The sequence below is a fragment of the Rattus norvegicus genome, chromosome 2, assembly GCF_021556685.1.
Source record: "Rattus norvegicus strain SHRSP/BbbUtx chromosome 2, alternate assembly SHRSP_T2T, whole genome shotgun sequence".
In the NCBI taxonomy this organism is placed as follows: domain Eukaryota; kingdom Metazoa; phylum Chordata; class Mammalia; order Rodentia; family Muridae; genus Rattus; species Rattus norvegicus.
Window position 1 is genome coordinate 20074205 of NC_141535.1, and position 288358 is coordinate 20362562.

The window sequence follows — 288358 nt, forward strand, 5'->3', positions numbered from 1 at the left end:
ATAAGGCCTATGTAATCACTTGGTAATATGGTGGGAGATAAAAGGGAGGCACCACAGGTTTCCAGCTACAAAGCTGGAGATGGGGGAATTGGATCTCAGTAGAAGTAGGAGAGGTGTGTTTCTCACATCAAACTATTTGTTACACTGGGAACAGTAGCTTTGATTTTAGCAGGGGTTGCCTGCCCTAGTTTAGGGGTCTGTGGCAAGCAATAAGTAGGGAGAAGGAAGCCAGGAAGAGATAGTTTGTGGGATCTTGAGATGTGGGGGTGAGTAGAGGCAGAATCTAGTTTGCTTTGATAGCAGTAGTGACTTCACTATTGTATTATGTTTAAGGGGACAGAGATAGAAAGAGGAAGCCTATAAACAGCCTATTTGGTTTTCTGGCATGTGTGGCCTGTGACTTGGCAAGAGGTTTCCTGTTCCAGTTCAGGAATGGATACAGCCATGATTAGGGGAAGAAAAGACTGCAAAAGGGGTTGTATTGCAGCATTAAAGAAGAGACTTAGAAATTGAGCGTGGGGGAACCAAAAAGACCGAGAAGTTCTGTGTGCAATCTATGTGGTTTTCTCAGGCATCCTTGCAGCTTTCTTTTCTTGTAATATAATATTTGAGGTTTTCTTCAAGGGAGTCCAGAGTTACTTTGTTCATACTTTCAGAAATTGCATTGCATTGTGTTAGGAAGACTGGTGTTCCAGTTGGGCTTTCGTTGTTGGGAATAAACACCATATCACAAACAATTTTCGGGATATCCCACACTTTATCTTACTTTATCCCACTTTAGCTTACAGCTGAAAATCTGTCATCAAGGGACATTAAGCACTTAAGGCAGATACTACAGAGAAATATAACTAATTGGCTGGTTTCCTGTTTTGTTTAGATATCTTTCATGTACAACCCTGGTCTACCTACATGAGAAAAACATTACTTATAGTGGGTTAAGCTTTTGTAAATCAATTACCAATCAATACATTTCCTCAGAAAAAATGTAAACAGAAAATACAATGCTGGATTTCATCAAGAGATATACCATCTCCCTAAACATTCTATGTGTATGTCAAGTTTATAAAAACTAAATATGGCAGCATGAATAAGTAAAATAGATATCATAGCAACAAGGAAGCATAGAGAAAGGAAAAAATGCCTCTCAATCCCTTTCTTTTTCACATCTTTAATATATCCAGGCCCCATTTTATGCTATCTAAAAATACATATTAAATACATTAACACATATTAAGTGTAATCTCTTCTTTTGAGTTAATGTAGTCAGAAAATACCTTCAAACACATAGTTATATGGATAATTTACTATTATAGCAGGTATTCTTAATCTAATCAAGAATACAGGATTTACTATTAGAAGACACAAACAATACAGCAATCACTGTGCATTCAATTTTTAAAAGAGTACTAGGGGGTCAAATAAATTGCTTCCCTCATGTCAGACAATTGAAGGCTTTACTTTCTCCTACATACAAAAAGATACCCAGTTTGAACAAGTATCTGACTCAAGTGTTACAAGTATGTACAAATATTCACATGAAGAAACTTCTGTTGAAAAAAATATATATGCATGCACATAATTTCTATGGTGACTTTGAAAATTACTGCCAAATTAAATTTCGAGAAAGATAGAGTAAAATAAATAGCTTTTATAATGTATATGACTTAGCAGCTGTCAGCTTTTGCAAGAAATGGCAATGTACCAATTCCCTTGGCATCAATGAAGCTGTTACTACTGCTGTTGTTGCCTCTGTCTTTGCTGAAGTTAACTGCAATCATAAAACACTTTTTTGGTTCATTTACTCAGACAGTTGATTATCACAGATGCAAAGACAAAACTCAATTAAAATCAACCATACTCTCACCTAGACATTAACATTATTGAAGACACTGAGATACTCTTCTTGTGGTATTTGTTTAAGAGTATGTTTTGTCACATTACAAACAGCTTCAATATAATTATATGTTTATTCTCGAATGTGTGAATGTGTATGTGTGTATATGTATGGTGTTATACTTTGGTTGTAGGTTAACATAGATTCAATAGCTAAACAGTTTCTCCAAAGTGAACTGCCACACAGCATTTCAAGGACACGGTTTTCATTCTATTGGTTTTAGTTTGGTTAATTTTATGGTACATATGTATATGTTACTTTATGAGTATACATATTTTGTGTGAGTTGTAATACAATTAAGTAATTAAGTAGTAATTAATGTTTTATTTAATATATAGAGCATCTAAAATTGAAATTCCTTTTAAGGAAGACACATATAAATGAATTAAATGAATATGTTTCTTTATTACTGTTAACTTATTTATTTATTTCATGTATGTGAGTACACTGCAGCTGTCTTCAGAAGAGGGCATGAGATCTCATTACAGAAGGATGTGAGCCACCATGTGGTTGCTGCGAATTGAACTCAGAACCTCTGGAAGAGAAGTCAGTGCTCTTAACCACTGACCCATCTGTCCAGCATGAATATGTTTCATTGTATTGAGTAAGTAACTGCGCATGTTTATATATTTACCTGAGTTTCAAAACTCTCTTATGGCACTTATTTTATTTGAAAATTTCACTAATACCACAAACAGACAGAAGCAAATCAGGCACTCTTATGACAATTTTAGAGGCATAACAATTGAAGCTACACAGATGTAGTGGCTATTTAATTCAATGTGCAAAGCAAGTGTATGGTAACATACCTGCATATTTTAGCAGTTGTTTTGTTTATTGAAGAATCCACAATACAGTCAGTTTTATAATAGAGAAGTTTTACTCTTTATTGTGTTCAACAAAAACTGTTTCTTATTCCAAACAAATTATTATTTTTTTGTAAAGAGTCTTTTTGTAAAAACATAGGAAATATTCCATTTGGATATTCATCATTGTTTTCTTACTTTTAAGTTGTTGCTTTTAAAGATACTCTGATATCTTTTCTCAAATGTCTGACTATATTGTTTCATCAAAACATGGTAACTACAAAATCATGAAAATATTTATATTGTATGTTTTCTGGATGAGTGCCATTCTAAGTGGATGAAATACCATTTCAGTGTTGTTTACATTTTTATTTGTCTAAATGTTAAGAATGTTGGCTTTATTTCTACGTATTTAATGGCCATTTGTACTTCTTTATTGGAAAGTGAATTCTCAGATCCACTGGCCATTTGTTACCTCAATTCTTTGTTCTTAATACTTATGTAAGAGCTCCTTATGTATTCCACAGAGCTATGAATTGGTGCCTGATGCTCTGCTGGGAAGTACTTTCTCTTTTTTGTAGATTGTTATCTTAATCAATTAGAGTTTTCTTGAGATGAACATCTAAATTTTAACAATGATGGCATGTGTTGAGTACAAGTTTTTATGTAGAGAAGCAGGGACTGAGATAGCAAAATAAAGATCAGCAGAAGAAATGAAGACATTATTTGTGAAATTGGTGTAAATCACTGTAAAATTTATTTATTTTAGTTATTTATTTATTTTTTGTTATAAATATTTTATTGTTATTCCCTTTCCCCTTCCCCCTCCCTTTGCTTCTATGGACATGCTTCGACTCCCACCGATCCACTCCCACCCACTCACTCCCATCTCAATACCCAGGCACTCCCCTACTCTGGGGAAATGAACCGTCACAGGACCAATGGCTTCTCCTCCTATTAATACCAGACAATGACATCCTCTGTTACATATGCCTCTGGAGCCATGGGTTCCTCCATGTATACTCTTTGATTGATGTTTCAGTGTCTGGGAGCTCTTGGGAGTTCTGGATGGTTGATATTGTTGTTCTTCCTATGGGATTGTAAAACCCTTCACCTCCTTTTGTCCTTTAATTACTCCTTTGGGGTCCCTGTGCTCATTCTGATGATTAGTCGCAAGAGTCCTCATCAGTATCAGTAACGCAGAGCCTCTCGGGAGACATCTATATCAGGATACTGTCAGCGAACTTCTTGGCATCAGCAATACTGACTGGGTTTGGTGGCTGCATATGGGATGGATCCACAGGTGAGACAGTCCCTGCATGACCTTTTCTTCAGTCACTGCTCCACTCTATGTCCTTATATTTCTTCCCATGAATATTTTGTTCTCCCTACTAAGGACTGAACCATCCACATTTTGGTCTTCCTTGTTCTTGAGCTTCATATGGTCTGTGAATTGTTTATTGGGTATTTTGAGATTTTGGGCTAATATCCATTTATCAGTGAGTACATACCATGTGTCTTCTTTTGTTGCTGGGTTACCTCACTCAGTTTCTAAGTATCTTAAAACCATAAATCTGTTTCATAAGTCTGCAACTAATTGAAACCATGGTGTTTATTAGTGCCTAATTTTCTGCACCTTTCCAAGTGCTGTTTCACTCCATTACATTTAATAGAACTAATTTCTTCTTTTCTCTATTAGCACACGAATATAGCTTTAATTAATAGGGTTTACTTCAGTGCATCAATGTGTATTAGAGTAAGAATGAAGGTTAAACATGAAAACCTTTACAGTATTTTAATAAAGTGCTCAGTTTTTTTAAATACTGTTTAATTACTGCCATATAAACATTCTCCCCTAAAAAATAATATTTAGTATCTCTATCCCAGCACCCCAATCTTTATGCAGGGCACATATTTCAATCACTTGCATCACACATGGAATCAATTACAAAAAGTTTAAATAAATGATTACATTGATTCTTCTGAAACCTGTTCTCCAATGCAAGAGTGAGAAATTTTTCAGAAATCTTGACATCTGTTTCCCTTCTTTCTATACACTAATATCACCAGATATTAACAAAACCTTCCTTAGAACCTTGAATTTAAAGTTATTAGTTTTGGATATTTAAGAAGTATGAAAACTATTCAAACTGGTATAGTTTTATCCAAACTTATATAAAGATAACATTTTATTAGATTTTATTTACATTTCAAATTTTATCCCCTTTCCCTCTTTCCTGTCCATAAACTCCCTAACACATCCCCCCTACTCATTCTTCTATGAGGGTGTTTCCCCACCCAATGTTCCAACCCTTCCTGCCTCTCCACCCTGATATTCCTCTACACTGGGACACCGAGCCTTGATAGGTCCAAGGGCCTCTCTTCCTACTGATGCCAGACAAGGACATACTCTGCTACATATGTGGCTGGAGTCATAGGTTCATTCCTGTGTACTCTTGGGATGATGGTTTAGTCACTTCTGCGTTTCTCATGCTTTGGGAGAGCCTTTCAGGAGACAGCTATATCAGCATGCACTTCTTGGCATCAACAGTATTGTCTGGGTTTGGTGGCTGTATGTATATGGGCTGGATCCCCAGGTGGGGCAGGTTCTGCATGGTCATTGAGTTGGAATTGTGATGGAAATCTGTAGATTGCTTTTTGCAAGATGACAATTTTACTATATTGTTCCTGCTAATCCATGAGCATGGAAGATCTTACCATCTTCTGAGATCTTCTTTGACTTCTTTCTCAAAGTCGTGAAGTTCTTGGCATAAAGATCTTTCACTTGCTTGGTTAGAAGCAAGTCAAGGTATTTTATATTATTTGTGACTACTGTGAAGGGTATCACTTACCTATTTCCTATCTCAGCCTGTTTATTTTTGAAATAGAGGAATGTTACAATTTTATTACAGTTAATTTTATAGTCAGTCAATTCGCTGAAGTTGTTTATCAGGTTTAGGAGTTTCCTGGTGGAATTCTTGGGGTCAACAAAGTATACTATCATACTATCTGCAAATAGTGATATTTTGACTTCTTTCTTTCCTATTTGTATCCCTTTCACTTCTTTTCATTGTGTAATTTCTCTGATTAGGACTTCAAATACTATATTACATAGGTAGAAAGAAAGTGGACAGCCTTGTGTAGTCCTTGATTTTAGTGGGATTGCTTCAACTTCCTCTCCATCTAGTTTGATGTTGGCTACTGATTTGCTATATATTTCTCTTACCGTGATCAAACATGAGCCTTGAATTCATGTTATTACAAAATTTTTATCATAAAGCATAACTGTGATTCAAATAATAAATTTATTGTGTTCATTCTGTTTTTATATTGTGGAATAATTTGAAGAGTATTTGGATTAGGTTTTCTTTGAAGATCTGATATAATTCTGCACTAAACAATCTAGTTCTGGGCTTTTTGCTTGGGGATTTTAATGACTGCTTCTCTTTCTTTTGTGGTTATGGGACTATTTAGATTGTTTATCTTAACTGGATTTAACTTTGGTACCTGGTATCTGTCTAGATATTTTATCCATTTTATCCAGATTTTCCAGTTATTTTGAGTATAGTCTTTGCAGTAGGATATAATTTTTTTTGAATTTCCTCAGTTTCTGTTGTTAAGTCTCCCTTTTCATTTCTGATTTTGTTAATTTTATTACCGTGTCTCTGCACTCTATTTAGTCTCGCTAAGGGTTTATATATCTCGTTGATTTTCACAAAGAACCAGCTCTTGATTTTGTTTTTTTTTTTCATCTTTATTAAATTGGGTATTTCTTATTTACATTTCGATTGTTATTCCCTTTCTCAATTTTGTTGATTCTTTGTATAGTTCTTTTTGTTTCTACCTGGTTGATTTCAGCCCTGAGTTTGATCATTTCCTGCCTTGTGCTCCTCTTGGGTGTATTTGCTTCTTTTTGTTCTAGAGCTTTTAAGTGTGCTGTCAAGCTGTTAGTGTATGCTCTCTCCAATTTCATTTTGGAGGCACAGAGCTATGAGTTTTCCTCTTAGAACTGCTTTACCTATGTCCCATGAGTTTGGGTATGTTGTGCCTTCATTTTCATTAAATTCTAAAAAGTCTTTAACCTCTTCATTTATTCCTTGAACAAGTTGCCATTGAGTAGAGCATTGTTCAGCTTCCATTTGTGGTGGGCTTCCTGTTGTTTTTGTTGTTACTGATGACCAGCCTTAGTCCATGGTGATCTGATAGAATGCATGGGATTATTTCAATCTCCTTTTATCCCTTGTGGTCTGTTTTGGGGCCAATTATATGGTCCATTTTTGAGAAGGTACTGAGAGGTGGTGAGAAGAAGTTATATTCTTTTGTTTTAGGATGAAATGTTCTATAAGAGTTTGTTAAATGAATTTGGTTGATAACTTCTGTTAGTTTCACTGTGTCTCTGTTTAGTTTCTGCTTCCATGATCTATCCATTGATAAGAGTTGGGTTTTGACGTCTCCTCTCCTACTATTATTGTGTGTGGTGCAATGTATACTTTCAGTTTTAGTAAAATTTCTTTCATGAATGTGGGTATGCTTGCATTTGGAGCATTTAGGTTCAGAATTAAGAGATCATCTTGGTAGATTTTTCCTTTAATGTGTATCAAGTGTCCTTCCTTTATCCTTTTTTTTAAAAACCTTTGGTTGAAAGCCAATTTTATTTGATATAGAATGGCTACTCCAGCTTGTTTTTTGGGACCATTTGCTTGGCACATTTATTCACAGACTTTTACTCTGGGGTAGTGTCTGTCTTTGTCATTGAGGTGTGTTTCTTGTATGCAGGAAAATGCTGGGTCCTCTTTCCGTATCCAGTCTGTTAGTCTGTGTCTTTTTATTGGGGAATTGACTCCATTGATGATAAGTGATATTCAGGAATAGTGATTGCTTCCTGTTCTTTCTGTTGTTAGAGGTAGAATTTTGTTGTGTGGCTTTTTTTTCCCTTTCTTCCTCCTCCTCCTCCTCCTCCTCCTCCTCCTCCTCCTCCTCCTCCTCCTCCTCCTCCTCCTCCTCCTCCTCCTCCTCCTCCTCCTCTTCTTCTTCTTCTTCTTCTTCTTCTTCTTCTTCTTCTTCTTCTTCTTCTTCTTCTTCTTCTTCTTCTTCTTTTTGAGTTTGTTGCAGGAAGATTACTTTCTTGTTTCTTCTAGGGTGTAGTTTCCCTTCATGTGTGGTAGTTTTCCATCTATTATCCTTTGTAGGGATGGATTCATGGAAATATCTTATGCAAATTTGGATTTGTCATTGAATGTCTTAGTTTTTCCATCTACAGTAATTCAGAGTTTGCTGAATATAGTAGCCTGGGTGTTGTCTTAGGGTTTTTATGACATCTGTCCTGGATATTGTAGCTTCCATATTCTCTTTTGAGAAGTCTGGTGTAATTCTTATAGGTCTGCCTTCACATGTTACTTGAATGATTTCTGCTTTTAATATTCTTTCTTTTAGGGGGTATTAGTATTTTGACTATTATGTGACACAAGGAATTTCTTTTCTCATCCAATTCCTTTGGAGTTCTATAGGCTTATTGTATGTCCATGGGCAACTCTTTAGGTTAGGGATGTTTTCTTCTATAATTTTTTGAAGATATTAAATGGCCTTTTAAGTTGTGAATCTTCAGTCTTTTCTATATGTAGTATTTTTAGGTTTGGTCTTCTCATTTTTTCCTGGATTTCCTGGATTTAGGGGGTCATGAGCTTTTTGTTTTTTCCATTTTCTTTGACTATTGTGTCAATGTTTTCCTTGGTATCTTTTACCCCTGAGATTCTTTCTTCAATCTCTTATATTCTGTTGGTGAAGCTTGGGTCTATGACTCCTGATCTCTTTCCTAGACTTTCTATCTCCAGAATTGTCTTCCTTTGTGATTTCTTTATTGGTTCTATTTGCACTTTTAGATCCTGGATGCTTTTGTTCAATTCCTTCACCCATTTGGTGGTATTTTCCTACAATTCTTTAAGGGATATTTTTCTTTAAGGGCTTCTACTTGTTCACCTGTGCTTTCCTGTATTTCTTTAATAGAATTATTTGTGTTTTTTTTATTAACTTGAGTATTTCTTATAGACATTTCGAGTGTTATTCCCTTTCCCGGTTTCCGGGCAAACATCCCCCTCCCCTTCCTTATGGGTGTTCCCCTCCCCATCCTCCCCCTTTGCCGCCCTCCCCCCAACAATCTAGTTCACTGGGGGTTCAGTCTTAGCAGGACCAAGGGCTTCCCCTTCCACTGGTGCTCTTACTAGGATATTCATTGCTACCTATGAGGTCAGAGTCCAGGGTCAGTCCATGTATAGTCTTTAGGTAGTGGCTTAGTCCCTGGAAGCTCTGGTTGCTTGGCATTGTTGTACATATGGGGTCTCGAGCCCCTTCAAGCTCTTCCAGTTCTTTCTCTGATTCCTTCAATGGGGGTCCTATTCTCAATTCAGTGGTTTGCTGCTGGCATATGCCTCTGTGTTTGCTGTATTCTGGCTGTGTCTCTCAGGAGCGATCTACATCCGGCTCCTGTCAGCCTGCACTTCTTTGCTTCATCAATCTTGTCTAATTGGATGGCTGTATATGCATGGGCCACATGTGGGGCAGGCTCTGAATGGGTGTTCCTTCTGTGTCTGTTTTAATCTTTGCCTCTCTATTCCCTGCCAAGGGTATTCTTGTTCCCCTTTTAAAGAAGGAGTGAAGCATTCACATTTTGATCATCCGTCTTGAGTTTCATTTGTTCTAGGCATCTAGGGTAATTCAAGCATTTGGGCTAATAGCCACTTATCAATGAGTGCATACCATGTGTGTTTATCTGTGATTGGGTTACCTCACTCAGGATGATATTTTCCAGTTCCAACCATTTGCCTACGAATTTCATAAAGTCATTGTTTTTGATAGCTGAGTAATATTCCATTGTGTAGATGTACCACATTTTCTGTATCCATTCCTCTGTTGAAGGGCATCTGGGTTCTTTCCAGCTTCTGGCTATTATAAATAAGGTTGCGATGAACATAGTGGAGCATGTGCCTTTTTTCTATGTTGGGGCATCTTTTGGGTATATGCCCAAGAGAGGTATAGCTGGATCCTCAGGCAGTTCAATGTCCAATTTTCTGAGGAACCTCCAGACTGATGTGTCTTTCTTAAAGTCCTCTATCATCAACATGAGATGTGATTTGAAATCCAATTATCTTGCTTTGTAGTTGTGTTGGAACATCCAGTATTTGCTGTGGTGGGAATACCTGGTTCTGATGATGCCAATTAGTCTTAGTTTCTGTTGCTTAAGTTCTTGTGCTTGCCTCTCACCATTTGGTTATCTCTGTTATTTGGTCTTGCTGTCTCTGATTGGCGCTTGTCTCTCTTGTGGATCTCTGAGCCTGTGAGCCTATGATTTTCGGACTGAGAATGCTCCTGGCAGACCATCTCTCTGCTCTCAGGTTTGTGTTTGAGGGCTGTGGTATGACCCCTTCTCTTGGTGCAGATTGATATCAGATAGGTCTTGCCCCATGAACCCTGTGGCTCCTGAACCTTTTGCACTCCCAGTGAGTCTCTCTTTGGACAGTCAATGCAGAGAAAGTGGAGTCTCACCTGTGGCCTGGGGGCTTTGGAGGGAGAGTGTTTTTGTCAGACCAGCCCTCTGCAGGCAGGTTTTTTTTTTCTTCATTTTTTTTTTATTTTCCCGGTTTAAGGGCCAAAATCCCCCTAATCCCTCCCCCTTCACTTCTTTATGGGTGTTCCCCTCCCCATCCTCCCCCCATTGCCGCCCTCCCCACAACAATCACGTTCAGTCTTAGCAGGACCCAGGGCTTCCCCATACATTGATGATCTTACTAGGATATTCAATGCTACCTATGAGGTCAGAGTCCAGGGTCAGTCCATGTATAGTCTTTAGGTAGTGGCTTAGTCCCTGGAAGCTCTGGTTGCTTGGCATTGTTGTTCATATGGGGTCTCGAGCCCCTTCAAGCTCTTCCAGTTCTTTCTCTGATTCCTTCAACGGGGGTCCTGTTCTCAGATTAGTGGTTTGCTGCTGGCATTTGCCTATGAATTTGCTGTATTCTGGCAGTTTTTTGTTTGGGGGCTATATTATATCCCCAGATCTGGGTACACTTGTTTTCTTGAAAGAGATATATGTTTATGTGTGTTATCAAGTTATTATATAACTACGCATGCATGTTTATCTCTGTGAGTGTGTCATTTGTTTGTTACTTTGTGTGTATTGAGCTCCACATTATTTGAAACCTACCAGTATGCATATGTAGGTGTAAATGTGTGACTATCCAAAGTATTATATACAAACGTGTCAGTGTGTCTGTGTGTATGTGTGTGAGCACGCGCGCGTGCGGGTGTGTGTGTGTGTGTGTGTGTCTGTGTGTGTATCATGTCCATTGCTTAATTTTGCCTTTCTATATCTTTTTAAGACTGCAATAGAGTTTTTTTTTTAATTTTTGGAAAGACATTAGCATGCTTCTCTTCTGAATCCAGACATCTACAACTGTGGTATCCACCAGTCTCATGAACATTAATAATAGCTATCAGATCACTCAAGGTGGACAGAGACTTTTGATATGAGATTTTATATTAATCACTTTTTAATATTTGCAATCTCTGTGTGATGCATATGTTTATGGTATTATGTTATATTTCTAAACAGCCAAATAGATGGTGTGATCATATTGAACCTCCATACTTCTACCACTATGTCCTACCACTAACATCCTTTTTACTCTAGGATCGTCATTATTTTTCTCGTTCATTTTTTGTGCGTATTTATGACTGTTTGAGAGAGAGAGAGAGAGAGAGAGAGAGAGAGAGAGAGAGAGAGAGTTTTTATATGCATGCATGCACACACTTGCACATATGAGCAGGAGTGTGTAGTATTAGGCTTTCTCGTCTGTATTATTGTACTTATCAGAGAGACTTCTGGTTTCATCCATTTTGAAACAACTGTCAAGAGCTTATTTTAACTATAAGTGAAGTATAACCATATTTACATGTATATATGTTATTTGATGCCTGTGATGATAATTGATTCTAGTCTGATACCTTGCCTAAGCTCTCCAGATTGATATTTATATATTTTCAGAAAGCATAGAAAAATGACATCAATAATCTTACTGAGCCCTGGAGCTTCCATGCTGTAATGCTGACCTGTATTGCAATTTGTCTTCAGTGGTACAATAGTGTGATGACATTTATGGGGATGGTAAGTCACTTTCTGATAGAACATGAGTCCTTCTCCAGCAGTACTTAACTGGAATTTCAAATCTGGCAAAAAGTTGATGTCTGGGTAGATGATAGGTCCTTTTGGGTGACTGTGGATTGCTGTTTATATGCAGGTGAGGACAGACACAAAATAATGCTAGAGGCTCTCATTTGACAGTGGATAAAGAAAGTGAGCTGACAGTTTTAGAGACAGGAGAGATGGGGAGAGAAAAGGTGAAGGAAGGAAGATGGAGTAAGGGAAGTATGACCCAGATCTGTGTGTTTTAAATAGACACAGTTAGCTATCAATATCACATAAGGGATGGATTATTATGGGACAATTTGACCAATCTAGGTGGGCAGCTTATATCAATATCAATTGGCTCTGAGTTCTTTTTTGGGCATTTTATGGTTTGAAAACTTACTAATATAAATCTGACTGAAAAATTACAAGCCTCTAGAGTTTTGATTTTACCAGGTTATGGGGATTTGTAACAGTTAACTACAGGTAGCAGATGGCTGGGAATGCAACTAGAATCCACACCAGGAGAACCAAAAGTTGGGAGGTTGCTGCATGGGGACCATGCAGACCCAGGGTGCTGGAGGATGTTGCTAGCCAGCATAAGTGTGGATGCTTTTTTGTGTTATTAATAAAAATTATTTCATTGTCATTGGTGTTGAGTAATGCCTCAACCTTATATCCAAAGCAAATGAATGCTGAAGCGAAGGTTTATGGGATAGGTTTTGTCATGGTAAATTCAAGGAACGATAGTGAGAAAAAGGATAAGGGAAAGTCAAGGAAGAGTGAAAGTGTACATTTCCTATTTTCCCTCACATAAAGAGAAGTTATATGGAATTGCCTTTGTTACTTTGTGGGTTCTTCCTGCATCCACCTGGCTCCACCCACTTCTTCCATCCTTTCAACCCCTAACACTAGATAAGGGAGAAAAATGGATAGTGGAAGAGTAATGAGATCCCTGAATAAAGCCATGGATCAGAAAGGGACAAGGCTATTGTTCTGTTTTCGCTATTTATATTTTTAATTTTTAGATATATCTCATTTTTTGTGTTGTGGGCAAAAATTTTCTGTAGTTCTTTATAATGTTTTCAGTTTGTTTTTTGCTTCCCTTTTCTCTACAAGTTTTTATGGTTTTTTTGTTTATTTGCTTGTGTTTTTTGGTTGTTGTTTTCTGGGGTTTTGTTGGTAATTTCATTAGATTTTGTCACTATTTTCCAAGTTACTTCTTTCAACAGCCCTCTTGAGAGAAATCATTCTTGCATACACATGACAACAGACAACTAGGTGTAGAATGATTAGAAATTCATATTTTATGATGTTTCTACTAATATTTGGTCAAGTCTTATCACTAAACAGTAGAACAATCAGAACAGAAAAGGTCTAGAGAAAATTTTTAAAATGTTGACTTCAGCTGGGCCACCATTATCATTGTATAGATTAAAAATTTAGTCAGTTTTGAACAACAAGTGTATTTGTGGTTCTCCAAAGTTTGGTAAAGGAAGGCACTCCCCTGACTTCAGAAAAAGCCTAGCATGCTACTATTATATTTCTGCTTTTGATTACTAACTCTGATTATTGAAGAAAGTGTACTACATAAACGGGGTTCATAACTCAGTGCAAACCCTGATAGTTCTCAGTGTCAATCTTTTTGTCTCAAATCAAAGTAGATTAAAATAATGGTTATAAAGGACTCTTAAGTGCAAATTTCAAGATCATAAAATCTCACAGTGAACATTTCCTATGATACATAAGCCAGGTATAACCTGAATACATCAAATTCATATTTTCTACACAAAGGACATGTGAAGTACCTAGAAGGCACATGGTGCACACTGTATTTTAGAAAGAAACATGGATAATGAGAAAAACTTCAGAAAAGTAACAACACAGCAATATCCGTTCTATTAACATGAAATGAAATATGCCAAGAATTCATCTTTACCATTTTAATTAAAATCCCCAAAGAGCAATGTAGATAAAATAAAAAAAAATGCCTTGCTCAATCACTGCCATCTGCCTTGGCAGATAACACACTCTGTGTGTATCCTTAAAGTGCTCTAGGTGGGTTTTATGACATGCATCTACAAATAGGTCTTTGTTTTCAAAGGAAAATATGTTTATACTTAAATAAGTGCAATTAGAATATCAGGTGCAGTGTTACATGTTTACATGTCTGGAATTTCAGCACTTTAGCAGATGAAGCAGGAGGATTGCCATACATATGGGCCTATAATGAAAAAAACAAACTGACCCCAATCAAAATAAAGGTAAAAAAATAGATTATTTAGGATGGAGGTGGAACTAAGGAACAATGATAGAAGGGAAAATAGTCTTCCCCAGAGAAGAGCACACTGATTGGCTATCCATGGTGAAATTGTCAGCTCTGAAAATATGCAGATAAAGTTAACAATATAATTTTCCAACAGACTGTTGTTCAGGGGGTAAAAGAAAAAAGATGGCCATGATTTCAAAGAAAGTAAGGAGTTGTATATATATGGGAAAGTTGGAGTAAGGAAAAGGAAGAAGAAAACGGTGTAACTATATCATTATCTCAAAATAAAGTACAAGATAAAACAATAAAATATTAGTTATAACAGGCATTAAATATAACTATTTTTCTTTGCCAAAAGTTTAGAAAAAAAGGCACGTGTACATTATTTAACATCTTTTTATGAAAAGACAAAATTATAAATTTTAGTCTCAAAGTATATTGAAGGTAAAAGCCAATTATTCAACAAGAAGTTTAAATTGGATATATAATTACTGACATTATTTACAAAAAATAGTAAGTTAAGTTATTTTAGAAATATTGCTTAATAAAAAGGCATGATAGTTGTGTTATCACTGGGAACATAAATAAGATATGCTATTCAATGACCAAGAATTCTAAATATATGCTTGTGTTGGTTATATATATATATATATATATGACATATATATATATATGACAAGATTCATTACCTATATTCATATGTACTATTTTTTGAGACTTTAAAAATAAATTCTTGGGGTTGGGGATTTAGCTAGCGGTAGAGCGCTTGCCTAGCAATAGCAAGGCCCTGGGTTCGGTCCCCAGCTCCGAAATAAAGAAAAAATAAATTAATTCTTAGTATGCATTTTGCAAATGTTCTTAATGTATTTTGCTTAATTAACATTATCTTTGTTGCTTTTTACATTATGGATACTGCTTTAGGTGTTACAGTTGAAAAATTACTGCTTATACTTGCCTACCTTAAGGATTACTTGAAGTGGTTTTTGCATAGATGCCCTATATCAGATTAAGGATGTCCCATGTCAGTTTTGGTGTTTTAAGTGGATTTTTTTTATCAAAGCTGACTTGATATTTTGTCAAATATTCTATTAAAATAAAAATATTTTCTCTGTTTTTCTATTAGTAGTAAATGTTACTTTTCTAATTTCTCAATTACAAAATAATAAACAATTTCATTTATTCTAGAGACTGGAAAAGAGTCTTTGTGTTATTGATCTGACTTCCTAATATATCTTGATATATATGTATATACATATTTATATATATATATATATTTATATATAAATATATATAAAAATATATATATTTATATATATATATATTTCTGGTCATTGTGTGTATCTAGCTGGTTTTATAATAATAGTTACACTTTCCTTTATAGAATGAATGTGAATATATCTCTATATCTCTATTAATTGAAAGCATTTTCAACAATTAGTAAATTTTTTTCTTTAAACTCCTGTAAAATTCCCAAGCAATCATATCTGAATCTTATTTTTTAATGATAAAGATTTTTTTAGAATTATAGCTTGGCTTTCAATTCATGTTCATATTTAATTGGTGGTATTTCAATGATTTTTCTAATTTACTCAACTTTAACAGTCTGCTGGCATAAAGCTACTCATGGTATTTCTTCATTATCATTTTTATTAATATCAATGACATTGCAATAATTTAGATCATGTTTTTAATGATTATATAATTTATTTTATTTGTTGATCCTGATAATGTTTGTTCTAATAAACTACATTTATATTTTATCCATTTTCTTAGAGCTTTCCTTTTTTCTACTATACTGATCTCAGCCTAGTATTTGCTGTTACTCCATTCTTGATTCATCACATTTTGCTTTCTCAATATTCCAGGTGGGATCTGATCACACAGCATGGTAGGCAAAAGCTGGCCCCAACAAGCATCCTTCCTCTACTGAAAAAATGACTGCTTTCCTTTCTAAGACATAAGTTACTTTTTTCTGCCATCAGTTTTGGGTACTGAGGAGGGAGGATGAATTACAAGAGTGGATGAGTTAAATCCTGCATATTAGCTACCCTTGGCATTTAATTGCTGTGGCTGCTTTCTTCACAAGACACAACTTCTTTTTTTTTTTAAGATTTATTTATTTATTATATATAAGTACACTGTAGCTGTCTTCAGATACACCAGAAGAGGGCATCGGATCTCTTTACAGATGGTTGTGAGCCACCATGTGGTAGCTGGGAATTGAACTCATGACCTCTGGAAGAGCAGTCGGGTGCTCTTAACCGCTGAGCCATCTCTCCAGCCCAAGACACAACTTCTAATAGGCAAACAAGTGACTAAAAGTCACAAGGACAAGATCTGGGGTCCAGTTTCAGCAGCATAATAAAAATGACATTGTTTCTCTTTATCTTTTATGTAATACATTCAAAATGTATTACACAAAAAAGTCTAGTTTATCTCCATAAAGTATGAGCCATCAGAAGTGGAAACATTTCATTCTATCCTATAATGATTCTAGTCAGGGCTTCAATCCAAGACCACCAGTCTTAGAACTTTTTTTTTATCTGCCCAATGATATCTGATACAATGCCTGCCTTCTTAATGTTTCCAAATTCCACATGCTGTTCACCCTCCTCAAGAACATAAGTGATTGTTCTTCTAAGTTGTCTATCTTAGAGACATTTCTGTCAATTTTTAAGACGTATTAGCTAATTATTTATTTTTTGCCATTTATATGGTTTGATCATTCTTTTCCATTTAACTTTTAGTTTGCTTTGACTTCTTTCCATTCTAAATAATTCTTAGAGACAATTTTAATCTTTATTTCTGCTCCCAAATTTTGTTGGCTGTAAAACCTTGTATCCGAAACATGTGTCCTTGATACTGAACAATGTATACTTTCAATTGAACTAAAAATTCAAGTTATTTAACAAATCAAATATAAGGTCTGAAAATATATTTGGATTAGGGAACATTTTAATACAGGTCAATCAATTTTTTTCTCATAACATAGGTATAAATGGTTGTGGATCCTGGTTAGAGTTTCTGGTAAATTAATGATGATTGGAAAATTTATAGAAAAATGAAGCCATGCTGTAATTAGTAAATTTATATATCTAATATTTTTATAATTGGTATACATTTGGTCAACGAATACATTCAAGTTGACTTTATCCTGATGTAGTGAAAATCTATTACCATAAGAATCTAGCTCAGGAAGTCAGAGGAAGAAGAGTTCTTTTTCACTTATTTGCTTATTTATCAATTCTTTTCAAAAAAGGATTTTTTTGTGAGTACACTGTAGCTGTCTTCAGACACACCAGAATAGGGCATTGAATCCCCATTACAGATAGTTGTGTTGCTGGGAATTGAACTCAGGACTTCTGAAAGAGCAGTCAGTACCCTTAACTGATGAGCCATCGCTACAACCTTATTTATTTATTCTTTAATCAAGTTTTAAATCTAGACTTTATCTCCCTCCTAGTCCACCCTCTGACGGTTGCACATCCCATACCTCCTTCCCTGTCCATCTCCAAGAGGATGTCACCACCTCTCACCCCACCCCACTAGACCTCCACACTCCCTGGGGCCAAGTCTCTTAAAGGTTAGGTGCATCTTCTGACTGAATCCAGAACTCAGCAGTCCTCAGCTATATATGTTTTGGAGGCCTCATCTCAACTGGTATATGCTGCCTGGTTGGTAGCTCAGTGTCTGGGAGATCTCAGGGCCCCAGGTTCATTGAACCACTACTCTTCTTATGGGGCTGCCCTCCTCCTCATTTTCTTCCAGCTTTTCCCTAATTCAACCACAACGTTCACCAGCCTTTGTCCATTGGTTGGGTGTAAATATCTGCATCTGACTCTTTCACCTGCATTATGGGTCTTTCGAGGTGCAGCCATCATAGTCCCCTTTTTTGTGAGCACATCATATTACCATTAATAGTGTCAGGCCTTGGCGTCTCTCCTTGGGTTAAATCCCAATTCAAGCCTGTCATTGGGCACTCTTTTCCTCAGGTTCTTCTCCATTTCTTGTCCCTGCACTTCTTTCACACAGGGATAATCATGGGTCAGAGTTTTTCATTGTGGGAGAGCAACCTAATCCTTCCACTTGATGCCTTGTCTTTCTGCTAAAGGTGGGCTCTACAAGTTATCTCTCCCCACCATAGGGCATTTCATCTAAGGTCCCTCCCTTTGATCCCTGAGAGTCTCTCACATCCCAGCTCTCTGGGACATTCTAGAGGGAACCCCTAACTCCTACCTCCCAAGATTGCCTGTTTGCAATCTTTCTGCTGGCCCTTGGGACTTTAGTTCTTATTCTCCCCACCCTATACCTGATTATGTTCCCCTCTTCCCCTCCCTGTCCCCTTTTCCACCTATATCCCTCTCTCCTATCCTCCCTGCTCCTGCAATTTCTTTCTACTCCCTCTCAAGGGGGATTGACAAATTCTCACTTAGGCCCTTAGGCATGTTAGGGAGAGAAGCAACCATCAAAGAAAGGAAAAGAGTTTCAAGGATCATTTGATGGTATTGTATGATATTTTAGAATAGTTACTTAGTTTATGAGGGTGACTTACTAGTATGAAAGATACATTTTATAATCCATCAGACAGTACACATCAGAATAGATAAAGTATAAGGAAAAGAAAACAAGGGCAGGAAATTAGGGAGTTTATGGAGATCAGTGCTCATCTCTAAGAATTAAAGGCAGAAATGGGAATGATCCTATTCAGAATACATTGTAAGATATTCTCAAAGAATTAGTAAAGGCCAAGAAGTTTTCATCCCTGTTCATATAGGTGAATAAACCAGAATATTTTCAACAAAACTGGACGATTTTCAATAGTTTGTATTTGCATGTTTAGTTATGCCAGTAAAGAACCCTGAAATAAATATATCTTTTTTAACTTTTACTGAAAATAGTTTTTTTCAATATAGTATAGTTAGGTTATGTTTTTTTTTTCTTTCCAAACTCCTCTGAGATCTTCACTACTTTGCCTCCTGTTTGCATTCATACTCTTTCTGTTTTTCAAGAGAAAATAGTCATCTAAAGAATAATACAATGAGGTGAGATAAAGCCAAAGCAAACAAACACAAGAGGACAAAATAAACAGCAGAAGAAAAAGAACACGTAATAATCGCATAGAGAAATGTGTACAAATATATCTTTTTTTGATGTAATAATACAATTACATTTCCCCTTTCCGTTTCTTCCTTCCAAATCCTCCCATATACGCCTCCTCACTCTCCTGAAAAGTCATAATCATCTCTCACTAATTGTTATTACAAGCATATATGCATTTATAGATATATATTTCTAAATTTAATGTACTAAATCTGTATAGTGTTACTTGTATGTATGCTTTATCTCCTAACCCCTTGACATTTCTCTTGGAGGCCATCATCTCTCCTGTTCAGAACTTTCCTCAGTTGCGCATTGTTGCTTTTGTTTAGGGTCGAGACCCTGAGAAATTTATTTTGATACAATCACTACAAGCAAATAATTTCAATTCACATTTAGTTCCTCACAATTTGCTGCTTATTTTCAACATTTCTGTTATCTGATGGTTGGTGCCTTCTATGAGAAGCAACATGACTGCCCGCCAAAAAACCCAACAAGCAGTTGAGTCACATGCAGATATTTACACCTTACCAACAGACAGAAGCTGCCGACCCTTCTGGTTGAATTAGGGAAAAGCTGGAAGAAGCTGAGGAGGAGGGCAACCCGGTAAAATGACCCTCAGTCTCAACTAACTTGGACCCCTGAAGTCTCTCAGATATTAGACCATCAACCAGGCAGCATACACCAGCTGATATGTGGCCCCTCCAGCACATATACACCAGAAGACTGATGGATTTGGACTCAGTCAGAGAAGATGCACTCAACTCTAAAGAGACTTGAAGCACATGGGAGTGGGGAAGTCTGGTGGGGTGGGGAGTGGGGTGATGGGGATATCCTGATGGAGTTGGGGGAAAGATGTTTGGGATATGGAACAGTCAGAGGGGGGTAGACCAGGAAGGGGTATAAAATTTGGACTGTAAAAAGGATTAAATAAAAATGTTAATAAATTAAAAATAAAAAAGTATATCATGTGTTTTCATGTTAGATGAAGGTTATAGATTATGAATTAAATGTGAACTTAGATACATATAGTTTGTTTGTAACTTCACTTAGTCAAATGAAACTGATATTATGTCCAAACTGGTATAGCCCACATAATTTTCTGAGCTTGTCTTCTTGATACCATAAAACCCTTGTGCCATCATGGATGCCACAGTAACTAGTCAAATCCCTGTTGGCAAGATGTGAAGCAAGTCTGCTAGACTGCCAGGCCTCGGATGGGCTTGAAGTGGGACAGAGCTTTGGAGAGTGCTTTAAAGACTGATGTTCTCTGGCCTTCTAAATTTCTAACTATACTGAATGCTTGCTGATAACTTTTAAAGATTCTAAAACATTCTTATTTGTTCTATGGTTAAAAAACAGTCTCCTGTTCTCTTTAACTTTATGCTTTATTAAGCATCATAACTCTCTGTGTTTTATTTAACTATGTTTAAATAAGTGCTAGGGGAACTTAACTCTTTGTTACTATTCTGTGCTTCATTAAGTGTTAAAATTTTAAATCTTTCTTGACTTGTAATTACTTGTGCTTTAATAAGTGCTAATATCTGGCACTTAACACATGCTGTTTAGGAGCAGGGAATTAAGTGAAAGGATTTATTGCTGTTGCTTCTTTTTTCTGGCGAATTAGCCAGATGCCTCTCTGGTTAACTGGTTAACTCTTTGTGAAGCAGAGAGGAAGGACAGCAGAAGAATTAGGATGCTTTGTGGAGTCAAATGTGTACAGGCACATATACATTCAAGCATTCATACACCCAGACTGTCACCAGGACTGAGCATCGGTCATAATCAACTCCACAAGTACCGATGCATAATTACATGCATATACATATACCTACACAGAAACATGTAGACAAATAGACATATACATTTGGATGGATGGCAGGATAGGAAGATGAGGCAAAGGTACCCAAGCCAAATTAGCCAACCAGCAACTGTATTTCTTTTCTCTGGTCTTTTATACCTTCTTAGACAATAAGTTCTTTAGAAAACTAACTCAAAGGTAAAATGCTACATTGAATAGGAGTTACAGAGGGATGTTAATATTAAGTTCAAAGCAGTGTCTTATTACAATATACTCATAAGCTCCAAGCAGCAGTTTTTTAATGGCTTTTCCTTATCATACTGCACTCCGGTGACTTTATCCTTGTACCTATGTTTTTTTTTTGTCTCTTTTGAAAAAAATTACCATGTTTATTTCTCTTTTTATTGTAATTATGAAAATACATTATGTTTCTTATTATGCAGCATTTACTTACTATTATGAATAGAGCATACATTAATAAATTCAATTATTGACTCTAATATTATTACATCTTTTGCAAAACTAAGACCATCTCTAAAAATGCTCTTTCAAAAACTATTTGAATCCAAACAGGAATTCTGTACAGTCATTTTCTATTTGTCTATATAGCATCACTATAAGACCTATTGCAACATCTTTGTAGGTCTACTAAAATCTGCTCAAAAGAGTGGGTCAATACCTAGTTATTACTATATATTTAAAAATAACCAGAAAATCATATTAATACCAATAATCCCTCAGATATTATTTCCTTAGCTTTGCCTAGAGAAGCAAATCTGTAATAGATTTACAGCCTATAGTGGAATCATCTGAGAAAGTTTATATGCTAGGTTTTGTCTTTTCCTAGATGGGTCTTGAAAGGCATTTTTTTACTAACTTTTCAAGAAATTAAACAGAAACTAATAATTTATTAATTCTTTTAGACAGTCTATCAAGGCCCACCAAAGCATTCTTCCTCCTATTTTATACAGTACTTATTTTCTTAGGATTCACCTCATTCTTTTACTCCCTAGTCCATAAAAATACAAAATATGCTATATTATAAAGTAACATATTGTCCAATAACATATTTTAATGTTGCATATCATTATAAAGGATATGATTACTATGGTTTCTTTGACTAAAATTAGAACAAAATATATATTTGAAAGTGATAGTAAGTGACCAAATTATAATACCATTTTATACAAAAAAAATTCGGCGATGTGCTCTGTGAATGACTTAGAATATAAGTATTTACTTGGAAAATTTACTTGGAAATTTCTATAAAATTTAAACAAACAATTTGAGGAATTTTGCCTTTAGGCAAAATACAAGCATACAATAGCATCCAGTTTTATTTTCTATATTGGTTGTCTGATTATTCAATCCCAGAAACCTGCTGACTGCTTCAAAACTGTGTTTGTCTTAAAGGGTGACTTCAATCATTTCTCATATGACTACCTCATATGTCAAGAAACCCCTTCCTTTTTTTCTCAGTTTTCATTAAGTTACCATGTAAAATATACAGAGTTAACTTTACATTGCTCAATTATAACTCTAATAAAATAGTGGTAACTGAAGAGCAAATTAAACAATTTTTTGAAGTATCATTTTTGGTACACATCTTAGACTCATTTCATGTGTCATATCCACATAATCTCCTTTAACCACTGAGAAGCAGGGCAGTAGAATTTCTGTACTCCCATTGAATACCCACACAATAGCAGTACTGCTAAATGGCTCTATGAATTGCTCTTTCATTCTGGCTTATATATCTAATCAGGATAAATTCCCAGGGGTTTCTGAGTACATTTCAATTTGTAATCCGTAGGAAAACAAAAAGGTTTTCTGGGTGACTTGGTTACCTTCTGGGCATTTTTCCCAGTGCTTCAATTAACTTTCAGCCACCAACATACTCTGTCTATAAATGAGACATATTCCTTCCCTTTATCTGGGAACAACTAGCCTGCCCTGTTTATTATATAAATGAGAACTTCTGGTTTCTATCTGTGCTCCAAACCTAACACTGTGCCATGGTTCTCAGCACACCAATCCCACCCAGAGAGCTGGTCTCCCAAGAGTGCTAACAAACCTAAGATTACAGGTGAGACCTCTACTACTGCCCCAATACCTGGCTGAACCTGGACTCACTTGGAGCCCACAGGACTCAGGGTCCTCAGAACAACCTGGGCCAGGATCCTTCTGGTTTCCATTTGTGCTCCAGAGATGATCCTGTAATATAGCTCTCTTTACCTCAATCCTCCTTGTAGAAAGCTTATGTACTAGAAGTGTTGACACACCTAAGATCACAGGCTCACAGGCTCAGAGGAAAACAAGCTACAGTCAGAGACAGCAAGACCAGCTAACACCAGAAACAAACAGCTGGTAAGAGGCAAGCATAAGAACATAAGCAACAGAAACCAAGGCTGCTTGGCATCATCAGAACCCAATTCTCCTACCACAACAAGTCCTGGATACTTTAACACACCAGAAAAGTAAGATTCAGATTAAAAATCACATCTTATTATAATGATAGTAGATTTTAAGAAGGACATAATTAACTCTCTTAAAGAAATACAGAAGAACACAGGTAAGCAGGTAGAGGCACTTAAAGAGGATACACATAAATCTCTTAAAGATTGACAGGAAAATACAATCAAGCAGGTGAAGGAACTGAACAAAATCATCCAGGATCTAAAAATAGGAATAGAAATAATAAAGAAATTACAAAGAGAGACAACCCTGGAAATAGAAGACCTAGGAAAGATCTCAGGAGTCATAAATAGAACCATCATCAAGAGAATACATTAGATAGAAGGTAGAATGTCAGGTAGAGAGATACCATACAAAACATTGATGAAGAAAATGCAAAATGCTCCTAAACCAAAATATCCAGGAAATCCAGGACACAATGAAAAGACTAAACATAAGAATAATAGGTATAGAAGAGAGCAAAGATTCCCAAATTAAAGGGTCAGTAAAAATCTTCAACAAAATTATAGAAAAAACCCCTAACATAAAGAAAGAGAAGCCCATAAACATACAAGAAGCCTACAGAACCCTAAATAGATTAGCCCAGGAATGAAACTCCACCTGTCACATAATAATCACAACATGAAATGGACAGAATAAAGAAAGAATATTAAAAGAAGGGGAAAAAGTTAAGTAACATATAATGGGAGACCTATCAGAATTACACCAGACTTATCAAAAGAGACTCTAAAAGCCAGTAGATCCTGAGCAGATGTCACACAGACCCTAAAAGAACACAAATACCAGCCCAGGTTACCGTACCCAGTAAAACTCTCAGTTACCATAGAGGAAGAAACCAAGCTATCCCATGACAATACACTATCTTTCCATAAATCCAGCCCTACAAAGGATAATGGAAAACTCCAACATGAGGAGTGAAACTACAACTGAGTTAAAGCAGAAATGTAATCTTGTAATCTGCATTCACCAAATTCAAAAGAAGATAACCATAAAACATAATTCCACCTTTAACAACAAAAATAACAGGAAGCAACAATCACCGGTCCTTAATAACTCTTAACAACAGTGGACTCAAGTTCCTAATAAAAGACATAGACTAACAAATGACAACTTCAGTATAGCAAAGGTCATTTATCAGTAAATAATTTTCTGAAATTATAGTATCATTACTTCAAGTCTCCCACCATCACTCCTGGGAAACTTCTTTCATTTTCTTTCTTTCTTTTTTCGTTTTGTTTTTTTTTCTCCATTTCTACTAAATTGGGTATTTCTTATTTACATTTCAATTGTTATTACATTTCCTGGTTTCCAGGCAAACATCCCCGTAACCCCTCCCCTTCTACATGGGTGTTCCTATCCCATTCCTCCTCCCATTACCTCCCTCCCCCAACAATCACTGGAGGTTCAGTCTTGTCAGGACCAAGGGGTTCCCCTTCCACTGGTGCTCTTACTAGGCTATTCATGGCTGCTTATGCAGTTGGAGCCCAGGGTCAGTCCATGTATAGTCTTTGGGTGGTGGCTTAGTCCCTGGAAGCTTTGGTTGGTTAGCATTGTTGTTCATATAAGGTCTCAAGCCCCTTCAAGTTCTTTCAGTCCTTTCTAAGATTCCTTCAACGGGGGTTCTGTTCTCTTTGCTGTATTCTGGCTGTGTCTCTCAGGAGAGATCTACATCCAGTTCCTTCTTTCTTAAGTGTTATGTTAATAGCAAAGAGATCACAATGTTTTACTATGACTCTTCAAGTCTTTTCTGTCTTCTATGTCTTTTCAAGGACAATTTGTTTTTCTTGCTTCTCTTCTCTCCAATTTATTTTTCTTCAGGCAGAATCCATTTTTGCTAGTACCATTGCAGAAAAGGTATTTTACACTGAATGTTTTTAATAACTTTGTCAAAAGTTATCTAACCATACATTTGAGGATTTAATTTTTGGATATCCAACCCTAGACTATTTGTCTACATTTCTGTTTTACATCATTCCCTTTCTGTTTTGTCATGAGGGCTTAATAAAATAAATAATTTGAATCTGGGTAGTATCATACTATCATACTTCTGTGTTCTTTCTCCTTTGTCTACTTGTGTGTGTGTGTGTGTGTGTGTGTGTGTGTGAGAGAGAGAGAGAGAGAGAGAGAGAGAGAGAGAGAGGAGAGAGAGGAAGAGAGAAAAAGAGAGACGGATTATGCATAAATTTATCTCACTTTTTAATGATGTGAATAATATCATCAGAATTTTAGTAGACCATAACTAAATCTGAGGATGACTTTGGACATAATTATGTTTTTAACAATATGAATTTTTCTAATCTATTAGCAGGAAATGTCTATTTTATACTCAATATCTTCATTAATTGTTTCTTTTCCTGCATCTTCGTTTTTGTAGTTGGTGAGATATTTTTTCCTGACATATTTATTATGTGTCTTACAATATTTTAGTTGGTGGGTTTTTTTTAGATTTATTATGTGTTCTTTCCAGAACTTTCCAGTTCAGATCTTTTCCAGTTAGCTTCTTTCAAGTATCTGCTTCATTGTGGGTCAACTTGTAACCTTTTGGGTATGAGAAAGAGTGGTAGTTGCTGGGTTGCTAGTTTGAGCTACAAACAAATGTTCACATATTTTCTGTCTGGAAGTGTATGTGTGAATACACATATGTAGGTAGGTATGTATATTTATTGTGAGATACATAATTTCAGGCATAAATCCTGTACACATTTCATATTCAAGGATTCCCTTTGCTCTCTTTTGTGTTGACAATGTAATATATTCTATATCCACTGACAATTCAAGAAACTGCAGAATATATGCATTTGAATATTTTATTATTTCTATTTTATCAGAAATTACAGAATGACTTTCTAAAGAGATGATATCAGAATCTTCTACTTTGCTTTTTTTTTCTTTTCTTTTTTTTTTTTATTAACTTGAGTATTTCTTATTTACATTTCGAATGTTATTCCCTTTCCCAGTTTCCGGGCAAACATGCCCCTAATCCTTCCCCTCCCCTTCTTTATGGGTGTTTCCCTCCCCACCCTCCCCCCATTGCCGCCCTCCACCCAACAATCACATTCACTGGGGGTTCAGTCTTAGCAGGACCAAGGGCTTCCCCTTCAACTGGTGATCTTATTAGGATATTCATTGCTACCTATGAGGTAAGAGTCCAGGGTCAGTCCATGTATAGCCTTTAGGTAGCGGCTTAGTCCCTGGAAGCTCTGGTTGCTTGGCATTGTTGTTCATAAGGGGTCTCGAGCCCCTTCAAGCTCTTCCAGTTCTTCCTCTGATTCCTACAACGGGGGTCCTATTCTCAGTTTAGTGGTTTGCCGCTGGCATTAGCCTCTCTATTTGTTGTATTCTGGCTGTGTCTCTCAGGAGAGATCTACATTCAGCTCCTGTCTGCCTGCACTTCTTTGCTTCATCCATCTTGTCTAACTGCGTGGCTGTATATGTATGGGCCACATGTGGGGCAGGCTCTGAATGGGTGTTCCTTCTGTGTCTGTTTTAATCATTGCCTCTCTATTCCATGACAAGGGTATTCTTGTCCCCCTTTTAAAAAAGGAGTGAAGCATTCACATTTTGATATCCGTCTTTAGTTTCATGTGTTCTATGCATCTAAGGTAATTCAAGCATTTGGGCTAATAGCCAATTATCAGTTATTGTTTATGTCTATTATGAAGGGTTTCGTTTCCCTAATTTTTTTCTCAGCTTGTTTCTGTTTTGTGTAGAGGAAGGCTATTGATTTATTTGAGTTAATTTTATACCCAGCCACTTTGCTGAAGTTGTTTATCAGCGTTAGTAGTTCTCTGGTGGAACTTGTGGGATCACTTAAATATACTATCATATCATCTGCAAATAGTGATATTTTGACCTCTTCTTTTCCGATCTGTATCCCCTTGATCTCCTTTTGTTTTCTGATTGCTCTGTCTAGAACTTCAAGAACTATATTGACTAAGTAGGGAGAGAGTGGGCAGCCTTGTCTAGTCCCTGATTTTAGTGGGATTGCTTCAATTTTCTCTCCATTTAGTTTAATGTTAGCAACTGGTTTGCTCTATATGGCTTTTACTATGTTTAGGTATGGGCCTTGAATTCCTAATCTTTCCAGGACTTTTATTATGAAGAGGTGTTGAATTTTGTCAAATGCTTTCTCAGCATCTAATGAAATAATCATGTGGTTCTGTTCTTTCAGTTTGTTTATATAATGGATCACGTTGATGGTTTTCCGTATATTAAACCATCCCTGCATGCCTGGGATGAAGCCTACTTGATCATGGTGGATGATTGTTTTGATGTGCTCTTGAATTCGGTTTGCCAGAATTTTATTGAGTATTTTTGCGTCGATATTCATAAGGGAAATTGGTCTTAAGTTCTCTTTCTTTGTTGTGTCTTTGTGTGGTTTAGGTATAAGAGTAATTGTGGCTTCGTAGAAGGAATTCGGTAGTCCTCCATCTGTTTCAATTTTGTGTAATAGTTTGGATAATATTGGTATGAGGTCTTCTATGAAGGTTTGATAGAATTCTGCACTAAACCCGTCTGGACCTGGGCTCTTTTTGGTTGGGAGACCTTTAATGACTGCTTCTATTTCCTTAGGAGTTATGGGGTTGTTTAACCGGTTTATCTGTTCCTGATTTAACTTCGGTACCTGGTATCTGTCTAGGAAATTGTCCATTTCCTGCAGATTTTCGAGTTTTGTTGAATATAGGCTTTTATAGTAAGATCTGATGATTTTTTAAATTTCCTCTGAATCTGTAGTTGTGGCTTGCTTTTCATTTTTGATTTTTTTTAGTTTGGAAACACTCTGTGTCCTCTTGTTAGTCTGGCTAAGTGTTTATCTTGTTGATTTTCTCAAAGAACCAACTTTTGGTTCTGTTGATTGTTTTTATGGTCCTTTTTTTTTTCTACTTGGCTGATTTCAGCTCTGAGTTTGATTATTTCCTGTCTTCTACTCCTCCTGGGTATATTTGATATTTTTTGTTCTAGAGCTTTTAGGTGTGCTGTCAAGCTGCTGACATAAGCTCTCTCCTGTTTCTTTCTGCAGGTATTCAGAGCTGTGAGTTTTCCTCTTAGCACAGCTTTCATTGTGTCCCATAAGTTTGGGTACGTTGTACCTTCATTTTCATTAAATCCTAAGAAGTCTTTAATTTCTTTCTTTATTTCTTCCTTGACCAGGTTATCATTGAGTAGAGCATTGTTCAACTTCCACGTATATGTGGGCGTTCTTCCCTTATTTTTATTGAAGACCAGTTTTAGGCCGTGGTGGTCTGATAGCACGCATGGGATTATTTCTATCTTTCTGTACCTGTTGAGGCCCGTTTTTCGACCAATTATATGGTCAATTTTGTAGAAAGTACCATGAGGAGCTGAGAAGAAGGTATACCCTTTTGCTTTAGGATAGAATGTTCTATAAATATCCGTTAAGTCCATTTAGTTCATGACTTCTCTCAGTTTGTCTACGTCTCTGTTTAATTTCTGTTTCCATGATCTGTCCGTTGATGAAAGTGGGGTGTTGAAATCTCCTACTATTATTGTGTGAGGTGCAATGTGTGTTTTGAGCTTTAGTAAGGTTTCTTTTAAGTATGTAGGTGCCCTTGTATTTGGGGCATAGATATTTAGGATTGAGATTTCATCTTGGTGGATTTTTACTTTGATGAATATGAAGTGTCCTTCCTTATCTTTTTTGAGGACCTTTAGTTGAAAATTGATTTTATTTGATATTAGAATGGCTACTCCAGCTTGCTTCCCCCCGACCATTTGCTTGGAAAGTTGATTTCCAGCCTTTCCCTCTGAGGTAGTGTCTGTTTTTGTCTCTGAAGTGTGTTTCCTGTAGGCAGCAGAATGCAGGGTCCTCATTGCGTATCCAGTTTGTTAATCTATGTCTTTTTATTGGGGAGTTGAGACCACTGATGTTGAGAGATATTAAAGAATAGTGATTATTGCTTCCTGTTATATTCATATTTGGATGTGAGTTTATGTTTTGTGCTTTTTTTCTCTTTGTTTTGTTGCCAAGGCGATTAGTTTCTTGCTTTTTCTAGGGTGTAGCTTGCCTCCTTATGTTGGGTTTTACCATTTAATATCCTTTGTAGTGCTGGATTTGTGGAAAGATATTGTGTAAATTTGGTTTTTTCATGGAATATCTTGGTTTCTCAATCTATGTTAATTGAGAGTTTTGCAAGATACAGTAACCTGGCTGTCATTTGTGTTTTCTTAGGGTCTGTATGACATCTCTCCAGGATCTTCTGGCTTTCATAGTCTCTGGCAAAAAGTCTGGTGTGATTCTGATAGGTCTCCCTTTATACGTTACTTGACCTTTTTCCCTTACTGCTTTTAATATTCTTTCTTTATTTTGTGCATTTGTTGTTTTGACTATTATGTGTTGGGAGGTGTTTCTTTTCTGGTCCAATCTATTTGGAGTTATGTAAGCTTCTTGTATGCCTATGGGTTTCTCTTTTTTTAGGTTAGGGAAGTTTTCTTCTATGATTTTGTTGAAGATATTTACTGGTCCTTTGAGCTGGGAGTCTTCACTCTCTTCTACACCTATTATCCTTAGGTTTGATCTTCTCATTGAGTCCTGGATTTCCTGTATGTTTTGGACCAGTAGCTTTTTCTACTTTACATTATCTTTGACTGTTGAGTCGATGATTTCTATGGAATCTTCTGCTCCTGAGATTCTGTCTTCTATCTCTTGTATTCTGTTGGTGATGCTTGTATCTACGGCTCCTGTCTCTTCCTTTGGTTTTCTATATCCAGGGTTGTTTCCATGTGTTCTTTCTTGATTGCTTCTATTTCCATTTTTAATTCTTTTACCTGTTTGATTGTGTTTTCCTGGAATCCTTTCAGGGATTTTTGTGATTCCTCTCTATAGGCTTCTACTTGTTTATTTATGTTTTCCTGGAATCCTTTCAGGGATTTATGTGATTCTTCTCTGTAGGCTTCTACTTGTTTATTTATGTTTTCCTGTGTTTCTCTAAGGAAGTTCTTCATGTCTTTCTTGAAGTCCTCTAGCATCATCATCAAATATGATTTTGAAACTAGATCTTGCTTTTCTTGTGTGTTTGGATATTCTGTGTTTTCTTTGGTGGGAGAATTGGGCTCCGATGATGCCATGTAGTCTTGGTTTCTGTTGCTTTGGTTCCTGTGCTTGCTTCTCGCCATCAGATTATCTCTAGTGTTACTTTGTTCTGTTACTTCTGACAGTGGCTAAACTGTCCTATGAGCCTGTGTATCAGGAGTGCTGTAGACCTCTTTTCCTGTTTTCTTTCAGCCAGTTATAGCAACAGAGTGTTCTGCTTTCGGGCGTGTAGTTTTTCCTATCTACAGGTCTTCAGCTGTTCCTGTGTACCTGTGTCTTGAGTTCACCAGGCAGGGCACTTGGAGCTGTAAGGTTTGTCTTACCTGTGGTCCCGAGGCTCAAGTTTGCTCGTGGGGTGTTGCTTATGAGCTCTCAGTGGAGGCGGCAGAAACCAGGAAGATCTGTGCCGCCCTTTCCGGGAGCTTCCGTTCACCATGGTTCCAGATGGCCTTTGGTGTTTTCCTCTGGAATCAGAGATGTGGGCGGAGTTAGTCTCTTCTGGTTTCCCAGGTGTGTCTGCCTCTCTGAAGGTTTAGCTCTCCCTCCCACGGGATTTGGGTGCAGAGAACTGTTTATCTGCTCGGTTCTCTTCAGGTTCTGTCAGTGTCTCAGAAGAAGCGGATTTCCTGCTCCTGTGCCCTTATCCAAGGGAACCCAGAGGCTGTATACAGTTTCCTCTTGGGCCAGGGATGTGGGCAGGGGTGGGCAGTGTTGGAGGTCTCTTCTGCTCTGCAGTCTCAGGAGTGCCCACCTGTCTCAGCAATGAGCTCTCTCTCTCTACTTTGCTTTTAAGTTGAAGAAATTATTTCCATTGTGTTTCATTTTGTTATTTTTCTCTTGTTACCACATCTGCATTAATAAATTTTAATGATTTTTTTTCAGGGAAATAATTACAGCTGGAAAACTTCTTTCTCTTTCTCACACCATTCTAATTTAGACATAAGAAAATCAAATCCTTAAATAGTCTTACATTTATATAGGAGCTTATTTTTTTCCTGAAATACATTTATATTTTTTTTCTTGACTTAAAAGATACCTTGTTATTTTTGTAAACAAAATTAATTTCTCCAATTTTATCATACATTGCATTTATGCACCTACACTATTTTAATTAGTATTTTTAATTTATAGGTATAATTAAGATATATGTACCTTACTTATCATACCAAATTGTTATGGCCCTATTTATATCCCACATAGACCATCATCCTAATATTAAAACTTCAGGAATAATCATTTTCAGATTTCCAAAATTAAGCACATGCAGTGATTCAATACTTGTTTCATGGTCAGACATTGTCTTGTAATTATTCTGTTATGATGGTGAATTGGAATTTCTATTATAATGTTTCCTCAAGCCATTGTCTTAAATATTGTGCTGTGGTCACCCCTCTCACATATATATTTGTATCTGTAGTCAACATTACATTACAAAATACAAATCTAAATATCACTCTGAAAATTAATGTAAACACCATATTATTTATAAATTGAAGAAGTGAGAAAAGTGAGTTAGGTATGCACTTTCTTCCCTCTAGTTGTTTAAAGTCACCACTTACATCATCATCATCATTTTAAGGAAAGGTATTAGATGATAATAATGAGGGAGTAAATGCTAATTACCTAATACTACTTTTATAAGCATTTAACATATCTAATTTAAACTAAACCATATAAATTATGTAGTTTTATCCAGCTGTTTGGGGATGGATTATTTATGCTAGCTGGCATCAATAATTATAACATTAAAAAATCTTATAGATTGTGAAGAGCTTCAATACATGGGGAATTTATAGAGCAGAATTCTTTTCTGATAAACACAGTTGGACTTCAATTTCCTAAAGTTTTTCTCAGAAATCTATTAGGGTCTTCACATTCAATGCTTGTGTTCTCAAGTCAGAGTAAGAAGATGAGTCTATTAATATTTTAAGGCTGTCATAAAATTTACCACAAATGAAACATTTTCAACAATGTAAATATATTTTTAATAATTCTCTGAATATAAATTCAATGTCACTATACTAGGAATAATGCTTTCTCATAAGAACTCTTTAAATTGTTGACCATTCAAAACCTACCTGATGATATCTTTCACATGTCCCATTCTATGAGAATGTATCTTTAGTATCCTTCTAATACTTAATTTATAAAATTATATATTATGTTTTTATTTTCATATGTGTGTGTTTGTGTGTTTGTGTGTGTTTGTGTGTGTGTGTATGTGTGTGTACACATGTATTCTTCTTAATCCCTAGACCAATATGTGAATGTCAGAAAACAAATATGGCTGTTTTTTCCTTCTACCATGTGGGTCTCTGGGATCTGACTCAAGTTCTCTGGCTCAACAACTGATGCCATGACCTGCTGATCTACCATATATGTTTGTCTTCATTCTTATCAGGAGACCAATCATATTTGGTAGACTTTGGTACATGACCTAAGTAACCCTATTAAGTATGTAATGACCTGTTTTTTAAGTATTGTCATGACAACTTAAGGCTTCAAAAATGTAGTTGAACCCATCATTATATTTGTATGAACTGGCAAAACAAGCATAGGAGAGTGAGTATCAGGGAATGCATTGTGAAATTGAAGTTTTGATGTTATATTTTTACATAAAAATAAAAAAGGAATTGCCATGGAAATAGCACTACTGAAAAAACAAACAAACAAACAAACAAAAAAAAACCACTTTCCTTGCAAGCCTGGCAATCAGCTTTCTATTCATGGAAATTGTATAAAAATCTGTATGTTAGGAAAGGAAGTGGACACAGGAAAATAAACTGGAAGCTGGAGGACAAGCTGGCCTAGGATATTGAGCTCAACATCAGAAACTTAGTACCAACAAAGCAGAAGGTAGAAATCAACTTTTGTGAGTGGTTTGATAAGTTGATTTCTGTGCTTCATACTCATGTGGACACTTGAAAGCTAAATACTGATGATGTTAAAATAATTTATAGAGAGTCTCATAGTTCTTATTGCTAGGAGGCTCTTCTGACCTCATAGAAAACACATTTTTGAGAAGTATAAATCTGAGAGGTTCAATATTTTTCTTTTCATAAAACTGTTTGTTTCTATGATGTGTGTGCATTTATTTGTCTGTATATAATATGTTTATGTTTATTGGAGTGAGTGTTTGCACGTGGAGGTCAAAGAGCAACTTTCGAGGTGTGGTTAGCTTTCCAACTTCTTTTAGACTGAGCATCATATAGTTTTCCCCTGTGTGTCAGGCAAGCTGGCAACTAACTTCCAGAAATTCTGCTTCTCTAATTTTCATTTTCACTCAAGAGTACTGGGCCTGGGAGTCTGCTGCCATTAGATTTAGCTTTTACAGGGCTCTGAATGCTGTATGTAAACACATACTCACAGAGTCATCTCCTCAGCCTTAGGACACAGGTTCTCAGAAGCAACGGTACATTAATAGCTTTAGTTATTTTTAAGTGAAATTAAAATTATAAATGTGTAGCTTCCAAATTATGATAGTATGTTTCTACCTCCCTTTCATAAGTAATTACTTAGAGCAATTGAAGGAAATGTACACAAATAAGGTAGTCATCCATTGTCTTCTGTGCTCAGAGACAGCACAAGTTTAGCTTCCTAAAACCAATGCAAAAGTGAATATATTATCAGTAGAACTCATTTCACTATGGAACAAGTATGGATCTTTGATACATGTAGAATATATAGATATAGATTTAGATATAGATATGGACAAAATATAGACATGTACACACACATATATATCCTGTATGCATAGTACAATTATCCATCTTCTTCCCATTGAATAAGGTGAATTAAATCTATGAACATAATTTTCCTCAAGCCAAAAATATTTTGACATTTTTCTTATTTTTTTTCAAATTCACCCCTTTCAAGATGAAAACTTCATCAGTAATACATGTTTTTCTATATATGTTTGCATGAATCCAAGGTAAAAACAAAAACTTATGTATTAATTATTATATACAGAATCTAGATAATTATGTATGTAAGATGATGGAAGACTGAACATAGTTAATAGACATAAATTCTAAATAAAATTATAAAGTTGGTTGTGTTTCTAGTTCTCACTGTGTCATAGGTTTATCTTTTTTTGATGAAGGAGAAGTGGATAAGATTAAATCCATTTTTATGAAAGCAAAAGTATAAAACCCAATGTGAATTTTCACAGCTTTTTTTATGGTACTCTTTTTTAATTAATTAATTTATTTATTTTACACTCCAGACTTTATTCCCCTCCTGGTCTACTCCCTGACAGCTCCACATCCCATACCTCCTCCCCACACCCCCCCAACCCCAGTCTCCACATGCATGCCCCACTAGACTGCTAAATTTTCTGGGGCCTCTAGTGCCTTGAGGGTTAGGTGCATCTTCTGTGACTGAACCCAGACCCTGGAGTTCTCAGCTGTGCATCTGTCGGGGGACTTAATTTCAGCTGGTGTATGCTGCCTGATTGGTGATCCAGTGTCTGAGAAATCTCAGGGGTTCGGTTAATTGAGACTGCTCGTCCTCCTATTGGGTTACCCTTTTCCTCAGTTTCCTCCAGCTTTTCCCTAATTCAACCAGAGGGCTCAGTAGCTTCTGTTCATTGGTTGGGTGTACATCTGCGTCTGACTCTTTCAGCTGCTTGTTGGGTCTTTTGGAGGGCAGTCATAATAGGTCCCTTTTTTGAATACCCCCATAGCCTCAGTAACGGTGCCAGGTCTTGGAGCCTACTCTTGAGTTGGATCCCATTTTGTGCCTATCATTTGACCTTCTTTTCCTTAGGCTCTTCTCCATTGGCATTCCTGCATTTCTCTCAGACAGGAAAAATAATGGGTCAGAGCTTTGATTGTGGAATAGCCACCCATCCCTCACTTGATACCCTATCCTTCGGCTTGTGGTGGGTTCAATAAATTCCCTCTCTCTACTGTAGGGCATTTCATCTAAGGTGTCCTGTCTGCTTTAAGTCCTGAGGTTCTCTCACTTCCAGTTTTCTGGTACATCAGGTTTCTAGAGAGCATCATCCTCCCAATTTCCTTCCGGAGGTCACCTGTTTCCATTCTTTGTGGGGCCCTCAGGGCTTCAGTCCCCCCCATACCAGGTCTGGTTACACATTCACCCCACCCCCATCCTCTTTCCCTCCATCTCCCCCCCCCCCTTTGTGGTTGTTTTCTTCTCTCTCCCAAGTGGGATTGAGGCATCCTCACTGGGGCCCTTCAACTTGTTGACCTTTGTGAGTTCTGTAGACTGTATCTTGGGTATTGTGTACTTTGTTTTTTTGTTTTATTGTGTGTTTTGTTTTGTTTTTGGCTAATGTCCACTCATTAGTGAGATTAATACAATAATACTTTTGAAAAAAATCTCCTATTATCACTTGTGTCATGAATCTGTCTAAGAAACATCGGGAGCAGTTTAGCTGATAGTACTTGTCATCCTATGGAGTCAGTAAAATAAGCCTTCTTTTTTATTGGATATTTTTTAATTTACATTTCAAGTGTTATCCCCTTTCCTGGTTTTCCATCCATAAATGCCCCTGCCATCCCCCTCTCTCCTTCTATGAGGGTGTTTCCCCACCAACCCCTTCTGCTCTCCCTGCCTTGACATTCCCTTACACTGGAGCATTAAGCTTTACTAGGACCAAGTGTGTCTCTTCCCATTCATGCTCAACAAGTCCATTCTTTGCTACATATGCATGATTCTTAAATTTTAAAAAAATGCAAATTCATGAAATTTCCCTATTTGTCTGTAGGATATAATATGCATGTACACCAAAATCTGTGAAAAATATAATTCTAACATGTACTCCTCTTTTCTCAACAAGCATGTCTGCATCCTAAGCCTAAGCAAGAAGGGGGAAAATAAAGAAATAGAACAGGCATGTTTAGTTCTCAGGAGAAGGCCTTGTTCAAATAGAGTGTCTCAACATCAACTCAATTTATTTGTGGCTTCTAAAGAAGCTCAAATAATATGTTGGTGTGTTGTTATAATGGCCCAAATCTTGGTCTTTTATCATGGTCAAAATTAACAATGAAAATGACCTCTCTAACTAATGTTCCATGAAATAATCAAGATAAAGTTATGATAACATTTTTAAAATACTGTTTTTTAGAAGATCTTCTATTTTTTCTTTCCTCTCTCTCTCCCCCTGTATATATATATATATATATATATATATATATATATGTATATGTATATATATGTGTGTGTGTGTGTGTGTATGTGTGTGTGTATTTGCATGTGCATGAATGTTAAACTAACTCTATGTATTTTATGCAAAAATGGTCTTCACTTCTACTCATAGGTTTAGACTGTAAGACAATGATAATGATGAGAGTTACTTTTTTGTGTTTGTAAATGTAGTCCTGATGAAATACGTCATGAGATATGCTCTCAACTTGGAATCAGGTAATGTATTGTATATCTTTTGAAGTTAGGTTAAAGGAAATTAGGTTTAGTTATTTCATGTAGGAAATAACTAAAATGAAATTCTGAGTTTTGATGTTAATATTCTGGTCAACATTTTCCATTTATTTTTTTCAGTATATGTGTGTGTGTGTGTGTGTGTGTGTGTGTGTGTGTGTTTGTGTGTGTGTGTGTGTTTGTGTGTGTGTGTGTGTAAGTGAGTTTGTTAAGATGACCTGTGCATATCTAACTTCACCAAATGCCTTCTGTTATTGATGATTATGGTTTTGATGAAAAGACAGGAAAAGCAAAAACAATAAATATTTCAATAAATATTTATGTGCATTGAACTCTTTTCTACCTTTTCTATGTCTCAAAACATTTACTCTGTAAGATTTTTGAGGAAGAAAATTTATAGCAAGCACCCAGGTGGCCCATAAATAGAAAGGACCTGATGACTGTCTTTCTCAGTCAAGTTGCAGTGATAGAAAATAAATTGATTTCCAGCAACAGTTTTTGATACTGCTGAGATGTGGGTAGTGTTTCTTCCAGACAAGAAAATGAAGAACTTTGTTTCCATGGAGACAAAGGCATCTGAAAACTCTATTCTTCTGTGTGCTGTCAATGTATTATAAACACTAACAGAAGCCAGTGAAATTTTTAATACTTTCCCCACTTCCTTATTTCTTATTTTTTCTTCACAAGTCTTCTTATAACAGGATCAAAAATGAAATTTTTTTTTACAGAATATACCTGAGTACATTTTCTGTGTAATGTCCTATATACTCAGAGGGAAAAAACTCCATTAGGACTGAGTAAGGTGTCCCAGTGTCCAAGAGGAAGGAGATGGGCTGCCCATGTACCATGATGGTTCCCCAGGGCTCCCTGCTGGTGATGGCAGTGGTAGGGTCCACGGAACTCAGACCCTTTCAGTCATCCATAGTCAAATTTAGAAGATCAGTTGGAGGATTATCTGGACGTGATGTCCCTCTGTCCTGTGCAGTCTATGGACAATCGGTAGCCTAATATCCCTCATGATGGCACCTAGGATAAGGCCCTCTTGGCTTGCAGAAGTTACGTCAAGCCCTCCTCCAATGACTTTGTTAACCACATTTGTAGGAGGATCCTAGTGGTCCCTTAGACTTAGAAGACTAGGAGTCCAAGGCAATGGCTGAGGCTGGTCAGACAGCCTTTGCCAGCATATGGTATTTTTGTCTGCAAGCCTTCTCATTCCTTCCATGGTACCCTTTAAAGACCAACACCAAAACTTCTGTTTGTGGAGTTAGGGTCCCCCTCTCTAGCTTTTTAAGTTTGTCTTTTATGTTGAGGTAAATCTGGGAAAAGAAACAGGTCATCGGAAGTTGCTTACCTCTAAGTTTTCAGGGTCTAGATTAGTGTATTACAATAAAGCCTTTGTGAAGCAGTGTAAAAATTGGGATGGGTTTTCCTGTTTTTCCTGGATGACATCTTGTAGTTTTTCAAAATTTACTTGTTTTAAGGCTGCTCTATGAAGACGAGCCAGGAGGCAGGTTATGAGTCTATCTCTGGCTAAAACACTACCTGTGGAATTATAATTCCGTCTTGGATTTTGGTCAGGTACTGCCTCTGATCCAATTAGATATGTTCCCTCTGTTTCATGGATCTGGTCTGCATGTATTCTCTCTCTTCTGCTCCCACACTTGCCGGGATTCCTCAGGAAGTAGATTGTTATTAAGTATCATATGTCAAGACAGGATAGGAATGAAAAATCTTAAATAACTTTGACAGGTTTTATAAATAGAGAAAAGGAACAGGAAAACTGTGCCAGGTGTGACACCAACCTTAATGGGGTGGATTCAAGTCTGTGACACTGAGCACCACAAGCCCTGGGAAGGGCTAACTTGTAGAGCAAGGGACAGGTGTGGATACATGCAAGCAGGCATGCACAGCTGAGGTACAGTTGAGTGGGTGTTTCTGTGACATACATCTCAAGGACATAGCCAGGTGGAGCAGTGCTTCTTCCTGGCAGCTGGAAGCTCAGGCCCAGTGATTCCTGCTTCCAGCTGGTTCTGCCTGGCCCCAAGGTTGTGGGGATTGGAGTAAAGGAGAGCCCTAAGTTGCATTCCATAGCCTTATAAAGAGTGTGTGGGTGGTGTGAGCATGTAGGAATAGACAGGGTGAAAACTGTTGCGACCCACTCCCACCCCAGGTCTGTGGTGGGCCAAGCACAGAAGCAGGAGCAAAATCCTAGACAGAGATCTCACACACATGGGAGGTAGGAGGGGAGGGTGGTCAGTCAGGGAAAGTGAGAGTCTCTGCAGGAACAGTCCCTGGGTAAGCCACTTTGCCCACTGCTGCAAGCCAGCATTATAGAGGCCAAAGCAGCCAAGGCAGCTCAGAAACCCTGGCAACAGCACTGCAGCAATGAGGGAAGGAGTGGGGGTAGTATATACTTCAGAACGCTAGCAAGAGAGTGCCAGTTTAGTGGGCAAATAGAGATATTTTACTTTCTGTTTATTGTAAATTCAACCAAAACATTCCAGGAAGTAGAAATAGGCAGCAGAGACTGATAGACCCACAGGTGAGAATAGGGATTATTAATTGTCCCTAATGACTGAACTGAACAAATTCCATGGCTCTCTGCCCCCAGATCCCATTGGGGAAAGGGCTGAATACTCAGAAGTGCCTATAATCCAGAGACCTCAGGGGATACCGCCACTTCTGCCCACTTCTGCTCATATTCCTGGCCCAAGAGGAAACTGCACAGTGCCTCTGGATCAGGAATATAGTATCAGTCAGCTGCAGGAGCCTGCTGGATTCTGCCTGCGCCCAGAACTGAACTGAACCAGTCCCACAGCTCGCTGAACCCAAATCCCCTGTGGGAGAGTGCTGGACTCATGTCTGACCCTCCTGTGCTCCCTCAATGTTTGAGTGCTGAGCCTTGGTGATGCATGTGGAAACTTTTGTTTTTAAGAAAAGAACATCTTGGTCTTTGGGGTTTGACCAATGAGAAATAACACCATTGAGTCAATTCCTGTTTTTATCTTGAGAGTTTAAACTTGTTTTTCCAGTGTGCTTCCAAGGTTTGTCCACCTTGGGAACTTGGTGTATATATTCTGTGAACTCATAAAGATTTGGCATTTTTGTAACACAAATAACCCAAGTCTGTGTCTTCTGTTAAATCCCCCAGGTCATCACCTGTTTCTTGGTACCATGGCAGCACAGGTACCTTCAAGAGGAAGTCTGGACAGAACCCAGATGTCCTTCAACAGAAGGTTGGATATAGAGAATGTGTTGCATTTACACAATGGAGAACTTCTCAGCTATTGAAAACAATGGCTTCATGAGGATGAAACTAGGAATTACTATCCTGAGTGGTGCAATGTAATCACAAAAGAACAAGCATTGCATGCACTCATTGATAAGTGAATAGAAGTCCTAAGCTCAGAATACCCAAGATACAATTTAAAGACCACATGAAGTTCAAGACAAAGAAACATTAAAGTGTTGTTGCTTCAGTCCTTCTTAGAAGGGGGAACAAAATACTCACAGGAGGAAACACAGAAACAAAGTTTGGAGCAGATACTGAGGAAAGGGCACCCAGAGACTGCCTCACATGGAATCCATCCCACATACAGTCACCAAACCCAAATAATATTGTGGATGGTCAGAATTTCATAATGAGAGGAGCCTGATATAACTGTCACCTGAGAGTCTCTGCCAGAGCCTAACAAATACAGAGGCAGAGGCTCACAGCCAACCAATGTACTGCAAAGAGAGTCCCCAGTAGTTAGCCTTCTGTCTAAACTCCACCCTCACAGTTACCTGGCAATAGCCAGGTATGCTCCACCTCACAGTTCCCTGGCAACAACCAGGATTGCCTGACACTATAAAGAGGGCTGCTTGTCCCTCCTCTCTTGCTCTTGTTCCTGCTTCCTCCTGCTCTCTCTTGTCCCTTTGTCCCTTCACTTCCCATTCCCCTCCACACTTTTCTCCAGGTGTTTATGACTGGCCTCTACTCCTCTCCTTCTTTCCTCTTCTCTATTTCCTCTCTCTGTTTCTTTGCCCTACTACCCTCTTAACTCCCCTCCCCATGCCCTAAATAAACTCTATTATACACTATGTAGTCATATGGCTGTTTCCTAGTGGGGTGGGATGCCTTACCATGGGCATCCTTAAGGGTCTGAGACACTCCCTTTCCCCAGACCTCTAAGGAATATATCCACCCCCTTCTATCTTTTTCAAATTTATCTTTTTATAAACATATCATATGGTGCTGTGTTTCAGATTTAGAAACTCTGCAGGTTTTGATCCCACTGATATTATATGAAGAGGCAACGCTTGCTAGCCTAAACTTTGGAGAACTGGTAATCCCCCCTTACCCTAGTGGTCAGAGTAAACGTCCACATGGTCCCAGGGGAGCATTTTCCAGCTGCGTTGTTCTTGAAGATGGAACTTTTCACTAACATTCATTCTAGAAGCTTTCCCCTTGCCTGAGGGTTCTCTCTCTCTCTCCTTTTGAGACAGTTTCTTTCTCACTGTTGAAAATGCCAGACCAGTGGCCTGGGTAAACAGCTCTCTGATCTGAGCATAAGCTCTGAGTGTAACCACAGTACTGGTAGGGCAATTATTTTTTTCTTTTATTAGATATTTTTTATTTACATTTCAAATGTTGTTTCGTTTTCCTGTTTCCTGTTCATTTGCCCTCTATCCCATCCCCCTTCCCTTCTTCTATAAGGGTATTCCCACTCCCATTCTACCCCCTCTGACATTCCACTACAATGGGTGGTTCACCCTTTGCTGGACCAAGGACTTCTCCTTCTACTGGTGCCCAACAAGGCCATCCTCTGCTACATATGTGGCTGGAGCCATGGGTCAGTTCATGTATAGTCTTTGGATAGTGGTTTAGTACCTGGGACTACTGGTTGGTTGGTATTGTTGTTGTTATGGGGTAGCAAACTCCTTCAGCTCTGATAATCCTTTCTCTAATTCCTCCAACAGGGATTCTATTCTCAGTTCAATGGTTTACAGTTAGCATTTGCATCTGTATTTGACATGCTCTGGCTGTGCTTCTCATGAGACAGCTATATCAGGCTCCTATCAGCATGCACTTCTTAGCTTCATCAATCATATCTAGTTTTGTTGGTTGTATATGTGTGGGCTGTATACGCAGGTGGGGCAGGCAATGAATAACTGTTCCTTTGATTTCTGCTCCAAACAGCCTCCATATCCCTTCCCATGAATATTTTTGTCCCCCCCTATTTAAGAAGGAGTGAAGCATATGCACTTGGGTCATCCTTCTTGAGCCTCATGTGATCATTGGATTGTATCTTAGTCAATTCAAACTTTTGGGCTAATATCCACTTATCAATGAGTGCATGCCATGTGTGTTTTCTGTAATTGAATTACATCACTCAGGAGGATATTTTCTAGTTCAATCCATTTGCCTATGAACTTCATGAAGTCACTGTTTTTGATAACTGAATAGTACTCCATTGTGTAAATATACCACGTTTTCTGTATCCATTCATCTATTGAAAGGCATTTGGGTTCTTTCCAGCTTCTGGCTATTATAAATAAGGCTGCTATGAACATAGTGGGGTATGTGTCTTTTTTGAATGTTGGAACATCTTTTGGATATATGCCCAGGAGTGGCATAGATGGGTCCTCAGGGAGTACAATGTCCAAGTTTCTGAGGAGCTTCCAGACTGATTACCAGCGAGGTTGTACCAGTTTGCAATCCCACCAACAATGGAGGATTGTTCTTTCCCCACATACTCATCAGCATTTATTGTCACCAGAGTTTTTGATCTTAGCCATTCTGACTGGTTTGAGTTAGAATCTCAGGATTGTTTTGATGTCCATTTCCCTGATGACTTCTCAGCCAACCAATATCCTCAGGTGAGAATTTTTTGTTTACCCCTGTATCCCATTGTTTTAGTTTGGTCATTTGGCTTTCTGGAGTCTACGTTCTTGAGTTTTCTATACTTTGGATATTAGCCCTCTATCAGATATGGGAATGGTAAAGATTTTTCCCAATCCATTGGTTGCTGTTTTGTCCTAATGACAGTGTTCTTTGACTTACAGAAGCTTTGCAGTTTTATGAGGTTCTATTTGTTGATTCTTGGTCTTGGTGTGTAAGTTATTAGTGTTTTGTTCAGGAAAATTTCCCCTGTTCCCAAGTGTTTGAGACTCTTCCCCCCCTTTTTTTTCTATTAGTTTGAGTGTATCTGCTTTGATGTGGAGGTTCTTGATCCACCTGGACTTAAGCTTTGTACAGGGTGTTAAGAATGGTTTGATTTGCATTCTTCTACATGGGGACCTCCATTTGAGCCAACACCATTTATTGAAAATGCTGTCTTTTTTCTATTCGTTTTTGCTCCTTAGTCAAAGATCAAGTGACCATAGGTATGTGGGTTCATTTTTGGATCTTCAATTCTTTTCCACAGATCTACCTGCCTGTCTCTGTACCAATAAAATACAGTTTTTATCACTGTGTAATACTGCTTGAGTTCAGGGATGGTGATTCTCCCCCAAAATTTTTTTTTTATTGTTGAGGATAGTTTTCACTATCATGGATTTTTTGTTATTCCAAATGAATTTGCAAATTGTTCTTTCTAACTATGAAGAATTGAGTTGGAATTTTGATGGGGATTGCATTGAATCTGAAGATTGCTTTTGGCAAAAGGGCCATTTTTACTATATCAATCCTGCTAACCCATGAACATGGGAGGTCTTTCTATCTTCTGAGATCTTCTTCAATTTGTCTCTTCAAAGACTTGAAGTTCTTGTCTTACATATCTTTCATTTGCTTGGGTAGGGTCACAATGAGGTAGTTTATGTTATTTGGGACTATTGTGAAGGTTTTCATTTCCCTAATTTCTTTCTCAGCCTGTTTATCCTTTGAGTAGAGGAAGGCTACTGATTTGTTTGAGTTAATTTTATAGCCAGCCACTTTGCTGAAGTTGTTTATCAGGATTAATAGATATGTGAAGAACTTATGGGGTCACTTAAGAATACTATCATATCATCTGCAAATAATGATATTTTGTCTTCTTTCTTTCCAATTTGTATCCATTTGACCTCCTTTTGTTGTCTGATTGTTCTGGCTAGGACTTTGAGTATTATATGAATAAGTAGGGAGAGAGTGGGCAACCTTGTCTAGTACCTGATTTTAGTGGGTTTGCTTCAATTTACTCTCCGGTTAGTTTAATGTTGGCTACTCGTTTGATATATATATATATATATATATATATATGTTTAGTTATGGGCCTTGAATTCCTGATCTTTCCAGGACTTTTCTCCTGAAGGGGTGTCGAATTTTGTCAAATGCTTTTTCAGCATCTATTGAAATGATCATGTGGTGTTTTTCTTTGAGTTTGGATTATTTTTGATGGATTTCCATATATTGAACCATTGCTGCATGCCTGAGATGAAGCCTACTTGATCATGTTGGATGATTGTTTTGATGTCTTCTGGGATTTGGTTGTGGATAATTTTTTCATTGATATCCGTAAGAGAAATTGGCCTGAAGTTCTCTTTCTTTGTTGGGTCTTTGTGTGGTTTAGGTATAAGGTTAATTGTGGCTTCATAGAAGAAATTTGGTAGTGCTCCATCTGTTTCTATTTTGTGGAATAGTTTGGACACTATTATTATGAGGTTATCTGTGAAGGTCTGAGAATTCTGCACTAAACCCATCTGGTCCTGGGCTCTTTTTGGTTGGGAGATTTTTAATAACTGCTTCTATTTCATTAGGAGTTATGTTGATACTTGATACTAGAGCATAAGCCATTGGTGTTTTGTTCAGAATAATTTCCCATCTGCCCATGTGTTTGAGGCTCTTCCCTTCTTTCTTTTCTATTAGTTTCAGTTTATGTAGTTTTATGTGGATGTCCTTGATCCATTTGGGCTTGAACTTTGCACAAGGTGATAAGAATGGATCATTTTGTATTCTTCTACATGCTGACCTCCAGTTGAACCAGCACTATTTGTTGGAAATGCTATCTTTTTCCAGTGGTTTTAGCTCTTATGTCACATGTCATGTTACCATAGATGTTAGATTTATTTCTGGGTTTTCAATTCCATTCTATTGTTCTACCTCCTGTCTCTGTAACAACACCATACAATTTTTATCACTACTACTCTCTAGTACAGTTTGAGGTCAGGGATGGTGATTCCCCTAGAAGTTCTTTTATGGTTGAGAATAGTTTTTGCCATTCTGGATTTTTCTCTTATTCCAAATGAATTTGTAAATGGCTTTTTCTAATGCTATGCAGAATTGAATTGGAATCCTCTGGGGGATTGCATTGAATCTGTAGATTGCTTTCAGCATGATGACCATTTTTACTACATTAATTCTGTCAATCTATGAGCATGGGAGATATTTCCATCTTCTAAGATCTTTAATTTCCTTCTTTACAGACTTGAAGTTGTTTTCATACAGATCTTTCACTTGTTTGTTTAGAGTCAAACCAAGGAATTTTATATTCTTTGCCACAATTGTGAAGGGTGTTGTTTCCCTATATTCTTTCTCATCCTGTTTATTAACTTACTAAGCTCTAGGAACAGAGTGCTATGATACCTGTAGCCCTTTTTCACTCCCCTGACACCTTGCAATGATAAAAAATTAATATTTTATAAGCAATTTTGACTGAAAGAAACTATAATGCTTCCCTTGTTCAATGATATTAAATATTCATTTTAAAGTAACTGTTTCTTAAAAGATATTGCCAGTGTGTTTTTCTAATTGATTAAAGTCCTTATATTTTTCTTTTAAAAACCATCTTCTGGTTCGGGTAGCATATTAAATAAATTTATTTATCTTCTAGGATCTCAAAAATCTATCATTTTTAATCTTTCATCTTGGTATGTGATCACAATTTCATCAGACCAATGATTTTGTCTCTTATATCTTCACTAAATCATATTGATTAATGATTAATTATGCAGATTTCTAATAGGGCTACCAATATATTTCTACTTTGGTTTTCAGTTATTATGAATATAATCTAGTATCCATGAAAGAAATATCCATAAAATACTGATAACTTACCTGCTTTTCTTCCTTCTTGGGACTAAGTTAAAATAAGACAAACCCATTTTCCATAATCTTTACAAGTATATAAGTGTAAAATAAATCCCTTAATGCTTTTGTTCAGGATTGGTACTCATTTTGAATTGAGTGCCAATTGCAATTTCTGAGACCAGTAAAGAAAATTGTTTCCGCCTTACTCATTCACCCTTTACTCTATCAGAACTCATAACATTTTGTGTTCTGCTGTCAGTATGACACTTCTAACTTAACAGAATTATGTATTAGAGAAGAAACTGCATACAACCCAGAATAGGGTTATATTACTATCGATGAAATAGATATCACTGAACTCTATTTCAAGAAGTGTCTTCTCTGTCCACTGAAGATATTACTGCTGAGACAAAGGCTTCACTATGAAAATCAGAGGAGAAAAATCATTTTCTTTCAGCTTTCAGAACAGCTGGGTAAATGAGAATTCTTACTTATTCTTAGTGTGTAATTCTCCTGTGTAATAAAATGACAGTTCGGTAGTATCTCAGAAATAACAAGAAAAGTCTCAGGAAATATAACTAACAAAATATTCTCAATTTACAACAACTGTTTGAAGAGAGTTTTTAGAGTAAAAGCTTAAAAATTATGAAAAATGTTATTAAGTACTGGACTGTCCATAAGAAATATTTTTATTGAATGATTTATGGTAAATAAATGCTCTGAAATCTACAGAAGCATTAAACCAAGTAGATCTGCATTCTCACATGAATAAGTTTATTATGTCCTCATTTGTTATTAAATGTGAACTATGTTTAAATTTAAGAGCAGTTTAAAGCTTTTCCAAATTTCAATTTATTAATAATGTTACATACCCAAGTACAAAGTAGAACTCAAATGGTGTATAAATATATTTTTCTTTTTCAATACAGTTTTTATTTTATGTGAAGGAAATCTAAATTATGGTGAATTTAAATGATTTGTTCAATAGCACCTCATTAAATTAAGAAAAAAACACGAAATTTGTACTGAAGCTATTTTTCTGAAAGCTCTGTCACCAAGAGTTCAGCATGTCAGTGAAAAATGAAGAGAGACTCTTCATTTATGAATAAAATGTCACCTATTTGTGTATACACACACACACACACATACACACACACACACACACACACACACACACACACACACACACACACACATATATATATGCAAGCCTGGGGAAGCAAGCCAGTAAGTAACATCCCTCTGTGACCTCTGCCTCAGCTCCTGATTCCTGGCCTACTTGAATTCCAGTCCTGATTTCTTTTGGTAATGAACAACTATGTGAAAGTAAGTTGAATAAACCATTTCCTCCCCATCTTGCTTCTTGGTCATGATGTTTGTGCAAGATTAGGAACCCTAATTAAGACACAGGGCCAAACCAAGTTTCCCAGTGCAGCCTGCTATCCAAGGGAGATCTTCATTCTCCTGCCATCTCTCTCTACCAATCTTCTTTTCACCTATGGCTCTTGAAATAAACAGAACTGCAGGTCCAGAAGTTACTAGCCCATGATGGATACCCATCAAAGGCTGGACACACCAGGAATGTCAAACTTCACTCACCTCCACATGCCTACTGTAAGAACATCCATGGACCAAAACCATTCAGAAGGCTAAAGTCCCTTGAAAAAAAATAAAAAAGAGCCAGGGTAATATAGCAACTTCAAAGCACAGCTGCCTCACTAAAGCAAGCCATGGATGTGCAAATGCAACAGAAACAGAAGGAAATGGCCTTAAATCAATTTTATAAAGATAATAGAGGCCTTTAAACAGGAAATTAATAAATCAGTTAAAGAAATACAGGGAAATATAATCAGACAGAGGTCTTAAAAGAGGAAAATATAAATTTCTTAAAGATGTATAGGAAAATACAATGAAACAGGTAAAGAATATAGATAAAATTGTGTAAGACTGGAACATGCAAATAGAAGAAATAAAGAGAACCCAAACTGAGGAAAACCTGGAGATGGAAAACATAGAACAAAAAACAAGAACAACAAATTGAAGCATCAGCAGCAGAATACAGGAGATGGAAGAGAGGATTCCAAGCATAGAAGATACAAAGAAATTGAACCATCAGTCAAAAAAAGAAAAAAAAAGGTTAAAGCAGAAGAGAATTCCTAACATAAAGCATCCAGGAAAATCTAGGAAATATATGATATTATGAAAAGACCTAGCCTAAGAATAATATTAATAAAAGTAGGAACAGCTCCAAGCCCAGAAACTGTTCCCAATAAATTCATAGAAGAAAATGTAACCAATTTACAGGAAAGATTCCTATAAACATACATTCAGCTTAGACTGGACCACAAAAGAAATTCCCCAGGCACGTAAAAATCAAACATAAAATGTATAGAACAAAGAAGGGATATTAAAAGCAGCAAGGGAAAAAGGCCAGGCAACATACAAAGTCAGAAGACCTACCAGAATTACACCTAACTTCTCAACAGCGACTCTGGAGGTTAAAAGGATCTGGGTGAAGATCTTGCAACTTCTAAAAATTCTCAGGTGCTACCCTTGACTACTATACCCAGCAAAACTCTCAATCACAATAGGTAGAGAATGAAAGATATGTCAAAACAAACCCAAATTCAAACAATATCTAAACACAATCCCAACACTACAGAAAATACTAGAAGAAAAACTCTAACAGAAGGATAACTAAGTCAAAGAAAATGCAGGAAATAAGAAATTCCATATCACTGAAAACAAAGAACACACACACACACACACACACAAACACACAAGCACACCAACATCAAAGAAAAAAAAAGACAGTAACAATCACTAGCCATGAATATCTCTCAACAGCAATAAACTCAGTTCCCCAATGAAAAGACACAGACTAACAAAATGAATGTTAAAACAGGACGATCATTCTGCTGCATCCATCAAAAAAATCTTACTCATAAAGATAGACATTAACTAAGAGTAAAGGGCTAGAAAAATGTTTTCCAAGCAAATCGGCACAAGAAGCAAGCTGGAGTAACCATTCTAATATCTAATAAAATAGAACTTCAACCAAAATTAATCAAAATAAACAGGTAAGGACCTTCATCAGAGGAAAAATTCTACCAAGATGATACTCTATTTCGAACTTTTATGCACCAAATACAAGAACACCAACATTTGTAAAAGAAGCTTGCTAAAGCTTAAATTGCAATGTAACCACTCATATTAATAGTGAGAGACCTAAACTCCCAACTCTCACCAATTAATAGGTCATCCAGACACAAATTGAACAGAGAAATAAACTTACAGACATTATAAATAGAATGGACCTAACATATATCTATAGAATATTTCTCACAAATAGGAAAGAATAAACTTTCTTCCAAGTACCCCATAGACACTTCTCCTAAAATGACCATTAATTTGATCACAAAGCAAGCCTCAACAGATACAAGAAAATTGAGTTAACACCTTGTATCTTATAAGACCACCATGAATTAAAGCTCAACTTCAACAAAAACAGAAGCATTGGGAAGCCTACACACTCATGGAAATCAAACAACTCTCTTCTCAATTATATCTAGGTCTGAAAAGAAAGAAATTACATATTTTCTACAATTCAGTAAAAATGAAGGCACAACATACCTAAATTTATGGGACACCTTAAGAGCAGTGCTAATGGAAAGTCTCTCCCTAAAAAAGTTAGGAAGTTCTTATTCCAGCACTTTAACATTACACCAGAACAAAAACGATACAAGGATTCAAATAAACCATGAGCCAAGTCTTTGAGAAAAAACAACAAGATAGATAAACAGTTTAGCAAACTTACCAAGACACAGAGAGACAGTATTCAAATTAATATAATCATTAACGAATAGAGAGATATAACAACTGACACTGAAGAAATTCAAATAGTTCATTGGATCTTACTTCATAAGCCTGTACTCCCCAAAACTGGAAAATCTTCACAAAATGGACAATTTTCAAGACAGATGCCACTTGCCAAAGTTAAATCAAGATTAGGTAATCTACTTAAATACTCCCATAGAAAAGGACAAGTTCATTAAAACCCCCTAAACAAGAAAAATACAGGCCAGGTGGTTTTAGTATACAATTCTATCAGGCTTTCAATGAAGAGCCAATACCAATAATCCTCAAACAAGCCCACAAAATAGAAACAGAAGGAACACTGCAGCTGGATTGCTTTCTTACAGTCTGTTCTCCATTTTTATCCCCGCATTTCTGTTAGACAGGGATAATTATATGTTGAAACTTTTAAAGTTGGGGGGGTAGACCAATCACTCCACTGGGGGCCCTGTCTGTTTATGGGAGTCACTTCAGGTTCAGAGATGGTGATTGATTCCAAAGTTCTTTTATTGTTCAGCATTTTGTTGGTTATCCTGTGGTTTTTTTTTTCCATATGAAGCTGAGAAAAACTTTTCAAGTTCTATGAATAATTGTATTGAAAATCTCAGGGGATTCCATTGATTTCACCTCTCCACTGTTGGGTATTTGTGATAATGTCACCCACACTGATTCCTGGGAACATCTTACATTCAGGACTCTGGGACATTCAAGAGGTTATGCCCATCCTGAGGCCTAGAGCTGCTGGCTTTCATTCATTATCCTGGCCCTCTGGACATATCTCCTGTCTCTCCTGATACCTGATCCTGCCCTCTTTTTCCCCCTCCCTCTCCCTGAAGATTCCTCCCTTGCTTTGCTTCCCATGATTATTTTGTTCTTCCTTCTAAGTGGGGTTGAAATATCCTTATTTGAGCCCTCTTTCTTATTAAATTGATATGGTCTATGAGATGTATCAAGGGTATTGTATATTTTGGATCTAATATCCACATATGAGTGAATACATACCATACATCTCCACTTACGTCTGAATTACCTCACTCAGTATAACAATTTCTAGTTCCATCTATTTGCCTTCAAAACTACTGATGTATTGGTTCTTAATAGTATTCCACTGTGTAAAATAAATCATATTTTCTGTATCGATTCTTTATTTGAAGGTTACCTGTTTTTTTTTTCAAGATTCTGGCTATTACAAGTTAGGCTGCTATTCATATTTTGTCTAGGTTCCGCCCCACAGTTACCTGGAAACAGGTTTGCCTGACTCTGTCCTCTTATCCATCTTCCTCTGTCTCCACATTCCCCTCTCCGCCTTTCCAAGTGCTCATGGCCAGCATCTAGGCCTCTACTCCTCTTCTCTCTCTCTCTCTCTCTCTCTCTCTCTCTCTCTCTCTCTCTCTCTCTCTCTCTTCTCTGTCTCTACTATCCTCTCAACTCCCATTCCCATGCCCCGAATAAACTCTATTCTATGCTATATCTTTGAGTGGCTGAGGCCTCAGTAGGGGCCTGTGGAGACAAACCCTTCCCCCATCGCTGACTACACATCAACCAAACATATTCCTTCTCTCTTTATTTTTATAAAACACAAAAAACTGTTATGAACATAGAGGAGCACATATCCTTGTGGTATGGTGGAACATCTTTTGGGTTGCCACCCTCATGCAGAGCTCAAAAGCAACACACCAGAAGCAACTTCAGCCCCGGGACCAGAAGAAAGAACAACTTTTCTGCTCCAAGTGACCCGCCTGGTGGACTCAGGACACAAGCCCACAGGAACAGATGAAGACCATTAGAAAAGAAAGACTACATGCCTAAAAGCAGAACACTCTGTTCCATAACTGGCTGAAAGAAAACAAGAACACAGGTCTACAGCATGACTGACACAAGGTCTATAGGACGGACTAGTCACTGCAAGAAATAGCAGAACAAGGTAACACCAGAGAAAACATGATGGCTAGAGGCAAGTGCAGAAACCCAAGCAACAGAAACCAAGGCTACATGGCAGCATTGGAGCCCAATTCTCCCAGAAAAGCAAACATTGAATATCCAAACAGACCAGAGAAGCAAGATCTTGATTTTAAATCACATTTGACCATGATGATGGAGATCTTCAAGAAAAACATAAAAAACTCTCTTAGAGAAACACAGGAAAACATAAATAAACAAGTAGAAGCCTATAGAGAGGAATCAAAACAATCCCTGAAAGAATTCCAGAAAAACACAATCAAATAGGTGAAGGAATTAAAAATGGACACAAAGGAATAAAGAAAGAACAAAGGGAGACGATCCTGGACATAGAAAACCAAAGGAAGAGACAATGAGCCGTAGATACAAGGATCACCAATAGAATACAAGATACAGAAGAGAGAATCTCAGAAGCAGAAGATTCCATAGAAATCATCGACACAACTGTCAAAGATAATTAAAAAGGAAAAAGCTACTGGTCCAAAACATACAGGACATCCAGGACTCAATGAGAAGATCAAACATAAGGATGATAGGTATAGAAGAGAGTAAAGACTCCCAGCTCAAAGGACAAGTAAAAGTCTTCAACAAAATCACAGAAGAACTTCCCTAGCCTAAAGAAACAGATGCCCATAAACATAAAAGAAGCCTGCAGAACCCCAAATAGATTGGACCAGAAATGAAACTCCTCCCGTCACATAATAGTTAAAACACCAAATGGACAAAATAAAGAAAGAATATTAAAAGCAGTAAGGGAAAAAGGTCAAGTAACATATAAAGGCAGACCTATCAGAATCACACCAGTCTTTTTGCCAGAGACTATGAAAGCTAGAAGATCCTGGACAGATGTCATACAGACCCTAAGAGAACACAAATTCCAGCCCAGGTTACTCTATGCAGTAAAACTCTCAATTAACATAGATGGAGAAACCAAGATATTCCAAGACTAAACCAAATTTACACAATATCTTTCTGAAATACAGCCCTACAAAGGATAATAAACGGTAAAGCTGAATATAAGGAGGCAAGATACACCCTAGAAAAAGCAAGAAACTAATCGTCTTGGTAAAAAACAAAGAGAAGTAAAGCACACAAACATAACCTCACATCCAAATATGAATATAAGAGGAAGCAATAATCAGTATTCCTTAAAATCTCTCAACATCAATGGTCTCAACTCCCCAATAAAAAGACATAGATTAACAAACTGAATACACAATGAGGACCCTGCATTCTGCTGCCTACAAGAAACACACCTCAGAGACAACAACAGACACTACCTCAGAGTGAAAGGCTGGAAAACAATTTTCCAAGCAAATGGTCCGAAGAAGCAAGCTGGAGTACCCATTCTAATATCGAATAAAATCAATTTTCAAGCAAAAGTCATCAAAACCATAATCAGGAAACAAATGGACCTAACAGGTATTTATAGGACATTCTATCCTAAAACAAAAGGAAGTACTGTCTTCTCACCACCTTATGGAACTTTCTCCAAAAGTGACCATATAATTGGTCATAAAACAGGCCTCAATAAATACAGAAAGATAGAAATAATCCCATGCCTCCTATCAGAACACCACGGGCTAAAGCTGGACTTCAACAACAATAAGGGAAGAACGCCCACATATACATGGAAGTTGTACAATGCTCTACTCAGGTCACAGGTCAAGGAAGAAATAAAGAAAAAAATTGAAAACTTCTTAGAATTTAATGAAAATGAACGTTCAACATAACCAAACTTGTGGCACACAATGAACCTGTGCTAAGAGGAAAACTCATAGTTCTTAATGGCTACAGAAAGAAACAGGAAAGAGCATATATCAGCAGCTTAACAGCACACCTAAAAGCTCTAGAACAAAAAGAAGCAAATACACAAAGAAGGAGTAAAAGGCAGTAAATAATCAAACTCAGAGCAGAAAACAACCAAGTAGAAACAAAAAGGACTATAGAAAGAATCAAAATAACCAAAGTTAGTTCTTTGAGAAAATCAACAAGATAGATAAACCCTTAGCCAGACTAAGGAGAGGAAACAGAGAGTGTGTCCAAATTAACAAAATCAGAAATGAAAAGGGAGACATAACTACAGAATCAGAGGAAATTCAAAAAATCATCAGATCCTACCACAAAAGCCTATATTCAATGAAACTTGAAAAGCTACAGGAAATGAACAATTTCCTAGACAGATACCAGGTACTGAAGTTAAATCAGGAACAGATAAACCATTTAAACAACCCCATAACTCCTAAAGAAATAGAAGCAATCATTAAAGGTCTCCCAACCAAAAAGAGCCCAGGTTCAGATGGGTTCAGTGCAGAATTCTATCAGATCTTCATAGAAGGCCTCATACCAATACTATCCAACCTATTCCACAAAATTGAAAACAGATGGAGCACTACCGAATTCCTTCTATGAAGCCACAATTACTCTTATATGAAAACCACACAAAGACACAAGAAAGAAAGTGAACTTCAGGCTAATTTTCTTTATGAATATCGATGAAAAATTAATTAATAAAATTCTTGCAAACAGAATCCAAGAGCACATCAAAACAATCATCCATCATGATCAAGTAGGCTTCATACCAGGTATGCAGGGCTGGTTTATAATATGGAAAACCATCAACTTAATCCACTATATAGACAAACTGAAAAATAAAAACTACATTATTATTTCATTAGATGCTGAGAAAGCATTTGACAAAATTCAACACCCCGTCATGATAAAAGTTCTGGAAAGAGCAGGAATTCAACACCCATACCTAAACATAGTAAGAACCATATACAGCAAAGCAGTAGCTAATATTAAACTAAATGGAGAGAAACTTGAAACAATCCCACTAAAATCAGGGACTAGATAAGGATTCCTACTCTCTCCCTACTTATTCAACATAGTTCTTGAAATTCTAGCCTGAGCAATCAGACAACAAAAGGAGATCAAATGGATGCAGTTTGGAAAAGTAGAAGACAAAATATCACTATTTGCAGATGATATGATTGTATATTTAAGTGATCCCAAATGTCCCACCAGAACTACTAAACCTGATAAACACCTTCAGCAAAGTGACTGGGTATAAAATTAACTCAAATTAATCAGTAGCCTTCCTCTACACAAAAGAGAAAACAGCTGAGAAAAAATTAGGGAAACGACAACCTTCATAATAGTCCCAAATAATATAAAATACCTCAGTGTGACTTTAACCAAGCAAGTGAAAGATCTGTGTGATAAGAACTTCAGCTCCTAATTGCTGCCCTCGCAGAGAGCTCATAAGCAACACTCCCCGAGCAAACTTGAGCCTCGGGACCGCAGGTAAGACCAACTTTTCTGCTCCAAGCCACCTGACTGGTGTTTCAGGACACACAAAGGCAAAATTACTCTGGGACCGGACACTTCCAGTTTCTAGCTGGATCCCAACCTCGCTGATCCCCGCCTGCAGCTCACTGCTCCCAAACCCTGTGGGAGAGAGAGCTCACCGCCCTGACAGGTGGGGACTCCTGAAACTGCAGAGCAGAAGAGACCACCAATACTGTCCACACATGCCCACATCCCTGGCCCAAGAGGAAACTGTATGGGGCCTCTGGGAAACAGTAGATAGGGGCACTGGAGCTGCAGGTCCCCTGTGCTCAAGACAATGCCAGAACCTAAAGGGACTAGATTAACAGTTCTCGGCACCCAAATCCCATGGGAGGGAGAGCTAAACCTTCAGAGAGGCAGACAAGCCTGGAAGCCAGAAGAGACTACACTCTGCTCACATTTCTGACTCCAGAGGAAAACACCAAACACCATCTGGGACCCTTGTGCACAGGGGGCTCCCGGACATGAAGGCGCAGGTCATCCTGGTTTCTGCCCTCGTGGAGAGCTCATAAGCAACAACCCACAAGCAAACTTGAGCCTCGGGACCACAGGTAAGACCAACTATTCTGCTCCAAGTGACCTGCCTGGTGAACTCAGGACACAGGACCACAGAAACAGCTGAAGACCTATAGACAGGAAAAACTACATGCCCGAAAGCAGAACAATCTATTCCCATAACTGGCTGAAAGAAAACAGGAAAACAGGTCTACAGCACTCCTGATACACAGGCATATAGTACAGTCTAGTCACTGTCAGAAATAGCAGAACAAAGTAACACTAGAGATAATCTGATGGCAGGAAGCAAGCAAGGAAACCCAAGCAACAGAAACCAAGACTACATGGCATCATCTGAGCCCAATTCTCCCACAAAAGCAAACACTGAATATCCAAACACACCAGAAAAGGAAGATCTAGATTTAAAATCATACTTATCATGATGCTGGATGACTTCAAGAAAGACATGAAGAACTCCCTTAGAGAAACTCAGGAAAATATAAAAAAACAAGTAGAAGCCTATAGAGAGGAATCACAAAAATCCCTGAAAGATTCCAGGAAAACACAATCAACAATTGAAGGAATTAAAAATGGAAATAGAAGCAATAAAGAAAGAACACAGGGAAACAAACCTGGATATAGAAAACCAAAGGAAGAGACAATGAGCCGTGGATACAAGCATCACCAACAGAATACAAGAGATAGAAGGGAGAAACTCAGGAGCAGAAGATTCCATAGAAATCATCGACACAACTGTCAAAGATAATGTAAAAAGGAAAAAGCTACTGGTCCAAAACATACAGGACATCCAGGACTCAATGATAAGATCAAATCTAAGGATAATATGTATAAAAGAGAGTGAAGACTCCCAGTTCAAAGGACCCGTAAATATCTTCAACAAAATCATAGTAGAAAACTTCCCTAACCTAAAGAAAGAGATGCCCATAAGCATACAAGAAGCCTAAAGAACTCCAAATAGATTGGACCAGAAAAGAAACACCGCCTGTCACATAGTAGTCACAACACCAAATGCACAAAATAAAGAAAGAATATTAAAAGCAGTAAGGGAAAAAGTTCAAGTAACATATAAAGGCAGACCTATCAGAATCACACCAGACTTTTCGCCAGACACTATGAAAGTCAGAAGATCCTGGACAAATGTCATACAGACCCTAAGAGAACACAAATGCCAGCCCAGGTTACTGTAACCTGCAAAACTCTCAGTTAACATAGATGGAGAAAACAAAATATTCCAAGACTAAACCAAATTTACATAATATCTTTCTGCAAATTCAGGGCTACAAATGATAATAAATGGTAAAGCCCAACATAAGGGGGCAAGCTACACCCTAGAAAAAGCAAGAAACTAAATGTCTTGGCAACAAAACAAAGAGAAGAAAGCACACAAACATAATCTCACATTCAAATATGAATATAACAGGAAGCAATAATCACTATTCCTTAATATCTCTCAACATCAATGGTCTCAACTCCTCAATAAAAAGACATAGATTAACAAACTGGATACTCAATGAGGACCCTGCATTCTGCTTCCTATATGAAACACACCTCAGAGACAAAGACAGACACTACTTCAGAGTAAAGGGCTGGAAAACAACTTACAAAGCAAATGGTCGGAAGAAGCAAGCTGGAGTAGCCATTCTAATGTCGAATAACATCAATTTTCAACTAAAGTCATCAAAAAAGATAAGGAAGTACACTTCATATTTATCAAAGGAAAAATCTACCAAGATGAACTCTCAAACCTAAATATCTATGCTCCAAATCTTAGGGCAAGTACATGAGTAAAAGAAACCTTACTAAAGCTCAAAACACACATTGCACCTCACACAATAATAGTAGGAGATTTCAACATCCCACTCTCATCAATGGCCAGGTCATGGAAACAGAAATTAAACAGAGACGTAGACAGACTAAGAGAAGTCATGAACCAAATGGACTTAACAGATATTTATAAAACATTCTATCCTAAAGCAAAAGGAAATACCGTCTTCTCACCACCTCATGGAACTTTCTCCAAAAGTGACTATATAATTGGTCATAAAGCAGGCCTCAATAAATACAGAAAGATAGAAATAATCCCATGCCTCCTATCAGACCACCATAGCCTAATGCTGGTCTTCAATAACAATAAGGGAAGAATGCCCACATATACATGGAAGTTGAACAATGCTCTACTCAATGATACACATGTCAAGGAAGAAAGAAAGAAAGAAATTAAAGACTTCTTAGAATTTAATGAAAATCATCATTCAACATACCCACACTTATGGAACACAATGAAAGCTGTGCTAGGAGGAAAACTCATAGCTCTGAGTGCCTGCAGAAAGATACAGGAGAGAGCATATATCTACAGCTTGATAGCACACCTAAAAGCTCTAGAACAAAAAGAAGCAAATACACCCAGAAGGAGTAGAAGACAGGAAATAATCAAACTCAGTGCTGAAATCAACTAAGTAGAAACAAAAAGGACCATATTAAAAATCAACAGAACTGGGGTTGGGGATTTAGCTCAGTGGTAGAGCGTTTGCCTAGGAAGCGCAAGGCCCTGGGTTCAGTCCCCAGCTCCGAAAAAAAAAAAAAAAAAAAAAAAGAACCAAAAAAAAAAATCAACAGAACTAAAAATTGGTTCTTTGAGAAAATAAGCAAGATAGATAAACCCTTAGCCAGATTAAGGAGAGGAAACAGAGTGTGTGTCCAAATTAACAAAATCAGAAATGAAAAGGGACACATATCTACAGAATCAGAGGAAATTCAAAAGATCATCAGATCCTACTACAAAAGCCTATATTCAACAAAACTAGAAAATCTGCAGGAAGTGGACAATTTCCTAGACAGATACCAGGTACCAAAGTTAAATCAGGAACAGATAAACCATTTAAACAACCCCATAACTCCTAAAGAAATAGAAGCATTCATTAAAGGTCTCCCAACCAAAAAGAGCACAGGTCTAGATGGGTTTAATCCAGAATTATATCAGACCTTCATAGAAGTCCTCATACCAATACTATCCAAACATTTCAACAAAATTGAAACATATGGAGCACTACCGAATTCCTTCTATGAAGCCACAATTATTCTTATACCTAAACCAGACAAAGACCCAACAAAGAAAGAGAACTTCAGACCAATTTCCCTTATGAATATCAAAGCAAAAATACTCAAAAAAATCTGGCAAACCGAATCCAAGAGCACATCAAAACAATCATCCACCATGATCAAGTAGGCTTCATCCCAGGCATGCAGGAATGATTTAATATATGGAAAACCATTAATGTGATCCATTATATAAACAAACAGAAAGAAAAAAAAACACATGATCATTTCATTAGATGCTGAGAAAACATTTGAGAAAAATCAACACCCATTCATGATAAAAGTCCTAGAAAGAATAGGAATTCAAGGCACATACCTAAACATAGTAAAAAGCATATATTGCAAACCAGTCGCTAACAATAAACTAAATAGAGAGAAACTTGAATCAATCCCACTAAAGTCAGGGACTAGACAATTCTGCCCACTCTCTCCCTACTTATTCAATATAGTTCTTGAAGTTTTAGCTAGAGGAATCACACAACAAAAGGAGATCAAGGGGATACAAATTGGAAAAGAAGAAATCAAAATATCATTATTTGCCAAAGATATGATAGTATAATTAAGTGGTCACAAAAGTTACACCAGAGAACTACTAAAACTGATAAACAACTTCAGCAAAGTTGCTCATATAAAATTAACTTAAATATATCAGTCCCCTTCCACTACACAAAAGAGAAACAAGCTGAGAAAGAAATTAGGGAAACGACACCCTTCATCATAGTCCCAAATAATATAAAGTACCTCAGTGTGACTTTAACCAAGCAAGTAAAAGATCTGTACAATAAGAACTTCAAGTCTCTGAAGAAAGAAATTGAAGAAGACCTCAGAAGATGGAAAGATGTCCCATGCTCATGGATTGGCAGGGTTAATATAATAAAAATGGCCATTTTACCAAAAGCAATCTACAGATTCATTGCAATCCCCATCAAAATACCAATCCAATTCTTCAGAGCATTAGACAGAACAATTTGCAAATTCATCTGGAATAAAAAACCCAGGATAGCTAAAACTATCCTAAACAATAAAGAACTTCTTGGGGAATCACTATCCTTGAACTCAAGCAATATTACAGAGCAATATTGATAAAAACTGTATGGTATTGATAAAGAGACAGACAGATAGTCCAGTGGAATAGAACTGAGACCTAGAAATGAAGCCACACACCTATGGTCACTTGATTTTTGAAAAAGGAGCCAAAACCATCCAATGGAAAAAAGAGCATTTTCAGCAATTGGTGCTGGTTCAACTGTAGGTCAGCATGTGGTAGAATGCAGATCGATCCATGCTAATCACCCTGTACAAAGCTTAAGTCCAAGTGGATCAAGGACCTTCACATCAAACCAGATACACTCAAATTAATACAAGAAAAAATGGGTAAGAAGTCAAAATCATGGGCACTGGAGAAAAGTTCCTGAACAAAACACCAGTGGCTTATGCTGTAACATCAAGAATCGACAAATGGGGTATTTACCAGAAGTCCCACACCCGTGGATCCCGGACCACAGCAGCTCTCTGCTCCCAGACCTGGTGAGAGAGAGACCCAACCGCCTGGTCAGGTGGGCACTCCTGAGGCTGCAGAGCGGAAGAGACCACCAACACTGCTCACCCCTGCCCACATCCCTGGCCCAAGAGGAAACTGTATAAGGCCTCTGGGCTCCCGTGGGGGAGGGCCCAGGAGCGGCAGGACCCCTGCCAGAGACACCGCCAGAACCTGAAGGAAACAGACCGGATAAACAGTTCTCTGCACCCAAATCCCGTGGGAGGGAGAACTAAACCTTCAGAGAGGCAGACAAGCCTGGGAAACCAGAAGAGACTGCTCCCTGCACACACATCTCGGACGCCAGAGGAAAAAGCCAAAGACCATCTGGAACCCTGGTGCACTGAAGCTCCCAGAAGGGGCGGCACAGGTCTTCCTGGTTGCTGCCGCTGCAGAGAGCCCCTGGGCAGCACCCCACGAGCGAACCTGAGCCTCGGGACCACAGGTAAGACCAAATTTTCTGCTGCAAGAAAGCTGCCTGGTGAACTCAAGACACAGGCCCACAGGAACAGCTGAAGACCTGTAGAGAGGAAAAACTACACGCCCGAAAGCAGAACACTCTGTCCCCATAACTGACTGAAAGAGAGGAAAACAGGTCTACAGCACTCCTGACACACAGGCTTATAGGACAGTCTAGCCACTGTCAGAAATAGCAGAACAAAGTAACACTAGAGATAATCTGATGGTGAGAGGCAAGCACAGGAACCCAAGCAACAGAAACCAAGACTACATGCCATCATCGGAGCCCAATTCTCCCACCAAACAAACATGGAATATCCAAACACACCAGAAAAGCAAGATCTAGTTTCAAAATCATATTTGATCATGATGCTGGAGGACTTCAAGAAAGACATGAACACACTTAGGGAAACACAGGAAAACATTAATACACAAGTAGAAGCCTACAGAGAGGAATCGCAAAAATCCCTGAAAGAATTCCAGGAAAACACAATCAAACAGTTGAAAGAATTAAAAATGGAAATAGAAGCAATCAAGAAAGAACACATGGAAACAACCCTGGATATAGAAAACCAAAAGAAGAGACAAGGAGCTGTAGGTACAAGCTTCACCAACAGAATACAAGAGATGGAAGAGAGAATCTCAGGAGCAGAAGATTCCATAGAAATCATTGACTCAACTGTCAAAGATAATGTAAAGCGGAAAAAGCTACTGGTCCAAAACATACAGGAAATCCAGGACTCAATGAGAAGATCAAACATAAGGATAATAGGTATAGAAGAGAGTGAAGACTTCCAGCTCAAAGGACCAGTAAATATCTTCACCAAAATCATAGAAGAAAACTTCCCTAACCTAAAAAAAGAGATACCCATAGACATACAAGAAGCCTACAGAACTCCAAATAGATTGGACCAGAAAAGAAACACCTCCCGTCACATAATTGTCAAAACACCAAACGCACAAAATAAAGAAAGATTATTAAAAGCAGTAAGGGAAAAAGGTCAAGTAACATATAAAGGGAGACCTATCAGAATCACACCAGACTTCTCGCCAGAAACTATGAAGGCCAGAAGATCCTGGACTGATGTTATACGGACCCTAAGAGAACACAAATGCCAGCCCAGGTTACTGTATCCAGCAAAACTCTCAATTAACGTTGATGGAGAAACCAAGATATTCCATGACAAAACCAAATTTACAAAATATCTTTCTACAAATCCAGCACTACAAAGGATAATAAATGGTAAAGCCCAACATAAGGAGGCAAGCTATACCCTAGAAGAAGCAAGAAACTAATCGTCTTGTCAACAAAACAAAGAGAATGAAAGCACACAAACATAACCTCACATCCAAATATGAATATAACGGGAAGCAATAATCACTATTCCTTAATATCTCTCAATATCAATGGCCTCAACTCCCCAATAAAAAGACATAGATTAACAAACTGGATACGCAACGAGGACCCTGCATGCTGCTGCCTACAGGAAACACACATCAGAGACAAAGACAGACACTACCTCAGAGTGAAAGGCTGGAAAACAACTTTCCAAGCAAATGGTCAGAAGAAGCAAGCTGGAGTAGCCATTCTAATATCAAATAAAATCAATTTTCAATTAAAAGTCATCAAAAAAGATAAGGAAGGACACTTCATATTCATCAAAGGAAAAATCAACCAGGATGAACTATCAATCCTAAATATCTATGCCCCAAATACAAGGGCAGCTACATACGTAAAAGAAACCTTACTAAAACTCAAAACACACATTGCACCTCACACAATAATAGTGGGAGATTTCAACACCCCACTCTCATCAATGGACAGATCATGGAAACAGAAATTAAACAGTGATGTCGACAGACTAAGAGAAGTCATGAGTCAAATGGACTTAACGGATATTTATAGAACATTCTATCCTAAAGCAAAAGGATATACCTTCTTCTCAGCTCCTCATGGTACTTTCTCCAAAATTGACCATATAATTGGTCAAAAAACGGGCCTCAACAGGTACAGAAAGATAGAAATAATCCCATGCGTGCTATCGGACCACCACGGCCTAAAACTGGTCTTCAATAACAATAAGGGAAGAATGCCCACATATATGTGGAAATTGAACAATGCTCTACTCAATGATAACCTGGTCAAGGAAGAAATAAAGAAAGAAATTAAAAACATTTTAGAATTTAATGAAAATGAAGATACAACATACTCAAACTTATGGGACACAATGAAAGCTGTGCTAAGAGGAAAACTCATAGCTCTGAGTGCCTGCAGAAAGAAACAGGAAAGAGCATATGTCAGCAGCTTGACAGCACACCTGAAAGCTCTAGAACAAAAAGAAGCAAATACACCCAGGAGGAGTAGAAGGCAGGAAATAATCAAACTCAGAGCTGAAATCAACCAAGTAGAAACAAAAAGGACCATAGAAAGAATCAACAGAACCAAAAGTTGGTTCTTTGAGAAAATCAACAAGATAGATAAACCCTTAGCCAGACTAATGAGAGGACACAGAGAGTGTGTCCAAATTAACAAAATCAGAAATGAAAAGGGAGACATAACTACAGATTCGGAGGAAATACAAAAAATCATCAGATCTTACTATAAAAACCTATATTCAACAAAATTTGAAAATCTTCAGGAAATGGACAATTTCCTAGACAGATACCAGGTATCGAAGTTAAATCAGGAACAGATAAACCAGTTAAACAACCCCATAACTCCTAAGGAAATAGAAGCAGTCATTAAAGGTCTCCCAACCAAAAAGAGCCCAGGTCCAGACGGGTTTAGTGCAGAATTCTATCAAACCTTCATAGAAGACCTCATACCAATATTATCCAAACTATTCCACAAAATTGAAACAGATGGAGCCCTACAGAATTCCTTCTACGAAGCCACAATTACTCTTATACCTAAACCACACAAAGACACAACAAAGAAAGAGAACTTCAGACCAATTTCCCTTAAGAATATCGACGCAAAAATACTCAATAAAATTCTGGCAAACAGAATTCAAGAGCACATCAAAACAATCATCCACCATGATCAAGTAGGCTTCATCCCAGGCATGCAGGGATGGTTTAATATACGGAAAACCATCAACGTGATCCATTATATAAACAAACTGAAAGAACAGAACCACATGATCATTTCATTAGATGCTGAGAAAGCATTTGACAAAATTCAACACCCCTTCATGATAAAAGTCCTGGAAAGAATAGGAATTCAAGGCCCATACCTAAACATAGTAAAAGCCATATACAGCAAACCAGTTGCTAACATTAAACTAAATGGAGAGAAACTTGAAGCAATCCCACTAAAATCAGGGACTAGACAAGGCTGCCCACTCTCTCCCTACTTATTCAATATAGTTCTTGAAGTTCTAGCCAGAGCAATCAGACAACAAAAGGAGATCAAAGGGATACAGATCGGAAAAGAAGAGGTCAAAATATCACTATTTGCAGATGACATGATAGTATATTTAAGTGATCCCAAAAGTTCCACCAGAGAAATACTAAACCTGATAAACAACTTCAGCAAAGTGGCTGGGTATAAAATTAACTCAAATAAATCAGTTGCCTTCCTCTATACAAAAGAGAAACAAGCCGAGAAAGAAATTAGGGAAACGACACCCTTCATAATAGACCCAAATAATATAAAGTACCTCGGTGTGACTTTAACCAAGCAATTAAAAGATCTGTACAATAAGAACTTCAAGACACTGAGGAAAGAAATTGAAGAAGACCTCAGAAGATGGAAAGATCTCCCATGCTCATGGATTGGCAGGATTAATATAGTAAAAATGGCCATTTTACCAAAAGCAATCTACAGATTCAATGCAATCCCCATCAAAATACCAATCCAATTCTTCAAAGAGTTAGACAGAACAATTTGCAAATTCATCTGGAATAACAAAAAACCCAGGATAGCTAAAGCTATCCTCAACAATAAAAGGACTTCAGGGGGAATCACTATCCCTGAACTCAAGCAGTATTACAGAGCAATAGTGATAAAAACTGCATGGTATTGGTACAGAGACAGACAGATAGACCAATGGAATAGAATTGAAGACCCAGAAATGAACCCACACACCTATGGTCACTTGATTTTTGACAAAGGAGCTAAAACCATCCAATGGAAAAAAGATAGCATTTTCAGCAAATGGTGCTGGTTCAACTGGAGGTCAACAATTAGAAAAATGCAGATCGATCCATCCTTATCACCCTGTACAAAGCTTAAGTCCAAGTGGATCAAGGACCTCCACATCAAACCAGACACACTCAAACTAATAGAAGAAAAACTAGGGAAGCATCTGGAACACATGGGCACTGGAAAAAATTTCCTGAACAAAACACCAATGGCTTATGCTCTAAGATCAAGAATCGGCAAATGGGATCTCATAAAACTGCAAAGCTTCTGTAAGGCAAAGGACACTGTGGTTAGGACAAAACGGCAACCAACAGTTTGGGAAAAGATCTTTACCAATCCTACAACAGATAGAGGCCTTATATCCAAAATATACAAAGAACTCAAGAAGTTAGACGCAGGGAAACAAATAACCCTATTAAAAAATGGGGTTCAGAGCTAAACAAAGAATTCACAGCTGAGGAATGCCAAATGGCTGAGAAACACCTAAAGAAATGTTCAACATCTTTAGTCATAAGGGAAATGCAAATCAAAACAACCCTGAGATTTCACCTCACACCAGTGCGATTGGCTAAGATCAAAAACTCAGGTGACAGCAGATGCTGGCGAGGATGTGGAGAAAGAGGAACACTCCTCCCTTGTTGGTGGGATTGCAGACTGGTAAAACCATTATGGAAATCAGTCTGGAGGTTCCTCAGAAAATTGGACATTGAACTGCCTGAGGATCCAGCTATACCTCTCTTGGGCATATACCCAAAAGATGCCTCAACATATAAAAGAGACACGTGCTCCACTATGTTCATCGCAGCCTTATTTGTAATAGCCAGAAAATGGAAAGAACCCAGATGCCCTTCAACAGAGGAATGGATACAGAAAATGTGGTACATCTACACAATGGAATATTACTCAGCTATCAAAAACAACGAGTTTATGAAATTCGTAGGCAAATGGTTGGAACTGGAAAATATCATCCTGAGTGAGCTAACCCAATCACAGAAAGACATACATGGTATGCACTCATTGATAAGTGGCTATTAGCCCAAATGCTTGAATTACCCTAGATCCCTAGAACAAACGAAACTCAAGACGGATGATCAAAATGTGAATGCTTCACTCCTTCTTTAAATGAGGAAAAAGTATACCCTTGGCAGGGAAGGGAGAGGCAAAGATTAAAACAGAGACTGAAGGAACACCCATTCAGAGCCTGCCCCACATGTGGCCCATACATATACAGCCACCCAATTAGACAAGATGGATGAAGCAAAGAAGTGCAGACCGACAGGAGCCGGATGTAGATCACTCCTGAGAGACACAGCCAGAATACAGCAAATACAGAGGCGAATGCCAGCAGCAAACCACTGAACTGAGAATAGGTCCCCTATTGAAGGAATCAGAGAAAGAACTGGAAGAGCTTGAAGGGGCTCGAGACCCCAAAAGTACAACAATGCCAAGCAACCAGAGCTTCCAGGGACTAAGCCACTACCTAAAGACTATACATGGACTGACCCTGGAATCTGACCCCATAGGTAGCAATGAATATCCTAGTAAGAGCACCAGTGGAAGGGGAAGCCCTGGGTCCTGCTAAGAGTGAACCCCCAGTGAACTAGTCTATGGGGGGAGGGTGGCAATGGGGGGAGGGTTGGGAGGGGAACACCCATAAGGATGGGGAGGGGGGAGGGGGATGTTTGCCCGGAAACCGGGAAAGGGAATAACACTCGAAATGTATATAAGAAATACTCAAGTTAATAAAAAAAAAAAAAAAGAATCGACAAATGGGCTCTCATAAAACTTCAGACGAGATCGGGCGCGTTCAGGGTGGTATGGCGGTGGAGAAAACTTCAAAACTTCTGTAAGACAAATTAACCTTTTGTTTGGACAAAACGGCAACCAACAGAATGGGAAAAGATCTTTACCAATATTACAACAGATAGAGGCCTTACATCCAAAATATACAAAGACATCAAGAAGTTAGTTCACAGGGAGACAAATAACCCTATTAAAAATGGGGTTCAGAGTTAAACAAAGAATTCACAGCTGAGGAATGCCAAATGGCTGAGAAACACCTAAAGAAATGTTCAACATCTTTAGTCATAAGGGAAATGCAAATCAAAACACCTTCAGATATCATCTCACACCAGTGAGAATGGCTAAGATCAAAAACTCAGAAAAAAAAAAAGAAAGAAAAAAAATGGGTTGGGGATTTAGCTCAGTGGTAGAGCGCTTGCCTAGGAAGCGCAAGGCCCTGGGTTCGGTCCCCAGCTCCGGGGGAAAAAAAAAAAAACTCAGGTGACAGGAGATGCTGGTGAGGGTGTGGAGAAAGAGGAACACTCCTCCATTGTTGTTGGTATTGCAGACTGGTTCAACCATTCTGGAAATCAGTCTGGAGGTTCCTCAGAAAATTGGACATTGAACTACCTGAGGACCCAGGTATACATCTCTTGGGCATATCCCGAAAAGATGCTCCAACATATAACAAGGACACATGCTCCACTATGTTCATTGTAGTCTTATTTATAATTGCCAGAAGCTGGAAAGAACCCAGATGCCCTTCAACAGAGGTATGGATACAGAAAATATGGTACATCTACAAAATGGAATATTACACCTATCAAGAACAATGACTTTATGAAGTTCATAGGCAAATGGTTGGAACTGGAAAATATCATTCTGAGTTAGGTAACCCGATCACAGAAAAACACACATGGTATGCACTAATTGATAATTGGCTATTAGCCCAAATGCTCGAATTACCCTAAATGCACAGAACACATGAAACTCAAGAAGGATGACCAAAAGGTGAATGCTTCACCCCTTCTTTAAAAGGGGAACAAGAATACCCTTGGGAGTATATAAGAAGGCAAATTTCAGAACAGAGGCAGAAGGAACACCCATTCAGAGCCTGCCCCCTATTTGGTCCATACACACACAGTCACCAAACTAGATAAGTTGGATGAAACAAAGAAGTGCAGGCTGACAGGAACCGGATGTAGATCTTTCCTGAAAGACACAACCAGAATACAGCAAGTTCATAGGCGAATGCCATCATTAAACCACTGAACTGAGAACAGGACCCCCGTTGAAGGAATCATAGAAAGGGCTGAAAGAGCATGAAGGGGCTTGAGACCCCATATGAACAACAATGCCAACCAACCAGAGTTTCCAGGGACTAACCCACTACCCAATGACTATACATGGACTGACCCTGTGCTCCAACCTCATAGGTAGCAATGAATATCCTAGTAAGAGCACCAATGGAAGGGGAATCCTTTGATCCCGCCAAGACTGAACCCCCAATGATCGTGATTTTTTTGGGGAAGGGTGGTAATGGGGGGAGGGGAACACCTATAGAGAAATGGAGGGGAAGGGGTTAGGGGGATGTTGGTCCTGAAATGGGAAAAGGGAATAACAATTGAAATGTAAATAAGAAATACCCAATTTTATATTGATGGAAAAAAACTGATTTTAATATTCAAGGCTGTAAAAGAAAATCACAGTAAGGAGAATGTTAAAATGAAGACAGTGTGTAAGATAATAAAGTTGATAATGTTCAACGCTCAAAAAAATAATTCCTGAAAAGAAAAAAAAAAGATGCATGGGGAGGGAAAAGGATGTGGGAAAGGGGATAATATTTGGAATGTAAATACATATAATATCCAATAAGAAATAAAAATTAAACATCAAAACAGACAAAAAACAAAAACAAAGAAACAAAATACTCCTAAGGAAGAACACTCAATTATACTCAAGCACACTTGAGATCTGCCGGGGTCAATATGATTTTATAAGGTTAGACACAATTAAAAAGATGGGGTTTAATGGTAGTGTTCCTTGCATAATTCTAGTTTTCTTATACTTACTCTACCTTAATTCTTGTTGCCCTTCTCTAGAATCCCCATCCCTTTTGCCTGTTTTTACCTTCATTCCTTTTCTCATCACAAATAATTCAGCTAGAGTTTGTTTCTCTGTGACAAAATAGAAATAATAAAGATCATCTTAAAAGGTTTGTTTTTGATAGCTGAGTAGTACTCCATTGTGTAGATGTACCACATTTTCTGTATTCATTCCTCTGTTGAAGGGCATCTGGGTTCTTTCCAGCTTCTGGCTATTATAAGGCTGCTATGAACATAGTGGAGCACATGTCTTTGTTGTATGTTGGAACATCTTTTGCAAATATGCCCAGGAGAGTTATAGATGGGTCTCCAAAGCTCATATTACCCAAGATATAATACACAGACCACATGAAGCTCAAGAAGAAGGATGACCAAACTGCGGAAGCTTCATTCCTTCTTAAAAGGGGGAACAAAAATATTCATAGGAGGGAATATAGAGGCAGTGTTTGGAGTAGCGACTGAAGGAATGGCCATTCAGAGCCTGCCCCACATGTACCCCATATATATACAGTCACCAAGAATAGATCAGATGATGAAGCTAAAACTGCGTGCTGACAGGAACCAGATATAGATGTATCCTGAGACACACAGCCAAAGCATGTCAAATTCAGAGGCAAATGCTAGCAGCAAACTACTGAACGGAGATTGGGATCCCTGTTAGAAGAATCAGCGAAATGATTGAAAGAGCTAAAGGGGTTTGCAACCCCATAAGAACAACAATGCAAATGAACCAGGGCTCCCAGGGACTAAACCACTACCTATGTACTGACCCATGGCTCCAGCTGATATGTATCAAAGCATGACCCTGGTGGGCACCAATGGAAGGGGAAGCACTTGGTCTTGCCAAGATTGGACCCCCAGTATAGGGGGATGTCTGGGGGGCATAAAGGGAGGTTGAATGGGGAGAGGAAGACACTTATAGAAGAAGGGGGAGATGGGATAGGGAACTTATGTCCAGGAAACTGGGAAAGGAAATGACATTTAAAATATAAATAAAAATATCCAATAAAAATAAAATAAAATATCTATGAAAAATATTTGTTAATCATATCCCTTGTTTTTCTTAGTGCTTAGGAGTGGTGACTGAATGGCTGTAGTAATTAAGTGTGAAAAATGAGAGGCAGCATCTATCTACTGTTATAATACTGATACAGGATTTAGGTCCTGGAATTCTCCTTTACAAGTGTTATATTCTCATTAGAGTTCTCAGTCTTTTGCTGTAGCCTCCAGGAGGATCTAAGAATCTTAATTTGGCCCTTAGCAATAGACACTCTAAAGCCCTTTTGTATAGAACTGCAAAATATACATATTAACTCTAAGTACTAGTTTCTGTTATACTCCTCTGGATGTTGTCTGAAATTATTGGCTAAAAGGATCTTACTGTAGAACGTTTCTGATAATTTGTGCTTTCTCTTATTTGGATCCTTAAGATTTTTTTAAAATCATTTTCAGCCTCAGCATTCTATCCTTTCTCTACACTTGCCACCTTTCTTCTTCCTCTTCTAATCATGCCTCAAATTCTCAGTGCCTTCTCCAGCTGTTCATAAACTATTGGACTCACATTTCATCAGGTTGGCCTGCACACAATTGTCTCTGCCACTACTACCTCCTGCCCTCCCATGCTGCCATTCTGATATTGCAGTTGCAGTGTCTCTTGCTTCCTTCTGTATGTTGGCAAATAAGTTGACAACATTGAAAATATTCAACAAAAGATCACTCAATGAAGTCTTCTATTGAGGCTCAGGTTGCAAAACCAGGGATGTTAATGCTGTATAATGCCTGCCAGGCAACTCACTAATCAGGTCTGAATTGACTGATTAGAAAACCCAAGGAGTGTTCAGAAAAGTTATAAACAAATTTTGTGAAGGGCAATTATAACCAACTATCTTAGCACCAATCATGTTCATAGAAAACTGAATATTTGCCAAAATATAGCCATGTCTCTTAACAAAAGCAACCACTGAAGTTTGCATTTCAGCTCTCATCACAGCCTTGCTTTGGACCAACCCCAGTTATTTAAGAGGTAGGATAATGTTTTGTGACAAGACTTTTCCTAGGGCAATGGAACACAAGTCTATTCACACCAGATATGGAACCTACCATTATTTACCAAAGGAAAGATCACTCAAAAGTCCACCTTAGCAAGGCAATAGGATTTATTGTGACTCCTTATATCAGTGAATAGTCATGTAAAAGAAAAGAACTCAAAAAACAAGTGCATCATCTAAACCTACCTAAGCATTGGTAACAGCCCATTGGGAAGCTAGACCATACTGTATGGTATGCAGGTTTATGAGTGTCCTTTCCCGGTGTCTTGGTCTGTACCTCTTCCACCTCTTCTAGGCACTTTGACTTTTTTCTGTTTTTTTTTTCCAGGCAACATGGACTTTCTCTGCCCATTTTTAAGATGTGTGTGACTGGTCTCAAAACCATCTTTACCTCTTGTTTTATCTGATGGACTCTGAGCATCATCTTTATTGTTTATCCTTGGTAGGTAGAGGAAGTGTAGAAAATCTGGCTGATAGCAAGTAGTACTTGAAAGTTTTTAGAGTTGTTTATTTCTTTACTTAAGGACCTTCTCAGCAGGGTGGAACATTTTAACTGGGGAGGAGAAATTGTTACTGAACTCATAGTGAGATTTATTTTGTGGCCAATTACAGCCTTGCCTCAACACTTGTTATTCATTCTAAGGTTTTACAGCAATGAATCTTAATCTTCATAATTCTGAGAACATTTAATAGAGTTCTGTATGGTGAGGTGACCCCCTAACTGTACTTTTTTGTTGCTACTTAATAACTGTATTTGTGTTACTGCTATAAATTATAGTGTAAATGTTTGATATGTGGGATAGCTGCTATGTGGTCCCCAGAATTGTCATGAACAACAGGCTAAGAAACACTGTTATAGGCACTAGTTGTAAGCACTAGTTCCAGTAGTTTCTTGTCTGATCCACCAGGGGGAGTGCTTTTCCTCTTGCCATTGAACTTTCTTAGTTATTGTTTTACTGCTGTGAACAGACAACATAGCAGCATCAAGAAAGTCTTGATACAGGAAGAGTTATAGTTCTACATCTTTATCTGGAGGCTGCTAGCAGAATACTAACTTTTAGGTGGCTTGGGTGAGAGTCTTAAGCCCACACCCACAATGACTCATCTACTCCAAGAAGGCCATAAATTCTAATAGTGTCACTCCTTGGGACAAGCATATACAAACCATCACACTGAGTATAAATAATAGCCTGGTCTTCTAGAGATGGTCCAAACTTGTGATAGCAAAACAATCTGATACATACTCCACCAAACATGACTAGTTAAGGCTATGGCTTCTCTAGCTAAGTCAGATTTGATTATTATGATATCATCTGGGTAGCAGAGGACTATGTTACCTGTTGCTGGCAGAAGAGAAGCTTAGCTGACTATCTCATGCAACTGTGCAATTTGATAGTTTCTCCTGTGCACAAATGCTTGTGATGTTAGTGTTATAGTGATGAATATATATATGTATATATACATATATATTAGAAAGAAGCATAAAATGATTATAATCTGTTAAAAGTTTTTATACAATTTAGAGATCTAGCATTAAATAATATCAAGAAGAAACCCAAAATATTAAAACTAAACATTAAAATAGAGGAAAAGAGAAAGAATAAAAATAAAACGTGGCATGGGACAGAGGATATTACAAAGATGAAAATGGACAGTTTTACAGAGAAAGTGATAGCAGCTGGAAAAATTTGATGAACAGTAACTGTATTTTGAAGCATTGTTTCCTCTGTTGTTTTCTTTCTGTTTATGGTGTTGTGTGTAATACGGTTTCCTGCCATCAGTGAATACAATCACTTTATGAAGCTGTGCTTTGGAAATTTGTATTTGAGTCAATAAAGAGAAAAACAAAATTATCTACCCAATTGTCCAATCTCTGAATAAAATTGTTGGTTTTGCTATGCAGAAATTCATTCTTCATCTCCTTATATACAGACCACATAAAAAAATCTAGTGTTCAAAAATAATTTATTTATTTAAATATCTTCATATCCTAGTGCATACATTATCTTTCATGTTTTAAATGTGTCTGAGTGTTTGGTCTCTATGAATGTCTGTATATCACATGCTTGTTAGTAACCTGGTAGTAAGAAAATGACATCAGATCCCTGAAAAAATAATTATATATAGTTGTGAGGCCCTGTGCAAATGCTATAAATGAAACCCAAGTTCTATTCGAGAAGATAGCTGCCAGTGTTCTTAAGCATTGAGGCATCTTTTCAGTCATTGAACTTTGTCTTTGAATGACAGCAATCTCACTAGCTTCTTCAGAAACACAGGGACTTTCATACATTGTACATCCTAGGTTTTCTTTTTTTAAATTTTTTATTATATATTTTTTACCTACATTTCAAAGGTTATACCCTTTCCTGTTTTCCTGTCCATAAGCCCCCATCCCCTCCCCTATTACTCCCCCATATGGGTATTCCCCTATATACCCCCCTTATTGCCCTGCCCCCATATTCCCCTGCACTGGGAGTCCAACTATGGCAAAAGCAAAGGCTTTCCCTCACACTGGTGCCCCAACAAGGCTATTATCTGCTACATATGCAGTTGGAGCTCTGGGTTAGTCCATGTATAGTATTTCGGTAGTGGCTTAGTCTTTGGAAGCTCTGGTTGTTTGGCATTGTTGTTTTTATGGGGTTGCAAGCTTCTTCAACCCTTTTAATACTTCCTCTAATCCCCCCCAAGGGAGTCCTATTTTCAGTTCGGTGGTTTGCTGCTAGCATTGACCTCTGTATTGACATGTTCTGAATGTGCCTCTCAGGAGAGATCTTTATTCAGTACCTTTCTGCATGCATTATTTAGCTTCATCAATCTTTTCTAGTTTTGGTGGCTGTATATAATGGCTTATGCTCTATGATCAAGAATCAACAAATGAGACCTCATAAAACTACAAAGCTTTTGTAAAGCAAGACACTGTCATTAGGACAAAGTTGTAACCAACAGATTGGGAAAACATCTTTACCAATCCTACAACTGATAGAGGGATAATATCCAAAATATACAAAGAACTCAAAATTTAGACTCTAGAGAGCCAAATCACCCTATAAAAATGGGGTACAGAACTAAACAAAACATTCTCAGCAGAGAATTATTGAATGCCAGAGAAGCACCTAAAGAAATTTTCAACATCCTTAGTCATCAGGGAAATGCAAATCAAGACAACCCTTAGATGCCACCTCACACCAAACTCAGGTGACAGCAGATGCTGGCAAGGATGTGGAGAAAGAGGAACATGCCTCCATCGTTGGTGCGATAGCAAATTGGTATGACCACTCTGGAAATCAGTCTGGAGTTTCCTCAGAAAATTGGACATAGTACTACCTGAGGACCCAGCTATAACCTAGGTTTTCGTAAACTGTAAGAAATGTCAATGTAGGGGTTGGGGATTTAGCTCAGTGGTAGAGCGCTTGCCTAGCAAGCACAAGGCCCTGGGTTCGGTCCCCAGCTCTGAAAAAAAGAAAAGAAAAAAAAATGAAATGTCAATGTAGTCAATATGTAACTGGTGTTTTCCTTATTACATTACTTAATGGCCAGGTTTTCTCAGTATTGGGCTCTATATCTCTCTACTTTAGCTACTTTAGCTTCTGTTGTTTTGGTTTGGTCAGTGTGGTAGTGTCAATAGTTATGGCCCTACAGATTCAGTGGTTTGAATGCTTTGCCATCGGGAGTGTAAATACTAGGAAGTATTCCTTTTTTGGAGGAGGTGGGTCCTTGATAGAGGAAGTGTCTCACTGAGGAGATGGGGCTTTGAAGTCTTATACATGCTCAAACTCTTCCCAGTGTAAAACACTGTCTCCTTAGGCAGCAGCTTTGGATCAAATATTGAATGTCTAAGCTCCTTCTCTAGTTTCACATCTGCCTTAATATGGCTATGCTTCCCACCATTATGATAATAGACTAAACCTTTGAAACTGTAGACCAGCTGCAATGCAATCTTCTCCTTCATAGAGTTACCTTTGTTACAGTGTCTCTACAGCAATAAATTCCGAACACAGATAATCATGTTTTTTTCCAGTGTCTGCTATTTTTTTTCTTTTTCATGTGAATTGTAGTTTCATGACAATGGTGATAGTCATCAATCTCTTTTATTTTTGATTTTTAGATATCTTAATATTCAAGGTTTTAATAATTTCAAATTTTCATCGATGAAATATGTTCTTATGCAGTTTTAGATTCTGTTTTTATTTCAGTATTTGAAGATCAGACTTTTAATAATTTTGTTTAATTGTTTTGCTTTGTTTTGTAATTATAATCAACACAAGCTTTCCCCAAGACATATTTTTTTTTTCTGGTACACCAGTATTTTCTTTCCTGTGTCAACATTTAATATTTTGTCAGTGCTTACTAGCACCAACTGGTGAGTTAATGAACAACACTTACATTTTTTTGAAATATTATTTATGGAAAATATCCTTATTTGTAAAAATGGGGAAGTAGTTAATATTCAGAAATATAACTCTTGGTCAAGTCATTTTGAATTATATTGTGAATAGCATTGATAAAATAAATTTACTACATTTTTTACAATAATTCCTTCAAATTTTATTTTTGTATTTATGTTCCATATTTATTGTTTTAATATAATCAAGTAATTTAAGTGTGACAAAGTGGACTTGTATTGCTTTCTCTTGTTAAATATTGTTGACAGTTTGCTGATGAAAAGGAATACATTCTGCCAATTTTGCCAATAGACTTGAATATGGAAGACACATAAAGCAATGTGAATTGCTTCTGTTAGCAGAACTATGTGTTAACTTACTGTTTATAGACTCAAGCACTTACCGCTATATTATCTTCAGCTGTTAACCTATTATGTAATAATAAGTAAAAGGTTATTATTTGGATCTTTTTCTCATTGTCAACGATTGGTTTTGTTTTTGTTTTTTTTTGTTTTTGCTTTTCACTTTCTTTTTGCCATATAATACTTTATAAAATAATATAAATTCACATTCATCTTTAATCTCTACTGAAGATGATGTTGAATTGAATATGATAGCAATTGACTTTTAAAAAATATTATTTTAAACAGCACACAGTATCTTTTGAATAAAATTTTACATTACAAATACAAGAAAATACAGGTATAGTTTATATACCATACACCATGCAGAATTTATGTCAGAAGTATCTGGTTCTTTAAAGAAATTTCAACAAAATTAAAGAAAAATAAATATTTTTGACCATAAAAAAGGCTGTGAGGGACTTGAACAGTTTTTAAAGAATGATAATTTAAAATATTTAACTGTTCATTGTATTTTGAAACTTATCAACATTACTTTTGTATAATGAATGTGATAAATGTGCATGAAATTTTTATATGTGTATTTAGATTAATAGTTATAAAAGAAAAGAACATTTCTTTGACCATCCGCACTGAAAAATATATTTAAAGTCAAGTTAGGCATATATTAGTTCCTTTTCTGTTGTTATGATAAAACATTATGAACATGCAATTAATAGGAGGAACAATTTATTTTTGTCTTACAGTTCCAGATGTGTAAAATCCATTTTGGTAGGGAGGCATAACCACATATAGAAGGCATGATGACTCAAGGAGAAAGCAGGTAGCACTTGCTAAGAGATTTTGCTAGGAACAATGTTAAGCTTTAAACTGAGTAATTGAACTGGAGGTGTAAGACTATAAATAAACAATATCCAAACCCAGTGTTTTAGGTAGGGTTTCCATTACTGAGAAGAGACATCATGATCACAGCAACACTATTTTTCCTTTTCCTTTTCTTTTCTTGGATATTTTCTTTATTTACATTTCAAATGTTATCCCCTTCCTTGTTTCCTCTCCAGAAACCCTCCAACCCATCTGCTGCCTCCATAAGAGTGCTCTCCTAACCATCCATCCACTCCCTCTTGTCACCCCACCCTGGCATAGAGACTTCACAGGTGATCACAGCAACTTTTATAATAGAAAACAATTATTTAGGGTTGACTTACTGTTTCAAAGGCTTACCCCATTTACATCCTGGTGGGAAGCATGGAGGCATGCAGGCAACATAGTGCTAGAGGAGTTGAGAATGCTACATCATGATCTGCAGGCAGCAAGAAGAAAATGTATACAACACTGGACATAACTTGAACACAGAAGACCTCAAAACCTTCCCAGGCAGTGACATACTTCATTTAGGAAGGCCACTTCTACTCCAATGAGGCCATATTTATTTAAACAATGTCACACTTTCTAATACTACCACTCCTTATGGGCAAAGCATTCAAACGCATTAGTCTATCAAGGCCATTCCTATTCAAAATACCATACCCAGTTATATACTTCCTTCAGTAAAACCACACCTTCCAAAACCTCCCACATGGTGCCACTAACTCATAATTAAGCATTCAAGTGTCTGAGTCTAGGAAACAATTGCATTCAATCCAATTCATTTCCCTCTATGCTCACTATAGACATGTAATCCAACTTCAAGAGTGCCCACTGTCTTTCATGGTTTCAACTGTTCAAAAGTTTCAAATCAAAAGTCTCTTGATTATAACTGCTTAAAAGTAAAAACATATTACATACTTCCAACACATAAAAAAATGAGTACACATTTCCTTCTGAAATGGAAGGAATAGGGGCATAGTGAGAAAATTTAGAATTGAATGAAGACTGGAACCCTGCAAAGTAAACACCAAATCGTATACCTCTATTCCCAGTGTCAGAAAAAATGAATTTTACCTCTGACTTCACTCTCTGCACTACATGCCTCTCTCTTGTCCTGGTTCTACTCTACTTGTATCAATATCTCATCTCAGATATTGAAAAATATATATTGAAAAAATTCAAGAAGAGCTTCATTCTTTGGTTGATATCTCATGTCTCTGGATCTGCAATAAACTGGTTTCTCTAGCCTATTCCATGCTTCACTTCAGAGCTTCACAAAATTTTCTCTCAGGTTCGTCATGGGTGAGGGCTAAGGGAGCTCCTTTGCCTTACCATTCCTGGCCTCAGGAATTCTTTGACATGATGGAAGAGGTTGCAAGTCTCCTTCACTTTATTTCATTATGTCTTTAAATTCAAAGCCACTTGGAGGACAATGCCAAGCTCTGTGGCCTAGTTATGATATATTTTAGCACTTTTTGAATCATATTAGCAGCAAGCATAGATTTTTTTTTAGTAACTAAAAATTCCCAAACATCACCAGAAACTGGGAAGCAGGCATTCAAATTCTGATCTTGTAAAGCACATTGTCCTCCAAACTGCCCTGGCCAGTTGTCGCATCCTGCAGGACAGTCAGAGAAGGTACAGAGGATACCTGGAAGAGAATGGGGGACAAGAGATGTGAAGAAGGATGGCAAGACAAGAATCTGATCGAGGCAACAATTTTATTTTTTCCCAAGGCTGAATTTTTACCATAACAGGGGTAAGAGAGAGAGGGGGATGTGGGAAACACTTATGCAGGCCAAGGACACAGTATTCGTATGGTCAGCTGATGTCAACAGGATGTTGGTTTTGGAGAAAGGCTACAGATTTGTCATATTATTAGTCAGCAGGATTTTGCTTGCTCAGAAAGTTTACAGGTCATATCATTGGGCATCCTGATGTCAGATGTATTTTTCAGCAAGGTCACAACTTTGTCATATCATTATTCATCCTGACCACCAGATTTGTATTAGTCTTCTGCAGCAGACTGGGGATTTTCCATGAATCCAGTCATACTTAACTCTAACTATACTATTAACATCAATAATGGAGGGTTTTAAGGACATCGCTCCCAACACCAAACAACTATAATGCATTTATGATTTTTAAAAAATGATTATAAATAACACGGTAATTCATTAAAGTATAGTGTTCTAATTACCAATTGTTTACTGGAGGGAAAAGAACATAGTTTATTTCTGATTAAACATAAGTAGCCACAGCCTTCAAAGATGAGTTTGAATTAATTATGCGGTGCACATGCTAGTTCTTTGAAGAAGACAAGAAAGAAAATTAAATCAGTGTTACTTAAGATGCTTTCTCCTTTAAGATTATATCTTCAGATCTGTATCTCAGAAATGACTTTGCACTGCCACAATTCAAAGGAGACTTTTTCGTTACATTCTATTTTCTAAAGCATAAGTGAAAGAAAACTTACAATCAAAATGTAAATATACCCATTACTTAAAAAAGAGTAAGGAAAATGACTGCAATGAAAGATAAAACGTAAACTACAGAAACAATGTAAAGTACAAATATCACAGTGCTTTTCTATAATAATATTTTAGTTGATATAATTTTACTTAACTAACAATTATACAGAACCATAAAATTTTGCTAATAATAAGTAATAATGATTTATACTGAAAAGTAATGATTTTTGTTATTTACTTCACAATCCTAGATAAATTAAAATTTCTCACAATAAGCATGCCTAAATTGAAAACAGTAATCATTACAACATAAGTAAACACTTTATATCACACAGTCTTAGACTTTCGTCTTTACTCATTTGTTATGTCCTTTCATACATCTCTAAATCTCAATTTCTTTCTGAAAGGTATGTTGATTCTTTGTGGGGTGTTTTCACTAATCATGGAAAGTTTATTTTCCTCTAAATTTTAGGAACTGTTATATTTCTATAAATAATTGTTTAACCTAAGCTACTTACTTTCATATTTCTTTGTACTTTTTTCATAAATTACACTTCTTTCAAACGTTTTGTGTAGAAGTCAATTTTATCAATATGAAAAAGGTTTTTGTCAATATCTGTGCTCACAGATGTCATTTTTAGACCATATTTTCTTAAATTAATTAACTTTTATAGGGAACGTTGGCTTCAATTTTAATAATACTTTTGTTAAATTTGGGGGGGTGTTGACTTATTCATAGGTGAGCTAGCTTTTTTTTTATTGTATTTTTTTTACCTTTTTTGTTTTTATTTATCTAGAAAGAACATGAAATTCTCTGACAGAGAGGAAGGGTGAAACTGCGGTGAAGATGAAGAAGGGGAAATAATATGAAACAAAATATATTTTAAAATAAAATTTTGAATAGAATTTTATTATAAAATACAAATAAATTTAAAAGCCATTAATAATTATTCTCTGGGGTTTGGGGATTTAGCTCAGTGGTAGAGCGCTTGCCTAGGAAGCACAAGGCCCTGGGTTCGGTCCCCAGCTCCGAAAAAAAAGAACCAAAAAAAAAATTATTACAATTCTAAATGTAAGAGCTGGAATCATTGAATAAGTAATCTATAGAATATAAGTTTTAATTGTATAACTTAAATAAAATATAAAGACATAAAGAAAAATCATGATATTCTTGATGAAAGTAAAATAATATATTTTTCAACACATATTGTTACTGAAATGAAAAGACAAGCCACAAACTGAACAAAATAAGCATCAAGCAAACGTCAGTATATATATATATATATATATATATATATATATATATATATATACATATACATATATATACATATACATATATATGCATATACATATACATATACATATACATAAACATACACATATATATATTAAGCATAACAATGTAAACATAAAAGAATATATGTTTATATAATTTCAAATATAGATATTTATTCATTAAACAAAACAATACTGTACTGGCCTTACTATACACACACACACACATACACACACACACACACACACACACACATAAATATTTATATAATATATATATATAATTTAAAGATGAACAATGCCTTATATAAATATGTGAAGCTTAAATCATACCAATTATAACTGATTATAGTTTCATAAATTTAAAAAGTCTAAACCATTATTCTCATCAGTACTTATGTCAACAAAGAAAAATGAGTTAATCTGTTTGCAGGTGAAGTGAATTGGATAAATACCTATATAATATTCTGCACAGTGGCTAAAGAATACAGATTGATCTAAGCAGCCTATGTAATTTTTCTCTGAAATTGAACATATTTTAAGACATAAATACAAATAGAGATCATTGAAAGAGTTATTTTAGTGGTTCATAACTGTATGAGATTTGAAGTACATAGCAAAAGAAAATGCAAAGTCTACATGCATTACCCTTCCAAATTGTTAGTGAGTTGCCACAGATATCAAAGAAAAAATAAAAAAGATTTCAGTTGATATTTAAAGATTCATATGGTCAAGTAAAAAAGAAAACATAACTTACCAGGTCTCAGAAGATACAGTTATACCATTTCTAACAGGAGAATTTATAACTACAATTGCCTACGACAAAAGTCATAGAAATTAAAAAGTGTCACGAAGACACACTAATTAACTCTCAGCAAATGAAGAATGACCTTAAAATCAGTGAAAGAGAAAATAGAAGAGTTCAAAACTGAAATCATGAAATAGAAACAAACGCAACAGTATGAGGATTAATGAAACAAAATGATTCTTTGAAACAATGGACCAGATTGGCAAAGCCTTTCTTTCTGAGAAAGAAAGAGACTTATTGATTGAAATGGGAAAAAGTGATAAATAGACCAAATTGTAATATATAAATGCATTTATATAAGCCATCGACTGCCTCATTAATATTAGACTCTTTCTTCTCTTGTATCAGTTAAGAGAGATTTATTTTATAGTCAATCATTGAACTGAGGTCCCTGTATCCTATGAAAGAGTTAGAGGAAGGATTGAAGGAGTTGAAGATGATAGCATACCCATAGAAGAACAACAGTATCAACTTACCCAGACCCTCGAGCTCCCAGAGATTGGGCCACCAACCAAAAAGCATACATGGGCTGGACCATAGCACCAGGCATATACGTAGCAATGGACTATCCTGTCTGGCCTCAGTGGAAGAAAATGAACCAATACTATAGAGATTTGATTCCCCAGGAATACATAGGGATGGTGAGGTGGAGTTATGTGAGTGTATGAGGGTGGATGAGTGAGGGATTTCTTTCTTGGAGGCAAAGAGAGGTGGGATGGGGTTAAAAAAAACTCTGGACAGTTTACTGGGAAGGGAAGTTAGCATTTGGAATGTAAATAAAGTAATATAATATATACATTTTAATAAATCAGTCCCTGATACATAGTTTTTACAGATTTTAATGAGTTCAACCTTGCTCATCTATGATTACAAAAACATATTAATACTGAAAGCATAAAACAACAAAAAAAAACAATGATACAACAAAATATTATTAGCCCTCAGTCATCCGAATACATGACTCAATTTCTTTGGTTATTTTATTATTTAAAACATTTTCATATTCTGTATAATTTCTAAACTTAGAGGCATATCTTAAAATGTTAAAACATATTGCAAACAAAACTAACCTTGCAAAGCCATGTCCTAAACACCCAGGATTATTGTGTGTTAATTTGCTTCCTATCATTTTGGGAAATTTATTTCAAAGCAGAACAAAGCAAGAAAGTGAGACCACTGGCTGCTGGAGGCATTGAGGATAGAATGTTACATACTCTAGATTGCAATCTCTTTATAGTTGTGATAACCTATTTAGCATAGCTCCAGTATCATAGATCACTCTGAACATCAGTGAGAGTCCCCAATTTGCTGTCAGAAAAAAAATGTTTACAAAGTCCAAATGAAAATAAAATTGGCCACATAATTAAGCCTGAAACAAATGTCATAGTATGGAAAGGTTATCACATGTAATTCTTATGTACTCACATTACAAATAATACCTGGTAGAACTTATAAACTTCAGGTAGTACATATGAAAGTAACTAAAGACACATTTTATTCAAACTAGACTGATAATTTTTATAAAGCTTGGTCTGTTCACCTTGATTTAACATTACTTTAGAGAGCTTAAAATTACCCACTAAAAAGAGCACCAGTGGAAGGGGAAGCCCTGGGTCCTGCTAAGACTGAACCCCCAGTGAACTAGACTATGGGGGGGAGGGCGGCAATGGGGGGAGGGTTGGGAGGGGAACACCCATAAGGAAGGGGAGGGGGGAGGGGGATGTTTGCCCGGAAACCGGGAAAGGGAATAACACTCGAAATGTATATAAGAAATACTCAAGTTAATAAAAAAAAATTAAAAAAAAAAATAAACTACCCTCAAACCAAAAAAAAAAATTACCCACTAAAGAAAAATAACGGGGTTGGGGATTTAGCTCAGTGGTAGAGCGCTTGCCTAGCAAGCTTAAGGCCCTGGGTTCGGTCCCCAGCTCCGAAAAAAAAAGAAAAAAAAAAAAGAAAAATAACATACTAACGTGTAAAGATGTGATATCTAGGCAGTACATTACCTGTTGCTAAATTAACATGTCCCCATTCAAATAACTGCAACTTAACCCAATGAGCTTCATCTTTAAAATGGAAAAGATATATTTATGATAGATTATATTTTTACCTTTTGTTTTCTTTAAAGGATTATGCTACTGACACTTTTTTAAGTGTTAAGCATGTAATGGATGTTATACAAATATTTCCACTAAACACCAATGGACTTCTGAGCAAAGTGACTATTGAAATGATCACCATACTTCATGTGTTTTCATCCATCTAATGCATTTCCTTATTTAGATTATCGAACTAACATTCTCATATCTTCCCTTGTAATTGCTTAGTTTTTTTGTAATCCATGCTTACAGACTGATTATTCCCAAATAAAACTCCCTTCATGTGTTAATACTGACTACTGACTGCCTGAAAGGAATATTTAACCTCTACTCATGAAACTCATGAAACCTGTTGCCATCTGATTTCATCGCTCCTTCTGTACTTTATTTTGTCTCCCTTAGCCCTATGGTTCATTGTTTTAGAGCTGTTTCTATGTCCTATAACAAGCTATTGTTTGTCACCAAAAATTGTTATTGCAGTGGTAAGGTTAGCTATATCTTCTACTTTATTTCATTACAGTGAATATGTGGAATTTTTGTACAGAAAGAATAAATCATAGATTGGCTTATTATATAAAATTGAAGTGGTTTTTGGTGGTTTAAATTGTTGGAATAATTCCTGGATTTGGTGATCTACTCTGAATAGTTACCTGTGTAGAATATATTATAATAATATTTTGTTTACTCTATGCCTAGTAGTATATTATGCAATAATACATTATTGTTGAAGAGAGAAAATATTTCCTGTGTTTATGATACAAATGTGCCTGTAAACCCATTGGTATCACTGACTGAAATAATCTCATGAGCAATGCTTTAGATAACCACTAACATGATTCAAAGAACAGTAATGTGCTTCATTTTGTTGTAAGAGTCATTACTACTTACAATACAGGGAGAACTTAGCACACCTTATGGATGTGTTCCAATATTTGTTTTAAAATATTGCTTACAGCAAAGGAATTTCACAGTGACATTTCTTCCACAGGATTGAGTGAGAGCCTCACATGCTCAAAGCTATGAAATGCTTAGTAATCAAGACTTCAAAGGCATTCAGCCCCAGTAAACAGAAAGAAGGGTGATTTCAAAGACAGTATTCATAATAAAAATCCTCCTGGGGAGCATTTACATAATCATGGGATGGAAATGATCATTACTTGTCATTTATTATTTTACCTTGTCCCCTTGAAGAATGCTACACATGAGCCCATTCATCTATCTACCTCTGCAAGCTTCACTAATAGCGCTCATGGCACAACCCACTCAATCATCATGTAATCATTAGAGTTTGGACTCTAAGGTGCCTTCCATTTATACAGTTATTAAGAACATATTGATGGTATAAGCCACACAAACTGATTCAAGAGAAATTCTGCAACAGTGCACATATCCTGTGCTCATTTTTTCCTGATTTAAGTAGATCAATTGCACATTATTTTTCTAATGGTAAATGTCACTTGCTCTGAATCTATGCATACCTCTTACATTACACGTGCATGTCTTTTATATATTTAGTATAAACTCTAATACACACACACACACACACACACACACACACACACACACACACACACATATATATATATATATATATATATATATATATGACACAAATATTTGTGGGCTACGCAAGCACACATAAATCATTGAAGTTAAGTATAAAATGTTAGAAAATGTGTATTTTTGGAATTTATTTATTTATTTACTTACTTATTTGAGATAGAGTTTTATGACACTGAGCTACTCTTCAATTATTTATATAGTAAGCAATTTCCTTGTACTTCATATCCTCTATTCTGCCTGTTTTGAATGCAGGAGCTCTAGAAACAGCCAGCAGAGTATGTGGTGCTGAAGTCTAAACCCAGGTGCTTTATGTAGGCTAAGCAACTAAGCAAAAGTCATCATTAAATGTTTTATCAGGTTTATACTGGTATATGGATAATGTTTTGAAGAGGAATTTTAACCTGCCAACATAGGTTCTCTGAAAGATCCAAAGACCTTTTAGAACTATGTGATCTGGGTCAAATGCAAACATGCTGTGAACGGTTGTATGGTCTGCATAGAATACAGACATGTCTTTTTTGTATTCACCTTTAATCACTAATAATATAGGTAAATTTGGTTTGTAGAAAGAAGCAGTCATGTTTGAAAATGATGTCTCATTGAAAGGTGAGAATCATAAAATGATTAGGCAAAATGAATTAGTTATAAGATATACCCAACTGTCCTGGAAACAGCAGAGGGAAGAAAGACAATTTAAGAACTTAAGATAGTAGTACAGCAACAGAGACAGGCAGAAAGAAAAACAGACAGCATAGAGAGGTGGAAATGAGAGGGGAGGGGCAGTATACCAAGATAGTTTTACCCAGAATAATTGCAGGTAAGAAGCAGAAAGGGAGAGTTTATTCAATAGTAAGCCTTCAAGAGGAAATTACATCTGACAAATAAAAGTTACTTTTACAATATTTGTTGTAATTTCTTCTACCTTAATATGAGAAAGGAATCATCCAGGTGAACCAGTAGGAAACAAATGGACGTCAGAGATTTCTGCACCTTTTACTTTCACTTTAATGTTGGTATCTTATATAGTCATGACCACCAGTAAGACTTTCTCTCATTCCACTTTTGGTTCTGCTTACTAGTCTAAATTAAGCATAACCTAAAATTGAGTTTTTAATTTTTAATTTTTCATGTTTTATTATTCCTTTGAGAATTTCATGCTTGTCATTATGATCATTTTTCTTCCTCACATCTCCTCTCAGATTAATGCCCTATTCTATGCCCACTCAATTCTGTGTTCTTCATTGTAACCCATTAAGTATTAATTTGAACTAGTGCTACCTATATACACTTGGATGTGTTTGTATAAATTTGAGGCATATCAATGCACACAAAGAGAAATAGCTTTCTTTCTCTCCAAGCAGTTATCAATTACTACTAGCTCCTCAGTCGTAGATTTTATTTAGTCTCCACTCCTCTCTCCATGGTTAGAATTTATATGCCTTGATCTAATACATACCTTGTTCATATTGCCACAACCACTGCACCTTTATATGTGCAACTCTCTATTGTGTTCAGAAAATGCTTTTTCCACGCAATCATCTACTACATTCTGCTCTTACAACAGTCTTTTCTTCCCCTTTTTTAGCAATTATCCCTGAGACTTAGGAGTTGGGCTATGGTATAGAAATCCATTTATCCCTAAGTACACTTCAATCACCTATTCTCTGTACTCTGTCTAGTTATAAGTTTCTGTCTTAGTTACTATGTACTGCTATAATAAGTTCTTGTGATAGTATAGAGAGATATACAAATGTATAAATATATAGAAACATATTTAGGACTTCCAGTTTAATATTGAGTCATTAGCAAAGTACTCTGGTCACATGTTCATCTTCTTGATAAGCATGGTATGCATGACATGAGTTCCATCCAGTGAAGTAGGCCTAAAATCCAACAAGAATACATTTGATTACTCCTATGGCATCCATGTTATTGTTATGCTTGCAGACAGAAGTTTGTTGTTCTCCAAGAGGCTCCACACAGCTTCTGACTCTGACAGATACAGATACTCAAAGCCAAATAATTGAGTTTGGGACATCTCATAGAAGAATAGAAGGAAAGATTGACAGCCTTGAAGGGTATACAATCTCCACAGGAAGCCCAATAATATCAACTAACCTGTATCAGTGGGTTCTATGAGAGTGAACCACCAACCAAAGAACAGAGAAGGGCCTCCCCATACATATGTAACAGATGTTCAGCTTGGTCTTCATGTGAGTCCCAAACAACTTGAACTGGGGTTATTGAAAAAGCTGTTGCCTGTATGTGGGATATGCACATCTAGGTGGGCTGACTTGTCTGTCTTCTGTAGGAGATGAAGTTCTTGGTCTCATATATTTGCAAAGCCAGCATGTGTGGACACCCAAGGAGTGGCAGCACATTCTCAAAGGAGAAGTGGAGGATGGATGGGGAAAGATTTGTTGGAGGGGTGACCAGAAGGTAAGCTGTGAGGGGATGTAAAGTGAATAAATAAAAAAGAAGTTAAATAAAAACAAAGAATTTGATCATTGTCTAAAATTTCTTTAATAAAATCTTGGAAGCATATATATGACTATATATACATATATTATATACATATATAATATACACACACATATATGTGTGTTATATATATTTATATATATATATATGTATATATAATTTCTATTTTAAGACAAATTATCAGGCTACATTCCAAGAAAGAAAAGATGTTCCATAGCTTTATGAGGATATTAAAAATAAGGTTAAATTAACTTTATTAGTCAACCATTTTACCATGATATCACCCTAAATATGATAGCATAGCAATGAAAATAATTTTTAAAGCTGAATTAATCACACCAATTTACATATTTCTCTCTTTGATGTTATAGCTATATCTCAACACATATTTTTTACACCACCATCTATGTAAGGTTGTTAAGTAGTGTTTATTTTTTCCACTTTTTATTGGATTATCTTTCATTTACATTTCAAATATTATCCCCTTTCCTGGTCTCCCATTCATAAACCCCAAATGCTATCCCCTTCTTCTATGAGGGTGTTCCCCCACCCATCCACCCACCCTTTCCTGCCTCCCTGTCCTAACATTCCCATACACTGGGGGTTACAGCACTGGCAGGCCAAAGGCTTCTCCTCCCATTGGTGCCCAAAAAACATTCTTTGCTACATATGAAGCTGGAGCCATGAGTCTGCCCATGTGTACTCTTTGGATGGGGGTTTAATCCCTGGGGCTCTGGTTTTTTGGTACTATTGCTCTTATGGGGGTTTAAAAACCCATTAAGCTCCATCAATTCTTTCTCTAACTCCTCCAATGGGGATCCAGCTCTCACTTCAGTGATTGTCTATGAGCACTCACCTGTGCATTTGCCATGCTCTGGCAGAACCTCTAAGGAAAGAACTATATCAGTCTCCTGCCAGCATGCATTTCTTGGCATCAGCAATATTGCCTGGGCTTGGTGGCTCTATGAATATTCCCTGGGTCCCGAGGGTGGGCAGGCTCTGAATAGCCATTCCTTCAGTATCTGCTCCAAACTTGGTCTCCATGTCTCCTCCTATGAATATTTTGGTTCTCACTTCTAAGAAGGATTGAAGCATCCACACTTCGGTCGTCCTTCTTCTTAGTTTTCATTAGGTCTACAGAGTGGATCTTGGGTAATCCGTGCTTTTGGGCTAATATATACTTATCAGTGACTGAATATCATGTGTGTTTTTATGATTGGGTTACCTTACTGAACATAATATTTTCAAGTTCCATCCATTTGCCTATGAATTTCATGAAGTCATTGTTTTCAATAGCTGAGTAGTACTCCATTGTGTTGATGCATCACATTTTCTGTGTCCATTCCTCTGTTGAAGAAAATTTTTCCAGCTTCTGGCTGTTATAAATAAGGCTGCTATGAACATAGGGGAGCAAGTGTCTGTGTTATATGTTGGAGCATCATTTGGGTATATGCCCAGGGTTAGTACAGCTGTGGCCTCAGGTAGGGCTATGTTTAAATTTATGAGAAACCTCCAGAATGAGTTCCAGAGTGGTTGTACCAGCTTGCAATTCCACAAACAATGGAGTAGTTTTCCTTTTTATCCACATCCTCATCAGCAATTCTTATTACCTGAGGTTTTGAATTAGCCATTCTGACAGCTGTGAGGAGGAATTTCAGGTTTCTTTTGATTTGTATTTCCCTGATGACTAAAGATGTTGAAGAGTAGGGTTGGGGATTTAGCTCAGTGATAGAGTGCTTGCCTAGAAAGCGCAAGGCCCTGGGTTCGGTCCCCAGCTCCGAAAATAAAGAAAAAAAAAGATGTTGAAGAGTTCTTTAGGTATTTCTCATCCATTCGATATTCCTCAACTGATAAGTCTTTCTTTAGTTCTGTATCCTGAATCAATTAGGGTTATTTAATCCTCTGGAGTCTAATTTCTTGAGTTCTTTGTATATATTGCATATTAGCCCTCTCTTGCAGTAGGATTGGTAAAGATCTTTTCCCAATCAGTTGGTTGCCATTTTGACCTAATGGTAGTGTTCTTTGGCATACAGAAGATTTGCAATTTTATGAGTTTCTATCTGTTGATTCTTTACCTTAGAGCATAAACCATTGGTGTTCTGATCAGGAAATTTTCCTCAGTGCCCATATGTTTGAGGCTCTTCCCACTCTTTCTTCTATTAGTTTGAGTGTATCTGGTTTTATGTGGAGGTCCTTGATCCAGTTGGACTTGACCTTTGTACAGAGCAATAAGAATGGATCAATATAGGATATTTTAAAGGGATAAAAATTGAAAAGTAAGAAATCAAAATACACTATTTGCAGATGATATGATAGTATACATAAGTGACCCCAAAGTTCCACCATAGAACTACTAAATCTGATAAACAACTTCAGCAAAGTGGTTGGATATAATATTATCTCAAACAAATCAGTAGCCTTCCTCTACTCAAAGGATAAACAGGTTGGGAAAGAAATATGGGAAAATACACACTTTACAGGAGTTCACATATGACATAATACATCTTGGTGTGACTCTAACCAACCTAGTGAACGATCTGTATGACAAGAACTTCAACTTGAAGAAAGAAATTTAAGGTCTCAGAAGATGGAAAGACCTCCAATATTCATGGATTGGCAGGATTAATATTGTAAAAATGGCCATCTCGCCAAAAGCAATCTACAGATTCAATGCAAGCCACATCAAAGTTCAACTCAATTCTTCATAGAATTAGACAGCAATCTAAAATTGATTTGGAATAACAAAAACTACTGTCAGCAATAAAAGAACTTCAGGTAGTCACCATCTTTGACCTCAAGCTGTATTACAGAGCAATAGTGATAAAATCTGTATGGTATTGGTACAGAGACAGGCAGGTAGATCAATGGAATAGAACTGAAGACCAAGAAATGAACTCACATATCTATGTTTACTTGATCTTTGACAAAAGAGCTAAAACCATGCAATGGAAAACAGATAGCAGTTTAAATAAATGGTAAGTAGTGTTTCTTTCAAAGAAACAGCTTGCAAAAAAAAAAACTAACAATCACATGGACTGTGTTCTTTTTTTATAATAGGAACACAAAAGAAATTACGTGTAACACTAGATATACTATTTTAAGGTTACTTCTTCAAAGTATCACCTCTTTTGCATCAGAGTACATATTATACGTTTTCAATTTATGTTAGAAACTTAAGGATATAGTTTTATAATTAATTCTATATTAAGCATCTGAGACACTGCTGGAACCTGAAGGGACGGACCAGATAAACAGTTCTCTGCACACAAATCCTGTGGGAGGGAGAGCTAAACCTTGAGAGAGGCAGACACGCCTGGGAAACCAGAAGAGACTACACTCTGCCCACATCACAGATTCCAGAGGAAAACAGCAAACGCCATCTGGAACCCTGGTGCACAGAAGCTCCCCAAAAGGGCAGCGCAGGTCCTCCTGGTTGCTGCACCCGTGGAGAGCTCATAAGCAACACCCCACAAGCAAACTTGAGTCTCGGGACCACAGGTAAGACCAACCTTCCTGCTCCAAGCGACCTGCCTGGTGAACTCAAGACACAGGCCCACAGGAACAGCTGAAGACCTGTAGATAGGAAAAACTACACACACAAAAGCAGAACACTCTGTTCCCATAACTGGCTGAAAGAAACAGGAGAACAGGTCTACAGCACTCCTGACACTCAGGCTTATAGGACAGTCTAGCCACTGTCAGAAAAAGCAGAACCAAGTAACACTAGAGATAACATGATGGCGAGAGGCAAGCACAGGAACCCAAGCAACAGAAACCAAGACTACCTGGCATCATCGGAGCCCAATTCTCCCACCAAAGCAAACACAGAATATCCAAACACACCAGAAAAGCAAGATCTAGATTCAAAATCATATTTGATCATGATGCTGGAACACTTCAAGACAGACATGAAGAACTCACTTAGAGAAACACAGGAAAACATAAATAACCAAGTAGAAGCCTACAGAGAGGAATGACAAAAATCCCTTAAAAAATTTCAGGAAAACACACTCAAACAGTTGAAGGAATTAAAAATGGAAATAGAAGCAATCAAGAAAGAACACATGGAAACAACCATGGATATAGAAAACCAAAGGAAGAGACAAGGAGTCGTAGATACAAGCATCACCAACAGAAAACAAGAGATAGAAGAGAGAATCTCAGGAGCAGATGATTCCGTAGAAATAATCGACACAACTGTCAAAGATAATGTAAAGCAGAAAAAGCTACTGGTCCAAAACATAAGGGAAATCAAGGACTCAATGAGAAGATCAAACCTAAGGATAATAGGTATAGAAGAGAGTGAAGACTTCCAGCTCAAAGGACCAGTAAATATCTTCAACAAAATCATAGAAGAAAACTTCCCGAACCTAAAGAAAGAGATACCCATAAGCATACAAGAAGCCTACAGAACTCCAAATAGATTGAACCAAAAAAGATACTCCTCCCATCACATAATACTCAAAACACCAAATGCACAATATAAAGAAAAATATTAAAAGCAGTAAGGGAAAAAGGTCAAGTAACATATAAAGACAAACCTAACAGAATCACACCAGACTTTTCGCCAGAGACTATGAAACCGAGAAGAACCTGGACAGATGTCATACAGACCCTAAGAGAACACAAATGCCAGCCTAGGTAACTGTATCCTGCAAAACTCTCAATTAACATAGATGGAGAAACCAAGGTATTCCATGACAAAACCAAATTTACACAATATCTTTCTACAAATCCAGCTCTACAAAGGATAATAAATAGTAAAGCCCAACATAAGGAGACAAGCTACATCCAAAAAAAAGCAATCGTCTTGGCAACAACAACAACAAAAAAAAAAAAAAAGAGAAGAAAACACACAAGCATAACCTCACATCCAAATATGAATATAACAGGAAACAAGAATCACTATTCCTTACTATCTCTCAACATCAATGGTCTCAACTCCCCAATAAAAAGACATAGATTAACAAACTGGATACGCAATGAGGACTCTGCATTCTGCTGCCTACAGGAAACACACCTCAGAGACAAAGACAGACAATACCTCAGAGTGAAAGGCTGGAAAACAACTTTCCAAGCAAATGGTTGGAAGAAGCAAGCTGGAGTAGCCATTCTAATATCAAATAAAATCAATTTTCAACTAAAAGACATCAAAAAAGATAAGGAAGGACATTTCATATTCATCAAAGAAAAAATCCACCAAGATGAACTCTCAATCCTAAATATCTATGCCCCAAATACAAGGGCACCTACATATTTAAAAGAAACCTTACTAAATCTCAAAACACACATTGCATCTCACACAATAATAGTAAGAGATTCCAATACCCCACTCTCATCAATGGACAGATCATGGAAACAGAAATTAACAGAGATGTAGACAGACAAAGAGAAGTCATGAACCAAATGGACTTAACAGATATTTATTGTACATTCTATCTTAAAGCAAAAGGATATACCTTCTTCTCAGCTCCTCTTGGTACTTTCTCCAAAATTGACCATATAATTTGTCAAAAAACGGGCCTAAACAAATACAGAAAATAGAAATAATCCCATGCGTACTATCAGACCACCAGGATATAAAGCTGGTCTTCAATAACAATAAGGGAAGAATGCCTACATATACGTGGAAGTTGAACAATGCTCTACTCAACAATAACCTGGTCAAGGAAGAAATATGGAAAGATATTAAAGACTTCTTAGAATTTAAAGAAAATGAAGGTACAACATACCCAAACTTATGGGACACAATGAAAGCTGTGCTAAGAGGAAAACTCATAGCTCTGAGTGCCTGCAGAAAGAAACAGGAGAGAGCATATGTCACCAGCTTGAGAGCATACCTTAAAACTCTAGAACAAAAAGAAGCAAATACACCCAGGAGGAGTAGAAGGCAGGAAATAATCAAACTCAGAGCTGAAATCAACCAAGTGGAAACAAAAAGGACCAGAGAAAGAATCAACAGAACCAAAAGTTGGTTCTTTGAGAAAATCAACAAAATAGATAAACCCTTAGCCAGACTAACGAGAGGACACAGAGAGTGTGTCCAAATTAACAAAATCAGAAAAGAAAAGAGAGACATAACTACAGAATCAGAGGAGATTCAAAAAATCATCAGATCTTACTGTAAAAACTTTTATTCAACAAAACTTGAAAATATGCAGGAAATTAACAATTTCCTAGACAGATACCAGGTACCGAAGTTAAATCAGGATCAGATTAACCAGTGAAACAACCCCATAACTCCTAAGGAAATAGAAGCAGTCATTAAAGGTCTCCCAACCAAAAAGAGTCCAGGTCCAGACAGGTTTAGAGCAGAATTCTATCAGACCTTCATAGAACACCTCATACCAATATTATACAAACTATTCCACAAAATTGAAACAGATGGAGCACTACCAAATTCCTTCTATGAAGCCACAATTATTCTTATACCTAAACCACACAAAGACCCAACAAAGAAAGAGAACTTCAGACCAATTTCCCTTATGAATATCGACGCAAAAATACTCAATAAAATTCTGGCAAACCAAATCCAAGTGCACATCAGACAATCATCCACCGTAATCAAGTAGGCTTCATCCCAGGCATGCAGGGATGGTTTAATATACGGAAAACTATCAACATGATCCATTAAATAAACAAACAGAAAGAACAAAACCACATGATCGTTTCATTAGATGCTGAGAAAGCATTTGACAAAATTCAACACCCCTTCTTGATAAAACTCCTGGGAAGAATAGGAATTCAAGGCCCATACCTAAACCTAGTAAAAGACATAAAGAGCAAACCAGTTGCTACCATTTAACTAAATTGAGAGAAACTTGAATCAATGCCACTAAAATCAGGGACTAGACAAAGCTGTCCACTCTCTCCCTTCTTATTCAATATAGTTCTTGAAATTCTAGCCAGAGCAATCAGACAACAAAAGGACATCAAGGGGATACAGATTGGAAAAGAAAAAGTCAAAATATCACTATTTGCAAATGATATGATAGTATATTTAAGTGATCCCAAAAGTTCCACCAGAGAACTACTAAACCTGATAAGCACATTCAGCAAAGTGGCTGGGTATAAAATTAACTCAAATAAATCAGTAGCCTTCTTCTACACAAAAGAGAAACAAGCTGAGAATGAAATTAGGGAAATGACACCATTCATAATAGCCCCAAAGAAGTACCTTGGTGGGATTTTAACCAAGCAAGTAAAATATCTGTACAATAAGAACTTCAAGACTCTGAAGAAAGAAATTGAAGATCTCATGAGTTTGAAAGACTTCCCATGCTCATAGATTGGCAGGATTAATATAGTAAAAATGGCCATTTTACCAAAAGCGATCTACAGTGTCAATGCAATCCCCATCAAAATACCAATCCAATTCTTCAAAGAGTTAGACAGAACAATTTGCAAATTCATCTGGAATAACAAAAAACCCTGGAAAGCTAAAACTATCCACAACAATAAAAGGACTTCAGGGGGAATCACTATCCCTGAACTCAACTATTACAGAGCAATAGTGAAAAAAACTGCATGGTATTGGTCCAGAGACAGACAGATAGACCAATGGAACAGAATTGAAGACCCAGAAATGAAACCACACCCCTATTGGCACTTCATTTTTGACAAAGGAGCCAGTACCATCCAATGGAAAAAAGATAGCATTTTAGGCAAATGGTGCTGGTTCAACTGGAGGTCAACATGTAGAAGAATGCAGATTGATCCATGCTTATCACCCTGTACAAAGCTAAGGCCAAGTGGATCAAGTACCTCCACATCATACCAGATACACTCAAACTAATAGAAAAAAAAACTAGGGCTCCATCTCGAACACATTGGTACTGGAAAAAATTTCCTGAACAAAATACCAATGGCTTATGCTCTAAGATCAAGAATCGACAAATTGGGATCTCATAAAACTGCAAAGCTTCTGTAAGGTAAAGGACACTGTAGTTAGGACAAAATAGCAGCCAACAGATTGGTAAAAGATCTTTACCAATCATACAACAGATAGAGGGCTTATATCCAAAAATATACAAAGAACTCAAGAAGTTAGACCGCAGGGAGACAAATAACCCTATATAAAAAATGGGGTTCAGAGCTAAACAAAGAAATCACAGCTGAGGAATCCTGAATGGCTGAGAAACACCTAAAGAAATGTTCAACATCGTTAGTCATAAGGGAAATGCAAATCAAAACAACCCTGAGATTTCACCTCACAACAGTGAGAATGGCTAAGTTAAAAAAACTCATGTGACAACAAATGCTGGCAAGAATGTGGAGAAAGAGGAACACTCCTCCATTGTTGATGGGATTGCAGACTGGTACAACCATTCTGGAAATCAGTCTGGAGGTTCCTCAGAAAATAGGACATTGAACTACCTGAGGATCCAGCTATACCTCTCTTGGGCATATACCCAAAGATGCCCCAACATATAAAAAAGACACGTGCTCCACAATATACATAGCAGACTTATTTATAATAGTCAGAAGCTGGAAAGAACCCAGATGCCCTTCCAAAGAGGAATGGATACAGAAAATGTTGTACATCTACAGAATGGTATATTATTCAGCTATCAAAAACAATGCCTGTATGAAATTCATAGGCAAATGGTTGGAACTGGAAAATATCATCCTGAGTGAGGTAACCCAATCACAGAAAAACACACATGGTATGCACTCATTGATAAGTGGCTATTAGCCCAAATGCTTCAATTACCCTAGATGCATAGAACACATGAAACTCAAGACGGATGATCAAAATGTGAATGCTTCACTCCTTCTTTAAAAGGGGAACAAGAATATCCTTGGCAGGGAACAGAGAGGCAAAGATTAAAACAGAGACAGAAGGAACACCCATTCAGAGCCTGCCCCACATGTGGCCCATACATATACAGCCACCCAATTAGACAAGATGGATGAAGCAAAGAAGTGCAGGCTGACAGGAGCAGGATGTAGATCTCTCCTGAGAGACACAGCCAGAATACAGCAAATATGCCAGCAGCATAGCACTGAAGTGAAAACAGGACCCCCGATGAAGGAATCAGAGAAAGAACTGGAAGAGCTTGAAGGGGCTCGAGACCCCTTATGAACAATGCCAAGCAACCAGAGCTTCTAGGGTCTAAGCCACTAACTAAAGACTATACATGGACTGACCCTGGGCTTCAACCTCATAGGTAGCAATGAATATCCTAGTAAGATCACCAGTGGAAGGGGAAGTCCTTTGTCCTGCTAAGACTGAACACCTAGTGAATGTGATTGTTGGGGCGAGGGCGGCAATCGGGGGAGGATGGGGAGGGGAACACCAATAAAGAAGGGGAGGGGGAGGGGCTGGGGAATCTGGCCAGAAACCGGGAAAGGGAATAACACTCGAAATGTAAATAAGAAATACTCTAGTTAATAAAAAAATTAAATCTATATTAAAAATTCTGAGGAAAACAAACTAAAGAAATCACAAAATATTTGACCTAAAAATATAACTTTTGGAGTTAATACCAGATCACCAAATGAAATAAAGTCAATCTTCCATTCTTTAATTATACACAGAGAGCTGTTTTGTATTATGATATAGTGTTTTTTATATACTTGAATATATTGTACATACAATAATATCAATGATTCCATATATTAAATTTCTGAAGATTATTTTCTGTAATGATACATAATATTCCTACAGTCATATGAGAGCTTTTTTTTTGCATTGTGGAAATTCTCATAACAAAATTCATCTATCATCTGAGAAATTATAACCACATTAACATAAATAACACTTTTGAATTCTGTATATGTCCTTTAAGAATATCTAGCTGGGTACATCTTTTTTTTCACACTAAGGACAATTTCTTATATGAAAGTATTTTTGGTAATCGCTGTAAGATCTTGCACTGATGATGGAAGACGATGGAGAATTCTTAATTCATGTTACCATAAGTGTGTATTACATACTGTATAACTTTATAAAAATAATAGTATCAACATGAATAAGAATTTACTTTTGAATGAGAAGTAAACAATAATTTCAACAGAGAGTGGTAGGGTCATTCAGTAACTGAGTTAGAACATGTAATAGTGTCTTCTTAAGAATAATAGTTTATAAGTTGTAAACATCATATACCATTATGACCAGTCAAAGAATATCTTAATAATATATTTAAAATCATTTTGTTATTTTTGTTTTATGACAGGTAAATTTCCTCTCTCTTCAAGCTGGTCACTTTTGAAGGGACGTGTCTAAGTAACCTCAGGAGTTCTGGGTGTAGACAATGACAACAACATTTAAATAAAATATACTAGAAACTTAATAGATGCAACCTGGATCCCTTTAAATGCTTATAGACATTTTATCCCAACAATATGTTTATGAAAAGCAACTTTTGATAAAGAAATTTGATTTTGCTCTTTATTTTATTAACAAATGTTCTTCTTTAGTATAGGTTGATTTAAACATAAAAGTGTATCAGAGTTAACTAAATTCCTTTTCCTCCTCCTATTTTTATTAATAAAATTTAAAATAATTATAATAGGACAGTTAATAGTGATATTTCATTAATAATATAATGGAATATTTAATATCAATATTTCATTTTATTTTTGCATAGATTAAATTTATTTTGTTCAAAACTATCAATTTTCTTTGCATTTTTATTGGTTAATTTCATATTTAAAATGCTATCTCCCTCCCTCATATCCCCTCCACAAACCCTATCCAATCCTCAATCTGCCCTGCGTCTATAAGGGAGCTCCCACTCCCACCTCACCATGTTAGTATTCCCTATACTGGGGCATGGAGCCTCCAAAGGACCAAGGGTCTCACCTCCCATTGATGCTAAATAAGGTAATCCTTCACTGCTTAAGCAGCTAGACTTATGGATTCATCCATTTATATGCTTTGGTTGTTGATTTAGTCCCTGAGGTCATGGGTGGTTGCTATTATTGTTCTTCCTATGGAGTTGCAGACCCCTTAGTCTTCTTCAGTTGTTTCCCTAACTCCTGCATTGTGGACCTTGTGCTCAGTCCAGTGGTTGCCTGCAAGCATCCATATTTGTATTGGTCAGGTTCTGGCAGAGCCACTCAAGGGACAGCCGTACCAGATTCCTATCAGCAAGGACATTCTTGGAATCAGCAATAGTGTATAGTGGTGTCTGCAAATGGGATAGATCCCCAGTTGGGGCAGTATCTGGATGACCTTTCCTTTAGTCTTTGTTCCACTTTTTGTTCCTGCATTTTGTTCAGATAGGGACAATTCTGTGTTAATATTTTTGTGATAAGTGGGTATTGCCATCCCTAAACTGGGGGCCTTCCCTAACCTCTGGATATGGTCTCTACAGTTCTTTCTCCTCGTGTTGCGTATTACAGCTTATGTTCTTCCTGTTGAGTCATAGGAAACTCTTGCTTTTATGGCATCTGGGAATTTCAAGTGGCTACCTCCAGTTCCCATCACCTATTGCTATACAACTCTATTCAATTTCCTGACCCTCTGTACTTCTCCCCATCTCCTCTCACACCTGATCCCACCCCCTTTTCCCTCCCCCTCCTTGCTTCCTCCCAGATTCCTCACTCCCTCTACCCACTTCTTAGTAGGGCTGAATCATCCACATTTTGCTCTTCCTTTTTCTTGACCTTCATATGGTCTGTGAGTTACATCATGGATATTCTGAGGTTTTTGCCTAAAATCCATTTATCAATGAGTACATAGCATATGTGTTCTTTTGTAACTGGGTTAACTCATTGAGGATAAAATTTTCTAGTTCCACTCATTTATTGGCAAATATCATAAAGTCATTGTTTTTAATATCTGAGTAGTACTCTATTGTGTAATTGTATTACTTATTCTGTATCCATTCTTCTGTTGATGAATAACTGTTGCTTGTAGCTTCAAACTATTATAAACAAGGCCACTATGAACATAGTGGAGCTTGTGTCCTTGTTATATGTTAGAGCATCTTACAGATATATGCCTAGTAGTGGTATAGTTGGGACCTTAGGTAGTACTATGTCCAATTTCTAGACTAATTTCTAGAATGGTTGTGCCAGCTTGCAATCCCACCAGCAATGGAGGAGTGTTCCTCTTTCTCCAAATCCTTCCTAGCAATTGCTCTCACCTGAATTTATTTATTGGATATAAATAAATTTTATTTACATTTCATGTGTTATTTTTTTCAGGTTTCCTGGCCATAAGCCCGCTATCCCTTCTTCTATAAAAGTTTTCCCTCTCCCCCTTCCTGCCCTCCCACCAACATTCCCCTACACTGGGTAGTCCAACTTTGGATGTACCAAGGGCTTCTCCTCCCATTGGTGCCCAGGAAGGCCATCCTCTGCTACATATGCAGCTGGAGCCATGGGTCTGCCCACATGTAGTCTTTAGGTAGTGGTTTTGTACCTGGGAGCTCTGGTTGGTTGGTATTGTTGTTCTTATGGGGTTGCAAACTGCTTTTTCTAATTCCTCCAACAGGGACACCATTCTCAGTTCAATGGATTGCTGCTAGCATTTGCCTCTGTATATGACATCGTCTGACTGAATCTTTCAGGAGGTAGTTATATCTGGCTCCTGTCAGCATGCATGTACTAGCATCATCAATATTATATCATTTTGGTGGATATATATATATATATATATATATATATATATATATATATATATATATATGCTGTATACCCATGTGGAGCAGGTTCTGAGTGGCCATTCTTTCAGTCTCTGATCCAAACTTTGTCTCCATATACCAACCTAAGAATATTTTTGTCCCCCCTTTTAAGAAGGAGTGAAGTTTCCACACTTTGGTAATCCTCCTTGAGCTTCAAGTGGTCTGTGGATTATATCTTGGGTACAATAGAGCTTTTAGGTTAATATCCACTTATCAGTGAGTGGATATATGTGTGTATTTTTGTCATTGGATTACCTCACTCAGGATGATATTTTCACATCCATGTATTTGCTTATGAATTTCATGAAGTCATAGTTTTTAATAGCTGAGTAGTAGTCCATTGTGTAGAAGCACCACATTTTCTGTATCCATTCCTCTGTTGAATAAATTATTTCCAGTTTCTTGGTATTAAAAATAAGGCTGCAAAGAACAAAGTGGAGCATGTGTCTTTGTTGTATCTTGGAACATATTTTGGGTATATGCCCAGGAGATGTGGAGCTTGGTCCTAAGGAAGTGCAATGGCCAATTTTCTCAGCAATCTCCAGACTGATTTCCAGAGTGGTTGTACTAGCTAACAATCCCACCAACAATGGAGGAGTGTTTCTCTTTCTTCACATCCTTGTCATGATGTGCTGTTACCTGAGCTTTTGACTTAGTCATTCTGACAGATGTGAAGTGGAATCTCATGTTTCTTTTGATTTGCATTTCCCTGACAACTACTAGGGCGTTTCATGTTAGGTCCCTCCCTTTGAGTGCTAAAAGACCCTCATAACCCACATATCTGGTACATTCTGGAGGGCCCCCCAACCTCCTACCTTCCCCGTTGCCTGTTTCTATTCTTTCTGCTGGCGCTCAGTGCTTCAGTCCTTTTCCTTCACCTAATACAGTCCCTTCTTCTCCCTGCTCACCCCAATCCCCTTTCCATCCCATGCCCCTCCTTCCCTCCTTCCCTCCTTGATTTTATTTACTTTCTTCTCCATTGCAACTGTAACTGAGGCACTTACTTGGGCCCAAAGCTTGTTGACAATATGAGTTCTGTGGAGTGTATCCTGGGTATCCTCTTAATTTTTGGCTAATAGCCACTTATTAGTGATAACATACCATGCATGTCCCTTTGGGCCTGAGTTACCTCACTCTGGTTGACACTTTCTAGTTCTATCAATTTTCCTGCAAAACTCTGGTTGTCCTCATTCTCAATAGCTGAGTAGTACTTCATTGTGCAAATGAACCCCATTTTCTGTATCCATTATTCTGTCATGGGCCATCTGGGTTCTTTCCATCTTCTAGCTATCAAAAATAAAACCTCTATGAACATAGTGGATCTTATGCCCCTGTGCCATGGTAGGACATCTTCGGGGTATATTCCCAAGAGTGGTATTTCTGGGTCTTCAGGTAGGTCTTTTTCCAATATTCTGAAGAAGCTCCACATTGATTTCCAGAGTGGTTGTACCAGTTTGCGATTCTATCAATAATAGAGAAGTGTTCCTCCTCCTTCACATCCTGGCCACCATGTGTGGTCACCTGAGTTTTTGATTTTAGTAATTCTGATTGGTACAAGGTGAAATCTCAGGGTCTTTTGATTTGCATTTCTCTGATCACTAAGGACTTTCAACATTTCCTTAGGGGTTTTTCAGCCATTCCAGATTCCTGTATTATGAAATCTTGGTTTAGTTCTATACCCCATTTTTTTGATTGACTTGTTTGATTTTTTGATGGTTAGCTTCTTGGGTTCTTTATGTATTTTGCATAATAGCCCTCTATCAGACATGGGGTTAGTGAAGATTTTTTTCCCAATATGTAAGTTGCAGATTTGTCTTTTTGGCTTTTTGCCTTACAGAAGATTTCCAGTTTCATGAGGTTCCATTTATCAACTCTTGTTCTTAGAATGTGAGCCATTGGAACCCTCCACTCCCGCCAATGAGTTCAAAGCTCTTTCCCACTTTCAATTCTCTTACATTCACTGCATCTGCTTTTATGTTGAGATCTTTTATCAACTTAAACTTGAACTTTGTGCAAGGTGACAAATATGGGTTTAAATTCAGTTTTCTACATATAACCAGTTTGACCAACGGCATTTATTGAAGATGCATTGTTTCTTACAGTGTATATTTTTGGCTTCTTTGCCAAAAATCAAGAGTCCATAATTGTGTAGCTTTATTTCTGGGCGTTCAATTGTATTCCACTGACTAACTTCTCTGTCTCTGTACCAATACCATGCAGTTTTTATGACTGTTGCTCTGTAATAAAGCTTGAGGTCAGGCATGGTGATTATCCTAGCCCAGTTTTCACTGTTCAGAATTTTTATCTTTTCTTTCCTGATGAATTTGAGAATTGCTCTTTCTATGTTTTGAAGTATTCTGTAGGGATTTTGATGGGGATTGCATTCAATCTGTAGATTGCTTATGGTAGGATGGCCATTTTTTTTATTCAAAAAATAATTTTACTTTGAAGAGTGGGGGATAGGTGAATGTAACAGGGGCTTAAAGGATGAAATTCACTCCATTCATGTATGAAATCATCAAAGAATTAAATATGAACAAAAGTAAAAGAATGAATTCTCATATCTTCATAGAATAATTTATAAGTAGCACTTTGGAGCAGCCAGAGAAGCGAGAGTCCATCCATCTTATCTCATTGTCTGCAATGCTCTTTTCCAGTGTCACATACTGGGACCTAGGGAGTCAAAGGTTTCAATTAGTGGCCCCAAGTTATAGTGGGGTCTGAATAAAGTTTTTCAGTTTTTTTAATTTTTTTTTATTAACTTGAGTATTTCTTATTTACATTTCAAGTGTTATTCCCTTTCGCGGTTTCCGGGCCAACATAGGATGGCCATTTTTACAATGATAATTCTGCCAGTTCATCAGCATTGGAGTTCTCTCCATTTTCTGAGGTCTTTGATTTCTTTTTTGAGAAACTTGAAGTTATCGTTATACATATCTTTCACTTGTTTGGTGAGAGTTACCCCAAAGATATATTAGTTTACTTGTAGCTATTGTGAAGACAGTTATTTCACTAATTTCTTTCTCAGCCTCTTTATCATTTGTATAAAGGAACTCTATTATTTTTTATTGAGTTAATATTATATCTGGCCCCTTTGCTGAAGAGCTTTATCAGCTTGAGAAGTTCTCTGGTAGAATTTTTGGTGTTACTTCTGTATACTATCATATCATCTAAAGCAGTGATACCTTTATTTCTTCTTTGCCAATTTTATCCTGCTGATCTCTTTTTATTATCTTTTTCTTCTAGCTAGCACTCCAGTACTATATTGAATAGATATGAGGAGAGTGGGCAACCATTTCTTGTCATGGATTCTAGTGGGATTGCTTCAAATATCTCTACATTTAATTTGATATTGGCCGTTTGTTCACAGGAAATTGCTTTAATTATCTTTAGGTATGGACCTTACATATCTGATTTCTCTAATTATTTGAAAATGAAGGGGTGTTGCACCTTGTCAAATACTGTTTACATCTCAGGAGATATCATGTGATTTTTTTTCTTTTTTTTGTTTATATAGTGCATTATGTTGATGGATTTTTATATATTGAACCAACCTTGCATCCATGGAATGCAGCCTATTTGATCGTGGTGAATGATGGTTTTGATTTGTTCTTGGATTTGGTTTGCAAGAATTTTTTTTCAGCTCTGACTCAAGATCTTTTATTTTATTTTTTATTTTTATTTTCTTTTACTGAATATTTTGTTTACATTTCAAACTATATCACAGTTCCTGGTTTCCTCTCTGGAAACTTCCTATCCCATCCCTTTTTCCCCTGCTTCTAGAGGGTGCTCCCCAACCCACCCATTCACTCACCCTCCCATTCTCTCCTGCATATTCACCCCGGCATTCCCCAACACGGGGGCATTGAGCCTTCACAGAAACAAGGACTATGCTACATATGCTGCTGGAGCCATGGGTCGCTATATGTATAATCTTTGATTGGTGGTTTAGTCACTGCCTCTCGGGTATCTGGTTGGTTGATATTGTTATTCCTATGGGGTTGAAAACATCTTCAGTCCTTTCTTTAACTCCTCCTTTTCATTGAGTAATTTTGCTTCAATATTCATGAGCGAGATTGGTCCGAAGTTGTTTCTCTCTCTCTCTCTCTCTCTCTCTCTCTCTCTCTCTCTCTCTCTCTCTCTCTCTCTCTCTTTGGTTGAGTCCTTGAGTGTTTAGGTATCAGAGTAATTGTGGCTTCATAGAATGAATTAGGCAGTGTTATTTCTGTTTCTATTTTATGGAACAGTTTGAGGAATATTAGTAATAGGTGTTTTTTGAAGTTCTGGTAGAATTCAGCACTAAATCCAACTGGCTCTGGGATTTGGGGGTGGGTAATTGGGAAGTTTTTAATGATTTTTGTTTCCTTATGGGATATGGGCCTGTTTAGATAGTTTACCTGCTGTTGATTTACCTTTGGTATCTGGTATCTGTCTAGAAAACCATTCATTTCATCTAGATTTTCCAGTTTTGTTGAGTATAGGCTTTTGTAGTAGGATCTGGTGATTTTTTTTTGAATATCATGTTTCTGTTGTTATGTCTCCCTTTTCATTTCTGATTTTGTTAATTTGGATATGCCTCTGGGCCCTTATTTAGTTTGTCTAGGTGTTTGTCTATCTGCTTGATAGACAAAAAGACAAAAAGAACCAGCTTTTGGTTTTGTTGATTCTTTGCATTGTTCTCTTTGTTTCTCTTTGGTTTATTTCAGCTCTGGCTATTTCCTGCCTTCTACTCCTCTAGTGTGTGTTTTCTTCTTTTGTTTTCTAGAGCTCTCAGGTGTGCTGTTGCTAGTGTAATATTGCTCCAGTTTCTTTACCAGGGCACTTAGTGCTATGAATTTTCCTCTTAGCACAATTTTTCATATGTTTGGGTATGATGTATCAACATTTACATTAAATTCCAGGAAGCTTTTAATTTCTTTCCATATTTCTTCCCTGACCCCTTTATCTTTGAGTTGAGAGGGGTTTAGTTCCAACATGTATGTGGGATTTCTGTTATTTTTGCTGCTATTGAAGATCAGCCTTATGCCATGGAGATCAGATAGGATGTACAGGAATATTTCAATCTTCTTGCATTGGTTGTGGCTTGTTTTGTGACTAAATATATAGCTGATTTTGGAGAATGTACCATGAGGTGCTGAGAAGAGCATGTATTCTTCTGTTTTATGGTGAAATAGTCTGTAGATATATATTAAATTCATTTGGTTCATAACCTCTATTAGTTTCACTATGTCTGTTGTTGTGTTGAAGTCTCCTGCTATTATTTTGTGGGGTTCAATGTGTGTTTTGAGCGTTAGTAAAGTTTCTTTTATGAATGTAGGTGCCATTGCATGTGGGGCATAGATGTTCAGAGTAGAGCCTTTCTCTTGCTGGTTTTCTTTATGATGAATATGAAGTGTCATTCCTCATCACAATTTATAACTTTTGATTGAAAGTCTATTTTATTAGACATTAGCATGGCAACTCCAGCTTGTTTCTTGAGACCATTTTTTCATTCTTTTACTCTGAGATAGTGTCTATCTTTGTTATTAAAGTGTGTGCTTCTTGTTTGCAGCAAAATGCTGGATCTTGTTTGCCTATCCAGTCTGTTAGCTTATGTCTTTTTATAGTCATTAATAAAATGAGTCCATTAATATTGAGAGATATTTAAGAGACATGATTGTTGGTTCTCATTATGTTTCTTTTTTTTTTCTTTTCTTTTCCTTTTTTTGGGGGTGGGGTAGGTGGCTTTATGTGCTTTTGGTTCTCTCCTTTTGGCTATATTTTGAAATGCTTAATATCTTTTCTTTTGTGTGTGTATGTTTCTTGTATTGGAGTTTTCTTTCTAGGGTTCTTTGCAGGGCTGAAGTTTTAGATGAATATTCTGTAAATTTGCTTTTGTCCTGGAATATTTTGGTTTCTCCATCTATGTTGATTGAGAGTTTTGCTGGGTATAGTAGACGGAAATGGCACTTGTCTTTTTTTTAGAGTCTGTATGACCTCTTTTCAGGTTCTTCTGACTTTTAATGTCACTCTTGAGAAGTCTGCTATAATCCTAATAGTTTTATCTTTGTATGTTACTTGTCTCTATTTCATTGCAGCTTTTAATATTGTTTGTTTGTTCTCTGTGTTTAATGATTTGTTTATTATGTGATGAGAGTATCTTTATTTCTGGTCCCATTTATTTGATAGGCTTCTTGTAGCTTTTGTGCCATCTCTCTCTTGAGGTTAGGGAAGTTTCCTTCTATGATTTTGTTGAAGATGTTTTCATGTCCTTCAAGCTGGGAATTTACATTCTCCTCTATTTCAATTGTTTTTGCACTTGGTCTTTTCATTGTCCCTTGAATTCCCTGGATATGTTGTATGTTAGGAGTTTTTTATGTTTTGAATTTTCTTTAACAGTTTTGTCAATCTCTTCTACAGTATCTTCAATACCTAAGATTCCCTCTTCTATCTCTTGGGGTTTTTTTTTGTTTGTTTGTTTTTGTTTTTTAGTTTTTTTTTTTTTTTTTTTTTTGGTGGTGCTTACTTCTGTAATTCCTGACCTTTTCCCTCAGTTTTTAATTTCCAGGTTTGCCTCCATTTGAGTTTTCTTTATTGTTTCTACTTCCCTTTTTAGGTCTTAAGGACTGCTTTTTCTCAACTCCTTCACCTGTTTGATTGTGTTTTCCTGTTTTCTATCTCCAAGGTTGTTTCTTTCTGTTCTTTCTTTATTGTTTTTATCTCCATTTTTAGATCCTGGATGGTTTTGTTCAATTCCTTCACCTGTTTGATTGTGTTTTTCTATAATTCTTTAAGGGACTTTTGTAATCCTCTTTATTGGTGTCTACCTGTTTACCTGTGTTTTCCTGTATTTCTTTCAGTGAGTTACTTATATCCTACTTAATGGACTATATTATCTTCATGAGATATGATTTTAGGTCAGCTTCTTGATTTTCAGGTGTGTTCATGTATTTAAGGCTTACTCTGGTGAGAGAACTGGGTTCTAATGATGCCTACATACATTGCCTTCTGTATGTTTGTGGTCTTGAACTTGCCTCTCACCATCTGGTTATCCCTGGTGTTACTTTGTCTGAAGTCTGCCTCTTTTGTCCCTGGGTTGCTTCAGGTCTCCTGGAAGGTCTGTGCCCCAGGCTTTAGCAGACATCCTGTGGGGTCTTCCAACTCTGTGTATGGGTGGTCAGAGGAGCAGAGAAGATCTGTTGCCCTGGCTGCAGTATATCTTATAGCATGCCTTCAGTCTGTTGGGTCTTCAGAGGAATAGTCAAGCTGTTTTCTGTGTGTATTCATTTTCAAGGGGGGTATGCATGTGGCTATGGACTGTGCTTTCTGTTTCCTTATGAGCAGCAGATCACCAGGGAGGTTTTCAGTCTATTGGTTCAGTTGACCTGTATGCTCCAGAGCTTCTCAGAGGTCTTCACACGGTGGTGTCAGTTTGTCCTGTGTACAGAGGATCTCCTGGGATGCCTTTAAGATGTGGTGTCTTCAGGGGAACAGATAAGCTGGTTATCAGTTGCTCAATTGCCCTGTGTGCAACCAATTTCCTGAGATGCCTTCAGGCTGTGGTGGCAGTTGCCCTGTGTGCAGCAGACCAATACCCTCTCTGAAAACCCCCTCTGAAAACTTCATTACTGTGTATGCTACAATCTGTATATTGATATCAAATCCTCCCATATTTCCATTCTCCACTAACTGACTCAGATCTTCCTTAGGAATCCATTTCCCATATTCATGATATGCTTCTTTGATTTCTGTCCTACAATATTTATCTAAGTCTCTCTTTGGATCTGTCAGAGCCTGATAGGCTCTTTGCTTTATCATGGGCATTTTCTGTCTCTCTAGTTTTTAATTTCCAGACATTTGTATGGTTAAAACTATATTTTATATACATCTTCCAAGTTAGTTTATTTTTACAAAGAAATATGCATTTATATTTTTCCTAACCTTCCATTGAATAAAATCTTAATTCTCATTTTAAATAACAATTCATTATATATAGACACTAAAAGTCATATATCCACCCACATTACTCAATTTTTTCTTCTCTAATCTCCTTTATTTTATTGATACTTTAGCTTCCTCCATTCTTAAAATATGTATTTGATATTAGTAATTTTCATGTAATTACTGCTATAACTATACCCAGTGAATAATGTCAAAAAGTATTATCAGATGTTGGGGATTTAGCTCAGTGGTACAGCACTTGCCTAGCAAGCACAAGGCCCTGGGTTCAGTCCCCAGCTCCGGAAAAAAAAAAGAAAAAAAAAGTATTTTCAAACCATTTACTTGAAAATGATTTTAAAAGTTACTTAAGACATATTTTTCAACCATTCAATTAGAAACACACATTCTTTAAATGTTTAGATAACCTTTATTACTGATTTTCAATATAACACAATCGAATATTAATATACTTTGCATTTTACTCTTTTAAACTAATTAAAATGTGATTTACTGCCCAGAATTTGACCTTTTTAGACAAATATTTCTTGGAACTTTAATAAATGTATGTGCCTAGAAAGAGGTGTTCTGCAAAAATCGATAGAAGCAAGCTAGTTGAAATTAATCTTGGAGCCAATATTATAGATTTTCCTGCTTAATTAGTCAATTACTGAGAAAAAATATTAGGGAAAAATCATTATAAAAGTTCTGAAATAATAGCTGTCAACTGATTCCCTCCGGTTTATATATTACAGATATTTTTTATTTTCTTTCTAGTAATTTGCACTGTTTTACCATGTATTTAAATGACTTTAATATCTCCAGTTCAGGTTTGTGAAGTATCTTTATTTACTACCTTGTTTTGGTTCTAAAACACTGTATCCTGACAAAAGTCAGCTTCCTCTCCTCTCTCAAGTCCCTCTTTCAAGTTCACATTTTGATTTGTTCTGTGATGCAATGAATTACCAATGTCATCACTGTAACAGTGAGTCAATAGCTATGTATTATATTTGTAATATATTAGTAATTGAGATACCTTGCAAATGAGGCACAATGGTCAATCATTTCCTTTACATACTTACTGCTAAAAAGAATTAGGTGGAAAAATAAGGCAAGAAAAGTTAATAAAAGGGATACAAATAGGAAAGAAAGTCATCCAGAGACTGTCTTATCTTGGCATCGATCCCCTATCTAGTCACCAAATCTATCAGCTTTGCGGATGCCAAGAAGTGCTTGCTAACAGGAGCCTGATATGAATGTTTCATGAGAGGATCTACCAGAGCTTTACTAATAAAGATTAAGTTGCAGCAAATACAGAGGCGAATGCCAGCAGCAAACCACTGAACTGAGAACAGGACCCCCGTTGAAGGAATCAGAAAGGACTGGAAGAGGTTGAAGGGGCGCAAGACCCCATATGAACAACAATGCCAAGCAACCAGAGCTTCCAGGGACTAAGCCACTACCTAAAAACTATACATGGACTGACCCTGGACTCTGACCTCATAGGGAGCAATGAATATCCTAGTAAGATCACCAGTGGAAGGGGAAGCCCTTGGTTCTGCTAAGACTGAACCCCCAGTGAACGTGATTGTTGGGGGGAGGGCGGCAATGGGGGGAGGATGGGGAGCGGAGCACCCGTAAAGAAAAGGATGGGGAGGGGCTAGGGGGATGTTTGCCCGGAAACCGGGAAAGGGAATAACACTTGAAATGTAATTAAGAAATACTCATGTTAAAAAAAAAAAAAAAGATTAAGTTGCTTGCAGCTAACCATTGGACTGAGCATGGGGACCAGTAAGGAGGAGTTAGAGAAAGGACTGAAGGAGCTTAAGGGCTGAAGCCATAGGAAGAACTACAGTATCAACCAACCATACCCCCTAGAGCTCCCAGGGACTAAACCACCTTACAAAATGTACAAATGGGGTTGGCCCTTGGCTCCAGCTTCATATGTAGCAGAGGATAGCATTGTTCAGCATCAATAGGAGGAAAAGCCCAGGTTCCTGAAGGATCATTTTCCCAGTGTAGGGAAATAGTAGGGTGTTGAAGTAGAAGTGGATGGGTGGGAGGGGAACATCCATATAGAAGCAAGAGGAGGGTTAATGGAAGAGGAGGTAACCAGGAAAGTGGATAACATTTGTAATGTAAATACATAAACTATCCAATAAAAAGATCATACTGTAGATATAGAGATAAGATTTTGAAACAAATAAGGAAATAATTAAATTTAATAACATATGGTTAATTCTTTTTAAAAGTATAGATTTTTTTCTTTTACAACATCCCCACCACAGTTTCCCTTCCTCCACCTGTCCCAGCAAGTCTCCCAAATTCCCCTCTACCACAGATTCAATCATCCTCCTGTTTCTCCTTCAGAAAAGATCAGTTTTACAAGAAATGACAGCCAGACAAAACACAACAAGATACAGTTAGACAAGGCAAAATTCATCAAATCTAGGGTGGAAAAGGCAACGAAATACAAGAAAAAGGACCTCAAGAACAGGCCAGAGACATATCTGCTCCAACAATTAGGTAGGCTTGAAAGATTATCAAGCTAAAACTCAGATCCTGTATGCATAGGACCAAATTCAGACTTATACAAGCCCCATGATTGCCATTTCAGTCTTTGTGACACCATGGGAGCTCTGCGTAGGTCATTTGGTGGGCCTTGATCTCCAAGTCTACTTTATTCTCTCTGACTCCTACAGTATTTTGCTCACCCTGTTGTGTGGGGTTCTTTAATGACTGAGGAGAGGAATCCAATACAGAAATCCAACTTAGACTATCTCAGAATAATGCATTGCTGTGAGTCTCTCCAGTTTCTCCCATCTGCTTCCTGAAGAATCATCCTGATGACAACAGAACAAGGCACTGATCTATGAGTGTAGCAGAATATTATCAGAAATCATTGTATTGATTTGTTTTGGTAGTCATATTTTTCCTTTGGACTGTCCAATATCTATTTCCTGTCCATTCATCTAATTCTTTTTGAATTTCTGTACAATGCTAATTTTTAAAGTTTCAGTATGGATTTTATAAGAAGATACTTATAAAATATGTATAATGTAATTACACATATAGGTTTGAAGGAACATATAAAATAATGTGTAGTACCAATAATTTTTCTTATCTAAATCAACATTTTGGATAATAACTTATTGAAAATGTTAAAAGAGGTTTTGAAAAATAATTTCTAAAAATGCAGTAACATCTTGTTGAAGGATAAAGTCATATTTACCTTGCCTCATTTGACAAAGCTTTTGATAAATGTTTGCATCATGAGAGTTGGATAATGAATTATGGAAAAGTTGCAATTGTCAGAAATCAAATATATGACATACTGTCCATTCCATTAGAATAGATGTTAGGGAAACAAGATAATTCACTAAAAGTTAATAGAACATAGTTTTTTATACCTTTATATAGATTTTCAGAGATGTTTCTGCATTAGTACACAGTGGAGAATATCATAGTAAAGCAGATGAGCTGAGGGGAATCAATGGAAAAGAATACAATGGAGCTGTGACTCTAGAGAAGTGAAGCAGCTTAGTATACTCTGAATTAGTAGAACAGTGTTAGCATACAATTCAAATTATTAGTAGTAATGAGAAATTATTTTAGTTCAAATGAGAAGGGTGTTTACTTTCAACAAATAAGCAAAGGTGTTGGGCGAAGGAGATATGGGGAGTCAGTCAGAAATGCAGAAGTACTATCAGCCAAGCTGCTATCTGACACACCAGGCATAATATTGGCTACTTAAATTCACCTTGAGTGCTTAGGGGAAGCAACAGGACTGCTTATTTGAGCTTCTGATAGCCTATTTCTAGTTAAGACTGTAAACATTCTCATTCAAAGCAGAAGGGAACACTTCTGGTGCTGGCCTAGCTTAGGGAATGCTATGACTGTTTTACAAGTAATGATTCTGTGTGATTTATGCAGATACAAATTTGCAAATGGAAGGGAACATTTTCAGCTAACACTCCTCCTGTGTAGAAGCAGCAAAAGCTACTCTGGAAGGTCCATTGCTGGTCTACATGTACTATACCTTCATTATAAGACACAGAAATTCTCACAAGGAGGCCAAGTTTGTCTGGGATCAGGTGAAGTTGTATCAGCTATTAAGTCAAGAAATTGGCAAAGGGTCACAGTTGGAAGAGAAGTGCAGGAGAGTACCTGCAATGGCTATGACACAGGCACAATAACAAGACTCAGCAAAGGTGTTCAAGTAGAGCCCTGGACAGAAATAAGTGTAATTAATTAGAAAATGTGAGAGAGAACAAGAGAGGAAGAAAAAAATATATATGGAGGGAGAAAGAGAGAGAGAGACAGAGAGAGAGAGAGAGAGAGAGAGAGAGAGAGAACAAGCCAGAGACAGATAGAAAGGAAGGTAGAGACTGAGACAGACAGACAGACACAGAGCAAAATCTGAGGATAAAGTAGAAGAGAAGACTGTAAAGAGCCAGAGAGGAGGAGTTGTACATTTTGGTCTCCTGGAGAAAGCCAAATAAACAACATATTTAGGTATAAGAGCCACAAAATATCATATACTCCAGTCCAGGTTCTGCAAAAGGAACTTCTATTAAGCACTGGAGCACTCAATTCACAGCCATCAAATCAGTAACAACAAGTATTATTAAGCACTGAGATATCTTAATTTCCTAGACCTACACTTGTAGATTAGTTTCCATGTACATTGGCTCATACAAGATCTGTAATATTTAAAAACTAAAGGTCATTGTGCTCACAACATGAAGAAGTGCTGTGGCTCTAAGACAGTACCAACTGTGGCTAGTGCTTCCACTTCTCTCTTGTTGCCTTTATATGCTGAGGAATGTCAATCTACTAAAGAACAGAATTATCAGACCTTCCTGTTTACTCATGACTTCTATCCAAGTAGCAGAATAGAATCAATCAACTCATTGGCAGCATGCTAAGAATTCCTAATTCCTGTCACTCTCTCTTACCTCTGCTAACATGTCAGGGCAAGGCTGTCTCTCCTACCCTCATGCTTCCTTATCAGATCAATTTATTTCATCAATACATATCACACAGAGAGTAACATAAAGCAGTCCTTCATGCATGTTTGCAGAAAATATTTAATCCAAGTATCCAATCATAGATAATCAGTCCTATTTGTATTCTGATCAATCCCAACTAATCAGGTTGATAAAGAAATATCTATGAGAAAGCTAAATATAATACACTCACCAGGAAGAAAATTATATTAGTAGTACCTTATTAAATACCAAGAGTTTTTCTGCAATGCAGAGAACAGAAAGGATTTTGGGAGGCAAGTTTTGTAAAATGAAAGAAAGATGTCCCTAACACTCATAAAAGAATAGTATTTGATTGATTAAATAATTTTGTGAGATGATATAGAGACAGAAAACCTATCTTTTTAAAATTTTTATTTATTGACATTCCAGTAGTTGTCCTCTTCCCTCCCAGTTCCCCTCCCCACAGTTTCTCATCCCATTCCTCCTCCACTATGACTCCAAGAGGGTGCCCTGCCATCAAACGCTACCCTGTTCCATGGGACCTGAAGTCACTCCAGGATTAAGCACATCTTGTCCTACTGCCAGACAAGGCAGGCCTCTGCATATATTTGCCAGTGGTCTTGAACTGTTCTATGTATACTCTTGGTGGGTAGCTCTGTCTCTGGGAGTTCCATGGGTTACAGGTTAGTTGAAACCTCTGGTCCTCCTATGGGTTCACCCTCCCCTTGAGCTTCTTCAATCATTCCCCTACTTTAACCATAGGTGTTTCTGATATCAGTCCAATAATTGGGTGTAAGAATCTGTGTCTATCTCAGTCAGCTGCTGCTAGGGCTTCTCAGAGGACAGCCATGCCAGCAAGAGACCAGATCTTTTGTGTTCAGACTCCATCCTAGAAAACCCAACCTACGTTTAAACCCAAATAAATTAATATGCCGGTACCAATCACCAAATTCCAGGATACCCCCCAATAAGACCTGCATCCAATATCAATCTCCAGGTTATTACCCTAAGAAATCTGCACCTCCAGTTTACAAGCCTATCTCTTCCTAACCACCACCAATCCGAAGGAAAGAATAGGTTAAATTTATCTTTTGGTTCCCAGCACCAAGCAATTATTGTAAAAACCACAGCAGGCCCCAAATTAGATGCTTGCGATGAAAGAAACACTCAGCCCTCTCGTGATTAAACCTTGTCCCCATGAGTGTTCTGGACTTTTCTACACCAGAACCATCCTGAGGTTTGGTAGAGGGATAAGCCCAAGCTCAAGTATGTGAAAAAAGACTCTTGTGTGATTGGATTGTCTCAAAAATGGTCCTTCAGGATTCACTAATGCTGACTTGAACTACACCAGACTCCCAATTGTAAGCACCTCATTGCATCAGTAATAGTGTAAGGGCTTGGTGATCCCCTCATAAAAATGGATCCCAAGTTGTGCCAGTTACAGGAACACCTTTTCTTACTCTCCTCTATATTTTTGTTCCTGCAATTTTAGATGGAAATAATTCTGGGTCAGAAATTTTGACAGTGTTTAGTAAATCAATCCCTCTCCACTTGAGGCCCTATTTATTTACTGAAGGTGAACTCTTTGAGTTCCCTTTCCCCAGTGCCAGTCCTTTTGGCTAAGGTAGCCCCCATTGAGTCCTGAAAGTCAATCACGTCCCAGATCTCTGGCATTTTCTAGAGGACTACCCCACCTAGGATGCTACATATTTCCATTCATTCTCCAAGACCTCTGGGATTCTCTCATCTACCCCTCCCCAATACTGGATCCTGTTCGCTCCCTCCCCCTTCCTTCTGCCATCCAGGTCCCTTTGTCCATCTGCCTTCCATGATTACTCTCTTCCCCCTTCTAAGTACAAATGAACCATCCTAATTTATACCTATCTGCTTGCTACACTTAGGGTCTGTTGGTTGTATCCTAAGTATTCAGTACTTTTTGGCTAAAAAAATTCATGTCCTTTCCGGTCTGGATTACCTCACTCAGAATGATATTTTCTAGTTCCATTCATTTGCTGGCAAAATTCATGATTACCTCATTTAAAAAAATATTGGTTATTTTTTATTTACATTTCAAATGTTATCCCATTCCTGGTTTCCTCTCCAAAACTCCCTATTTCATCTGATCTTCCCTCTGCTACTCTGATGGTGCTCCGTGACCCACTCGCACCTCATTGCCAAGCATTCTCTGGGGCTTCAAAGCATCACAGGACCAAGGGCCACCCCTCCCATTGATGCCAAGTGAGGCCATCCTCTGCTACATATGCAGCTGGAGTCTTCTGTTCCTCCATATTTATTCTTTGATTAGTTGTCGAGTCCCTAGGAGTGATGGGAGTCTGGTTAGTTGATATTGTTGCTTTTTCTATGGAGTTGCAAACCCCTTCACCTCCTTCAGTCTTCTACTAACTCCTCCATTGAGGTCCCGGTGCTCAGACCTTTGGTTGTCTATAAGTATCCATATAGGTTCTGGCACAGCCTCTCAGGACACATCCATATCAGGCTCCTCTTAGCAAGTACTAATTAGCATCAGCAATAGTGACTAGGTTTGATGATTGCAACCCAAGGTGGCCCACTCTTTGTCCCTGCATTCCCTTAAGACAGGAGCAATTCTGGGTTAATATTTTTGAGATGAATGGGTGACCCCTCCCTTAAATGGGAGCAATGCCTAAGCTCTGGATATAGTCTCTACAGGTTCTCTTTCCTCTTTGTTGCGTATTTCAGCTAATGCCATCGCTGTTAGGTCCTGAGAACCTCTTGCTTTCCTGGTGTCTGAGACTATCTTTTGGCTACTGCCAGTTGCCATCCCTCATTGCTATACCCCTCTGTTCAATTTCCTGACCCTCTGTATATCTCTTCCATCTCCCACACCTGATCCTGCCCCCTTTTTCTTCTCCCCCTCCTCTGTTCCTCCCAAGTCTCTCCCATACTCTACCTCCTATGATTGTTTTGTTCCCCCTTCTAAGTAGGACTGAAGTAGCCACACTTTTGTCTGCCTTCTTGATCTTCATATGGTATGTAAGTTGTATCAGGGATACTCCTAGCTTTTTTCATAATACCCATTTATCAGTGAGTACATACCATGTGGGTAGCTAGCTTAGGCAATGCTATGACTGTCTCACAAGTAATGGTTCTGTGTGATTTATGCAGATACAAATCTGCAAATGGCAGGGAATATTTTCAGCTAACACTCTTTCTTGTATAGAAGCAGCAAAAGCTACTCTGGAAGGTCCATTGCTGCCCTACATGTACTATACCTTCATTATAAGACACAGACATTCTCACAAGAAGGCCAAGTTTGCTTGGGCTCAGGTGAAGTTGTAACAGCTATTAAGCCAAGAAATTGGCAAAGGGTCACAGTTGGAAGAGAAGTGCAGGAGAGTACCTGCAATGGCTATGACACAGGCACAATAACAAGACTCAGCAAAGGTGTTCAAGTAGAGCCCTGGACAGAAATAAGTGTAATTAATTAGAAAATGTGAGAGAGAGCAAGAGAGCAATTCATTATATATATATATATATATATATATATATATATATATATATATATATATGGAGAGAGAGAGAGAGAGAGAGAGAGAGAGAGAGAGAAAGCCAGAGACATATCATGTGTGTTCTTTCATGATTGTGTTAACTTACTCAGGATATTTAGTTCCATCGATTTACATGAGAAATCAATGAAGTTATTAAGGGCTAAGTAATAATCCATTTTGTATATATACCAAATTTTCTGTATCCATTCCTCTGTTGAGGAACATCTGGGTTGTTTCCAGCTGCTGGCTATTATAAATAAGGCTCCTATGAACATAGTGTCCTCATATTTTGGAGCATATTTTGAGTATATGTCCATGAGTGCTATAGCTGGGTCTTCAGGCAATACTATATCCAATTTTCTGAGGAACTGCCAGAAATTGGAGAGAGTATACACTAGCAACCTAACAGCACATCTGAAAGCCCTAGAACAAAAGGAAGAAAATATGCCAAAGTGGAATAAAAGGCAGAAAACAATGACAATTCAGAAATCAACCAAGTAGAAACAAAGAGAACTATACAAAGAATCAACAAAGCCAGAAAACTCTTTGAGAAATTCAACAAGATAGATCAACCTTTAGCCAGACTAACCAGAGGGCAAAGAGACAGTATCCAAACTATCAAAGTCATAAATGAAAAGGAAGACATAGCAATAGAAACTGAAGAAACAAAAAGAAATTATCAGATTCTACTATAAATACTATACTCAACAAAACTTTCAAATTTGTATGAAATGGATAATTTTCTAGACAGATACCAGGTACCAAAGTTAAATCAGAATCAGTTAAACCATCTAAAGTGTCCCATAACCAATAATGAAATGGAAGGAGTCATTAAGTCTCTCAACCAGAAAACGCCCAGTACTAGATGGTTTTAGTGCAGAATTTTATCAGACCTTCTAAGATGGCCTCAGTTCTAATAGATGAATAGTATTTCCTTGTGTAAATAAACCACATTCTTTATTTCTGAGACATCTGGGTTGATTCCAGCTTCTTGCTATTACAAATAAAACTGCTATGAAATTAGTGAAACACATGCATTTGTGGTATGATGAGGAATCTGTGCATATATGCAAGAGTGGTATAGCTGAGTCTTCAGGTAGAACTATTTCCAATTTTCTGAGGAACCACAGGGTTGATTTCCAGAGTGGTTGTACCCTTCTGCTTTTATGTAAGGATCGAAAACCCAAAGACCACTAGGTCTCTTGACAGCTACACAATTTAGAAGAGGGTTTATTTAGCAAACCTGGGGCTCAGGATGCAAACATTCCCTGACACAGCAGGTTAGGAGAGTGATCCCAGATCTAGGAGAAGATATTTTTAAATGAAAAAAGAAAAAGTGATTACCAAGCATTGGTGTTACATAATTGTATAAGCAGTTTGTGGGGAAGTTGACTTTTAAAATGATTGGCTCATTTTAGGCAGAAAGGCTTTAGTCTGGCCATCTGGCTATGAGCTATGATAATTAACTCTGCTGCATAAGAGGATAATCATCAACCTTTTGTGGTATTTCCAGGAATTGTGCTAAGTTACTTCCAAGGGCCATTGAGGTGTTGCTAGGAAACATTATCTCCTGAGTTCAGAAAATAATACAATAGGACCTGTGACTCCCAGCAGGTGCAGCTGGCTGAATATATCTCACTCTCAGGCTTGTTTCTTTGTGTAAACTTAGCTTTCTAGGCCTCCACTAGGTTTTTCAACACAATGCCACCAGCAATTGAGAAGTGTTCCTTTTTCTACACATCCTCACCAGCATGTGCTGTCACTTGAGTTTTTGATGTTAGCCATTCTGATTTGAATGAGGCAGAATCTCAGGATACTTTGATTTGCATTTTTCTGATGACTAAGGACTTTGAACATTTCTTTAAGTGTTTCTCTGCTATTTGAGATTCCTATGTTGTGAATTCTCTGTTTTGATTTATACCACTTTTTTAAATTGGGTTATTTGATTTTTTGAAGTCTACCTTTTTGAGTTCTTTATATATATTGGATATTAGCCTTCTAGCAGATGCAGGGTTAGTCAATTTATTTTCACAATCTGTAGGTTTCAGATTTGTCCTATTGATTGTGTCTTTTGCCTTATAGAAGCTCTTTAGTTTCATGAGATGTGTTTCAATCAACTGTTGATCATAGTGCCTGAGCCATTAGTGTTGTGTTCAGGAAATTTTCCATTGAGCCAATGTATTCAAGGCTCTTTCCCTCTTCCTACTCAATTAGATTCAGTTTATCCAGCTTAATGATGAAACTTTTGAACCACTTGTACTTGAGCTTTGTGCAAATCCATAAAGATGGATGTATTTTCATTTATCTACATACAGACCGACAGACCAGCACAATTTATTGAAGATGCTTTCTTTTTTTCCACCATGTTTTTGGGTTCTGTGTAAAAGACAATATGTCGAACTTTTCTGCTGCAAGCGACTTGACTGGTGGCCTCGGGACACACAGAGGCAAAATTCCTCTAGGACCAGACACTTCCAGGTTTTAGCAGGAGTCCCAATCTTGCGCTCCCTGCCTCCATCTCACTGCTCCCAAACGCCGTGGGAGAGAGAGCTCACCGCCAAGACAGGTGGGCACTCCTGAGACTGCAGAGCAGAAGAGACTACCAACACTGCCCACCCCTGCCCACATCCCTGGCCCAAGAGGAAACTGTATATGGCCTCTGGGTTCCCTTGGATAAGGGCACAGGAGCAGCAAATCCGTTGTGTCTGAGACACCACTGGAACCTGAAGGGACCAACCAGATAAACAGTTCTGTGCACCCAAATCCCGTGGGAGGGAGAGATAAACATTCAGAGAGGCCTGGGAAACCAGAAGAGACTACAATCTGTCCACATCTCTGATTCCAGAGGAAAACACCAAACGCCATCTGGAACCCTGGTTCAAAAAGCTCCCTGAAAGGGCAGCGCAGATCTTCCTGGTTACTGCCCCTGCAGAGAGCTCATAAGCAACATCCCACGAGCAAACTTGAGCCTCAGGACCACAGATAAGACAAACATTCCTGCTCCACGTGACCTGCCTGGTGAACTCAAGACACAGGCCCACAGGAACTGCTGAAGACCTGTAGATAGGAAAAAATACACGCCCGAAAGCAGAACACTCTGTCCCCATAACTAGGCTGAAAGAAAACAGGAAAACAGGTCTACAGCATTCCTGAAACACAGGATTATAGGACAGTATAGCCACTGTCAGAAATAGCAGAACAAAGTAACACTAGAGATAATCTGAGGGCAAGAGGCAAGCGCACGAACCCAAGCAAAAGAAACCAAGAATATATGGCATCATCGGAGCCCAATTCTCCCACCGAAGCAAACATGGAATATCCAAACACACCAGAAAAGAAAGATCTAGTTTCAAAATCATGTTTGATCATAATTCTGGAGGACTTCAAGAAAGACCTGAAGAACTCCCTTAGAGAAACACAGGAAAACATAAATAAACAAGTAGAAGCCTACAGACAGGAATCACAAAAATCCCTGAAAGAATTCCAGGAAAACATAAATAAACAAGTAGAAGCCTATAGACAAAAATCACAAAAATCCCTGAAAGAATTCCAGTAAAACACAATCAAACCATTGATGTAAGTAAAAATGGAAATAGAAGCAATCAAGAAAGAACACATGGAAACAACCCTGAATATAGGAAACCAAAGGAAGAGACAAGGAGCCGTATATACAAGCATTGCCAACAGAATACAAGAAATAGATGAGAGAATCTCAGGAGCAGAAGATTCCATAGAAATCATCGACTCAACAGTCAAAGGAAATGTAAAGCAGAAAAAGCTACTGGTCCAAAACATACAGGAAATCCAGGACTCAATGAGAAGATCAAACCTAAGGATAATAGGTATAGAAGAGAGTGAAGACTACCACCTCAAAGGACCAGTAAATATCTTCAACAAAATCATAGAAGAAAACTTCCCTATACAAAAAAGGTGATACCCGTAGGCATACAAGAAGCCTACAGAACTCCAAATAGATTGGACCAGAAAAGAAACACCTCCCGTCACATAATTGTCAAAACACCAAACGCACAAAATAAAGAAAGAATATTAAAAGCAGTAAGGGGAAAATGTCAAGTAACATATAAAGGCAGACCTATCAGAATCACACCAGACTTCTCGCCAGAAACTATGAAGGCCAGAAGATCCTGGACTGATGTCATACAGACCCTAAGAGAACACAAATGCCAGCCCAGATTACTGTATCCAGCAAAACTCTCTATTAACATTGATGGAGAAACCAAGATATTCCATGACAAAACCAAATTTACACAATATCTTTCTACAAATCCAGCACTACAAAGGATAATAAATGGTAAAGCCCAACATAAGGAGGCAAGCTATACCCTAGAAAAAGCAAGAATCTAATCTTCTTGGCAACAAAACAAAGAGAATTAAAGCACACAAACATAACCTCACATCCAAATATGAATATAACGGGAAGCAATAATCACTATTCCTTAATATCTCTCAACATCAATGGCCTCAACTCCCCAATAAAAAGAAATAGATTAACAAACTGGATATGCAACGAGGACCCTGCATTCTGCTACCTACAGGAAACACACCTCAGAGACAAAGACAGACACTACCTCAGAGTGAAAGGCTGGAAAACAACTTTCCAAGCAAATGGTCAGAAGAAGCAAGCTGGAGTAGCCATTCTAATATCAAATAAAATCAATTTCCAACTAAAAGTCATCAAAAAAGATAAGGAAGGACACTTCATATTCATCAAAGGAAAAATCCACCAAGATGAACTCTCAATCCTAAATATCTATGCCCCAAATACAAGGGCACCTACATACGTAAAAGAAACCTTACTAAAGCTCAAAACACACATTGCACCTCACACAATAATAGTGGGAGATTTCAACACCCCACTCTCATCAATGGACAGATCATGGAAACAGAAATTAAACAGTGATGTCGACAGACTAAGAGAAGTCATGAGCCAAATGGACTTAACGGATATTTATAGAACATTCTATCCTAAAGCAAAAGGATATACCTTCTTCTCAGCTCCTCATGGTACTTTCTCCAAAATTGAACATATAGTTGGTCAAAAAACGGGCCTCAACAGGTACAGAAAGATAGAAATAATCCCATGCGTGCTATCGGACCACCACGGCCTAAAACTGGTCTTCAATAACAATAAGGGAAGAATGCCCACATATACGTGGAAATTGAACAATGCTCTACTCAATGATAACCTGGTCAAGGAAGAAATAAAGAAAGAAATTAAAAACATTTTAGAATTTAATGAAAATGAAGATACAACATACTCAAACTTATGGGACACAATGAAAGCTGTGCTAAGAGGAAAACTCATAGCTCTGAGTGCCTGCAGAAAGAAACAGAAAAGAGCATATGTCAGCAGCTTGACAGCACATCTAAAAGCTCTAGAACAAAAAGAAGCAAATACACCCAGGAGGAGTAGAAGGCAGGAAATAATCAAAATCAGAGCTGAAATCAACCAAGTAGAAACAAAAAGGACCATAGAAAGAATCAACAGAACCAAAAGTTGGTTCTTTGAGAAAATCAACAAGATAGATAAACCCTAAGCCAGACTAACGAGAGGACACAGAGAGTGCGTCCAAATTAACAAAATCAGAAATGAAAAGGGAGACATAACTACAGATTCAGAGGAAATTCAAAAAATCATCAGATCTTACTATAAAAGCCTATATTCAACAAAACTTGAAAATCTTCAGGAAATGGACAATTTCCTAGACAGATACCAGGTATCGAAGTTAAATCAGGAACAGATAAACCAGTTAAACAACCCCATAACTCCTAAGGAAATAGAAGCAGTCATTAAAAGTCTCCAAAAAAAAAAAAAAAAAAGAGCCCAGGTCCAGACGGGTTTAGTGCAGAATTCTATCAAACCTTCATAGAAGACCTCATACCAATATTATCCAAACTATTCCACAAAATTGAAACAGATGGAGCTCTACCGAATTCCTTCTATGAAGCCACAATTACTCTTATACATAAACCACACAAAGACACAACAAAGAAAGAGAACTTCAGACCAATTTCCCTTATGAATATCGACGCAAAAATACTCAATAAAATTCTGGCAAACCGAATTCAAGAGCACATCAAAACAATCATCCACCATGATCAAGTAGGCTTCATCCCAGGCATGCAGGGATGGTTTAATATACGGAAAACCATCAACGTGATCCATTATATAAACAAACTGAAAGAACAGAACCACATGATCATTTCATTAGATGCTGAGAAAGCATTTGACAAAATTCAACACCCCTTCATGATAAAAGTCCTGGAAAGGATAGGAATTCAAGGCCCATACATAAACATAGTAAAATCCATATACAGCAAACCAGTTGCTAACATTAAAGTAAATGGAGAGAAACTTGAAGCAATCCCACTAAAATCAGGGACTAGACAAGGCTGCCCACTCTCTCCCTACTTATTCAATATAGTTCTTGAAGTTCTTGCCAGAGCAATCAGACAACAAAAGGAGATCAAGGGGATACAGATCGGAAAAGAAGAAGTCAAAATATCACTATTTGCAGATGACATGATAGTATATTTAAGTGATCCCAAAAGTTCCACCAGAGAACTACTAAACCTGATAAACAACTTCAGCAAAGTGGCTGGGTATAAAATTAACTCAAATAAATCAGTTGCCTTCCTCTATACAAAAGAGAAACAAGCCGAGAAAGAAATTAGGGAAACGACACCCTTCATAATAGACCCAAATAATATAAAGTACCTCGGTGTGACTTTAACCAAGCAAGTAAAAGATCTGTACAATAAGAACTTCAAGACACTGAGGAAAGAAATTGAAGAAGACCTCAGAAGGTGGAAAGGTCTCCCATGCTCATGGATTGGCAGGATTAATATAGTAAAAATGGCCATTTTACCAAAAGCAATCTACAGATTCAATGCAATCCCCATCAAAATACCAATCCAATTCTTCTAAGAGTTAGACAGAACAATTTGCATATTCATCTGGAATAACAAAAAACCCAGGATAGCTAAAGCTATCCTCAACAATAAAAGGACTTCAGGGGGAATCACTATCCCTGAACTCAAGCAGTATTACAGAGCAATAGTGATAAAAACTGCATGGTATTGGTACAGAGACAGACAGATAGACAAATGGAATAGAATTGAAGACCCAGAAATGAACCCACACACCTATGGTCACTTCATTTTTGACAAAGGAGCCAAAACCATCCAATGGAAAAAAGATAGCATTTTCAGCAAATGCTGGTTCAACTGGAGGGCAAAATGTAGAAGAATGCAGATCGATCCATCCTTATCACCCTGTACAAAGCTTAAGTCCAAGTGGATCAAGGACCTCCACATCAAACCAGACACACTCAAACTAATAGAAGAAAAACTAGGGAAGCATCTGGAACACATGGGCACTGGAAAAAATTTCCTGAACAAAACACCAATGGCTTATGCTCTAAGATCAAGAATCAACAAATGGGATCTCATAAAACTGCAAAGCTTCTGTAAGGCAAAGGACACTGTGGTTAGGACAAAACGGCAACGCACAGATTGGGAAAAGAGCTTTACCAATCTTACAACAGATAGAGGCCTTATATTCAAAATATACAAAGGACTCAAGAAGTTAGACCGCAGGGAAACAAGTAACCCTATTAAAAAATGGGGTTCAGAGCTAAACAAAGAATTCACAGCTGAGGAATGCCGAATGGCTGAGAAACTCCTAAAGAAATGTTCAACATCTTTAGTCATAAGGGAAATGCAAATCAAAACAACCCTGAGATTTCACCTCACACCAGTGAGAATGGCTAAGATCAAAAACTCAGGTGACAGCAGATGCTGGCGAGGATGTGGAGAAAGAGGAACACTCCTCCATTGTTGGTGGGATTGCAGACTGGTAAAACCATTCTGGAAATCAGTCTGGAGGTTCCTCAGAAAATTGGACATTGAACTGCCTGAGGATCCAGCTATACCTCTCTTGAGCATATACCCAAAAGATGCCTCAACATATAAAAGAGACATATGCTCCACTATGTTCATCGCAGCCTTATTTATAATAGCCAGAAACTGGAAAGAACCCAGATGCCCTTCAACAGAGGAATGGATACAGAAAATATGGTATATCTACACAATGGAATATTACTCAGTTATCAAAAACAACGAGTTTATGAAATTCGTAGGCAAATGGTTGGAACTGGAAAATATCATCCTGAGTGAGCTAACCCAATCACAGAAAGACATACATGGTATGCACTCATTGCTAAGTGGCTATTAGCCCAAATGTTTGAATTACCCTATATCCCTAAAACAAACGAAACTCAAGATGGATGATCAAAATGTGAATGCTTCACTCCTTCTTTAAATGAGGAAAAAGAATACCCTTGGCAGGGAAGGGAGAGTCAAAGATTAAAACAGAGACTGAAGGAACACCCATTCAGAGCCTGCCCCACATGTGACCCATACATATACAGCCACCCAATTAGACAAGATGGATGAAGCAAAGAAGTGCAGACCGACAGGAGCCGGATGTAGATCGCTCCTGAGAGACACAGCCAGAATACAGCAAATACAGAGGCGAATGCCAGCAGCAAACCACTGAACTGAGAATAGGTCCCCCGTTGAAGGAATCAGAGAAAGAACTGGAAGAGCTTGAAGGGGCTCAAGACCCCAAAAGTACAACAATGTCAAGCAGCCAGAGCTTCCAGGGACTAATGAGATCATGGGTAACAACCAATAAGGTGTGGGTGCGCCGTACTAGGGTTTTATATGTGCACCATGTTGGCGCAGCGGGGCTTTTCCTCTTCTAAGATTAAAAAGGTTGGTCACAGTAAGGATTTCTAAATGTCCGCATGCTTCTTGCCGGCGGAAAGTCACGCGCGGGACATTTGGTGCCAAGAACCCGGGACACAAAAAAGCTACATCATCGCCGGTGCGATGAGGAAGCCTCCATTTCACGGAAGAAATCCAGAAACTGTGGAATGCAGGTATAACTCTGAGAGACTATGTTTAGCCTTGATCTGTTCCAGCTCAGTCCTCTGCCGGACGCAGCAGGAGCCGCTATGGTTACTCTGGCAGCCCTCGGGTTATTTCTATTGACCTTTGAGTTTCTAGTTACCGCCAAACGGTGTCAGAGGTCGGGTGGGAACTGCCCAGGTGTAACAGCAAAGCGGAGAGTGTTGGGGGAAGGGCGAAGAGGGTCAGAAACAGATGTAGTGAAAGTTTGCAATGGACTGATCGATCTCAAACACCAGACCCTTCCAATTCGGAAGCGAAAGATTGGGGAAAGAACGCCCCGGGTGAGAAGGGAGGAGGTAAAAGGAACACAGTATTTTGGGAGAAAAACTTTGTCTTGGTGCTTATAAAAGGTGTAATTAAGCTCCTGTGCCTGCTCTGGGGACGCCGCGGCTTCCGTGCGCTGACGCGACAGCTTTACAGAGTCATACTGATCAGATTTGATAGAGGTAGACCGCCTGAAAATTTATTCAGGAGAATCAAACAAAAGGACATCTCAGTGCCCGTGCACAGCCTGATAGAGTTAATGTAATTGGGTTGTGTGTAAAAATATTCAGGGCTGTGTTTCACTTCCATACCTTTGGCGAATGTCGGTTGTACTGCTCAGATAATATATCTCAGTATCTTATAGGAATTGGGTTTCAACACGTTGGTGGACTAGTCCAGGAATTGAGACAATCCATCACCCATATCGACTCCACTCGAGTGGATAGTCACCGTGAACACCATCTTGTTTTTTCCCTATTTGTCTATTGTTTGTCTCTGGTGCACCAGGATGTCCCATGTCTGTCAGTGTATGTCTGTGGTTTTTATTTCTCGTTGTTTAAATGTTTTATGTTTCATGTTCAAAAGAAAAAATGGTAAAAACTTTATCTGCCAGTCATGCACACCTTGACTTGGTTTTAACTCGTTTAAAAAAGAACATATGAATAAAAAAGTTTCAATCAGGTTTTTAGAGCCCTGTGCCTAGAGCCAGGTGTCTAGATTAGCTGGAGAAGCTGCCCAGAGGCTAAGCGTCTACATGAGCTGATCTTAAAAGCGCCAACAGCTTCTCAGCTTCTTCATACAAGAGTTGATAGCTGTTTCCCTTAGAAAAATCCCTGACTTGTTACTTGACTCAACAGGTGACAAGGTGCTTCTCTTAAAATCATAGCAAAAAGGTAAAAATGGTGTGTGGGCTAAATATTAAAGATAGGTGAAGCCACTTCAATTTGTTTCTCATTGGTTTTAAATGTATAAGTATGCTCTAGTTGCCTTAGTTATGGACTATTGGCTTTCAAGTTATTGGATATGGTTAAAAAGGGTATAATATTGGTAACAGAAATTTGACATAAAGCTGGTAATCTGGATGGAGTCATTCTAGATAGCATGTGACATGGGCCAACCTAGGGAGACAGGTCTAAATTGAGGTAATGTTTTTATGGAATTCTTATTCTAGGAACCAGGCTTCTAAAAGAATTTAGGACACTGTCTCTTTGTTGAGGTATTGGAGACCACACCATCTTGCGTTCATTTATAAGAACTGACAGTCAAACTTTGTATCTGTATTTTAATGCTAATTCCACTGCCCCAAGAACAGTTGCCTATCAAGTTTTGCTTTCCAAAGTTGTGGTTTACCCTAAAGCTATCAGTATTCTTATGCTAATTACCACTGCCCTAGGACAGCTGCCTAGTCAAGTACTCAGAACTCAGGTGACCTCATGGCTGTGTTCTGGTGTTACAAAGAGAACTTAAAGATTGTGATTTAGGATTGCTAGTGTTACATTAACTAACTCAAACTTATTTTTAATTAAGGAAAAATCAAACAGGTAGAGATTGTTACAAGATTTACGAAGGATTGATGAGGTTTTGGAACTTGTGAGAACATTACAGCCAGTTTACTTACTCCAACTGCCATTTCAGGATAGATTTAGAGGATTGCTAACAGCCTCATATTAGGTAATTTTGTTGCTTCTTCAGTGTAAGAAGTTAGAACTTAAATCTTTCAATGTATATGGAAATTTTTACTACAAACCTTTGCTCTCAAAATGAGCTTTGATATTTGGGGAGTAGCTGTTACACTACTCCATATAAGAATATTTGAAGCTAATTTTAAGCTTCTAAGGATATGCTAATTGGCCAAGTACCTCACCCTACTAGAGGACTTAGGACTTTGTTATGCACATTGGAGATAAAGCTTCAGCTGTGTTAGTACAGAGTTCTGGACTAAAGTCATGGAAGTATTTTGAAAAGAAACCTGGTAAAACATATCTTATTCCAAACAACAGTTAATTGGTTATTACAAAATACTGATATTTGGCCTATTACATATACAAATTTTTCAGACAAAATTGATAATTTTACTCTTTTCATGATTTTGTACTTCCTGTACATTTGTGCATACAACCCATAGGAAAGGCGCTTACTGTATTTATAGGTGGTTCATCTAATGAACAGGCTACAGGTATGATTGGATCACTTGTTTATTCTCTTGAGTTTCTATTGCTTCAACACAGATTATTAAATTCTGTAGTTTAGCCACTGTTTTTAAATCAACCTTTCTATTCACAAACTGATAGCCAATGTGTGGCTTGTGGTTTACAATTGATTTCAATTACTTAATGCTTTATTAGAGACAGGTTTTCTACTTAAAATCAGTGAGTGATTTCAGTGTAAATTGTCTGACAACTCACTGTCCTTTCAGTACTCTGGCTCAGACAACTAAACAAAACCATAGACCCAGCTATTTAAAAATGGTAATGGAGTTGATAACACACCCTCATGAAAAGAGGAAGACTCCATTTACTTACTTTCAACTCCCAGTCTCACCCAGCCAGCTCAGGGATTTCTAGTAAGACTAAATCTGGACAATATTTACAAGATTTGACATTTCTAATTAATGCTTATGTTTAGGTAAATAAAGTTTGTGAGGTGCTAAAAAAATGGCTTAGTGGTTAAGAGCACTAAATACTGTTCCTTTATAGGACATTTAAGAACTCAAACTGGATTGCCTGGGCTCCTTAACAAGGGAGGACAAGATACCAGACAGATTATAGGTCTTACATAAGAACAACTAGTGAAAAAATCTCATTCTTTATATATCCAATACAATTATGCTAGAGACAATAATTTGGTATACAAGTCAATTTATAAATACAAGTGCTCAGTGTCCTCAATTTAATCCTCGAGGACTTACCTTAATAAATAATATCTTTACTATATCTTAATAAATAAAAAGGGGGAGTTATCCCTGTATGCTAAATAATGCTCCTTTTATTTCAATTTTAAAATTTTGGATGCCAAAGTTTATGGCACCCTAAAACTAGGCATACTTCTGCCTAGGTGAAATAGAGAGATCCACTTATTGACATGATCCTGTCCAGATATTTTATACGGGGAAGAGGGAATGCTTGTGTTTTTTCTACAGGATGCTACAAGAGTGTGCCAGCTGCCTGAGTGGTTGCTGAGACTTGCTGATCCTGGTTATTCAGCTCTTGTGGTTCGGGTCCCTGGAGTCATTCCTCTGCCCTGAGAGGAAGATAGAAGATTCCCCTTCATCCTTTGTCATCACAGAGATTTTGCCATTGCTGCAGTCAGCATTACCGCTGCGTGTTCCCGTCCCACTATGTCCTGCTCTCTGACCCTCTGCATACTGCTGCTTCCTGGGGAAGACTGGACTCCAGCCGTTGCTGTCCCTTCATTTTCCCTGGTGACTCTTGCTGCCTTAACTGGTCATTGTACAGACTAAAGCTATAGTAGACTGGGGAACTCTGTCCTGGTTATACAGATATCAAAAATGGTTCCATTGTCTGCTGGTTGTTCCAGAGAAAAATGACTGATCCTGAACTGTCCTAGAAAAGACCTTGACACTTTCGCTGCTATTGTAGCAGCCATTACTGCTGCAGACATTGTGTCTACAGTGTCTGGAGTTATCCTCCCCCAATCTATTGTTAGACAAGTACAGTGGGTGAACTTTCTGGAGTAGTTACTAACAATTGGGAATTCTAAATTTTATCATAGGAGCGGCTTGACTACAGCCCTTGGTGATAACAGCTGAGGAGGACCAAATGAGGTGCCCACCACCTCAGAGTGGCTCTGTCTTGTGCAGCCCTATGCTGTGGATCAGTGTTCATACTTGGTTGGTTTGCAAATTCAGATCTCAACAAAAACGTGACAAGGCCGTTATCACTCAAGCACTTGTGGCCATTGTACAAGGGGCCTCCCCTGGAATTTGGCTATCTTGCTCAGGACTCTCTCTGTATATGAGTTCTCTGCTCCTGCACCCCATGGATCTGTGCATCCATTACACTGGGAGGAGAGGGACTCTCTCTGTATCTGAGTTCTCTGCTCCTGCACCCCATGGATCTGTGGATCCATTACACTGGGATGAGAGAGACTCAGTGTTCCTTTGATCAGCCCTTGCACATCGCTGAGGTTTCCTCATACCACGCGATAGGGTGATCATGACGGCTATAAAATTATATAAATTATAAGGGTGAGATGTAGAGGGCCGCAATAACATTCGCCACCTCTAGATGGCGCTGGCTTTCACTGTGCCCCACGTGGAAGGCCAAAATAGCCTCCGCCATTAAAAGATGGGGCCAGCCTTTGCCGCGCTAGCCGGCCCCCCTTTCAGGAAGTTAACTGTGCGCATGTGCAAGAGTGCCTTTGTGCCAGATCTTTGCCCACTCCGGAGCGTGCCTTATGAGATCATGGGTAACAACCAATCAGGTGTGGGTGCGCCGCACTAGGGTTTGATAAGCGTGCCATGTTGGTGCTGCGGGGCTTTCCTCTTCTAAGATTAAAAAGGTTGGTCACAGTAAGGATATCTAAATGTCCGCGTGCTTCTTGCCGGCGGAAAGTCGCGCGCGGGACAGTAGAAGAAACCTTATTAAAGCTCAAAACACACATTGCACCTCACACAATAATAGTAGGAGATTTCAACACCCCACTCTTATCAATGGACAGATCATGGAAACAAAAATTAAACAGAGATGTAGACAGACAAAGAGAAGTCATGAACCAAATGATCTTAACAGATATTTATATAACATTCTATCCTAAAGCAAAAGGATATACATTCTTGTCAGGTCCTCATGGAACTTTCTCCAAAATTGACCATACTATGGGTCAAAAAACGGGCCTCAACACGTAAAAAAGACAGAAATAATCCCATGGGTGCTATCAGACCACCATGGCCTAAAGCTGGTCTTCAATAACAATAAGGGAAGAATGCCCACATATACCTGGAAGTTGAACAATGCTCTCCTCAATGATAACCTGGTCAAGGAAGAAATAAAGAAAAAATTAAAGACTTCTTAGAATTTAATGAAAATGAAGGTACAACATACCCAAACTTATGGGACACAATGAAAGCTGTGCTAAGAGGAAAACTCATAGCGCTGAGTGCCTGCAGAAAGAAACAGGAAAGAGCATATGTCAGCAGCTTGACAGCACACCTAAAAGCTCTAGAGCAAAAAGAAGCAAATACACCCAGGAGGAGTAGAAGGCAGGAAATAATCAAACTCAGAGCTGAAATCAGCCAAGTAGAAACAAAAAGGACCATAGAAAGAATCAACAGAACCAAAAGTTGGTTCTTTGAGAAAATCAAGAAGATAGATAAGCCATTAGCCAGACTAACAAGAGGACACAGAGTATGTCCAAATTAAAAAAATCAGAAATGAAAACGGAGACATAACTACAGGTTCAGAGGAAATTCAAAAAATCATCAGATCTTACTATAAAAGACTATATTCAACAACACTTGAAAATCTGCAGGAAATGGACAATTTCCTAGACAGATACCAGGTACTGAAGTAAAATCAGGAACAGATAAACCAGTTAAATAACCCCATAACTCCTAAGGAAATAGAAGCAGTCCTTAACAGTCTCCAAACCAAAAAGAGCCCAGGTCCAGACGGGTTTAGTGCAGAATTCTATCAGACCTTCATAGAAGACCTCATACCAATACTATCCTAACTATTCCACAAAATTGAAACAGATGGATCACTACCGAATTCCTTCTATTTAGCCACAATTACTCTTATACCTAAACCACACAAAGACCCAACAAAGAAAGAGAACTTCAGACCAGTTTCCCTTATGAATATCGACGCAAAAATACTCAATAAAATTCTAGCAAAGTGAATCAAAGAGCACATCAAAACAATCATCTACCATAATCAAGTAGGCTTCATCCCAGGCATGCAGGGATGGTTTATTATATGGAAAACCATCAACGTGATCCATTATATAAACAAACTGAAAGAACAAAACCACATGATCATGTCTTTAGATGCTGAGAAAGCATTTGACAAAATTCAACACTCCTTTATGATAAAAGTCCTGGAAAGAATAGGAATTCAAGGCCCATATCTAAACATAGTAAAAGCCATATAGAGCAAACCAGTTGCTAACATTAAACTAAATGGAGCCAAACTTGAAGCAATCCCACTAAAATCAGAGACTAGACAAGATTGCCCACTCTCTCCCTACTTATACAATGTAGTTCTTGAAGTTCTAGCCAGAGCAATCAGACAACAAAAGGAAATCAAGGGGATACAGATAGGTTAAGAAGAAGTCAAAATATCACTATTTGCAGATGATATGATAGTATATTTAAGTGATCCCAAAAGTTCCACCAGAGAACTACTAAACCTGATAAGCACATTGAGCAAAGTGGCTGGGTATAAAATTAACTCAAATAAATCTGTAGCCTTCACTACACAAAAGAGAAGCAAGCCAAAAACAAAATTCGGGAAATGACACCCTTCATAATAGACCCAAACAATATAAAGTAACTCGGGGTGACTTTAACCAAGCAAGTAAAAGATCTGTACAATAAGAACTTCAAGACTCTGAAGAAAGAAATTTAAGAAGACATCAGAAGATGGAAAGATCTCCCACGCTCATGGATTGGCAGGATTAATATAGTAAAAATGGCCATTTTACTAAAAGCGATCTACAGATTCCATGCAATCCCCATCAAAATACCAATCCAATTCTACAAAGAGTTAGGCAGAACAATTTGCATATTCATCTGGAATAACAAAAAACCCAGGATTGGTAAAACTATTCTCAACAATAAAAGGACTTCAGGGGGAATCAATATCCCTGAACTCAACCAATATTACAGAGCAATAGTGATAAAAACTGCATGGTATTGGTACAGAGACAGAAAGATAGACCAATGGAACAGAATTGAAGACCCAGAAATGAAGCCACACACCTATGGTCACATGATTTTTGACAAAGGAGCGAAAACCATCCAATGGAAAAAAGATAGCATTTTCAGCAAATGATGCTGGTTAAACTGGAGGTCAACATGTAGAAGAATGCAAATCGATCCATGCTTATCACCCTGTACAAAGCTTAAGTCCAAGTGGATCAAGGACCTCCACATCAAACCAGATACACTCAAACTAATAGAAGAAAAATTAGGGCAGCATCTCGAACACATGGTCACTGGAAAAAATTTCCTGATCAAAATGCCAATGGCTTATGCTATAAGACCAAGAATCGACAAATGGGATCTCATAAAACTGAAAGCTTCTGTAAGGCAAAGGACACTGTGGTTAGGACAAAACGGCAACCAACAGATTGGGAAAAGATCTTTCCAAATCCTACAACAGATAGAGGGCTTATATCCAAAATATACAAAAACTCTAGAAGTTAGACCGCAGGGAGACAAATAACCCTATTTAAAAATGGGGTTCAGAGCTAAACAAAGAATTCACAGCTGAGGAATGCTGAATGGCTGAGAAACACCTAAAGAAGTGTTCAATATCTTTAGTCATACGGGAAATGCAAATGAAAACAAGCCTGAGATTTCACCTCACACCAGTGCGATTGGCTAAGTTCAAAAACTCAGGTGACAGCAGATGCTGGCAAGGATGTGGAGAAAGAGGAACACTCCTCCATTGTTGGTGGGATTGCAGACTGGTAAAACCATTCTGGAAATCAGTCTGGAGGTTCCTCAGTAAATTGGACATTGAACTGCCTGAGGATCCAGCTATACCTCTCTTGGTCATATACCCAAAAGATGCCTCAACATATAAAAGAGACACGTGCTCCACTATGTTCATCGCAGCCTTATTTATAATAGCCAGAAAATGGAAAGAACCCAGATGCCCTTCAACAGAGGAATGGATACAGAAAATGTGGTACATCTACACAATGGAATATTACTCAGCTATCAAAAACAACGAGTTTATGAAATTTGTAGGCAAATGGTTGGAACTGGAAAATATCATCCTGAGTGAGCTAACCCAATCACAGAAAGACATACATGGTATGCACTCATTGATAAGTGGCTATTAGCCCAAATGCTTGAATTACCCTAGATCCCTAGAACAAACGAAACTCAAGACGGATGATCAAAATGTGAATGCTTCACTCCTTCTTTAAATGAGGAAAAAGAATACCCTTGGCAGGGAAGGGAGAGGCAAAGATTAAAACAGAGACTGAAGGAACACCCATTCAGAGCCTGCCCCACATGTGGCCCATACATATACAGCCACCCAATTAGACAAGATGGATGAAGCAAAGAAGTGCAGACCGACGGGAGCCGGATGTAGATCGCTCCTGAGAGACACAGCCAGAATACAGCAAATATAGAGGCGAATGCCAGCAGCAAACCACTGAACTGAGAATAGCTCCCCTATTGAAGGAATCAGAGAAAGAACTGGAAGAGCTTGAAGGGGCTCGAGACCCCAAAAGTACAACAATGCCAAGCAACCAGAGCTTCCAGGGACTAAGCCACTACCTAAAGACTATACATGGACTGACCCTGGACTCTGACCCCATAGGTAGCAATGAATATCCTAGTAAGAGCACCAGTGGAAGGGGAAGCCCTGGGTCCTGCTAAGACTTAACCCCCAGTGAACTAGTCTATGGGGGGAGGGCGGCAATGGGGGGAGGGTTGGGAGGGGAACACCCATAAGGAAGGGGAGGGGGGAGGGGGATGTTTGTCCGGAAACCGGGAAAGGGAATAACACTCGAAATGTATATAAGAAATACTCAAGTTAATAAAAAAAAAGAAAAAGAAAAAAAAAAAAAGAAAACAAGCCTGATTTTTCACCTCACACCAGTGAGAATGGCTAAGATATAAAACTCAGGTGACAGCAAATGCTGGCGAGGATGTGAAGGAAGAAGAACGCTCCTCCATTTTTCGTGGGATTGCAGACTGGTACAACCATTCTGGAAATCAATCTGGAGGTTCATCAGAAAATTGGACATTGAACTACCTGAGGATCCAGCTATACCTCTCTTGGGCATATATCCTCAAGAGCCCAAGCATATAAAAAAGACACTTGCTCCACTATGTTCATAGCAGCCTTATTTATAATAGCCAAAAGCTGGAAAGGACCCAGATGCCCTTCAACAGAGGAATGGATACAGAAAATGTGGTACATCTACACAATGGAATATTACTCAGCTATCAAAAACAATGACTTTATGAAATTTGTAGACAAATGGTTGTAAATGGAAAACATCATCCTGAGTGAGGTAACCCAATCACAGGAAAACACACATGTTTTGCTCTCATTGGTAAGTGATTATTAGCCCAAATGCTTGAATTACCCTAGATGCATAGAACACATGAAACTCAAGATGGATGATCAAAATGTGAATGCTTCACTCCTTCTTTAAAAGGGGAACAAGAATACCCTTGGCAGGGAATAGAGAGGCAAAGATTAAAACAGACACAGAAGGAATACCCATTCAGAGCCTGCCCCACATGTGGCCCATACATGTACAGCTACCCAATTAGACAGGAAGGATGAAGCAAAGTGGTGCAGGCCAATAGGAGCCGGATGTAGATCTCTCCTGAGAGACACAGCCAGTATACAGCAAATACATAGGTGAATGCCAGTAGCAAATCACTGAACTGAGAATAGGACCCCCGTTGAAGGAATCAGAGAAAGAACTGGAAGAGCTTGAAGGGGCTCGAGACCCCTTATGAACAACAGTGCCAAGCAACCAGAGCTTCCAGCGACTAACCCACTACCTAAAACCTATACATGGACTGACCCTGGACTCTGACCTCATAGGTAGCAATGAATATCCTGGTAAGATCACCAGTGGAAGGGGAAGCCCTTGGTCTTGCTAAGACTGAACCCCCAGTGAACGTGATTGTTGGGGTGAGGGTGGCAATGGGGGGAAGATTGTGATGGGAACACCCGTAAAGAAGGGGAGGGGGAGAGATTAGGGGGATGTTTGCCCGGTAACCGGGAAAGGGAATAACATTCGAAATGTAAATAAGAAATACTCAAGTTAATCAAATCAAATCAAATCAAATAATAGCAAAAAAAAAAAAAAGACAATATGTCAATGTGTGTGTAGATTTACTTTTGGGTTTTCGATTCTTTCCTGTTGACCAACCTGTTTATATACTGTATCATATGGTTCTGTTTTTGTTTGTTTTCTTGATTGGTTGGTTATGGTTTTTGTTGTTGTTGTTTTTCAATTTTATTTAATCTCTTTTAAAATCCTTATTTTATTTCACTCCTAGTTGTCCCTCTGACTGTTCTACATCTTATGCCTCCTCCAGATTTCTCCATAAAGTTGTTGCCACCCTGCCCACCCCACCAGCCCTCCCCATTTCCCTGGGCCTTCAGTCTCTTCAGGGTTAGTTGCATCTTCTCTGACTAAGTCCAGAACCAGCCTTCCACTGCTCTATATGTGTTGGTGGCCTGATATCAGCTGGCGCATGCTGCCTGGTTTTTGTACCTTTGTCTGAGAGATCTAGGAGTTCCATGTTAGTTGAGACTGCTGGTCTTCCTACAGGGTTGCCATCCTCCTCAGCTTCTTCCTGATTTTTCCTAATTCAACCACAGATATCAGCATCTACTGGCCAGTAGTTTGGTGAAAATATCTGCACCTGACTTTCTCAGCTGCTTTTTGGGTTTTTCGAAGGGCAGTCATGATAGGCCCCTTTTTTGAGTACAACATCGGTAGTAGTGTCAGGCCTTGGGGCCTCCTTTGAGTTGTATCCCAGTTTTGGCCAATTGCTTGACCTCCTTTCCCTTAGCCTCTTCTCTTTTTTTGTACTGTGGGATGGCATCCCACCCCTCACTTGATGCCCTATCTTTCTGCTGGAAGTGGACTCTACAAGTTCCCTCTCCCCAAAGTAGGGCATTTTATATAAGTTCCCATCTTTGGAATCATGAGAGTCTTTCACTTTCCAGGTCTCTGGTACATTCTGAAGGTTCCTCTACCTACTACCTTCTTAGGTTGCCTGTTTCCATTCTTTCTGCTGGCCCTCAGAGCTTCAGTCCTATTCTCTTCTCCTAATACCTTATCAGGTACCCATTTTCCCTTCCCTGTCATCTTTCCCACCTATATTCCTACCTCCCTGCCCTTCTCCTATTATTGCTTTCTTCTGCCTCTCAAGTAGGGTTGAGGTGTCCTCACTTGGGCCCTTCGGCTTGCTAACTTTTTTAGAGTTCTGTGGATTGTATCCTGGGTATTCTGTGATTTTTAATTAATTAATTAATTAATTTATTTATTTATTTATTTTTTGCTAACATTCATTTATTGAATAGGTACAGTTCATGTCCTTTTGCGTCTGAGTTACCTCCCTCAGGATCATAGTTCTTTTCAATTATTATTGCTTTGTAGTACAACTTGAGGTAGGGGATAGTGATTTCCCCCCAAAAGATCTTTTATTATTAAGAATTGTTTTGGCTATCCCGGGTTTTTTTATTTGCATTTGCATATGAAGTTGAGAATTGCTCTTTCCATGTTTATGAAGAATTGTGTTGGAATTTTGATGGGAATTGCATTGAATATTTAGATTGCTTTTGGTAAGAAGCCCAATTTCACTATGTTAATCTTACATTTCCATGAGTATGGGGGATCTTTTCATGTTCTGAGGTCTTCTTTGTTATCCTTTTTCATGGATTTGAAGTGCTTCTCATACAGATCTTCACTGAGTAAAATTATATTTTAGCAAATCTAAAGAGTTTTTTTTTAATGTGACAGTGAAACCAGAATAGTGATATTGTTTTCTTTTTAGAGAGGTGATAATAAATTTAAGAACATATTTGAAAATGTGTGAATAATTAATGTCAAACTAATAAAAACTTCTAGTGCTCAAATATGTCAACATAATACTTGAAATTAGATATCACAATGGAATTTTTATTGCATTCTTTCACTTTATCCAAATTTTTAAACATCTTTTTGTACTATAATAGATGATTCATGAAATAGTAGTCTTGATTTCCTTATTGTTAAATAATTTCTCATTTTATGTGTTCAATTATTATACATATATACATATATGAATGTAATCTATATCTATATCTATACCTATATCATCAACATCTTATCTAGGCTTTCATCAAACTAGCTGTAGATAAAAAATGGCTTTGAGTTTGGAATGTTATGTCTCTGTGACTTGAGTTCATGGATTTCAGATATGCACAACTACGAACAGTCTTATTTATCTCATTTTCCAGACAAAAAAATCTTTTATTGTTTCCTACAGTGATTGCTGATTAATGATGAATTCACTACAGTGCTTTCTTTGATTTATACAAACAGTAGTAGAATTGAATACAGTAAGTATATATAAGTGTTATCGTTTTTATGAAAACCAGTTATAATAGATTATTTTATAACTTTGCCAAAATAAACTCTGTAGCTAAATACTAATTAATGATTCTATTTAGATATTTAAGCAGATAAATGTAGCTCAGATTTGAGTAGAAATTAATAGATTGAGTTTCGTAGTAATAACTGTTAACAAAAGCAAGCATCAGTATTTCAAATTAATATTTTATGTAACTACCTAGCTACTGGAAATTAAATTTACAAATATTATCTAAATTCCTATTCTTTTCCTATGTGATAAAGCACTCATTTAAAGCTGTTTAAAAGAGTAATTATGCACCTTGACATTGGTTGTAGAAGCATTAAGATCAATGGAGGTCAATCGTTCTTATTGCATCTTCATTATGAATACAGAAAATGAACAGGAAATAAGGACTACAAAACCTTAAGACTGCTCCAAACCAACTTCATGCCATCCATTTTTGATCTTTGAAAGTTTCCTTACCTTTCCAAACAGGTTCACCAGCTGGGGACAAAACTCTCAATTTCATGAACTTATGGGTAAATACCACATTCAAAGTACTACTGAAATAAAAATGACAAAAACAACAAATAAGGGAATATCCCTCTGGAAACTGTCAGGGAGTCTTCCAACTATATGCTCACATAACAACTGTTTGCACTACTCTTTACTATCCAGAATAACTAGATTTTTAATCAGTTTCAAATTAGAAGATGGAGAAATCAATTTTAACTGGAGAGGAAATAAGGGTGCCAGCATTGCCACTGTACTGAAAACTGAGCGTAAGCCTGGGTGATTTAGCAGAAGACAGAGACTCAGGTCATTCATGCTAAAAGTCTGGATCACAGTGGAAAAACAAGTTTATTTTCTCAGAACAAAAACAGGAACATGGAAACAACAAAAACAAGTTTATGCTCTGAGGTTGAAAACTGGAACTGACTCAATGGTGTTACCGCACATCACCAAAACAGCAAAGGTCATGATATTCTTTTCTTAAAAATAAAAATGTCCACATGCATCAGCAAAACTCAGCAGGGGGGAAACACTGAGGGAGCCTAAGAGGGTCCCACAAATCCCCCTTTTTATTTTTTAAAGTAGTGCTTGTCTTAGATCACTCCCAGGAAACCAACGTCCTTATCTGTCATTGGGAGTGTTTTCCCATCTCAGAGACCCATGTTTTAGGCAGGTGCTGATCCAAAAAGGGTTGCCCGTCATAGGCTACTTCTTATAGAGGCTGAGCAAGATTTGGGCAGAGGGATTGTCTCCTGCCAAGAAGAGCAATACTTGCTTAGTCATTGCCTAGGACTGGGAAGGTTGTCTAGGCATGTGACAGAAGAAGTAAAAGGCACACTACTTCAGCCCCAAAGGCCATTAACACCGAAGGCCACTGTAACGTTTTGAACTCTAGCTGGAGTCACACAAACTTGTGTGAAAATAGGAGAACATGAGGCCATGTGGTATCAAGGTGTTTCTGTAAAAGTGCTGTCTTTTGATTTAAATTTAGAATTCCCAATTATCAGAAACTTCTCCTTTAAATTTATCCACTGTGTTTGCCTTAACAAGAGATTGGGAAAGGGCAATCCCAGACACTGCAGCTGCAGTGGCCACAGCAGCAATGGCTATTATAATAGCAACAGTGATGCCAAAGTCTCTCCCATGACGTTTCAGGATCAGTTGATTTTCTTTTAAATGATTGACAGGCAATGGAACTATGGCTGTGATCCACACAACCAGGGCAGTCTTCTGGTCCAAAGCAGCTGCATGTAGATGACATTCCTGTGAAGAATAATCAAGACTATCTCCAATATTAGTACAATTCCAAATCACAAGGAAAAATAAAGGAATTACACAGACGAAGTAAGAGATATTAAAATTTTTACTAAACACACTATTTTCAAATTTAAGGGAACCTTCAAAGGTGATAGATATATTCCAAGAGGTTGTGAAATTAAATGCTACACCCTATATTAACATCAGAGAAGCAGCGTCCAGGCATGTAAGAGGACCACAAAGAAACATTCCCAAGGGAACAATGTATCCTGCCTTTAACTGTTCCTGTACAATCCCATGAGCTGCCTCCAATCTTTCAGAGATAATGGGCCACTACTCCACTGACACAGTATCATAACAGAAAGAAACTTAGCAGTGGCCCTCATGATAAACCTCCCAATCCTGTCTCATCTGCATGGGCTCAAACAGCCAAGACCCCATTAGATACAGTTTGAGTGTCCTCCTCTCTTACCTCCCTAACTCTTATTGGGGGCAAATCCCTGTTTATGCACCATTCTCTGCACTGGCTGGGGATGGGTGGTAACCACTGCTCCCATTTCTCCAAGCTGTCTGGGTATACTGCTCCCAACAATCTCCACTCTATATGGGACAATCTCCCCTAGACAATACTGCCCTACATAATTGTAAGTAAAGGGAACAAGGGGACCATAAACATAGCAACTCCTTCAAAATCAGAGGAACATATCTAATAAATTGAACTACATTGTTGGGGTCCAGGACCTCAAAAACTGGATACACTGTTTCTTGTCTAGGGGGAGACTCAGGAAAAATTACGCCTCTCCTTGGAGCTTTCTCTAGATAATATCACTCCAAGGAAGGATAGGGTTCATAGGCAGGAGCAGTAGCTCCCCCTTCTTTACTCAGTAGAGCATGCTGTACCAATCTCCACAAAGAAAATGTGGTGACAGGAATGTACTCAGGTCCTTTTTTTTTTTTTTCTAATCTGTCCTAACATGCTTCCAATCAGGAATATTAAGTCATCCTGAATGAAAAACCCAGGAACTAGACGTTTCTAAAGTTTTAATAAATTCTTTAATTGCTTTTACCTTTATCCCTGTTCCCTGTTATTTGAGCAGAGCTACCATCTGATCTGTTAGCTGTAATGTGGAACTCGAAGTTCCCATGGCATGATTCTTTTACTTACTGCAAACTAAATTTTGTGCCACTCACCCAATACATTCCTTTCACTTTGCAGGCTGGCTTCCTGGAATGATCTTCTCAGGGTCTCCTCACTTTTCTGATTTTAGTGGGACCTCCACTTGAAGGGATCTGTGCCACCACAGTACTGAGGACCATGTGTATGCCTGGGGGATTTAACAGAAGACATAGACTTGAGTCATTCATGCTAGGAGAATGACAAAGCTTTACTAAGGTTCAAGTATATATGCACCATGTCCACTGGGTGGAAAAACCCCTGGAGTACAGTGGAAAAACAAGTTTATGTTCTCAGGACAAAAATGAAGAACATGGAAATGACAAAAACCAATTCACATTCTTAGGATGAAAACAGGAACTGACTCAAAGGTGTTACTGCCCATTGGCCAAACAGCAAAAGCCAAGATGTTCTTTTCTTAAACCAAAAAATTTCCACATGTATCAACAAGGCTCATCATGGGGGAAAAACTGAGGGAGGCCAGAAGGGTCCCACAATGAAATGCTCTCCTTGATGGCTTGCTTTGATGGCTTGCTTACATTATGCCAGAAGTTGCTTTGTTGGATTATGGAAATTAATAAAAGGAATTATCCCAACCTGGACCTTGTAAGCTACAAGAGTAGGCCCATTTGTGAGATATGCCCAGTAGTATGATAATGGCATAGATGTCATAGGATTAGGTAACTGCTTTCTAATTCAATATTAAACTTCCTTCACAGGAGAGTTATTTCCTGCCTTTATTTATTCTTATTGAATTATTCTATTTATGTTCCAAATGTTGCCCCCTTCCTAATTGTTCCCACAGTCTCCACCCTCTCTCACCTCTCCTTTGCCTGCTCAATGTTGCTCTCCCATGCCCCACTTCACCCCTGTCAGCCTCCCCTTTACTTGATGCATCACATTTCTACAGTATTAGATGCATTCTCTTCCACTGAGGAAAGACAAGGCACTGCTCTGCTACATATGTGCTAGGGGTTATGGACCATCCAGTGTTTGCTCTTTGGTTATTTGACCAGCTAACGTCTAAGGGCTCTGGGAAAGTTGATACTGTTTTTTCCCCCCTGTGGGGTTGTGATCCCTTTCAGCTTCTTCAGTCTTTCCCTAGAAATTCCAGACCTCAGTCAAATGGTTGGCTATAAGTATTTTCATCTGTCTCAGTCAGCTGCTGGTAGAGTCTCCCAGACTACAGCCATGCTAGCAAGCAGCACATGACATCAGGAATAGTGTCAGAAATTGGTGACTGCACATGTGCTGGATCCCAAGTTGGGCTGGTAAATGGCTGGACATTCCTTCAATCTTCACAATTTTTGTTCCTCCATCACCTTTAGAGGGAGAGATTTCTGTGACTGGTACTGTAGACTTGGTCATGATTTGGGAGATCATATGACCAAATGGTTAGGCTACTGCTGTTATGATAAAAGTTCATTGTCCTTAAATGCCACTTATGTCTAAAGCCATAGAATTGTCTCACTCTCAACTCTGGTCAAAAATGTTTTTTGTTTGTTTTGGTTTTTGGTTTTTTTCTTTCTGTTTGTTTGTTTGTTTGTTTGTTTGTTTTTTCAGTGAGTAATAGAAATTTGGCCAATGTACAGACCTATAATTAGTCAAACTATCAACTGTAAGTAATCTCAAGTTATCAACTATTCATGAATTATTCATATTGACCTCTCCTATTCAAGGTTTAAGGAATACTATGGGGAAGTATGCTGAAAGGAAATAAATGCTAGTATGCGAGGAAGAGAGTTGTAAAATGCAGACTTCAAAACATTGCCTATTATACATTTTAAGTCACAAAATCTTTAAAACACTAATCAAATTCAAGTCTTGATTGGGCATGAAGAGAGAGAAATAATCCTTGCCAAAAATATTAGCATTCCCATTCCCTGTTGTCTGAAGAGAGGTAGCATCAATCTATGTTGAATAGATATTTAAGAGTCAGTTATCAATTCTGTGATAGATAACCCCATCAGCATATGAATATAGGCATTAGTAATTTGTTTAAAAGGGTTTGTAACAGTAACAACAAACAATATGATGTCAAGATGGAGTTTGGTGGTAGACTACAAGTATTTGAAAGGAAATAATAAAAAGTATATAATAAAAATGCATTGTAAATTCAAAAAATAATTTTAAACATAATAGATTTTTCTCAATAGAAGTTGTCTCATATTTCAGTTATAGATGTTAATTTAATTTTTAAAGTTCACATAAAATATTAGCTCAACACTTGAGTTTTACAGTCTGGCTAAATGGTTTTAAAGCTCAAGTTTTATTAAGATAATTATTTTCTCCTGATATCTCTGTGTCTTCAAACTAAGTGGAATGCTGGGGGTGGGGTGGGGTGGATATTCACTCAATATTTAAACAGTTATCAGTTTCTCTTATGACTTTTATGCAAAATAGAAAGATTTAAGGCAAATACATTATGAATATAAGGATCCTCAAAGTCTATTTCAAAAATAATAGATTAATTACATGTGTGTCTGTGTGTAAATATTAGTGTACACAGATTTCACTCACATTTAGTACCCATAATAAGTTAAACTAGAATATTATTGGGCCAGAAACAGAGTTTTTAAGAGTCTATTAATTATTCTTAGAAGTTTTACTAAGAGTAAAGCAATATTAAACAGTTTTCTCATTGATAGAGAGCATAACTTCCAATAGACATTTCACTAGCAGAATTACTGAATATCTCATAATATATAAACCTTCACAGTGCAGAATAGTTAATTCCTGAAAATTAGGGTATCTGTACTCTATTTCTAGGTAAAATGTTACAGAAAAAAAAGCATATACCACATTAATAACGGAAAGTCACTGATGAGTAAAATTCAAGACATGAAAATTGGAGTGTTACTTAAGAATTGAGGATTGTGACTATAAAGAACTGACTCAACAGGTATCTGCACCCAAATCCAATAGAAGAGAGAGATGAACACCCAGAAGATCAGACGATACTGAGAATGCGGGACAGACCAACACCTGTGGCCAACTCTTCCCAAATCCCTGACCCAAGAGAAAATTGCACAGTGCCTCTGGATATAGGAATATAGGAACAGTCAACAGCAGGAACCAGCTTGGTCTGGCCTGTTCCTGGAACTGAACTGAACTGGTCACACAGCTCCCTGCACCTAAATCCCTTGGCAGAGAGAGCTGGACCCTCAGAAATGCAGACAGTCCTTAGATCTCAAAGGAGACTACTCTCTGTCCATATACTCGACCATAAAGGAAATCAAAAAGTGCCATCTGTTTCCACTGGACACAGGGACCAAAAGAATAATCAGGGGAAGGATTGTACAAGTTTCTGCCTGAACTGAGAGCTGAAAGACAGTTCACAAGAGCTCGTACACACCTGAGAGCAGAGCTTCTATTCCCAGATCTGGCTGAAAGAAAACAGGTCTACAGAAGTGCTGACCCACAGGCCTACAAGAGGGTCAATCCACTCTCAGGGAGCGCAAGACAAGCTAACAGCAGAGACAACCTGTTGGCAAGAGGCAAGCACAGGAATTTAAGCAATAGAAACCAAGAATACTTGGCATTATCAGAGCCAAGGGCTCCCATCAAAACAAACACTGAATATCCAAACACGTTGAAAAAGAAAGATTTAGATATAAAATCACATTTTATGATGATGATGGAGGACTTTAAGAGGGACATAAATAAATCCCTTAAAGAAATACAGGAAAACACAAGTAAACAAGTAGAATCCCTTAAAGAGGAAACAAAAAAAATCCTTTAAAGAATTACAGGAAAACAACCAAACAGGTGAAGGAATTGAACCAAACTATCCAGGATTTAGAAATGGAAATAGAACCAGTAAAGAAGGCACAAAGGGAGACAACAAAGGAGAAAAAAAAAAAAAACTTAGGGACGAGATCAGGAGTCATAGATGCAAGCATCACAAACAGAATACAAGAGATAGAAGAAAGAATCTCAGGGGCAGAAGATATCATAGAAAACATTGATAAGCTGTCAAAGATAATATAAAAGGCCAAAAGCTCCTTGCCCAAAACATCCAGGAAATCCAGGACACAATGAGATGATCAAATCTAAGGATAATAAGTATAGAAGAGAATGAAGACTCCCAAATTAAGGTTACAGTAAATATCATCAACAAAAGCATAGAAAAAATACTTTCCTAACCTAAAGAAAGAGAAGCCCATAAACATACAAGAAGCCTATGGAACGTCAAATAGACTGGACTAGAAAAGAAATCCCTTCTATAACATAAGAGTCAAAACACCAAAATCACGAAACAAAGAAAGAATACTAAAAGCAGTAAGGGAAAAAGTTCAAGTAACATATAAAGGCAGACCTATCAGAAATATAACAGACTTCTCACCAGAGTCTATGAAACCCAGAAGATACTAGACAAAGTCATACAGACCCTAAGAGAACACAAATGCCAGACCTGGCTACTATATCCAGCAATACTCTCAATTAGTTATAGATGGAGAAACCAAGACGTTACCAGACAAAACCAAAATATCCAATATCTTTCTACAAATCCAGCCCTACAAAGAAGAATACATGGAAAACTCCTACACAAGGAGAGAAACTATACCCTAGAAAAAGCAAGAAAGTAATCTCCTTGCATCAAAACCAAAAGAAGAGACACACAAACATAATACCACCTTTAACAACAAAAATAAAAGGGAGCAACATTAATTATTCCATAATATCGTTTAACATCAATGTACTCAACTCCCCAATATAAAAATATAGACAAAGAACTGGACATGCAAAGAGGTCCCAGCATTTGGCTGCATACAGGAAATACACCTCAGAGACAAAGAGAGACATTACTTAAGAGCAAAAGTCTGGAAAACAACTTTCTAAGAAAATGGTCTAAAAAAATAAATAAAAAAGAAAATGGTCTGAAGATAGAAGCTGGAATTGCCATTTTAGTATAAAAAATCAACTTTCAACCAAAAGTCATCAAAAAAGATAAGGAAAGGCACTTTATATTCATCAAAGAAAAAAGTCTATCAATATGAACTCTCACTCCTAAATATGTATGCTCCAAATGTAAGGGCAACTATATTCATAAAAGAAACCTTACTAGAGCTCAAATCACACATTGCACCTCACAAATTAATAGATTTCAACATCCCCTCTCATCAATTGACAGATCATGGAAACAGAAATTAAACAGAGACCTAGAGAAACTAACAGAAGTTATAAACCAAATGGACTTAACAGATAGGTATAGAATATTTCATCCTAAAACAAAAGTACACACCATCTTGTCAGCACCTCCTGGTATCTTCTCCAAAATTCACCATATCATCAGTCACAAAACAGGCATCAACAGATACAGGAAGATAGAAATACTCCCATGTATCCTATCATCTCACCACAGAGCAAGGCTGGTCTTCAATAACAACAAAAACGCCAGAAAGCCCACATATACATGGAAACTGAACAATACTCTACTTGATGATAAGTTGGTTAAGGAAGAAATTAAAGACTTCTTAGAATTTAATGAAAAGGAAGGCAGTACATACCCAAACTTATGGGGCACAGTGAAAGCAGTGCTAAGAGGAAAATTCATAACTCTGAGTGCCTGCTAAAAGCAAGGGGAGAGAGCATACATTAGCCACTTGACAGGTCCCCCAACAGCTGCAGAACAACAACAACAACAACAACAACAACAACAACAACAACAACAAACAACAACAAAAAGCAAAAAAGCAAGTATAACCAAGAGGAGTAAAAGTCAGGAAATAATCAAAGCCAGGACTGTAATCAACGAAGTAGAAACAAAAAGGCCTATACAAACAATCAACAAACCAGGAGGTAGTTCCTGGAGAAAATCAACAAGATAAATAAAACTTTAGGAAGGCTAACCAGAGGGCACCGAGAGTGTATCTAAACTAACAGAATCAAAAATGAAAATGGAGACATAACTAGATTTGAGGAAATTCAAAAATCATCAGATCTTACTACAGAAGCCTATGTTCAACAAAACTGAAAATCTGAATGAAATGAACAATTTTCTAGAGAGATACCATGAACCAAACTTAAATCATGAACAGCAAAAACCATCTAGAAAACCCCAAAACTCCTAAACGAATAGAATCAGTCATTAAAAGTCTCCCAACGAAAAAAAAAAAAAAGCAAGCCCAGGACCAGATGGGTTTAGTGCAGAATTCTTTCAGACCTTCATAGAAGACGTCAAACCAATACTGTCCAAAGTATTCCACAGAATAGTAAAAGAAGGAGCACTGCCAAATTCCTTCTATGAAGTCACAATTACCCTTATACATAAACCATACAAAGATCAAACAAAGTAAGAGAACTTCAGACAAATTTCCCTTATGAATATCGTTGAAAGAATACTCAATAAAATTCTTGCAAACTGAATCCAAGAACACACTAAAATGGTCATACATCATGATCAAGTAGTTTCATCCCAGGGATGCAGGGATGGTTCAATACACTGAAATCCTTAAAGTAGTCCACTATGTAAAAAGATAAATAAATAGAAAATCAAAGAAAAAAATGACACGATCATTTCATTAGTTACATTTGACAAAATTCAACACCCCTTCAAAATAAAAGTCCTGGAAAGATCATGAATTTAAGGCCCATACATAAACAAGTAAAATCAATGCAGAATAAACCACTGGGTAAAATTAACCTAAATGGAGCAAAGCACGAAGCAATCCAACTAAAATCGGGGACTAGAAAAGGCTTCCCCCTCTCTCCCTACTTATTCAATACAATACTAGAAGTCCTAGCCAGAGCAATCAAACAATAAATGGAGGTCAAACGGATACAAATTAGAAAGGGAGAAGTCAAAATATGACTATTTGCAGAGGATATGATAGTATACTTAAGTGACCTCAAAAGTTTCACCAGAGAACTACTAAGCTGGAAAACAACTTCAACAAAGTTGCTGGGAATAAAATTCACACGAACAAATAAGTAGCCTTCCTCTACTCAAAGGATAAACAGTCTGAGAAATTAGGGAAATGATACCCTTCACAATAGTCCCAAATAATATAAATACCTTGGTGTGACATTAACCAAGCCAGTGAAAGATCTGCATGACAAGAACTTCAAGTCTCTGAAGAAAGAAGTTGAAGAAGATCTCATAAGTTGGAAAGACCTCCCATGCTCATGGATAGGCAGGATTAATACAGCAAAAATGGCTATTTTACCCAAAGCAATCTAAAGATTTAATGCAATACTCATAAAAATTCCAAATCAATTCTGCATGTCACTAGAGCAATTTGCAAATTCATTTGGAATAACAAAAAAAAAAAAAAAAACCCAGGATAAGGACAACTGTCTTCAACAATAAAATAACTTCTGGGCAAATCATCATCCCTGACCTCGAGCAGTATTACAGAGCAATAGTGATAAAAACTATATGGTATATGAACAGAGACAAAGCAGGTACATCAGTGGAATTGAATTAAAGAAGCAGAAATGAACCCACACACTTATGGTCACTTGATCCTTGACAAAGTAGCTAAAACCATCCAATAAAAAAAGATAGCATTTTCAGCATATAGTGCTGGTTCAACTGGAGGTCAGCATTTAGAGGAATGCAAATTGATCCATTTTTATTGCCCTGTACAAAGCTTAAATGCAAGTGAATCAAGGACCTCCACATCAAACCAGATACACTCAAATTAATAGAAAAATAGTGGGGAAGAGTCTCGAACACATGGGCATTGGGGAAAATTTCCTGAACAAAACATCATTACCTTATGCTCTAAGAATCAATTAATGGGACCTAATAAAACTGCAAAGCTTCTGTATGGCAAAAGACACTGTCATTAGGACAAAATGGCAACAAACAGATTGGGAAAAGATTTTTGCCAATCCTATATCTGATAGAGTTCTAATATCCATAATATACAAAGAACTCAAGAAGTTAGACTCCAGAAAGCCAAATACCCCTATTAAAAATGGGGTATAGTGCTAAAAAAAAAAGAATTCTCAGCTGAGGAATATCAAAATGCTGAGAAGTACCTAAAGAAATGCTCAACATTCTTAGTCATCAGGGAAAAGCAAATCAAAACAACAATGAGATTCCATGTCACATCAGTCCGACTGACTAAGATAAAAATCTCAGGTGACAACAGATGCTGATAAGGATGTGGACAAAGAGGAACACTCCTCCATTGTTGGTGGGATTGCAAACTGGTACACTGATTCTGGAAATCAGTCTGGAGGCTTCTCAGGTAATTGGACATCCCACTCTCTGTGAACCCAGCTATACCACTCCTGGGTATATACACAAAAGATGTTCCAACATAAAACAAAGACACATGCTCCACTATGTTCATAGCTGCCCTGTTTATAATAGTCAGAAGCTAGAAAGAATCCAGATGTCCTTCAGCAGAGGAATCAATAAAGAATATTTGGTACATCTACACAATGGAGTACTACTCAGCTATCAAAAACAATGACTTCATGAAATTCCTAGTAAAATAGATTGAACTAGAAATTATCATCCTGAGTGTGGTAACCCAAACACAGAAAAACACACAGTGTATGCACTCACTGATAAGTGGACATTAACCCAAAAGCTTGAATTACCCACGATCCATTCCACAGACCACGTGAAGCTCAAGAAGAAGGATGACCAAAAAGCAGATGGTTCACTCCTTCTTAAAAGGGGGTACCCAAATATTCTTAGGAGAATATTTGGAGGCAAAGTTTGAAGCAGAGACTGAAGGAATGGCTATTCAGAGTCTGCCCCACATGTGGCTCACATATATACATCCACCAAGACTTGATAAGATTGATGAAGCTAAGAAGTGCATGCTGACAGGAACCAGACATAGATATCTCCTGAGAGACACAGGCAAAATATGTCAAACACAGAGGCAAATGCTAGCAGCAAACAACTGAAATAAGAATGGGACCCCTGTCACAAAGACACTCTACATGAACTGACCCATGGGTCCAACTGCCTATTTAGCCAAGGATGGCCTTATTGGGCACCAGTAGAAGGAGAAGCTCTTTGTCTTGCCATGGTTGAAACCCCAGTGTAGGGGAGTGTCGGGAGGGTGAAAGGGGGGTTGTGGAATGGGAGGGGAATGGGATTGGGGGCTTATGTCTGGGTAACCTCGAAAGAGAATTGCTTTTGAAATGTAAATAAAAAATCAATAAAAATAACTGAAAGAAAGGAAAAATTAAAAAACAACAACAAAAAAAGAATTCAGGATTTTGAGCAGGTATCTTTGCATTTAATGACAGAATAATATTGCATTATGCAGATGAAGTACATTTTCAGTTTTAATTCTTCATTTGATAGACATCTACGTTTTTTCCAGTTTCTATCTTTTATGAATAAACCTGTCATGAACATAGAGGAGCATGTGTAATTGTAGGATACTGAAAGATATTAGGACATTTGCTCAGGAGTGATAATAGCATGGTCTTGAAGTAGAACTAGTCCTAATCTTGTGAGAAACTTCCATACTGATTTCAAGAATGATTTTACAAAATTATCCTCTCAACAATACTGGAATAATGTTCCCCTTGCACCAAAAACGTTGCCAACATGCGATATACTTTGATTGTAGTTTGGTCGTTTTTATTTGTATATGTTCTGATTGTTGTAAGGCAGAATCATAGAGTCATCATATATTTTGATGGCAAATGGATGACTAGAAGCTATTCTGTGTAAGGCAACCCAGACACAAAAGGACATGCATAATGGTAATTAGTGTAGCATAACTATCCTCTGACAGGCTCCACCCAGAACTTAATGGAAAGAGATGCAAAAATTCACACCCAAATATTAGATGGAGCCTGGGGAGTCTTATGGAAGAGTTGGGAGAAGGATCGAGGGACCCAAGAAGGACATGGACCCTATAAGAAAAACAACAGTGTTATCTATCCTGGAACCTTCAGTGCTCCCAGAGACTGAATCACCAACTAAAAGACAAGTAGATGTTGGCTATGGGTCCTTGTCACATTTGTATGAGATGAGCATCTTGGTCTTAATGCTGTCTCCTGAGCCTGTTGCTTGACAGCCTGTGCCCCTAAATGGACTACATTTTCTGGTCTCAGTGAAAAAATATGTGCCTAGTCCCTCAGCAATTTGATGTGTCTTTGGAGAGTGGGAGGAATTCGACGGGGAGGCTTCCACTTCTCAAAAAAGTAAAAGAAAGTGGGATGGAGGAGGACTTGCACATGAGGGCTCTGTGAGGAAAAGAAGGCCTGACATTGGAATGCAGAGTGAATAAATAAGTAAATAAATTTTAACAAAGAATTAAGAGAAGACCTTACATAAATAAAACAAAAGAAGAAATATGAAATGATACTTTGATTGTGTTGATCAATTTCAACTGGTAATACATTTAATCATATTGAGTTCCATATCTTAATCTTTAATGAATCTAAAACAGTTCTAGCTGTGGTTTTATTATCAGTTATACCATGAGTGCCAAAAGCCTTTGTAGTTTTCTTTTCCAGTAAGAATCCCCATAAATCCAGTTGAAACATCCTTGCTTCATACTTAGTGTTTAGTTTTCCCCTTAAGAAATAAAACATCTGGTGTGTGTGTCAGCTATACATAAGAATGTTAACAGATGCTTGCTGGAGATATTCTTTGATCATAACATTTTATTGAAGGTGACATACTGAAACATCTAACTTGTGCTGTATTTATTGATATAAAGACAAAATAAATGAATCGTTAGTTGGAACAGACATAGAAAAATGTGACCAAGTTATTGTAGGAAATTTATCACACTTCATAGCAATACATCATTTGATTCTTTTTCTTAACTTAAGGTCTTTTTTTCTTTGAGGAATATATTGAAAGTGAAGAAGCACCCAAGGATATAAGTAATTTCAATATGGATGAACATGCATAGCATGAATACCCATGTAACAGGAGAAAGTTTCTCCATCTGTTAGTGTTGAAACATGTTTTCCAAAATTTGTCTTGACTTGCTGATAACATGAAAGCAAAATATGTATCCCTAACTTGAGTCCATTCAGATTAAAACAAAGGGAGAATGCTTTCATTATTCACCTCTTCTTCGTTAAAATATAACTTAAATATAAATTTTAATATATGCTACATTGTAATTCAGTTACTAATAGTGAAAAAAACATATTTTATACATGTTCTTTTATGTATGTACAAGACCATAGATAAATTGTATAGGAAAAATTTGAATAATAAAAACCTTCTAATCAATCCTCAGAATATAATACTTTATGTTGTTAAAGCCTTCCAAAGATATTAACAGTATATTCCAGCAATTCAATTAAATTCCATAACATGTAAAGTAATTTAGTACTTTTTAATGTTTTCATTTTTTGCTTATTTTATTTTAATTAATTTCTTTTTATTTTTGAAACAGATTCTCAGACTGGTCCCCATCTCCAAAGTCCCTTTGTAACAGAGATTTGTCATAAACTTGTATTACCTCCATGTGTGTGTATGTGTGTGTGTGTGTGTGTGTGTGTGTGTGTGTGTGTTTGTCTATTTATGTGAATATATATATATATATATATATATATTTACTTTCACATAGGAGAAACTGAATATTGGGTAGGTTAATATACTACAGTCTTCTTGGTTTGACTTTTATAAAATATTAATTCAGCACTGTAAGAATTTACTTACTTAAGCTCCTGGTAAGTAGATGGTAAGGAGAAGGGCCATTGCTAAATAATAAAGATGGCAATTTTCCAAGATAGCTGGCTTAGTATTCACACTACTAATGTGAAACTGATGTCTGGAAGCTTATGCAAAGACTTTGTTAATTTCTGTCTCCTGCCAGCAAGGTCTGTGATGATAGACTACCTTAACAAAGTCAAGGTCAAGGGCTGATAGATAAGGATAAATTTCTTGGACAGAAGGCTTGGCTAGTTAACCATTCTATTTTTTTTTTTCAAACTGACCAATACTAAATAGGAAAATAATCTCTTCAGGTGCTTTAAAACTCCCAGACTTCAAGAAGAGACTGATATTTCATCTTTCCACATTCCTTCTCTGCATTGCAGAAGACCTTTTACTCTGTGACTGCTACTTATTATATGCTTGTTCCCTACCAAGGTGGTCTTTCTTCAATGTGACACGCACGCACACAGACACACACACACACACACACACACACAAAGAAATAAAAAGGATTAAGTAGATAAAAATTATATATTTTGCATTGCAAACCTATGATCATTCTTACTGTTTGTCAAGACAATATAGAAAGAGTTAACTGTGAAGAAAGTGTCTTAGTTGTAAGAGTGCCAGATTTGCCTGTAGCAATGACTATGCCACATTTTCTTGAATAACAAGTGATCTGCAAGGGCAATGCCCACACTTGATCATACTACCATGAACATTCTATTCTGAGTTTCACAGGAAGACTGGCTGAGTGGCATCACCTGCATGTTAGCAGTATTCTCCTGTGATCTGAGCTTCATTCTCTGCCTCTAGGTTGCAGGTTTGATTTTTTACCCTGACCCTGCCTAACATCAGTAACAGATTATTTTCATAATCCCATTCTTCTCCATGTTGTTACTGGTCATGTTATCTATCATGGCAATGGAATGTGAAGAAGGCTATCTATAGTTCTAAGATGTGTTCTTTTATTTTAGTTGCATATTTCTTGAGACCTGTTTTTCAAGAATAGAAAAACTCATTGGATTGTTCTGCATAATTCGGTTTTCAAAGGGTGAAAATTATTTGCAGCATTTTAAAGTTGCCCAGGTATTTATGTGCTTGGATAACCACAAAAGTACTTTTGCTTAAGATCTTTGGTATGGCATATGAATGGTCTTTATAAAGCAATGCTCAATTTCTCCTATTTTAAATTTAATACCTATGAGTTTTTGTCAGTCTAGTGGAAAGGAACATGAAACCTGACATATTGAATCAGTCCACTGCTCCATCAAGTAGACTATTTTCCTTCCAATAATGGTCTATGAAATGGGACTTCAGAGAAAAATAAAGTATATTGCACATTGCAAATTTTGAAAGATCTTACCTAATGTTCCTGATTCGGTCCCATGTAGGTATTTCTCTGTGAATTGTAAGGTCAGAGCAATAGAAAAACCTCAAATTCCCTTTACCAGAGAAGTACTTCCACTGTATATTGAATTTCTTACTTCTAGCTCACAATAGTTTATGTTCTATTTAAAGGCTTTTTTATCAGTTCGTGTAAGAGGAAAATATGGTAACATCTTTCCTACTGAATTTAGATCTTCTGCGAAAGTCCAACTTCATTGGTTTCATTTGTGATGATTTTCTGGAAATGTTTATATGATTCTGGATATCTAAATTGCATAGCATTTCCCTCATTTTACAGTCTCAAAAGTTTAGCTGCTACTTTAATAAAATCAAGGACCATCTGCCCTTCTTAGTTTAGAAAGAATATAATTAATGGGAAAATGAGGGAAAGATAGAATTAAGACAAATTTCGTAATGCTGCATACTAATTGGAGCTGATACAAGCTATTTATAAATGTAATTAAATCAATTAAAACTTAACTTTAAAACTTCCTCTAATTTTGATATATGCTTCAGTTTACCAAGAGCATATACATCCAGAAAAAAATAAATATCAGAGCCTGAGGAGAAAATATATCTCACTTAATATAGTCAATGAGTGAATGGGACTCCTTTTTGAGTGCTAAATGAGAGAAACAAGATGTGCTATAAAGTCATTATGTGAGTTACACTTAAGTTGTCAACACAGTGTGTGGTGTTTGTCATTGGTTAAGTTATAGATGTAAGCAACACATATAGGGAGTTTTTTCACAGAATTCTGAGAATAAACAATCTAATTTTATATTATTAAAAATTATGTTGGCTCAGAATACTATTATAAATATGCTCATCTAGGAGTATGTAATTATTTTAGCCACAGTACTTTAGCTGAGGAGAAGAATTGAGTAGAGAGCTAAAGAAAGAGTCAAGAAAATTTAGTTTCATTAAAATAAAACAAAATCTACTCAGCTATTAAAAACAATGATTTCATGAAGTTCACCAGCAAATGGACAGAACTTGAAAATATCATCTTGAGTGAGGTAACCAGGTCACAAAAGAACACACATGGTATGTACTCACTGATAAGTGAATATTAGCCACAAGAAAGCTCAGAATACCCATAATACAACTCACAGATCATATGAAACTCAAGAATAAAGAATATCACACCAAAGTGTGGATGCTATATACTACTCAGTTGGGGAAAGAGAATGATCTCTGGGAAGTAGAGGGAGAGAGGCATCTTGGAGGGAGAGAGGAGAGATAGAGAAAAGGGGGGCAGTTCAGATATGGGAGGAGATGGTAGAGAAGTACAAATTTTCAGGGTTTTGAAAGTAGATATCAGGCAGTGGCAGAAGGAGAACTGGGGGTAACCACTAGAAAGTCCCAAATGCCAGGGATCTAAGAAGTTCCCAGGATCCAATAGGGAGGACTTTAACCAAAATACCCCACAAACAGGACATAGAACCTGTAGCGACCATATCCAGTGGATAGGCATGGTTCCTAGTTGAGGGATGGGGCCACCCACCCACCTCAGATATATTAATCCCCAATTCCTCCTGTCAAAAGGAAATGCAGGGACAAAGAGTGGGGCATAAACTGAAGGAAAGGCCATCCAGAAGCTGCTCCAGCTAGTCATCCATCCCATCCGCTGAAACCAAACCCAGAAACTATAGCTGATGCCAAGAACTGCTTACTGACAGAAGCCCAGTATAGCTGTCACCTCAGAGGCTCTACTAGAGTTGGAACAATATGGCTCTATACGAGTACGGATGTACACAGTCAAACACAGGACTGAGCATGGGGACCCCATTGGGAAAGCTAAGGCAAGAACTGTAGGAGCTGAAAGGGTTTGAAACTTCATAGGAAGAACAACAATATCAGCCAACCAGATTCCCCAATGCTCCCAGGGACTAAACCACCAACCAAGAGTACACAGGTAGTACCCATGGCTCCAGCTGGATATGTAACAGAGGAATGCCTTATCTGCCACCACTGGGAGAGGAGCCACTTGGTCCTCTGGAGGCTTGATGACCCAGGATAGTGAAACACTAGGTCACTGAGGCATGAGTAGGTCGGCAGTTTGGGGAGTACCTTCATAGAGGCAGGGGGAAGGGAGGAGAAGATAGAGTGGTTGTGGAGGGGAAACTTGGAAGGAGGACAATATCTTAAATATAAATAAATAAAATAACCAGTAAGTTGGGGAAGGGGTTATAGGAGAGGGGGAAAATGGGATAACATTTGAAATGTAAATACATATAATATCCAAGAAAAATAAAATTAAAAAATAAAATAAAAAAGAGAAAAAAGAATTAAATATATACAAAGGAGAGTTAATTTAAAAAATGAATTACTCAGTAGGACCTTACAATCAAGTTGGTCAGAGTAACCAATAGCCCTAGCAATCACCTGTGAAGTTTGAGGGTGGTGTATTGTACCCGTTGGTCAAGGATTCAATAACTGTAACCAATTTTTGGCCAAGCAGATTTTACATCATGATGTAAAATGTCTAATTGGGTCATAATACTCTGCCAAATTATATGGTGAATTTACTTAAAATTCTTTCATATATTTAGGAAGCTTCTACATGTACATGACTTTTCAAAAGTTATGTCCCTGTCTTTGCTCCATCTTTTTCTTGTGCTGTTCTTCAATTCCTTCTCCATTCAACTACCTTAGGCTACTTTCCCATTTATCACTTTTTAATAAATCTATTTGGCTTTCTATTCCTTGTAAAATGCTCTCCTCTCTCATTGTTCCTAAATATGTTCCTACTCTCTGTGTCTATTTGCACTGAAACAAATAGAAACTCACATCTAATTATGGTATAAAGGGAACATAGGTATAAAATAAATAAAAATAAATATATAAAATAAATCCTGATGTCATATTGATATATAATGTACATCAGTGGTAAAGTTTTAAAGGTAAACTTATTTACCTATATTTCATTATTATACATGTGTAAAAATCAGTTGACTACTCATGGAAGATATTTACCTCAATGCACATATGTATAAATTTTATTCGTAATTTTCACATGATTTATATTTATGTTAATTAAGACAAGAAATAAAGAACTGATAGATCATTGAAATAATCAACTCTTCTCAGTGAACCTTGTTAAAGATGGTAATTAACATAGATCCACAATTGTGCAGGGTCTATATAGAGAGAAATGGAGCACTTACCTCTAACTGGAATATCTTCTTCAAACTCCTTACATCAATACCCAAGGAGCAATGAGGATGAAAATGCAAAAAGAATTTAAGAGCTAGATATGGGAGATTAAATAAAGAAATAGCGAAAAAACCCAGTGGGAGAGAGAGCTCAAAGCCTGGAGAGGTGCGCAATCCTGAGAGTGCAGAGCAGGAGAGACCACCAATACTGCCGACCCCTGCCAACATCCCTGGCCCAAGGAGAAAATGTATGGGAACTCTGGGAACCAGAAGATAGGGGCATTCAAGCGGCAGGTCCACTGAGGTCCAGACATGGCCCGGACCTGAAGGGAACCAGTCAAAAGCTCCCTGCACCCAAATCCCATGGGAAGGAGAGCTAAATCTTCAGAGGGGCAGACACACCTAGGAAGTCAGAAGAGACTAGACTCTGCCCACATTTCTGACTCCAGAGGAAAACACTTGATGCCATCTGGGACCCAGGTGCTTGGGCGCCCTGGAAAAATGTTGCACAGAGCCTCCTGGTTGCCACCCTCATGGAGAGCACAAAAGCAGCCTCCCAGGAGCAACTTCAGCCACAGGACCAGAAGACCAAAATTTCTGCTCCAAGCGACCTGCCGGGTAGATTCAAGACACACGCCCACAGGAACACTTGAGGACCAATAGACAAGAAAGACTAGACACCTGAAAGCAGAAAACACTGTTCCCATAACTGGGAGAAAGAAAACAGGAAAACAGGTATACAGCACTCCTGACACTCAGGCCTATAGGACGGTCTAGCCACTGTCAGAAATAACAGAACAAGGTAACACCAGAGACCTCTGAAGGAGAGAGGCAAGCACAGGAACTCAAGCAACAGAAACCAAGACTACATGGCACCATCGGAGCCCAATTCTCCCACCAAAGCAAACACTGAATATCCAAACATACCACAAGGGCAAGATCTATATTTAAAATTACATTTGATCATGATAATGGAGGAATTCAAGAAAGATATGAGGAACTCCCTTACAGAAAGGCAGGAAAAAATAAATAAACAAGTAGAAGACTACAGAGAGAAATCAAAATTTCCTGAAAGAATTCCAGGAAAACACAATCAAACAGGAGAAGGAATTAAAAATGGAAAAGAAGCAATAAAGAAAGCACAAAGGGAGACAACCCTGGATATAGAAAAACAAAGGAAGAAACAAGGAGCCATAAATACAAGCATCACCAACAGAACAAGAAATAGAAAAGAGAATCTCAGGAGCAGAAGGTTCCATAGAAAACATCAACACAATTGTCAAAGATAATGTAAAATGGAAAAAGCTACTGGTCCAAAACATACAGGAAATCCAGGACTCAATGAGAAGATCAAACCTAAGGATAATAGGTATAGAAGAGAGTGAAGACTCCCAGCTCAAAGGACCAGTAAATATCTTCAACAAAATCATAGAAGAAAACTTCCCTAACCTAGAAAGAGATGCCCAAAAACATACAAAAAACCTACAGGACTCCAAATAGATTGGACCAGAAAAGGAACACTTCCTTTCACATAAGAGTCAAAACAACAAATGCACAAAACAAAGAAAGAATATTAAGAGCAGTAAGGGGAAAATGTCAAGTGACATATAAAGGCAGACCTATCAGAATTACACCAGACTTCTCACCAGAGACTATGAAAGCCAGAAGATCGAGGACAGATGTCACAGAGACCCTAAGAGAACACAAATGCCAGCCCAGGTAACTGTATCCAGCAAAACTCTCAATTAACATAGATGGAGAAACCAAGATATTCCATGACAAAACCAAATTTGCACCATATCTTTCTACAAATCAAGCCTTACAAAGGATAATAAATGGTAAAGCCCAATATAAGGAGGCAAGCTATACCCTAGAAGAAGCAAGAAACTAATCGTCTTGGCAACAAAACAATGAGAGAAAAAACACACAAACATAAACTCACATCCAAATATGAATATAACAGGAAGCAATAATCACTATTCCTTAATATCTCTCAACATCAGTGGCCTCAACTCCCCAATAAAAGGCATAGATTAACAAGCTGGATATGCAACAAGTACCCTGCATTCGCTGCCTACAGGAAACACACCGCAGAGACAAAGACAGACACTACCTCAGAGTGGAAGCCTGGAAAACAACTTTCCAAGAAAATGGTTGGAAGAAGCAAGCTGACCATTCTAATTTCAAATAAAATCAATTTTCAACTAAAAGTCATCAAAAAAGATAAGGAAGGACACTTCATATTCATCAAAGGAAAAATCCACTGAGATGAACTCTCAATCCTAAATATCTATGCCACATATACGAGGGAACCTACATATGTAAAAGAAACCTTACTAAATCTCAAAACACACATTGCACCTCACACAATAATAGTAGGAGATTTCAATACCCCACTTTCATCAATGGACAGATCATGGAAACAGAAATTAAACAAAGACGTAGACAGACGAAGAGAAGTCATGAGCCAAATGGACTTAACAGATATTTATAGTACATTCTATCCTAAAGCAAAAGGATATAGCTTCTTCTCAGCTCCTCATGGTACTTTCTCCAAAATTGACCATATAATTGGTCAAAAAACGAGCCTCCACAGGTACTGAAAGATGGAAATAATCCCATGCGTGCTATTAGACCACCACGGCCTAAAACTGGTCTTCAATAACAATAAGGGAAGAATGCCCACATATATGTGGAAATTGAACAAAGCTCTACTCAATGATAACATGGTCAAGGAAGAAATAAAGAAATTAAAAACTTTTTAGAATTTATTAACAATGAAGGTACAACATACCCAAACTTATGGGACACAATGAAAGCTGTGCTAAGAGGAAAACTCATAGCGCTGAGTGCCTGCAGAAAGAAAAAGGAAAAAGCATATATCAGCAGCTTGACAGCACACCAAAAACTCTAGAACAAAAAGAAGCAAATACACCCAGGAGGAGTAGGAGGCAGGAAATAATCAACCTCAGAGATGAAATCAACCAAGTAGAAACAAAAAGGACCATAGAAAGAATCAACAGAACCAAAAGTTGGTTCTTTGAGAAAATCAACAAGAGAGATAAACCCTTAGCCAGACTAACGAGAGGACACAGAGATTGTGTCCAAATTAACAAAATAAGAAATGAAAAGGCAGACATAACTACAGATTCAGAGGAAATTCAAAAAATCATCAGATCTTACTATAAAAGCCTATATTCAACAAAACATGAAAATCTGCAGGAAATGGACAATTTCCTAGACAGATACCAGGTACCAAAGTTAAATCAGGAACAAATAAACCAGTTAAACAACCCCATAACTCCTAAGGAAATAGAAGCAGTCAGTAAAGGTCTCCCAACCAAAAAGAGCCCAGGTCCAGACGGGTTTAGTGCAGAATTCTATCAGACCTTCATAGAAGACCTCATACCAATATTATCCAAACTATTCCACAAAATTGAAACAGATTGAGCACTACCGAATTCCTTCTATGAAGCCACAATTACTCGTATACCTAAATCACACAAAGACCCAACAAAGAAAGAGAACTTCAGACCAATTTCCCTTATGAATATCGACGCAAAAATATTCAATAAAATTCTGGCAAACCGGATCCAAGAGCACATTAAAACAATCATCCACCATGATCAAGTAGGTTTATCCTAGGCATGCAGGGATGGTTTAATATACGGAAAACCATCAACGTGATCCATTATATAAACAAACTGAAAGAACAAAACCACATGATCATTTCATTAGATGCTGAGAAAGCATTTGACAAAATTCAACACCCCTTCATGATAAAAGTCCTGGACGGAATAGGAATTCAAGAACCATACCTAAACATAGTAAAAGCCATATACAGCAAACCAGTTGCTAACTTTAAACTAAATGGAGAGAAACTTTGAAGCAATCCCACTAAAATCAGGGACTAGACAAGGCTACCCACTCTCTCCCTACTTATTCAATATAGTTCTTGAAGTTCTAGCCAGAGCAATCAGACAACAAATGGAGGTCAAGGGGATACAGATCAGAAAAGAAGAAGTCAAAATATCACTATTTGCAGATGATATGATAGTATATTTAAGTGATCCTAAAAGTTCCATGAGAGAACTACTAAAGCTGATAAACAACTTCAGCAAAGTGGCTGGGTATAAAATTAACTCAAATAAATCAGTAGCCTTCCTCTACACAAAAGTGAAACTACCCCAGAAAGAAATTAGGGAAACGACACCCTTCATTACAGACCCAAATAATATAAAGTACCTTTGTGTGACTTTAACCAAGCATGTAAAAATTTGTACAATAAGAAATTCAAGACACTGAAGAAAGAAATTGACGAAGACCTCAGAAGATGGAAAGATCTCCCATGCTCATGGATTGGCAGGATTAATATAGTAAAAATGGCCATTTTACCAAAAGTGATCTACAGATTCAATGCAATCCACTTCAAAATACCAATCCAACTCTTCAAAGAGTTAGACAGATCAATTTGCAAATTCATCTGGAATAACAAAAAACCCAGGATAGATAAAACTATCCTCAACAATAAAAGGACATCAGGGGTAATCACTATCCCTGAACTCAAGCAGTATTACAGAGCAATAGTGATAAAAACTGCATGGTATTGGTACAGAGACAGACAGATAGACCAATGGAATAGAATTGAAGACCCAAAAATGAACCCACACACCTATGGTCACTTGATTTTTTGACAAAGGAGCCAAAACCGTCCAATGGAAAAAAGATAGCATTTTCATCAAATGGTGCTGGTTCACCTGGAGGTCAACAATTAGAAAAATGCAGATCGATCCATGCTTATCACCCTGTACAAAGCTTAAGTCCAAGTGGATCAAGGACCTCCACATCAAACCAGACACACTCAAACTAATAGAAGAAAAACTAGGGAAGCATCTGTAACACATGGGCACTGGAAAAAATTTCCTGAACAAAACACCAATGGCTTATGCTCTAAGATCAAGAATCGACAAATGGGATCTCACAAAACTGCAAAGCTTCTGTAAGGCAAAGGACACTGTGGTTAGGATAAAATGGCAAACAACAGAGTGAGAAAAGATCTTTACCAATCCTACAACAGATAGAGGTCTTATATCAAAAATATACAAAGAACTCAAGAAGTTAGACCGCAGGGAGACAAATAACCCTATTAAAAAATGGGGTTCAGAGCTAAGCAAACAATTCACAGCTGAGCAATGCCGAATGGCTGAGAAACACCTAAAGTAATGTTCAACATCTTTAGTCATAAGGGAAATGCAAATCAAAACAACCCTGAGATTTCACCTCACACCAGTGAGAATGGCTAAGATCATAAACTCAGGTGACAGCAAATGATGGTGAGGATGCGGAGAAAGAGGAACACTCCTCCATTGTTGGTGGGATTGCAGACTGGTTCAACCGTTCTGGAAATCAGTCTGGAGATTCCTCAGAAAATTGGACATTGAACTGCCTGAGGATCCAGCTATACCTCTCTTGGGCATACACCCAAAGATGCCCCAACATATGAAAAAGACACGTGCTCCACTATGTTCATCACAGCCTTATTTATAATAGCCAGAAGCTGGAAAGAACCCAGATGCCCTTCAACAGAGGAATGGATACAGAAAATGTGGTACATCTACACAATGGAATAATACTCAGCTATCAAAAACAATGACTTTATGAAATTCTTAGGCAAATGGTTGGAACTGGATAATATCACCCTGAGTGAGCTAACCCAATCACAGAAAGACATACATGGTATGCACTCATTGGTAAGTGGCTATTAGCCCAAATGCTTGAATTACCCTAGATGCCTAGAACAAATGAAACTCAAGACGGATGATCAAAATGTGAATGTTTCACTCCTTCTTTAAAAGGGGAACAAGAATACGCTTGGCAGGGAATAGAGGCAAAGGTTAAAAAAGAGACTTAAAGAACACCCTTTCAGAGTCTGCCCCACATGTGGCCCATACATATACAGACACCCATATAGACAAGATGGATGAAGCAAAGAAGTCCAGACCGACAGGAGCCGGATGTAGATCGCTCCTGAGAGACACAGCCAGAATACAGCAAATACAGAGGCGAATGCCAGCAGCAAACCACTGAACTGAGAATAGGTCCCCCGTTGAAAGAATCAGAGAAAGAACTGGAAGAGGGTGAAGGGGCTCAAGATCCCATATATACAACATTGCCAAGCAACCAGAGCTTCCAGGGACTAAGCCACTACCTAAAGACTATACATGGACTGACCCTGGACTCTGACCTCACAGGTAGCAATGAATATCCTAGTAAGAGCACCAGTGGAAGTGGAAGCCCTGTGTCCTGCTAAGACTGAACCCCCAGTGAACTAGACTGTTGGGGGGAGGGCGGCAATGGAGGGCGGGTGGGGAGGGGAACACCCATAAGGAATGGGAGGGAGGAGGGGGATGTTTGCCCGGAAACCGGGAAAGGGAATAACACTCGACATGTATATAAGAAAACTCAAGTTAATAAAAAAATAAAAAATTAAAAAAAAATAAAAAATAAAAATAAAATAAAAAAAATACCAATCCACTTCTTCACAGAGTTAGACAGAACAATTTGCAAATTCATCTGGGATTAAAAAAAAAAGAAAAAAATGGAAGAACAAACAAACAAACAAAAAAATAACCCAGGAGAGCTAAAACTATTCTCAACAATAGAAGGACTTTAGGCGGAATCACTATCCCTGAACTCAATTAGTATTACAGAGCAATAGTGATAAAAACTGCATGATATTGTACAGAGACATACAGATAGACCAGTGGAATAGAATTGAAGACCCAGAAATGAACCCACACACCTATGGTCACTTGATTTTTGAAAAAGGAGCCCAAACCATCCTATGGAAAAAGGATAGCATTTTCAACAAATGGTGCTGGTTCAACTGGAGGTCAGTGTGTAGAAGAATGCCGATCGACCCATGCTTATTACCCTGTGCAAAGCTTAAGCCCAAATGGATCAATGACTTCCACATCAAACCAGATACAGTGAAACTAATAGAAGAAAATGTGGAGAAGCATCTCGAACACATGTGCACTGAAGAAAATTTCCTGAACAAAATACTAATAGCTTATGCTCTAAGATCAAGAATGGACAAATGGGATCTCAAAAAACTGCAAAGCTTCTGTAAGGCAAAGGACACTTGTAAGGACAAAACAACCACCAACAGATTGTGAAAAGATCTTTACCAGTCCTCCAACTGATAGAGGGTTTATATCCAAAATATACAAAGTACTCAAGTTAGACTGCAGGGAGACAAATAACCCTATTAAAAATGGGGTTCAGAACTAAACAAAGAACTCACAGCTGAGGAATGCCGAATGGCTGAGAACCATCTAAAGTGTCCGCGCTATGTCTCGCCAGCAGGAACGACTCGGCACACACAGGATCCTACTGCAGAAAAGCTTTAATGCGTCTTGAGAGGGAGAGCATAAGCTTACAATGCGGAGACGCTGAGTGAGGAATAACCGTCCCTCATATAGGAAACTATCCTCGCCTAGGACGTTTCACCTTCTGACTGGTCGCTGCCAATTATGCCAAATGACCTACCAAAGCATACGTGTCCCTTTGAGTAGGGAAGTTACCAGGCGCCTGCCTATTGCCTTTTTACTAGGTGCGTTCTGCCGGATGCCGGTGCCATCTTGTAATGGAGTATGTGAGGACAGCTCCTCACATATGTGAGGACAGCTCCTCACATCTCCCCCTTTTCTGTTTTTTTAAGCAAACAGGACACCCAGATATAGGAGGGCGAAGACAGAGGTCATATCCTCGTACAAAGTTGGCGAACTTGTACAAGAGAGATACCCTTAGGCTGTTGTTGGGTCCCAGGGCACTCCCGACCCGTCCCACTGCCATTTCTCGAGGGAGGGAAAACTGGGGCAGAAACCCTCATGTAATATGACAAGCCTTCCAGGGAGCATATTTGGTAGAACTTCCCTGTGCGATGCTAAGCTTGTCACCCCTCATGGGCTGCTCAAGCCGGACACTCTAATCCTGTGCAATGGAGGAGTGCAAGAGCTGTCCAGCCGGCGACTTGTTGCTTGAGCATGGTCAACCAGATATCGGCTGACACTCCTTGTTCAAGGGCTACAAGCGCCTGGGCGATCACTACTTTGTCCTTTCTTGTTTGAGATCTCAATTTGCAAAGCAACCACAAGAGTATCACTAATCCACAGCAGAGGATCACTCCAAAAAGTCCCACTCCCACCCATTCCTTGAAATAAGAGACGGCTGAGGTGATCCAGGACGACAATCCCTCCGTCAAAGACAGGTCCAGTCGGGTAGAATTTACTTGAATGATGGTCGCTCTCAGCTCTCGAAGTGTCTGTTCAAACTCCGAGGTCCAATTCTGTAACAGATGCTGTGAAAGACTCTTAGACAGATTAGCAGCTCGGGTAAATTTGTCATATTATATGGAGGTGACACAAAGGCCTGGGAGTTTTTGCTCACAGCCAAGCTGGGCCAGTTGCCATAGAATGTCTAATTGCTCTCGGACCAGATCTATACGTTGGTTGACAAGCATAAGGCCTCCCTATATCTGAGTATTGGCCAAGGCCTGTCTGTCCCGAGCCACAGAGACGATGGCCGACAAATCATTGATAGTTTGGGTTGTCTGTACTGAATTTGACAAGGCTAATGCCGAGGCAGTAACCGAGGCAGCGACTGCTGTCGTAGCAATAATGCCAGCAATAATTGCAGAAGTACCAAAATCTCTTTTTCCTCTAAATAAGGTCATGGTCCCCGAGGTATCAACAGGGATCGGGATAAAGAGAGGCATGCGGGTAACTACTGCGATATTTTATATGAGTAGCTGTCCAGACAGAGGCAGCAGGTTTGATGTTCCCCGTCCAGGAATGACAACCGTCCCTTTTCGCCCTTTCCTCCAAGTAGAATCGCCATGGGCGTAAGATCAGTGCAGCTACCATTAACACAATGTAAGGCCACCACCATAGAGAACTGTGGCATTAGCCACAATGTCCTCCTCACCAGTTCCCCATGTGGCCTCCCTTAACCAAGCAGAAGATTGATTACATAACATAATGCAAGGGAGATCAAAAGATGTTTTGTTGAATATGCCAAAACAAAGGCTGCCCTTAAGGGGAATAGTACTATTTTTTTTTTTTTTAGTCGTTCAACCTGTGGATCCTCAGGTAAATTCAACCTGTGGATCCTCAGGTAAATAGGCCAACCCTAAATCCCTGTTAGTGGTACATCACCGGCATCGGGAGTGGAAAGGTTGACATTATTCCCCATCGTAGCTCGCCCTGCACCGTTGCTGGCATCCATGGAAGAAGAGTGAGGAGGTGCAGGAGTCCCAGTCCCTTCTTGATCACTTGCTGTGATGCTCCGAGTAAGTCGTCCTGGGATCCATATGGGATTTTCATTGTCCTGTGGAAAAACACAGACAGCTCCCCTGGATCTTATTAAAACAGGATCCAGGTCTTTCCATTCATTTGTCAATACATCCTTCCATTTGACTAATTCTTTTGTCCTCTTGGTCTCTGAGCAATGTCGCTCACCCGCTGTTTGTCCAGCTTCATCAAGATTTAAAAAATTTAAGGTAAAAATGGCCAGAGCAGTGGCCACTCGGGGTGCTGGGGGGAGTTCTATCGTAATTCCCCCTCTTTGTTTTATTAAATATGATTTGAGCGTTCGATGAGCACGCTCTATGATTCCCTGTCCTTGAGGGTTGTAGGGCAGGCCCGTCAGGTGGGTAACCTGCATCTGAGCACAAAACTGACGGAATTTTTGAGATGTGTAGGCAGGGCCATCGTCAGTTTTTACACATTTTGGCTTTCCCCAAGCACTCCATGCTTCAAGGCAGTGCTGAATGACATGTGTTGTTTTTTCTCCTGTAAGTGGGGTGGGATGTAGAATGCCAGAACATGTGTCTATAGATACATGCACATACTGTAATTTTCCAAAAGTAGAATTATGAGTAACATCCATTTGCCAGATTTGCAATGGCTGTATTCCTCTCGGGTTGACCCCGATGTGAGGAACTGGGAGGAACTGGCAGCACTGTTGGCATTGGGTGACTATATCACGTGCCTCTTTTCTAGTTATAGAGAAGCAGCGGCGTAAAGTTTCTGAGGTGACATGGAAATTGCCATGAAAGGCTTTAGCGGCCTCTAAAGCAGAGGCCAGGGCCACAGCTATCATTTATGTGGCTTTGTCAGCCAAATCATTCTCTGAACTCATTGGGCCAGGGAGTCCAGAATGGGCCCGTATATGAGTAATGTATACAGGGAATCTTCTATTTAATAGGATAATTTGGATTTTTCAGAAAATATATGCCACCTTACTAGTGGTTTTAATTATACCGGCGATTTCAAGAATACTAACAGCATTAACCACATAGGAGGAATCTGAAACAATATTTAGAGGAACCTGGAATTTTTCAATGACCTCCATGACCACTAGGCATTCCACCACTTGGGGTGAGGTTTCTAAATATTGTCGGGAGAATACTTGGGAGTTTACCACATATGCTCCCACCCCTGTTTTTGACCCATCCGTATACACTGTTATCCCCTCCTTTAATGGTCTGTGGGATGTGACGTGAGGGAAAACAACAGGTTGTGATCTTGCAAAACACAATAGGGGGTGTTTAGGATAATGATTATCTATCTTCCCTGTAAAGGATGTGAGCAGCACTGCCCAATCATCAGAGGTAGCAGCTAGAGTTTGGACCTGGTAGGGTGTATATGGGATAATCAAGGATTGGGGTGCTGTCCCAAAATGACAGATGGCAGCTTTTAGGCCCTTAATAGCCAGATGTGCTACTGCAGCTGGATACCAATCAATAATCTTCACAGGGGAAGCATGTGGATGGATCCATAACAGTGGACCTTGTTGCCATAAAACTGCAGTGGGTAAATCCTTGGTATCTAGTACACAGAGTGAAAAAGGTAGAGACCAATCAATGTGTTGCAATTGGGCCTGTTTTATGGCATCTTCTACTTTTAGTAAGGCCTTGGTTGCAGCGGGAGTTAGCACAGGAGGGGAGGTGATGTGGTCGTCCCCTTCCATTATTTCGAACAAAGGTTTTAATTCCGCGGAAGGGATTTTCAAAAATGGTCTCAACCAGTTGATATCTCCCAAGAGCTTCTGAAAGTCATTAAGAGTATGGAGGTGGTCTCTACGGATTTCCAGTTTCTGGGGTATAATCTTATCAGGGAAAATAATGGATCCTAGAAAATGACCTGTATCAGCAATTTGGACCTTTTCTGTAGCAATATGTAAGTCCCATTGTTTAAGGGTTTTTTGTAATAAGGAATAGGCTTGTTTGAGTAATTTTAAGTCTTTATGACACATCAATATATCATCCATGTAATGGATTAACAGTAAATTTGGATAGGTCTCCCTGACTGGTTTGAGGGCTTCCTGAACATATAACTGACACATCGTAGGGCTGTTGGCCATGCCCTGAGGTAGGACCTTCCACTGGTATCTTTTATCAGGTTCAGTATGATTAATTGATGGGACAGTAAAAGCAAACCTGGGCCTATCAGGGGGGTAAAGCAGAATAGAGAAAAAACAATCATTGATATCTATTATTACCAAATTCCAATCTTTTTGTAGGGCCGAGAGTATAGGAAGGCCCCGCTGAATGGGTCCAAGGGATTCCATCTGATCATTAATGGCCCTCAAGTCATGGAGTAGTCGCCATTTTTCTGATTTTTTCTTATTACAAAAATTGGGTGTTCCAAGGAGAGGTGGAGGGCTCCAAATGTTCCAATCTTAATTGTTCATCCACCAGTCCTGTAGCTGCCTGTAATTTCTCAGAGGTTAATGGCCATTGGGGAACCCACACTGCATCCTCCGTCCTCCATGGTATGGGTCGTGCTGCCCCAATGGCGCCTAGGAAAAACCCAGGCCTTGTATATGGGTGGTTGGCGATCGGTTCAATGGGCGTGAGACGACCCTGTTCTAATCGCCCTAGGCCTTTCCCTTCCTTATAGCCCATCCTTGACATCATGTGGGCCACATGTGTGGGGTATTCATTAGATAAGGTCAGTCCCATGGTCTGCATAACATCCCTCCCCCAAAGATTAACTGGCAGGGGAAGTACATAAGGAATAAATTGTCCCTGTCGGCCATCGGCAGTTGTCCAAGTTAGAATGGCAGAGCTGATCATAGGGCATAACTGGTAGCCTAATCCTTGTAGCAAGTGAGAAGATTTTGTGGTAGGCCATGATTGAGGCCACCATTTTGAGGAAATTATACTTTTATCAGCCCCAGTATCCAGTATGCCTTCAAATTTCTTTCCATTAATTTCTAAGCTCAATTTTGGGCGGTTGTTAAGGTGAACCACCAAATATGCCGAATCATGACCAGTGGACCCCATGGGTCCCTTGGTATCCTGTATCGTGGCCTGGGAGCACGGAAGGAGTAATAACTGTGCTATTCTATCTCCTTTACTTATGGAAAAAACCCCATCGGGACTTGAACAAAGAATCTGAACATCAAGAGAGCGCTGAGCTTCAACAAGGCCTGGATGGACTATCAGTCCTTGTAGGGCGAGAGATCCTCTCCCAAGGACAAGGCCTATGGTTCCCCGGGGATAGAAGCCCCACAGTCTGAGCAGGAATTGACTGAATGCCCATGTGGGGCATTAGAAGGAAGTCTGAGGCAGCACCCAGGTCCAATTTTGTGTCGCCTCTTGGGGGACCTCCTCTGCCGGGGTCGTGGCCCTGTGAAAGCAGTTCCCATATCTTTGAGGGCCCTGGGACCGGGGGCCCACCAGCCTGTTTTTTGACATCTCATTAGGCCGAGTCTCCAAAGGAGGGAGTAGTTTGCCTTTAATGTCTCTCACTGATCGGCACTGGTCAGCCCTATGGTAGCCTTTGCCACATCGGACACAGAGGGCTGCAGACCCCCTGTCTCCTTTTGTCATCCTGCAGTCTCCTTTAGATGGCCTGTTTTCCCACATTGAAAGCATGATCTTTTATCCTTCCCTTTAACGGGGCGTCGCGGGGATTGGAGAATGGCGGCCACCAGGCCTGAGTTAGTAAGGGGCCCTCCAAGTTCCCTGCAGACTCTAAGTCAATCATGTAGCCCTTTATTTCTTCGGGGAGCTATTGCTGCTCGGCACTCCTGGGTGTCTTGCTCGAAAACGAGCTGTTCTATAAGCGGTGCTGCTTGTTCAGGATCGCCAAAGATTTGTGTCCTGCAGCATCTGTCATTCTAGTTACAAAATCTGAGAAATTTTCCTGAGGTCCCTGAATGATTTTTGTAAGTTGATTATCGATCCCTCCTCTCCTGGACAGTGCCTTCCAGGCTCTAATAGCCATGCTGGAGACCTGAGCATAGGCGCCCCAGTGGTAAGCAGACTGATCAGCTGCAAAGCGGCCCTGTCCTGTTAAGAGTGCGAAAGTCCATTCCTGTTGCTCAGGTATTAAGGCTGTAGCATTCACTCTGGCCTGTGTTTGGGCTGCCTCATACCAGAGCGCTTTCCATTCCATGTATTGGCCCATGCTGGCAAGGGCTGCCTTAGCAATCATCTACCAATCAACTAGTGTCAATGCCAACCTGTAGAGTTGTGTTAGAGTAAAGTTGGCCGTGACTCCATACTTTCTAACTGATTCCACTAATTCCTTAATCTGATTATATTCAACAGGGGCATGGACCTGTCCTCCCTCCGGAGTCTCAAAGACAGGAAATGTCATACTCAGCTTTCTTCTCACCCTCTCGGGGACTAGTGAGAAGGCGTGTGAGCGTGTCTCATATGGAGGGGGTGCCGCTGGTGGCGGCCGCGCTAGAAGCCTTCTATTACTTCCCCTACATTCATCGGGGTAATATCTTTCCTCCTCATATTTAGCTGCTTCCTCATCTAGCTCGGCCTCCTCCTCTGAGTCTAAGGTTTTATTTTCAGAGCTTTCAGAACTGTCGAGGTTCAGCGCTTCTAGCTCTTTCACAGGGTATAGGCTGGCTCCTCCTCCTGGTTTATGTGTAGAGGAGGAAGTGCTGGAATCTGAAAATTTCAACGCTCCCTTGTCTGCAGACTTACCGGGAGGGCCTTTTTTCTTTCTTAGGACGTCCTTTTTCTTGCGCGCAACCAACCTCTCTCTACGTTCGGTTTCTGACATACTGTCCCGGACTACCTCGAGAGTGGCCTGTCCTTCTACTACTGCTGCCTTACACGTTTCATCCTTTAAACAATTCTTAACCAGCTTCCATATAGCTTTGGTCCCTAGGCGCAGATCCTCTTCCGCCAATTTTCTGTCAAGGTCCTTTCCAAGTTTGTTCCATGAGGCAATTGTAAACGAGCCTGAACAGGCAAACCAAGGAGCCACCCTCTCCACCTCCTTCACAAAGTTTTTAAGTGTTCTTCCTCCAATTTTGATGTCCCTCTGCTTTAACACTGTTTCCAAGGCCGTGACCACAGACTGTGAGGATCCCATGATGGGCCAGGAACGCTGGCGGCTTATCTACGTCCATCTGACAAGGCGTGAGGTGAAAGGGTAGAGACGGACACGGTGCTCTCTTACGTACGGGAGTCTTACACGTGCCTCCCCGGATGGTGCTGCTTATCTACGTCGGCCTTATCGCATCCTTGCTCCTCAACAGTCAAAATCGAAGGTAAAAGGGAGGTGCACGAAGCTCACTTATATACGAGAGACTGAGACGCGCCTTTAGCTGCTGTGATCGTCCTTTTAACAGCGAAACGGTAAAACAGAACATAATAATAAGAAAGAGTAGGGTGGCTCCCAGGACAAATACTATAGATTCAACAAATCCTTCCCAAGGCGGTGACAACCCCAGACCAAAGTCCAAGAGAGGCCTGCCTCTCCGAATGTACCTACCTGCAGTTCTGAATCCTCCTTGTCGCCAAGGGATCTGCGAAGGTGCTGACGATGGCGAGGTCTTTCCTGGGTTTTCGGCACCAGATGTCCCGCGCTACGTCTTGCCAGCAGGAACGACGCGTCACACACAGGATCCTACTGTAGAAAAGCTTTAATGCGTCTTGAGAGGGAGAGCATAAGCTTACAATGTGGAAACGCCAAGTGAGGAATAACCGTCCCTTATATAGGAAACTATGCTCGCCTAGGACATGTCACTCTCTGACTGGTCACTGCCAATTATGCCAGATGATGTACCAAAGCGTATGTGTCCCTTTGATTAGGGAAGTTAACAGGCATCTGCATATTGCCCTTTTTACTAGGTGCGTTCTGCCGGATGCCGGTGCCATTTTGTAATGGAGTATGTGAGGACAGCTCCTCACATATGTGAGGACAGCTCCTCACATATGCGAGGACAGCTCCTCACACTAAAGAAATGTTCAACATCTTTAGTCATAAGGGAAATGCAAATCAAAACAACCCTGAGATTTCACCTCACACCAGGGAGAATGGCTAAGATCAAAAACTCAGGTGACAGCAAATGCTGGCGAGGATGTGGAGAAAGAGGAATACTCCTCCATTGTTGGTGGGATTTCAGACTGGTACAACCATTCTGGAAATCAGTCTGGAGGTTCCTCAGAAAATTGGACATTGAACTACTTGAGGATCCAGCTATACCTCTCTTGGGCATGTCCCCAAAAGATGCCCCAATATATAACCAAGACACTTGTTCCATTATGTTCATAGCAGCCTTATTTATAATAGCCAGAAGTTGGAAAGTACCCAGATGCAGTTCAACAGAGGACTGCATACAGAAAATGTGGTACATCTACACAGTAGAATATTACTCAGCTATCAAAAACAATGACTTTATGAAAATCATAGGCAAATGGAGGGAAATGTAAAGTATCATCCTGAGTGAGGTAACCTAATCACAGGAAAATAAATAGACATGGTATGCACTCATTGGTAAGTGGATATTAGCCCAAATGCTTGAATTACCCTAGATGCATAGAACACATGAAACTCAAGAAGGATGACCATAATGTGAATGCATCACTCTTCTTTAAAAAGGGGAACAAGAATACCCTTGGGCGGGAATAGGGAGGCATCATTTACAACAGAGGAAGAAGGAACACCCATTCTGAGCCTGCCCCACATGTGACCCATACATGTACAGCCACCAAACTAGATAAGATGGATAAATCAAAGAAGTGCAGGCTGACAGAAACCGGATGTAGATCTCTCCTGGGATACACAGCCAGAATACAGCAAATACATAGGCAAATGCTATAATTAAACCACCGAACTGAGAACGGGACCCCCATTGAAGGAATTAGAGAAAGGACTGAAAGAGCTTGAAGAGCTTGAAACCCCATATGAACCAACCAGAGCTTTCAGTGACTAAGCCACTACCCAATGACTATACATGGACTGGTCCTGGGCTCCAACCTCATAGGTAGCAATGAATAGCCTTGTAAGAGCACCAGTATAAGGGGAAGTCGTTGTTCCTTCCAAGACTGAAACCCCAGTGAAAGTGATTGTTGTGGGGAGGTTGGTAATGGTGGGAAGATGGGGAGGGGAACTCCCATAGAGAAGTTAAGGTGGAGGGGTTGGGGGGATGTTCCCTGGGAAAGGGAATAACAATAGAAATGTAAATAAGAATTACCCAAGCTAATAAAGATGAAAAAAATAAAGAAAGAGCATAATTCACATATAACAGGCTTCATACATGTATGAACTTCCCAGGAATGTGACAGCACACACAAATCTGTATAGATTTCAATGAAACAAAATCTAATTTAAGCAATGAGAAGGGGCATTAGAAACAATGTCCTATCCCTAATTAAGAAGTTATTTATAACTGATACCTGCTGGGAACAGGAAATCAGTTTTCTTCAGTAGAGTGTCTACTATTCAACAATATTATTATTGCTATAGTAGTTAATCAAACCAAAACAGAATTTGTTTATTTTGTTTGTATTAGTGGGTTGTTTTGCTTTATTTTAGTCTTGTTTTTTGTTTGTTTGTTTGTTTTTCTTTGTTTGTTGGAATGACTAGGTTTTTTGAGAGAGAGAAAGAACCTGAACTTCAGTGGCTATATAACTGGAGAAGACTTGAGAGGAGTTGGGAGAAGAGAAAAATATCATCAAAATATATTAGATGAAAACATTTACAATGAAATAATCAAATTCATAAAATTTTTGGAGACATAGGGAAAGTTATTAAGACATGTGCTAGATATTCTTGAATCCCTACAACAAAGCAACTTCAGAGAAAATCTTAAGGGGTGAAAATTTTGTTTTGAATCATGATTTTTAAAGTATTTAAATCATCAAAGTAAAGAGAACAAGTTGTTTAGCTGTTCACTGTAAAGCTGATAAAATTACAGGAAAGAATTTGAAGTGTCAAGAAAAGAGATGTCAACAAATGAACTTAAAAGTATATAAATATAAATTCATAGAAAGTGAAAATTTGATTAATAAATAATTTTTCTGTTCATAAATATTATTTTGCTTAAATGTACATAAATATAATTCATGTAAAAATTACAAATAACATTTATGTAAATGAAATACTAAGGAAATAACTACAATAACTTGTCTATTGAACGTACATACTCAAAATAAGGAAGTAAAAATAAATTAAATGTACTTTATTTAACTAGCTTCCAGCATAATTGCAATGAAAGTCCCTTCCATCTTTACTACATATATTCCCATAAAGTTTTACAACAAATACACAACCTGTTTCTGTCTTGCACTGAATTAGATGTTGATGCAGCATTAGATGATGCCTGTGAAATGATTCAGTGACTTGTGAAAACCTCTAATTATTATGATGAGATTTATTAGCTGATTCCTCTGTGGATCTGGGTAAACCATGTCATACTTGCAATATTAATTCATGGTATCTTAATGTATTATGAACAAAAACTTTAAATTAAGTTGACTAATGGAAAAAACTTGTTTATAATTCGTGTATGAAATTATATTTTTATTAACAGAAAATATTTTCTAAAATCTTAGATTACCATTGAAAAGGAATTTTAGGATCTACTAATATTTTTACTTTTTATTTTTTATTTTTATTTTTTATTGAATATTTTTATTTACAATTGAAATGTTATTTCCCTTAGCCCACCCACACACCCACCCCTTCTGGCCTCCCTGTCCTTACATTTCCCTACATTGTGGGGGGTCCATCCTTGGCAGGAACATGGGCTTCTCTTCCCTCTGGTGCCAATAAGGACATTCCCTGCTACATATGCAGTTGGAGTCATAGGTCAGTCCATGTGTACTCTTTAGATGAAGGTTTCGTCCCTGGGAGCTCTGGTTAGTTGGTATTGTTCTTATAGGTTTGCAAATCCCTTCAGCTCTTTCAATCCTTTCTCTAATTCCTTTTTTGGGGACTCTGTTCTTAGTTCAGTGGTTGGCTGTGAGCTTTTGCCTCTGTATTTATCATGCTCTGGCAGAGCCTCTCAGGAGACAGTTTTATCAGGCTTCTGTCAGCATGCACTTCCTGTCATCAGTAATATTGTCTGGGTTTCATGGTTGTTTGTATATGGGCTGGATCCCCAAGTGGAACAGAGTCTGAATGGCCAGTCTTTCAGTCTCTGCTCCAAATTTTGTCTCCAAATCTCCTCCTATGAATATTTTTGTTCCCCTACTAAGATAGACACAAAATATGCTGCAACATGTAGAAAGGACATATGTTCCACTTGTTCATTGCCACCTTATTTATAATAGCCAGAAGCTGGAAACAATCCAGATGTTCTTCAGCAGAAGAATGGATACAGAAATTGTTATATCTACACAATGGAGTACTACTCAGCTACTAAAAACAATGACTTCATGAAACTCATAGGAAATTGAATGGAACTAGAAAATATCCTGAGTTATGTAATTCAATCACTAAAGACCATACATGGTATGTACTAAATGATAAGTGGTTCTTAGCTCAAAAGCTTGGAACAGTGAAGAAACAATTTACAGACAATATGAAGCTCAAGAAGAAGGAAGACCAAAGTGTAGATATATCAGCCCATCTTAGGAGGGTGAACAAAATACTCATAGGAGGAAATAAGGAGAAAAAGTGTGGAACAGAGACTGAAGGAAAGGCCATCCAGGTGGGTCTGGGGATCCATCCAGTATACAGTCATCAAACCAAGACACTATTGCAGAAGCCAAGAAATTCAAGCTGGCAGGAGCCTAATATAGCTCCAGAGTCTGCCAAATACAGAGGCAGATGCTTTCAGTCAACCATTGGACTGAATATTGGGTCACAATTGGAGGAGTTTGAGAAAGGACTGATGACGATGAAGGGGTTTGCAACCCCACAGGAAGAACAATGATATCCACCAACAAGAACCTCCAGAGCTTCCATCGACTAAGCCAACCAAAGAGTGCATATGGAGGGACGCCTGGCTTCAGCCCCATATGTAGCAGATGGTGGCCTTATTGGGTGCAATGGAAGGAGAGGCCTTTGGTCCTGTGAAGGCCTGATGTCCCACTTAGGAAAAACCCAGGATGGGGAGGTGGGAGGGAGTTTATGGGTGGGTGGGGGAGTACCCTAATAGAGGCATGTGGAGAGAGATGGATTAAGGAATTTCCAGGGGGGAAACTGGGAAAGGGGATAACATTTGAAATATAAATAAAGAAAACATGCAAGAAAAGAAAAGAAAAAAAATGATCTTTCCAGTTCCTTTGGTATATACTTACTTAGAGCTGTAACACTCATCTTATGACCACCTTTATTGTGGAGGAAAAAAACCCTTGGTGTGTAACCTTGGCTGTATACCCAGAATATGTCCTACCAAGACACAGGGGCAGGCGTTACACTATGTTCATGGCAGCCTTATTTGTGAGAGCCAGAAGATAGAAACAACCCAGATGTCTCACAATGGAATAATGGATACAGAAAATGTGCTTATACACATTGGAATAATAGTCATCCATGAAGAATGAGAATACTATGGGTTTTCCAGGCACATGTGCAGAAATGGAAAATACCATCTTGACTGAACTGTTTCCAATTCAAAAGGACATGAATGGTATGTATTCACTAATAAGTGGATATTAGCCAAAAAAGTACAGAGTACCCAGGATAAATTCCACTCAAGAAGGTTAACAAGTCTAAGGACCCAAGTGGGCACGCATCAATCCCACTTGGGGAGGAGAAAAAATCAATCACATGGGTGGGAGGTGGCAGAGGAGACAGAAGGCAGAAATTAACTGGAAGTACTTGGGTGGACAGGGAGGGGGGAAAGGGGAACATGATCAAGTATTATGGGCAGGGAACAGGAGTGAAGCCCTGAGGGACAGCAGAATGGAAACAGGTAACCTCAGGAGGTAGGAAGTAGGGGAACCTCTAAAACATACCACAGACTTGTGAGGTGAGAAGCTCTCAGGACTCAAAGGGAAAGACCTTAGATGAAATGTCCAACAGTGGGGAGAGGGAACTTGTAGAATCCATCTTCACTAGAAAGACAAGACATCAATTGGAGGGATGGGGTTGCCATCCCGCAGTCAAAAACTCTGATCTGGTATTGCCCTGGTCTAAAAATGCTGCATGGACAAAAATGGAAAATAGCCTGAGGGAAAGGAGGTCCAGTACATGCCCAAATTGGGATACAGCTCAAGGGGGTGCACCAAGGTCTGACACTGTCACTGATGCTACTGTGCTTACAGATAGGAGCCTAGGATGGTTGTCCTCTGAAAGGCCCAACAAGCAGCTGAAAGAGTCAGATGCAGATACTTACATCCAAACAATGGACATAAGCCATTGATCCCTGTGGTTGAATTTGGGACAGACTGGAAGAAGGTGAGGAAGAGTGCAACCACATAGGAAGATCAGCAATCAAAACTAACATGGATCTCAGTGATCTTTCAGACACTGAGCTACCAAACAGGCATAATATACTCTGACATTTATACAGCGGAGGACTTTCTCTTCTGGTCTTAGTGAGAGAAGATGCACCTAATTCTCGAGAGACAAGGCCCTAGGCAGTGGGGAGGTGCGGTGGGATGTTGGAGTGTTGGGAGATTCTCTTAGAGATGGGGAAGGAAGAATGGGATGAGGAACAGTTGGAGGGTAGACCAGGAGGAAATTAACTACTGGACTGTAAAAAATTTAGATGACAATGACGATGATGATGACAATGATGATGATAGCAACAACTGTGGGTGAGAGATTGAAGGCTAACATTATAAAGTTCCTCTAAGATTTGAACCAAGTACCTATTATTATTATTATGAAATACTTTAAGTAAATAAACAGAACTGTCTTTTAAATCTCTGATACATGAAGTTTTAAAAATGCCGTTTTTCAATTAAATTAACTTGATTCTAGTTTTACAGTCAGTAGATATGCTGAACTGAGGACAAATATATTTGAGTCATATATAGAAATTCTATATTTCTTCTGGTTAAACACCTAGAATAAAAGATACAATATTTATTTAGGTTTTATACTTCCCTAAAGTGATAAATGAGCTCTTTGAATTGTTAGACTTTTCTTTTTACTGTGATCATAAATGTTTCTTGTCTCCTGTTTCTGAAAATGAATATTGGTGTCTGCGTAGTCAGTGGCCTGACTTATCCCTCTTTGAATTCATTAAAACTGCAAGCATTCTTTAACACATGTTGTAGTAACCTTCTAACCCAAATAAGGTCATGCGAAGAAAACACAACTCAATTAATATGAATAAAAGCTATGCACCTAGATTGGGCAGGTCTACCACTACACTGTATTTCCCAGCTAGGAGATCCTTTATAACTTGTGGTTTCTCCAGATCGCATGCATCAGCTTATTTTTCCTTCCACTTTCTCTTCTTCTGTTGTCCCCTTCCCTCTCCTCCCTCCTTCTCCCTAAGACTTTCCAGCTCCACCTACCTTTACCTATCCAATCGTTGGCTCTAGCCTTTATTTTACATGTTAAAATGGGGAGAAGGTTCTGATAAAGACAACTGATAATGTAATTTCCTTCTTGTACTAGACATCCCCTCTTGGGGAAGTAGAATTAGCATCAAAATATAAACAATACCATGACAATCCACAACCACACAATATAAAAATCCTTTGTGATGATTAAGATTTATGAAAGGGAAAAAGTTCAAATAATGATGTCTACACAAAATTGACCATGGCCTTTCTGTAAGCAGAGAAGATTATTAAAGGAACATATTAGTACTCTAAGTTTCTATTTTATGAATTGTTTAAATCTAGATAGCTTGTTGTACATGGAAACTCTTTCCTATCATTTCTTAGCATGGACAAAAGGAACTTCAGTGTTTGTTACTGCTAGTTATCTCTTCCTGGGAAACCATAATTACCTGTTTGACTTAATCTGAAATAATTTGGAAATAATGTTTACATTATATAACTTTACTGAGAATAAACCTTTGTAGCAAAATTCACTTATACTTAGAAAAATATATATACTTAGTACTCCATTTAGCAGGATGCCACAGAATCCATCTTCTTTTTATAGTATTTAAAATTACCACTAATGCAGATGTTATTGATAAAAAGGAACATTCTATAAACTTTCGACTTCAAGAATATACAGTCTAACATAGAAGACAAACCTTTTCTTTCTTTTTTTTTTTTTCATTCCTGTTTCTTAGGATTTTTTCATTTGGATCTACGTCACACAATTTATATTCATTGATTAATGTAAGTGCATATTTACATCAATTGTGTACTCTCCTCCCAAGTGTCCATTTACAAGTCATTGTTCTTGTTTAAAGTACAACTTTGGACATCATATAAAAATACGTCTAAATTAAGACAGGTAACCTTTTTGATTTGTATAATCTTTTGAAACTCTGAGAAATGGACATGATCATCAATGTTGTTTGATGAACATCTAAGTTTTAATGAGGTAAAAATAATGCATGTTAGAGTTATTTTAGCTTCAAATACAAGCAATCTAAGCAGCTTTGATTGAAAAATATTTTGTTAATAAGAACTCATCGCAAAAGAAGTGGTTGCAGGGGTTATTTCAGCAGCACAATTATGGTTTGGTTACAGTCCATGCAGCTATCCTGCCTCTTTCCTCAATTTCAATACAGCACTCCCAGTTCAATTTGTCAATTCTAATTCAGGCTGAAAGTCACAAGAGGTCAAGGTAACAATGTCTATCTATTTTATTAAGAAAATAATCCTTTCTCAGGAGGAACACACTCGGTATACTTACTATATTTTACAAGAACAAGGTCACATTTTTACCTTTGCCTGGTAAAGCTTTACACACACACACACACACACACACACACACACACACACACACACACGCACACCTAAACACTACGTGGAAATTCAGATAAGAGGAAAAAATATATTGAAATAAAAATTATCTATTTATGTCTACTAGGCATTACTCCCAATACAAGGACTGAAAATTGACTGTCCTACACCCAGCAGCTGTCAGTTGCCAATAGCTTTTTATCAAGGGGTCATTTTTATGTCCACATTTCCTCTATATTCCAAATGATGTCAGGGTTGCACTTGTTTAGGTCTTCTGAGCATTGGTTTTATATTTCCACCTTCCTTCTTGTGCCCAGCAAACTTTTTCCTGGTAGTCATTTGCAAACTTTTGGATCGTATATGTCTCCCCACTTTTTCACAATGCACACTGAACTTTGTGAGGTTGGGGTTTCAGGATGATTTTATAATTAGTGTCCAATTTCTAAAGTCCTTCATTTCCTTCAATTTGAAGTACCTAAAAAAGTGTAGCTCTTTGATTTAATTTGCATCTACTGTAAAAACAAACATCTCTAATGAAGGTAAGGTGATACACTAATCTACAGGTATAACAACAAGTTATTAGGAATTTGTGTATTTTGTAAAAGAATGGAGGTAGTTTATCTCCTGGGACCTATGACCTATATAATCACTGCATTATGGCTCTAGTCATAACATAATCTGATATCAATTCTCCTTTAAAGGAATATTAGATTGTTTCTGAATAGGTTCGCTTTGGATACATTTGTATGCTTTCTCACAAAATATATGATCAACATTAACCTTTTTGAAAGGTCAGTTCTTATTATGATTATACTAAATGATATTTAAACATCAAGTAGACTAGGTTGAGAACCTGATGGACCCTGGCAACATATAACTGTTCTGTTTTCTAACTTATGTTCTTATTAATGGATATTTGTTTAAAAATTCAACTGCAAAAAATATGCTGTTCTCCAATTTTAAATAACTATTAGCACTTTATTGTGCACTGTAGCTCATTATTTTTATTTCTGGGCTTAATGAGAAACACTCACTTCTAGTTTATTGTGAGCTAGGCACTTGAAAGACACTATTATTCATGTATTTTCATGTAACCATATTGGGCATGTCTCTTCTCTGATCATACTAGTATTAGAAACCAGACCAAACCATTCAGTTACTAAAGAATAGAATGCCAATTTTCACTAAGACAATCAGGACTCCAATTTTTACTTCTTGTAAATTATGCATTTAAATCATCTATAATATTTTGATTCTGCGGTATTAGTCAAGCCACATCTGTATTTCAGACAGAGAAGATTCATGGATTCAATTTTAATGATTTTATGTTAATTGCTGTTGTTTATTCATTATTAATTGCATAATTCCTCACTAATAGCCAATGGCAGCTAAGAGGTTGCTTAGTAATGACAATGAATAAGTGTTTCTCTCTGGTTAAATAGAATATTTTACAAAAAAACAAATATCACAAGTCCATACACACAATATGATGTAACAAAGGCTCTTCCATATATAACTGAGGGTGCATTATAGATTTAAAAATAATTCCTATTGAAAAACAGTAAAAACACATGTATTTGTTGAAATAAGAGAACCATGTCTTCATTGAGAATGTTTTGATCTCCTCTACTTTCTTTTCTCTGTTGGTCTTTGTTTTTGGGGGGGGTGTTAAAATTTTAACAATAGCTTGATTGTTTTGTCCTCCTGTGTCTTTCAAAATTATAGTGAAGACACAATTATTTTTAAAATCTCTCTTCCACAACACTTCATGCATTGCAATCTCACCCTACACTTTTCTTGTATCATCTGATCAGAGCCTCTCAAGGTTTTCACTATGTGGGATTTTCTTCTTTACAAAATGTTCATAAAATCACTGCCTGCCAAATTTCTCACCATGTTGAATAGAGTTTTAATTATATTGAGCAGAAATTGAATGCTCTGTGTGTTTCTTTTCTATTTAATTACTCTATTTACCTTAATAAATTCACCAACTTTGCTGTAATTTTAAGTATCGTAGAGTTCTTTTTAAAAATTTGAATCTATGATGTTCTAAATTTGTGCTTTATACAATGAAAAAAGGTGAAAAATAAGAACATTTAATGATATTCATTAAAATATAATCTTGAACCTCGGTGATCCCAGCCCACATTCCCTGATCCCAAACCCCTTGGGAGAGAGAGCTCATCACCCAGACAGCTGGGCACTCCTGCAGGGCAGGAGAGATTGCCATTACTGCCCATCCTTGCAAACAACCCTGGCCCAAGAGGAAACTTTGTAGGGCCACTGGGAACAGGAAGATAGGAGCAATCAACCTGCAGGTCCCCTGCTGTCTAGACACCACCCAGATCTGAAGGGACCTAGTCAAACAGCTACTAGCACCGAAATACCATGGGAGGGAGAGCAAAACCTTGAGAGGGGCAGACATGCCTGGGAAGCCAGAAAAGACTACACTCTGCCCACATTTCTGACTCTGGAGGAAAACGCCTAGTGCCATCTGGGCCCCTTGTGCACAGGGACCCGAGAAAAGGCTGGGCAGGCCCTTCTTGTTGCTCCCTCATAGAGAGCTGAAATACAGTACTCAAGGAGTGACTTCAGTCCTGGGGCCAGAGGTAAGACCAACTTTTCTGCTCCAAGTGACCTGCCTGGTGGACTCCGAACACAGGACCACAGGAACAGCTGAAGACCAGTAGACAGGAAAGACTACATGCTTGAAAGCAGAACACTCTGTACCCAGAACTGGCTGAAAGAGAACAGGAAAACAGGTTTACAGAACTCCTGATACACAGGCCTATAGGACAGTCTAACCACTTTCAGAAATAGAAGAACAAGGTAAAACCAGAGACAACCTGATAGGGAGAGGCAAGCACAGGAACCTGAGCAACAGAAACAAAGAATACATGGCATCATTGGAGCCCAATAATCCCACCAAAGCAGAAACTGAATATACAAACACACCAGAAAAGCAAGATCTAGATTTTAAATCACATTTGATCATGATGATGGAGGACTTCAAGAAAGACATAAAGAACTCCCTTAGAGAAACCCAGGAAAACGTAAATACACAAGTAGAAGCTAATAGAGAAGAACCAAAAAAATCCCTGAAAGAATTACAGGAAAACACAATCAAACAGGTAAAGGAATGAAAAATGGAAATAGAAGCAATACAGAAAGCACAAAAGGAAAAACCTGGATATAGAAAACCAAAGGAAGAGACAAGGAATCGTAGCTACAGCATCACCAACAGGATGAAAGAGATAGAACAGAGAATGTAAGGAGCAGAAGATCCCATAAAAATCATCAACACAACTGTCAAAGATAATGTAAAATGGAAAGAGCTACTGGCCCAAAACATAAAGGAAATCCAGGACACAATGAGAGTATCAAACCTAAGGGTAATAGTTATAGAAGAAAGTGAAAATTTCCAGCTCAAAGGACCAGTAATTATCTTCAATAAAATCATAGATGAAAACTTCCCTAACCTAAAGAAAGTGATGCCCAGAAACATACAAGAAGCCTTCATAACTCCAAATAGATTGGACCAGAAAAGAAACTCCTCCAGTCACATAGTAGTCAACACACCAAATGCACAAAACAAAAAAAAATATTAAAAGCAGTAAGGGAAAAAGATCAAATAACATATAAAGGCAGAGCTATCAGAATTACACCAGACTTCTCACCAGAGACTTGGAAAACCAGAAGATCCTAGACAGATGTCATACAAACCCTACAAAAACACAAATGCCAGCCCAGGTAACTGTATCCAGCAAAACTCTCGATTAACATAGATGGAGAAACAAAGATATTCCATGACAAAATCAAACTTACACAATATCTTTCAACAAATCCAGCCCTACAAAGGAAAATAAATGGTAAAGCCCAACACAAGGAGGCAAGCTACACCTGAGAAAAAGCAAGAAACTAATTGTCTTGGCAACAAAACAAAGAGAAGAAAAGTACACAAACATAATCTCACATCCAAACACGAATATAACAGGAAGCAACAATCACTATTCCTTAATATTGCTCAACAACAATGGACTCAATTCCCCAATAAAAAGACACAGATTAATATACTTGAAACTCAATGAGGACACAGCATTCTGTTGCCTACAGGAAACACACCTCACAGACAAAGACAAACACTACCTAAGAGTAAAATGCTGGAAAACAACTTTCTAAGCAAATGGTCTGAAGAAGCAAGCTGGAGTAGCCATTTTAATATCAAATAAATCAATTTTCAACCAAAAATCACCAAAAAAGGTAAGGGAGGGTACTTCATATTCATCAAAGGAAAAATCCACCAAGATGAACTCTCAATCCTAAATATCTATGCTCCAAATACAAGGGCACCGACTTACATAAAAGAAACCTTTCTAAAGCACACAGCACACTTTGCACCTCACACAATAATAGTAGGAGATTTCAATACACCATTCTCATTAATAGGCAGATCATGGAAACAGAAATTAAACAGAGACATAGAAAGTCTAAGAGAAGTCATGAACCAAATGGACTGAACTGATATTTGTAGAACATTCTATCCTAAAGCAAAAGGATATGTCTTCTTCTCACACACCTCATGGTACTTTCTCCAAAACTGACCATATAATTGGTCATAAAACAGGCCTCAACAGATACAGAAAGTTAGAAACAATCCCATGTGTCTTACCAGACCACCACGGGCTAAAGCTGGTCTTCAATAACAATAAAGGAAGAACGCCCATATATACATGGAAGTTGAACAAAGCTCTACTCAATGATAACCTGGTCAAGGAAGAAATAAAGAAATTAAAGACTTCTTAGAATTAAATGAAAATGATGGTACAACATACCCAAACTAATGGGACACAATAAAAGCGGTGCTAAGAAGAAAACTCAGAGCTCTGAGTGCCTGCAGAAGGAAATAGTAGAAAGCACACATCAGCAGCATGACAGTACACATAAAAGCTCTAGAACAAAAAGAGGCAAATACACCCAGGATGAGTAGAAGGCAGGAAATAATCAAACTCAGGGCTGAAATCAACCAAGTAGAAACAAAAAGGACTATACAAAGAATCAACAAACCAAAAGCTGTGTCTTTGAGAAAATCAATATGATAGATAAACCCTTAGCCAGACTAACCAGAGGGCAAAGAAAGTGTGTCCAAATTAACAAAATCAGAAATGAAAAGGGAGACATAACTACAGATTCAGAGGAAATTCAAAAAATCATCAGATCCTACTACAAAAGCCTATATTTAATAAAACTTGAAAATCTGGAGAAAATGGACAATTTCCTAGTCAGATACCAGGTACGAAGGTTAAATCAGGAACAGATGAACCAGTTAAACAACCCCATAACTCCTAAGGAAATAGAAGCAGTCATTAAAAGCCTCCCAAACAAAAAAGAGCCCAGGTCCAGATTGGTTCACTGTAGAATTCTATCAGACCTTCATAGAAAAAAACCTTATTATAATACTATCCAAACTATTCCACAAAATTGAAACAGGTGGAGTGCTATCGAATTCCTTCTGTGAAACCAAAATTACTCTTATACCTAAACCACACAAAGACCCAACAAAGAAAGAGTACTTCAGACCAATTTCCTTTATGAATATCAACGCAAAAATACTCAATAAAATTCTTATAACCCGAGTCCAAGAGCACAGCAAAACAATCATCCACCATGATCAAGTAGGCTTCATTCCAGGCATGCAGGGATGGTTTAATATATGGAAAACCATCAACATAATCTTCTATATCAACAAACTAAAAGATAAAAACCACATTATAATTTCATTAGATGCTGAGAAAGCATTTGACAAAATTCAACACCCCTTCATGATAAAAGTCCTGGAAGGAATAGGAATTCAAGGCCCATACGTAAACATAGTAAAAGCCATATGCAGCAAACCAGTAGCTAACACTAAACTAAATGGAGAGGAAACTTGAAGCAATCCCACTAAAATCAGGGACTAGACAAGGCTGCCCACTCTCTCCCTACTTATAGTATATAGTTCTCGAAGTTCTAGCCAGAGCAATCAGACAACAAATGGAGATCAAAGGATACAGATTGTAAAGTAGGAAGTCAAAATATCTCTATTTGCAGATGATATGATAGTATATTTAAGTGATCCCAAAAGTTCCACCAGAGAACTACTAAAGCTGATAAACAACTTCAGCAAAGTGGTTGGGTATAAAATTAACTCAAATAAATCAGTAGCCTTCCTCTACACAAAAGAGAAACTAGCCGAGAAAGAAATTAGGGAAACGACACCCTTCATAATAGTCCCAAATGATATAAAACACCTCGGTGTGATTTAACCCAGCAAGTGAAAGATCTATATGATAATACCTTCAAGCCTCTGAAGAAAGAAATTGAAGAAGATCTCATGAGTTGGAAAGATTTCCCATGCTCATGGATTGGCAGTATTAATATAGCAAAAATGGACATTTTACCAAAAGTGATCTACAGATGCAATGCAATCCCCATCAAAATACCAATCCAATTCTTCAAAGAGTTAGACAGAACAATTTGCAAATTCATCTGGAATAACAAAAAACCCAGGTTAGCTAAAAATATACTCAACAATAAAAGGACATCCAGGGGAATAACTATTCCTGAACTCAAGCAATATTACAGAGCAATAGTGAAAAAACTATATAGTATGGTACAGACACAGGCAGATAGACCAGTGGAATAGAATTGAACAGACAGAAATGAACCGACACACCTATTGTCACTTGATTTTTGATAAAGGAGACAAATCCATCCAATGGATAAATGATAGCATTTTCAACAACTGGTTCTGGTTCAACTGGAGGTCAGCATGTAGAAGAATGCAGATCGAATAATTCTTATCATCCTGTAAAAGCCTTAAGTCCAAATGGATCAAGGACTTCCACATCAAACCAGATACTCTCAAAGTAAAAGAAGAAAATGTGGGGAAGAGTCTTGAACACATGGGCACTGGAGAAAATTTCCTGAACAAAACACCAATGGCTTATGCTCTAAGATCAAGAATCAAGAAATGGAATCTCATAAAACTGCATAGCTTCTGTAAGGCAAAGGACACTGTTGTTAGGACAAAACAGCAACCAACAGATTGGGAAAAAGATCTTTACCAATCCTACAACTGATAGAGGGCTCATATCTAAAATATACAAAGAGTTAACAAAGTTAGACTGCAGGGAGACAAATAACCCTACTAAAAAATGGTGTTCAGAGCTAAACAAAGAATTCATAGCTCAAGAATGCCGAATGGCTGAGAAACACTTAAAGAAATGTTCAATATCTTTAGTCCTGAGGGAAACGCAAATCAAAACAACCCTGAGATTTCACCTCACACCAGTGAGAATGGATAAGATCAGAAACTCAGGTGACAGCAAATGCTGGCGAGGATGTCGAGAAAGAGGAACACTCCTCCATTGTTGATGGGATTTCAGGCTGGTACAACCATTCTGGAAATCTGTCTGGAGGTTGCTCAGAAAATTGGACATTGAACTACCTGAGGACCCAGCTATACCTCTCTTGGGCATATCCCCAAAAAATGCCCCAACATATAACAAAGACACATGCTACACTATGTTCATTGCATCCTTATTTATAATAGCCAGAAGCTGGAAAGAACCCAGATGCCCTTCAACAGAGGAATGGATATAGAAAATGTGGTAGATCTACACAATGGAATACTACTCTGCTGTCAAAAACAATGACTTTATGAAATTCATAGGCAAATGGATGGAAGTGGAAAATATCCTGAGTGAGGTAACCCAATCTCAGAAAAACACACATGATATGCAGTCACTGAGAAATGGATATTAGCCCAAATGCTCGAATTACCCTAAATGTACAGACAGGTGAACCTCAAGAAGTATGACAAAAAAGTGAATGCTTCACTCCTTCTTTAAAAGGGGAACAAGAATACCCTTGGGAGGGAATAGGGAGGCAAATTTAGCACAGAGGCTGAAGAAACTCCCATTCAGAGCCTGCCCCACATGTGACCCATAAATATACAGCCCCCCACCTGTATAAGATGGATGAAGCAAAGAAGTGCAGGCTGACAGGAACTGAATGTAGATCTCTCCTGATTGACACAGCCAGAATATGGCAAATGCGTAGGCAAATGCCAGCAGCTAACCACTGAACTGAGAACGGGACCACCATTGAAGGAATCAGAGAATGGACTGAAAGAGCTTGAAGCGGCTTGAGACCCTATATGAACAACAATGACAACCAACCAGAGCTTCCAGGGACTAAGCCACTATTCAAAGACATACATGGACTGACCCTGGGCTCCAAGTGCATAGGTAGCAATGAATAGCCTAGTAAGGGCACCAGTGGAAAGGGAAGCCTTTGGTACTGCCAAGACTGAACCCCCAGTGAATGAGATTGTTGGAGGGCAGTTTGGTAAGTGAGCACCCATGTAGAAGGGGAGGGGGAAGGGCTAGGGGGATGTTTGCCTGGAAACCGTGAAGTGTAATAACAATTGAAATACCCAATTTAATAAAGATGATATTTTTATTTTTTAAAAAATAAAAAAAAATCTTACCAAAAATCTTCACTTTTTAAAAAAATGTCAATATAACTATTTTTCTAAGTGTTTCCTCTTTCTTAATGGGTGGAATGCTGAGATATATTACTTCTTCTCTCCTGCCTCTGTATATTTTCCTCATTTGCCCTTTTACTTCTCTTCTTCAATCTCCCTGCAACACTACATCATTGTAGATGTTTGCCATATACTCCTACTCTTCACATAATTATTATATTTTAACTTCTGCAGAAATTTTTCTTATCCCTTTAGTTGTCTAATGAAATTTAGATACTAATTCTTGATTTTCCATTTTGGCCATTATATTGCAAGCTCATATGCTATGTGGCTTAGTAAATGATCTGTAATTACATAGAGTATTGAATCACTTTGATTATGATTGGTTATGTTGTTTCTATATGATTGTTACTAATATTCCAAGTTTTACCCATGCATAAAAATGCATCTCCATAATTCTATTAAAAGATAATTTATAATCTCTATAAGTTGTACAAAATTAATCTTTTATATTATGACAGCACTACATAATTTGTTTTTATTTTTCCTTATATAATTGTTCCTAAAATTTGGTCTGTTTCATCAGCTTCCATAAGCAACAATAACTTCAAGCCTACATATTCTATAGTCCATCTTTTATTGTTTTCCCATTAAAACTCAGCATCCTGTGTCTACTTTTCTGAGAACATTCTGAAGAAATCTCCAGGACATATATTGATGAATAATATCTCCCTTAATAGTTTCTGCATATATGACTACTAGCACATATTCTAATTTTGAGCTGCTATCTTCACTTTTTTTTTCATTTTTTATTGGATAGTTCTTTATTTACATCAAATGTTATTCCCTTTCTTGGTTTCCTGTCCATAAGCCCCCTGTCCCCTCCACTACTTCTATAAGGGTGTTCCAAACCCCATCAGCCACCCTTACTGCCCCCCATCATATCTTTGCACTGGGGGTTCAGTCTTGGCAGGACTAAGGGTTTCTCCTTCCATTCATGCCCAACATGGCCATCTTCTAATACTATAATATGGTGTGCAAAAATTTGAATTAAATAATCACATAAAAAACTCTGTGTACTTATACAGTTGCATCAGAATATATCTTGATGTTAAGTTAGGACTAAATGTTTGCAGGGAACCGCATACTACATGCTCATCCATTAGCTATGTCATATGACAACTTACACCTCTGCTTTGAATATCGAGATTAACTATTACTTTTTGAAAAGTCGCAAATATCAAGACATGGTTTTGATATCTTTGCATATTATAAACACTGTTTAGAAGACAACCCTCCATAAAATGCAAAACATTTCTATTTCCATGTTCTGACTCTGATTTTACTTCTGATCTCAACAAACATAACAACTAGCTTGCATTCCTCCATGACATTCTCTTCTCTCTTCTTCTTTCTACATGTATATGCATACAATTTATAAAATTGTACAAGAAAATGTTATTACCACATAAAATCTAAATATAAATGTATATGTGCACATATTTTAAATTTCTGATGCAGGTTCTTGTAGTTTAGAAAAATAGAATAATACTATATACAATCTGTAGCATACATTTTAAGGTACATCAAAAAATCCTAATATTAATGAATTTGTTTTATCCACCTAAATGATATATTTGTTCTTGATGATTTTTGTAAATAAGGTTACCCTGGGTCAAATGTAAACAAGGACATGTTTTTTCAACAAGTATTGCTATGTTAAGTATAAGCTAAGATGTATTCCAGGTACCAGTGTCTGGTATAAATTATTTAGTTGGCTTTCTTAGACATTTTATCAATTTAGGTTTAAAATGCTTGCCATAGGAACCTGGAAAACCAAAAAAGGACTAAGAAGATTAGTTTCAAGAGATGCTTTAAGGACTCACTTGCTAGAAAAAGAGAAGCTGCATATCTGAGAATCTACTATAGCAAGTTATCCTTTGACCTCTACACAGAAGCAAACATGTACAAGCAGACACAGACACACACACACACACACACACACACACACACACACACACACACACATACAAATGGGGAGTGGCAAGAAAGAGATAGACACATAAAGAGAAAAAGAAATAATACTATTAATCAATCAGTGAAAATCAATGAAAAAATCATGTTGGCACCCAAACCCCGTGGGAGAGAGACCTCACCGTCTGGAGAAGTGGGCAATCCTGAGACTGCAGAGCAGAAGAGACCACCAACACTGCCGACCCCTGCCCACATCCCTGGCCGAAGAGGAAACAGTATACGGCCTCTGGGTTCCCTTGGATAAGGGCACAGCAGTGGCAGGTGCCCTGCATCTGAGACACCGCCGGAATCTGAAGGGAACAACCAGATAAACAGTTCTCTGCACCCAAATCCCATGGGAGGGAGACCTAAACCTTCAGAGAGGCAGACACGCCTGGGAAACCAGAAGAGACTACACTCTGCCCAAATTACTGATTCCAGAGGAAAAGACCAAATGCCACCTAGAACCCTGGTGCACAGAAGCTCTCGGAAAGGGGGACGCAGATCTTCCTGGTTGCTGCCCCGAGAAGAGCTCATAAGCAACACCCCATGAGCAAACTTGAGCCTCGGGACCACAGGTAAGACAAACCTTCCTACTCCAAGGGACCTCCCTAGTGAACTCAGGACACAGACCCACAGGAACAGCTGAAGACCTGTAGAGAGGAAAAACTACATGCCCAAAAGCAGAACACTCTGTTCCCATAACTGGCTGAAAGAAAACAGGAAAACAGGTCTACAGTACCCCTGACACACAGGGTTATTGGACAGTCAAGTCACTGTCAGAAATAGAAGAAAAAAGTAACACTAGAGATAATCTGATGGCAAGAGGCAAACGCAGAAATCCAAGCAACAGAAACCAAGACTGCATGGCATCATTGGAGCCCAATTATCCCACCAAAGCAAACACGGAATATCCAAACACACCAGAAAAGCAAGATCTAGTTTCAAAATCATATTTGATCATGATGCTGGAGGACTTCAAGAAAGACGTGAAGAACTCCCTTTGAGAAACACAGGAAAACATAAATGAACAAGTAGAAGCCTACTGAGAGGAATCACAAAAATCCCTGAAAGAATTCCAGGAAAACACAATCAAGCAGTTGAAAGAATTAAAAACGGAAATAGAATCAATCAAGTAAGAACACATGGAAGTAACCCTGGGTATGGAAAACCAAAAGAAGAAACAAGGAGCCAAAGATACAAGCTTCACCAACGGAATACAAGAGATAGAAGAGAGATCCTCAGGAGCAGAAGATTCCATAGAAATCATCGACTCAACTCTAAAAGATAATGTAAAGCAGAAAAAGCTACTGGTCCAAAACATGCAGATAATCGAGGACTCAATGAGAAGATCAAACCTAAGGATAATAGGTATAGAAGAGAGTGAAGACTCCCACCTCAAAGGACCAGGCAATATCTTCAACAAAAACATAGAAGAAAACTTCCCTAACCTAAAGAAAGAGATACCCATAAGCATAAAAGAAGCCTACTGAACTCCAAATAGATTGGACAAGAAAAGAAACTCCTCCCGTCACATAATAGTCAAAACACCAAATGCACAAAATAAAGAAAGAATATTAAAAGCAGTAAGGGAAAAAGGTCAAGTAACATATAAAGGAAGATTTATCAGAATCACACCAGACTTCTAACCAGAGACTAGGAAAGCCAGAATATTGTGGACAGATGTCATAAAGACCCAAGAGAACAAAAATGCCAGTCAAGGTTACTGTATCCTGCAAAACTCTCAATTGACAGAGATGGAGAAACCAAGATATTCCATGACAAACCAAATTTACACAATATCTTTTACAAATCCAGCACTACAAAGGATAACAAATGGTAAAGCCCAACATAAAGAGGCAAGCTATACCCTAGAAGAAGCAAGAAACTAATCGTCTTGGCCAAAAAACAAAGAGAAGATAAGCACACTAATATAACCTCACATCCAAATATGACTATGACAAGAAGCAATAATCACTAATCCTTAATATCTCTCAACCTCAATGGCGTCAACTCCCCAATAAAAAGACATAAATTAACAAACAGGATACGCAACGAGGACCCTGCATTCTGCTGGCTACAGGAATCAGACCTCGGAGACAAAGACAGAAACTACCTCAATGTGAAAGGCTGGAAAACAACTTCCCAAGCAAATGGTGAGAAGAAGCAAGCTGGAGTAGCCATTCTAATAACAAATAAAATCAATTTTCAACCAAAAGTCATCCAAAAAGATAAGGAAAGGCACTTCATATCCATCAAATGAAAAATCCACCAATATGGACTCTCAATCCTAAATACCTGTGCCCCAAATACAAGGGCACCTACATACGTAAAAGAAACCTTACTAGAGCTCAAAATACACATTGACCCTCACACAATAATAGTAGGAGATTTCAACAGCCACTGTCATCAATGGACAGATCATGGAAACAGAAATTAAACAGAGACATAGACACACTAAGAGAAGTCATGAACAAAATGGACTTAACAGATATTCATAGAATATTCTATCCTAAAGCAAAAGGATATACCTTCTTCTCAGCTCCTCATGGTACTTTCTCCAAAATTGACCATATAATTGGTCAAAAACGGGCCTCAACAGGTACAGAAAGATAGAAATAATTCCATACGTGCTATCAGACCACCACGGCCTAAAGCTCGTCCTCAATAACAATAAGAGAAAAATGCCCACATATACATGAAAGTTGAACAATGCTCTACTCAAAGATAGCCTGGTCAAGGAAGAAATAAAGAAATTAAAGACTTTTAAGAATTTAATGAAAATGAAGGTACAACATACCCAAATTTATGGAACACAATGAAAGCTATGCTAAGAGGAAAACTCATAGCTCTGAGAGCCTACAAAAAGAAACAGGAAAGAGCATATGTCACCAGCTTGACAGTACACCTAAAAGCTCTAGAACAAAAAGAAGCAAATATACCCAGGAAGAGTAGAAGGCAGGAAATAATCAAACTCAGAGATGAAATCAACCAAGAAAAAACAGAAAGGACCATAGAAAGAATCAACAGAACCAAAAGTTGGTACTTTGAGAAAATCAACAAGATAGATAAACCCTTAGCCAGACTAAGGAGACGACAAATTTAGAGAGTGTGTCCAAATTAACAAAATCAGAAATGATAAAGGAGACATAACTACAGATTCAGAGGAAATTCAAAAAATCATCAGATCCTAATATAAAAGTTTATACTCAACAAAACTTGAAAATCTGCAGGAAATGGACAATTTCCTAGACAGATACCAGGTACAGAAGTTAAATCAGGAACAGATAAACCAGTTAAACAACCCGATAACTCCTAAGGAAATAGAAGCAGTCATTAAAGGTCTCCCTACAAAAAAGAGCCCAGGTCCAGACGGGTTTAGCGCAGAATTCTATCACACCTTCATAGAAGACATCATACCAATATTATCCAAACTATTCCACAAAATTGAAACAGATGGAGCCCTACCGAATTCCTTCTATGAAGCCACAATTACTCTTATACCTAAACCACACAAAGACACAACAAAGAAAGAGAACTTCAGACCAATTTCCCTTATGAATATCGATGCAAAAATATTTAATAAAATTCTGGCAAACCGAATTCAAGAGCACAACAAAACAATCATCCACCACGATCAAGTAGGCTTCATCCCAGGCATGCATGGATGGTTTAATATACGGAAAACCATCAACGTGATCCATTATATAAACAAACTGAAAGAACAAAACCACATGATCATTTCATTAGATGCTGAGAAAGCATTTGACAAAATTCAACACCCCTTCATGATAAAAGTCCTGGAAAGAATAGGAAATCAAAGCCCATACATTCACATAGTAAAAGTCATATACAGCAAACCAGTTGCTAACATTAAACTAAATGGAGAGGAACCCTGAAGCAATCCCACTAAAATCAGGGACTAGACAAGGCTGCCCACTCTTTCCCTACTTATTCAATATAGCTCTTGAAATTCTAGCCAGAGCAATCAGACAACAAAAGGAGGTCAAGGGGATACAGATCAGAAAATAAGAAGTCAAAATATCACTATTTGCAGATGATATGATAGTATATTCAAGTGATCCAAAAAGTTCCACCAGAGAACTCCTAAAGCTGATAAACAACTTTAGCAAAGTGGCTGGGTATAAAATTAACTCAAATAAACCAGTAGCCTTACTCTACACAAAAGGGAAACAAGCCGATAGGTAGCAATGAATATCCTAGTAAGATCACCAGTGTAAGGGGAAGCCCTGGGTCCTGCTAACAGTGAATCCCCAGTGAATGTGATTGTTGGGTGGAGGGCGGCCATGGAGGGAGGATGGGGAGGGGAACACCCATAAAGAAAGTGAGGGGGAGGGGTTAGGAGGATGTTGGCTCGTAAACTGAGGAAGGGAATAACACTCGAAATATAAATAAGAAATACTCAAGTTAATGAAATAAAAAAAGAAAAAATAAAAAGAAAAATCAAGTTGGCCAAAATCATGTCAAACTGAAGAACCTTAATATGCAATTCACTATTTTATGAGATATTTTATTTATCAAATGTAAGAATATTAGGAAATATAATATGGATGAAGCCTGTGATGTTAAAATATAAAACATTTAGAGATAATTATTTGGAATCTGAAAATATTCTAATATCTGTGTTTGTACAGTTTGAGAAAAATCTATGCTATTTAATGATATAAATATATTTCACTAGTGCTTCCTGCAAGTAAATTGATGAACCTAGTTTGTATTATATAAGTACCTATAAATATCCAGCATGTATACATACACGTATTTTCTTTAACCCATGTCATCATATTGAAACCTTGTAGGCTTAGAATAGAGATGAGACATTATAGGTTATTGAATGCAAAATAATGTACTCTTATAGTGTCTTAATCCAATAAAATAATTAATGTAAAACCTTTTGTTTTTACATTTATATACATGATAATTTAATTTTAGTAAAAATTTCAACATTAATACTACAAGTAATATAGAATCTCTTTGAGTTATCAAAATATAATTGTACTCAGATTCTAAAAGTATAACAGTTAATCAGGTGCTAATTAATTTTTCACTGAAATGTAAACATTCTTAAGATTGATTTTAACCATAAGACTTCTTGTTGGCATTGCAGTTTTTAAAAGTACAAATGTGAAAATATTTGTTTATACACATGGGTTTTATTGTGCAACTTTAGGTAATAAGTTGAAATTCATATCACTCAACACCATTAGTTTTCTTTACATCAGAACATTTTTTCCAAATAGTTGTTTTTATTAGTCTCACAAAATGTTGTGTAGCTACTTTGTACCAGTGACAGCAAGTAGTATTACTAGCAAAGAACAGCCACCAAGCCCAGTATAACTAGAAATATAAACCCTCGCTACACAGGGAATGTCTTTCTGACTTTCGTTAATGTAACAAACTTACAGCTTTCTTGGGGCTTCATGATCTCTGTAATATCAATTTGAAATGGTAACTATAAAGCTTGCCTTTTCTAGCTCATTTTCAATTAGATGAATTGCTCTTGTGATTTTTTTTTTATGTCTAACATTAGAACTGGTAAAACTGAAATCTTTTTTCACCTACAGTCCTATGCTATCAAATGATATAAAATACCTTTTTTACTTAGGGAAACCCTGAAAGCCAGTGCACTTAAAATATGCAGGACGTTCATCAGCATTACAGATATAACATCTTAGAATTATAGCTATTGAATAGTAAATTTCTGAAAGAATTCACATATAAATAATATATTTCAAGAAGTATTCCACAATGCTTGATTATATATTTACAATTATTTAATGTTTTATTTTAAATGTAACTAACAAATATTCAAACTTCAAGATAGTTTAGAGAATAAAAAAATGAAAATCAGCAAAAGTATCTACATTCAAGATTGTTAATGTTAATTCCCTTCCTTTGTTTCTGTGTATGCACGCATATATATATATATATACATATATATATACATATATATATTAAATTTTAGTAAACATATTTCAACATTAATACTATAAGTAATATAGAATCTCTTCGAGTCATCAGAAGTATAACTACTGTTCTCAGATTCTAAAAGTATAGCAGCCAATAGGGTTCTAATTAATTTTTCATTGAAATGTGAGCATTCTTTTTTTTAAATATTTTATTTATTTAGTATATATGGATATCAGATACACCAGAATCTGTTATAGATGATTGTGAGACATCATGTGGTTGCTGGGAATTGAACTCAGGACCTCTGGAAAAGCAGTCAGTGCTCTTAACCGCTGGTCCATCTCTCCAGCCTGATATGTGAACATTCTTAAGACTATGATTTTAATCACATGCCTTCTTGCTGGCATTGCAGTTTTTAAAAGTACGATATACAGGTATGTTTATGCATGTTTGTATAAGTATGTGCTCATATGTACTGATTAGGAGTGTGTGAGAGTTACTCTTGGTTGTCAAGTTGATTACATATAGAAATAAATAAAACTTAGAAATTAATCACAACTATGTGGGTTGATTGCTTAATTTGAAGTGTGAAAATCCACATTAGATGATGGAAGATACGCCGTGAGATCAGATCTTTTGAGATGCAGATACCCATTTCCAGACCATATCTTCTATTGGAATAATTTTTCTGTCATAATTGTGTTGAACCATCTACTCATTTCCCCAGGTAAAAATATTTTCTCAAAAGGCAAAGAGTTTTAGGTCCCAAAGGTTAAACTGTCATCCTATTTGATTCATTATCTGAAGGAAAATAATCAATAAATCCATCAGAAAACATGCTAAATAATATATTCTTCCAGATCTTAAATAAATGTGTTCTTATTATACAAAATTTGAAATGCACAGATGTGTATATATAAGTTAGATGTACAAATGTATATCTATTTCTTAGATGTAACTAACATTGACTTTTATATTCATAAACTTCCTCTTTTATATATATGTGTGTATATATGTGACACAAACACACACACACACACACACACACACACACACACACACACAAACACACACACAAATAAACATCTCCATTCATGAAGTTTCGAAGAAACAAAGTAACAGAAACGAAATTCTCCTAATTTCTAAACAAAAAGTATGTGTTGCTGAATCTTGTGAAGTTTACAGAATGGCTTGTTATAGTTGATTTCAGAGTATTGTATTTTTGAAAACTGAGTTTTATCTTATATCTTATCTCTCTTAGAATTCACAGTATGTATTAAAATAGTCTTTAATGGGCTAAAGAGATGACCTAGTTGTCTAGCCATCTTTTAGATCATGGAGAAGACCCATTTTTCAGATCCCAGATCCCACACAGTCAGCTTACAACCACATGTAACTTTTTCCAGTCCTTTCTTCTGACTTCTGTGAACACGTGAACATATGTGGTATACATTTAGCCAATCAGGGATGCATATATACATATAAGTAAATTAAAATATTTAATTATCAAATTCATCTATTATCTAGCACCACCTTATTCTCCTCATTATGTGTATCTTATTGTAAAATTGACATTTTGGCTATAATCCTAACTGTTGGTAACCTCATTAAGCAAAACTTGGATACCCAGCCTCAGTTATGTCACACAATGACACTAGTAATTATGAAATCCAGATAATGAGGATTTACTTAATGTCATTATTCTGAGAATAGGAACAATTAAAGGGGTACACTGACCTCAAGTCTGTCCTTAGAGTGAGACATTAGTTGAGGTTTGACAAGAAGAGTTGGAGTGAGGAAGCAAGTGATGCATATAATTGAATAGTTATGTTTTCGTCAAGATATAGCATGAGTTTTAATAATAAGTCTGAGCTCTAGACTTCCAAAAATTTTACTTAAATCATTATTGCTGATAACAACATTTATAGGGAGCAAAATACTTATTCAAGACCAGGTTGTGACTACTTTTTGGAGAACTTCAAATATGAATACTATATGTACGTCATTTCTTTCCCTCCTCCAACAACTCTTGAACATCTCTTCAATTTTAACCCTAACAAATAAATTGCACTTTCTGCCTTAAATGCCTTAGATATGATCGTTAGGGATTGGATAATCTACCAATGATTTTATCCCTGAAAAAGACTAATTCTTCTTTAGATGCAATGGAATGCTACTCATGAATTATATATGTATATGTATATATGTATTAAAGAAGTTACTCAGCAACCAGAAAGGCCACGCTGAATAACCACTTAATTTATCTTCATGAATTACATTGTTTTCTAAAGGAGGGTGGCAACCAATGGTCCTACTCTGTTGGGATACCTAGAAACTACATCAACAACTATCATGAAACTGTAATCCTTTGGGTATTACAGGAGCATGCATAATTTGTCAATAACCAACAGTTCTATAATAGGGTTTAGGACCTACTCATCTTATGGGATAACAAGCTTAAAACTGGACTATTGCTAGTCAAATTGGGGTTATTGGACAGAGATTATTACATTAATTTAATAAACCAGAATAACCTACAAATATTTGTCCTTATATGTACAAAGAAGTATAATATTCAACCATAATTAAGGAAATATATCTTTGCAACAGAGATCACTATAAATAAAATAAACACATACAAATGCAGATTTTTGAAACCCAGTAGAAATGGATATAGCTACACAACACACTTATACCTAAGGCTCAGGGAACACTGGAGAAGAGGGGGTGGAATAATTCAAAGAGCTAGAGAATCAGGAAGTTTCTTCTGAGACTGTACTCCTAGAAATGACAGATGTGACACTTGTAAAGTCTCATCAAAATGACTGCCCAAAAAGGAGGGGTAAAGGAGTATATCATCTTACATGACAAACTACAATGTGTACATTGGCTCTGAGGTATCAATCCTACAAAAAGACCTAAGGGCAAATGAGTAAATCTGCGAGAAGGAGAGACAGCCTTCCCCAGAGTAAAAAAACCAATAGCAATTGGTGGTCTACTATAAAAGAGTAAGGCCTGAAAACATTAGTAGAAGTAACATATGGACCAAACAGGTTATACTTGAAAATAATTATGTATAGACAAATAATTATATGTATGCAAAAAATTTTGAAAAAAAAGAGGTAATAATTTTGAAGCCCAGAGAATGGAGTATATAGGAAGGTTTGGAGGGAAGAAAAGGAGGAGGTAATTTCAATTAAAAGTCAATCTTAAATCTAAACAACAACAACAACAACAACAACAAAAACACAGCAAACAAAACAAAAATTGTGTTCTCCTACCAATTCATGTAAAATGCATTACATGTAAATTATAGTGAATATAATAACATAGAATTATAGTAACAATATTATCTAGAAATTTCCTAAGTGGATAAATGAATACCTTGCTGAGTTCATAATTTGCTCAGCTATATTAACAATCACTTAGTGTTGCTCTGCCTTGAACTTTGCCTTGAACTCTAGGTATAATGCTTTCATTATACTGAAAAATAGTTCAAACTTAGACTCCTCTGAAATATGAGATTTTAAAAAAAGCTTCTCAAAGTACTTACTTATTGAGAATTATGTGTGTGTATAATTATGTGTTTGAATTCAGTTCCCCTCTATTCATTCATTACACTTGTTTTCTTCTCACCTCCTTAATTTCCTCCCAACCACTTTTTTTGTTGCTGACATCTGGTTCCATAGCCTTTCAGCACCATCTTGTATCTATAATCTCTCAACCTTGCCTGGGGTGTGGAAGGACCCAATAGTCTCTGTTTTTTGTATGTGCAATAGAGTAATAATTACCATCTACTGAAAAATAGAAATCTTTGATGAGGGAGGAGATATGAACTAATGTAAGGGAATAAATATAAGAGCAACTTAGGAGCAGTTAATAGTATTGATGGTTGATTTATGTCAACATTATATTTCCCAAGTAGGTTGCTTCAACTGAGGAACTGTTATATTTGCCTATATTAATGTGGGAAAACTCACCCAAATTATTGAAGTACTTTCTGGTAAACATAAAAAAGGAGTGATAGAAGCAAGACCATTTGCTTTCTGCTCAGTAGACCTTCTCTCAGTGTCTACTTTATTTACTCTAATGCTTCTTCTAATTATTACTTCAGTGATATCATATATAGGCATATGCATATATAATATTTAATGTTACATGTATATGCCATTATGTATATTCATGTGTGTGACATACTACATATATATGAAGAAAGGAAGGAAGGAATCAAGGAAAGAAAGGGAAAAAGAAAGTTATATGTGATTCAATATGTTATAAAACAGTGAATTAAAGGAAATGTTAATGACACAGAATAAAAAACTAAAGACCACAGGAATTGATAAATTAGTAAATATTGTAATTTTCCCTAATGAAAGTAACAACTGAAAAATTATTTTACTATATTGAATCAGATAAATACAAATATATTGAAAAGGAATCAGCGTACACAACCCTTATACAACCCAGAATATTTTAGATGTGAATTTTAATGAATTGAGACTGAAACAAAAGTTTATGGTGCATTTCTGTAGAAAGTTAAATTATCACTGAAGATAAAGCACAAAAGATTGTGTTGTAATAAATATTTAATTTTGTTTGTGTATTTTACATTCTAGCCTCATTTTTCCTCTCCCTGCTCTCCTCCAAGTTCTTCATATTCACGTCTTCCCCCATTAACACCTCTTCTGTTTCTTTTCAGAAAATGAAAGGTTCACATGGATCTCAAACAGCCCTGGTATATAAGGTTGTAGTAAGACCAGGAGCATTCTCTCCTATTATGGTTAGTTCAGGCAGCCCAGTCAAAGGAAAAGTTTCCCAAAGGCAGATGACAGAGTCAGAGACAGCCTCCGCTTCTACTATAAGGATCCACATATGAGTAAACTACACAATTATAATAAATATTCAAAGGGTTTGCATCAGTCCCATCCAAACTCCCTGGTTGACTTTTCAGTATCTGTGGGTCTCTGTGAGCCCAGGCTAGGTGATTTTGTTGGTTTTCTTCCGGTGTCATTGACCCCTCTGGGTCCTACAATCTTTCCTCCATTTTCTGTAGGATTTCTCAAGCTCTTTTAACTATGCATTTTTTTTGCATCTCTTTTCATCAGCTGCTTGGTGAATTCCCTATGATGATCATTGTGCTAGGTTCCTTTGCAAGCATAAGAGAATATCACCAGCAGATGAGGGGTGGGTTCCTTCTCATGGCATGGGTCTCCAGCTGAACAAGAATTACATGGCCATTCCTTCAATTTTTCTTGATCTTTATGCCAGCACATCTTACAGGCAGGACAACTTGTAAGTGAAAATTTATGTGGCTATAAAAATTCCTCCAGTAGTAATAGTTCATTCTCTATATCCTCTATTTTTAGGTGTCTTATCTATAGTCAACCTCAAAGATTTCTGGGATTTTCCATTGTTATAGTTTCTAGATTGGCCCAAATATGACCCTCCTCTCCCAGTTTCAGTTGGCTCCCCTGGTACTATATCCTTCATCATCTCTCCAACTGATCACTCCTATTCATGTCCCAACTCCCATCCTATCCAACTACAATGTCTATTCTATCTCAGTGAGATTTCCAAGTACCCCTCTTGACCTCTCATTTTAAATTAGCTTCTTTTGGTCTATAGCATGCAATATGATTATCCTTTACTTTATGACTAAAAATAGTTGCATAAAAGTTAGTACATAACATGTTTGTATTTCTTTGTGTAGGTTATCTCACTCAGGGTGTTTTTTCTAGTTCCATCCATTTATTTGCACATTTCGTGATCCTGTTTTTATATTAGCTGAGTAATAATCTATTGTGTAAATAAACATTTTCTTTATGTACTACTTATGAACTACTGTTTGTACTTTATTATCTATTTGACTTAGTATAAAATGAAAATGACACTGAGGCTTCAATTGTCATAGCCTTATCACCAATGTACACCTTTTACTGATGGTTTCCAAAAATTTACATTCTTTTATAAGAATGAATTCTTTTATAAGTTCAATCCTTCAAGTTTCCATCTTTTCCCAGAATTGTCCCTGTGCCACTGCTCCCTGTATTAAGATCCCACTGGGAGAGAGCAGGACTCCCAGGATTGCTGGCACACCTGACAGAACAAGAGGGTCAAGCAACTGTCAGGAAGAGCAAGACCAGCTAACACAAGACACAACCAGATAGTTAGAAGCAAGTGCAGGAACAAAGCAACAGAAACCAAGGCCACATGGCACCGTCAGAACCCAGGTCTCCCACAACAACAAGTCCTAGATACCTCAACACACAAAAAAAGCAAGATGTGATTAAAATCACATATTATGATGATGTTAGAGGACTTTAAGAGAAACATAAATAACTCCCTTAAAGAAATACAGCACAACACAGGTAAACAGGTAGAAGCTCTTAAAGAAGAAACATAAAAATTCCTTAAAGAATTACAGGAAAACACAACCAAATCAATCAGTCAAGGAATTGAAAAAAAATCCAGGATCTAAAAATGGAAATAGAAACGATAGAGAAAGCACAGAGGAAGACAACCCTGTAGATGTACAACCTAGAAAAGAGATCAGGAGTCATAGACACAAGCATCACCAACAGAATACAAGAGATAAAAAAGAGAATATCAAGGGCAGAAGATACCATAGAAAACATGGACACAACCCTCAAAGAAAATATAAAACAAAACAAAAAAAAAAACTCTTATCCCAAAACATCCAGGAAATCCAGGACAAAATGAGAAGTTCAAACCTAATGACAATAGGTATAGAAGAAAATGAAGATTCTCAACTAAAAGAGCCAGTAAATATCTTTTATAAAATTATCGAAGAAAAGTTCCCTAACCTAAAGAAAGAAATGCCCATTAAACATACAAGAAGCCTACAGAACTCCAAATTGATTGGAACACAAAAGAATTTCCTCCTGGCACAAGATAGTTATAATACCAAATATACAAAACAAAAAAAGAAAATTAGAAGCAGTAAGGAAAAAAGATCAAGTCACATATAAAGGCAGAATTACACTAGACTTCTCAACAGAGACTATAAAAGCTAGAAGATCTAGAACAAATATCACATAGACCCTAAGGGAACACAAAGGCAAACCCAGGATACTATACCCACAAAATCTCAATTGCCATAGATAGAGAAACCAAGATATTCCATTACGAAACCAAATTTACCCAAAATCTTATCCAAAATCCAGTTCTACAAAAGATAATAATTAAAAATCACCAACCCAAGGAGGGAAAGTCCACCCTAAAAGAAGCAAGAAATTAATCTTTTATCATTACCCACTAACAATAAAAATAATAGGAAACAACACTCATTAGTCCCAAATATCTCTCAATATCAGTGGACTCACCTAATAAAAAGGCATAAACTAACACATGTAACAAAAGGATACATAAGCAGGATCCAGCATTGGCTGCATACAGAAAACACAACTACTGACAAAGACAGACACTTCCTCTTAGTAAAAGAATGGGAAAAAAATTTTCCAAACAATTGGTACCAGGAAACAAGTTTGAGTAACCATTCTAACACTGAATAAAATCAACTTTGAATCAAAAGTTATCACAAAAGATAAGGAAGGACACTTCATAATTGTCAAAGGAAAGATCAACCAAGATGAACTCTCAATTCTGAACATCTATGCTCAAAAATGCAAGGGTACCCACATGCATAAAATAAACTTTACTAAAACTCAAAATACACTGTAACTGAAAGAGTAATAGTGGAAGACCTCAACACATCACTATCATCATTGGCAGATTGTGGAAACAGAAACTAAACACAGACACAGTGAAACTAACAGAAATTTTGAACCAAGTAACAACATTTCATCCTAAAATAAAAGAACACAACTTCTTCTCAGGACCTCATGATACCTTCTCCAAAACTGACCATACAAAAGAGGCCTCAACAGTTACAAGAAGATAGAAACATTCCCATGCATCCTGTCAGATGCCCATGGACTAATGCTCCTCTTCAGTAACAACAAAAACAGTAGAAAGCTCACATACACTTGGAAGCTCAACAACTCTTTACTCACGGAAGACTTGATAAGAGAAGAAATAAAAAAGAAATTAAATACAATTTTATAATTCAACAAAAATGAAGGTAGAATTTAAAGAAAATGAAGGCACAATGTACACACACTTATGGGACACAGTGAAAGCAGTGCTAAGAGAGGAATTCATAACTCTGAGCACTTACAGGAAAGAAACTGGACAGAATATACACTAGCAGCTAAATAACATGTCTTAAAGCTCTAGAACAAAAAGATGCAGATATACACAAGTGGCATAGAAGGCAAGAAATAATCAAACTCAGGTCTAAAGTCAATCAAATTAAAGATAAAAAAATATAGAAATAATCAACAAAAGCATGAGCTGGTTCTTTGAGAAAATCATAAAGATAGATAAACATTTGGCCAGAGTAAACAGAGAGCACACAGGCAGTAGCCAAATTAACAAAACCAAAAATGAAAAGGGAGACATAGCAATAGAATCCTTCCAAATTAAAAATCAAAACCAAAAAAAAAACATCAGAACTTACTACCAAAGCATACAATCAACTAAACTCGAAAATCTAGATGAAATGGACAATTATCTATTCAGATATCAGGTACCAAATTTAAATCAGGATCAGATAAACCATCTACACAGTCCCATAACCCCTAAAGAATTAAAAACAGTTATTACTGGGTTTGGTCCCCAGCTCCGAAAAAAAAAACAAAATAAAATAATATAAAATAAAAACAGTTATTAAAAGTCTCCCAACCAAAAGCAGTCCAGGAACAAAGGTTTTTAGTGCAGAATTCTAGCAGACTTCCAAGAACAATCTAATACCAATACTCTACAAACTATTCCACAGAGTAGAAACAAAAGGAATACCGCCTAATTTGTTTTGTGAAGCCACAATTGTACTTATAGCTAAACAATCCAAAAACCAAACAAAGAAGAAAACTTCAGACCAATTTCCCTTATGAATATTGAAGCAAAACACTCAATAAAATTCATGCAAATGGAATCCAAGTTCATATCAAAGCAGTCATTCTCAATGATCAAGTAGGCTCCATTCTAGTGATGGAGGAATGCTTCAATATAAGGAAACACATCAGTGTTATATAAACAAACTCAAAGAAAAAACCCACATGATTGCCTCATTAGATGCCCAAAAACTTGTAACAAAATTGACCACCCCTTCATGTTAAAAATGATGGAAAGTTCAGGAACACAAGTTCTATATCTAATTACTGTTAAAGCAATACACAACTAACCTGAAGCCAACATCAAACCAAACAGAGATAAAATTGAAACAATCCCACTAAATTTAAGGACTAAACAAGGCTGCCCACTCCCTATCCAATATAGCAATCGAAATCCTAGCCAGAGAAAGTAGACAACAAAAGGAGTTCAAAGTGATAGGAATTGGAAAGGAAGATGTAAAAATATCACTATTTGCAGATGATATGATATTATACTTAAGTGACACCAAAAAGTTCCACCAGAGAACTACTAAGTTTGAGAAACAACTTCAGCAAAGTGGCTGGATATAAAATTAATTCAAACAAATCAGTAGCCTTCCTCTACTCAAAGGATAAACAGGCTGAGAAAGAAATTAGGGAATTTACACCATTCACAATATTCACAAACATTATAAAATATCTTTGTGTAACCCTAACCAATCAAGTGAAAGCTCTGTATGACAAGAACTTCAAGTCTTTTAAGAAAGAAATTGAAGAAAATCTAAGAAGAAAGAAAGATCTCCCATGCTCATGTATTGACAAGATTAATATATTATCAATGGCCATCTTGCCAAAAGCAATCTATAGGTTTGATGTAATTCCAATTAAAATTCCAACTCATTCATTCATAAAATTAGAAAGAGGAATTTGCAAATTCATTTGCAATAAAAACATCTGGATAGCGAAAACTATTCTCAACCATAAAAGAAAATGAGGGAGAATCACCATCCCTGACTGCAAGCTGTATTACAGAGCAATAGTGATAAAAGCTCAATGGTATTGGTATAGAGAAAGGAAGGTAAATCAGTGAAATAGAATTGAAGACCGAGAAATGAACCCACCTACCTACAGTCACTTGATTTTTGACAAAGGAGCTAAAACCATACAGAGAAAAAAAAGACAGCTTTTCAACTAAAGGTGCTGGTTCTACAGGTCAGTATGTAGAAAAGGCAACTCTTGCTGACAGGAGCCTCATATCGGTGTCTCTTTAGAGACTCTGTTAGAGCCTGGCAAATACAGAGGCAGATGCTCATAACCAACCATTGGACTAAGAACAAGTCCCTAATGGAGAAGCTAGATAAAGGACTAAAGGAGTTGAAGAGGTTTGTAAACCCATAGGAAAAACAACAATATCAATCAACCAGACACCCCAGAGCTCCCAAGGATGGAACTACTATTCGAAGAGTTCTGATGGAGGGACCTATGGCTCCAGCAGCTTATAGTGCAGAGGATGGCCATGTCAGGCAACAATGGAAGCAGATATCATTGGTTATGTGAAGGCTTGATGCCCCAGTATAGGGGAATGCCATGGCAGGGAGGCAGAATGCATGGGTGGGTGGGTGGTGGAGCACCCTCATAGAGGCAAGGGATGGTAAGATGAGATAGGGTGTTTCCTGAGTAAAAACCAGGAAATGGGATAACATTCAAAATTTAAATAAAATATCTATCAAAAAAGGGATACAAACCAATCCATTCTGATTTCATTGTGCAAAGCTTAAGTCCAAGTGGATCAAGGATTTCCACATAGACCCATTACATCTAATAGAAGAAAAAGTGGGGAAGAGACTAGAGTATATGGGTATAGGAAAAATTTTCCTGAACAGAACAGCAATGGTTTATGCTCTAAGATCCAAAATCAGTAAATGAGACCACATACAGTTGCAAAACTTCTGTAAGGCAAAGAACACTGTAATTAGGACAAATTGGCACACAATCTATTTGGAAAAGATCTTTAATTATCCTACATGAGATGGAAGGCTAATATCAAATATATACAAAGAACTTAAGAAGTTAGACTTCAGAGAACCAAATAACCCTATTAGAAAATGGGGTACAGAGCTAAAAAGAATTCACAACTGATGAATTTCAAATGGCTGTGAAGCCCCTAAAGACATGTTTAGCATCCTTAGTCATCAAGGAAATGCAAATTATAACAATCCTGAGATTCTATCTCACACCCTTCAGAATGGCTAAGTTCAAAAACTAGGGTGACAGCAGATGCTAAGGGGATGCTAAGAAGAAAACTCCACCATTGTTGGTAGAATTACAAGCTGGTACAACCACTCTAGAAATCACTCTGCTGGTTCCTCAGAAAATTGGACAGCCAAAGGTCCCAACTATAACACTCCTGGGCATATACCCAAAGATGCTTCTATGCATAACAATGACACATGCTCCACTATGTTCATAGCAGCACCATTTATAATATCCAGAAACTAGAAACAAGCCAGATGTCTTTCAACAAAGGAATGGATGCAGAAAATGTGGTACATTTATGCAAAGGAGTACTACTCAGCTATTAAAAAATCACTTCATGAAATTCCAACACAAATTGATGTAACTAGAAAATGTCATCCTGAGTGATGTAACCCAGTCACAGGACACACATGTTATGTACTCACCGATAAGTGGATATTAGGCAAAAAGCTTGAAATGCCCATGATACAACTCACAGACCGTATCAAACTCAAGTGTGGATGCTTCAGTTCTTCTTAGAAGGGAGAACAAAATATTCACAGGTTGTAGAGCAGGACAGACTTGGAAGGAAGAAAGCAGAGGAAGGGGGAAAAGGGGGCGGTAGGATCAAGTATGGGAGAAGACTAGAGTGATACACATAGGGTAGGGAAGTTGAGCAGAGGTATAGCAATGGGGGATTGGGAACTGAAGGTTGCTACCAGAGAGTCCCAGATGCCAGGGAAGAAAGAAGTTCCAAGACTCAACTGGTATGACTTTAGTTGAAATACTCAACAATGGGAAGGGAGAACCTGTAGAGAACATATCCAGATGTTAGGCAAGGCCCCTGATTAAGGGATGGTGCAACCCACTCATCTCCAAATTTTTAACCCAGGATTGTTCCTGTTTAATTTAAATACAGGGACAAAGTGTGGAGCAGTGACTGAAATAAAGGCCATCCAGTGATTCCCTTTACATGGTGATCAATCCCATATACATACACCAAACCCAGACATTATTGCTGATGACATTGATAAGTGGATATTAGCCCAAAAGCTAGGAATACCCAAGATAGAATTTACAGACTACAAGAAGCTCAAGAAGAATAAAGACCAAAGTGGGGATGTTTCAGTACTTCTTAGAAAAAGGATCAAAATACTCACAGGAGAAAATACGGAGACAAAAAGTGGAGCACAGACTGAAGGAAAGGTTATCCAGAGGCTGCTACACATGGCGATCCATCCCACATGTAGTCACTGAACCCAGTCACTACTGGGGATGCTAAGATGCTGACAGGAGCCTAGTATAGCTGTCTCCTGAGAGACTCTGCCAGAGCCTGACAAATACAGAGGTAGATGCTAGCAGCCAACCATTGGACGGAGAACAGGTAGCCAATGGAGAAGTTCGTGAAAGGACTGAGGTAGCTGAGCGGGTTTGCAACCCCATAGGAGGAACAACATTATCAACCATCCAGACATTCCAGAGCTCCCAGGAATTAAACCATCAACCAAAGAGTACACATGGAGATTCAAGGTCCATATGAAGCAGAGGATGGCCTTATCTGGCATCAGTGGAAGTGAGGCCCTTGGTTCTGTGAAGTCTAGATGGACCAGCGTAAGAGAATGCCGGGAAGGTGAGTGGTTGGTGGGTGGGTTGATAGGAGAGCATCTTCATAGAAGCAGGGTGAGGTGGGATGTGATAGGGAGGTTTGGAGGGGAAGCTGGCAATATAAATTAACATTTGAAATGTAAATAAATTAAATATCCAATTAAAAAAGGAAATAGTATTTAAACATAGTAACAGACACAAAATAATGCAAGGGATTTGATTATTAAATCAACAAATAGCTAAATCATTGATTTGAGTTTAAAGTTATCAACTCATATCTGAGAGTCTTATTTCTGTTAGCATAAAAACAGGTTGCAAAAAACTGAATATATGGTATAAAAATAGAAGCAAAAATATTTCTTTCAAGGAGCTAGCCAGTCAGTGATAAAAATTAGTTTACAAAAATATATGATAAGGAAGTTTGTGTGTGTGTGTTTGTGTGTGTGTATGTGTGTGTATCTATTACCATAATGAAATAGCATTTGTACAGGTATCCACTATAATAGAAAATGTATGGAGTAATTAGACTTAATACATTTACTGATACTATTTGACTAAGGAAGTGTGGTCCTGAGAATTATATATAGTATTTTATTTTTCTCTTTATTATCTTTGAAACACTTGGCTCCTAGTAGCCCTTATTTGCAAGGAATAATTAGCAAGTAAAATGAGATTATGTTTTCCATGATAATGAGATAGTAAATGGTGATTTAAAACTTTTGATATTCCAATTTTAAGAGAATCTTTATTTTTGTTTTCTTAGAAAATAAACTCAACATTTTAAAGTAAAAAGCCTTCTAGTTTTGAAGACAAAAGTAAAATGAAGACGAGGACATATTGATTAGTTCAAAAGCACTCTGGAATTGCACTGAATATCAAATTCTCAATCTCCTTAACATTTAATCTTGATTAATTTATAGAATAAATTCTGTAATGTATGAAATCATTAATTAACCAAAATACATAAGTGACTGCATTAGATTTCAGGGATATTTAAGGAAACAAAACTCTAATCTTTGAAAATTGAAGCTGAATTTACTTGGCAAAAGATAAAACTGAAATCTTCTGAAAGCTAAGGTCACCTGAATGACTCTCTAGTGCTGTTTTCAAGACTTCTTCACTCTGTTATTCTTCTTAGCTAAAATTAGATGAACCTTTTTGTTGTCAGTATATTTTTGTGGTTTACTAATACACAATGAATAGTGGCAGAAATAAGTAAATTACTACTTTTTAAGTGATATAAGTAAAATCTTGCTTTTATTTTTATTTGTGAATTTTCATTGTCAAAATGGCAATTCATTGTGTGCAAGATAGATTCCTTAGCTCTTAACCTCTCTGTGTGAATCTGCATTTTTATGTGTCAAGTAGGCATAATAACACTTAGTCTTCTCACAAGGGTGTTTTAAAGATTAATTAACTAAGTGCTTGAGAGATAAAATGGCTATATAAATGCTAAATATTCATATTCATTAAGATACTTTCTTTAAAAAAGTAAAAAGAAAAAAATCAAACTAGCTCCAGACTAAGTCATAATTAAAGTAGAAAATATGGGCAAACATTTTTTTACTGTGGATCAAGGTGTCCCTCTTCTATTTTCTTTGTATTTCTCTTTCTTCAGTCTCCATTCACACACTCTAACTCCTCACCTATGACCAGCTCCCCATATTGAAGCAGATGAGTAAACAGTGGTGCTGCCACTTTCATTGTTAGCTTCCTAATAGTCTTTTCTTTGAAGGTTTATATGAAATAATGAATATTACCGAGCTCTCTGCTCCCAGACCCGGTGAGAGAGAGACCCAACCGCCTGGTCAGGTGGGCACTCCTGAGGCTGCAGAGCAGAAGAGACCACCAACACTGCTCACCCCTGCCCACATCCCTGGCCCAAGAGGAAACTGTATAAGGCCTCTGGGCTCCCATGGGGGAGGGCCCAGGAGCGGCAGGACCCCTGCCTGAGACACCTCCGGAACCTGAAAGAAACAGACCGGATAAACAGTTCTCTGCACCCAAATCCCGTGGGAGGGAGAGCTAAACATTCAGAGAGGCAGAGAAGCCTGGGAAACCAGAAGAGACTGCTCCCTGCACACACATCTTGGACGCCAGAGGAAAAAGCCAAAGACCATCTGGAACCCTGGTGCACTGAAGCTCCCGGAAGGGGCGGCACAGGTCTTCCTGGTTGCTGCCGCTGCAGAGAGCCTGTGGGCAGCACCCCACGAGCGAACTTGAGCCTCAGGACCACAGGTAAGACCAAATTTTCTGCTGCAAGAAAGCTGCCTGGTGAACTCAAGACACAGGCCCACAGGAACAGCTGAAGACCTGTAGAGAGGAAAAACTACACGCCCGAAAGCAGAACACTCTGTCCCCATAACTGACTGAAAGAGAGGAAAACAGGTCTACAGCACTCCTGACACACAGGCTTATAGGACAGTCTAGCCACTGTCAGAAATAGCAGAACAAAGTAACACTAGAGATAATCTGATGGCGAGAGGCAAGCGCAGGAACCCAAGCAACAAAAAACCAAGACTACATGGCACCATCGGAGCCCAATTCTCCCATCAAAACAAACATGGAATATCCAAACACACCAGAAAAGCAAGATCTAGTTTCAAAATCATATTTGATCATGATGCTGGAGGACTTCAAGAAAGACGTGAAGAACTACCTTAGAGAACAAGTAGAAGCCTACAGAGAGGAATCGCAAAAATCCCTGAAAGAATTCCAGGAAAACACAATCAAACAGTTGAAGGAATTGAGGATGGAAATAGAAGCAATCAAGAAAGAACACAGGGAAACAGCCCTGGATATAGAAAACCAAAAGAAGAGACAAGGAGCTGTAGATACAAGCTTCACCAACAGAATACAAGAGATGGAAGAGAGAATCTCAGGAGCAGAAGATTCCATAGAGATCATTGACTCAACTGTCAAGGATAATGTAAAGCAGAAAAAGCTACTGGTCCAAAACATACAGGAAATCCAGGACTCAATGAGAAGATCAAACCTAAGGATAATAGGTATAGAAGAGAGTGAAGACACCCAGCTCAAAGGACCAGTAAATATCTTCAACAAAATCATAGAAGAAAACTTCCCTAACCTAAAAAAAGAGATGCCCATAGACATACAAGAAGCCTACAGAACTCCAAATAGATTGGACCAGAAAAGAAACACCTCCCGTCACATAATTGTCAAAACACCAAACGCACAAAATAAAGAAAGAATATTAAAAGCAGTAAGGGAAAAAGGTCAAGTAACATATAAAGGCAGACCTATCAGAATCACACCAGACTTCTCGCCAGAAACTCTGAAGGCCAGAAGATCCTGGACTGATGTCATACAGACCCTAAGAAAACACAAATGCCAGCCCAGGTTACTGTATCCTGCAAAACTCTCAATTAACATTGATGGAGAAACCAAGATATTCCATGACAAAACCAAATTTACACAATATCTTTCTACAAATCCAGCACTACAAAGGATAATAAATGGTAAAGCCCAACATAAGGAGGCAAGCTATACCCTAGAAGAAGCAAGAAACTAATCGTCTTGGCAACAAAACAAAGAGAATGAAAGCACACAAACATAACCTTACATCCAAATATGAATATAACGGGAAGCAATAAACACTATTCCTTAATATCTCTCAATATCAATGGCCTCAACTCCCCAATAAAAAGACATAGATTAACAAAGTGGATACGCAACGAGGACCCTGCATTCTGCTGCCTACAGGAAACACACCTCAGGGACAAAGACAGACACTACCTCAGAGTGAAAGGCTGGAAAACAACTTTCCAAGCAAATGGTCAGAAGAAGAAAGCTGGAGTAGCCATTCTAATATCAAGTAAAATCAATTTCCAACTAAAAGTCATCAAAAAAGATAAGGAAGGACACTTCATATTCATCAAAGGAAAAATCCACCAAGATGAACTCTCAACCCTAAATATCTATGCCCCAAATACAAGGGCACCTACATACGTAAAAGAAACCTTACTAAAGCTCAAAACACACATTGCACCTCACACAATAATAGTGGGAGATTTCAACACCCCACTCTCATCAATGGACAGATCATGGAAGCAGAAATTAAACAGTGATGTCGACAGACTAAGAGAAGTCATGAGCCAAATGGACTTAACGGATATTTATAGAACATTCTATCCTAAAGCAAAAGGATATACCTTCTTCTCAGCTCCTCATGGCACTTTCTCCAAAATTGACCATATAATTGGTCAAAAAACGGGCCTCAACAGGTACAGAAAGATAGAAATAATCCCATGCGTGCTATCGGACCACCACGGCCTAAAACTGGTCTTCAATAACAATAAGGGAAGAACACCCACATATACGTGGAAATTAAACAATGCTCTACTCAATGATAACCTAGTCAAGGGAGAAATAAAGAAAGAAATTAAAAACCTTTTAGAATTTAATGAAAATGAAGGTACAACATACCCAAACTTATGGGACACAATGAAAGCTGTGCTAAGAGGAAAACTCATAGCGCTGAGTGCCTGCAGAAAGAAACAGGAAAGAGCATATGTCAGTAGCTTGACAGCACACCTAAAAGCTCTAAAACAAAAAGAAGCAAATACACCCAGGAGGAGTAGAAGGCAGGAAATAATCAAACTCAGAGCTGAAATCAACCAAGTAGAAACAAAAAGGACCATAGAAAGAATCAACAGAACCAAAAGTTGGTTCTTTGAGAAAATCAACAAGATAGATAAACCCTTAGCCAGACTAACGAGAGGACACAGAGAGTGCGTCCAAATTAACAAAATCAGAAATGAAAAGGGAGACATAACTACAGATTCAGAGGAAATTCAAAAAATCATCAGATCTTACTATAAAAACCTATATTCAACAAAACGTGAAAATCTTCAGGAAATGGACAATTTCCTAGACAGATACCAGGTATCGAAGTTAAATCAGGAACAGATAAACCAGTTAAACAACCCCATAACTCCTAAGGAAGTAGAAGCAGTCATTAAAGGTCTCCCAACCAAAAAGAGCCCAGGTCCAGACGGGTTTAGTGCAGAATTCTATCAAACCTTCATAGAAGACCTCATGCCAATATTATCCAAACTATTCCACAAAATTGAAACAGATGGAGCACTACCGAATTCCTTCTACGAAGCCACAATTACTCTTATACCAAAACCACACAAAGACACAACAAAGAAAGAGAACTTCAGACCAATTTCCCTTATGAATATCGACGCAAAAATACTCAATAAAATTCTGGCAAACCGAATTCAAGAGCACATCAAAACAATCATCCACCATGATCAAGTAGGCTTCATCCCAGGCATGCAGGGATGATTTAATATACGGAAAACCATCAACGTGTTCCATTATATAAACAAACTGAAAGAACAGAACCACATGATCATTTCATTAGATGCTGAGAAAGCATTTGACAAAATTCAACACCCCTTCATGATAAAAGGCCTGGAAAGAATAGGAATTCAAGGCCCATACCTAAACATAGTAAAAGCCATATACAGCAAACCAGTTGCTAACATTAAACTAAATGGAGAGAAACTTGAAGCAATCCCACTAAAATCAGGGACTAGACAAGGCTGCCCACTCTCTCCCTACTTATTAAATATAGATCTTGAAGTTCTAGCCAGAGCAATCAGACAACAAAAGGAGATCAAGGGGATACATTCCGGAAAAGAAGAGGTCAAAATATCACTATTTGCAGATGACATGATAGTATATTTAAGTGATCCCAAAAGTTCCACCAGAGAACTACTAAAGCTGATGAACAACTTCAGCAAAGTGGCTGGGTATAAAATTAACTCAAATAAATCAGTTGCCTTCCTCTATACAAAAGAGAAACAAGCCGAGAAAGAAATTAGGGAAACGACACCCTTCATAATAGACCCAAATAATATAAAGTACCTCGGTGTGACTTTAACCAAGCAAGTAAAAGATCTGTACAAGAAGAACTTCAAGACACTGATGAAAGAAATTGAAGAAGACCTCAGAAGATGGAAAGATCTCCCATGCTCATGGATTGGCAGGATTAATTTAGTAAAAATGGCCATTTTACCAAAAGCAATCTACAGATTCAATGCAATCCCCATCAAAATACCAATCCAATTCTTCAAAGAGTTAGACAGAACAATTTGCAAATTCATCTGGAATAACAAAAAACCCAGGATAGCTAAAGCTATCCTCAACAATAAAAGGACGTCAGGGGGAATCACTATCCCTGAACTCAAGCAGTATTACAGAGCAATAGTGATAAAAACTGCATGGTATTGGTACAGAGACAGACAGATAGACCAATGGAATAGAATTGAAGACCCAGAAATGAACGCACACACCTATGGTCACTTGATTTTTGACAAAGGAGCCAAAACCATCCAATGGAAAAAGGAAAGCATTTTCAGCAAATGGTGCTGGTTCAACTGGAGGGCAACATGTAGAAGAATGCATATCGATCCATCCTTATCACCATGTACAAAGCTTAAGTCCAAGTGGATCAAGGACTTCCACATCAAACCAGACACACTCAAACTAATGGAAGAAAAACTAGGGAAGCATCTGGAACACATGGGCACTGGAAAAAATTTCCTGAACAAAACACCAATGGCTTATGCTCTAAGATCAAGAATCGACAAATGGGATCTCATAAAACTGCAAAGCTTCTGTAAGGCAAAGGACACTGTGGTTAGGACAAAATGGCAACCCACAGATTGGGAAAAGAGCTTTACCAATCCTACAACAGATAGAGGTCTTATATTCAAAATATACAAAGGACTCAAGAAGTTAGACCACAGGGAAACAAGTAACCCTATTAAAAAATGGGGTTCAGAGCTAAACAAAGAATTCACAGCTGAGGAATGCCGAATGGCTGAGAAACTCCTAAAGAAATGTTCAACATCTTTAGTCATAGGGAAATGCAAATCAAAACAACCCTGAGATTTCACCTCACACCAGTGAGAATGGCTAAGATCAAAAACTCAGGTGACAGCAGATGCTGGCGAGGATGTGGAGAAAGAGGAACACTCCTCCATTGTTGGTGGGATTGCAGACTGTTAAAACCATTCTGGAAATCAGTCTGGAGGTTCCTCAGAAAATTGGACATTGAACTGCCTGAGGATCCAGCTATACTTCTCTTGGGCATATACCCAAAAGATTCTTCAACATACAAAAGAGACACGTGCCCCACTATGTTCATCGCAGCCTTATTTATAATAGCCAGAAACTGGAAAGAACCCAGATGCTCTTCAACAGAGGAATGGATTCAGAAAATGTGGTACATCTACACAATGGAATATTACTCAGCTATCAAAAACAATGACTTTATGAAATTCGTAGGCAAATGGTTGGAACTGGAAAATATCATCCTGAGTGAGCTAACCCATTCACAGAAAGACATACATGGTATGCACTCATTGATAAGTGGCTATTAGCCCAAATGCTTGAATTACCCTAGATCCCTAGAATAAACGAAACTCAAGACAGATGATCAAAATGTGAATGCTTCACTCCTTCTTTAAATGAGGAAAAAGAATACCCTTGGCAGGGAAGGGAGAGGCAAAGATTAAAACAGAGACTGAAGGAACACCCATTCAGAGCCTGCCCCACATATGACCCATACATATACAGCCACCCAATTAGAGAAGATGGACGAAGCAAAGAAGTGCAGGCCTACAGGAACCGGATGTAGATCGCTCCTGAGAGACACAGCCAGAATACAGCAAATACAGAGGAGAATGCCAGCAGCAAACCACTGAACTGAGAATAGGGCCCCGTTGAAGGAATCAGAGAAAGAACTGGAAGAGCTTGAAGGGGCTGGAGACCCCATAAGTACAACAATGCCAAGCAACCAGAGCTTCCAGGGACTAAGCCACTACCTAAAGACTATACATGGACTGACCCTGGACTCTGACCCCATAGGTAGCAATGAATATCCTAGTAAGAGCACCAGTGGAAGGGGAAGCCCTGGGTCCTGCTAAGACTGAACCCCCAGTGAACTAGACTATGGGGGGAGGGCGGCAATGGGGGGAGGGTTGGGAGGGGAACACCCATAAGGAAAGGGAGGGGGGAGGGGGATGTTTGCCCGGAAACCGGGAAAGGGAATAACACTCGAAATGTATATAAGAAATACTCAAGTTAATAAAAAAAAATGAATATTTCCCTACAGTATTTGACATAGATAAATAGTGCTGTTTCAAGAACTTAAGAGTATAAAATCATGTTATACTAACTATAATCGATAATGATTAATCTACCTGTTCTAAATTCCAGATAACAGCAGCATTATAACAAAACCGTGTCAAGTGTATGAAACAAAGAGAGCAAGCAATTTGGTTTTGTGTTAGAACAAAAAAGACATAGAAAGAACATCATAGAATTTTATAGTACCTAATATAATATATAGGAATCCAAGTGTTTGATATATAGACTGAATTTAAGATAAGATTGGAGAAACATAATCTGAAGTTTGTAGTGATTAATAAGACTTTATATTATGACATTTGAATAGCCTGTCAAACACACAAAAAAATAATTGTATTTTCAGAATGTATAAGAATCTAAAATTCTGTCCAGGAAAACTGAGTGTTTTCATAAATTACTATGAGAAACAAGTATACCGTAATCACAGATCTGAAGCACAGGACAGGTGGATTAGACGCAGAGATTTTTAATTACTAAAATATTAAGTTATATGTCCACAATATTATAATTTTAACAGAATAATTTTCTGAGATAATTCAGTACTTATTGTAAATATTTTTGATGTTTGAATTAGATGTAAAAATAAAACCATGCTCAGATATATATTAGCCTGATATATGTTTCAATTTTAAGTACTGCATAGAACAAGTTTCTTAAATATGAAGGAAAAATATTTAATAAACTTTTTCTATGATTTTAAACAACCACATCTCTGCATGTTTTGAATTTCATTTTCTGATATCTTCTATTAAGTGATGCTATGTACAATTACGTAATGTTATATATTGAAAAATCTAATGCTGAGAAAGAATTTACTATATGTAAAATATAAAATCAATTATGCTATGAACATATAGAACACCTTATCTGTATGTTATACATTATGTTAAAAGACTTGATTATTATCAAACATTTTTTCTTATACAATTTCCAAGCTTTCTTATTATAATTTTCTGTTCATCAGAAGTCTTTAATAACTTCGATGACATGATTCTCATAGCTACATAAGTGATTGTATTAGATCTCAGGGATATTTAAGGAAATGAAACTTTTGTCTTTGAAAATTGAAGGTGAATTTACTTCAGTTCTACCAGTTTAGAAAATTGCCTCCAGTGTTCTTCCAGTATGAACAATGTTCACAAAAATAAAAAGTGGAACTGAAGAAAGGCAAAACAAATTATGAAAAAATAACCTCATGAATAATATTTCACATTTCAATGAATGAACATAAGACTAATATGGTTGTGTATTTCTGAACTCACAGCACTAAAGGAAGATACAGGAGTAAAGGGATTAGTATATGTTCAAGGCTAGCCTGGTCTACATAGGAAGTTGAAAAAAAGCTAGAGCTGAACAGTGAGATTTAAATTTTTAAAAATGCAGTGAATTTTCATGAAGCAGATCCTTGGAATTACTGATATAATAATCATCTTTCACAGGGAAGGCAGGAATTTGAAAGCATTATCTTCAGCCTTTCTTTATTGTCTTGAGTCCCCTTTATTTGATTTTGCTTTTAACGTCTCTAAGACGTGACTTGAATTTCCCAAAGATCGTGTTTCAGATATTAATGGGGGTCTCACATACTGTCTGATGTTCATGTGGAGAACAGGCCAAGTATTGCAATTACAACAAAATTACCCACAATGGTGAAGAAATAAGATTCCACATATTCTATCTGAAAATGAAAGAATGCTAGTGATCAGTTCATTTTGAGGAATTGATATCAGTACAAAAAATTGCCCTTTCAAAGTTCAGCCTGACATCATATGCCCTAAAATGTACATCTGACTTCATCCTTACCTGACATGGAGTTTCAATATTTTTAATTCTTATAGTTGACTTCACTTCATTGCATCTATAAAAATTATTAGATCTAGGCATGTAAAAAGATTTTATACTTTCCAAATTCCCTTTTGTTGCTAATTTAGTTGTTTTCTAACTTGAAATACATTACAACCCTAGGACAATTTTGAAAATATTCTATGATCTACCATGTACCCTTCTCATATTTATTTCATCAGGCAATACATTTAAGTTCTTACCACATAACCTGAAGCAACTTGGGTTGCTGCCGCTGGAATGCTAATTGTTTCACAATTGTTGCAGTGCTTCTCTGCTCCAAGCTGAGATGCATCATTTAGGGGCCAGTCAGAAACTTGAGTGGCATTCTATATTATGCATTTCAGTCTCTGGGCTTTAAGTGTGCTGATTCTTAGATTTCACAGAGGCCACTCAGGAGTCTTTCCAGGATTACATGGAGAAACTTAAAGAATTTTAATGTCAGACTCTTTCTACTCTGTATTCTTCCCACCTCTCCTCCTTCCCGGAGAACAGTGAGTATACTCTTTGCTTCTGTTTGTATAGTACAATATGGTGGTCTTCTGTAGAATTACGAACTATGGTCTCTGTAGTATTGGTGCTGACAGTCATAGATAAGTATGCTCCGGTGCTCCAACACAAGAAGCTAAGAGACAGCTTTGTATTCTTGCATTATCTTATGGCGGAAGAAGACTGTGTGCAGCTCTACATTCCGCCAGCTTTCAGGCCTCTCTGAGAAGAATAGCGATATTCTTTCCTTCATGATGTTTGCCTCAATCCTTTAGGGCATCTATTTCTTGGTATTTGAAAAGAAAAAGCAAGATGTTCTTGGGAATTTTATTTTCTTTCAAGACAATCTGCATATTTTCAGCTCAGGGATATTGTTTCACTACAAGCCTGGCAGAAAAAAATCAACAAAAATACAGAGAACCATATGACTTTCATCAAATTACTGTTTTTAACTTATTTTCTGTATTTTAGTCTTTTTCACATGGTGTTGTTATATTTATGTATTGAATTTCTGTTTAAGTTGAAGGATAGCTAACATTTCTAAATAACGGGTTCAATCAGAAGTTTTTAAACATCTAACTTGATATGTCAAAAACTATATAAAAATATAATAATTTAGAAGGCACTGCAGCAGAAACATCATATAAAATTAGTAAAGGAATAAATTGAAACAGTAAACAAAGGAGAGCTACGTGGTTTTTTTCTTTGGAATTAGAGTAAATTCAAGATGTTTATATTATCTAATTAAAGTAGATCAGTGAATGAACATTTTCTGTATTTGAATTGCAAATTATATTTTGTCTTTCTACAAGTAGTAGGGAAACTATGCTATTTTGTAAATTTCACTTTTAGAAGCAAATATGCTTCATTAAAAATTTAGTCTTCCTCTAAGTATAATGTGATATTCGTAAAGAGAAAGGATACTTGCTTGCAAAAATATACAGATTAATTTCTATGTATCACTTTTTAGTTTGCAGGTTTATTTGTATGGGTGTTCTAGTGTTCTTGGGTATGTAGATGCATATGTGCAAACATGTATATGAATGTGTGAACATTAGAAGGCAAAACTTAGGAATCGCCTCCTAACATTGCTTATATTTATAATGTGAAGCAGGTTCTTTCACTGGCCTCCACCTTGTCAATTATCCACGGCTGTCTGACAAGCTGGTTACTGCTCCATACTACTAAAACTAGTACAGATCACCATTCCTGACCTTTTTGTGTGATTTCTGGGGGTTGAGTTCAGATCCTTATGCTTGTACCTCCAATACTTTACTAAATAATCTCTTTACTCACACTAATGCAGCAACGTAAGTAGAAGTTTACTTGTTTGGTCTTTTGAAAGTATATTTCATTTACAAAATGAGGCCTAAGATGCCCGAAAATCATGATCATAATATTGTATCTTTTTGTGGTTGTGATTATATAAGTATTCCACCATACTTGGCCATAAAAAGCATACTTTGTAAATTATATTTCTTCTATAAGCCATGCTAGATATAGAGTCCATCAACAAATGAGACATTATTGAGTATCTGTTCTGTTTCCAGAATACATCTATTACAAAAAACTAACATACATGATGTCCACTTTTCTTGAGTATATGTTGTATTTCTTTTGAAGAATTATATAAAAGCAAGATAGTCCGACATGTTAAAGAGCATGTTAGCAAGATTTAAAGAAGACTATGTACCAAATTGGCTCTAGTTTTCCTCAATGATAAAAGAATTGTGTCACATTTTGTGTGACAGATAAAGTGATCATTCAAAGTGATCATTTTGTCTTGTGATTATGTTTTATTACTATAAAAAAACACCATAATCAAAGCAATACTTATAAAAGACTACACTTAATTAAGGGGCTTCTTACAGTTCAGAGAGTTAGTCACTGTTGTCATGGCCAGAAGCAGAAGGACATTGTAATCTTTATTAATCAGGGTTTTATAGAAAAGCAGAACTGAAAAAAATCTCTCTGTCTCTGTTTCTCTGTCTTTCTGTCTCTCTCTGTCTCTCTGTCTCTGTCTCTGTCTCTGTCTCTCTCTCTCACACACACACACACACAGACAAACACACACACACACACACACACACACACACACACACACATAATTTAACATTTAGCATAGTGTCTTACAGGTCATGAACCAGCTGGTCTTTAGTTTAGCTTAACATTCCAAAGACATAGGTTCTGTTACAGTGAATTGAATAAGTCTAAGAAGACAAAGAGAGAGACACTGGGCCTGGCATACACTTTTGAATGTACACCGCTCCCTCATAGGAACATATCTCCTCCAGCAAGGTGACATCTCCCTATTTTTCTCAATTCATCAACTTGGGACTAAGCACTCATGCACATGAGCCTATAGAGACCATTGTCATTCAAACCACCATATAAGTTTCCTCAATTTATACTTTCTTATAGACGATAGTATCTTTGTTTACTCAGCCTGGACAAGAATTTTCCATGTATTCCAGAATGTCCTCAAACTCGCATTTCTTCCCGAGTATGGGAAGCACAAACAGTTGCCTTCATGTCTAACTCATTGAATTTTGTTATTGTTGTATGTGTAGTATATTGCTTAAAGATTTGCTTGTCCATAGGGGCTGATGGAAAAGACATGCAGATTTTGCATGTCTTTTTCATCTGTTTTTCCATTTTCTTGCTCTTCAATATAAACTTTATTATGACAGAGAGCTTCGTGCTTATTTTGATCATGATTGTAGCTTGATGTATGAAATTGTTTGAGGCTGATTATTTTAGCTAGAGTGGCTGAACAAGGATCCTCCAAGAACTGTCTGTTTCCAAGTCCAGGACCAAGATTACAGTTATGTTCTGTCCTGCCCATCCCCTTATCCACCACACTATCTCAAGAAATAATTAATACTTTGTTGTGGAATATTTTTACTCTTGCTTTTCTTAAATGAATCACATTTTCTGTTTTTTTCTTCCATTTTTATTAAATTTAATATTTTCTATTTACATTTCTTTTTTTTTTTCTTTTTTCGGAGCTGGGGACTGAACCCAGGGCCTGTGCTTGCTAGGCAAGTGCTCTACCACTGAGCTAAATCCCCAACCCTTTATTTACATTTCAAATGTTATTCCCTTTCCTGGTTCTCTGTCCATCAGCCCCCTAACTCCTCCCCCTCCCCTTCTATATGGGTGTTCCCCATCCCATCCACCCCCATTCTGACTTTGAACCAAAATCTGACAAATTCTTGGAAAGCACTAGGTCATTGAATTACATTACTAATCTGTTGGTTTTTATTGTTTGTTTGTTTGTTCCTTTATAATATAATTTTCTATTATTATTAAAATCTGTTTTGATTTATATTACAGTGGATTGAAAAATACATATGACTTTATAAATAGATGACATCCTTTGAATGAATTTTTCCATAACCAAGAAATATCTGTGTGTATAAAGCTACAATTTTTTCACTCATGTTTTGTAGATGTTGAAGTACATACAACAGAGACTTATGAAAATTTTTAAATATGTATATATTGGGAGTAATTTTCTTTTTCTTTTAGTATTAATTTATAATTTAAATTCACAGCACACAAAATACAATCAGTTATATCACTGAAACATTTATAAGCAAGCTGAATAACAGTATTATATTTTTTTTTATTTTATGCTGTAGAATCTTATTTTATTTCTTGTGCATTTTTATTAAAATAGAATTAGAAAGAAAAAAAAAGAAAAAAAATCTAGACGGGTTGGGGATTTGGCTCAGTGGTAGAGCGCTTGCCTAGCAAGCACAAGGCCCTGGGTTCGGTCCCCAGCTCAAAAAAAAAAAAGAAAAAAGAAAAAAAAAAGAAAAAAAAAGAAAAAAAAAGAATTAGAACATTTTCTCTTTCCCTATTCTTCCCTCCAGTCCTTCCTGTAAATATTTCTCATGGGTTCCACTCACAAAACAATAGATTATTTGGCTTCTTTATTCTTATTTTGTTTGTGTATGTGTGTGTCTATGTGCATACAAATATATAAATACCACCTGCTGAATCTGATCTGTTAGCTTGTATATACTTTATATTACATGATCACAAAATGGTCTTACCCATTGAACATTTTTAATAACCACTGCTAGATTTCTACAAATATTGTGAGTGATACTTTTATATAAAAATAGCTGGGCTGTTTAAAAGAAATATGTAATTTTTTTTGCTTCCAATATATACCAAAATAACAAAGAAACGACAATGTAAGAGCAGTAATTTTCAGCAGCTATAAGGACATACCATTGTATTTACACTGCATTCACAAAACTGTATTATGTGTATAGGTAGCTTTACCCATCTTAAGAAAACAATTCCTTTTCATTAAGGTGTGTGAATTTAATTTAGTAAAAGGTGACATTTTATAATGATGACTCCATTACTACAGTGGATTATAGGGACTTCTATTGAAATCTAATACAATAGTGCTGTCCTGAGGATACAAATATGTAAATTAGTTATATGTTACATTTTAAATACTATGTGACTTCACTAGCATATGTTAAAATTTTATCAGTATGATACTCACTTAACTTACATCTTTTTATTTTTATTGCTGTTTGTTTTTAACAGAGTCTCAGCCTTGGCTGCCCTCGAACTTGTTATCAGGACTCAGCCTGATTCACAGTCACAGAAATATCTCTGAACCTTGCTGCTTAAGACAGAAATTAAAGGCATGGAACCCTCACACACTATCTCCTCTTTTAATTGGAAAGAATTTTTTCATTGCATATATTCTGATTATGGTTTCTCTCCACCAAATTCTTTAAAAAAATCATCATCACTTTCCCTCCAATTCAAATCCGTACACTGTCTTTTTAGACAACAAAGGAACATCTAAAAAATAACAGTGAAGTGAAATAAAACAAAAGCAAGTAAGCAGGCAAACAAGATCTAATGAAGAAGCACAAGAGACATAAGAAGACACATCATCTTTATATACAAAGAAACACCACAGAAACACAGTGGCTCAAACATTAAAGGGGGATCACACACTAGTTTGTCAAGCAATGACCCCTTATTTGAGGTCCGATGTTAGTAAGTTTTACCTCAGAATTTGAAATTATGAAATTATGAAATATTTTCTTTTCATCATTTGGGATGATACCATGTGGGGTAAGTGCTCAAGCTACTGCTTTTTTTTTTTTTTTTTTTTTTTTGTCTTTCTGTTTGTTTGATTGTTTGTTCACTGTGTTTTTCTGTGGAAATCTCTGAAATTAAAATGAAGATTTCTTTAGTAAATAAAAATAATTCAGGTTCTCTCATATTAAGTTTTAGCTGTGAAATGCAAATACAATCTCTTCATAGCATGGAACTTTACTCACCGAAGGAATTCTCCTGCCTCCAGCCCCCCTTTATGACTTGACCTTTAAATTATTTTATTTTATTTATTCTTTCAGATGGATCTCTGCTTTCAGGTGTGTAAGTGCTCCTCCTGGTGATTGGCTTTCAGCTCTCGGGGCAGGCAGAAACCCGAAGGGTCCCCTCTCTGACTGCTCCTGGGTCATAGATGCTAGCGGACACAGATGGCACCAGACAATTTCCTCTTGGATCAGGAATGTAGGCATAAAGTTGCTGTCTCCTTTGAAATCTCAAGAATGTCTGCCTTACCTGACTTCTTTAATACTTATATTTTCTAATTTTGGTTTCATAAGAAACAAAGATATCTCCTGTTTCTACTCTCAGAATCTTCCAAGTATCTTTATTGTGTTTTATTTTTACAGAAAGAAATCTCAACTTTGAATTCTAATTTACCAAAGTGTATATATCCAAAACAAATGTTCTGCAAAAATAGAAAAAAGTAAAACATATTATGTACTAACATATTTTCTGTCCTCATCTCCTCAAGTGTTTCTGAGGATCAGGCCAGGATCAGCCTATTGCTAAGAAAGTTCTGTTCCTCGGTCACTTTGCTTGACACATGCGATTTAGAGTAACTCATATACCTGTACCTTCTTCCTGTAAGAATAGTGCTCTTATGAAGTGACAAATAGAGTAAGCCTATCTCACCTACATCCTTAAAGCAAATGGAGACCCTATTTGTATCATTCCAAACACAAGATTAAGACAAGGTACAGTTAAATTTTTGCTTGAAGTGACACTAAAAGTAAATGTCAATTCTGTCACATTAACAATATTCTTTCTGCTTGTCCTCATTGGAATATCTACCTTGTTTTGATATAAACCTGCAAAATAGAACTTTGATATGCCCCTGATATCTCTATAGATCCTCAGCAAAGATTTTTGATGATAGGAAGGATCAAGTTATAAAAAGTAGACAGGGAATTCTCACTTAGTTGGTATAGTTTTAGGATGAAGGATTTGTATTTTGATATTTGATAGTTGAGCTATGGATCAAGTTTTCATAGAGTTAGAAGTTAGAGTTAGGAATTAGTGTAAACAGTATTTTACCCTTTTTATTAGGGTTTCTTAAAAGAAATGATGGAGCCTTAATTAAATAGATTTCATGTTTACTTTCCTTCAGGTCCACCTACTTTCTGTAGTGAAGTTGTATGCCTTCTGCTATCAGTATTTCTTACTATCGTTACTATTAGGTATCATGTTGAAGTAGCAAATCTAAACCACTGAACTGAGAATAGGACCCCCGTTGAAGGAATCAGAGAAAGAACTGGAAGAGCTTGAAGGGGCTCAAGACCCCATATGTACAACAATGCCAAGCAACCAGAGCTTCCAGGGACTAAGCCACTACCTAAAGTCTATACATGGACTGACCCTGGACTCTGCCCTCATAGGTAGCAATGAATATCCTAGTAAGAGCACCAGTGGAAGGGGAAGCCCTGGGTCCTGCTAAGACTGAACCCCCAGTGAACTAGACTGTTGGGGAGAGGGCAGCAATAGAGGGAGGGTTGGGAGGGGAACACCCATAAGGAAGGGGAGGGGGGAGGGTGATGTTTGCCCGGAAACCGGGAAAGGGAATAACACTCGAAATGTATATAAGAAATACTCAAGTTAATAAAAAAAAAAAAAAAGAGTTGGTACCATTACAGCACTTTCTGAAGAACTGACAAAATCCCATTATGTCATCAAAGACCACAAAATATATTTTTTTTTGTTTTTTTGTTTGTGTCTCATAAAGTTGGTGTTTTCTTTCTCCTAGCATGGAAATTAAATAGACAAACTGTACACGTTTCCTTAGTTTGCAGTCCCTTTACTTGTGAAATGAAATACCAATGGCTGTGTTGTTTACATCTTACAAACTGTAAGTTACTGTTAGTAAAATAATTAGCATTATCTCTGATATGTAGAACAAAAACTTATAATCCACCCACTGAAATTTATTAAGAACAAAATAGGTTTTATTAAACTATGATGTTATATGTTCATTTTAAATTAAACATGACACTTTAAAGGTATTATCTCAAGAATGTTATTAATGGTTTCAAAATAGAACTCTCAACAAAATAGATTTATCTCAAGGGGCTCATTAAGAAAAAATTTAAATATTAATAGTTTAAAATTATTAATATGCATGTATCTTTGGGGGCACAGTGTTGATACAGGTTTGTTTATTTCTAAAACATCATTAATATTTATAAGTCAAAAGTTAATTTCTAAAATTATAAATATATAAATTCCCAAATCTGAGCTAGAGACTTTTATAATGTTATCTATTATAAAAGTATGAAACACTGAAATACCAACCACCCTTTGTGAGTCCATTATTAAATATGTAACTGATCTCTATAAAGTATTGGTGTCAAAGATGCTCTAGTACATATGCTCTATACAAATTTATTTTGACAGCAATAATAAATTACAAAAATCTTGATGATCATCAACAGCAGAGAACTGGTTGATTGAGAATTCAGACTGAAAAAAAGAATAACATGAATTAGCATCAAGTGGTTCTTTTTAACTCCTTTGATGACTAGATCATCTGACCTGGGATTCATAGATTATATTGTTTTTTCTCATGGATTAAAATATGGAAACCAATGGATCGAAAAACTACATAGAAAAGGAATAGAATATTGTTTATTTGATGAGTGGAGTTAAACAATGTTGGTCAGTGGGTATGGAATCTTTGCTGTATCTGTAAATATTTCTAGATCACCCTGTGCAGTGAAATGTCTATGTAATACATAGAACAAATTGGAAATGTGTGAAAACGGTGTTAGGGCCTCTTACCATACACCAGAAGATGATGATCATTTTCATTGACTTGGTTACCATAAGGAATTCACAATGAAATATTTGTGACCTTAATTATTACATCCAAAATTTAAAGTATAAATCAACCTCCGCTGTTTCTTTCTGTTGCCTGACATTACATTAAGATTGATCTGAGAGACTTACTGATACAGATAATTGCAGCCAACCACCGGACTGAGCAGGGTAACCCCAATGAAAGAGTCAGGGGAGAATTAAAGGAGCTGAAGGGACTTGCAACCCCAAAGAAAGAATAACAATATCAACCAACAAGTTGCCAGGGACTAAACCACAAACCAAAGAGTACACATGGAAGAACCCATGGCTCCAGCTGCACATGTAGCAGACTATAGCTGTGTCTGGCATTAGATGGAGGAAAATCCTTGTTCTATGAAAGCTTGATGCCCCAGTGTAGAAGAATGTCAGGGCAATGGGAAGGAGTGGGTGGGTGGAAGGGGAAGGTCCCTCCTGGAGGCAGAGAGAAGGGAGGTTGGGATGAGGGTTTTTCTGGAGAGGAAACTGGGAATCCTTTGAAATGTATTTACATTGAAATGTAAATAAAATAGCAAATAAAAACTAAAAATAATAATAAAAAAGATTGATTTGGATGGCGAAGGCTTTAATCACATGTAAAATCTTTCCTTTCACACTTTTACCAGTATTGGAACACCAAATGACTTTAAGAATTAGAACATGATCGCATGAAGAAGGAAATTTTCAGCCAAGAATATTTAAATGCAAAAGTCCAAATTAAAAAAAATCCAATTCTTCACTCACCCTCTGGAATACACGATATACAGTTAGACATGCAAGCAAAAATATTCATGCATGTACATTAAATTATCTCTATCTTTTAAGTCCCTAAAATTTATTGTAATTGGTTCATTCTGACTCATAACAAATGAAAAAAAGGAAAAACAAAATAAATTAAGAAAGGAAATAAGAAAGAATGGAAGGAAGGAAGGAAGGCAGAAAAAAGCCAGACATAGAAACAAAGAAATAAAAAAGAAAGGAAGGAAGGAAGGAAGGAACGAAGGAAGGAAGGAAAAAAGGAAGGAATGGAGGGAGGGAGGGAGATGGGGAGCGAGAAAGGAAGAAAGAAAGAAAGATAGAAAGAAAGAAAGAAAGAAAGAAGGAAAGAAAGAAAGAAAAAAAAAAGGAAGAAAAGATCTAAGAAAATCAACCAAGTAATATTTACTCATGTTGGGGTGAATGAACAAGCACTCACTAGTTACAATTGAAGATGAAATTCTTAGAAAATGAGTAAGTGATTACAGCTGATATTTCTGTCACTGTATTTTATGAAGTGCATTTTTGTGTATTGTTTCTTCTCTCTTTATTATTATTACTATTTTTAATCTGTTTTTACATTCCAGTTGTTATTCCGCTCCCAGACCACCCTCCAACTGTTTCTCATCCCATTCCTCCTTGCCCATCTCCAAGAGGTTGTCCCCCGCCCAACTCCATTAGACCTCCTCACTCCTTGGGACCCCAAGTCTCTCTAGGATTAAGTGAATCTTCTCTCACTCAGACCAGAACAAGCAGTCCTCTGCTGTACATGTGTCAGGGACTCATATCAGCTGGTATATGATGTGTGGTTGGTGGCTCAGTGTCCGAGAGATCTCAAGGGTCCAGTTGAGACTGCTGGTCTTTCTATGGGGTCACTCTCCTCCTCAGTTTCTTCCATTGTTTTTCTGATTCAACCCCATCTTCTATCCAATAGTTGGGTGTTAGTTTCTGCTTCTGTCGCGGTCAGCTTCATATTAGGCTCCTATCTGTAAACACATCACAGCATCAGTAATAGTGTCAGGCCTTGGAGATTCCCCTTGAGTGGACCCCAATTTGGGCCTATCACTCCTTTCCCTCAGTATCTTCTCCATTTTTGTCCCTGCAGTTATTTTAGACAGCTTAATATGAAGTATTGAAGTCACAACTCTCTGCTTAATTACAAATTTCATTTAAATTATTAGTCGCAAATAAGAAGTAGTACACAATACAATACTGTTCTAGGAGTGATTACTTTAGTATGAGTTACAGCCTGACATGTTATAAATTTATTTTTATTATTATTTCATAAGTAATGAAGTACTCATGCCTCTTTCCAAATAAATAAGCATAACATAAAAGAATGCTGTCATTTCTATATTAACTCATCCTCAATGTTGTTAATTGATTGAAGGGTATTTTTCCCCAGATTCCAAAAGTCAAATAGTTATACAGAAGATCTCAGTGGAGTATGGCAAAAATAAGGAAATATAGTTACATTGAACATTCACTACTTAAGTTCAGTAGTTTTCTAAAAGCTAGATAAGCCTAAGAAATTCAATTTTTTTTTCAAGAATTAGTTGAGATATGCCTAATTGGGTCTTTTAATAACATTAAATATGCCATAGTAGGATTTTCTCTGATTACAGCTTCAGTCTCTCTGAGCCCCTGTGTGCCATGCTTTGTTGATTCCATGGGCTGTGTTACCCTTGAATCCTTAAACACTTTATCTCTTACAATCCTTCATCCAGACTTCTGAATTGTATCCAGAGCTCTGCCTAATGTTTGACTGTGGGTCTCTGCATTTGTTCTTATCATTTCCAAAGGAAGCCTCTTTAATAATGACTAGTCACTGATCTAATAGTTTGTATTTTTATTTAACAAATATTGGTCTTTGTAGAATCGTCAGGCTTTCGTGGAAATATTAGAATCATATTCCTTTTTCAATATTAAATTATTTTGAATCCAACATTTTATTTTTGGTTAATTTATAAATATTACCACGTTGTTGCACTTGGACTCTGAGATGGACTTTCACCTCTACATGATTTACTCACCAATTTTGAACTTTTAAATCTAGATGGTACTTGGCTTATTAATTCATTTCTGCCTTCCTTCCTTTCTTTTATTATTCCATTTTCATTAGTTATCAGGCAGAATGAATCACTTACAATTAATTTTACTGACTCAAAAAGATAAAGATATTTTAATTTACATGAATAAATAAATATGTAAAAACACAGAGGAATCAAAACTATTTTACAGCTTTTATTTATTTTTTAAAACTATTTTATGTTATTTTTTATTAACTTGAGTATTTCTTATTTACATTTCGAGTGTTATTCCCTTTCCCGGTTTCCAGGCACACATCCCCCTAATCCCTCCCCCTCCCCTTCTTTATGGGTGTTCCCTTCCCCACCCTCCCCCCATTGCTGCCCTACCCCCAACAATCACAGTCACTGGTGGTTCAGTCTTAGCAGGACCAAGGGCTTCCCCTTCCACTGGTGATCTTACTAGGATATTCATTGCTACCTATGAGGTCAGAGTCCATGGTCAGTCCATGTATAGTCTTTAGGTAGTGGCTTAGTCCCTGGAAGCTCTAGTTGCTTGGCATTGTTGTTCATAAGGGGTCTCGAGCCCCTTCAAGCTCTTCCAGTTCTTTCTCTGATTCCTTTTATATTAATATGCTATGATTGTTTTACAACATTTCAGGAAATTCCATTTATACCTCAATTTATAGTGCAGTTTTGAAAAATATCAAAACACTAAAAATGATAAAATTGACTGCAGAATAAACTAGATACCATAAAACTGATGGTAAACCCAGAAGTTGTATAAATAATTACAGCTTTAGGCAGAAATAAAAAAATAAGCCAAATAGAAATCAGGTCAAATAGTATGAAGCTCAGATATAAGGCATATTTCTTAAAGCTGTTTGAATAATTAACACAACTAATAATATCAAAATATACAAGATTGATGCTCCATTTTGAAGTTTAATCTTATAATTTGTGTAAATTAAAACATATCTTTGTTCATATATGCAAACTCTCCACCAATGAGTTATATCTTTATCTAAAACTGATTTATTTCCCTACTTCTGTAAAGTCATACATAATTAAAAATACATCTGTGATCAGAGGTCAAAGAAATACTAGTTCTGTATCTCTTGAACACGATGAAAATTATATTTCCATAAAAAATTAAAAAAGAAGAAATTTAATCACAATTACAAAGATTATTAAAATAATATCCAATTTCAAGAATACTAAAATGAAATTGCTGGCTAACTCATGGAATAATCAGTTTGAATGTTAATGGGCACACTATTGTAGCACATTTTTTCTTGTTATTTTAGGTCATTGGCTTGCAGTTTTTCTAATGAAGACAAACATTTCATGTGAATACACATATATGTAGTATCAAAGAATACATGATGGTTAATAAACAGTATGGAACAATACATACCAGAAATTAATGAAATGTTTTTTCATAAATATTAAAAAAGGAAAATAAATTTTATTGATATTATGAGTTACTCTATAGCAGAAACTTGTTTTTCTTCAATGGTTCAGCTAGTTATCATTTTATAATATTTGTCTTTGATATTGGAGAAATAAAATTACGGCATGTCATCTAAAAATGTCCTGCTCTGGATGGTGATTATTTAGAATTAAGGGAAAAAAAGTTCAGGTGCCCAAGGACTACTTTGACTTTTATTCTATTTGTAAGAGAATATAAACATGACAGCTGAGGTACTACAAAAATTATTTAGTGGTTATGAGCCCACAGTTCTCTTTTATAAGACCGTTATTCATTCTCAGTATCTACATCAAGACACTCACTACATTTCGCATTTCCAACCTGATGTGATTGATGCCTCTGGCCTCTACCAGCACTTTAACACACAGACACAACACACACACACACACACACACACACACACACAGACACACACACAAAACCACACAATTTATATGAATTATATATCATGAAAAATGCCATTCAAAAATAAAGATAGTTGAGACTGAAAATTTTCTGTCAGACTGTTCAATAATTAAATTATATTTGCATCTTCATTTATAGTTTTGGAGTTCCACTACTCATTATTTTCCTTAAAATTCAGAGTGTATATATTAAAAGTGTATTAACATCTTTGAATCTTTATTATTCTAGATGGGCACACAAGTCTCGTATAACTACACAATTAATGTATATGTTTCTTCTATTGTAGATATCTTGTTTATGGTCAAATTTTTAGGTACTATTGCCAAAATGAGAAGAAGTGGGGAAAATTTTTGCCTACGTTAACTCTGTTACAGCTATTTGCTTGTGTTGTTGACACAACAACTAACTAGATATATGTAAACACTTAAGCCTGGCTATGTTCAATAAAATATGTCCTGTGCTTGACTTGGTGCTAAACCTACAGTTTGTTGACCTTTTTCATGTAGCAATGATAAAAAGTGAATAGTTTTTATGTGCAACAGTATGAATCAGGTAGAAAAATCAGCTATGAGATAGCACATCGCAAATGATCCTTTTTTTTTTAACTTCTAAAACACCAGAAAAATGTGCAAGGCATTGTACTTCTGGATGATGCTTATTTCAAAAAGTGTGACTGAGAGAAAACAAGAATTCAGACTCAAACAGGTAAATGTTTTGTGCCTTGATATGAATGTTTACAAATAAGAATATTTATTTAGAATATTACATGATCATACATTGTGCCATTTTATACGTTATAACTAATGACAAATATGCATAGAAAACAAAACAATATTTAAGCAGAAATATGAATAAAAATATTTATACAATTATTTAATGTCCATTAGGTTTGAAATGATATGCAGTCTTTGAATAAAATTTTATTTTATATTTTTCATTTGGTAGTGGTTCTAACTGGATTTTGTATTACATTTTTGTATCTTTCTAAGTATGTATTTATTTGTATAACTTTTAAAATATATTATGAATATAATTTTGTTTGTTTAATTTGTTGCTTTCCTTTTGCTGGGTTTGACCTACACTGTGGAAATTTGGAGAAACATCTCTCATTATTTCAATATTTCAAAACATGCTTTCTATAGTAGAAACTAGCTATTCCTCCATTTATTATTCTCTTGAAGGGATACATTTTTTAATTGGGTCAAAGATTAGTATACAGTTCATATGGGTGACAATTCTATTTAACACAGAAACAGCCAATATTATTGAATGGTATTAAACAAGCAATGTTTTGATGTACAATATCACATTTACCTGGTCCTATCCAGGTTAGATCAGAATTTCTATATAGTTGATGCTCAGAGATTTGAGAAGATGATTTGGAATCTGACATATTCCAAGGATTTGTTCTTCACCTCCTCAGAATTTAGTAGGGGAAGAACTCATGGCATTGTTGATAACTTCCACTTGGAACCTTGAATAAGAACCTTCTTACGATAAGAGAGATAGTCATCAGGAAGTTGTAACCACGTGCCACATTTGGGAATAAACCCATTAGTCCTTTGAATCACTTATTCTCTATATTTGTACCTGTTTTTGTTTCACTGTAATGTCATAATCTAATGCTAGTACAACCCTCTTTATTGATTAGGAAAAAACAAAAAACAGACAATCAAATCAAATATATCAGTTTGCCAAAATGAAACTAGTAGGGTTGCTGCTAGTGTCTGTCATAGTTCAGTCCATGAGCACTTTAGTGCAGAATTCTAACACACCTTCAAAGAATATCTATCTCCAAACTATTCCCAAAAGTAGAAACAGAAAAAATACTACCAAATTTGTACTGGAAACCACAATTACAATTATACCTAAACCCAGCAAAGACACTGCAAAGAAAGAGAACTTCAGACCAATTTCCATTATGAATAACAATGCAAAAATACTCAAATGAAATTCTTGCAAATTGAATCCAAGAATACCTGAAAAAGATCATTCACCGTGATCAAGTAGGCTTCAATCCAGTAATGCAAGAATGGTTCAATACATGGAAATCTATCAACACATAATCCACTATATATTAAAAAAAAACTAATGAAAAAAACATGATCATTTCATTAAGTGCTAAGAAAGCATTTGACAAAATTCAGCACACCTTCAGGATAAAAGCCTTGGAAAGACCAGGAATTCAAAGAACATACCTAAACATAGTAAAAGAAATATGCAGCAAACTAGAATCCAACATCAAACAAACTGGAGAGAAACTTGAAGCCATCCCACTAAAATGAGGGACTAGATGAGGTTGCCCAATCTCTCCCTACCTATTCAACATAGTACTTGAAGTCAGAGCAATGAGATACCAAAAAGAGGTCAAAGGGATACAAATTAGAAAGGAAGAACTCAAAATATCATTATTTGCAGATGATATGATAGTATACTTATGTTACCCCAAAAGTTACACCAGAGAACTCCTACAGCTGATAAACAACTTCAGCAAAGTGGCTGGATATAAAATCAACTCTTACAAATCAGTAGTCTTCTTCTACTCAAAGGATAAAACAGGCTGAGAAAGAAATTAGGGAAATGACACCTTTCACAATAGCTACAAAGAACATAAACTACCTCAGTGTGACTCTAACAAAGCTAGTGCAAGATCTATAGAACAAGAAGTTCAAGTATCTGAAGAAAGAAATTGAAGACAATTTCAGATGATGAAAAGAGCTCCCATGCTCATGGATTGGCAGGATTAATATAGGAAAAATGGCTATTTTTGGCAAAAGCAATCTACAGATCCAATGCAATCTCCATCAAAATTCCAACTCAATTCTTCATTTTAATTAGAAAGAGCTATTTGTAGATTTATTTGGAAAAACAAAAACAAAACAAAACAAACAAACAAACATATATCCAAGAATAATGAAAATTTTTCTCAACAATTAAAAAAAAAAACAACCTTCTTGGGGAATCCCTGACCTCAAGTGGTATTGCAGAACAATTGTAATAAAAAACAAAACAAAAAAACAAACAAACAAACAAACAAAAACCTGCATGGTTTTGGTACAGAGACAAGCATGTGGATGAATTGGATAGAAGTGAAGACCAAGTGAACCCAAACACCTATGGTCACTTGATCTTTGACAAAGGAGCAAAAACTAACAAATGGGAAAAAAGATGGCACTTTTAACAGATGGTGCTGCTTCAACTGGAGATCAGCATGTAGACAAATGCCAATTGACCCATTCTTATCTCCTTGTATACAGCTCAATTCCAAGTGGATCAAAGACCTTTACATAAAACCAGATATACTGAAACTAATAGCAGAGAAAGAGATGAAGAGCCTCGAACACCCAGGCACAGAGGAAAATTTCCTGAACAGAGCAGCAATGGCTTATGCTCTAAAATCAAGAATTGACAAATGGGACTTCACAAATTGCAAAACTTCTATAAGGCAAAGCACACTGTCAATCGGACAAAATGGCAACCAACAGATTGGGTAAAAGTCTTTACCAATCATATGTCTGATAGAGGGTTAATATCTAATTCATAAAAAGATCACAGGAAGTTTGACTCCAGAGAATAAAATAATCCTATTAAAATATGGGGTATAGAGTTAAAAAAATAATTCCCAGCTAGGAATACTGATTAGCTGAAAATCACATACAGAAATATTCAATATCCTTAGTCATCAGGGAAAGGCAAATCAAAACAAACGTAAGACACCACCTCACACCAGTTAGATGGCTGAGATAAAAAAAGATTTGGAGAAATATGAAAACTCCTCCATTGTTGTTGGGATTGCAAGCTGGTACTACCACTCTGGGTAAACCACTCTGATGTTTACTCTGAAAATTGGACATAGTACTACCTGAGGACCCAGATATACCACTCTACGCATAAATCCAAAATATACTACAACATATTACAAGATCAAATGATCCACTGTGTTTATAGCAGCCTTATTTATAATAACCAGAAGCTGGAAAGAACCAGATGTCATTCAGCAGAAGAATAGATACAGAAAATGTGATACATTTATACAATAGAGTACTACTTAGCTATTAAAAACAATGGCCTCATGAAATGCTTAGGCAAATGGATGGAACTAGAAAATATCATCCTGAGTGAGGTAACCCAGTCACAAAAGGACACAAATGGTATGCACTCACTGATAAGTGGATCTTATCCCAACAGTTTTGAATACCTAAGAAAAAATTCACAGATCATATGAACTCCAAGAAGAAGGAAGACCAATTTGTGGATGCTTCATTCTTTATTAGAATGGAGCACAAAATACTCATAGGAGGAAATACAAGGACAAAGAGTAGAGACAGGACTAGAGAAAAGACTGCCCCACCTGGGGATCCATCTGATATGCTGCCACCAAACTCTGTCATTTTTGCTGATGCCAAGAAGCACTTGCTGACAGGAGCCAGATATGGGTGTCTCCTGAGAATCTTTGCCAGAGCCCTACTGATACAGGTGTGGATAGACGCAGTTAACCATTGGACTGTACAAGAGGACCCCAATGGAGGTGTTTGAGAAAAGACTAAGGAACTGAATTTATTTGAAACACCACAGGAAGAACAATATCCACCAACCAAACTTTTATTTATTTGCTTCTTAATAGAGCAATCTCATTCTTCTAAGGCATACATTAGAAATTCCAGTTACTATAACCCAAGGGTAAAATGAGAACTAAGCTCTAATTTACTATTTAATACATTTCTTTCTCAATCTAAAATTATTTCAAACTCTATCACCTACTCAACATATTATATTGAAACAGGTAGAACTTACCAGCCAGAAGCCAATTCTACAAAGTCTGTGACTGAATTCCACTTCTCATTTCCAATGCCCTTACTCTTACTAGTGAAACTGTGCTTCCACACTCTTCTTCAGGAGAAAATACCAATGTTCCAGAAGTAGTACTTAAAATCACTTCATTGCTTTTATAAAACTCTTTACCCCAGAAGTCATATTACAAGACACTTGGAATGTATACGTTTTAATTTGGAATTCAGCAATTCTCGAATCATTTAGTTTTTCATAGTCTCTCTAACGTCATTTTCAAAACATACTTTTGACAAAATATTTAGATGCAACGATTATTTTACAGTCTCCTCCATACATTTCAAACACAATGTTCTATTATAATTATAATTATTATAAAAGTGCTGGAAGTCATTTCTAAACTATATGGTGCTTCTCCACTTATAAAACAGCTACATGTATTGATATATTTAAATCCATCCTTTTCTACCCGGGGTGTTGGGATATTACCTATTCAACTTTATTGCTAAGATACTTTGAATTTTTTTCTTAATAGAAGTGATGAAAAGTAAAGGATTTTTCAAGATCAAGACTGGTAAAATTTTTCTTAGAGCTAAATAGTCGTTAGACCATAATATTTTTGAAAATACATTTAGCTTTATTGAAATATTAGAACAGACAATACAAAATGTGAACAAATAGTCATGTCCATATCACATAAAATATTATATGTAAAAACACAAATTATTCATAAACTACTGTTTGTAGAACACTAATCCAGCTATAACCGATATGGTCTATTTGATGTTTGTATCACTCTAATTTGCTAAGAATGACTGGTTAAACTTCACAACTCTTGACTGCTATATATTTTTTTTAAAAAATTTTTTTAAACATTTTCATACATAAACCATTTTTTTAATTCTTGTTCTTTTATTTTTTTAACATTCTAGTAGTCATTCCCCTCCAGGTCCCTCTTTGACTGTTCCTCATCCAGTACCTCCTCCCCTGTCTCCAAGAAGATGTCCCTATTCACACCCACCACACCAGATCTCTCCATTTCCTGGGGCCTCTAGTCTCTCTATGGTTAGTTGCATTTTCTCTCACTGAGTCAATACTAGGAATTCCTCTGTTACATATGCATCAGGGCCTTCATATAAGCTGGTGTATGCTGCCTGGCTTTTGTGGCTTGATGTCTGAGAGATCTCAGGGATAGGTTAGTTGAGGCTCCAGGTCTCCATACGGGGTTGCCATCCTTCTCAGCTTCTTCCATGTTCTCTGTAATTCAACCACATGGGTCTGTGGCTTCAGTCCAATGGTTAGGTGTAAGTATCGGCATTTGACTCTTTCAGCTGCTTGTTGGGCTTCACAGAGGACAGTCATGCTAATATTCTGTCTGTAAGCATGCCATAGCATCAATAATAGTGTCAGGCATTGGAGCATGCCCTTAAGCTGGATCCCAATTTGGGCCTCTCACTGGACCTCCTTTTTGCCTTTCTCTACCTTTTGTCATATAGACAGGAACAATTCAAAAAAATTTTGTCTGTGGGATGGCTAACCCATCCCTCTACCTGATGCCCTGTCTTTTTAATGAAGACGGACTCTACTAGTTCCCTCTCCCCTCCTGAGCATCCCAAGTCTCTGGTGCATTCTAGAGGTTGCCCCCATCTCCTACCTCCAAGGTTGCCTATTTCTATTTTTCCTACTGGTCCTCGGGGATTCAGTCCTGTTCTCCCTGCCAATTCCTGACCATGTTTCCCTTTTCCCCTCCCTGTCTCTTCACCCACCCTGGTTTTTCCCTCATTCTGCTCTCCATGATTCCTTTCTTCTCAATTCCTAGTGGGATGGAGGCATCCTCACTTGGGCCCATTGGCTTGTCAAACTTCTTGAATTCTGAGTATTCCAATTTTGGCTAGAATCCAATTATTCATGAGTATATACCCTTCATGTCCTTTTGAGTCTGAGTCACCTCACTCAGGATGATATTTTTTAGTTCTGCCCATTTGTCTATGAAACACATAATGTCCTTATCTTATACAGCTCAGTAGTATTTCATTGTGTAAATGATCCATAATTTCTGTATCCTTTCTTATGTTGTGGGACATCTAGGTTGTCTCCAGCTTCTTGATATCACAAATAAGTTGATATGAATATAGTGTAACACATGCTTCTGTGGCATAACAAGGTATCTTGTGGACATATGCTCAAGAGTAGTATAGCTATGTCTTCAGGTACATCTATTTCCAATTTTCTCAGGAAACTCCAAGTTGATTTCCAGACTAGTTGTTCCAGTTTGCAATCCCACCAGCAAAGAATCAGTGTTCCTCTTTCTGCACATCCAGGTCAACATGTGCTGTCACCTGAGTTTTGGATCTCAGCCATTCTGATTGGAGTCAGGTACAATTTAAGGGTCATTTTAATATGAAATTCCTTGATCACTAAGGGCATTGAACATGTCTTTAAGTGTTTCTCAGCAATGTGAGATTCTGTGTTGTGAATTCTTTTTTAGTTCTATAACAGAAGGAATACTAGCTAATTCACTCTATGAAGCTACTCTAATACCTAAAAGACACAAGAACCAAACCGAAAAAGAGAACTTCAAACTACTTTCACTAAAGAATACATATACAGGCAAGGCCCCCAGTTGTGGGATGGGGCCACTCACCCTTCTCAAACTTTTAACTCAGAATTGCTCTTATCTAAAGGCAATACATGCACAAAGAGTAGAGTAGAAACTGAAGGAAATGCCATCCAGAGACCTTACCATCTGAGAATCCATTCCATATGAAAGCCACAAAACCCAGTCATTATTGCTTATGGCAAGAAGTGCTAGCTGACAAAAGCCTGATATAGATATGTGTTGAGAGGCTCTACCAGAGACTTACCAATACAGATGGGGACATTTGCAGCTAACCATTGGACTGAGCACAGGAACCCCAAAGGAGGAGTTAGAGAAAGCACTGAAGGAGCTGACTGATGGTCTGCAACCCAATCGGAAGAACAACAGTATCAATCAACCAGACTCTCCAAAGATCCCAGGGACTAAACCACCACCCAAAGGGTACACATGGAGAGACTCATGGCTCCAGACACATATGTAGCAGATCATGGCATTGTCTGACATCAATAGGAGGAAAAGCTCTTGGTCCTGTGAAGACTTGATTCCCTAGTGTGGGGGAATTCCAGGAAGTGAATTGGGAGTAGGTGGGTAAAAGGAGGAGCATCCTAATAGAAGCAGAGGGAGGGGTTATGGGAGTGGAGGAAGCCGGGAAAGGGGATAACATGTGAAATGTTAATACATCAAATATCCAATACATGTGTAATTTTTATAATAAAATAATATACTTACAAAATACTCAATAAATTTCTCACAAACAAAATCAAAGAACATACCAAAACTACCATTCAACACGATCAAATAGGCTAGATCCTAGGGATGCTAGGTTGGTTCAATATATGAAAATCCTTAACATAATTCATTATATAAACAAACACAAAGAAAATATCATATGATCACCTAATTAGACGCTAAAAAGCCATTTGACAAAAGAGAAAACCCAAAAAAAGTATTGGAGAGATCAGAAATGAAATCCCATATATAAACATAATAAAAGTAATATACAGCAAACCAACAGCCATCAACAAAATAAATGGAAATATACTTAAAACAAATACCCAAAACAGTGAATTCTTAACAATAAAAAAGCTTCTTCAGGAATTACCATACCTGACCTCATCATACTACCAAGCAATAGTAATAAAATAAAAAAAGGCATGGTATTGGTACATAGAACGGCTGATAAATAAGATAAAATTAAGACCCAGAAATAACACCACACACTATAGACATTTAATCTTTGAAAATAAGCCAGAAATATCCAATGGACAAAAGAAAGCATCTTGAACAAATGGTGTTCGTGTAACTGGTAGTCTGTATATAGTAGTAAGACTATGTCTGTACTTGTCCCCTAGTACAGAGCTCCCATCCAAGTGAATCAAGAATCTCAATATAAAACCACATAGACTGAACTTAATAGAAGAGAAAGATTCTGCAATCCTACCTGGGAGGTAGAAGAAACCAGGGGCTGAGTAAGAAAGGAAACTTGGTAGGACAGGAGATGGAGAAGGCAGAGGAAAGAAGGAAAATGATCAAGTATTATGTGTGTGGGGGGACAATGTGTGAAGCCTGATGGCCATCAGAATGGGTGGAAATATACAACTTCATAATGTGGCAGATGGTGGAACCCTCTAGAATGTACTAGAGACCTGAAAGGTGGAAGAATCTCAAGACTCTCGGAGATGGAGTGTAGATGAAATGCCCAACAGTGGGAAGATTAAATTTGTAGAATCCATGTCCAGTAGAAGGATGGGGTTGTCATCCCACAGTCAAATGCTCTGACCCAGAATTTTTACAGTCTAAAAGAACTGTAAGGAGAAAAATGGAGAAGAGACTGGGGTTAAGGAGATCCAGTGACCAGCCCACATTGGGACGCAACACAAAGGAAGGCTCCAAGGCCTGGTACTACTACTGATGTATCATGTACATACAGACAGAAGCCTAGCATGGTGACCCTATGACAGACACAATAGGCATTTGACTGAGACAGAAGCAGATACACCTAACCACTGTTCTGAAATTGGGGACCTCTGTAGTTGAATTAGGGAAAAGATGGAGTATGTTAAGGAAGAGGGCAGCCCCATAGGAGCCCAGCTGTCTCAACCAACCTGGACCCCAGAAATTTCACAGATACTGAGCTACCAACTAGGCAGCATATATTAGCTTGTCTGGCGCCACTGGTATATATGCAGAATAAGACTGCCTACTCTGGCCTCAATGAGAGAAGGCATACCTAACTCTTGAGAGATTTGAAGTCCAGGGGAGTAGGGAGACCTGGTGGGGTGTGGGCATATGTGAGGAAGTGGGGACATCCTCACGGAGACAGGGGAGGAGATACGGGATAAAGAATTGTTGATTTTACCTTTTGGACTGTGAAAAAGGATAAAAGATAATAAAACAAAAAGAAAATGTTTCCCTTTGTGTAACTAGCAATTCGTATTAATGAAATTATGAATATTTTCTTCAGAAATACAAATAAAATATTTATGTAATATTTATATGTGCTTTGATCATACCAATCACAGACTAGAAATAATTCCAAAGGATGACACTTTTATCAATTAAATAAAAAATTATTAAAGAATTGGTAGCCATTTTAATTTAAAATACTTACCATATTTTCCAAACTTCTAATTATTCAAATTATGCTTAGGAAATAATTTAATATTTTAAAAGTGTTATGACCCTTTTCTTGATGTCTGCTAACCAATTATAATTAATTTATTTTATATAATACAAGCAAAATAATTGTAACATATTTTATTATAACTGTAACTTATGGGTGGTAGTGGTGGAAGTAAAATTTAGATTTTATAAAATAAAATCTATCTCCTTTCTATTTAGAGTTTAATATCTGAAAGAAATGAAATTCAATAATATGATATTAAAAACTGTTATTTTTTATGCATTTCTACTTTAGGACTAGAGGACATGATCTATTTTCCAGTTCAGTGCATTAACAAAGCTGTGCAAAGATCCAGTCCTGAAGCAAGAGAGTGTTGAACACTAAATCACCATTAGAGCAGGATGGATATTATCGAATTTCTGGAGGAAGAATAAATTATGGTCTATGATACATGATATGGTTCAGGTTAGGAAGATGAATTTTAACTCTTTTATGAATTGCCTAGGGACTCCAATAAGTTATCTCTAATATTCAATTTTGATTAATTCTTATTCAAAGATAGTAACTCTTTTAATATCCAAAAGCCTTTAGTAAAATTGGCCCGAGCATATGTACACGCTGCTAGAATCAATTCCAGCAGTCTTTTGGAGTTGAATTCATAATTTTTATTTTTATCTCTAGGTCAGATTTATATTCTAGATTTACTTCAGAGACATCTCCATGAATGATGTGTTGGTACTCATCTATAATCCAAGCATCATGTAACTAAGGCAGGAGAACCATGAATTCAAGGTCCCCCTTAGCTAAATTGCCAAGGTGACCTATGAAATATATTATGTAAGTTGTCTTTAAATAAATTAGGTAAAAAAAAAAAACCCTTCACTTTGCTTCCGATATTCAAATGTTAAATTAATGGTAAACTTTACTCTGGGAAGCCATTGATATGAGAAACAATGGATATAGTGCTCATTGAAAGTCATTTATTGAAAATTCAATAAATGATATATTTTCTAATATATAATATTAAACACAAAAATGAAAAACTTTATTTCCCTGCATTAAAGAATAGGATCTGATTTTAAACATTTATAATTTGCCCAAAAACGTATATTCATCAAAATTTTATTTAAATCAACGTAGAAACTAGGAATGTTAAATCACTCTTTTAACTGTTTCTCACCTTGTAAAGGTTCAGCTAAGGTTTAATGATTAATATTTGTGTTGAAAATCAATAGCAGGCCTTTATTATATCTTCTTATTACTTTATCATTTATCAGTCTTTGAACATCCTGGCTATATCTACATACATGTAAGAAAAAGATAATTAAACATGTTTGGGACAAAGAAATTGGTTTATTTTTCTACTTTTATAATTAAAGGGGAAAATATCCATTAAGAAAAATCAAAGTATAGAGCTAAAAGAAATTTTCTTTTCTTTTTTTAATTGGATATTTTTAATATACATTTCAAATGTTATTCACTTTCCTGGTTTCCAGTCCATAAGCCCCCTGTTCCATCCCCTTCCCCCTTCTTCTAAAAGAGTATTCCTCTTCTTCTATAAGTGTGCTCCCTCTCCCCAAAAACCTCCCTTTCCTACCTCCTCTGCCTGACATTCTCCTACACTGGGAAGTTCAGCCTTGGCAGGACCAAGGGCTTCTCCTCCCATTGGTGCCCAACAAGACCATCCTCTGCTACATATGCAGCTTTAGCCCTGGGACTATCCATGTGTACTCTTCGGGTATCTGTTTAGTTCCTGAGAGCTCTGATTGATTGGTATTGTTGTTCTTAAGGGGTTCCAAGGCCCTTCAGCTCCTCCAATCCTTTCTCTAACTCCTCCAATTGGGACCCTGTTCTCAGTTCAATGAATTTTTGTTACCATTCGCCTCTGTATTTGTCACGCTATGGCAGACCTCTCAGGAGACAGCTATATCAGGCTCCTGTCAGCCTGCATTTCTTGGCTTCATCAATATTGATTATGTTTGGTGGCTGTATATATATACTGGATAGCCAGGAGGGGTAGGATCTGAATGGCCATACATTAAGTCTCTGCTAGAATATTTGTCTCCAAATATCTTATTATGAATATTTTTGTTCCCCCTTTTAAGAAGGATTGAGGAATTCTCAGTATGGTCATCCTTCTTGAGCTTCATGTGGTCTGTGCATTGTATCTTGGGAAATTTCAGCTTTTGGGCTAAGATACACTTATCAGTGAGTGCATACCGTGTGTGTGTGTCTGTGTGTCTGTGTGTGTCTGTGTGTGTCTGTGTGTGTCTATGTGTGTGTGTGTGTGTGTGTGTGTGAGAGAGAGAGAGAGAGAGAGAGAGAGAGAGAGAGAGAGAGAGAGAGAGATGGGGATAAATCACTCAGGATGATATTTTCTAGTTCCATTGTATTTGCCTATGAGTTTCATGAAGTCATTGTTTTTGATAGATGAGTAGTATTCCATTGTGTAAATGTTCCACGTTTTGTGTGTCCCTTCCTCCTTTGAAGGGAATCTGGATTCCTCCCAGCTTTGGGCTATGATAAATAAGGCTTCCATGAACATAGTTGATCATCTGACTTTGTTGTATGCTACAGCATAGTTTGGGTATATGTCCAGGAGTGCTATAGCTGGGTGCTCGGGTAGTACAATGTCCAATTTTCTGATGTACCTCCAGACTGATTTCCAGAGTGGTTGTGCCAGTTTGCAATACCACCAACAATGAACGAGTGTTCTTGTTTCTTGATATCCTTGCCAGCATCTGTTTTCACCTGAGTTTTTCATCTTAACTATTCTGACTGGTGTCCTATGGAATCTCAGGGTTGTTCTGATTTGCGTTTTCCAGATGACTAAGGATATTGAAGCCTTCATTATGTACTTCCCAGTCATTTGATATTCCTCAGGTGAGATGATATTTTCCAGTTCCAACAATTTGCCTACGAATTTCATAAAGTCATTGTTTTTGATAGCTGAGTAATAATCCATTGTGTAGGTGTACAACATTTTCTGTATCCATTCCTCTGTTGAAGGGCATCTGGGTTCTTTCCAGCTTCTGGCTATTATAAATAAGGCTGCTATGAACATAGTGGAGCACATGTCTTTTTTATATGTTGGGGAATCTTTTGGGTATATGCCCAAGAGAGGTATAGCTGGATCCTCAGGCAGTTCAATGTCCAATTGTCTGAGGAACCTCCAGACTGATTTCCAGAATGGTTGTACCAGCCTGCAATCCCACCAACAATGGAGGAGTGTTCCTCTTTCTCCGCATCCTCACCAGCATTTGCTGTCACCTGAGTTTCTGATATTAGCCATTCTCACTGGTGTGAAGTGAAATCTCAGGGTTGTTTTGATTTGCATTTCCCTTATGACTAAAGATGTTGAACACTTCTTTAAGGTTTCTCAGCCATTCGGCATTCCTCAGCTGTGAATTCTTTGTTTAGCTCTGAACCCCATTTTTTAATAGGGTTATTTGTCTCCCTGCAGTCTAACTTCTGGAGTTCTTTGTATATGTTGGATATAAGGCCTCTATCAGTTGTAGGATTGGTAAAAATCTTTTCCCAATCTGTTGGTTGCCGTTTTGTCCAAACCACAGTATCCTTTGCCTTACATAAGCTGTGCAGTTTTAAGAGATCCCATTTGCCGATTCTTGATCTTAGAGCATAAGCCATTGGTGTTTTGTTCAGGAAATTTTTTCCAGTGCCCATGTGCTCCAGAAGCTTCCCTAGTTTTTCTTCTATTAGTTTGAGTGTATCTGGTTTGATGTGGAGGTCCTTTATCTACTTGGACTTAAGCTTTGTACAGGGTGATAAGCATGGATCAATCTGCATTCTTCTACATGTTGACCTCCAGTTGAACCAGCACCATTTGCTGAAAATGCTACCTTTTTTCCATTGGATGGTTTTGGCTCCTTTGTCAAAAATCAAGTGACCATAGGTGTGTGGGTTCATTTCTGGGTCTTCAATTCTATTCCATTGGTCTATCTGTCTGTCTCTGTACAAATACCATGCAGTTTTTATCACTATTGCTCTGTAATACTGCTTGAGTTCAGGGATAGTGATTCCCCCTGAAAGTCCTTTTATTGTTGAGGATAGTTTTAGCTATCCTGGGTTTTTTGTTATTCCAGATGAATTTGCAAATTGTTCTGTCTAACTCTTTGAAGAATTGCATTGGTATTTCGGTGGGTATTGCATTGAATCTGTAGATCGCTTTTGGTAGAATGGCCATTTTTACTATATTAATCCTGCCAATCCATGAGCATGGGAGATCTTTCCATCTACTGAGGTCTTCTTCAATTTTTTTCTTCAGCATCTTTAAATTCTTATTGTACAGATATTTTACGTGCTTGGTTAAAGTCACACCGAGGTACTTTATACATTTTTGGGTCTATTATGAAGGGTGTTGTTTCCCCAATTTCTTTCTCAGCTTGTTTCTCTTTTGTTTAGAGAAAGGCTACTGATTTATTTGAGTTAATTTTATACCCAGACACTTTGCTGAAGTTGTTTATCAGCTTTCGTAGTTCTCTGGTGGAACTTTTGGGATCACTTAAATATACTATCATATCATCTGCCAATACTGATATTTTGACTTCTTCTTTTCCGATCTGTATCCCATTGACCTCCTTTTCTTGTCTGATTGCTCTGGCTAGAACTTCAAGAAGTATATTGAATAAGTAGGGAGAGAGTGGGCAGCCTTGTCTAGTCCCTGATTTTAGTGGGATTGCTTCAAGTTTCTCTCCATTTAGTTTAATGTTAGCAACTGGTTTGCTGTATATGGCTTTTACTATGTTTAGGTATGGACCCTGAATTCCTATTTTTTCCAGGACTTTTATCATGAAGGGGTGTTGAATTTTGTCAAATGCTTTCTCAGCATCCAATGAAATGATCATGTGGTTTTGTTCTTTCAGTTTGTTTATATAATGGATCACGTTGATGGTTTTCTGTATAGTAAACCATCCCTGAATGCCTGAGATGAAGCCTACTTGATCATGGTAGATGATTGTTTTGATATGCTCTTGGATTCGGTTTTCCAGAATTTTATTGAGTATTATTGTGTCGATATTCATAACGGAAATTTGTCTGAAGTTCTCTTTCTTTGTTGGGTCTTTGTGTGGTTTAGGTATAAGAGTAATTGTGGCTTCATAGAAGGAATTCGGTAGTGCTCCATTTGTTTCAATTTTGTGTAATAGTTTGGATAATATTGGTATGAGGTCATCTATGCAGGTCTGATAGAATTCTGCGCTAAACCCATGTGGACCAGGGCGCTTTTTGGTTGGGAGACCTTTAATGACTGCTTCTATTTCCTTAGGAGTTATGGGGTTGTGTAACTGGTTTATCTGTTCCTGAGTTAACTTCGGTACCTTCTGTCTGTCTAGGAAATTGTCCATTTCCTGCAGATTTTCATGTTTTGTTGAATATAGGCTTTTATAGTAAGATCTGATGATTTTTTTTAATTTCCTCTGAATCTGTAGTTATGTTTCCCTTTTCATTTCTGATTTTGTTAATTTGGACACACTCTGGGTCCTATTGTTAGTCTGGCTAAGGGTTTACCTATCTTGTTGATTTTCTCAAAGAACCAACTTTTGGTTCTATTGATTCTTTGTATGGTCCTTCTTGTTTCTACTTGGTTGATTTCAGCTCTGAGTTTGACTATTTCCTGCCTTCTACTCCTCCTTGGTGTATTTGCTTCTTTTTGTTCTAGAGCTTTTAAGTGTGTTGTCAAGCTGGTGACTATGCTCTTTCCTGTTTCTTTATGCAGGCACTCAGCGCTATAAGTTTTCCTCTTAGCACAGCTTTCATTCTGCCCCATAAGTTTGGGTATGTTGTAACTTCATTTTCATTAAATTCTAAAAAGTCTTTAATTTCTTTCTTTATTTCTTCCTTGACCAGGTTATCATTGAGTAGAGCATTGTTCAATTTCCACGTATATGTGGTCATTATTCCCTTATTGTTATTGAATACCAGCTTTAGGCCGTTGTGGTCTGATAGCACGCATGGGATTATTTCTATCTTTCTGTACCTGTTGAGGCCCGTTTTTTGACCAATTATATGGTCAATTTTGGAGAAAGTACCATGAGGAACTGAGAAGAAGGAATATCCTTTTGCTTTAGGATATAATGTTCTATAAATATCTGTTAAATCCATTTGGTTCATGACTTCTCTTAGTTTGTCTTCGTCTCTGTTTAATTTCTGTTTCCATGATCTGTCCATTGATGAGAGTGGGGTGTTGAAATCTCCCACTATTATTGTGTGAGGTGCAATGTGTGTTTTGAGCTTTAGTAAGGTTTCTTTTACGTATGTAGGTGCCCCTGTATTTGGGGCATAGATATTTAGGATTGAGAGTTCATCTTGGTGGATTTTTCTTTGATGAATATGAAGTGTCCTTCCTTATCTTTTTTGATGACTTTTAGTTGAAAATGATTTCATTTGATATTAGAATGGCTACTCAAGCTTGCCTCTTCCGACCATTTGCTTGGAAAGTTGTTTTCCAGCCTTTCAGTCTGAGTTAGTGTCTGTCTTTGTCTCTGAGGTGTGTTTCCTGTAGACAGCAGAATGCAGGGTACTCGTTCCGTATCCAGTTTTTTAATCTATTTCTTTTTATTGGAGAGTTGAGACCATTGATGTTGAGAGATATTAAGGAATAGTGATTATTGCTTCCTGTTATATTCATATTTGGATGTGAGTTTATGTTTGTGTGCTTTTCTTCTCTTTGTTTTGTTGCCAAGATGATTAGTTTCTTGCTTCTTCTATGGTATAGCTTGCCTCCTTATGTTGGGCTTTACCATTTATTATCCTTTGTAGTGCTGGATTTGTGGAAAGATATTGTGTAAATTTGGTTTTGTCATCCAATATCTTGGTTTCTCCATCTATGTTAACGAGAGTTTTGCAGGATACAGTAACCTGGGCTGGCATTTGTGTTCTCTTCGTGTCTGTATGACATCTGTCCAGGATCTTCTGGCTTTCATAGATTCTGGCAAAAGTCTGATGTGATTCTGATAGGTCTGCCTTTATATGTTACTTGATCTTTTTCACTTACTGTTTTTAATATTCTTTCTTTATTCTGTGCGTTTGGTGTTTTGACTATTATGTGACAGGAGGAGTTTCTTCTCTGGTCAAATCTACTTGGAGTTCTGTAGGCTTCTTGTATGCTTATGGGTATCTCATTCTTTAGGTTGGGGAAGTTTTCTTCTATGATTTTGTTGAAGATATTTACTGGTCCTTTGAGCTGGTAGTCTTCACTCTCTTCTATACCTATTATCCTTAGGTTTGATCTTCTCATTCAGTCCTGGATGTCCTGTATGTTTTGGACCAGTAGTTTTTTTCCGCTTTACATTATATTTGACAGTTGAGTCGATGATTTCTATGAAATCTTCTGCTCCAGAGATTCTCTCTTCCATCTCTTGTATTCTGTTGGTGAAGCTCATATCTACAGCTCCTTGTCCCTTCTTTTGGTTTTCTATATCCAGGGTTGTTTCCATGTGTTCTTCCTTGATTGCTTCTATTTCCATTTTTAATTTCTTCAACTGTTTGATTGTGTTTTCCTGGAATTCTTTCAGGAATTTTTGTCACTCCTGTCTTTGGGTTTTACTTGTTTATGTTTTCCTGGAATTATTTTAGGGATTTTTGCAATTCCTTTCTGTAGGCTTCTACTTGTTCTCTAAGGGAGTTCTTCACGTCTTTCTTGAAGTCCTCCAGCATCATGATCTAATATGATTTTGAAGCTAGATCTTGTTTTCTGGTGTGTTTAGATATTCTGTGTTTGCATTGGTGGGAGAATTGGGCTCTGATGATGCCATGTGGTCTTGATTTCTGTTGCTTGGGTTCCTGACCTTGCCTCTCGCATTCCGATTATCTCTAGTGTTACTTTGATCTGCTATTTCTGACTGTGGCCAGACTGTTCTATAAGCCTGTGTTTCAGGAGTGCTGTAGACCATTTTTCCTGTTTCCTTTCAGCCAGTTATGGGGACAGAGTGTTCTGCTTTCGGGCGTGTAGTTTTTCCTATCTACAGGTCTTCAGCTGTTCCTGTGGGCCTATGTCTTGAGTTCACCAGGCAGGTCGCTTGCTGCAGAAAAGTTGGTCTTACCTGTGGTCCCGAGGCTCAAGTTTGCTCATGGGGTGTTTCTTATGAGCTCTCCGCAGCTGCAGTAATTGGGAAGATCTGCGATTCCCTTCTGGGAGCTTCTGTGCACCAGGGTTCCAGATGGCGTTTGGTGTTTTCCTCTGGAATCAGTAATGTGTGCAGAGTGCAGTCTCTTCTGGTTTCCCAAGCGTGTCTTCCTTTCTGAAGTTTTAGCTCTCCCTCCCACAGGATTTGGGTGCAGAGAACTGTTTATCCGGTCGGTCTCTTCAGGTTCTGGCAGTGTCTCAGATGCAGTAGACCTGCTGCTCCTGGGCCACCCTCTATGGGAACCCAGAGGCTGTATCAGCTTTGCACTTTTATTAGGTCCCATTTGTCAATTTTTGATCTTAGACCATAAGCCATTGATTGGTATTTTGTTCAGGAAAATTTCCCCAGTGCACTTGTATTCTAAGCTCTTCCCCACATAGTTTGAGTGTAACTGATTTAATGGGGAGGCCCTTGATCCACTTGGACTTAAGCTTTGTACAGGACAATAAGAATGGATCAATTTGAATTCTTCTACATGCTGACCTCCAGTTGAACCAGCACCATTTGTTGAAAATGCTATCATTTTTTCCACTACATGGTTTTCACTCCTTTGTCAAACATCAATTTACCTTAGGTGTGTGGGATCATTGCTGGCTCTTTAATTCTATTCTACTTATCTATTTGCTTTTCTCTGTACCAATATCATGTTTTTTATCACTATTGCTCTATAATACAGCTTGAGGCCATGGATGGTGATTCCCCAGAATTTCTTTTATAGTTGAGAATAGTTTTCAGTGTCCTGGTTTTTTTGATATTCCAAATGAATTTGCAAATTGCTCTTTCTGACTCTATGAAGAAATGAGTTGGAATTTTGATGGGGATTGCGTTAAGGCTGCAGATTGCTTTTGGCAAAATGGCCGTTTTTACTATGTTAATCTTGCCAATCCATGAGCATGGGACATTTTACATCTCTGAGATGTTATTTAATTCTTTCTTCAGAAACTGGAAGTTCTTTCAGTATAGTAAACTCCTTTTTTCACTAGCTTGGTTAGAGTCACCTTGAGTTATTTTATGTTATTTGTGTCTACTGTGAAAGGTGTCATTTACCTCATTTCATTCTCAACCTGTGTATCCTTTGAGTAGAGGAAGGCTACTGATTTGTTTGAGTTAATTTTATACCCAGCCACTTTGCTGAAGTTTTTTATTAGGCTTAGTAGTTCTCTGGCAGAAACGTTTGGTGTCAATTAAGGATACTATAATATTCTCCACACATACTGATATTTTTACTACTTCCTTTCTAATTTTTATCCTTTTGACCTCCTTTTGTTGTTTGATTTCTCTAGCTATGACTTCACGAACTATATTGAATAAGTAGGGATAGAGATGGCAGCCAGGTCTAGACCCTGATTTTAGTGGGATTGCTTCAAGCTTCTCTCCATTTAGTTTGATATTGGCTACTGTTTTTCTGTGTAATGCTTTTAGTATGTTAAGCTAAGGATCATGAATTCCTGATTTTTTCCAAAACTGTTAAAGTGAAGAGGTGTAGAATTTGACAAATTCTGTCTCAGTTTCTTTTTTTTTTAATTAATTTAATACGTAATAATAATTCTTTGGTTTCCGGACAAACATCCCCCTCCCCCTCCCCTTCCTTATGGGTGTTCCCCTCCCAACCATCCCCCCATTGCCGCCCTCCCCCCAACAGTCTAGTTCACTGGGGGTTCAGTCTTAGCAGGACCCAGGGCTTCCCCTTCCACTGGTGCTCTTACTAGGATATTCATTTCTACCTATGAGGTCAGAGTCCAGGGTCAGTCCATGCATAGTCTTTAGGTAGTGGCTTAGTCCCTGGAAGCACTGGTTGCTTGGCATTGTTGTACATATGGGGTCTCGAGCCCCTTCAAGCTCTTCCAGTTCTTTCTCTGATTCCTTCAACGGGGGTCCTATTCTCAGTTTAGTGGTTTGCTGCTGGCATTCGCCTCTGTATTTGCTGTATTCTGGCTGTGTCTCTCAGGAGAGATCTACATCAAACTCCTGTCGGTCTGCACTTCTTTGCTTCATCAATGTTGTCTAATTGGGTGGCTGTATATGTATGGGCCACATGTGGAGCAGGCTCTGAATGGGAGTTCCTTCAGGCTCTGTTTTAATCTTTGCCTCTCTCTTCCCTGCAAAGGGTATTCTTGTTCCCCTTTTAGAGAAGGAGTGAAGCATTCACATTTTAATCATCCGTCTTGAGTTTCATTTGTTCTAGGCATCTAGGGTAATTCAAGCATTTGGGCTAATAGCCACTTATCAGTGAGTGCATACCATGTATGGCTTTCTGTGTTTGGGTTAGCTCACTCAGGATGATATTTTCCAGTTCCAACCATTTGCCTACGAATTTCATAAAGCCGTTGTTCTTGATAGCTGAGTAATATTCCATTGTGTAGATGTACCACATTTTCTGTATCCATTTCTCTGTTGAAGGGCATCTGGGTTCTTTCCAGCTTCTGGCTATTATAAATAAGGCTGCGATGAACATAGTGGAGCACGTGTCTTTTTTATATGTTGGGGCATCTTTTGGGTATATGCCCAAGAGAGGTATAGCTGGATCCTCAGGCAGTTCAATGTCCAATTTCTGAGGAACCTCCAGACTGAATTCCAGAATGGTTTACCAGTCTGCAATCCCACCAACAATGGAGGAGTGTTCCTCTTTCTCCACATCCTCGCCAGCATCTGCTGTCACCTGAGTTTTTGATCTTAGCCATTCTCACTGGTGTGAGGTGAAATCTCAGGGTTGTTTTGATTTGCATTTCCTTTATGACTAAAGATGTTGAACATTTCTTTAGGTGTTTCTCAGCCATTCGGCATTCCTCAGCTGTGAATTCTTTGTTTAGCTCTGAACCCCATTTTTTAATAGGGTTATTTGTCTCCCTGCGGTCTAACTTCTTGAATTCTTTGTATACTTTGGATATAAGGCCTCTATCTGTTGTAGGATTGGTAAAGATCTTTTCCCAATCTGTTGGTTGCCGATTTGTCCTAACCACGGTGTCCTTTGCCTTGCAGAAGCTTTGCAGTTTTATGAGATCCCATTTGTCGATTCTTGATATTAGAGCATAAGCCATTGGTGTTTTGTTCAGGAAATTTTTTCCAGTGCCCATGTGTTCCAGATGCTTCCCTAGTTTTTCTTCTATTAGTTTGAGTGTATCAGGTTTGTTGTGGAGGTCCTTGATCCACTTGGACTTAAGATTTGTACAGGGTGATAAGCATGGATCAATCTGCATTCTTCTACATGTTGACCTCAAGTTGAACCAGCACCATTTGCTGAAAATGCTATCTTTTTTCCATTGGATGGTTTTGGCTCCTTTGTCAAAAATCAAGTGACCATAGGTATGTGGGTTCATTTCTGGGTCTTCAATTCTATTCCATTAGTCTATCTGTCTGTCTCTGTACCAATACCATGCAGTTTTTATCACTATTGCTCTGTAATACTGCTTGAGTTCAGGGATAGTGATTCCCCCTGAAGTCCTTTTATTGTTGAGGATAGTTTTAGCTATCCTGGGTTTTTTCTTATTCCAGATGAATTTTCAAATTGTTCTGTCTAACTTTTTGAAGAATTGGATTGGTATTTTGATGGGGATTGCTTTGAATCTGTAGATCGCTTTTGGTAAAATGGCCATTTTTACTATATTGATCCTGCCAATCCATGAGCATGGGAGATCTTTCCATCTTCTGAGGTCTTCTTCAGTTTCTTTCTTCAGTGTCTTGAAGTTCTTATTGTACAGATCTTTTACTTGCTTGGTTAAAGTCACACCGAGGTACTTTATATTATTTGGGTCTATTTTGAAAGGTGTCGTTTCCCTAATTTCTTTCTCGGCTTGTTTCTCTTTTGTGTAGAAGAAGGCTAATGATTTATTTGAGTTAATTTTATACCCAACCACTTTGCCGAAGTTGTTTATCAGCTTTCGTAGTTCTCCGGTGGAACTTTTGGGATCACTTAAATAAACTATCATATCATCTGCAAATAGTGATATTTTGACTTCTTCTTTTCCGATTTGTATCCCCTTGACCTCCTTTTGTTGTCTGATTGCTCTGGCTAGAAATTCAAGAAGTATATAGAATAAGTAGGGAGAGAGTGGGCAGCCTTGTCTAGTCCCTGATTTTAGTGGGATTGCTTCAAGTTTCTCACTATTTGTTTAATGTTAGCAACTGGTTTGCTGTATATGGCTTTTACTATGTTTAGGTATGGGCCTTGAACTCCTATTCTTTCCAGGACTTTTATCATGAAGGGGTGTTGAATTTTGTCAAATGCTTTCTCAGCATCTAATGAAATGATCATGTGGTTTTGTTCTTTCAGTTTGTTTATATAATGGATCACGTTGATGGTTTTCCGTATATTAAAACATCCCTGCATGCCTGGGATGAAGCCTACTTGATCATGGTTGATGATTGTTTTGATGTGCTCTTGGATTCGGTTTGCCAGAATTTTATTGAGTATTTTTGCGTCGATATTCATAAGGGAAATTTGTCTGAAGTTCTCTTTCTTTGTTGGGTCTTTGTGTGGTTTAGGTATAAGAGTAATTGTGGCTTCATAGAAGGAATTCGGGAGTGATCCATCTGTTTCAATTTTGTGGAATAGTTTGGATAATATTGGTATGAGGTCTTCTATGAAGGTTTGATAGAATTCTGCACTAAACCTGTCTGGACCTGGGCTCTTTTTTGTTGGGAGACCTTTAATGACTGCTTCTATTTTCTTAGGAGTTATGGTGTTGTTTAACTGGTTTATGTGTTCCTGATTTAACTTCGGTACCTGATATTTGTCTAGGAAATCGTCCATTTCCTGTAGATTTTCAAGTTTTGTTGAATATAGGCTTTTATAGTAAGATATGATGATTTTTTGAATTTCCTCTGAATCTGTAGATATGTCTCCCTTTTTATTTCTGATTTTGTTAATTTGGACACACACTCTGTGTCCTCTCGTTAGTCTGGCTAAAGGTTTATCTATCTTGTTGATTTTCTCAAAGAACCAACTTTTGGTTCTGTTGATTCTTTCTATGGTCCTTTTTGTTTCTACTTGGTTGATTTCAGCTCTGAATTTGATTATTTCCTGCCTTCTACTCCTCCTGGGTGTATTTGCTTCTTTTTGCTCTAGAGCTTTTAGGTGTGCTGTCAAGCTGCTGACATATGCTCTTTCCTGTTTCTTTCTGCAGGCACTAAGCGCTATGAGTTTTCCTCTTAGCACAGCTTTCATTGTGTCCCATAAGTTTGGGTATGTTGTACCTTCATTTTCATTAAATTCTAAAAAGTTTTTAATTTCTTTCTTTATTTCTTCCTTGACTAGGTTATAATTGAGTAGAGCATTGTTCAATTTCCTCGTACATGTGGGCATTCTTCATTTATTGTTATTGAAGACCAGTTTTAGGCCGTGGTGGTCTGATAGCACGCATGGGATTATTTCTATCTTTCTGTACCTGTTGAGGCCCGTTTTTTGACCAAATATATGGTCAATTTTGGAGAAAGTACCATGAGGAGCTGAGAAGAAGGTATATCCTTTTGCTTTAGGATAGAATGTTCTATAAATATCTGTTAAGTCCATTTGGCTCATGACTTCTCTTAGTCTGTCTACGTCTCTGTGTAATTTCTGTTTCCATGATCTGTCCATTGATGAGAGTGGGGTGTTGAAATCTACCACTATTATTGTGTGAGGTACAATGTGTGTTTTGAGCTTTAGTAAGGTTTCTTTTACGTATGTAGTTGCCCCTGTATTTGGGGCATAGATGTTTAGGATTGAGAGTTCATCTAGGTTGATTTTTCCTTTGATGAATATGAAGTGTCCTTCCTTATCTTTTTTGATGACTTTTATTTGAAAATTGATTTTATTTGATATTAGAATGGCTACTCCAGCTTGCTTCTTCTGACCATTTGCTTGGAAAGTTTTTTTCCAGCCTTTCAGTCTGAGGTAGTGTCTGTCTTTGACTCTGAGGTGTGTTTCCTGTAGGCAGCAGAATGCAGGGTCCTCGTTTCGTATCCAGTTTGTTAATCTATGTCTTTTTATTGGGGAGTTGAGGCCATTGATGTTGAGAGATATTAAGGAATATTGATTATTGCTTCCTGCTATATTCATATTTGTATGTGATTTTATGTTTGTGTGCTTTTCTTCTCTTTGTTTTGTTGCCAAGACGATTAGTTTCTTGCTTCTTCTAGGGTATATCTTGCCTCCTTATGTTGGGCTTTACCCTTTATTATCCTTTGTAGTGCTGGATTTGTAGAAAGATATTGTGTAAACTTGGTTTTGTCATGGAATATCTTGGTTTCTCCATCTATGTTAATTGAGATTTTTGCAGGATACAGTAACCTTGGCTTGCACTTGTGTTCTCTTAGGGTCTGTATGACATCTGTCCAGGATCTTCTGGCCTTCATAGTTTCTGGCAAAAAGTCTGGTGTGATTCTGATAGGTCTGCCTTTATATGTTACTTGACCTTTTTCCCTTATTGCTTTTAATATTCTTTCTTTATTTTGTGCGTTTGGTGTCTTGACTATTATGTGACAGGAGGTGTTTCTTTTCTGGTCAAATCTATTTGGAGTTCTGTAGGCTTCTTGTATGCCTATGGGTATCTCTTTTTTTAGTTTATGGAAGTTTTCTTCTATGATTTTGTTGAAGATATTTACTGGTCCTTTGAGCTGGGAGTCTTCACTCTCTTCTATAACTATTATCCTTAGGTTTGATCTTCTCATTGAATCCTGGATTTCCTGTATGTTTTGGACCAGTAGCTTTTTCTGCTTTACATTATCATTGACAGTTGAGTCAATGATTTCTAGGGAATCTTCTGCTCCCGAGATTTTCTCTTCCATCTCTTGTATTCTGTTGGTGAGGCTTCTATCTACAGCTCCTTGTCTCTTCTTTTGATTTTCTATATCCAGGGTTGTTTCCATGTGTTCTTTCTTGATTGCTTCTATTTCCATTTTTAATTCCTTCAACTGTTTGATTGTGTTTTCCTGGAATTCTTTCAGGCATTTTTGCGATTCTTCTCTGTAGGCTTCTACTTGTTCTCTAAGGGAGTTCTTCACGTCTTTCTTGAAGTCCTACAGCATCATGATCAAATATGATTTTGAAACTAGATCTTGCTTTTCTGGTGTGTTTGGTTATTCCATGTTTATTTTGGTGGGATAATTGGGCTCCGATGATGCCATGTAGTCTTGGTTTCTGTTGCTTGGGTTCCTGTGCTTGCCTCCTGCCATCAGATTATCTCTAGTGTTACTTTGTTTTGCTATTTCTGACAGTAGCTAGACTGTCCTATAATCCTGTGTGTCAGGAGTGTTGTAGACCTGTTTTCCTGTTTTCTTTCAGCCAGTTATGGGGACAGAGTGTTCTGCTTTCGGGCTTGTAGTTTTTCCTCTCTACAGGTCTTTAGCTGTTCCTGTGGGCCTATGTCTTGAGTTCACCAGGCAGGTCACTTGCAGGGGAAAAGTTGGTCCCACCTGAGGTTCCGAGGCTCAAGTGTGCTCGTGGGGTACTGCCCAAGTCCTCTCCGAGGTGGCAGCAACCGAGTAGATCCGCGCCACTCCCTCTGGGAGCCTCCGCACACCAGGGTTCCAGATGGCATCCGGAGTTCTCCTCTGGCGTCTGGACGCGGGCAGAGTGCAGTCCCCTCCGGCCCCCCAGGCGCGTCCACCCCTCCGCAGGTCCAGCTCTCCCTCCCACGGGATACGGGTGCAGAGAACTGCCCATCCGGTCTGCCTCCTCCAGGCTTCGGCGGTGTCCCAGGCGCAGGGGCCCTGCAGCTCCTGGGCCCTCCCCTGAGGTTCCGAGGCTCAAGTGTGCTCGCGGGGCACTGCCCAAGTCCTCTCCCCAGCGTCAGCAACCGAGGAGATCTGCGCCGCTCTTTCCCGGAGCCCCCGTGCACCAGGGCTCCAGATGGCATCCGCTGCCCTCCTCTGGCGTCTGGACGTGAGCAGAGTGCAGTCTCCTCTGGTCTCTGTCTCAGTTTCTAATGAGATCATTATGTGTTTTGTTTTCTCCTGTCGTTTTGTTTACATAGTGGATTACATTGAAAGATTTACTTATATTGATATAACCCTGTATCCCTGGGATGAAGCCTACTTGGTCATGATGGATGATCATTTTTATGTGTTCTTGTAATCAGTTTGTGAGAATTTTATTGAGTATTTTTGTAGTGATATTCATAAGGGAAATTGTTCTGGTTCTTTTTGTGGTTTAGGTATAAGCATAATCGTGACTTTATAGAAGGAATTGGGTAGTGCTCTTTATGTTTGATTTTATGAAACAGTATTGGTATTAGCTCTTCTATGAAGGTCTGATATAATTCTGCACTAAACCTATCTGATCCTTTCTTTCTCTCTTTCTTTCTCTCTTTCTTTCTTTCTTTCTTTCTTTCTTTCTTTCTTTCTTTCTTTCTCTCTTTATCTATTTGTCGTCTCTGTCTCCATCCTGCAGAAAGGAGGGACACTACGACATTCTTCTCAAAGCAGTTTATTCAGGGACCTTTCTTTCTGCATGCAAGCAGCAATCTCTTACCCCCAAGCACACTCTCTAATAAGAAACTCATAACCACGCCCCATTAGTCCTGTCTATGTATTCTCAGTTCATAGGTCCATGCCAAATGGCGTGATCTTGTGTCATGGTGTGCCTGCGCAACTCTCACAATGGGCGTGGCTTACTTTGGGGTGTATTAGGAAGTCAGGTGCTAGTCATAAGACTTGGCAGCAGTCACGAGCGCCATCTTAGTATTGCCGCCCCACCCGCTCCCCACATCTCCCCCTTCTTTATATTTGGCAGAGAGAATGCCTGTCTTAGGTTGCCCCCTGCAGCAATGCCCCTTACCCATCATCGGGAGACAAACAGCTTAGGTTTGATCCCTGTCTTAGGTTGGTGAAACACCCAGGGAGTCTTACCCATCATTGACTACTTCTCTAGCATGCCAAGCCACACTTGAGGAGACTGTCCTGTCTCCACTGCTGCAAAAGCCTGAATCATTAAGGCTTGAGTTATGTGTTGATGAAACCGTATACGGCAAATACACCGAAAGGCCAGGGCGCTCATAAGAATCAGGCACAGGGCGAGTCCAGAGAGTCCTGCCCACTCTTTTAGCCGAGAGGCAGCTTTGGTGATCCAATTGGCCAGTCCTCCAGCTAAAAACATGTCCACACGGGTGGAGTTGATATGGACGATGGATTGTCTAAGCTCCCAAACTAGTCCATCAAAATGTTGAGACCAATTTCCTGTAATATACTGAGATATGTTACGGGATAACTGAGCAGCATGATTGACATTCACAAATGATATGGAGGTGACACACAGTCCTGAATATTTCCACTCACAACCCAATTGCATTAACTCCATCATAATATCCGCTTGTTCCTGGAGCAAATTGACCCTTGGATACAGCAGCAAAATTCCCGCTTTCAACTGACTATTAATTTTACCCTGAACATCCGAAGCTTCTGCAAAACCTGTGGATAAATTATTTACAGCTGCCGCAGTCTGTACTACTGAAGTAAGGGATTCGGCCACAGCTGTGGCTGCAGAGGCAGAGATTGCTATAGCAGAAACAATGGCTGCAGTGATGCCAAAATCCCTTTTTTGCCTAAACAAAGTCATAGCAGAAGGAGCCTGAACAGACCAGGGTACAAAACAAGGCATGCTAGTCACAACAGCTAAAGAATATGCAGATGCATTCCAACACATACTATAGAAACAACTACCACTACTACAATTAACAACATTATCATTATAACTCCCATTATATACAATAAACACAAAAGCAGGCCACATACAGACAGGTATAGCATTAAAGGAAACATTAAGCCCATAAGCAAGTTGAGAAAAAGAGGTTTCAAACCCTATAGATCCATTCCAATGAAAGCTTACATTACCCCCAATCCCCTCCCACTAACATGCTCAGAGGAGAGATATCTGTGCAACTACCGTTCACTCCACACAACAACCACACATTGAAAGGATTACTAGCTACTGCCTGAGCAGGATTCTGACATGTACAATTATATCCTGAAAATGAGCCATTATGGGCTGTGCTAATATAAGGAAAAAAGGTAAAATACTTCTTTACAGCCCATGCTCTCTTTCTAGCCTGACACCCAGTCCATGGAAGAAGTGACTCATGGGTACCCTTGCAAAAGGGAGCCCATCTAGGTTGGGAAGGTATGGTATCATTGCCTTTGGAAATACTGGCAGGCTACACCCCTCGAATCCATGTGGCATTAGCTTTGGTAGAACTATTGATAGGCATGTCAAACCATGCAGCTGATTGATTATACATTTGAATGCAATCACTATTCTGAGAAATATTTTGAATCATCTGAAAGCATTGCAATCCCTTCAGCTGAAGCTGCAATGAATTATTGGCAGGTGCTATTTCTCCATCCCATGGCAAAAAGGGTAACTGTAACAAAGCATTAGAAGAGAAAAAGCGGGGAAACACTTGTGCTGAATGTGTCAATGGCAGGGGTTTGGGAAATACAGATAAAAGTTCCCAGTGTAGGTCTTCAGCCATCACTGCAGGAAGCATCGGCAACACTAGGAACATCCATAGTATCCTCCTTCCGTTCATCTTGCACTGCTCTGGTCAGCCTCTCCAGGACCCACAGTGGCTGCCGATGATCCTGGGGAAACACACAAACAGACCCTTTCACCCAAACCAACATTGGATCAGCGCCCTGCCAAGTACCAGTTATGATGTCCTTCCACATGACCATGCCTTTTGAAGAAGCATCAGGGTTGACATGACGCTCGGCTGCAACCTGCCCATGTTTGTCCTCATTCAAAACATTCAAGGTAAAAAGGCAATGGCTAATCTTTCCCTAGGTGTGGAGCCAGCAGAAGCAATTCACCCCTTTTGTTTAATTAAGTATTCCTTTAGGGTGCGATGGTTCCTGAGGGTTGTAGGGCAATCCATGTGTCAATTGAACAACCATCATTTTACAAAAGGACACAAAAGAAGCAGAAGCATAGGCTGGCCCATTATCAGTTTTCAATTCTTTAGGCTGCCTCCAGGTGCCCCAAGCTTCAAAGCCATGTGCAATCATGTGATGTGCCTTCTCTTCTGTATGTAGAGAGGCAAAAAGAACTCCAGAAGCTGTATCAATGGAAACATGAAGATATTTTAACTTTCCAAATTCTGGAAAGTGGGTAACATCCATTTGCCATAGGTGTAGAGGACGCAATCCACGTGGATTGACCCCTCCCCCTCTAGTCTGAGGCAATAATGGGCACATGTTTGGCACATTTTTACAATATCTCTTGCCTCCGCTCGAGAATATTAAAGTTGGATGACAGGGTCTTTGAATTAACATGAAAATGACCAATGCAACTCGAGCCAATGCAACAGGTGAAGCAATGAAAAAGGCCATGCATGCCTTTGAGGCCTTATCTACAATATCATTCCCCTCAGCTAGGGGTCCAGGCAACCCGGTATGAGCACAGATATGTTGTGCAAAAACAGGTGAACACGTATGCAAAATTAAGTCTTGTAATGCTAGAACCAATTTTCTAATGGTAGATTTTAAATTAACTTTGCCCACCACTTCTAAACATTGTAACATATTAATAACATATTGGCTATCAGAGATCAAATTAAAAGGGCCTGGGAATAATTCAAACACCTTAATCACAATTTGTAACTCAATAATTTGGGGTGATAGAGGGGGAAATTGTGTAGTAAGTGGTGCTGCTCCTGCAACTACATATGCTCCACAACCCGTCTTGGAACCATCTGTAAAGATGACCAAAGCATCCATTAAGGGATGTTTAGAAGTAATATGAGGAAAAATCACAGGACGAGCTGTAAGCAGTTGTAGGATTGGATCTTTGGAAAATGATTATAAATGTTACCTTGAAAACTGCACCTCACAATATCCCAATCATCTATTGAGGCTGACAACACTTCCATCTGCTTTACATTATAGGGAACTATCAAATCCTTTGGTGGGATGCCAAAGTAGTGTATACATTGCTGAGTGCCAAGCAAGGCTAACTGAGCCACTGAGGTGGGATAATGAACAAGTGTTTTGGCTGGGGATATCTTTGGATGTATCCAGAGCAAGGGAGCCCCTTGCCATAAGACCCCCTGTTGGCTGTAATTCTGTTGGCAGGATACACAATGCAATATGCTGTGACTCATCTCAGTGCTTCAAAGCAGCAACTTGAATGCCCTGCTCCACTAAATTCAAAGCCGCTCTGGCAGCATCATTAAGGCATCTGGGAGAATTCAAAACGGTATTGCCTGGTAAGAGGTCATATAGTGGCTGTAGTTGTTTATTGGTTAAAGACAAATAAGGGCGGACCACTGAATGTCTCCCAATAATTTTTGAAAATCATTTAATGTGCATAATTTATCAGTTTGAATGTGGATCTTTTGAGGGGACACCGAGTTTGTATTTATTTTTGTCCTTAAAGAATTTACTACCAGGTCCTTTTGAACCTTTTCTGGGGCCACAACCAAGTTCCTTTCCCTTAACTGTGCAACCACATAGCTATATATATCAAGCAACTCCTCTCTGGGAGCTGCAATAAGATGTCATTCATGTAATGATAACATTTCACCTTAGGAAGCCTCTGTCTAACCTCTTTTAAGGCTGTATCAACATTTAGTTGACACATAGTAGGACTATTTGCCATACCCTGTGGCAGAACCGTCCACTCAAACCTTTCATCAGGCTCTTCATGATTTTGAGAAGGAAGAGTGAAGGGAAACCTAATCATATCATTCTGATGCAAAGGAATTGAAAAAAAAAACAACCTTTAATATCTAAAACTATTGCATGCCAATTTTTGGGCAAAGCAGACAGCAATGGCAGCGCTATCTGTACCGAGCCCATTAAAACCATTTGTCTATTTATTTCTCTCAAGTCATCTAAAAGTCTCCATTTCCCTGATTTTTTCTTTATAACAAATATAGGAGTATTCCAGGGGGAAGTAGAAGGGCGTATATGGCCCAATTCTATCTGTTCTTGTACCAATTCCTGGGCAGCATTCAACTTTTCTGAGGGAAGTGGCCACTGAGGAACGTACACCAGATCCTCTGTTTTCCATGTAATGGGTAAAGCTCCCTCAGTGGCCCCTATGAAAAACCCAGCCTCCACGATCAGTGTTTTTGCGAACCGTCACAGGGGAGGCTTTGCCCTGTAAAGAGTGGCCTAGCCCCCTTTCAGGGACATAGCCCATTCCCATCATCATATCCCGGGCCTGCATGCTGCAGCGCCCTTCATTAGTTAAAATAAAGCTCATTTCTTTCATGTCAGGACCCCATAAGGACATTGGAATGGCCAATTTATGGTTGAAACTCACCAGAATGTCCCTCATCATCCTTCCAATGTAGGATACGAGAGCTCATTTCTGGCATTTGAGCATATCCTAGTCCTCTCAGTGTTTGCTCTGATTGTTGCCTTGGCTACCCAGTGGGCCAATCCTTGATGCTGATGATACTACAATCAGCACCAGTATCTTGGAGGCCGGATATGGATTTCCCTTCAATAGACAGTTTTAACAGTGGCTGGGTGTCAAGGTCCAAGAAACAAAAGATATTAGAGACCCCGGTTGAGCCAAAGCCCTTACTTCCTCGTTCCAAATCTTTAGCAGGAAATTTAGAGTGATAGCTAGGTAAAAGGAGCAATTGAGCTATCCTATCCCCAGGAGATATGATGTCTCTAGGGGAAGACACCATTATTTTAACCTGCCAGGTAAAATCCAGATCAATCACCCCGGGATGAACTGTTAATCCTTGTATGGTAGCAGAGCGTCTTTCTAAAATCAATCCCACTGTATCAGCAGGTAAAAGGCCCTTAAAATCTGTATCCACTAATTGAGTTCCCATCTGGGGGGTTAATATGAGTCTGGTGGTGGAACTGAGGTCAAGTCCTGCACTTCCTTTTGTTGCTCTCTGGGGCAGCCCCAGTGCATCAGAGGATTCAGGTTGGGCCATCCTTCTGACACCGCACCATATATTTGTGGGCCCTGGGGTTGGGGGCCCCTCCTCAAGTTTTTTGGCCGGGCACCGGAATTAAGTGGCTGCCCGTGAATGTCCTTAACCAACTGGCACTCATTGGCCCAGTGATTACCTTTTCTGCATTTGGGGCATAGTTCAGTCATCTTAGGCCATTGATCCCCTGTTCCATTTAGCTGCAAGCATTGGCGCCTCATATGGGCAGGCTGCCCACATTTAAAGCAGTTATTATTCTTTTGGCCATTCTGTCCTTGGGACATCTGCATGATGGCAGCAGCCAACCCTGAATTAGACAAAGTCCCCCTCCCAAGTACCTGCAGAACTTCATCCACACCTCTAACCCTTTTCCCTTATACGGAATAATAGCATATCTGTACTCTTTAGTACACTGCTAAAAGATAAGCTGTTTCAACAGTGGCATGGCGGTATCAGTATCCCCAAAGACCTGGTCTCCTGCCTCCACCATATGAGCCACATAATCTGCAAAGGTCTCGGTGTTTTCCTGGATGATTTTAGTCAAGTTTCCGCTCACCTCTCCTCTATTAGGAAGGGATTTCCATGCCCTGGTCCCTATGTTGTTGATTTGTTCATATACTTGAAGAGGATAATTGATCTGAGCTGCTGCAAATCTCCCTTGTCCTAGCAACATGTCCTGATCCCAAACTTGCTGCCTGTTATGAGCGTTGACCACAGTCTGCTGGGCGGCAAACTCAATAAAGTATGCCTTCCAGTCCAAATACTGGCCTGATGTCAGACAGGCACGAGCCAGATTCTGCCAACCACTAGGAGTCATACAAAAGCAATGTAAGAATTCTAACTGTGCCACTACATAAGCAGCAGTAACACAGTATGCGCGAACTCCTTCAGCCAGTCTTTGGACAATCTTCCAATCTACCGGCTCATGTGTCTGATTGCCCTGTCATCCTGAAATATAGGGAAGCATTGGGCTTGAAGTTCCCTCCAGGTTTCCGGGTGTAGACTATGTCCCTCTACCCTGTCCAGATCGTAGGGCAGTTGATGAGGCGGCCCCGGAGCTGATGGCTCTACCTTCAGTTTTACTTTCTCTAAGCTGTCTGCAATGCTCTCCAGATCGTCTTCCAACATATCTCCCTCGCTAGAAGTTCCCTTGGTCTCTGATTTTGGGAGTGTTCCTCTCTAACCTGACTTATTGCCTCATTGCCCTTTTTTAGTTCTGCACCACATCTTTCCTAGTCTCCTATGCAATTTTTCACTAATTTCCATACTGGCATTACTCTTTTTGGTAAAACCCCCTGCTCCTTGGCAAACCTCAAGTCTTTCCCTAATTTTTCCCAACTAGGCATCGTCAGGTGTCCTGTTAGAGGAAACCATGGAGCAACTTGGTCCACTGCTTTTAAAAAATTCTTCACTATGTCTTTCTTTAGCCCGATTCCTTTCGCTTTCAACAAATCTTTGAGGGCCTGGAGAACTGTCTGAGAGGAGGTCAAGTTCCCCATTGCACTCGGTGCAACTTGTCCCAAAACCGAGAATCTTATAGTCTTAACTTGAGAACTTAGCTCATCCCACTTACCTGGGAACTTACCAGCTAGCCACCCTGACTGCGATGAGTTCTGAACAAATGTCCCCATACGGGCCACTGCTTGTCGTCTCTGTCTCCGTCCCACAGAAAGGAGCGACACCACGACGTTTTTCTCAAAACAGTTTATTCAGGAACCTTTCTTTCTGCATGCAAGCAGCAATCTCTTACCCCCAAGCACACTCCCTAATAAAAAACCTGTAACCATGCCCCATTAGACCAGTCTATGTATTCTCAGTTCATAGGTCCACGCCAAATGGCCTGATCTTGTGTCATGATGAGCCTGCACAGCTCTCACGATGGGTGTGGCTTACTTTTGGGTGTATGAGGAAGTCAGGTGCTAGTCATAAGACTTGTCAGCAGTCCCAGGCGTCATCTTTGGATTGCTGCCACACCTGCTCTCCACATTTATTCATTTATTTATTTGGTTTGGTGACTTCTAATAACTGCTTCTATTTCTTTAGGAGTTATGGGACTGTTTAGATGGTTTATCTGATGGTGATCTAACTTTGGTAACTGGTGTCTGTCTAGAATTCCATCCATATCATCCAGATTTTTCAGTTTTTTTTCCATAGTAGGAACTGATAATTTTTTGAATTTCCTCAGATTTTCTTGTTATCTCTCCCTTTTTATTTCTGATTTTTTTTATTTTGGTACACTATTCGTGCCCTCAATATAGTCTAGCTATGACTTTATCTATCGTGTTTATTTTCTCAAAGAACCAGACCCTGTTTTGTTGTTGTTTTGTTTTGTTTTGTTCTGTTTTTATTTTTTTTAATTTTTTTTGTTTTACTCTTTGTACAGTTCTTTTTGCTTTTACTTGCTTGATTTCAGGCCTGAGTTTGATTATTTCTTGCAATCGACTACTTGCTTTCTTTTTTTGTATTTGCTTTCTTTTGTTCTAGAGCTCTTAGGTATACTGTCAAGCAGCTAATATATGTGCTCTCCAGTTTCTTTTTGGAGGCACTCAGAGTTTTGAGTTTTCCTCTTAGGACTGCTTTCATTGTGTCCCATAAGTCTGGGTTTGTTGTGTCATCATTTTCATTAAATTCTAAAAAAATCTTTAATTTCTTTCTTTATCTCTTCCTTGACCTGGTTATTATTACTTAGAGCGTTGTTCACCTTCTATGTATATGTGGACTTTCTGTCATTTTGGTTGTTATTGAAAACCAGCCTAAGTCCATGGTGATCTGATAGAATGCATGGGATTATTACAATTTCCTTGTGTCTGTTGAGACTTATTTGTTCATTTGGCCATATGGTCATTTTGGTGAAAGTACCATGGGTTGCTGAGAAGAAGGTATATTCTTTTGTTTTGAGATGAAATTTTCTATGAATATCTGTTAAAACCATTTGGTTCAAAACTTGTGCTAATTTCTCTATGTTCCATTTTAGTTTCTGTTTCCATGATGTGTCCATTGATGAGAGTGTAGTGTTGAAATCTCCCACTATTATTGTGGGAGGTGCAATGTGTGCTTTGACATTTAGTAAGGGTTCTCTTATATATGTACTTGCCCTTGCATTTGGAGCATAGATATTCAGAATTGAGAGTTCATCTTGGTGGATTTTTTCTTTGATGCATATGAAGTGCCCTTTTTAACTTTTTGATGACTTTTCATTGAAAATCAATTTTATTTCATATTACGATGGTTGCTCCGGCTTGTTTCTCAGGACCCTTTACTTGAAAAATTGTTTACTATTCTTTTACTCTGAGGTGGTATCTGTCTCTGCCTCTGAGGTGTGTTTCCTGTATGATGCAAAATACTGGGTCATCTTTATGTATTAAGTCTGTTACTCTATGTCTGTTTCTTGGGGATTAGAGTCCATTGATTTTAAGAGATATTAAGAAACCGTGCTTGTTGCTTCCTACTATTTTTTGTTAGAGTTAGAATTATGACTGAGTGACTCTCTTGTGTTTGTTGCAAGGAAATTACTTTCTTGCTTTTTCTAGGGTGTAGTTTCCTCCTTGTGTTGGGAGTTTTCCATGTATTATGCTTTGTAGGACTGGATTGTGGAAAGACATTGTGTAAATTTGGTTTTGTCATGAAATATCTTGGTTTATCCTTCTATGTTAATTGAGAGTTCTGCTGGATATTAGCCTGGGATGGCATTTGCATTCTTTTATGTTCTATATGACATCTGCCCAGTATCTTCAGGCTTTCTCTTGTGTAATTCTGATAGGTCTGCTTTTATATGTTACTTGACATTTTCGCCTAACTGATTTTAATACTCTTTCTTTGTTTTGTGCATTTGGTGTTTTCACTCTTATGTGACAGAAGGAATTTCTTTTCTGGTCCAATCTATTTAGAGTTCTAAAGGCTTCTCGTTTATGGACATCTCTTGTTTTCGGTTAGGGAAAGTAGTTATCTCCTCTGAGCTCTTGGGATTGTCTGCACTTCTGAGGGAAATTTTATTTTCAAATTCAGTAATAAGCAGTCTTCAAAACACTCAGTGATGATCAAAATTGCAATAAATATATACGCACATCCATATTTATATTTACCTTAATATTACATGATTAGAATTATTTGTGTCATCTAAAAATATTTCATCAGTCAATTGATGATTTATTTCTTCAAACAAAGTCAAGCTAAATTGAAATATATTAGAAAATTATCTGTTCAAAATTATTTAATTTATAAAAATACATAAGAATATAATACAAATATTTTTCTATTTTCATCTTTCATAAGAATAATTATTCTCTAAAAATATTACTTTTCAATGAATGTTATTGTCAATGTCCTTGATTACTCCCAAGAATTTGATTGTGATATTCAGTTATGGAATTCTCACACTAAAAATCCTGAATAAATAAATTTAATGTGAACCTAGGTCTTTTATCTGTCCTTGCTTTGTTTCAGGGTTTGTGGAGTTCTGTGAAAAGTACTAGAGGATAAAACTAATCATCAATTTGAGGCCGTAGAGCTCTCTTAAAACTGTCCTGTCAAGACATACCCACTGTAATAATTACAATGGTGTCATGGTCATAAACAATAACTTTAATTTGGATCTAAGATTTTGTCTATATAATAAACCCATACCCGGTATCATCACTAGGAAGAATATACTCAGGCTACAAATTTTATAAATTCTAGGTGATGATCTATTAATCTTTTGCTAAATGAACATTGTATAAATCCAACTTCTAATGACTTATACACATAGATTAGTGCATTGCACAATCCTCATCAGAAATTCTTCTTTTTACCCATGGCATAGAGAACCACACTAGGTTAAGATATAAATAATAAGAAATTATGAAATACTCATATCTAAATAAGATGTCTGTGTTACAATGCTTCTAATAGCTCAGGAAACATTGCAAAAAAGCAGAGATATAAGGGCTAGAGGTGGTGGAAATAAAAACAGGGTCTTCCAGACTTAACAGGGAAATTGTACATATGAGATCATAGAATCATAGCATCATGCTATACTTCAGCTTGCAAGATTTGAAAAGCAACCACAACCAGACCCAAAACAACAACAACAACAAGAACAACAACAACAAGTATGATTAAAGACAACAACAACAATAACAACAACAATAACAAAGAGTAAGACGTTTTAATCAGACTAGTTATTGGCACTTAACGCTGTTATAGAGGGAAAAATATCATTTGTTACTGTTGTTTCGGTTATTGTTTAGTTAGTATTACTGTTGCTGATAAAAAACACTGAGGAAAACCATGGAAGAAAGTGAAAGGGCAAGAACTTGGAGACTTGAGCTGATACAAATGCACTGAAAGAGTGCTGCTTACCATCTTTTCATAATGGTTTATGCCCACCACGGTCTGGACACTCTCACATCAATAATTAATAAGATAATTTCTTAAATTCCTTTAATTACTGATATCTAAATGACTAATGTGTACTTTAAAAGTACAGAATTATTTAGCTATTGTATGCCCATTATTTTAAGTCTCAAAAATGAAAGTAAAGCTTGTAGTTCACTTTATTTATATTTTCCATCTATTTAGCATCATAAAATATATAAATATTTCATATAATATAGTTACCTAATAATTATGATTCCCTTTCTATCACTTGTTCTGTCTTTCAACTGTACCTCCCTGCATGCCCCCAATGCCTACTACTTCTTATTTTCTATCAGTAGAAAACAAACAGTCATCTAAAATCATTAAATAAAATAAGATAAAATAAAGCATAATATAAGAAAACAAAAAAACCCTTCCTGGTTGCTGCCGCCACAGAGAGCTTGTGGGCAGGACCCCGTGAGCGAACTTGAGCTTCGGGACCACAGTTAAGACAAAGTTTTCTGCTGCAAGAGACCTGCCTGGTGAACTCAGGACACACAGAGGCAGAATTCCTCTAGGACCGGGCACCTCCTGTGTTTACCGGGAGTCCCACACCCGTGGATCCCGGCCCACAGCAGCTCTCTGCTCCCAGACCCCGTGGGAGAGAGACCCCACCGCCTGGTCAGGTGGGCACTCCTGAGGCTGCAGAGTGGAAGAGACCACCAACACTGCCCATCCCAGCCCACATCCCTGGCCCAAAAGGAAACTGTATAAGGCCTCTGGGTTCCCATGGGGGAGGGCTCAGGAGCAGCAGGACCTCTGCGTCTGAGACACCACCGGAACATGAAGGAAACAGACTGGATAAACGGTTCTCTGCACCCAAATCCCGTGGGAGGGAGAGCTAAACCTTCAGAGAGGCAGACACGCCTGGGAAACCACAAGAGACTGCACTCTGCACACACATCTCAGATGCCAGAGGAAAAGACCAAATGCCATCTGGAACCCTGGTGCACTGAAGATCCCGGAAACGGCGACGCAGATCTTCCTGGTTGCTGCCGCCGCAGAGAGTTCGTGGGCAGCACCCCGCGAGCAAACTTGAGACTCGGGACCACAGGTAAGACCAACTTTTCTGCTGCAAGAGACCTGCCTGGTGAACTCAAGACACAGGCCCACAGGAACAGCTGAAGACATGTAGAGAGGAAAAACTACAAGCCCGAAAGCAGAACACTCTGTCCCCATAACAGGCTGAAAGAAAACAGGAAAACAGGTCTACAGCACTCCTGACACAGAGGTTTATAGGGCAGTCTAGCCACTGTCAGAAATAGCAGAACAAAGTAACACTAGAGATAATCTGATGGCAAGAGCCAAGCGCAGGGAACCCAAGCAACAGAAACCAAGACTACATGGCACCATCGGAGCCCAATTCTCCCATCAAAACAAACATGGAATATCCAAACACACCAGAAAAGCAAGATCTAGTTTCGATATCATATTTGATCATGATCCTGGAGGACTTCAAGAAAGACGTGAAGAACTCACTTACAGAACAAGTAGAAGCCTACAGAGAGGAATCGCAAAAATGCCTGACAGAATTCCAGGAAAACATAAATAAACAAGCAGAAGCCCAAAGAGAGGAGACACAAAAATCCTGAAAGAATTCCAGGAAAACATTAATAAACAAGTAGAAGCCCATAGAGAGGAGACACAAAAATCCCTGAAAGAATTCCAGGAAAACACAAACAGTTGAAGGAATTAAAAATGGAAATAGAAGCAATCAAGAAAGAACACTAGGAAACAACCCTGGATATAGAAAACCAAGGAGCAGAATACAAGAGATGGACGAGAGAATCTCAGGAGCAGAAGATTCCATAGAAATCATTGACTCAACTGTCAAAGATAATGTAAAGCAGAAAAAGCTACTGGTCCAAAACATACAGGAAACCCAGGACTCAATGAGAAGATCAAACGTAAGGATAATAGGTATAGAAGAGAGTGAAGACACCCAGCTCAAAGGACCAGTAAATATCTTCAACAAAATCATAGAAGAAAACTTCCCTAACCTAAAAAAAGAGATACCCATAGGCATACAAGAAGCCTACAGGACTCCAAATAGATTGGACCAGAAAAGAAACACCTCCCGTCACATAATAGTCAAAACACCAAACGCACAAAATAAAGAAAAAATATTAGAAGCAGTAAGGGAAAAAGGTCAAGTAACATATAAAGGCAGACCTATCAGAATCACACCAGACTTTTCGCCAGAAACTATGAAGGCCAGAAGATCCTGGACTGATGTCATACAGACCCTAAGAGAACACAAATGCCAGCCCAGGATATTGTACCTGCAAAACTCTCAATTAACATAGATGGAGAAACCAAGATATTCCATGACAAAACCATATTTACACAATATCTTTCCACAAATCCAGCACTACAAAGGATAATTAATGGTAAAGCCCAACATAAGGAGGCAACCTATACCCTGGAAGAAGCAAGAAACTAATCGTCCTGGCAACAAAACAAAGAGAAGAAAAGCACACAAACATAACCTCACATCCAAATATGAATATAACAGGAAGCAATAATCAGTATTCCTTAATATTTCTCAACATCAATGGCCTCAACTCCCCAATAAAAAGACACAGATTAACAAACTGGATACGAAACGAGGACCCTGCATTCTTCTGCCTACAGGAAACACACCTAAGAGACAAAGACAGACACTACCTCAGAGTGAAAGGCTGGAAAACAAACTTCCAAGCAAATATTCAGAAGAAGCAAGCTGGAGTAGCCATTCTAATATCAGATAAAATCAATTTTCAACTAAAAGTCATCAAAAAAGATCAGAAAGGACACTTCATATTCATCAAAGGAAAAATCCACCAAGATGAACACTCAATCCTAAATATCTAAGCCCCAAATACAAGGGCACCTACATATGTAAAAGAAACCTTACTAAAGCTCAAAACACACATTGCACCTCACACAATAATAGTAATAGATTTCAACACCCCACTCTCATCAATGGACAGATCATGGAAACAGAAATTAAACAGAGACGTAGACAGACTAAGAGAAGTCATGAGCCAAATGGACTTAACGGATATTTATAGAACATTCTATCCTAAAGCAAAATGATATACCTTCTTCTCAGCTCCTCATGGTCCTTTCTCCAAATTGACCATATAATTGGTCAAAAAACGGGCCTCAACAAGTACAGAAAGATAGAAATATTCCCATGCGTGCTATCGGACCACCACGGCCTAAAACTGGTCTTCAATAACAATAAGGGAAGAATGCCCACATATAAGTGGAAATTGAACAACGCTCTACTCAATGATAACCTGGTCAAGGAAGAAATAAAGAAAGAAATTAAAGACTTTTTAGAATTTAATGAAAATGAAGGTACAACATATCCAAACTTGTGGGACACAATGAAAGCTGTGCTAAGAGGAAAACTCATAGCAATGAGTGCCTGCAGAAAGAAACAGGAAAGAGCATATGTCAGCAGCTTGACCGCACACCTAAAAGCTCTAGAACAAAAAGAAGCAAATACACCCAGGAGGAGTAGAAGGCAGGAAATAATCAAACTCAGAGCTGAAATCAACCAAGTAGAAACAAAAAGGACCATAGAAAGAATCAACAGAACCAAAAGTTGGTTCTTTGAGAAAATCAACAAGATAGATAAACCCTTAGACAGACTAACGAGAGGACACAGAGAGTGTGTCCAAATTAACAAAATCAGAAATGAAAAGGGAGACATAACTACAGATTCAGAGGAAATTAAAAAAAATCATCAGATCTTGCTATAAAAGCCTATATTTAAAAAAAACTTGAAAATCTTCAGGAAAAGGACAATTTCCTAGACAGATACCAGGTACCAGAAGTTAAATCAGGAACAGATAAAATAGTTAAACAACACCATAACTCCTAAGGAAATAGAAGCAGTCATTAAAGGTCTCCCAACCAAAAAGAGCCCAGGTCCAGACAGGTTTAGTGCAGAATTCTATCAAACCTTCATAGAAGACCTCATACCAATATTATCCAAACTATTCCACAAAATTGAAACATATGGATCACTACCGAATTCCTTCTATGAAGCCACAATTACTCTTATACCTAAACCACACAAAGACCCAACAAAGAAAGAGAACTTCAGACCAATTTCCCTTATGAATATTGACACAAAAGTACTCAATAAAATTCTGGCAAATCGAATCCAAGAGCACATCAAAACAATCATCCACCATGATCAAGTAGGCTTCATCCCAGGCATGCAGGGATGGTTTAATATACAGAAAAACATCAACGTGATCCATTATATAAACAAACTGAAAGAACAAAACCACATGATCATTTCATTAGATGCTGAGAAAGCATTTGACAAAATTCAACACCCCTTCATGATAAAAGTCCTGGAAAGAATAGGAATTCAAGGCCCATCTCTTAACATAGTAAAATCCATATACAGCAAACCAGTTGCTAACATTAAACTAAATGGAGAGAAACTTGAAGCAATACCACTAAAATCAGGGACTAGACAAAGCTGCCCACTCTCTCCCTACTTATTCAATATACTTCTTGAAGTTCTAGGCACAGCAATCAGACAACAAAAGAAGGTCAAGGGGATATAGATCGGAAAAGAAGAAGTCAAAATATCACTATTTGCAGATCATATGATAGTATATTTAACTGATCCCAAAAGTTCCACCAGAGAACTACTAAAGCTGATAAACAACTTCAGCAAAGTGGTTGGGTATAAAATTAACTCAAATAAATCAGTAGCCTTCCTCTACACAAAAGAGAAACAAGCCGAGAAAGAAATTAGGGAAACGACACCCTTCATATTAGACCCAAATAATATAACGTACCTCGGTGTGACTTTAACCAAGCAAGTAAAAGATCTGTAGAATAAGAACTTCAAGCCTCTGAAGAAAGAAATTGAAGAAGACCTCAGAAGATGGAAAGATCTCCCATGCTCATGGATTGGCAGGATTAATATAGTAAAAATGGCCATTTTACCAAAAGCAATCTACAGATTCAATGCCATCCCCATCAAAATACCAATCCAATTCTTCAAAGAGTTAGACAGAACAATTTGCAAATTCATCTGGAATAACAAAAAACCCAGGATAGCTAAAACTATCCTCAACAATAAAAGGACTTCAGGGGGAATCACTATCCCTGAACTCAAGTAGTATTACTGAGGAATAGTGATAAAGACTGCAGGGTATTGTTACAGAGACAGACAGATAAACCAATGGAATAGAATTGAAGACCCGGAAATGAACCCACACACCTATGGTCACTTGATTTTTGACAAAGGACCCAAAACCATCTAATGGAAAAAAGATAGCATTTTCAGCAAATGGTGCTGGTTCATCTGGAGGTCAACATGTAGAAGAATGCAGATCGATCCATGCTTATCACCCTGTACAAAGCTTAAGTCCAAGTGGATCAAGGTCCTCCATATCAAACCAGACACACTCAAACTAATAGAAGAAAAAGTAGGGAAGCTTTTGGAATACATGGGCACTGGAAACAATTTCCTGAACAAAACACCAATGGCTTATGCTCTCAGATCAAGAATTGACAAATGGGATCTCATAAAACTGCAAAGATTCTGTAAGGTAAAGGACACTGTGGTTAGGACAAAATGGCAACCAACAGATTGGGAAAAGATCTTTACCAATCCTACAACGGATAGAGGCCTTATATCCAAAATATACAAAGAACTCAAGAAGTTAGACCGCAGGGAGACAAATAACCCTATTAAAAAATGGGGTTCAGAGCTAAACAAAGAATTCACAGCTGAGGAATGCCGAATGGCTGAGAAACACCTAAAGAAATGTTCAACATCTTTAGTCATAAGGGAAATGCAAATCAAAACAACCCTGAGATTTCGCCTCACACCAGTGAGAATGGCTAAGATCAAAAACTCAGGTGACAGCAGATGCTGGCGAGGATGCAGAGAAAGAGGAACACTCCTCCATTGTTGGTGGGATTGCAGACTGGTACAACCATTCTGGAATTCAGTCTGGAGGTTCCTCAGAAAACTGGACATTGAACTGCCTGAGGATCCAGCTATACCTCTCTTGGGCATATACCCAAAAGATGCCCCAACATATAAAAAAGACACGTGCTCCACTATGTTCATCACAGCCTTATTTATAATAGCCAGAAGCTGGAAAGAACCCACATGCCCTTCAACAGAGAAATGCATACAGATAATGTGTTACATCTACACAATGGAATATTACTCAGCTATCAAAAACAACGACTTTATGAAATTCGTATGCAAATGGTTGGAACTGGAAAATATCATCCTGAGTGAGCTAACTCAATCACAGAAAGACATACATTGTATGCACTCATTGATAAGTGGCTATTAGCCCAAATGCTTGAATTACACTAGATGACTAGAACAAATGAAACTCAAGATGGATGATCAAAATGTGAATGCTTCACTTCTTCTTTAAAAGGGGAACAAGAATACCCTTGGCAGGGAAAAGAGAGGCAAAGATTAAAATAGAGACTGAAGGAACACCCATTCAGAGCCTGCCCCACATGTGGCCCATATATATACAGCCACCCAATTAGACAAGATGGATGAAGCAAAGAAGTGCAGAGCGACAGGAGCTGGATGTAGATCGCTCCTGAGAGACACAGCCAGAATACAGCAAATACAGAGGCGAATGCCAGCAGCAAACCACTGAACTCAGAATAGGACCCCCATTGAAGGAATCAGAGAAAGAACTGGAAGGGCTTGAAGGGGCTCGTGACCCCATATGTACAACAATGCCAAGCAACCAGAGCCTCCAGGGACTAAGCCACTACCTAAAGACTATACATGGACTGACCCTGGACTCTGACCTCATAGGTAGCAATGAATATCCTAGTAAGAGCACCAGTGGAAGGGGAAGCCCTTGGTCCTGCTAAGACTGAACCCGCAGTGAACTAGACTTTTGGGGGGAGGGCGGCAATGGGGGGAGGGTTGGGAGGGGAACACCCTTAAGGAAGGGGAGGGGGGAGGGGGATGTTTGCCCAGAAACCGGGAAAGGGAATAACACTCGAAATGTATATAAGAAATACTCAAGTTAATAAAAAAAAAAAAGAAGAAACAAAAAAAAAAAAGAAAACGAAAAACAAGAAAAAAAGAAAAAGCATAATAAGTAAACATACACACACTTACATATAGAAAACTCAGGAAAACAAAATTATAAACCATTTTAAAAAATCCCCCAGGAGAAGGATTTTGAGAAAAGAACAAATCTTGAAAAAAAATATCATTGAATTTCTTTGTTGGCCATCTAATGCTGGATTTCACAGCAGGTAAAAGATTGGACCATGGTGAACAATGTCTTAGGAAACATTGTGAGAGGATCTGGATGAGGGGGAAGTGGCGCAATACCCAATGAATTCTACTCAAGTTGATCTAGGCGCTGGTACTCATTACTTCCTCTCCCAGTGTCCTGGAATCCCAAATGAAAGACATTTACACACAGCCTTTATATTTTTATAGGCTTAATCAACTAAATGTCTGGGTCACTTCCTATCCTGATTAATATTACTGAGTAATTATTTACTAAAATCTATATACCAGCAGTTTGAGTAACCCAAATTAACATAATACAAGCAGCATTAAGACCAAACCTAAAACAGGGGAGAAAGACAACCATTTATGCCAGGTATATTTTATTCACTGGTTTACTCTTTGGTTATTTTTTTAAAAGTTATTATTATTATTATTATTATTATTATTATTATTATTATCATTCTTTAATCTACTTTTACAGTCCAGATATTATCCCCTTCTAGGTCCACCTTCTGACTGTATATCATTTCATACCTCCTGCCTGGTCTCCACAAGTATGTATCCACACCCCACCACACCCACCAGACCTCCCCACTCCCTGGAGCCTCCAGTCCATTTAGGGTTAAGTATGTCTTCTTGCAGAGTCCTGACCAGGTAGTCCTTTTCATCGAGGCCCTCATATCAGCTGGTGTATGCTGCTTGGCTTGTGACTCAATGTCTGAGAGATCTCAGGGATAGATCAGTTGAGAGAGGTAATCTCCCTAGGGTCTCACTCTCCTTCTCAGCTTCTTCCAAATTTTCCTTAATTCAACCACAGGAGTCCCTGGCTTCTGTCCATTGGTTGGGTGTAAGTATCTGTATTTGCTTGTTGGGCCTTTCAGGGGGCAACCATGCTAGTCTCCTGTTTGTAAGCACATCATAGCATTAGTGATATTGTGAAGTCTTGGAGTCTCCCGTTGAGCTGGATTATAATTTGGACCTGTCACTGGACTGATTTTGTGCCTGCTGTGACAAATCCTTACATTCAATTCATAAGATATGTTTATTCTTGTTGGGTATCAGAACACAAGTATAGAGTCACGTTTGGTCAGTATACCCTGAGCCTCGAAATGGCCTTCTGCCTTGTTGTGTTTCCCCATATATAAGCTCTAGCATATGCCAGGCAAATACATTTCAAGTCATCTTTCCTGAGAAAGTTCTTGGACAGGGTTAGTCTGCTAATATGTGCTTACAGGCATTTACTTATTTGTTTTTCTCTTCAAAATTTTTTCTGTTCCTATTTTACTGAACTCAACCTTAATTGGATCATTGTTTTCTTGTTACCTTCATGTATAATATTACACTAAAACTGAAAATTGTCTAGAGCATTAGACAGTAGTCTGACCCCATTCTCCCAGACCCTTAGGTGCCACGCCCTAGAGACTTGATCTGCATAAGTTAGCTGGTAGTAGGCTGATGTGTTTAGAGCAAACTTATGTATGGTTTTTTTACACAATATGACTTAATTGTAAATTTCTTTTCTTTTTTTTTTTAAATCTTTGCAAGCAGTGGTCAGTTAGAAATATTTTCTGGGTTAGGAATGCCAACCAACCAGAGCTTCCAGGGACTAAGCCACTACCCAAAGACTATACAAGAACTGACCCTGGGCTCCAACTGCATAGGTAGTAATGACATGACTAGCCTAGTAAGAGCACTAGTGGAAGGGGAAGCCCTTGCTCCTGCCAAGGCTGAACCCCCAGTGAACGTGATTGTTGGAGGGAGGGTGGTAATGGGGGGAGGATGGGGAGGGGAACATCATATAGAAGGGGAGGAGGAGGGGTTAGGGCGATGTTGGCCTGGAAATCGGGAAAGGGAATAACAATTGAAATGTCAATAAGAAATACCCAAATTAATAAAGATGGAGGGAAAAAAAAAGGAGTGACGATATGTGTCCATCTCTGTCTCTCCATGCAGGAGACTCATCTGGGCTAGACCTGAATGGGTCATAATCAGGTCTTCTGTCTCTGTGCTGTTTAAAGACCTTCTTTCATTTATGTGTTCCAACACTGATAGATCTTCTTGCAATATTTTTGCTTTCCCTTGTGTGTGGTTTCCTGAGGCCTGAAAGGATGATATAATGTATACATTTCATTTATGACTAGTGTTCCAAGGTCTTTCATTCTCAATATTAATATTAATATTTATATATATATATATATATATATATATATATATATATATAACGATACCATTAAAAATTAGGTCTTTCTAAGCAATGAATAGATGAGGAATTAAAATAGATTACACTTGTTTTTCATAAAACAATAGTCATAACTCTTTATTACATTTAAATTTTAAAATTTTATGTATGCCTAAGATGTTAACTGCTTATTCTTATAGCATTTAACATTTTGAGACCTCACTGAGAAAACAATCTTTTACTCTGGCATATTCATGTGTGGTAGAGAAGAGCTATAGGATTTGTTCTATTGATTTATTATTCATAGAGTTTACAGTTTAGATACTATACATTCAAGCAAAAAATATATGGAAAAATGTTAAATATCCAGAAATGTCATCCAGATTGTACTATAAGAAAATCTTCTGTGAGTGATGTAATGGTAAAATTGAATTTATGAATTCTTTATATCAAATAATTCTCTTATTCCTTTTTTTGAGACAAATTGATTCCTTGACTTTAATTTTAATCACAGTTGTATCCTTTTCATTTTATAAATTATTTGTACTCATTCTTAAATTTTCACAGTAGAGCATCTTATAATTCTAGAATAACTGTTTCTTTTTCTTCATAAGGAACTGATTTTAGTTTTTTATCAAGTCAGTAATCTCATTTTAAGTAATATTTCAAATAGGAAGCCTCTAGGTTATCTTTTTTCAAAGTTTTATCACTATATTTATTTTGGGCTCAATTAAATATTTACAAAATTTATCACAGTGGAAGGTTATATTAAATCATCCCAATTTAAACATGTTAAATGCTCTTAGGAATTATTCCTTAGAGGTCAATGATTTTTCCAGAACACCTTTTTTTTAGTAAATCATAGGGGATAATTTGAATTTTCAATAATAATCATCACTATTGTGATTATTTTCAAAACTGTTGTTCCTTGCTCAGTTAAAGTGGATTTCTGAAATTAAAAGTTCTTTATTATAAGATCTCTGTGTTAACTGTGTGACACTTTATAGATAACCATACAACCCATAATTTGTAAGAAATTGTGCAAGTAATTCAACTTATAATTTAATATATCTTGGAGAAGAGTAATAATTTCACTGTATGTTTTTAAGATGAGATACAATTATATTTGCTGAAATAAAATGTGAAGACAACAAAGAACATTAAGAACATTTATTAAAATATCAATGCCTGAGCACACTGTGTTTTTTTGCTTTGCATTAATGACTGTAAATACACATATATGTTATTGTAGATTCTGTTTATTACCCAGAATCATCTATAAGACAAATGAATAAATTTAACGTTAGGCAAGCATGATTGCAATGGCACTGGCATCTTTAGATCCACATGACAATAATGAAAAAGGACTTTACATTAGCACAATAAGAAATGTTTCAAAAGTATAAGGTCACCTTTATGAGGCTTCCAATTAATAAAATTGAAAATAATTTTGACAGAGAGAGAGAGAGAGAGAGAGAGAGAGAGAGAGAGAGAGAGAGAGAGAGAGAATAGATCCCTATCTGAAAACAAGAATGTATAGAGGTCATTCCCAGGTTCAGAAACTATGAAAAACAGAGACTACTACAGTAACAATACAAGAGAACTGAACTCATCTCAAACTGAAACAGAAATTGAAAGACAGCATTTACACCTTACACCAATAAGAATGGCTAAGATAAAAAATACTCAGGTGACATCATGTGTTGGTGAGAATGTGGAGAAAGAAGAACACTCCTATATTGTTGGTGGGATTGCAAACTGGCACAACCACTCTGGAGATCAATTTGTAGGATCTTGAGAAAATCAGAAATAGATCTACCTGAAGACCCAGCTTTACCAGTATGGAGCATATATCCAAAAGATTCTCCACCATACCTCAGTGGCATGTGTACTACTATGTTTATAGCAGCCTTATCTATAATAACCAGAAGCTGCAAACAAACCAGATATCCTACAAACAAAGAATGGATGTAGAAAATGTGGTTCATTTACATAATGGAATATTACTTAGCTACTAAGAAAGAGGATAGTATGAAATTTGCAGGGAAATTGATGGAACTAGAAAATACCCTGAGTGAGGTAACTCAGACTCAAAAGGACATGCATAGTATGTACTCACTGATAAGTGGATATTAGAAAGAAAGAAAACAACATTATTTACATTTGGCTGTGTTTTACCAATACAAAATACAGGAGATATACATTGAGAAGGGTTTCACTAAGATTCCAGAATGGTATTGAAGACAGGATGCATAGAAGAGAAGTAATCCCAGCAATAGTGTACTGAGTAAACCATGTGTGCTGTTGTATAGGGGAAACCTAATTATTAGTAGGTATATCAACTCATGGGAGATTCTACATCTTTGAGATGCCTGCTAAGGAAAGCAAAAGGTTCAGAGTAAAGCTTGTCCATGTTCAAAACTACAGATGCCATTAATAGAAGAAATGGAGGTGAGTGAATATTCCAAAATTATGTAGAATCCCAGATCACGAGCCACCCACATTCAGATTTAGTATATGTAGTGTGTGTTTCCTACTACACTGCTTTAAGCTTTGGGTAGACAATGCTACCAGCCTAGCCCAGGTTCCCTGGCATCTGTGAATGAAAGATATATTATATATGGGTTTATTTTTGATATGCTTAAGCTCAATGGATGGGCATTTTTAAGCCTTTTTCCTGTCTATCACACCCTTCTTTTCATTCGAAGCTCAACACCTTTAAATCTTCCTTCAACTTTACTTATTCTGTTACCTCCAGTCCAAGTTCAGCACTCTAAATATGCCTTTAGGTTAAGTGTGTTTCTAATCTCTTGCCTTCTATTACAAGTCCACTTGGGGATCTGGTCAATGGCAACTCCACCCTATGTAATGTACTTAGCTGGTATCTCTTTCTCCCTTTGAATCCTGGTGAACCTCTTCCTCCTCTCTTGCATCTACTACTCTGCCTTTGGGGAACTGGAAGTCCTAACTCTTCTCTCAGATATAAATTTAACAAAACCATAACACTCATGTAAATTGCAAAGTATGATATCTAATTAATATCCAATCTATCATATTTTTCAACTAAATAAAGTAGTCTATCATATTTCTAACTTAATGACTAATAATTTTATTCCTGAATTATGTTTAGATGTTAGGCTATGACACCATCTGAAAAAACATGTCTTTTATTCTATAATCTCTCTCTCTGTCTCTCTCTCTGTCTCTCTCTCTGTCTCTCTCTCTGTCTCTGTCTCTGTCTCTCTCTCTCTCTCTCTCTACTAAATAACTTGAGATATTGAAGAGGTAAAGACACTGTTTTTTATTTGATGACCTAACAGGAAAAAATAAAAGTCCTTGAACAAATTAAACTTAGAAATACTAACAGAACAAATGGAAGGAAGAGGAAAATCTATAACACTTGTTGAATATCATCTAATTGCTTTCCTTGCTATTTGAGAAACTCCGTGCCAGGCATTAGAGCTCAAACAGAGAATAACATATAGCTAACATCAAAAAATCAATTATATCAAAAAAGATTATGGTGGGATCTCATATACTATTACAATAAAACCTATAACTTTAATAGTACTAAACATCAAAAACGAAAAGATATGGTGTTTTTAAAAGGAAAAGCACATACAGAAAGTCCAAAAGCTAAAATAGGGCGTGGTGGGGGAAGATTAGATATCTTAGAAAGTAATTGGGGCATATCATAAGTTGTGAAATAGTTGATGGTAGAAAACAGCTTTGCTATTTCGTTATGAAATTTTGAACTTTAACTCAAAGATAAAAAAGTGCATGTGAATTATTATAGGGATATACCCAGGGCCAGCCCTGGCAGGGGTTGGGGATCTTCTTACTTGTTGGTTCTTCTTGAGGCAGTGGAGGGAGAAGAACATCAGCTGAGAGTAAGATTTGTCTTACAAGATATTTAGGATTGCTGTATAATAATAAAAATTTACTTATCAAAGTCTAAGTTACTCTTTTGATATAGATGATTTACATATCTATGTCTAAGTTCCTAAGCAACTATAAATGACCTGTCTTCTGTGTTCCTTTTAGGTGAGAAACTGAAGTCTCTGACACTTATCACCTCATTCTAAAACAGCAGGAGATAATGTAAAGGATTAATTGCTAGAGCCTTTTCCCTTTTTTCCAGATGCCTCTTGCTTGTGGGGCTAGAGTCAAGCTTGAAGCAACAAACTTCTACTGAACCAGAAGAGAATAGTGCTTGAAGAAGGAAATACTTTTATATAAGCAACTTTGCATAAATTAACATAAGTTAATATACAGATCCTCAAATGCATATTTATACATTTCTACTCTTATCACTTGGGTCTACCTGAATGCATTCTCACAATTGAATGCTTATCCACCCATCCATACTTACATATGCTTATGAAGCAAAATATCAAGCACCAGTGCAGAAAGAACTTAACTAGCTCCTTGTGGATGAAAAAGGAGTTCCAATCTTTATTGCATATAGAAAGAAAGAGCTTCTACTTTTTAAATGTTAAATGAACTAAACTCAACTTTGTAAGAAAAAAAAAGCCTGTTCCTTTTAATAACTCTAAGCCTGTTTTTAAGATAGAGCCTGTTCTACCCCATGGTAAGGAAAGTCTTCCCTTTTCCTTCTGCTCTCTGCAGCTTCTTATTTCCTCTTTCCCTTTGCATTCTGCACATTGCTCTTAGTGTATTATGTTACCTATAGTCTCTTAAGTTTTATTCCACTCTTCACTCTTCTTCTACTCTTGCTCTGTCTTACTGCTCTAATATTCAAATAAAGCTCTTACTCTCAATGCCTTTTCTCCCAAAGTTCTGCCTATACTTCTACTTTCTTCTTCAATTCAGTTCTGTTTAAAAAGTGTTCTGTCTAAAAACTGCTCCTCAGGTAAGTTCCTCTCTCAACTCAGTTCTTCTCAACTCAGTTCTGACCCATCTCTTTGTCCTCAGCACTTAAATGTCTTTCAGAATATATGATTACATGGTAAAAAGTTCATCATAAGTTCATACAACAAATCAAACTATGAATTGACATAGAAGTTTACAAAAGAGAATGTTTAAATGCATATCCATTAAGATCAATTATCTGGCTAAACATCCATCACCCATTACAACTCTCCAGGTTCACTGAAGGTGTAAAACCATAACTAAGTAATTAGTGAAGTTTTGTATAGATAAATCCAGTCAATATATTTTTTATCTTCTGTGCTGCTACCTATAATAAATTGTTAGTTCTCTTTTTATGGCCTATGGATAATTGTTTTACATCCTCTTGAAATGTGCTCTTTTAGTAGGAGAAAATATGTTTACTATCTAAGAGCAATTAACTGGACACTTACAGAGTTCTCACTACAATTTTGACTATCAGAAAAAAAGACCTAATAACAGTTCCACTATAAAAATTAAAAATCACTGTTATTTTTTAGGGATTCTTATAGGACCCTCATTAAGACTTAAGTCATCTAATTGTCTATATAGCAACTCTTTGTTGATCTGCAGAGATCTGTTCCAAAGGACTGGGCTATTATTTAATGCTGGTTATATATGTTTAATAATAATAGGAAAATAATATTAACAGCAAGAATATTCCCTAAAATGAATTCCCTTACAATCTTGCTCAATAAGGGTGAAAGTGTTAGCAAATCATATAATAATCTGAGGCAGGCGATCTCAGGGAGAATACATACTACATATTATCTTGTCCCATTATGGCTCCTGACAGGTATGGAAGCTGCTTTTGGTTATATTATAATCTTTGTGCAGGATATGAGAAACTTCAAAATAAATTTATAACTGATGATTTCTAGTACAATATTAAAGAGAAAGAGGAACAACAGATTTAGAAGGCTTACTCTTTTAGATCCCAAAATTTGAAAGACCTTTTTTCAGATTTAAGAGAAATAAACTCAAATGTATTTTGAAAGAAAAATTAGTTTGTACAAATAAAATAAAAAGTATTCCTACTTTTGTGCTTTGTGCACCCAATATATTATTATAGACCTCACAAGAAAGAAAAAAATGAAGAAAATTGTTTTTGATTTTGGAAGGAAAATAAAGTAATAAATTTGGAGATGTTCCCTAATTTTTGATCATAAATCTTCTACGTAGAAGAATACACTGTGTGTACATTTAAATAATTGCTAATAAGTTAAAAAAAGAAAATAAGGTTTTATTTAATCTTTGGTTATAATTAATCACCTGAGTGTTTTGTCCTGCACAGAGGTATGACTACATTTTCTTCCTCATTCTTTTTATTCCCATAGCAATTATCAAGATTATAGGGTGGGATATGTACCGTAGAACTGACCCTGTTCCACAACTCTTTGCACTCCAATCCCACCTGTAGAAAGCTTGTTCCAAAACAGTGCTGAAAAGCATAACCTCAGAGGTGAGTCCAACACTTCAGTCCAAATACCTGGCCCAAGTGGGACCTGACTGGGACCTGAGGGATCCAGAAACCACTCACAGCCAAGGACACTATCCTCCAGTTTTTATCTACACCCAGGAGGTGACCCTGTGACTCATCTTCTCACACTGAAATCCTGCCTAGAAATGCTTGACACCCCCAGGAAAGCTGATACACCCAGGGTCATAAGAATTAAAAAGTTCCAGAAAGAGGCAGCAATACCAGCTAACACCAAAGATAACAGGATTGTGAACAGCAAGCACAAGAACATAAACAACAGAAACCAAGACGACTTGACATCATCAGTACCCAGTTCTCCCACCACAGCAAGACCTGGATAACACAAAACACCTGAAAAGCAAGATTCTGATCTAAGATCTCATCTCATGATGATTATAGAGAACATTAAGAAGGGTATAAATAACTCAGTTAAAGAAATACAGGAGAACACAGGAAAGCATGTAGAATACCTTGAAGAGAAAACAAATAAATAGCTTAAATGAATACAGGAAAAATTAACAAAACAACTGACTCAATTGAAAAAAAAATCTAGGATCTAAAAATGAAAATAGAAACAATAAAGAAATGAGAAAGAGGGATAACCGCAAAGATAGAAAACATAGGAAATTAACCAGGAGTCATATATGCAAGCATCACTGAGGGAATTCAAGAGAGAGAAGAAAGAATCTCAGGTGTAAAAAATATCATAGAAAACATTGACACAACAGTTAAAATGAAGGCAAAATGAAAAAAGCTCCTAACCCAAAAAATTCCATGATTCCATGAAACAATGTTAAATCAAGTTTAAAAACAATAGCTATAGAAAAGAGTGAAGATTTGAAACACAAAGGGCCTGTAAACATCTTCAACAAAATTATAGAAGAAAACTTCCCTAACATATAGAAAGAGATACCCATAAACATACAAGAAGCCTCCAGAATCCCAAATAGATTGGGCCAGGAAATAAATTCCTCCTATACATAATAACCACAACACCAAATGTACAGAACAAAGAAAGAATATTAAAAAACATTAAAAGCAGTAAGAGAAAATTGTCAAGTAACATATAAATGCAACCCTATTAAAATTACACCAGACTTCTCAACAGAGATTCTGAAAGCCAGAAACCTATTCTCAATAATATTCAAAGTCCTACCCAGAGCATTCAGACAACAAAAGTAGGTCAAAAGGATACAAATTGGAAAGGAAGAAGTAAAAATATCATGATCTGTGGATAGTAAAATTAAGTGATACCAAAAACCTCACCAGAGAATTGATAAATCAACTGACAAACTACAGCTAATAAACAATTTCAGCAAAGTGGCTGGATATGAAATAATCTCAAACAAATCACTAGCCTTCCTCCTCTCAAAGGTAAATGGGTTGAGAAAAAATTATGAAAACAATACCCTTCACGGTAGTCACAAATAATAAAAAAAATTCTTGTGACTCTAACCAAGCAAATGAAAGTTTATATGACAACAATTTCAAGTCTCTGAAAAAAAAATATTGAAAAACTCAGAAGACTGAAAGATCTACCATGCTCATGGATTGGCAGTACTAACATTGTAAAAATGGACATCTTACTAAAAGAAATCTACAGATCCAATGCTATTCCCACCAAGATTCCAAGTCAATTTTTCACAGAGATAGGAAGAGCAATTCGGTCACACTGAACTCAGGAAACCTTGTGGGAGTGCTAGCAGAAGGACTGAAGGAGCAGAGACTGATTGCAACCTATTGTAAAAATACCATGGGCTGTCCTCACCACCCAGTTATCTAAGAGTCTAGACCACCAGCCAAAGAGGGATGCTTGTCTCCAGATACATATGTAGCAGGGGATGGCCTTACCTTAGAGCATTGGGAGGGGAGGCCCTTGGTACTGGGGAGGTTTGATACCCCAGAGGTGGGGGATGCTGGGGCAGTGTGACTGGAGAGAGTTAGGTAGATGGAAAAGCATCTCATGTAGGAAAAGGTGTGCAGGGAAGGCAGAAATAGATGGTGTGTTGGCAGAAGGGCAACCATGAACTGGGATATCATATGAGATGTAAATGAATGAAATGATTAATTAAAAATAGAAAATTAAAAAAAGAAATAACAATTCTCAAATTCATTTGGAACAATGAAAAACTCAAGAGAGCAAAAATTATCCTCAACAATATGAGAACTTCCAGTGGAATCACCATCATTAACTTTAGCTCTACTACCAAGCAATAGTGATAAAACACATGATACTGTTATAGAGACAGGCATTTAGATTATTGTAATGGAATTGAATACCCAGAAATAAAACAACATACGTATGGGCATTTGATTTTGACAACAAAGCCAAAATTATACAATGGAAAAAAGAAATTATTGTCAATAAATAGTGATAGTTTATTTGGCAATAGGTATATAGAAAAATGAAAATAGACTCACATTTGTCACCTTACACAAACCTTGTGTCCAAGTAAATCAAACCTCAACATGAAGTCAGATATACTGAATCCAATAGAAGAGAATTTTGGGAA